Source organism: Haemaphysalis longicornis, unplaced genomic scaffold (genome assembly GCF_048455015.1).
Source record: "Haemaphysalis longicornis isolate Haplotype H1 unplaced genomic scaffold, Haemaphysalis longicornis Haplotype H1 scaffold_10, whole genome shotgun sequence".
NCBI lineage: Eukaryota > Metazoa > Arthropoda > Arachnida > Ixodida > Ixodidae > Haemaphysalis > Haemaphysalis longicornis.
The window spans coordinates 14371381-14659738 of NW_027526204.1; the positions used below are offsets into that span (position 1 = coordinate 14371381).

Sequence of the window (288358 nt, forward strand, 5' to 3'; positions counted from 1 at the left end):
TCAACACCGACGTCCAAGGATACCGTCAGCGTGCGGAGGACGCCCGCCAGCTGGCTCGAGTTCGTAGAACGCGCCAGCAGCTCGTGGATGCCGGGCGCTGCAACCTCCGACGCCGAGACGCCGAGTACCCCCCAGGGGACCGCGTTTGGATTTGGACTCCCATCCGACGACGCGGACTCAGTGAGAAGCTTCTGCGACGATATTTCGGACCATACCAAATTCTACGCTTCTTAAACAACAGCGCAAAAGACAAGGACTAAGAAAGAAGCACAGACAAGCGCTGACAAACAACTGAGCGTAATTTATTGCTGCTCGCTTATAAATACGCTTGTCACACATAAAAATACACAAAAAAACAGAAGATTTACACAACCATAAGAAAACGTAATCACGTCTTGTCATATCTACAACCACACGTTTACCCATTAAGGTAATTTATCTCTTTTTGCGTTAAAGCCACCGACGGCTTGCTGACACATTTTTGTTTCTTCACCGCAATCTTGAACGCTTCGTGAATCTCCCTCGTGTCCGTATCTCTGTACCGCTTCAAAATGGCGCAGTTATCCAGAAAGGGCACACAGCCGCATGATGTGCAATGAAGAGCGAGGTTGCTTCCCGTGCGTGTTTTCATCGAGTTGGCGTGTTCACGCAGCCGGTCATTCTCTGCGTGTTCACGCAGCCGGTCATTCGTTGCGAGAATGACCGGCTGCGTATGGTTTGGCTGCGTATGACGGCTGCGTATGGCTGGGTATGGTTTGGGAATGCTTAATTGTTATTTCGTGTTTATTATTCTTATTTATTTAATGAAGGAGAAGCGAAGGCAAGGAGTGTAAAGTTAAAGCCTGTCTTTATTGCTTGGCGCCGTCAAGCAAAGCGTCAAGTCAAGCGAAAGCCAAGCAAAGACGCCCTTGACTAAATCCCGAACGCGCGCTCCGCCGCTTATATACACACCGCCCGCGTTCGAGGGAGAGGAGTACGGGGGAGAGACGCGCATGCGCACACTTCCGTACACAAGCGCGCGAACGTTCCACGCACCCACCACGCCGTTATCACGTGTACACGCCCTGCCGCCATTACTGTTGAGAGCGACGCAGCGCACGGGTAGCTACGACGCATGCGCGCACAGACGCGCTCCCCCCGCACCTCCGCAGCTGTTGTTGAGAGCGACGGAGCGCATGGGGTACACGCGCTCCTCCAGCACCCCCCCACCTGTCGTTGAGAGCGAGGAGGGTACGGGGGAGAGACGCGCACCTGCGCCTCGACGCGACGCGCATGCGCAGTGAGCGTGTGGGCGGCGCCGACAACATCGACGAGTGACATCGCGAGCCCAAGAAATTCTCCGTATTTAAAACATAACGGGATCACACTTGCCATCCCACTGCAAAGAATGTTACTGTGTACCCGTATTGGACAAAACAAAAATGTTGAAACGAAGTCGGGACGTCACGGCACGTGAAGTAGCGGAACCCTTCTACATCAAAGATAACTGAGTGAGCGTGCCATCGCTGCTAATCTAGGCAAAAAAAGTGTGCGTTCCTTGATAACTTAATGTTTGTTGATGTGTGGCTTCACAGGATTCCTGATAGTTTTTTTAGCACATGTGTGTGATTACGCCGAATGTATGCCGTCTTTTCACTAAAAATCATGTTACGAGTCAGCGCCAGCCCCGCCCTTTTCCCCCGCCTGTGTCTTTCGTTGCGCTAAGTCTTATTTCTGCAATATGAACCAACTCGCCCGACAACACGTCTTAGTGAATAAAAATTATACTTCAGTTTAGAGATGAAAAAAAAAAAACACCGAGGCAAGAGCCTATCTCGAACCACCGTCCTTGGATTAAGCAGCAAAGACGGATCCCCTACACTACAACGACAGACGCTTTGCGCGGTGCTAGCCTAGTCTCAAATATTCCAATGTAGTCGCACGGCACTGCTGCCATGCCTGCAGCGATAAGCTAGAGTGCCATCAGATGGCACCCCAGACACTCTGGAGGTACGCAGCAGTTTCTAGAATATCCACAGCAACTATCAATCTGCACTTCCCAGGCAGAACGTTTCGGTTTGCAGGGTACGGCGCCAATCGGTACACGACACTTGGCGTTCGGTTTGACCATGCCGAAATGGACCAATCGGTAGAAGACGGCTCCATAACCAGAGGGACCTAGGTTCCGTTCAGGCCACGGAAGAGTTTTTTAAAGCAAAGCTCTACCAGCTAACGGTTCTTTCGTGGCGTGCGGGGCAACAAACTCTTAACGCGTCGGAGGTGGCTCCGGGGGAAGACTGAGGGGGGGGGGGGATGAAGGGTTTCACTCACGGAGCACACGAGAGATGGCGCCACGAATTCACCCAGCGTTCCCCGCGCGGGGGTGCCTGATCGCCGGCGGCGGCGTCGGCGGTACGACTTTATCGCCTGCTGGAGCGGCGGTTGCATTGGGCCTGTTTTGGAGCAGTTTCGCGTCCATTGCGCGGTGCCTTCCCACGCCTTGATTAACTCTTTAGACCGCACCTCCAGGGTAACCCGCTCCCGACGGAATTAAGTGATCGTACGGCAAACATACGTTAAGAATTGGTTTGCAGGGCGGGAAAACAAAATGTACAAACCCATAAAGACATCTGCCCGCTAGATAAACGCTACCTTTTGCGCTCTGCTTGCCACGGATGGGACTCCCTTTCCTTGATTGGTGATTACCAATTCCGTTGTGTTTTAAGAGGTATTAAAAATGCGGAGGTAGCAACAGGTTCTGATAAATAGGAATCATAAAAGTTCCCTCAGCTTTCTCGCAATTCTCAAGCTTACTAAACTGACTAGTTTAAATCGGTATAAATGGGAATCACAAGCTCACATGCCCAATTGTTTCGGTGTCTGCGCTAGTGTCCCGCGGTGGTGCAGCCCCAAGCTAGCACATCAGGATGGTTAGGTTCCGCTGTCTCACCCTTCGAACGACGCTCCTCTCTATTTTGCTTCTACTCACGGCAGGGCTACAGTGGTGTCATCCGCCGCTCTAGCCCGGCCGTGGCCCACGGTGCTGCTGAGTTCGGCGTGCCGGCGTCGCCAATTCCAGGTAACGGGTGGCAGAATCTGTGGTTTAACTCCCTGTAGAGCCGCGTGTGTGAATTCAAGTGTTGTCGTATGGGCAATTATTGTGGGTGTCGTTGAAAGCTTTGCTTTCCAACCACCTTCACAGCGTGGATTGCAGACATTTTTTTCTTTCATTTCAGCCACGATGATTCATCATCGACGTCCGAAAAAGTTGGCTTTCCTGCAGGGCGTATTAACCAAGAACGGCATGAGTGAGGGCAATGAAGCTTCTCTTTAAAATATTGGCCATTGCTGAGTCTTGAACCAGGGCGTTGGTTCTAAAACCCGCGACTCTACCCCTACGCTAATGAAGCAGAACACCCGGTGCATAGAATACTAGACGCCTTCCAGGCGAAGCGCGAGATGGCACTGCTTGCGCACAGGAAATGCCTGGCGTGTACCCATAACGCAACGGATTCTCGCCTACTGGCTGGATGCCAAGCAGGTTACCCCCATTTTTCTGGTAGAATCGCTGACAGTTCGGTTATTTCTTAAATTATGACTACCGGTGTAGTGAACTTGTTCATACTGCACACACGAGAAAACATTTCATGGCGGCACTTGCGCTCCGAACCCGCATTGGCCGGTCTAATACATAAAAGTTGCGGTTCTGACAAACGGCAATCCCTTTCATTTCAGGCCGAATCGGTTTACTGGAAAAACGTCGCCCTGATTCTAGAAGTGCAGGTTTCTGACGCCGAGGCTATTCGTGTTAATGTTAACGCGTCGAGGATTACAACCTAGATAATCTACCTGGTGTAAGCTTCTTACTGCAAATTGAATTTTACCTCTCCTGTACCCCAGAGGTTCGTCCTCCTAGAAGTTGTGGTAAGCTCTTCTGGTTTGGGTGACTCATTTTCGAAGAGTGCGGTTTAGTAGAATCATTTGTTAGCGGATACATCACAACGCCTGGCGGTAGCTGTGCGTCCAGTTTCTTTTTTTGTTATATAAAAAAGCACGATATAATTTAGAGTATTTATTGTATGGCGCCGCAAATGGTCCTTAGTATTTAATTCGTAGGCGGAACTTCTTCCACTAGTATAATATTTGAATGTTTGATCTGGAATAAGTCTTTGCAACACAACAACTTTGGTTGTTCTGGTGTGACGTAACAGAAGCAGGACAAGGCTTCTAAGCGCATTGAAATCCTACAAAATAATGGTTCTGCAATCGTTCATAATTCCTTGATTCTGTACTTTTATTTCGACTGAAGCGTTACTAATTACGTCGCACTAATCTTCGATGCATCATTCCGCTCCATCTTCGGGTTTCAAACCGAGTCGTAACCCATAGACAATTCATCCTAACGTTGCCGCGACCAACAGTCTCTTAAGGTAAAGGTCTGAGGCCATACTTCAGACGGTTTTTCTATTCCTGTTGTTCCTCCGTTTCCGGACGATGAACATTAACACTTCGCCAATGCAAACCGCTTGTGAACCCCCCGAAAGCACAGTCCATGTCGGCAGTTTAGTTATTCCTCGTCCCAATTGAAAAATGAATTTGTCTTCTATGCCTAAGCGAATCTTATGTCTCGGTACATGCCGCTATCGTCGGTGGTCCCGTCTTTTTTCGCGTTTGTACCTAGGGTGATCTGCTCCGGCTCGTGTGACTGGTGCCCCCTGAATAAAGCTGTGCGGCCACTGCCGTTCGTGGATCAGAACACGTTCTCTTGCGCAGTGCGAATATTTCAGCGTCACCAGCATGCAGACCGTGTTTTACAAGACGCTCCACGGGAAAACACACCGCAGCTGGTCACAAGCACGACCGGCTTTATGGATAAGGACATGCCTATTGCTGCCGGCGACAACGGCAGCCAGCCAGCGTACCCAAGAATTGCCGTGTAGGGGAGGCCCGCTCCACCAGATGGGGCTAAGTTTAATCCCCATTGTATTGTATTTCCGCGAACCATGCATTGGGTTTGTTTATTTGTGTTTTGCTTTTGCCGCCCCGCTGCGCCAGCCTGTGTTATCGCTATTGTCTCTGTGCCAAGGGAGGCGCGTGTTCCGTTCTTTCTTTCTGTGCCGCATGTGTTATCTCTTCTCATAGGGAGAGAGTTCCGTACGATTGTGAACAGCCTAGAATAATCTTCGTTGATCTACATTGTTCTGGATACAATACGACTATTCCAGAAACCCTCGCGCCGAGTGATAAGTTCCCGCTGAGCAGATGCCGCGGCATTCTAATCGCCGACACCAGTCTGCACACGTCACTTTGCTGACTGCTGTTTCGCCGCCTTTGTATTCTTTGAGTTGTTAGGGGAGTGCAAGTCCGCTCCAATAAACTTGTTTGTTTTTCTTCAAGACATTGCGCCGTCTTTGGCTACGTGACATCTGGTAGAGGTGCGGGGTACGCACCCTTTATGCTACCAACAACCTCTGGAAGCCACCAAGCCAGTTCAACTAGAGCCAGCCGCCGAATGCAAGGCCTCCCGCCCGAGTGTGGACTAATGTCGGATAAATTGAAGGCGGAAGACGTCACGACCGGTGCCATGAAAAACGCATCCACGATGAACAACGCATCGAGCACCCACGTAGTTCTAGAGCAACCCCAGGAACCACCATCATTCCATGGGTCACCTCCGGGAGATCCTGAGGAATGGCTGGAGCATCTTGAGAAATTCCGGACGTTTAACCGATGGGATTGACGACGAAACACTCAGGCAAGTGTGTTTCTACCTTGAAGACTGCACACGGATTTGGTTCGAGAACCACGAACGTACGCTGACAACCTGGGAGTTATTCAAGACCTAGCTCTCGAAAACATTCACGACTCTGGTACGCAAAGAACGGGCCGAACAGCTGCTGCACACACGCACGCAGCATCCCAATGAAAGCGTGCAGGTGTTCGTTGGGGAGATGAAGCGACGTTTTCGCCGTGCGGACCCAGAAATGACCGAAGAAAAGAAACTAAGGTTGCTGATGTGAGTGGTTAAGCAAAAGCTCTGCGCATGCCTTGTCCGCAACCCCCCAAAGACTATGTCCGAATTTGCGTTTGAGGCGGCAGCGTAGGAGAAGACGCTTGAAATACGAACGAGGCAGTCATCATCATCATCATCACCAGCCTATCTACGCCCACTACAGGGCAAAGGCCTCTCCCATTATTCTCCAATTGCCTCGGTCCTGTGCCAACTGTGACCAATTTATCCCCGCAAACTTCTTGATCTCATCTGCCCATCTAACTTTCTGCCGCCCCCTGCAACGCTTGCCTTCTCTAGGGATCCACTCTGTTACCCTTAATGACCAGCGGTTATCTTGCCTTCGCATTACATGCCCTGCCCACGTCCATTTCTTCTTGTTAATTTCTGCTAATATGTTTTTAACACCAGTTTGCTCCCTGACCCACTCCGCTCTCTTCTTGTCCCTTAATGTTACACCTATCATTTTCCGCTCCATTGCCTGCTGAGTCGTTCTCAATTTAAGTTGAACCCTCTTAGTGAGCCTCCAAGTTTCTGCCCCGTAGGTGAGTACCGGTAAGATGCAGCTGTCATACACTTTCTTCTTCAGCGACAATGGTAGGCTGCTATTCATCATCTGAGAATGTCTTGCATATGCACCCCACCCCATTCTGATCCTTCTAATTATCTCTGCCTCATGGTTGGGATCTGGGGTCACAACTTGGCCTAAGTAGATATATTCGCTTACCACTTCCACTGCCTCGCCACCTATCTCAAACCGCTGTGCTGTCCCGAGGTTATTTATCATTACTTTAGTTTTCTGCATATTACTTTTCAGGCCCACGGTTCTACTCTGTTCGCCCAGTGCGGAAAGCATGCTTTGCAATTCGTCCCACGAGTTACTTAGCAAGGCAACGTCATCAGCAAATCTGAGATTACTGAGGTATTCTCCATTAACCCTTGCTCCCACCTGTTCCCAATCCAACGTTCTGAATACTTCTTGTAAACATGCTGTGAATAGCATTGGAGAGATTGTGTCTCCTTGTCTGACACCCTTCCTTATAGGTATTTTACTGCTCTCCCTATGGAGGATGATGGTAGCTGTAGACCCATTGTAGATATCCTCTAGTATTCTTACATAATGCTCATCTACCCCCTGGTTCCGTAATGCCTGAATGACTGCTAGGGTTTCGACCGAGTCAAATGCTTTCTCATAATCTATCAAGGCTATATATAGGGGTTCAGTATACTCAGCCCACTTCTTTATCACCTGATTGATCGTGTGAATATGGTCCATTGTTGAATAACCTTTACGGAACCCTGCTTGTTCTTTAGGTTGACTGAAATCTAAGGTTGCAGAAATTCGGTTAGCGATTACCTTGGTAAATACCTTGTAGACGACTGACAGTAAGCTGATCGGCCTGTAATTTTTCAAGTCCTTCATGTCGCCTTTCTTATGGATTAGGATGATGTTCGCGTTCTTCCAAGATTCCGGTACCATTGCGGTCATTAGGCATTGCGTATACAGGTTTGCCAGTTTTTCAAGGACAATTTCTCCGCCATCCTTCAAGAGGTCTGCTGTTATCTGATCCTCACCAGGTGCTTTGCCCCCTTTCATTTCTTTCAAAGCCTTCCTTACTTCTTCGGTCGTTACTGGTGGGATGTCTATCTCCTGTGAACTACTGTCTCGTTCGGCATTATCCTGTATGTCCTGGCTACTGTACAGATCCCTATAGAACTCCTCGGCCACTGTGACTATTTTATCCCTATTTGTGATGACATTGCCTTGCTTATCCTTAAGTGCATACATCTGATTTTTCCCCACGCCAAGACGTCTCTTCACTGCTTTCAGGCTACCTCCGTTCTTTACAGCATATTCGATCCTCTGCATATTATACTTCCGTATGTCAGCTGTCTTACGCTTATTGATTAACTTCGAGAGTTCCGTTAGTTCTATTCTGTCAGCTGCGGTGGAGATTCTCATGATTTGCCGTTTCCTGATTAGATCTTTCGTCTCCTGTGAAAGTTTGCCAGTATCCTGTCTAGCCATAGTGCCCCCGACTTCTACTGCACAGTCCGTGATAATGCGTGTAAGGTTGTCGCTGGCTTCCTGTGTCGTAAACTCGGCTTCCTCGTTAAGAGTGAAATATCGGTTCTGCAGCGAGATCCCGAATTCTTCTACTTTACGTCTTACTGTTAGCTCATTTATCGGCTTCTTTCGTACTAGCTTGTTGCGGTCCCTCCTCAAATCTAGCCTAATTCGAAATCTTACCATACGGTGGTCACTACACCTCACCCTTCTGAGCACTTCCACATCCTGCACGACGCCAGGGTTATCGCATAATATGAGGTCTATTTCATTTTTGTGCTCCCCATTCGGGCTCCTCCAGGTCCACTTCCGACTCTCCCGTTTACAGAAGAAGGTATTCATTATGCGTAGGTTATTCCGTTCTGCAAACTCAACTAGTAGGTCCCCCCTGCTATTTCTGCAGCCCAGACCATAGTTCCCAACTGCCTTGTCTCCAGCCTGATTCTTGCCTACTTTAGCATTGAAATCCCCCATAACTACGGTATACTGTGTTTTTACTTTCGCCGTTGCCGATTCCACATCTTCATAGAAGCGTTCCACTACTTGGTCGTCGTGGCTGGATGTGGGCGCGTAGCCCTGCACCACCTTGAGCTTGTACCTCTTATTTAGCCTGATTACAAGACCTGCTGCGCTTTCGTTAATGCTATAGTATTCGTCTATGTTGCCAGCTATGCTTTTATTGACTAGAAATCCCACTCCCAGTTCTCTTCTGTCCTCTAGAGCACGGTAACATAGGACGTGTCTATTTTTCAGCACCGTAAAGGCTTCGCCTGCCCTCCTAACCTCGCTAAGCCCTATTACATCCCATTTAATGCCCTCTAATTCCTCGAACAACACCTCGAGACCTGCTTCGCTAGATAAGGTTCGCGTGTTAAACGTTGCCAGGTTCAGATTCCATTGGCGGCCTGTCCGGATCCAGGGATTCTTAGCACCCTCTGCTGTGTCACAGGTCTGACCGCCGCCGTGGTCAGTTGCTTCGCAGCCGCTGGGGACTTAGGCCGAGGGTTAATTGGCGTATTCATGGGAGGTTGTGGCCATTACTACACCAGGGTGGCCAATCCTGCTCTGGTGAGGGAGTGCATTACCGGCAATGGTCGCCGGGGTCAGGCCGCACCCCAAGCCCCTTTGTGCAATTCCATCAATACGCGGATTTTTTTTTTAATCCGGTAGGAATTGTCCGGCACCGGAATTCGAACCATGGTCCTTCTGCACGCGAGACGGGTGTTCTACCTCTATGCCATCGCTGCATCCTGAAGGAGGGGGGGGGGAACGAGGCAGTACGACCACCCAATCAATGCGCTGGTTTCGGATACGATTGGTGCCGGCGCTATTAACTCCGACTCACTACGCGATACCGTCCGTGCCGTGGTTATGGAGGAGCTGCGGAAACTTTTCCCTACAAATACATGACAAGCTCAAGTCGATTCCCTGACTGACGTGATCCGGGAAGATGTAAAGAAGTCTTTAGGAACTTCTATGCCGTCCGAAGCACCCCGCGAGCCAGAGGCTATGACCTACTCTGCGGCTGTTCGTCGGCCCTACCCTGTTCCAACACGCCGTCAAGAGGGCCCGCAGTACCGTCGCCCAATGTCGCCCGCCCGACCCCCTGTAACCCGCAACCAGGCGCCAAGGACGTCCGAGGTGTGGCAAACGCCCGACAATCGCCCGCTGTGTTTCCACTGCGGAGAGGCCGACAACATCTACCCCCACATCCCTTACAAAAGGCAAGGTTTGCGAGGATTCTCCGTTGACGCACCTCGCCCTCTCCCTGGCCAACACCTACGTGAGATCGACGAGTATCTCTCTCAAACAAGCCGTGGCCCAGCCCGTTTAAACTTCTCGCCGTCGCCCTACCCGTACCATTCGCCAAACCACCGTAGCAATGCTGACTTCGCCACTGGAAAGTCCCCCAGCCCACGCGGGGAAACTAAAAGCAGCAACTTCTGGAGGTGAAGTTGCTCTATTGCGAAAAACCGGAAACCCTCCAAGGACGCCCCGAAGACAGTGATTCACGGCATGCCCTCATCGCAACGACCCGACATAACCCTGACGAGACTCCCGAATACGACGGCAGCTACACGGCGCGATGCGTACCCGACATGGCCGAGGCTGCCACTGAGAAGACGACGACGACGGAGAGTGCCCGACCGTCAACATGCACAAGCCGAGATGAGACGCTGTCCATCGACGGCTTTGATGTAGTCGCCCTCGTAGACACGGGAGCCGACTACTCAGTAATGAGCGGAGCATTTGCGTCTAAGCTGAAGAAAGTTATGACCAGTTGGGACGGTCCTAACTTTCTTCAGCTTAGGCCACCTCGTGACGCCAAGTGGAACGTGCACATCCAGCGTCACCATAGACGGCACGACGTACCCGGCCGCGTTCGTTATCTTGCCGAACTGCTCCCGTGACGTAGTTCTCGCAATGGACTTTTTGACAGACAACGGTGCAATAATTGATCTGTAGATGAATTGGCCAAGTGCGTACCTTTTTCCTCCCATAATTCCAGGGCGTCGTAACCGAACCCCAAACACTGTTCTGCTGTAAGGATCGCCGATGATGATGTTACCCTATCACCCCGCGCAAGCCTGATGATCACCGTCTTCTGTGAAGATGCTGTTCCTGACGTCGACAATATTGTAGAGAGTGACAAAAGGTTGCTCCTCGGCCGCGTTGCCTCCGTCGCAAGAGACATTGTGCGCTTTAAGCAACGCCAATCTCAAGTTTTGTTAACCAGTTTCACCGAGGAGTACCAGCATTTAAACAAAGGAGCTGCAATTGCGTTCCACGAAGAAACGCACAAAGGAAGTGACGTGATTGCAGTCACCGCCTATGAACACGCATCCGAAGAAACCTTCAAGCTTCCACATCCTTACGACGTGGATCCGGCGCTACCGCAAGAAAAAAGGAACAAGTTATTGATTTTTCTTCATCGCTACAGCGAGTGTATTTCGCCGAACTCAAAGTTACGTCAAACACCTCTGGCGAAGCACCGGATAATAACCGAAGATGGAGCCCGACCTACCCGACAGTCACCGTACCGTGTCTCTTCACACGAGCGCGAAGCCATCCGGACTCAAGTAGACGACATGCTCAGCGACGACATAATACAGCCATTGAAAAGTCCGTGGGCTGCGGCGGTCGTACTCGTCAAGAAAACAGGCGGCACGTTAGGGTTCTGCGTTGACTACCGGAGACGGAACAAAATTACCAAAAAAGACGTGTACTACCTGCCACGAACCGACGACGCCCTCGACCACCTCTGCCATGCGAAATACTTCTTATCGATGGATCTGAAGACCGGCTACTGGCAAAATGAAGTGGACGAGAGAGACCGAAAAAAGATTGCATTTATAACCCCCAGACGGTCTATACGAGTTCGAGGTGATACCGTGTGGGCTGTCCACGCCACCCGCAATGTTTCAAAGGTTCATGGACACTGTGCTAGCTGGCCTCAAGTGGCACACCTGCCTCGCATACCTTGACGACGTTGTGGTATTCGAACGGACATTCGATGAACACCTTGCGAGTTTAGAGTCTGTACTAGAGGCTATCGCTCGTCTGGGTTAACGCTGAAGCCCGAAAAGTGCCGCTTCGCTTACGAGGCACTCACGTTCTTGGGACACGTCGTCAACGCCGCGGAAGTCCTGCTGGACCCGGCGAAAACTTCAGCCATAGCGAACTTCCCAAGACCGAAATACAAAAAGAGCATGCCAAGATTTTTCGGATTATGTGCATAATACTGGCACTTTGTCGGAACCTTCGCACGCATTGCAGAGCCACTCACGCGCTTGACTAAAGCACTCCTTGCTCCTGGGAAAGGTAAAAAAAAAACATCCCCCTGGCGGGGGGCACGGTCAAATGCAGAGCATTTTTGGGGGGCGCACGACGTTAAGTAGGTTGGGTTACGTTAATGTTGGTGCAGTTGTTGCTGTTGGTTGTTTTTAAAGCGTAGCGCTTCCAGGCTGGACACTTTGTGCGTACAAGTGGTCTTCTATTTTTCCTTTTCTCTGTCACGGAGTGCGTGCGCTTGTAAAGGCGTTCTTCGCGCCGCTTTCGCGGCATTTTATCTGGTTCGAAAGAAATTGACAGCGAGAGCGAACTCCGAGAACCGCCACATCGCGGCACGACCACGCCACGACCACGTCACGACTACGTCACGATCACGCCACAACTGTTGTTGCTCCCGCGCCAAACTACGACGCATGCGCGCCCCACCTGTTGCTGAACTCGATCCGAGCATGCAGAGAACACGCGAGGAGCAGCGAAGAGCAGGAGAGGAGGAGCGGGGGAGAGGGCGCACCTGGAACGGCTGTGGCGGACGCCGAGGCACGCCAACGCCGGGTGACATCGTGAGTTAAAGAAATGCTCTGCATTTTGAAAAGCATTCTACGGGCTGCAACAACGCCTGCAACACCCGCCCGTACTCGCTCATTTCGACGAAAACGCAGAAACGGAAATGCACACGGGCGCCAGCGATAAAGGTTTGGGTGCCGCCCTCGTCCAAAAGCAAAGCGGTTGCGAAAAGGTAATCGCCTATGCAAGCCGTAGTCTGTCGAAGGAGGAGAAAAACTACTCTGCCTCCGAAAAAGAGTGCCTGGCTATCATATGGGCCATTTGAAAATTTCGACCATACGTGTATGGTAGACCGTTCTATGTTGTGACAGACCACCATGCGCTGGGGTGGCTCGCGTATTTGAAGGACCCCTCTGGCCGTCTTTGGCGGTGGAGCTTGCGCCTGCAAGAGTTCGACGTTACAATAGTCTACAAATCCGGCAGGAAACACTCCGACGCCAACTGCCTGTCCCGCGCCCCCCGTCGACACACCACCACAGGACTCCCATGAAGACAGCGCGTTCTTCGGAGTCGTGACGGAGAGCGACCTATCCGCCCAGCAACGTGCCGACCCCGACCTGCGCGTCATGATCGACTAGCTCGAAGGACGCAACGTCGCCGTACCTAGGACGTTCAAGCGGAACTTACAAGCATTCAGCCTCAAAAACTTCGTCCTCGTGGAGAAAAAGTTCTGCCCCGGAACGAGAATGAATTATCTACTTGTCATCACCGCAGGCCTTCGTGACGAAATTTATGAAGCGTGCCATGACGCCCCGTCTTCCGGACATCTCCGAACAGCTCGCAGTATTGCAAAAATCAAGGCGAAGTACTTCTGACCTGCCTTATACCCCTGTCACACGGGCACTTTCAATCACGATTGAGTCGATCCGGATCGAGCTCAATCCGGATCGGGCCTCTGCTACACGGCAGTTTCAATCGCGATCGAGCTCTATCCCGCTCGAACTCAATCCTGGTTTCTCAAGCGCGATCGAGGCTTCCAAGCGCGATCGAACGAAAGCGGCGATACTCTCGTCCCCGCTCAGTAATGGCACAGAATGTGACAACTTCAACTAACGCCACAAATTGTGTCAAATAACTTGACCCAAATAAGCGCGAGGTAATATTTACATAGTTACGTATACCTACGACCGCGCGAAGTTACCAGACGCCGGCCGCAAGTACATTGTTAGCGCCATCTGGCGTACACAAGTGCAACCGGTGCAACTTCTCGATCGCGATTGAAACGTGCCGTGTAGCAGCGGCAGTACGTCGAGCGCGCTCGAAAACTCGATCGTGATTCACTTCAATCGCGATTGAAAGTGCCCGTGTGACAGGGGTATTTACATCCGACGTCACCCACTACGCTCGGAGTTGCCATGACTGCCAGCGACGAAAAACGCCGCCGACAAGACCCGCCGGACTACTGCAGCCTTCGCCGTCCCGTCGAGGCCATTTGAACAGATTGGAATGAACTTTCTAGGCCCGGTCCCTACGTCACGATCACAGAACAAGTGGATTGTCGTAGCGACAGACTAGATAGCACGCTACGCATAGACCACCGCTATTATGAGGGGGACTGCACAAGAAGTCGCCAAGTTCTTCATAAACCAAATTGTGCAGCGAAATGGAGCCCCTGAAGTCCTAATCACGGACCGTGGAACGGCCTTCACTGCGGAGCTTATGCAAGGAATCTTACGCTAGAGCAACACGGATCACCGAAGAACTACGGCGTACCACCTCCAAACGAACGGATTAACGGAACGCGTGAACAAGACAATCGTGGATATGCTGACTATGTACGTCTATGTACCTTGAACATAAGACTTGGGACGATGTCCTACCGTATGTCACGTTTGCGTACAACACGGCTATCCAGGAAGCCACACAGATTACACCGTTCGAGCTTGTCTATAGAAGACGGCCGACTACCATGATTGACGCCATGCTTCCCTACGTGGAAGAAGACGACCTCAACGCCGACGTCCAAGGATACCTTCAGCGTGCGGAGGAGGCCCACCAGCTCACTCGAGTTCGTACAACGGACCAGTAGCTGGTATTGCGAGACGGTACAACCTCCGACGCCGAGACGCTGAGTACCGCTCAGTGGATCGTGTGTGGGTTTGGACTCCCATCCGACGACGTGGACTCAGTGAAATATTTTTAGGAAGGTATTTCGGACTGTGCCGGATTCTACAACATGGTGGCCACCTTACCTACTACGTGGTCTCCGATGGTGATTACGGAACATCACGACGACGCACGCGGCCCGAAGTCGTCCACGTGGTTCGCTTAAAACCTTTCTACGCACGATGATGGACTTCTATTTTTTATTTGTTCGGACTGTCGCTTGTGTTAGCATCGGGTCGATGAACTCTTATAGGGGGATGATGCCGAGAACTATGCATTGAGTTTTTTTATTTGTGTTTTGCTTTTGCCGCCTCGCTGCGCCAGCCTGTGTTATCGCTATTGTCTATGTGCCAAGGGAGGCGTGTGTTCCGTTCTTTCTTTCTGTGCCGCATGTGTTATCTCTTCTCATAGGGAGAGCGTTCCGAACGATTGTGAACAGCCTAGAATAATCTCGTTGATCTACAGTGTTTTGAATTCAATTCGACTATTCCAGAAACCCTCGCGCCGGGTGATAAATTCCCGCTGAGCAGATTCCGCGGCATTCTAATTGCCGACACCAGTATACGTACGTCACTTTCTTGACGGCTGTTTCGCCGCCTGTGTATTCTTTTAGTTGTTATGGGAGCACAAGTTCGCTGCAATAAACTTGTTTTTTTTTCTTCAAGACAGCTGCGTCGTCTTTGGCTACGTGACATCTGGTCGAGGTGCGGGATACGCACCCTTTATGCTACCAACAACCTCTGGAAGCCAACAAGCCAGTTCAACTAGAGCCAGCCGCCGAATGCAAGGCCCCCCGCCCGAGTGTGGACTAATGTCGGATAAATTGAAGGCGGAATACGTCACGACCGGTGCCATGAAAAACGCATCCACGATGAACAACGCATCGAGCACCCACGTAGTTCTAGAGCAACCCCAGGAACCACCATCATTCCATGGGTCACCTCCGGGAGATCCTGAGGAATGGCTGGAGCATCTTGAGAAATTCCGGACGTTTAACCGATGGGATTGACGACGAAACACTCAGGCAAGTGTGTTTCTACCTTGAAGACTCCACACGGATTTGGTTCGAGAACCACGAACGTACGCTGACAACCTGGGAGTTGTTCAAGACCGAGCTCTCGATACCGTTCATGACTGTGGCCGAGCAGCTGCTGCAGCAAGCGTACCGGAATTAGCACTGGGGTTGGGTGTCCCGACCTGGACTGCGTGTGCTAAAAAACCACTCCCCAAACGGTTCCGTTCAGCTCATGTGGATGCCCACTCGCGCTGCCATGGAGGGAAACGAATAGGCCCACCAACAACCCGGCGTGTTCACACCCCAGGCTGCACACCCCAGGCTGCACGAAGACAGTCAACTGCTTCTCACGTTCAGGGACATATTCCAGCATTATCGCCTTCAGAGACCGAGCTTACCTTCTCCTTACACTGACCTTTCCAGAGAACAACAAACTCACACACAATCTCACACTACGTCTCACACAATCCGGCTCCTTCCACATCCGCCGTATCTTCACTTACTCCACCCGAATCGCTACGACGCTGAATGTAAATTTTGCTCAGAAGTAGGGACACTCCGGCACATAATCGGGGTGTGCGACTTTAGCCCTGAGCACCCTCATCTCTTTCCGTCAACTACCGAACAAGAGCAATGGCAGATGCTGCTGTCCAGCCCCTGTCTGCCTACATAGCTTCAGCTGGTGGACGGAGCACAGGCGGCGCGGACTGCGTGTGGGCTCCAGCGAAAAAGGAAGCACTGCCCTGGGCCTCACTGTGGACCGTTCGGTAATCTGAATAGAAGTATTTCCTCGTCCTCCTTCTCCTCCACCTTTTCCTGAGTCTATGCCGCCGAACTCGTCGCCTCTTTCTGCGACGGCAAGAAGTGAAATCGCGTAACACCGGGATTAAAGGGCCCCTGAGATGGGGTTTTTAAGTGCGAATGCACTTTATAAGCGACCCCAAACCATCCACCGCCGGCGGCGGCGGCGTCGGCGGCGTCCGCAGTGCTCCTCTATATTATAAAAGAAACAGCATCCGGCGCCAGGTTTCGATCCGAGGACTTTGCGGCCGCAGCGCGACGCTCTACCGACCAAGCCACGGACGCGACGCTAATATCGGTGTCAGAACGCGCCTTATATCTTTAACGCATTGAAACTACGTCGTCAGCGGCGTGCGTTGGCGACTCAGCGGCGTTATAGCGGCTTGATAACTGCGTGGTGTACACGTGATACTACAAACCCGATGGAAGAGATGGAAGAGAAGGCGGCGAGGCGGTGGGCTGCGGGGGCCGAGCGCAAGCGCCGCAAGCGGGCCGACAACCGTGCATTCGCACTTTCACATTCTCCCCCTCGGGGAAATGCGGGGGAATTTTTTTGGGGGGTCGATGGTATCGGAGTGCAACGGCTATTTCTTGAACTAATCGTGACGTGTTAGTGCACTCTTGATTTAATCAATTTTTTTACGAGCGTAAAAACATCAGAAAGCTACAAAAAACATCTTTTGTGTGTGTGTGTGCTTTTACACAGTCGCACATATTTGTTTTATACCGGAGTGTAAAGCACTTACACACCGGCATAGAGTTAATACTACTGACTCTAGAGCAAAAGCTGCCCGGCCAGCCCGTGCATTGAAACCGTGCTACACCCGGGCGCTGACATGATGGCACCCTCACAGCGTTGCCCGCTGCCTTTTTGCCTACTAGAGTTGGCGGCAGTAGTCGGTATTCACCTAGTAACCAACGCATTGCATCATGGCAGCCACCGTTGCTGTGAGTGCGCCGTGAAAACTTTGCTGTGGAGAAACGTTGTGTGAAGTTTTTCCTTTGGTAGGTAGTGAACTTTTGTGCCATGCTGCCGCGTTAGATGCAGTTTTGCATTCTCCGCAACTGAGAAGGGTAGGGCGTAGATTAGCGGGTACTTCGTACGCTCGGAGAGGTAGCTTTTGCGGGTGCGTCAGGGGAGTTCGGTCGTTCGGTCGCCGCTTCGGAGTTGAGCGGACGTGTTTTTTCGTGCTCCTGTGCTTCGGAGGGGCTTCATTTCGGCGGCCCGTTGCAAGCGCGGGCCGTTGGACGCCGCCCGGCTTTCGCTCTGATGGTGTGGGCGGTCGAGTGCCAGCTCCCGAGACCCCCCCAGTACCCGTCTCCAAAGCGGTCGGGACCGCCGCAGACTTCGCTCTTCGTCGCACCATGCTCGCCTCCGCGCTTCACCGTTCCATTCGAGGTTTCTCGTCTCCAGGATACAGCATTACGCCAGCCACCAGTGTTCGTGGTGTGTTGTGTGCGACGGAATCGACCACAGTGGAACTACTCTTCTCTACTCTTTCCTCACCTTTCTAATCTTTACTTTTCTCTCTCCTATCCTATTTCCCAAACTATTCCCGCTTCCGGACTGTGTTAAATGCAGGTGAGCTCCCATGAGAGCTTAATAATATCCCCAGTCCATTTATTTTCCTGCTTCCTTTATGAAGAAATCACTTCCCCCTGATTGCTTTTTTCCTCTGATTTTTCTCCTGGTGGCTTCCCCTGTATTCGCGCATGCGCTGTTTCTGTATATATCATTTTGTGTGTGCTAAAAGAGTTCAGTTGATATGCAGCGCTAGTCCTGTGTATTCTTTTCTTTGTTGTCCCGTCTGTACAGCGCTATTTTAACATGTTTCACACGCCTCCCCCCCCCCTCTGTATGCGTCAGCTGATTGTTTTCGCAATCTGTTGAGGTGCTCTTTACAACTACATGCTGTTCTAGCGAATGGAAGTTCAAACTGGACAACGCTTCCAAGAAATGCATGTAAATGGAAATCGTATTTGTGACTGCACTTTATGCTAAATAAACATGCTTTCTGTGCCTGTTCCTGTGCCTGTCTACGAGGCCCCTGCAGCACGTGTGTCAACTTTTTTCTCCAGTTGAAATGCTTTTAGCTAGTGGCCCTTGCATTAGCTTAGATTCAATAACCGTGAAATACCCAAGCCTAATATTACTAAGTTATGTGCATCAAGAAACTCTCAAGAGATTTTCCGTTTTTCTAGGTACGCTTAGAAGATTTGTCATTGATTGTATGCTTGGGAACGTCACACAAGGTACATGATTAATGTTGTCAGGTTACATTAGGTCGCAATAATTCTATTTAATAGCAGCTTAAACAAAATCTCGACAAAAGCAAACCAGAGACTAGAAGATATCATGTAGAACGCGCATTTCCATTCTGGGTTTGTGGAACTATAGCTTTCAGTACTTCCAACTACAAAGAAAGTAGTGCAAGTGTTCATTAGTCACTGCAGGGCTCTTTACCTTTTAAAATTTCATGCCCCCTCTCCCAGAATAAAGAAATAGGAAAATTGTGTGAGGAACTATTTCCAGCAAAGCTATGGCAGGTTTAAAGCCAATAGGCAGACAGGGTTAAAAGCCAAAAAACCTTTTTGAAGAAAAAACAATTTCATGATAAAAAACCTAAGCACTGGAGGAGAGGAGAAGAACGAAATAAACAAATACAATCAGAAGCAGCATAAAAGAGCAACAAATGAACAAAGCAAATGCAATTCTACGAGGCAGTTAGTCACGAAAGCTTCCACGAAGGAGCAGACACTTCAGGAGAAATTTAAAAAAATTAGAAATTATGTACCCTATTTACATTATGTACACAGAAAATCAGACATATTTCAGTGGTTTTAGACAAGATGGAGCTGAAATAGCAAAATCAGTTCTTGCCTTGAAGAAGCAGATTGCAGTGATTAAGAGAGGAAAACAGTCACAGGTGCTGTAGGGGTGTTACCAGCATGCAGCATCCTTCGTTTGCCCATTTTGTCATTTTGCCTGCTTCTTTTATGCCTATCTTTTTTTCGCCCGTGGTGCTGTCTTTGTACTGGCCATTTCCATGCCATGTTTTTTTTTTCTCCCGAATTTTTTATCCTTTATTTTATGCCAGTCCTTTCCTTTCTTTTCAAGTTTATTTCCAGATGTAGCACAGCCAGCTGGACAGTTCTTCTTCGTCTTTCCTTGGTTAACCTCCCTAGCTTTCTTCTGCAGTTTCTTCCTTTCTTTGAAGTCGCACATTAGGTCATCTTAGCCTTGCTCTTACCATCACAAACTCCCCTAGAGGTCTGGTGGCATTACTGGTGGTGAAATAAAATTTGTTGGATAAGAATTGCTTGTACATATGACCCTCTTGCCTTTTCTGTATTTATTTTTGCTTCTAATACACGGACTGATGGCATTGCGATGGCCCATTATTTTTGATGAAAATAAGAATGCTGATGACCACAATCTGAATGAGCATTAGCCAGAACTTTCATAATCAGCTACAGCATTACTGGAACCCAGCTTCGGTAATGCAACTTCGTCATCATCTTTGTTGCTGTGAGCACGCTGGAATGGAAGCGTGGAACTTCTACAAGGTATGGTGTGGCACCTTTGTGGCCACCGGTTTGATGTTGGCATAAATGAGAAGGCTGTGCGACACATATCGAATTCCTTCGTTCTATCGCGTATCGCATTCGCATATCGCATTCCTTCCTTTTATCTAGTGTATATACAGCTGAAGAACGTCTCCAGATGGCCCTGGCTGAACCGATACGTGCAGATGTAACTGTCGCAAATAATAAAATTGAGAGTTCAATTTATTGTCGGCTTTCTTAATGACTGCCATATGCAATGCACATTAAGTGTCTGAATACTCTATATTAGCGATTGATAGTCTCATGCTAGGCACTCTGATTCACCTGCTATAGTTATGTTTGGCAGCTGTTTCAAAATTAAGCACTATGATTGAACTAATGAGCGGCAATAACAATTTATAGGTGCACTCAAATTAATTTACTTTTCAAAGGAGACATATATCCATCGTCGACTTCGCCTTGCACAAAATACATGACGGTCCCATCGCGACCCAAGAAAGCGCATATGTGTGTTACCTCAACATGCTTCCTAGGCGGTTTCTGTTGACAGACAGATTTCCGGCCGAACCCGCAGGCATTTCAGGCAAAACCGCCTGCAGGCGGGGTGGTCCTGATAATTGGGCGTGAACGGAAGTGGCCGTTTCCGTTCATTGGCGAAGGCACCCAGGGAAGGACAGAATAATTTTTCTTAACGCCCCACCACACGGGTGCCCATCTCACATGAACGAAGTTTCCTCCTCCCCCACCTCCTCTGTACAGGTATATACATGGGCCATATGAGAGCAGAGGTGCAAGTATACGTAATTAAACAACGTCGCTGATCCGCCGAATTTAAGAAATGTGTCTTCCAAAGCATCAAATATATTCTCGAAAATTTCAGGTTGCGTGTTTCAGCGATCGAAGGAGCATGCACCAATCGCACACACCCATACAGGAGATTTCTGCACCTACATACAGGATTACCTTTCGGCTTCGCCTTGTCCTCCTCTAGAAAACCACCTTATCGTGCAAATAAAGTTACCATTATTATTATTAGTTGGCGGTTGTTTTATCTCTGACTCAAGTAAAACACCATTCAGTGAAAGTATAACAGCACCCGTAAACAAGAGCCTACTTATACGCTAGGCATGGTAAAATGGTTCGTACATTTGTTTGTTTTTAATTTACGAATCATATACGATTAAAAGGAGCCGATCTGCCCAGACATGTTTGGCGTAACATGATATGACCGGCTTACGGCGAGTTCAAATCGGCAGCAGCCACTACGGACATGTAGAGAAGGTGTCCTTGAAGATTCCGTATCGTCGGCAGTCTTCGCAAGCTTGTCTTCGCAAGCAACGAAGTGACACAGCAGACACTAAGGCGTGTTAGAGTGAACCTTTGCAAATTAGACCCACACGACTGACGCTCCTCAGAATATACCGAAACTGAATTTGGCGCCTCAGCCCGACGTCTTCTTATTGCTTATAATTTCATTTATTTTTGTTCGTCAAGCATGAATACTTCTAGAAAACTAATGAGAAGCATACAAACTCGTAAAAAAACTCAGTTATTGCCATAAAAGTTGCCTAATTTTAGCTTAGGGCCCTAAATTTGTGCCTCATTTTCAAGAAAAATTGTTAGCCATATCTTCAACTACTGATCTGGCAACTACAGCGTGGCATCATGGCGGCATCTGTGTTTAGACACATTTTTGAGCCAGCTTTACCCGCCTGCACACCGGGCCAAACCGGGCTTGACGCTCCTCCGTTCTCGGCGGAAGGATACAGTGAGCGCAGGAGCAACGACGCTTGCAGCCAGCGTGATCGCTCAGCGCTCCGTGTCTGGTGTTAGAGTATCATCAGTTTTACTTTGCATTGGCTTTCTTGGACGCTGTACCCGAAAGGATTCTTTGCACCATCTGTGTTTCGAGCGTAGCCTCGACGTTGTTTCAGAGGTGGTAACGAACGGCGCGCCAAGGGAGCGCCGCGCCGACGACGAAGGCGGAGCTCCGCACGCAGCGCTTGGACGACGCCGGGCACTGCTCGTGATCACGAGGCGCACGCTCAAGTGCGCTCACGCGGGCTGAATAAATCAGTTCAAGCCCAAACGCTGTCGCAGCTGATTCTCTGCGGCGGTCGCGACAAGGGCAAGAGCATGCTCATCCCGTAACGACAACTGCCAAAGAGTTTCATTTCATTGCTTCCCATAAAGTCATGATCGCAGGAAAGTGTGGTTTCCTGCACCGGCCTTCTGAATGAACCTGTTGCCTAGTGTCCTTAGCGCGCTTTACCGTTCACCGTGTTAAATCAAGCAAGAGTAGCCGTTTGCCGCTGAAAACGAAAGGATTGCACTCAGCGGTTTCTGAATTCCGGCTTACCGGCTCTGCCGAGTAGCGACATCTGGCGAATTTGTCTCAAATCAAATGACACAAACGTCTGTTGTCCAGAACTGTTCGCTTACGTTTGAAATGGCTTGAATCTTGGACGTCTTAGATTGAACTCTCACAATACAGTAATTTTTTTTAAAAGAGCCGTATACTTCTGCTGTAGAGCTTAAAAAATCGAAAACGACGTTGACGCCGCCATCTAGTGGGAACAATTAGGACCAAGTATTGCATTAACCAGAATTCACGCCACCGCTAAATATTTCGATATAAAATGAGTAAGATATATTGTAATGATTCCGCAGTTACCTATATTACCTTGCCCAAGACGATTTTGAAAGCATAAAAGAGCTATGCTAGTTCATAAAGGCATCTGAACCATTGGAAGCGTGGGAAGCTGAAGTAGGGGCGGAGATTTTGCTCGCTCATTCTGAAAAAAAATTGTCATTTATCGTGCTCCTCATCATCATTTAGCAAGAATGTAGTAAACAACATCAACTAAGATTGCTTGCATGAAGCGCCGAGCACAGCGCATTTGCTGTGCCGTAAAGTTACGGAATAACGCCCACCCAAATTTAAGTACAGTGATATCAAGTGAAAAATACGAGATTGGCAAAATTTCGGGTCAAGCGCGGAAAGGACGATTAAGTGACCGCATCTACACATGAAGAGATGATTCGGGTTTGTTTTGTTCACTCATCGGCGCTAAAGCCATGGATTTTACGGGGTGGGCGCGCGTCTTTCAGTAAATTGAATATTTCACCCGTAAAAGGGGGTGGGCGATGTTTCGGGGGAGGGCGTTCACTCGGAACTTTCCAGTAATCTAATCAAAACGCGAGCGTACATTTTGCCGGCGCAGGGGGCTCGCTACTACAGTCGCTAGAAATTCTAGCCTCTGTATCGCTATGTAGCGACGCTAAAAATAAGTTAACGTTCGCGGAAACTCTCGCGAATGCAAGGTCGACTTCCGCAATCACCAGTATCTCCTGCTCAAAGTCCGTAAGGACTGAAAAGGTAGATTCTCATGTGCGACCCACTCGCTAAAGTAACCATGGTAACGACGACGCTCTAAACCAAACCGCCACCGTCAAAAATCGCGGACATTCCGGCGGCCAACCATGAAATGAGTGCTTCGCCTCGGGCGAGGTCGGACTATGTCGTCATCGCAAGCCGCCGAGCCGACAAATAGTTCTGTCTCGTCGGGGTAATAACTTTTGTTAGCGTGCGCGAATATGCTTACTATTTTTGGACTTGTTTCTACAAGAACTATAGAGTAGTTTTCTGACACCAACAAAAACACTTTGAAATCCATCTCAGGGCCCCTTTAAGCTTCCTTTAATTTTATACAAAAAAAATTTCCACCCACGTGCAACACCAATACACCTAGACCAACCACCGTTCATGCATCATGGATTGCTTTAACCTTACCAAGAATATCTCTTTGAAGTAATAAAGCGTGTGGCTAAGTGCATTTCACTTCTCTCTGGTTTCTCTATTTATAGAGCGACGTGAGTGAATAAAGGGACACTGAAGTGATATGTAAACATTGCGGGATTACTAGCGCAAATTGTCGTCCGGAGTTCCCAGGCCATATTTCGACCACTCTGGGCGCGTTTACACGATTTTATTTAGTAGAAAAAGTAATTCGAAAATCCTGTCCTCCTCTCTTTACGCTCACCCATTTTCTGTAGCGTTTTCGTGTGACGTCGGGAAGAGCCGAGCTCGCAATTCGCTGCGCTACTGCACGGCTCTCCGGCTTTCAGACAGAGTCAGTCGGCCCAGCGTTTCGTCCGCCGGCCACCGACGGGTCGTCGCAATTCGTTCGCTCAGTCGAAACGAAGCCAGGACACGTTTGTGAATGGAAGAATGTGCCTTTCTTTAATTGGTTAGTTTGTACACTGTATCTCGCTGCAAGTCAAGGTCGCGTCACACAAGCGCTGCACAAGCGCACATGAGACGCTTCGCTGACCGGTACGCCAGTAGGAAAATATAAGGCCTCTTGAAGGCGGGAGAAGAGTCAGCGAAGTCAATATAGGTGCTAAGGAAATAAAATCAACTGAAATTTTTGCCGTACAGCGTAAAACTACGGTGCGGGAAGCACTTTTTTGCGCTGGGCGAACAAGCACAGCGGCCAACAGCACGACTACGCATCTGCGAACGCTTTTCCGTCTAAGAAATGCAATTGCTAGACGTGAGATATTGTGGAAACTTGGGGGATGCTTACTGCACGAGCGCAAAACAACAAATAGTCACCTAAGCTGCTTGGAATGCTAAAACTAAATAGAAGTGTAAACTGGTTATGCATTATATACCTTGTATTTCCAAGGTCGGCACCGCGCGCCCGTGGGCGAGTTGTTTGGAGCGCTAGGAACGCACGCATGCTGGCACTGGCGTGCTAGCGAGTTTTCGTTGGCGTGCTGTTTCCGTAAGCACCGACTGCTTGCGGGCAGTGGGCACAGGCCAGATTCAACAGACCCTTGGCCTGGTGCGAACACGCTTTTTACGATACAGGCATGAGTGAGGCAAGCTCCAAATATAGGGGAAAAGTGCATGGCATTTGAGCGTCTGCGGGGACGCGGAGGGCGTTCATGCACTGCGTAGGCCTCGGCTAGTGAATGCTACGATTCCAAGCCGTCCTGGGAGGCTTATCTTATGCATTTTAGAGCCCAGAACATGGCAGAAGCGCGGTACGATGATTACTGAGATATTGAGAATGCCCATCCAACAACGCCATCGGTTGTCTTTTACAGAACCGAAACCGGAACCGAAACTTGTTTGATTGCTAACCTTGGGCATCGTCCAATCACGGTGCCCCCTCCTCCCAACGTCACAGCCTTAGTTGGTGCGGCCGCCGCAAACCGCGCATGGTAGTTTTTCTTCTTTCGCGCTTTGTAAAATAATTACCGATTTTTCAACCGGATAAACGATGAAAAGTGTGCTAATTTGAACCAGTCTACGCAGTGCAAGCAAAAACGGGAGCTGACAAACTCACTTCAGTGTCCCTTTAAGTGACGTCGCATGAGTAATCATGGTGGGTGCCGTTTACAGCTTTGCTTTCCAACCGCAGTCACAGGGTGGATTGGAACGAATATTTTTTTTGCGAGGTGACGGACCGTGGCGTCACGCCTAAGGCCGCTGTGCAACGCCACCACGTTACAAATGAGAAGCCGCTGATCATCATAATCATCATTAAACTCGCCGGCTTCGCTCCGCTCGCAGTGAACGAGAGCATCACCGCTGCGACATTCTAAACAGAACGCAAAGAAAACAGCTTGACGTAAGGGCTGTCTACTCTCGCTACCAGGCTGCTGCTAACTAATGATCTGTGTGCTCTCATGCGTACGTTTTTTTTTCTATTTTTTTCTTTGTCGTGGCTGCTATGGTAGCCTCGAGTCGTTTCGCTTATGCACAGAGTTCGCTGTAGCGTATGTTCGGCCGTCGTTTTCAGCAGCGGTGGTGGCGGGTTAACCAACCGACCTCCAGTGATGCGAGATGGTTAGTACCTTTAGTTTTTTCCGATTCAATGTTTTTCAGACCTCTCGGTTTCTTTCTTAGCTATCCCGCGCCGGGAAGTTTGTTGCGACGCCTTGCAGATCATCCCAAATTTACTGCAGCTTCTCATGACTGCTGGAATCCCTTGGCACTAGTGCCAGTCTTCAATATTTCGCAAGCAAGCTGGTTGCTTAGCCTGAATCGAAGCGAATGAAAACGCAGCGCACGTTAGGTAGGCAGGAGGTCAGCGAGACGGACTAGACAACCAGCTGCCTGGGCATTTAATTACGGAAAAATGTTTGAATTAAGACTGAACCGCTGCCGCTATCGGTATTACTTACGTTAAAACCAAATTCTCTCTATCTTGGTTCCTTAATTGAAATGTACAAAGCTTGCGTTCTACCTTGTTTTCGACGCAGTTTCGTGTTCCTTTCTCACGGAGCTTCGCCCCGCCGACCTGTAATCCATGGGAACTTGTTGCGGCGGTGGCCTGCCGGATTTTTTCTTTCTAGCGTGGCATATTGTCGCAACATCAGGTTCGTATGCATCTGTACGGCTAAAGTCCGTCTAGGGAATTGTCTCGCGACAAGTTTTGATTTGATTTGTCTCGGTCTTGATCTGTGTTCGTTTCTTCAATTGTGCGTGCGAAGTTTTAGTTCGAGTATATGATTTGTAAGTGCAGTCGAGTAACTTTCTAGATCTCTTTTTGTGTAGTTAGTATGTCTGCTTGTTTTGTTTTCTAATTAGCTCAACAGGAGTGGCTGTCTGACATAGAGCCAGCAACCTTTTGAAAGGTTGTGTTTCCCTGGTTAATAAACATGCTCAATTCTAATCCTAACATGGCATGCAAACTTCTCTGCTCTGCATTCTGATCTGACTCGCGTCATGTCTTTGAATGCAGTTTGCCCTGTCTCCTTGCACTGTGACAGCGGTGGCCGTGGATGCAATCTGAGCATGTATCATGACTAGCCATTTGTCACACGATTCTTGAATGCTATTCAGGTCTTGTTGTATATAGGGATGAACGTCTTGAAGTAACGTTAGGAGTACCGCAAAGGTGGTTCCTCGGCCCGCTCGCCCCTGTTGTTCCTCATCTACATGAATGACCATCCGCTAACTGTGTCTTGCAAAATCCATATGTTCACGAACGATTGTGTGATTTAAAAAGGGGGAGAAACGCGAAGATGCCCGCGGCATTACGTTGCTTGGAACGGCGTCACAGTTGCTAAGCAGTCGGCTGAAGTGCTGTCCGCGCAGTGAGATGGGACTGACAACAGGCCACTCAAGTGACTGCACAATCGATGCAACAGATATACAGGCACGCTTTTCGCGGTCGCAGGTCTAGCGGCTGAGTCTCAACCCCAGATGGTACATGCAGTTGTGGACGCTGCGGCCAAGGACGGCGTGCTGACCACAACACTGCTATGTCCCCCCTACCCCGAGGCCTGTCAAACTTGCTTCTATGAAACACGCTGCGCCCTGGCCGAGCTTACAGCCATCCAAAACTCATTGCAAGAACTTACTCGTGCTCTTCTTCAAGTACCTGGAGGTACTACTTCACAAATATGTACAGCCCCCACGGCGCGCATGCTTGATCTACGTTGAGTAAATAATTCGGCTACCCGCCGCGGTGGCTCAGTGGCTAAGGCGTTGCGCTGCTGATCACGAGTTCGCAGGTTCGATTCCCGGCCATGGAGGTCGCTTTTCTGATGGAGGCGAAAAGCAAAAACGCCCGTGTGTACGAGATTTCGGCGCATGATAAAGATCCCCAGGTGGTCAAAATTAATCCGGAGACCTCCACTACGGCGCGCCTCATCGCCTGCGTTGCGTCGGCGCGCTAAACCCCACAATCAATCAATCAAATAATTCGGCTCTCACGAAGGGCGATCATGAGGCACTCTATACGCATCCCTGCCCTCTTGGGCGCGCTCATGGGTTCGGCAAAATTGGTTCCCGTTCACATTGCGGCGGATAGTGCCTGCCGCAGAACATTCATTCCATGACTATTGCCATTACTGACAATCGATGCCCCAGAACAATTTCTCCAACAGGAAGATCTCCGTCACGCCATACGTGCTCTAATCCCACCGTGTTCAACGGACCCCCGCTCCCCACTTGTATACTCGCCCGCTGGGAGGAGGTCTTGCTGCGAAGAGTTCGTGTAGCCCTTTCTACCGCTGTGACCCGGGCATGGGCACCAGGCTACCATGCCCTGTTCACAAAGAACTGCCCTTCCTACACGGCTTGTGCGAAGATGCTAAGATATAACACCTGCTGTGGACGTTGCCTTCATTGAAACAGGTGAGAACACGAGACCATCGAGGCACACACCTCCGCCCTGGAAGATGGGGACCACACCACCGCTCCTTTCTTGCGTTTCTCCGCGAAACGGGAGTTAACTTAAACATGTATTCTAGCCTTTATGCCACGAGGCATACTATCGCAATAAAAAATACTGATTTTAGATGTCCTCACAAGGAGGTCCTGTCCGGACCACATCCGCAACCGCTACCGCTGCAACGGCGGCTGTTTCACCGGAGTCCACAATGACGATCTGTCTGTTCGGAATTTACAGAGCGTAGCAGTTACGCAGGTCGCGATTTTCAGGGGAACTCCTTTTAGCTGGAACAAGCACGTGGACAGTTATACACAACTCGCATCTTCTTACGTGATCGTCCCTGAACGATGCATCGCGCAACGAAGCACACCCTGGAGGAAAGCGTGTCCCATCCGCCCGGCCTAGCTTGGCCCTGCCCGGCGACGGACGGGTAGTGCTCGTAACCCACGCCCGCAACAGCACTAGCGCCACTAGTGCAAGAAGTCTAGAGGGAGGTTAAGGTTGATAATGATGATGAACAAGTCGGAGGAGAAGGTAGGCTCTCTTCGAACCTCAGCGCGCGCTTTTCTCAACTGCGTCATGAGTTGTCTGATCCACGCTCACAGATGTATTCGCTGCGCCTAGTTTCTGCGTCTTGCTGCGCCGGTATTGCACTGGTGAGTGCAATTATCTCGATCACTGCTATTGTGTTTAATGCTTCGCAGCCGTCTTAAAGCGAACCAAGAGTTCGTGTGCTGTGTAGTGTTTGTCCATATAATACAAGCTGCTTGTAACGTGATGTCATGCCTTGCGCTTCCGCTTTTCTTATACTGTCTCCTTGAACAACAAAACACCGCAGTCAGCACTCGCCCGGCGTGTTTGCTGCGCGCCGATCACTGCGGGAACTACAAGCGTGGAACCGCCACACTGGACTTGAGCGATTTCGCAATCACGACTCTTAAGCAGGATGTCGAACCGGAACCGAACCGAACCCAACACCGGAATCGAACCGGTATTTTTACCTGAACTGAACCGGAACCCGAACCGGAACTGAACCAAGAAAAATTAGCAGTGGCTTAGCTCGGCTATGCCAGGATATACGTAGCCTGAGTTAAGGTTCAGCTGGTTACTCTTAGGTTTCCTGGTTTTCTAGGATTAGCTGATTATCATGCTTACTTCTGCTGAAACGATTTCCAGTCCACCCCAATCCAATCGAATCCAAACCAGTCGCGGCGGCAAGGGCTCCGGCGCGCAAGCTGTGCGCTGTGAGACATCACTGCTCCTCGCGCATGCGCACCACGGCTCTCCAGGAGCCACACGAAACTGCTCAACCTCAGCCAGTGTAGCTCACGCTACAAAAATAAGTAACGGTCACCGGTTCACGACGAAACAGTTCGACCATCCGCTGTCGATAATGTGCATCAAGGCCATTCCGGGCTTTTCACTTTCACGCACCACCAACTTCGTAACTATTAACATACTTTTTCCCTCAGATCAGTCATTATACTATCAACGCTCTCCTTGTCGTCACAACGTGACGAAAGGTATGCACCCCAATGTTGCAATGGTGTGGTACTGCTGGTAGCGCGGGCAAAATGGAAGGCTGAGTAACGAGAATGTCGCACTCGCGGCAGCGTGAAGGCGATATGAAACATCGAATTTGAACCTTCCGCGCCGGGACTGTGTAGGCACAGTCGGCCCGCCCGTTTCCTGCACTGCGCAACGTAACGGTCAAGACCCACATCAGCAATGTGCACACTTGTTGCATTTCACAACTTGCTTAAAAAGATCGCACAGCTGGAAATTGTATACTTTACAGGTGTGGCCATCAACAGCCACTCGATGGCTGAGCCATTGGCTGCTGACCGCACACATGCGCGCTCGATCACAGGAGAACGCGGCCGTCTTTATGACGTAGACGGGCACGCTTAGGTAATGCCTTCGGTCCCTTAAGGAACTAATAAATGAAATGAAATGAAATGAAATGAAACACTTGTCGAGGACCTGAATAGCTCTTGAGTGACCCGTGTAGCCTTATTAGCGATTTTAATATTAAGGAATAGAGAAAAGAAAGGCAGCAGTCGATGCTTCGAGTTGCTAGAGTACCCATATTCGATTTGACTGCTTTTATGGTGTTAATTTTGCCCCAGTTCTTTCACAGCACAAGATCAATGCAATGCGATTTAATTATTAAAACATTGTGGCAATGGTAATTCAATTGCACGCGGCGAGTCACCGGGGGAATCCAAATCAAGCAAGACGTATACTCCTTGGTCCAGCTGTGGAGATTGGTCTCCTGCATGGCAGTTGGATTAAACTGTAGGCATCCACCAGCACAATGACAGCCGCTGCATTTTTCTTAACCGTCGTCCCTCAGGATCTGAATTTAGCATCTCAGTCTGGGTCACGTCCTAAGAGTCCTGAAAAACAGTTAGAGCTAATGCATCATGCGTGGAAAGAACACTAACAGAGCTACTGTTTTACCACTAACAGCCAGCATGCACATTTAAAATTGGCAACAAATCCTCGGCTGCACTCAAGACAACTTTTTTGAAACTTGCAATACGCTAATTGTGGCAAAAGCACTCGTATCGCTCTTCCTCCACATACACACACAACACCCCAATGAAGGCATCATCGTATACATTGATACTATAAAGAAATCCCTCTATGTTCGCTGACCATTAAATTTGGGGGGCAATAAGCTGACTTTTGTTCCAAGGAGTAATGCAAGATAGTGTGGTGAGGTACCAAGCATCAAAAGGAAACTTAAGAAAAAAAGGCCCAGCGCAAGGTGTCACCGTGAATCATCACCAGTGTGGATAGCGATGCAGGGACAGGGGCAAGACAATAAGAAGACGAGAAGAAACATGAAGTAGGCTCGGAAGACAGTTGCCTGACTTTACAACATCTTTTAATGCTGAATATTTAGCGATTGTTCTGGCCCTTAAAAAGCTTGATTCAGCTACACAACACGCAATTGTGCTTACATATTCTCTTTCTGCTTGCACTGCCCTATCGTGCTCAAAGTCATCTCCCCTACGTCGGGCCCTTGGGTATTTACTGCCTCCGTGTTTACAAAAACGTCTTTTGGTGTGGGTGCCTGGACACGTAGGCATCTGGCTCAAAGAAGCGGCCGGCAGTCTGCCGGGCATTGTATTGGATGGCCCGGTGATGGAGGTTCTACCGCCCATAAATTTTGTCACCTCGGCACGCTTTCAAAGATTAGGCCTGCTACAAAGCATGGCTGAATCTGTGTACTCAAGGTTTGACGTCGAGCACCTGCGGCACTCATGGAAGTGCCGGATTAGTCAGTCACGAGCTTGTGAAGTTACCCTCACCAGCTTTCGGAGTGGTGTCCAAAATTTAAATGATTACTTGTACCACTGCAATCTGGCCCCTTCACCACTCTGTTCATTTTGTAACGAATTAGAAACAGCTGAACATTTTTTCTCTCCCGACGACGCTACTCCTCTATAGGAAAAAAGATATTTAGAAAACAGCTTTAACCAATTGGCCCTCCCACTGTCTGTTCCTATAATATTATTGTTAGGGGTGAAGGCGCTGGGTTTTATCCTCGCAGATCTTTGCTTCGCCGTGCACTTATTCATCTCGAAATCTGGCCGTCTCTCGCCATGCCGGGCTTCCCTCAAAAAGATCCCAGCGTGTATGATCACTGCTATCAGTTGCCTTCCCACCCACTGCCTCTCCTTCACCAACTTCCCTTCTTGTTTTATTTATCTACATAATTTTCATGTTTTATTTCCTTTAATTTATTATTTATGTCGGTTTAAACACTTCCTGATGCTGCGTCTCATGTTTGGGCAGTTTTTGTTATGTTTATATTTCCCCCTAAACACCTATTTTATTTCATTCTTTAAATGTTTTTCCTTAATGACTTTATAGTTTCTTTCTGTGAGCGCCCCTTTTCTGGCCAATCCCCCTGAATGGGTATGAGCCACATATTTTGGCACCACCACCACCAGCAGGTGGGCTGCCTGGCGGGCTAGATGATTGCAGCAGCCTGTCGTCAGGACGGCGAGCACCCAGGTGTTCTTCGACTGTAGGTATAGAACGTCGAGACACCATGTCGCCACTGGCAATGCCCTGCCATGGCCTTTTCTCCAGTGCATATATTCTTCCCCGGACCGTGCCATTGTGTCTTCTTTTCGTGGCCCTTGCTTCTTCACCAGCTGCGCTTTGATCCGGGCTGTTTCTTCTGTAGACGTCTGCGTCGCTCGCTCCTTCAAGCCCCGCAATGACATCTCCGTGCATCGACCACGTGAGACTCTTGCTAGTCGCGAGAACCTTCCCGTCGCGAGAACTCTCCTGGTTAGCGCCTAAGCTTGCTCTAACCTCCGCCCGGCATAAATGTTCGTTTTCCTTGTCCGTCGCACCAGTGTCGCGATTTCTTTCTCCTGGTGCCTACTTGCGCGTCGTGAGTTCTGAGATAGCATCCTCTGCATTGTTTTGTACTCATAATCGAATAAAGACTTTGATCCCTGACCACCCTGCTCTCCGATATGGTATACGCTCTTGCTAGGCATCCTGCCCTTCTGCAACATGTCACGAGGAGGCTCCACCGCACTACTGTTAATCGTCGCCTTATGGAGCAAAATTGGTACAGCACCCAAGGGCAGAAGATTGGGTAGCGTTTCGGCTGGCGTACCCGCAAATTTTTCCGCCATTTTTTTTTGCTGGGCTACCATGGTTGCCAGACCAGGAATGCCCTCCCCGCTAAAAGAGCGGCTGCAGGTGGTCGCCAGTTTCAGTCCGCTCTGGTTACAAACCCCTGCGCGCTCGCGCCGCGGGCTCTGGCTCGCATGGAGTTAGTATGAAACTCTATGCTGGCTCGGGCCCGGGTGCGGATCTGTCAGTCCGCTCTGGTTGCACATCCTTGCTCGCTCGCGCCGTGGCTGCTCGCCCCGCCAAGGCTCGGGCTCTGGCCCGGGCTCGTTCTTTTTTTTTTCGCTTCGTCCCTAGGGGTGGTACTACAAACGTATGGGGCCCGTAAAGGCGGTAAAATTTTACCGCCATTTTTCTCGCGGAGCTACCATGATTGCCAGACTGCAGGTTGTCGCCAGTTTATGGTCGCGGATCTGTCAGTCCGCTCTTGTTACAAACCCCTGCGCGCTCGCGCCGCGGGCTCTGGCGCGGGCCCGGGTTCGTTTTTTTTCCCGCTTTGTCCCCAGGGGAGGTACTACAAACGTATTGGGGCCCGTAAAGGCCGCGGACCTTAGATCTGTCAGTCCGCTCTGGTTGCAAACCTGCTCGCTCACACCCAATCACACCCAATTTTGCCGCAATTTCCCGCGGCCTTTACGGTCTTTTCTCGCGGCCTTTACGGGCCCCATACCTTTGTAGTACCACCCCTAGGGACGAAGCGAAAAAAAAGAACGAGCCCGGGCCAGAGCCCGAGCCTTGGCGGGAGCGAGTAGCCACGGCGCGAGCGAGCAAGGATGTGCAACCAGAGCGGACTGACAGATCCGCACCCGGGCCCGAGCCAGCATAGAGTTTCATACTAACTCCATGCGAGCCAGAGCCCGCGGCGCGAGCGCGCAGGGGTTTGTAACCAGAGCGGACTGAAACTGGCGACCACCTGCAGCCGCTCTTTTAGCGGGGAGGGCATTCCTGGTCTGGCAACCATGGTAGCCCCGCAAAAAAAAAAATGGCGGAAAAATTTGCGGGTACGCCAGCCGAAACGCTACCGAAGATTGTTGGTAGTGAAACATCAGCGATCGCCCTTCTTTTCCGTACCAGTTGTGAAAAGTCTGCCATGCCCTTGATCGATTGCCTTGCGAGTAACCCAGCATTTCGGGTTTCGAGCACCAATGCTACCTGGTCATGCACCTGAAGGGTACGTGAATCTCTACACCAAAACTCTCATACTCCATACAGAACACGCAGGTTCTCTGTAGCCTTCTTCGTTTTCAATATATTACATGTTTTGCTGTCTAAACACGAAAATATTGGTCTGTCTCTCTCCCTTGAATCCAACTCTTACCACAAAGCACGCGAATGAATTTTAAAGATGAATTACTAATAGGCACGACGGTTCTGACTACCAACGCTGCAGCCATGGCTTTATTTCGTCAACCTTGTTTTGAGGAAAGGAAAACTCATGCATACGTTAGGCAACATGTGAGTTTATTGCCGAAACTGCTAGCATTCTTTTATTGTTGAGCACAAGTTGACTTAGCATCTGTAGGATGAAAAATTTCCGTAAATATCTGAACATATGCGGATAATCCGTATTTAAAGCGCAAACAGACGTACAGAAGAAATGAGCAATATGAACGCTTTCTATTATCTGTATATTTATAAAGACAAACACATTTAATTTCCATTCTTTCTTGACAACACATGCTCGAAGCACATGGGGAGCGATTTTATTTTTTTATATATTACCGAACGACCCCTCAAGTGTTGCATCCAAAAAGGAGACTTCACTGGCCTCTGGTGTAACCGACGGCTGGGCGATGCACGTGTCTCCTGGTTTGCTTAATACCGCGAAGCTGGATGTCTAACCTTCCAAGTTTTCGATCCCATGAAGCTGATTTACTCGGCGCCACTCCGGCGCTCCTCCTCGCCACCGCTGACACGTCTTTCACAACTATTTTTTCCCCGCATCCACCGAGAAGATCGCCGCCAGGGGGCCGACACGGGTGCTTGTGTCTCGCTTCAACTCCAGTTTTTGTCGCTCCAATCGCGATCTTTCCGCCTGCCTGACCAAGTTGGTGCCCCTATCGTCTCCGTGAGTACCTCTGGCGTCTCTGGAAATCATCATTTGCCACCTACGATCGCCGAGCCACCCTTCAGGGCCATCGAACCTACCGACCACTCCGGGGGCACCGCTAGGTCTACGTTACAGGCCTAGTACGAGCGGCGGCCTCCCTGCGCTGCCACAGCCGCACGCGAACGTGCACCTGCCATCCACCATGCCCCCTTCGCCATCACGCAGCTGCGCTACGGCACCTGACAACACATCGTCACCGACGCAAAACCAAGACAACACATCGTCACCGGAGCAAGACCTTGCCAACGGAAACGGCGCAAACGGCCACATGGATTTCGACGTCTCGAAAGGTAGACCTGCTCCGACAACCAACCCGTGGCGTCAAATCATGAACTCCCGCAGGAACAAGTCCGTTATTGACAATCAGGTACGCCTTCCGTCCCCGCATGAGAATTACCGCCTCCTCGCTTTCCACCAAACTACTTAACCACTTTATTGTTTATTGTTTATTGGGTGGTGCCCACCAACAGCAGTAGGCCTTCTTGGGTCGTGCACACAAAAGGGACAGGGCGACACACAGATAAACAAACGGTAAAACATGGAGACTGGTTATGAAGTGCAGGGGTCACAAAGTACATAGTACCACCGCACACGCGCGTGCTCGCAGGCACGCACATGCACTCACACACACTCACACACACGTAAGCACGCACGCATGCGCGCACGCATGCGCGCACGCATGCACACACACACACACACACACACACACACACACACACACACACACACACACACACACACACACACACACACACACACGCACGCACGCACACACACACACACACACACACACTCAATTTATACATTGGAGGAATTAAGATTACAGTCAGGTACATTAGCACGCGCTGAGACAGGGCTTGTGACAATGTATACTACAAAGTACATTGGCATACACGCAAGTTCAGTACAATCCACCGTCGTAACTTACTGGGGAACATGGATACTGGAAATAAGTACATATAAAGCAAAATTTATATGTATGCACGGCACATACGCTCGTGAGTGCAAACAAAACATACATACACGCATGCCCACGCGGGTGCATGTGAAGGTGAACAAGTGCAGGCAAATGCGCACGTGCATGCATGCACACACACGTGCGGACACACATACATAGGTACACGGGAGTATGTGTACGGCAAACGGTGCAAGTGTAGAAAATGGGAAGGGAACGGAAAACACGAACACGAGATAACTTCTATACCATACTGAATGGGCAACAGCGGCTTCAAATGCATGCATTCTTCAAGGCGCGTTTAAAAGAGTTAACATTGCCGGAAAAGACGTCCAAAGATGCACGAAAGTCATCATTATACGCACGTTGCACACGGCACACTGGAGACAGCATCTCTGAGGTGGTCACATCAAAGCAAAGGTGGGGGCGGAGAGCTCGAATTGGTGCCCTTAGCCGAACAGAGCTCACTAATTTCGGGCTGTCGAATCTGGAGTGGATACACTTGAACAAAAACACTAAATCGCGGTTTGTGCGTCTCGATTGCAGTTCTTCGAGCTTCAGCCGCTTGATGACATCCTTGTAAGCGTATTTCTCGTGTAGGGTGTAGCGGCGAGAGAAGATGCGCGTGAACCTTTTCTGAACCCTTTCCAAGCGCAAAGACGACGACGCACTCATGCAGTTCCAGACTGCCGATGCAAACGCCACCTTTGGGAGTACAAGGGCTTTGTACAGAGCAAGGAAACACCAACCTCCTGAGAAGTCCCTTGTTGCACGAGAGATAGCGCCCAAAGTCCAAAGAGATGAGCGTGCGAAGTAGTTGACATGCGGTGTGAATCGTAGTTTCGAATCCATCAGAACGCCCAAATCACGTGTTTCGCTTACTCTTCTTATCGTCAGAGAGTCGAGGTGGTATGGGAAGGTTAAAGGAGAGGTTTTTCGAGTGCATGTATTTGTAACGGTCTTCAATGGATTCAAATCTAAGTAGTTAGTTTTGCACCAGAGGGAGATTGCTTGTACGTCGCGTTGAAGCTGGGCGCAGTCCGCCTGTGATCCCACTGCGCGATAGAGTTTCATGTCGTCTGCAAACTGCAATAGAGATGAATGCTTTATAATTAACTGCACATCATTCACAAATAAGTTAAACAATAAAGGACCGAGAATAGAGCCCTGGGGAACCCCGGACGGTACAGTGAAGCTGCGAGACTTAGCACCAGCGTACTGAACAAAGTTTGTTCTCTGTTTGAGGTAGGTTGCAAACCACTCGCAGAAAGCAGGAGCCAAGCCATAAGCAGACAGTTTGCGAAGGAGCAAATCATGGTTTACGCGGTCGAAGGCCTTGCTGCAGTCGAAGTAGATGGCATCCATTTGTTGACGTGAAAGTATGTACTTGCTGGCGTCACTCAGAAAGCAGGCAAGGTTTGATTCGACGGACCGGGCAGGTAAAAAACCGTGCTGATTACTATGAATGAGGGGCCGGATTTTGGACAAGAGATAACGGTGTCATCCGACCGCATGACGGCCTCCGCGTCGGAGACTGGCCCACTCGTGACCTGGTAAGCAGCGTCGTCGCGGCAAGCGAGATCCCCGGCCCCCTCTTCCGTGCGGCTGTCACACTGCAAGTACAGCCAGCCCAAAACCTCCTCGTAGCCGTCACCCCTGACCCAGATATCGCTGATCGACTCTCCCAACTCACCGCATTAACACTCCGAAGCACTACCTATGCAGCATCTGCCTACATGAAGCCCCCTCCGGCCACTGCTCGTGAAGTGATTTACGGCATTTCCGTGGGCATCACGCAGGACGAAGTAATTGAGCTCACGACCGCTAACCGATCGTACTTGATCCACGCCCGCCTTATGGGTCGCGCGAGATCAGCTCTACTGACCTTCAACGGACTCCGCATCCATAGTACATTAAACTAGACTGTGAAATGGTGCGCTGCCATCCATACCGCCACGCCGCCCAGACTTGCCAATGTTGTGGTGAGCTGGGCACCATCAAGACTTGTGCCCGCACCCCGACAAGCCACGCTGCCCGGCCTGTGGTATCGCCAACTCATCACCGGACCACTCCTGTGCCCCTCGGTGTTAACTCTGCAAAGGACCCTATGCCACTGGCAACAAAGAAAGCCCCAAACGCTTTCTATCAGTTCCCCAAACACGAAGGTTCCGCCAACCTGCCCAGCACCCATACCAACCAATCGACAAGACCCCGCTGGCCTACCACGAAAAAGACTTTCCAGCCCTACAAGCCCAATCCTCGACTGCCCACCCTGAACAGCGGAACGCCATCCAACCGCAGGTGAGCTGGTTAGATGCTCTCCGCTCTACTCCCACTGCTCTGACTTCGCCCTCCCTCCTTTCTCCCCCCGCAAAACTCCAACCACCAGTCCACCCTCCTTCTCCGCTGCTATTGCTGAACTTAAAGAGCAAAAGCAACGTTTCCAGGCCCAACTCGCCTCTCTAACTGCGCAAATTGACACCCTGTTAGCCTCCCCCCTCACGGCCGCACTGCGCCCCCCAACACCCCTTCCTGAACAGATTCATGCACTCATTGACATGAAAATAGTGGAGCCATAAAAGAACTGATCGAATCCCAAACCGAGAATCTGGCCCCCATATGTAGTGGCATCCAGGTAATAACTGTACGGCAAAACAAATCAGAGGACACCATCCAAGGCATACAGAACTCCCTGGCTTCGACTCACCAACCCAGCAAACTCAAACATAACCGTTACCAAGACTAATCCCCCGGATACCGACCTGATCGTACTCAAGTGGAACTGCCGTTCCCTCAACAACAAGCGACACCAGCTAGACTTGTTTACCAAACAAGATCCCCCTGATGTCATTGCCCTGCAAGAGACCAATACTCCTAACCCCCGCCTACCGCATGATACCGCCTTGACTCAATACCCCCCGCATCGCATCGCCACTTTCGTACTTAACTCCCATCCGGTCCAACCACATTGTTTTAATCAAACCGTACCTCATACCTTTGTAGAGCTCATCTCCACAAGGCCGACTGGTTCCAGCATGTTTATCCTGAATATCTACAGTCCCCCATCTGAAAACCTCCACAACATTGAGGCACTGATTTACGAAACCGCATCCCTGTCCAAGGACGCCCATTTACTTCTCCGATATTTCAACGCCCCACATACTGCATGGGGCTACCACTTTGCCACCACAAAAGGCACGGCCCTCCTACGCGCCACCCAGATCCACCAGTTGATCCTCGAAAACGACCTCAGCTTTCCCACCCGCAACGGCAACAATGTCACCATAGACACTACACCTAATGTATCATTCACTAAAACATCTCCAGGATCCAATGTCTCGTCTCAAGGAAACATTCGGCAGTGACCATCACCTACTCTGTCTTTGCTTCCCAACCAAAAAGAAAACGACCGCACGCCTGTATAACTCGTCCGCCTTCCGTGAAGATCCAACCCCTCTCCGTGCAATAAGCCAAAATTTAAGTAACTGGACCCAGGCCCTCGAACGCCGGGTTAACAAGCACACCCAAGAAATCGCACTTACTGACAGCACTCCTGCAGTAGACCTTATGTACATTTGGGACGCGCGTCGTAGTCTTACTAAACGCTGGAAACGGCAAAACCATAATCGTAAACTTAAAAAGCGCATAGCCCTCCTAACCAAGCAGGCGCAAGCATATGCCGCCGATCTCCACCGAAAAAATTGGCACTCTTTCTGCCATCAGCTCCAAGGCACTCTCCACACAAAGAAAACATGGCATCTCCTCCGATCCCTTCTCGACAACACCAATACCAGGAGATACACAAACCATAGAATACATCAACTAATCCGCAACAGCGCTCTCCCGTTTCAAGAACTCCTCACGTCGATCCGTGACCATCTTTTTGGGGACTCTACTACGTACTCACCCATCCCCGACACATGCTATACGGGCCTAGCGAGCAAAGCACTAGACGCCCCGTTTACCTTCAGTGAACTTCAGGCTGTCCTGGCCCGCCTCACCCGCAACACCACCCCAGGAAAGGACCATATTACGTACCGTACTCTCCGCAATCTCGACGAGGACACACTCCAAGACCTCCTCGAACTCTACAATTATCACGGGAAGGGGGGAACTCTACCTGAGCAGTGGCGACACTCGGACACCATACTGATCCCAAAACCCAACAAGCTACCGACGCTGGCTACTCTTCGACCAATCTCCCTGACCTCATGCATCGGTAAACTCTTTGAACACCTAATACATCAGCCCCTCACCTCATACCTGGATACCTGGAATACCACAACCAATACCACTCCCCAAAGTTTGGTTTTCGGCAACACCTATGTACTCAAGACGTCCCCCTGCAGCTCAAGGAACAGGTGGCCGACCACCTGAGCCGCACCTCTCTCAAAAAAATCTTAACACTAGACGTCAACGATGCATTTGACAACGTCACCCACGAAGCCATACTGGAAAACCTCAGTACTACGAACTGCGACGTAAATACCCTTCGCTTTGTAAACGCTTCCTTGAGAAAAGAACAGCTACACTCCTACTCGGCCCTCTACTGTTGCTTACTTTCCACACCCCGACAAAGGGCACACCACAAGGATCGGTTATTTCGCCTCTTCTCTTTAATATAGCTATGCTTCACCTCCCTGGCAAACTGCTAGCAATTCCCGGCCCCCGCCATTCATTCTACGCTGATGATCTGACTCTCTGGACCACTAAAGGCTCTAGCGGTGAACAACAGGACATCCTTCAGCAAGCAGTCGACACCACTACTGCTTACCTTCAGCCCAGGAGACTGGCCTGCGAGCCATCTAAATCGGCCCTACTGGCCCTCCGCGCCCGCACAAGAGGCCGCCCGGCTGCGCCCACGCCTGACCCACAGGTCACCATAAGTGGCTCTTTTATCCCCCAAGTTACCACGCTCAGGATATTAGGCGTTCCCTTCTACTGGGATAGTTCTGGCTCTGCCCTACTTCACCAACTGCACCTAGCAGTCTCCCAGCTCATCCACCTCATACGCCAAGTCCGGCGATCGGTATATGGTCTAAAAAAGCCAGACACTTGCCGTCTAGCCCAAGCACTCATTATCAGCCGTATCACCTACGAAACCCCGTTCGTGAATCTCGGACCCAAATCCGCAAAACGTACAAAGCTGTCTTCTGCCTGTCCACATTTACGTCCAATGACCGCGTGATTCAACTTGGGCTGCATAATACCCTCAGCGAAATTCTGGAAGCCCAACGAACCTCACAGCTACAACGGTAGGCCCTTACTCCCACTGGCAAGAACGTGCTTCGCACCATCGGCCGGTCCACCCCGTCTGCAACTCACGAACTTCAACGCACCCCTCTTCACATTCGCCAGCGGCTTAGGGTCGCCCCAATCCCAAAACATCTGCATCCAACATTCAATAAGGGAAGGCGAGAAGCTCCTGTCAGAACGCTCACAAGGCGATATTGAACTGACGCGAAAACGCGCTACACGGATATCGCCCATACTCCCAACGGTTCACACACCACTCTCGTCACCCTAGACTCCACCGGCCATCCGGCCACTCCAGCCACCTACAAGCAGCTACCAGTTCCCACAGCAGAGGCACTCGCCGTCGCTCACGTGACCACCACCCATCAAAAACAGCCCTACCGGACCATCACCACCGATTCTCAGCAAGCATGCCGGTGGTATCAAGCTGGCCAGGCAGCCCCTCAAGCTCTTCCCATTTTCACTGTCTCCCCGAAGAAATAGAGATAACAATAGTTTTTTTTTCAACGTTTATTGTATTGTAGAAAAAACACCCGGGGGTCTCTTGCTAGTGCATCAGACCTCCTTAGGGGTAGCGATAAGTTAAGGTTCACGACGGGTATGGGTGGGAAATACAAAGGGAAAATTTGTGGATTGGGATACCCCTGGTCACTCTGGTCTTGCTGGGAATGAAGCGGCCCATGCCGCAGCCCGCGCTCCCCACAAACGGGCACTCTTCTCTGCAAGGCTAAATACCACAGGACGTCCAGATTTCGCAAGCAGCACCTTAACACCGCTCGACTCTACCTATAGCTCCATACTTTCCCACTTCAGAAACAGAAGAAGGTACCCTCCTCTCCACCCATCCCGTAACCCACATGAAGCCTATGTCTATCGCCGCCTTCAGACAGAAACTTTCTATAATCCCACGATTCTCTCACACATCTCCCCATCCCTCTTCCCCCATAACTGCCAAACGTGTGAACTTCCTCTTACCACCTACCACCTAGCCTTTTCCTTCCGCATCACCCAACCCCCCTTCACTCCCGCACCCTTAAGCAGTGGGAGTCCGCTCTGCCCAGCTCGGCACCGGAGCAGCAACTCACCCTGGTGAAACGAGCTCTGGAATCGGCGCGGGCTCGCGGCCTCCTGGACATGGGAGGCTGACCACTTCCCCTCCCCTTTCCGTAAAGCTCAAATAAATATTTTTACCACCACAACCACCGCCTCCACCGATGCCTCTTTGACAAAATTGCGAGGTCGGCTGATAGTGATGGTAGTGTTGTTATCGATGATTGCGAAAAATATACAGAATCGCGAATGGCCCTAAAAATGCACTTAAGATTACTACACTCCCTAATGGGAAGTTAATGCACAGCACGAGCTGCCGTCTTGTCGGTCATGGCACTGTCTGCTGCGTCTCAGCAAGTCATCGCGTGATCAGCGAAGGCAGGGTGGAGGCGCCAGTCTGCTCGTATCTCACAATGCGTCGCCGCCATCGTGCAGCGTGTCGTTGCAAATCGTGTTTGAACCTTTCGCGCAAATGTCACGTGGTTGGGATTAACCGCGCACTGGGTAGCAGCGAGCAGGTTGTTGCAAATCATGTTTCAACCCTCTGCGCAAATGTCACTTGGTTTGCATTTATGCCGAACGGAGCATCGTCTGGAGAAAGTGTCAGGTGGAGGGCGCTCCTTGGTAGCGACGCATGAAACAAGTGAGGGGTAGGCCGTGAGGGAGGTGAGGCCATCGCCGCGCGTGCCGCCCTCCTCCTACCCCTCGCCATACGCTCCTCTCAGTTTTCTTCCTTCTGTCCCTGCTGCGTTCACTCACTAGGGTACGCTGACATAACCAGACGCCGCCCCTCGAAACACAGGTAACGGCTGCCAAAGCGCTGCGCTTTAAAATGACCGAAACCCGCTTTCCCTGGTGAACATGCAGCCGCCGCCGTTTCCGCTCAAATTCTACCTCGCCCAGCAGCTGAGAATCCCTGCTGGTTGAAGAGAAACTTGCCAAGTTTAAACGCATGCGTGAGCCCATAACCCTTCTTCAGCTTGGAAGGCCTTCCGAGCAAAGGTTTCGCCGTCATCTTTCACGCCTAAGCAGGTGCCATCACTGGTTGCCGATTTATGCGTGCATGGTTTGGTGGTTCAATCCGTTTCCTGTGAACTGCCGGTTGTGCTGGTGGGAGATTTGAAGGTCGAAATTACATGGCTCAATCAATGCGCTTTGTGGGCTGTCCTCCTCAATCGAGTGGTTCGCGCACTGTGCACAATGTGTGCACAGACAATAAGATGCCAATGAAGGGGAAGGGGAACAGGCAGCTACATGTTTGAAGGCGAGAATAGAGCTCTAGGGACTCCAGGTCTTATATCGTTGTTGGACGGATGCGTGCTGTTCGTCTGGAGTAAGGAGAGCTCGAGTTGAAGAAGCGTCGGCCCGAACAGAAACGGTATTGGGCACTCAAACAACGGAAAGCCATTGCCCCTGACGTTACCGCCACAAGTTCCAGCTCGTCGAGTAACGGCGAATCTCTTCCGGATGAACAGCAACTTGCCCGCTTGGAACGCATGCGTGAGCCAATGTCGCTTCTTCCGATCATGGGACTTCAGAAGGACATTTTCGGCCGCATCTCTCACTTCTAAGCATGCTCACGTGACTTGGTGCTCGATGCGTGAACATCTTTGTAGTGCATAATAGTGAGAGAAGGGATGGGGCCTGCAAGCGCAGATAGAGGTCTCTTGCCCGTACTGATGGATAATATGTCACTGGTGCCGGCGCAAGGTTTAGACGCTGATGTTAAACGGCCCAATGATGCTTATTCGGTGACCTCACTGATAGAGCGGGTTGTGTTGGTGTATGGCACATGCAGTAAGATGCTGACGACGCTGTAAGGACGCAGGCTGCTTCATGTTTGTCCGTAACAAGAAAGCTTGGGTCCTTCGAATTTTGATTCAGCTAATTGCTACGGAGCACGCCCAATCGAAAATTAAAAACGTGTTTTGTTTCGTGCACTCCGTGGACTGGTTCCAGCTTCGCATGTTATCATTCTTCATACTGTGAAAGGGCACTAATTTTTTGGTAGGTTTTCAATGAGACGGCCGGCCATCTTGTCTCTGTGCGCAAGCTCTGCAGTCGCACTAGCACAAGCTGGTTAGCAGCCTTTGCACGTTTTGCTATGTAGTCATAGATTGAACTTCGGCGTTTCTTTCGTGGAATTCTCAGGTTTGCGCAGTCTCATATTCGAGCAGTGACCGGTTGGACCGATATCATGCGTACCGCATGCCAACGGGTTGTTGTAGACAACACCCTTTTGCCTTCGCACCCTCGTGAGTAAAAGGCTAGTGCCTATACAGCAGCATCTACCGCCATACGAACCAGTTACTTTCCTGCTAAAACTAATACCGCGGAAATTGAAATGTAAGAACTCCATATTTCTTCTTAACGTTTACTTCCGCCCGAGATGTTCGCCGGATATCTTTAGGCACGTAATAAAGCAGGCCACATCGAAAGCAGAGAACATGTACATCTAAAAAACTTTCCTCATTATCAAGTCACACCCCTTATCTATGCCCTGTGGCAAAATAAACGCTCCAAAAAATCCGCTGCTTATAATGGGTGACTTCAACCAGGCGCACCTCTTATGGGGCGATAAATACGCAGACCTATGAGGCAACCTGCTCTGCAGACTTATTCAAAACATGAGCCTCACACTTATAATTGATCTCACTAGTAGTACGCGAATAGGCATGTTCTCGAGTAGGCATACCAACCCCGCTCTCACTTTCATAAAAAAACATCCCCCATGCTACAGTGAAAATTTTAGGACAAAGACCCCTACAATCGACTTCGCAGAAGGCAACAAAAGCCGTTCTGCGTTTTATGAAGGACACAGGTTTAGCTGAGAGACTCCAGTGCCCACGAAGGGACTAAAGTGTGTGCGCGACCCCGCTCCTATCCCCCCTTTTTCGCCTGCCATCTCTTTTATCCCTTGAACACCCCTTCCCCAGTGCCGAGTAGCAATCCGGGCTCTAAGCCTGGATAACCTCTCGGCCTTTCCTTTCGCTTTTCTCCTCCTCCTCCTTGGACGAATAGCATGGCAGCGATTAGGCGCTACTGGCAATCACTCTACATTGGTCGGAATACAAGGTCAGCACCGGCTTCACCCACCTCACGAAGTGGACACGAGAGCACACTAGCCGAAAGACACACAAACGGAGAAGACAGGGTATTGGCCGCACGAGAAAGGATCGCACAGCTATCTCGTTATGTAAAGGCAAATACCAAAGCTTTTTAGACTTCCACCGCCATATCTTGTATCGACGCCTACCTCCGTCACATGTGGGAAGCCCGACAAAGTCTGCTAAAAAAAGCAGCGCTTGAACCGGGAACTCAAGAAGCGTATTGCCCTATTCACTGACAAGGCGGCAGAATGCGCAAATAAGTTAGCAAACGAAAATTACCTAACGCTTGGCAATGGGCTTCGAGGCACACGTAGCAACTCCAAAAATTGGAGGCTGCTCCGGTACTTAATCAGTCCGACAGGAAGTAGGGCGTAATCGTTCCACAGCATGGACAGGGTCATTTAATAATTCCCAGGCGGTGAATCAGAACTCCTTTTGGCTCTCAATGCCCCCGAGAAGATTGAACTACTACTGGTCTCGCCCGCCAAAAACACCGTCCAGGTTCGCCCACTCTCAGCCTACACCTAGAGTGCCATGCTGACACATACGGCTTCGCAGTAAACAAATATGGCAAATGGCAAACCATATAACGCATGACATTTCCACAATATTGCGCATTTTAATGAAGTTCAACCCGTAATCGTTATATTAGCGCAATCGAGGTAATTTGTCGAAGGGAATTTTTAAACGCCAAAAAGATAAGAAAAGAACAGAAATATTAGTCCAGATGGCGAACCGTATATAACCCCTTGCATTTACATAATAATGCAGATTTCACGATAGTTACAAAAGTAATCGTTATAATAGCATAAATAAATACCATGGGTCGAAAAACTTAGAAAAACTAAAAATAAGAAAAGTAGGAAAATATTACAGTAAATGGCCAACCCGGAAACATTCTCCGCATTCAGAGAATAATGCAGATTTCGTGAAGGTTCCAAATGTAATCGGTGTATACGCGCAAAGTGAGATAATTGGTCGATCGAAATTCTGAAAACCTAGAAATAAGACAGATATTTAAAAAATTAGAAAATTTTCCCGTGGGGGACCATGAGGAGGATGGGAAGCATCATGGGGGTTCCGTGTAGGTTCCATTGTGTTGCCGTTACGTTGTTTCATTTATCGGAGCAGGAATGGGAACGTAGTGTGAACCCCCATGTAGCGACAGAGAAATGTAGAGACAGCGAAGAGACCGACACTCGCGTTACCTGATCGAACACCTCCTGGTTCTCGTCTTTCTTTATTGCGTGCTCACGCTCCTACCCCGCTGCCCGCCCTCTTCGTCCTCTTCTCTGGTTGAGCTGCAAGGCGCGTGGCGCTTCCCGCCACAGCTTTCCCACGGAAAATTCAACATCGTCCTCTAAAGTTTTCAGTCCGTCGTTTCCGTTGACGTTCAGCTTCGCGTGCCTTCGTTGTATCAGTAGCTTCTTGACGTAGTTTGAATGAGTCAAGGACATAAGGCGGGTTCGTAGCACATGCTCCGTCTCTGTTTGTAGCGCAGTGGGAAGAGCGCCACGTACCTCCCGTTGCGGCCAGAGATGCGTGGGTTCGAAACCGGGCGCCGCCTAACTATTTCTTTCATTCATAGTGGACTGCGCTGACGTCAGGCCAAACGCTGACGGGGCTGAAGAGACGCGCATACCCAGTAGAGTGCGGACGGCGGACAACAACGACAACAAGAGAGGGAGGAACACAGCCCCGAGCATGAGATGCTTCGCATCTAAAAAATACGGGAAATGGCGAACCTTGTGATGTCCTGCATTTCCACAATAATGAAGATTTCTCAAAAGTTCCACCTGTAGTCTTTATAATAGCATAAATGTAGATGATTGGTCGACCAACATTTTGAGAAACTAAAAATTAGGAAAATATCTTTAAAAATTACGGAAAATGAAAAATTGCACAACAACCGGCATTTCCAGAATAATGCAGACTTTGCGGAAGTTCCAACTGCAAGGGTTATGTTAGCGTGAATGGAGAAAATTGGTAGAACAAAATTTTGCAACACTACAAAAACAAGAAAAAAAATCCAGGGAAGCCTGCACTCATGCGCAAGACTTGCATCGCGAAGCTGTTGTAGGTGAGCATTGATGGACACATAGTTAGTTTCAGTAGCACGCCCTGTCTTTCGGTTCGCGGCAGCTTCCTGGGCCATGCCGACTACCCGCGGCAGGGCCATGCCAGAACTGCGAAGACGTTGCGCGCGAGGTCTCTTGTACGATACTGAGTGCACGCGCCCGACGATGTGAGCTCCCGCACGAAGGGCTCTCCTGCGGTGCTGAGCGCATGCGCACGCTCCTGTCGGGTGTTGCGGCGGCCCCTATCAGCCGTCTTTCCGTTGTGGAATGCGACAGCTGCGCGACGCCTACGCGATAGCGTTCCTCCCGGGGAGTTTTCGGCGCGCACGAACCCCGAACTTACAGCCGGTATACAACAGCTCCGCTGCTAATACAAAAAAATTGCGGAATGTGGCGAGCCGTGTAACGCCCTGCATTTACACAATAATGCAGATTTCGCGAAAGGTATATATATATATACTCGTTATAATAGCGTAAATGGAGATGATTTTTCCACCGAAATTCGGAAAACTAAAAAAATAAAGAAAATACGTAAAAAAGACAAACCGTTAGACCACCTGCATTTCCACAATAATGCAGATTTCGCGAAAGTTCCCAATGTATTAGTTAAAACGGCGCAAATGACGACAACTGACGAACTAAATGTTCAAAAACTAAAAATATGAAAAGTAAAAAATTACGAAAAATGGAAAACCGTATAACGCCCTGCATTTCCACAAAAATTGCGGGTTACACGAAAGTTGCTGGTGTAATCGTTATAATAGCGTAAATGAGACATTTGGTCTAACAAAATTTCGGAAATTAAAAATTAGAGGAATATTAAAAAATTACGGAAAATTCCGAACCGCGCAACGCCATGCATTTTCACAATAATTGAGAGTGCGGAAAAGCTAAACCCTTACTCGTTATAATAGCCTAAATGGGGTTAATTGGTCGGATAGTTATTGAAAAAACCAAAAACATTAGTCTGTAAAAACGTCGCACTCAAGACAAGCGGTATAAGAAAGTTTCGCATTCGTAGACAATTCGTACACGATCATTCGTCATCATCGTACGGGAAAGCGGGCTTTCCTGCAGGGAGAGTTCTCGTTGCAGACGCCATCAGTGAGAACACTAACGATTCGCTTTAAAAGCACAACAAAAACAATCGCGAGGCCCGGTACATGCAATACTTCGAAAATCCCGACACAATCGATGTGGAAACACAGCCCGGATGGTATACTGAAATCTGGGTACTCATGGCACTAGTTTGTCTCTAACGAAGCACTACCATCTATTGTAGAGGAACACGATGACTTCCGCCGCTACCACGGGAGCATTTTAGGTGTTCCTAACAGTGCCTATAAAATAAAACGTCAACGAGCCAGTTTTCCGGCTGGTGCGAAACCAAAAGTAAAAAACACGCCAAGCAAAAAACGAACAAAACCATTTGTCTTGTACCCCCAACAACTATACATCCACAGAGGCTAATTCTATGGTTTACCGAAAACAAGACTGAGGAAGCCCAAAATAAATATTGCATATTTGCGCGTAAACAACTTAAATTCATGACATCAAGGGATTCCTTTGCTTGCTAATGAATCCTGCCGAGTGCGGAGTGGTGTTTTCAGTTAAGAACGGTAATGATAGCGTACACAGTGAACGATTACAAGTAGCATCGACTACCAACGCAGCCATGATTGATTCCTATCAGGGGTGTACTCACATGCATAGGTTACATGATCCAGTCTCTCCAGTGTTGCATTTAAGTTCATACGCTACATGGGATCAACCAATGAAGTCACCAGACATTGTGAATACCTCAAAACAAAAGGATCTGTTCCGTTCACGTTGAGTAATGTGGAATAATGTTATAAGAAGGTTTGTCCAGAGCTGCCGATTTACCGACATGGGCATTGCTATATGCTTTGCTGTCACCATTCGGGATAGAAGATCAAAACTAGCGCTAGTTTGGAGGCCTCGTACGCTTTGCAGCCATCGCAAATGACCTACAAGACGGTTCACCACCGGCGGTTATCGCCGACCGACCACCGTGATTTGCGTAGCCGTCGGTCAGCCGTACATTGGGATGTCAAGATGACACGTCCCACTTGCCCCGACGACCAATGTCACCCGCAAAGTTGCTGGGCTACGAAGCGGGCAGCGAAATTTTCGAATTCAAACGACATCTAAAAATCACCAGTTAGGCTGCTATTGGTCCCGCATACAACCTAAGCACTCTCTGTGGCCGCGCAATAGCAATGTCGTAATGAGCAATAGCTATGCCGGGGGTACTAGTAAACATTAGAACACTCTACCTCGGAAATTTCTCAAAAGACATAATTTCTTACCGTCAGGATAACAGAAACATTGGACCCGCAATAAACGCACTTGAACGCTACGTGCGCTGTTCTTGAACATCATTTTCTTCCACGAAATTCCTTTGCAAGAACGACCTACCAGCCCTCCGCCGTAGCTCAGTCGTTAAAGTATGGTGCTTATGAGCACGAAGCTATCCGTATGACCGTCCGAGTTTACCGCGACAAAAACATGTCTCAGTACTAGAATTTGGCACAAAAGGAAGTTGTTAAATTGAAACGTAGGTAAAAACTTGAATTGGTCTCAAAGAAGTTGCACGCATAAAAGTCAATTTCAATTTAAAAAAATTCCGTGTGCGCGTTCATCTGGAAAAAGAAACATTTACTGCAAGTAGTTCACAAAAATGCGAAAAAAAACCCTCAAATATTGTGTCACACTTGTTACGTTCTCTGTATGTTCCCACTAAAAATCCTCTAAACTGGCGTGGGGTTTTACAATGTAATCGTTAACAATTATAGCAATAACGAAATCATAGTCACGTGAAAATGAGCAGCACTGTCAACTCTTACCTCCGTTGTAATAGCCTTTACAAGGCAAAGGATATGTCGAAAAATGTCGCTGCCCATTGTGCTTAAACTATAAAAAGCAAGAAGAACCAATTCCTCATTACCATCCCCTGGCACAATATTTAGCATGCTTTTGATTCCTGCTCCAACAAGTTCTATTTTGTCAGAGCCTGATGGGCTCAGAACATACACAAAAGACATAATCGGGATAAAAACCGCTCAATGTTAATACTACCTGCAAGGGGACGCCACCTTATTTTGGAATGATTAAAGTTTTCACTCAAGAAATGGAAGCACAAAAGCCTTACGATGCCGCTGCGGAGCACTAGAGCATGTCGGAAATTGAATCTTTAAAAAAGGCCGCAAGTGAACCTTACATTTCATGTTCGAAGGCGAAAGCTAGAACTTTTTCTAAAATTAGCAAATGCAGTGGGAGGCTGCAGAACAGACGGGTACCATTCAAAAAATTGTTTAAATCCGGGCGACGGACTCCGCCGACGGACTCCGCCGACGGACTCCGGGCGACGGACTCCGCCACCTCCTCGTGGAGAGTGGCAGCCACACCCTCAACTCGTGTCCACATATATGTATTCCGTACAAGAACACCTCAGAGAACGTACGCAATAGGGGCTTGAGATTACTTTTACCCGATTTACCTTCTCTCTGTTTTGCCGTTCTTTCCGGAGACGCCTGTGGCTCATATGCAGCCAGCGTGGCCTTTCATGTGGCCGTGCGGCACGTCCCAATGTGGGGGCGCGGTGGCGCGTAGTTCCAGTTATCCCGGGGCGGAGGCCCCTCTGGCTTACTTGTGGGCTTTTCTATAAATGGGCTCTTGTGAAGACGGCTGGACCAAATCGTACGGTTAGATTTTAGATTTATGCTGAAATTTGAATTATTCAAGTTTTAATTATTGAGCTTTCAATTCACTCCGTGCGCGTCGTTGAGATTTAAACTACTTCGCTCAGCGACACTATATTCAAGTTACCTGCAAGGACGACATCAACTTTTCATGTCCCCGCCGGACGGGCCAACGTCCTACTATTCTATACAAAATGGAGTACCTCAAGGAGCCGTCTTGACCCCTCTGCTGTTTCACCTTACTCTTATCCACCCAAAGCGAGGACTCCCACCTGGAGGTCAAGCCACACTTTATGCGGATGATATTTACATCTGGAGTGCGTCGTGATGGCGTCGTACCACGCACCAAAGGCCACAGAAAGCCCTCGCAAAAATATCTGCGTACCTTTGAAACAGAGGACTCCAGCTATCTTCTGAGAAAAGTGTCGCCATTGCTTTTACTCGCAAGCACAATATACGGTGTCCACTGGTTCTCTGAGGCCTCACCATACAATAAGTACGAATCGAAAGATTCCTCGGAATCTTAATAGACCGGAATCTTTCCTGGGCTCCTGAAGTGAAGAAACGCCACACAAAAATAACCGCAATGTCAAAACTCCGCGGGTATCTCTCTGGAAGCCGCTGGGGCAGTGACTGTCGTTCTATGGTACTTCTCTGCAACTCCTATGTTGACGGTCTACTGTATTACAGCCTCCCTGTCCTCCAGAAGCGGAGGACAAAACCAGAGATCAGCTAGACGCGGCCAGAAACAACTGCCTCCGCATCTGCCTCGGCCTCCCGAAAGGGTCGTCGTGCTCAGGTACAATCCCTGAAGCTGGCTATCTGCCTTTAGACGTGATTTGCTTCCAGGAGACTGTACGAATACATCTGCGACATCGGCTGAACGCCAAAAGTAATATACTAACACGCATGGTTGAAAATGGTAATTCAAGTTTTGGGCAAATACTCAGGACATTAAATATTTGTGTTACCTCCCAGGCACCAAAAGTAATGCCATTTATTTTCCACCCTGGAACCTTTCGCCCCTGCATATCAGATACAGCATCCCCGGAATGGACTTCAAAAAGAGCATGCCTCAAACTGGACTGATACAATTTAAAGTTTACATTTTCAGTCGGCTGTACTCTGGTGCAAACCACATCTTCGCAGATGGCTCCTGCACGCGTGAGCGCAGCTACTCTGGAATATTTATTCCCTCTACTGGCGAGATGTTCTCCTATCGCCTTCAGCGGGCGACATCATCTATGACCACCGAGCGTCACGCCATCAAGGAAGCTATACGCTACATTGCCAAAGCAATGGACTGTTTTCGCGGACTCGAAGGCAGCTCTCCAAAGCCTGCAACGCAGCGACCGTTTCACCATTCATGAAAATGCCGCTCGTGACATCACATACCTGCACCCCCTTGCCAACGACGCTGGACACCGTATAACGGTTAAGTGACTTCCCGTTCACTCTGGCGTTCTAGGAAATGAGAGGGCAGATGAAGCTGCTCGCTGGGTCCTGGAAATACGCAATATGAGGAAGATTTTCTTCACTAAGCGTGATGCGCACAACTACGGCGAAGACGCTCGTTTTACCGGAACGCAGCCGTCTCTGGTCCCTTCCAGAGAACCACCTAGACATCCTACGCACGTAGACCCTGCGCTCAGGCTATGGCTGCCAGAGTTACTTCCGCGCCGATTACCACCCACTTCGTCTCGATGCTGCGCCTAAGAAGTCGTACCTTTCTTGGCTTGGTGTCGCCCCGAGCTCTTACTACGACAACTCAGGGTCGCTTGAAATCGTGGAACATTTGCTGCTGGAATCGTCCGCATATATACACGCAATGTGCAGTCTTCTACAGAAATTCGAGTGCCACAGCCCTGAACCAATGACCTTGAAGTTACTTCTTGGTCCATGGCAATCTCCACCAGCTCAACGCAAAGTACTGGAGGTATTGTTAGGCTATCTGGACGAGATTGGCTTCATGACAGTGATTTAGAGTTTAGAAGACCGAATTGTTGATCACACTACTCACAAAATGAGCGCCATTCTTTTTGTATTTTCGTGTTTGGTTTTATTTCTTCTCTTCCTTCCGCTTTCTTCTGCTCTGTAATCTAGCGGGCATTTTCTTTCCCCCACCCTTCTTCCCCCGCCGAGTAGCATGTCGGTGTCGAAATTCCGCCAAACATCTCGGCTTTCTCTTCTAGTAAAAAGACTTTTCTCTCTCTCTCTCTGGAGAGAAAAAAAGAGAGAGAGAAATATTTATTCTTTAAAAAGCCCTAGTCCGGGCCGTCGTGCAACAGTCTTTTCATTAGGAGACGGCTGGTCCGTAGAACTCCCAGAGGTTCGCACTAACTCGAAGGCACTGTATCCGCCAGAAGTTCTTGCGTCAATTTGACACCTACGCCAGGACCCGGGTTCAACCAGTCCTCCAGGGAAGCGATGCAGGAAAGCAGGTGTGGTGGTAGGTGTGGCGGATGGCACTCCCAGTAAAGGTGTCGTACTGATGGGTAGGAAAAGCAGTTGGGTGTAGAGCAAGTGGGACGCGAGAGAATGCCATGCATGTAGTGGATACGGGATGGAGTGATGAGAGAGGAGGTCTGTGCTTTCCGGACACAGATGCGGCTTCACGGGAGAGGGCATGGTGGGGGACCGGGAAACACTGCCTGCTTGCGCGTAGCGCGCAGAGATGCTGTCGGCGTGCCTGATGTCCTGAAATCTTTTGAGTGCCAGGTTGGTACACATGGGGCCACAACATGGACGAACCCAGGGAGAGTTCTTGGGTAAGCTCCTGTGCTCGAGCATTGCCGCACAAGTTGGCGTGGCCGGGGACCCATACCAGCGGTATCTTGTGGGGAGAATGGGCGCGAAGGGGGCAGTTGAGAGTTTCAGAAGTATAAGGGTGTGTGGTGTTTTGGGAAATATTTCGTAGTGCATCCTGTTAGTCACTAAACAGAAAAATTGGGGTGGCAGGGGGCTCGACTTTCACAGAGTATTCGACGGTGACGGCTATGGAGAATTCTTCGAGGGCTGCACGAGTTGGGGCGTTTTTGAAGTGGGCAATGTTGTCTACAGATCGGGTAGGGCTATGGAGGTCGATAGCACCATCTCTAGAAGTGGAGTCAAAACTGACGTCCATGAAGTAGATTGCCGCACCATTCTGTTTAAGCCAATTAACGCGCCTGTTCAATGCTTTTGTGCGTTGTTGCCAGCGGACCAAGTTGTGAGCAGGGCGCATGTTGCGAGGAATACGCTTAATTACTAGGTTTGGGAAGGAAGACCAGGATATGGCAGCGTGGTTTGTCAGGCTGTTCCTTGTCTTCGGCAGATGTGTTAATGCTGCTATGAAATTGCTGAAGGCATCACCGAAGGTCAGCACTTTCTTCCCATGCTATGTAGGTGCTTTCCCGTGAGGTGCAACACGGAAAAATTAGCTGGAAGCTAAGGACAATCCACCAATTTTAACGTTACCAATAAGCACACACCGAAGCTAGCAGGGCATATGCACGGTACACCGCTAAATACCGTATTTCCAGCATGTGTAGCATGAAAATAAACATCTGCTTTATATGCATATCGCTTAGGAGGAAATGCGGCCTACAAGGTCTGCTTATTTAAACGTCACAATGGGAAAGTGAAGGATTGTACACCGTCATCGTAGGCGGTTGGGTAATCGTACGAAGGTTTCGAAACACTGTGCTGCAGGCTATTGTTAACGAGTGATTTCCGTTTGCTACGTGTGATATTACAGAAATTTAGTAAAGCGCTCTCTGCCTTTGCGTACGTTAAACTTTGAAATCTTCCGGTCCTCTAAGTCGGCCCGGCGCGGAGAGTATTTGTACAGGGTTTCCTCGGTTTTGCTTTGCGGTACGCTAACGCTTTTGGCGGCATCTGTTAAACCGAATGCAAAACTGAACCCATCACGGCAAACGAGCACCTGGAATTTTTCCCGACGACCGAACCAGCCGGACAAACGCCATCCCATTAGTATTAAAAGCAAAACGTGCCGAGCATGATTAAAATATTCTCCTACATAAGCCCATTCTATAGCAAAAGCATTTGAGCCCTCAGGTTTTTTTTTGTTTGTTTTGTTCTGGCGATCGCGCACAACGCGCAGAACCAAATTAACGGGTTTCACGTATATATTTATTCCACTCGAAAACGACCCAGAAATATGTTTCGAACAACCGCGACGTGACAACGTAACTTCTTGCACTGCGAGGGGGAAGCACACTAATAAAGTGCGATCTTTTGCCTCCAGCTCGTCGCAAACCTCGCACTCACTTCAGGCGAATTGTGAGGTCAAAAAGCAAGTCACTTCTCTATGGTGCAAGATGAGAAGGCCTGCGAACCACGCACTTAGTTGAGTCGTCGCTAGTGATAACTAATTTCGAAGTCGCAGGAGCACACCGTCGCCTTCCACCGTTGGGAGAACGCGTCAACACCACACACACATCATTATACGCCAGCCTGCAGGAGCTTTGTTCGGGCAGTCAGAGGTGCCACGTTAGTTTCGCTCGCCGCGAGAGCAAACGGAAAAGCACGGCACATATTTAATAAGACGGGAGCAAAAAACGTCTTCTGTAAGATGTGAATTACTGCTCACAAAGGTACGAAAGCGTTTAGGTGCTTCACTCTAAAAAGAGGGACACGCAATCGCCTCCACGTACGCTCGCTATTTTGCTGAAATAGCGTACGTAACACGAATGTACACTAAGCACGAAAATAACGCAGCTTACTGCGGATGCGCATCGCCGTGAGGTAAGAACGAAACGAGCGCCATTTCTTTACGTAGTCCTCGGTACGATATAATAAAACAATCTATTGAGAAGATTAGCGCAAGTCTTGGGTGATTATGTAAATGACTGCGGTGGTATTGCATCACCACAAGCAACGCCTTTGTCTCCTGTGTCTCCGTGTACGGCTTGCACTGCAGAAGACAACCGCCCAATCGGTTCGTGGTGCTAAAAATTATACGGGCCTGGAATCAGCAAAGGCTCACAGCCTCCTGGACGTAGGAAGCTGACCACCACCATTCACTCCCGTCCTTTTGCTCAATAAATGTTTACTCCTCCTCTTCCTCCCGAGTCTGGCCGAGATACCCAAGAGAACAACTTGTTGAGTCGCTCGCTTGGGAGTTTTATGTCTATAAATCAGTCTATATCTATAAATCTAACTTCACAATGATTCACCAATTCATCACCGCTCAGCTAAAACTCTTGAACAAAGAAAACTGATATTTTAGATGTATTTTTACTTCGAAGAGTAGATTGATTGTATGGTTACGCGCCGACGCTACGCACACGATGAGGCGCACTGCAGTGGAGGGCTCCGGATTTATTTTTACCACATGGGGATCTTTAACGTGCGTCTAAATCTGGTACACACTGGCGTTTTTGCTTCTCGCCTCCATCACAAAAGCGGCTGCCGCGGCCGGGAATTGAACCCGCGACCTTGTGCTCAGCAACGCAACTCCTTAGCCACTGTGCCACCGCGGCGGGTTACGTCGAAGAGTAGGGGTTTATTATGGCGGTATATTTGGACATTGCACTCTAATATAGTCAAAGGGTGAAATTGCGTTTTATAAATTCGTAACTATCGGACTCGGTCGTTAATAAATGTAACCCGTACCGTCATTAAAACGCAGTTTAACGACTTTGACTTAAGAAACCCCTATGGTCTAGATACGGTATTAAACTGGGTGTTTCTACTGGTTCCCCGGTGCATGTTCGGCCCTTTAAATATCTAAATGGCCTTTTTGTGAAAGGTGCTACCCATTAAAAAAACAAAAAAAAACAATTTTAAGACAAAATTTATTGACTCAAGCCAAAACCAACATGGAGTAAAAAAACCGTACAGGTGACATCAGCGTCAAACCGAACTCTTGTCCTACATGCTTAAAATATCGGAATACATTGTTTTATTCTTGTTATGGCTCAGTGCATCTTGGTGATGTAAAAATTAAACCACTGAGAGAGCAAAAGGTGCCGAAAGTTCTTTTTTCTGGAATCGTTCATTATACCTCTTGTGCACTCACATATTGAACTTGTACTCTTCCCACATGGGTAACCCACACAAAGGTATCAAAGCTCAGAGTTGGCCCTTTGATGGATATAACGGGTCGAACGAAGATTTAGGGTAACTTACATATCAAAGTTAAAATAAAGAAAAACAAGTAGATTTCGGCTGGGCGTGCAGTGAGACGAAATTACAACCGGTGTACCGCTAGAGTAACAGAGTGGATTCTAAGAGATGGGTGTGGCAAAAGGAGAAGGCGAATAACTCGATGGAGGGATGAATTATGAAGATCCGGCGGCAAAGAATGAAGTCGAGCAGCGCAGGACAGGAGGTCAATGGGAGGGGCCTTAGTCCTCCAGTAGACCTGAGTAGGCTGTCGATGACGATGATGGTGATAATGATCATGACACGTTTTTTAAAATAATTTCGCAATATGTGCCCACCCAGTCCATACACCCAATTAGTTCTTGCTTATAAATGCTACTCACACAGATAACCAAAAACATATTACAAATTTTTTTACTAACCAACATGTAACAATGAAACGCGTGCTAGTTGCTGACCATTCATGTAAATATAAATTCATGCTGGCTGCGAAAAGGCCTGCAGTATTTTATATTTTTCACCTACACGCAAGGGAGCAGGCGTAGGATATGACAGCAACGCCCAGCCTAAAAAAATTGCGCCCACCTCGCCGCGAGGGGAACCCTGTGTAGATGCGACGCATCGTGTGGTTCACTTGGTGTTTCCGTTGGATTGATTCTGAAATCGCGTGAAGCCTGTCGGGAGCGCGTATGATTATTATGCTTTGTAATTATTATTATGTTTTATTGGCCAATCTTGGTCAATCTCTCTAAGTGGTATGCTTGCGGCTTCGCTGTCGCAACGACCTTTACTCCATCATTGTTGCTGTAAGTGGGAGCTTCTTTTCTTTTATTGCAAGTGTTAATCATTGCCCCATCATGCGTTGTATCAGTAGCATCTTGACGTAGTTTGAATGAATCAAGGATATAAGGCGCGTTCGTAGCATTTGATTCTGTCTCGGTTTTGTGGCGCAGTGTTCCGGAAGGGCACCATGTAAATCGCGTTCCACCCACAGGGTCGTGGGATCGAAACCGGGCGCCGCTAACTATTATTTTTTTTATAGTGTAGGGGGAGGAGTGTGGACGGACAACAACGCCGTATGGAGGGACAAGGCGAGTGAATCAGATGCAGTCGCATCTAAAAATGTACCTAGAATTTTGAAATTTCGGGGGTACATTGCTCTAACACCATAGGAGTCTAATATATACAACTTGTTAACTAGAGTAAAAAAGCAAAAATAAACATCTGCCAATGTTTCCTGTACGTAGCATTTGGGAGGAAGCTTTATGTTTCGCAGTGTATTCGGTGTTTTTTCTCCCACAGATGCCGTACACAATTGAGGCAGCCGGGAGTATAGTATACTCGTTCACTGCAAAAGGACAATATAGAAAACAAATTCTTGATTATGTCGCTCACCCTTTCATATGCCGAATTTGTTTTCGTTCATCAGCGTAACGCTTGCCAACGTCTAAGGATAATGGCGCGTCTTTAACTATGCCTAAACCGCATAATCTGAATTTGGAGAGGACTACGCGCTCTACGATTTACTCAAACTCGGTATGCCCATTGTTGTGCTGGAGCACGAGCGAATCGTGGGACTCCACCACTATTAGCTTATCAATAGTGTTCTCTCATTTCCCACCAATTATTGGTTAGAACGAAGGGGACCCGATAATCACAATCCCAACCTTGTAAACAGCGGTGTACATGCAGGGTCTCCACTAACGGCAAATCGATATTTCTTGCAATGTAGGCGAAAATATCTCCCACACAACCGCGAATAAACATAGGAAGGCATCTGGCATACCCCACGAGCCATGCTATGCCCGGAAAGACCAATTTTTACACACGTTGTAAACACATGTGCCGAGAGTTAAAGCAAATTCTGTACTTTTTATCGTCAAAAGTAGCCACATTAAAATGGGTCTATCATAGATGCCGCAAGGATAGCTGACATCAATGAAGTATTGGCGCCACAATGAATTCTGAAATCGCATATAAAACCTTCTGTTTTGCAGCATTTGGGAACCTACAAACTTGTCTCAAGTGCCTCAATTCACTAATCAACAAAGAGTTCTTCAAAGTGTTGATTATACGCATTCAGTCTCTCAGCCATTTTAAAGCACCAATCTTCGGACATCTCAGTACTGAACTGCGGCTCTGAGTGCGAAGAAGTAGTGAGTACTAAAAACAACAATGGAAACATCGTTATAGCAATTTCCTACTGGATGCCCGTTTGGTTGTCAAGATGTCGCGACACACACGACCGCCGCTGTGCTCAATACGAGATTAATTCTAGTCGCTGCAATCAATTTATTGAATATCGCATGCGCTAAGCGGGACAAGTAGACAGGAAGCTTCAAACACAAGGCTGATGTATCCGAAGCCTGATACAGAAAAGATTCTTCTGGTTCTCAAGACAGCGTTTTTTCATGTAGAAAAACTTTGAGGCTCGGGTGACTTGACGAATCGTCGAATATCGCTAATCCAGCGATGACTCTGACATTCATGGTGCTAGAAGGTGCAAAATAAAGAAGGAAGGCCTTGAACGGGTACTCCATTGCGGAATATTTTTTTAGTCCTCAGTAGATTTTACATGGTGGAATGTCTTGCTCGTGCAGCCGGGCAACCTGCTTGGGCAACCAGCCAGGCAACCACAAGCAGCTTTGTGGCTAGGACGGCCAGTGGGCTGTTGCACTGGCTCCGTGATCGACCGTTTCGGGAGCTTTGATGACTGCGCCGGCATCCACGTAACTTCGAATCCAGGGCACATAATAGGAAACGTCCGTGAAATAGTCACTGCTATTTTGCGTGCAGTATACAGGGCCCCAACTCCATATGCCTACCTGAAGAAGAAATTGAATGTACAAAAAATGCACCCATAAATTTCTCGCAATAGACGATTCTTTCAATTTCAAAGGATAGTTATTTACAATACAATTTCATGCAGGTTGTCCAATAACTTGTACATTTAAGATGGTACGTGATTGAAGCTTAATGAGGGTAATGCTACATTTTAAACAATAAACGAGCGGGTTTAATAAAAGTAAACTTTTTCGTACGTGAAGGTATGAGAATATGAGTTAGGTAATTTCGTGGCAAGAAATTATCGTCAAAACAGGTCACCGTCGCGTTTCTTTGAGCAGGCCATGACGGTACAACTAAAGAAATACTGCAAAATGCAAAAACGACTACATTACAAATCAATTAAAACAACTGGGTCATATTTAAGGCTATTTAGAAAGTTGGTTGCCAGCAAAAAAGTATTTTGAATAATTTCCTTATTTTATGAAATAATTCACGGAACTGGCAAGGCCAGTAGTGACGCCAACTGCTACGCTCGTCAGCCTTTGAAACACTCATCACTGTAAATTATCAAGATTCACAATGACTTGCGTTCTACAAAAACTGCAATACCAGATGCAAGATATCTCTCCTAGTAATCTTGTGTCTGTTGGTGGAATTTGAAGAGCTCTCAGGTTTTCACGCTGTCGGCAGTCCATAAAAACCAAAGCACCTTTCTTAAGTAAAAGGTCGTTAAAACGCAAAGCTTGTTCAACCGTGTCGAAATGGTGCCGCCGGATTGACGGCGGCTTCCTAACGCCAGGTACGCAGTTTCGATACCGACCACAGGCACCGTTTTTTCTTCAGCGGCCTCATCTGCATTCTGTTGTGTTTATTGTCATTTTATGAAACCCACGTGTAAAGTTGACCTTCCTGCAATGCGTTTTGACGGGACATTGAACGCCATCAGCAAGGAATAGAAAAGTTCGCTTAAAGAAATGTCCACCTTTGCCTAGTGCCCCAACGCGCGTGTCACAGAAGTGGTGAGATAAGGTTCAGCCACGCGTTCCCTAAATGTAAGTACACGAGCCAGCACCAAATCAGGAATGGTCTCAATGTGATTTAGAAGGCCATATATTTATTGTGGAGAAAAAAGAGCATTGGGCACGTCAGCACGTCTGCAATCGCTAGTGGTCAAAAAACAACTACTGAAGTTGGGTAGAGCAACACTGCTACAAAAATAAACATCTACAATTTTTTACGTTCCTTATCTGGCATGACACAGAAGGTAACGGCGATAACACTAACAATGTCTTGCAATAAGTATGTTTTGGCATCAGGTAATTTGTTTGCTCCGTTCCTTTTGTTATCAGGTTTTGTAAACATGCGTGCCATTTTTATATTATCGTAATTAAGCTTTCGTTACACTCAAGTAAGATGTATTATGGATTTTTCTTGGTGCACAATCTTCACTGTTCATAGCCTTTATGGAGACAGGAGGTCAACTCAGAGTATTGAAGCCTTGCAAATGTATGGTGGCCTACCACACGATTTACAAATCCTCCGTTACACTGGGCTAACAAAGCCTTGAAATCGTAGATTAAATATTTGCAATCCCAGAGAATGGACTTTATCATATGTATTGCGCCGAGACAAGCTAACAGACCTCAGCGCATGACCACAAGCTCAGACATAAAAGATTACGGGGATATGGGCCTGGGCCATACCAGTCATCCTCCTGACGCTTGCAGCGAAGGATGAAGAAGTCGAGGTTCGGTCCGGTCTTCTTCATCGTTCCTGCTCACCTATTGTAAATACAGTGAAATACACCACTGTGTTTGCAACAGGTGAGCAGGAGGAGTCACGACGATTCAGGCAAGCCGGTCGCGGTAAGAACGAGGCCGAAGCTCGTCTTCTTCATCGTTCACTGCAAGCACTATGAGCTTGACTGTCATGGCCAAGGCACACAGCCCCGTAATCTTTCAGGCACTGAGCTTGTGGTCACGCGCTGCTTTCTCCTAGCTTGTCACGGAACGGCATTTTCGCCAGTTCATTCCCGTTTTTTGTAAGAGCGTTGCAAATAAAAATGATGAAAACAACAAAAATTGTGCTTTCAAATTACCGGCCACAAAACGTTGAGTGGATATGCCTGTTTGTCAGCCAAATATAGATCTCTCTGAGCAAGCGGTCTAATTTTTTAGGGAGATACTTTTCCGGCGTCGGAAAGAGTGGTATTTTTCAATTGCTGAGACTAAACAATCCAACGAATGGACAGTGTTTGCGGAATTCGTATCGACGACTGACTTTAAATAATTCGTGAAAAGCATACTGTTAACACTCGAGATCACCATATTGCAAACCAATGAACTCTGTTGGACACGCAAAAGGTTTGCTGCAAAGCAAGCTTAAAACTAAAAGAGTTACTACCAACTATTCGATACGCATTCCCCAAGCGTAGTAGCTGTAGTAAGGACAGTCATATGGCAAGGCATTAAGACCCCAATCTCTATAACGCGCAAGCAACCTGCTTCCGACGTACCACATACGTTCTTTCACGCATGCTTTTACATGGTTGACAACTGCACTGTTCATCAAGTCGCGGAGCGGATTGTAAAACAGGGCCAGTTTTATGGTCATCAGAAGGCCTGCCGGATGCTAATACCAAGAGTAACCAGACGTGAACTTTTGCCACCTTCCTGGCCGGGGCATCTGGCCGGAATATTTCCCTATTGTTATGTAGCTCGTGCCACTTACTGCACCACATTACCTAAAGGGTACGGCAGCCTACCAAAACCTTCCTGTATCCAAGCGAGACACAGGTGAAGAAATACTCTGCAGCACGCAAGCAGAAAGGCAAACCGTTCTTCCACCTTACCCCGTCTGTGCTCACTCGGATATGTTACTCCGTTTGGGCGGTGCAGTTTTTATGCTACGGTTGTGTGTGGCGTACTTTTTACGGAGCGAATCTTCAGTAGAATTTCGGTATGCTCACACAGAAACTCCCGAGGGCCTACGTGTTTATGAAGCGTGACGCGTTCAATACTATGCGCTCAAATTCAGCAATAGATGGAAGTGGCCGTCTATCCAGGGCACCAGAGATGAAGTAAAGGAACGAACAGACGCCTCCTAGCGAGCGAACGGATTATCAGCGAAATGCTGAAGCGTCGTCAGCGTTCTCAATACATGGCGGCAAGAAGTGGCAGGGAGGCAACGTGTGGCAGATACAACGAAGACCGTCTAAAGGTTGATGTAAGGCGGAAGTGAATCGCCATGCAACTCGTGACAAGTGGCAAGGGGACGAAGGTTTCCAAGAACATGTGATTGAAGCAAAGCGTTTTCTGCGTTCAATCGGACAGCAATGTTTTTCACTTTCACAACCCCTAAGCAGTTCTTTATGCCCTCGTACTGTACTCGTACTGTTGTTTGGGACGATGAAACTACGTCCGGGCTCGTAGTTCGTGATTTATGTGGATGTGCCGAGGCCGACATGGGAGTGGTTTATGCACTTTACATGGGAAACATTCCAATTGCGATACTAAGCTTATTTTCGGATTCACATTATACAGGAAGGATTCTGCAGTTGCACGCTTGCCGACAGATTGATAAATGTATAAAATCGCGACAACAAATCTGGTGTAACCGCCATTAAGAAGTGACAATGAGTGACGCACTGAAGTGTTGATAACAAGTTGTCTTATCACGATGTTTAGAGATCTATTATTCCACTATACCAGACTGGACTGGCGTAGATTGCGTTTATTTTCAGGGCGCAGCCCTGTGGCAGCCGTTACCTGGTTTTCGCGGCGTAGGCGACCGCGTAACGGAGTGACCAGACGCCGCAGCGACGGCAGAAAGAAAACACAGAGGAGCGTCTGGCGAAGGGTGAGCAGGAGGGCGGCACGCGCGCTCATGGCGTCATCTCTCTCACTGCCTTCCCTTCACTCTCGCTCCATGCGTCGCCGCCAAGTCCCTCACACTTTCCCCACAAGCGGTTCCGTTCGCCGCGAATCCAAACCGTCCAAACCATATGACATTGGCGGGAGGCTCAAGCATGATTACCCACAACACACTGGCCGGCGGCTGCGACTAAACAGCCGAGAAGCGCGCGCCGTCGTGTGTTCGCTGGTCACGCGATCACTTCCCGAGACGCAGCAGATATGCGCCGTGACCGAGAAGGCTGCAGCTTGCGCTTCGGCCAAATTTTGCATTAGCGAGTATAGTAATGGTCAGGGCATTTATTCACGAAATATTATTTAAAGGGCGACGATCACAAGACGTCACTGACATATTTTGTAGCCAGCCAATGAGGTTGTCCCAAAAGAAGGCACCAATGAGCACTTCCAATATTTTTTATCTCACGCGTGCCTCGTAGAGCGAAAATGAATGGTAGGGCCCACAAAACCTTGGAAGACCGAATGGAGACGTGCGTTATAACGGTCAAGATATTTCCGCTTCCTTTGGAAGCCCTAGAACAACCTGAAGGCATACTTATTACAAAAAGTGCGTGATTTCAGCGGCCTTTTCACAACTGTGACCGATGGCCCTATTTGGTATTCCATGTTTTTGCACAGCTCAGCGCAAGAAATGGGCAAAGTCCGTGAATGGACACACTGTGAAAGGAGCGCCCGTGTGCCGTGTCCTTTTACGTTCCTTTTGCGTTTTTTGCGCTCAACTGCACAAAGCGAAGGATTCTGAAATCTCCTTTCTAAGCTGACTTCCGGTGCTTCGACACAACGTATGCGGAATGCAGCAGCTTCGTTCCGAAATGCTCATTTAACAGCGATTTCACGCTATGGAGTCACGCCAATGTCAACGTGAACGCCAATGTCATCAAACCACCTTGCAACGCCACTATTGACAGGATACCGCTGCGAGGGTACAAAACTCCGAGGAATGAAACATTATCTGCATTCTCGGGTGCAGTAATCTGCATGGGGCCCATACTTTGGATATCCTATGTGGTATTTTATTATACAAATTTTCCTGCTTCTTGTGTTTAAGCAATTCTTTTACAAATGCTCTACACTGTGTGGTGGATGGGTGCACGCAGTTGGGTGCTCTTGGTCAAAGTACAAGGCTTGTACTTGTAATAGCAAACTTTGTTCAATGTTAATACTGTTAGAGATAAGGAAAAAACAAACACGACGTGGGAATGTTCGGTACCCTGTTGTGAACTTGCTCGAAGACGTCCGTCCACCTGTTTCGTCCACCACTGTATTCCCTTTTCATTGCTACTAGAAAGAAATAGCAAATAGCCGTAGCCGAAGAGAGCAGGAAAAAATTGCTATTTACCTGCGTCCACACCAATTGCTCATCATGGGTACTCTGCATTAGAGGGCCTCCTCCCCTGGCAACGCAGGCACTACCTGGAAAAAGTAAAGGGAAATTAAAAAAAAATACTCCGCAATATGCAAGACAAACACAGCAACATAAAAGAAATTTTCCGAATTTCAAACGCACAGATATCCGCATATCTGAGTCGTAGAAGGTTTAAATGCGTTTGAAAGGGGTAAAAGTTCATTTAACGTCTGACAAGCTCAACCTTATAACCTGACAACATAAGTGATACGCGTGGAGGACTAGGGAAAATATATACTTCCGCAAAAAAAAAAACAAGGAACAAATATGATAGACCATCGGTAGACTGGGGATTCTAGCGGAGACAAGCAAAAAACTCGCGTTCTTTCGTTTGGACTTGAGCATGGCTCCAATCACCATCACCTATACGTCCCGCTGAGCAACAGAAGGTCCACTCGTTGCACAAGCTTGCTGCCTCACCAAGTTGTTCACGGTGCTCTTCCTGACGATCTGCTCTGCAGACGCAATTACTTTTACAATGAAGCTGTTAGCCTCTCGTCAGTCGGAAAAATTGGTGTCGTAAACAAATAGACAGGCAGCACCCAGCAGTTCTCGCCCACGACGCCGAGCAAATGCGTCAGGATAGAGCATCAGGATAGAGCCATGCGTCAGGATAGAGCCGTGCAGCATAGAGCTCAGCATTCGTTTCAATTAGGAAAACCACGAAACAAGCATCAAACCGTATGATGGATGATAAGGCCACGTAAACAAGAGGAGCACCCTCCCGGGCGTTCCCGGCAAAGATTAGGTCGCAGCTACTTTGGAAAGGGCCATTTGACGTCATTCGAAGCCCTTGTGTGAAGTGCAAACAACATAAACTCATTGAGTTGATTCTAAGACAACCATGGCTACACCACTTTGCTAAAGATGCCCCACGAACAGCGTGAATGGTCGCGGAATCCGTCATGGTCTACCGCAGTGACCATTAAGCCGTTATCACTATTATTGCTCTAAAGTAATAATAAAGCACACCCCCATCAGCATGCGTGGTGATTGATGCAGCTTCGCTGCACATTCAGATTCGCAGGCCGGGGTGGTGGCCAATGAACCTCGCCCTGTATGTACCCAACGAAGCACACATGCGCACCCCGCAAAATGCGGCGGTGGTTGGTAAAACGCACCTGCGCCAACGGTTCCACCGGGCTGCGTGGCGCCCGGAAGGAAAGCAGTGGCGTTGGTTTGAAAGTCGCTGGCTCCCAACATTACTGGGGAGGGGTGGGGTGTCGAGACCGAGAGGTAGTTTACATTCATCAAATTTACACCTTGTACCTATACATTCTCTTAAGTTCGCAATGACATCGAACGGGTGACGATCAGAGAAAAGTATTTATAAAGGCTTTTCAATAAATGAAGGTTTTTCATTCCTATCAGCGAAAAGTGTCGTGTTGCTTTAGTAATTCCCCATTGCCCCATGCATGCGGCACAAAGCCTAAGCCGCTACCAACGGATTACAATACTAAAAACTGGGTAAATTCACCTTTCATAGCAAATAAAAGAATTCTGGAGGCAGGTATGTCAATCACGGTGTGCGACGTAGCAGGTTTGTAAACGAGTAACGTAATAGGGTGAGCATCTGACACACGGAATTCTTTTAAGACCGCATATTCTATTTCTTTACATGAATTATTCTACTCCATGCACTTTATGAAAGCTACAGGAAGATACAAGCGTCTAAATTGTATCCAGTTTACTTACCATTGTACGATTTGCCGCATATAATCCCCTTAAATGCGTATATCTCCCCGTGAGGCTCTATCAAGCAGTCCATTTCTGAACCTATTGTGTACTCCTGCTGCCTAAGGTGCTCAGTAGAAGGCTTCAGACTCTTGACCCTCACGGTATCCCAGCCGACAGATATTGCAAGCTCATCCTCTTTGTAAAGCTTTGAGTCGGCACCGATATTGCCTGGGAAGAGAAGTAAAAATACACATTTGTTTAATTTTTTCACAACACCTTTCCAACCGATCACTGTTACTGCGCTCAACATACTTCTAAGGATTTTTGACCAAGTTTGTGCACCAGCACTTCTTCAAAGAGACTTTGTATGAGGTAACGTGGAAATGTGCGCAGTGTGTACACGTGAAAAGAATACCGCCAACAACATGCAGGTTTTCACGCAAAACACGGTGTGGTGGCTGTGTCCTGCCATTATCTTACGCCCGAAAATACATCGATAACACAGAATGCAGTTAAAACATCGATTGAGCGTTACATTACCGTAAAGAGATTTTCTACCAAGTTATAGACGCACCTAATCGAACTTTCGACGCATCACAATTCGTCAAAAGGGCGCACTTTTGAATACCTGTTTCATCTGCTGCTGTTCTAGTCGTGTTCTCGACAGATAAAATGGCACCGATTTATTCGGTCCCGACCATTCTCCGGAAAGCCATTTTTTGAAACAGTGCTTCCGGATTCATTGTCGCCGCTGCCAAAACTACGACAACCCGATGCGAGAAAGGCCGAAATCTAATTAAAAATATTTCGCCTTTTGACGCTGATCATTCTGAATCAGAAAATCATACAAACTGTAAATCATAGATTCCAGTGTTCGAAGCTCTGTTCCACTGAATTTAAATAGAGTGTCTGGTGTCACCAATGCTTGTGCTTTGTTTCTTGTCATTGTCTGCGTACCCAGTTAAATTTAGGCTGACCAGTATTAATTCAAGTATGGTCCAACTAGCTCAGATTCTGCCTATATTAATTCAAGTCTGGTGTGATTGTGTTTGTAATATAGGGATGATTGTCTTACTAACGAATGGCGTGCGGTGCGTTGTATTTGGCAGAGAACTGTACTGTTTCCGTTATTTAATTCGACAATACTCTTAAAGCGAAGAAAAAAAAAAGAACGTGATAATTGTCTTTCAGGCTACCTAAATGCAACTGCAATAACCCACCAAACAGGTTTTAATGGTATCCGAGCAACTAGTTATAAACAGAGACTTTTCAGACATTTATAAGATGTTGTATACGCCGATTCAAATATACATCCAAACCAAATTTTAGATTCAATTCCTAGTGTACACCGGACTTTTCGCGACGTTTACAAAACCGGATTAGATCGTCTAGAACATGTTGAGCCAGCATGACTTTAGCCGAGATTTAAGACGTCGTCGCAACGACGGGCGTCTTCTCCGAGTCGTTTTTCGGCCATTTTTTTTGTCTGGGATATACGCAGCATATCTGTTTCGTAGCCTTTTTTGTAACCTTCGTAGCCTAGCTGGGATAGTTTGATTGCATTATGCAGGCGAGTACTGTCACTACTTCTTTCCATTTTTGTTTTAAGTTTTAAATTACGATACACCATCATTTTGCCGTGGTAAACTTTTGAAATTTAACCAAACTGTGCCCATTCACAGCGACAGGTTTCTTCGAAAACTTATGGGAAAGTTCTTGGTTCGGAAGCCAGTCATAGTAACTAGCAGCCTTAAATCTTGACAGATTGCGCCGATCTTCTCTCTCTGATCTCTCAAATATTTCCGGAAATACTACTTCTAACAAAAGATTTTGCCTTTTTTGTTAAGTGCTGTATGGGATGTCATATGAAGTATATAAGAACAGCATAAGTATAATACGGCATCCGGTTGACTTGCTATGCCACACACCTTATAAATTATTAAGCTGCACAAGTTGGAGAGAAGCTTCACGGGAATATCGTGCACTTTTGAACATCTCTTGCGCTGTAGCAACAGTCAGAGATCACCAAGTGCATAGGAGAACGGGAGAAGCGCACTTATTCTGAGTGGTTCGGCGGAAGGCTGGCGTTGTGATAGGATTTTCGGCATAATAAGATTACGCTTCCGAGCATCACTAGTGAGGGGCAGTGATGGATGCACCGTTGCTTGCATGTTCAGCGAGGCCGATGCGGCAGTACCCGCCTTTCACGCCGATGGTGTAATGAATATTAAGTGCTGGTTTTGTACCCACTGCACGAAGCAAGCTTGGTAGCTGCAATGTCGAATACTCTTGGCGGTGCCGAGAACACCACCAACCGACCACTAAATGAGTTTAAAGGAGCCATGAAGACAAAATACAAGTTGGGTTTATTAGAAAGACTGCTTAGTTCCGATAACAATGATACCAATATAATCACAATCTTCGAAAAAATAACGGAGATATTGAAGAAAACGTGTGAAGCAGTCGCGACCCCCTAGCCAATTTCCCGCAACTTTTATATGACGTCACGGAACCTTGTTTGGGCGATTGGCGGCCGCCTAACTGACCTGTCGCAACGACACGTGACTCGACGTCTGTAATGGGGCCTCTAGTTCCATTTGACCGCATCACTTGGATGCTAACGCGCAGTTAACGCACTAAAAATTATGTTTTATTGTTGGCCCGTATGACGTCATTCTTGCTCATAACACGTCACTGTGGCGCAAAATTTGAAAGTTTTTAAATACTTCTTGCTTTTTTTTCGTTAAAAAAACATCTTTTGTGGCTGTAATGAAGCTGAGTGAGATACTGAATTCTAGATCTTTCAAATAAAACAAAGTTGTATTTTCTCTTCATGGCTCCTTTAAATACTGTAACAGGATGTTTGTGGTGCTCAGCGTAATACTCAGTTGCCCCAGGAGTTGGGCTTCACGTTTCTACGATTAGCAAGCGGTCGCCTTACAAGCCCTATGTATTGGAGTGAGGAAGGCGTTCTTATTCTTCCGATTACAAACACATTGCACCGAAAATAGAAATAAACGCCAGCATCTTCTTTCACGAAAAAGGCGTAACAGTGCCACGTACCTTTAGCCGGTGGAAGGCAAGTGGGACGTATGTGCTTCTCGTATGTGATTTCTTCCTTTAACCTCAAGAGTGCGATGTCGTTGAAGAAAGTTGATATGTTGAAGCGTTCGTGAGGTATGATTTCCTCCACCAGCAGCTCCTGTGGTTGTCCTTCCCAATGGTTTACTTCAATATTTTTGGTTAGGAGTTCTGAAAAACGTAGATGAAACTTTTCGAATAGGTACTCCGTTGGAGGCACACAGGCGCTCACTGGAACCTGAAGTGCGACAAACACAAATATGGAAAACAAACTGTGAATATCGTAAAAGAGATTAGCGGCATGTCTGAAGCTCCCTAAACGCTTTCCAAATGAATTCATGTATAGATCTAAAGAGGCCGAAGTGTTCTATTACGGTTAGGAAAGGTGGATGCGGGTATCAGTTCCCCCTTCGACGATGTTGGTTATATCAGAACTGAATACAATATTCAGTACAATACAATAATATATTCAATACAATACAATACAATACAATATAAATACAATATTCCAATATCCCAGCCGAGTTGTTGTAGGAATATGATTTTGTGGTTGTTGGTAAGCCTATTGGCCAGCGTGGTGAGCTTATCGGCCAATGTAGCGTTAAAGGCAACCCGCACTGGACACCTTGCTGCACGGCGTCGTGAATATACATATAAAGAGGGCATCCATGACATGTGGCCAGTCACAAAAAAGAAACCTGCGACAAGGCTCGGGAATTCACAATCAAAGTAATTATCGAGTAGCGAAAATATTTCAGGGAAGCGGAAACCAGCGAAAAAATACGCAAACACAAGAAGAGACGAGACACCACACATTCTGGACTAGCCCCTTTCATGAAGGTCTACCAACTTGCCCAGAAAGCTGCACTTCTTCAGAAAACATTTCCTTTCCGGAACTGGAGAACACTGTATTTATAATTACCAGTAACTTTCAGTAGTAAGGAATAAAAAATCGCTTGTTAGCGGTGTGGCGTATTTTTCCCCGACGTGCTTTCGTACAACATTTAGCTGTTCTCTCTCCAGATTACCTTACCAAGAGGTTCGGGATGACGGGAACTTATCTGCAACCACCTTGCCCCCACACTGTCTCTGATATTGCAATGCTGACAACTGGATCTTTTTATTGCTGCCTTCATCATGCCTGCATTTCCAGTCCGCCTGCCTACCTCATTCACCGGAATTATGTAGTTTGATCTTCAGAATATAGGGACACTTTAGAGTAGAATATCCGTTTAAAAAAAAGGTTTTAGAAACAAACTGTTTTATAAACTATACTACAAAATGTTTATTCCGAAGACACCCACGTCCGTAACGCACGGAGGTACTAGGAACTGAAAACTTCTGTCCAACGAATAGCCCGAAACTCTTCAAAAACACATCAACTTTGCCTACAGTTCTATCGAATTAGATACTCGAATCTGAAAGCACGACCGCTTGCCCTTCGCACACCTATACAAAAAGATAGCATTTAGTTTTATTTTTTGTTAAAACTAGCGTTTAAGCATAAAAAATTCGGAGGGCTGGCTTCTTGCCACATGACTTCGACTGCCCCAGTGGTCCTTTTTTGGTAATTGACGCAATGCGAGCGCGGGCAATAAAGACTATCGTCACTCAGACCATTTATAGTTACAGTTAAACAGCGTAGGTAGGTTTGTAGGTTCCTTTTCTGGGTGGCGAAGAAACCCTTCGCTTGAAGAATTCGGCGGTGTTGGCGGCGAAGCAGAAAGGATGAGAGTACGATGACGGGACGAAGGGATGATTCCAAACGAAAACTGTATTTACGGTTATTTACAAGAGTTGGTTACAGGAAGGTGTGATAAAGAATGGCCGTCTTAGCGATCCATCCTCTGAAATACGCCTTAGGTGTCATACCTTAGCGATGGACTCTGGGTTACGCCGTAGACGGCAAGGTTTACGTGCACTCAACACGGAGGCTCGCTGGTCTCCCGCCCGAGCTGTCTCAGCTAAGCCTGCCGTTTCCTATCTTGCGCGGGAATATCATTCCTCGCTCCCATGGTATGCCGCGCAGACGATTTGATTGGTCAGGCCGACCTCTCAAATCCACCAATGGTGGAGCCAAACGTGCCCCAGTCCCGCCCCTTGTCTCCTCTCCCAGACGTGGGGGCACACGAAAACGCGGTAACATCGGACAAGCAAGTTTCTCACGGCAGGAGCAGCCATCAGGCGCCGCGGTGCTCACAAAAGTCGCCTCCAAGGCTCGCACATAGCCCCGAGGAACGCAACTCCGAAGCGACGTCTTATTCCCCTAATTGCGCGCGCCCATCCGAAGCGTCTTATCGGTAACCGGGCTTCCCAACATTCCATTAGGCTGGTGTCCACAAAGAGAAGCGGTGTTGGCGTTTACAAGAGTCGCCATCCTGGCCTAGTCACTGCAAGAGTCACACGTTTGGCCCCCGAGGAGCGGTACGGCTCGTTGTTGCCGAGGTGTCCAAAACGGGAGCCGCGCTCCCCGCCCCCCCTCCCCCCCCCCCCCTAAAAAAAAACAATTATGGCGGTGGCCATTGAGAGAAGCGGGCGCGGCAATGCGCGCAGCATCTCAACCCGCGCATCTTATCTCCCGATCTCCAGTCCACCGGCATGACAAAAGGCGTCCGAAGCCCTATAGTTACTATCGGTACTATTTTATTACCTTAGCCATATTTAAACTTTGGACCTTAGTAAGTGTGTTTCCAGTCGTTGACGCTGTCTCTAATTTATTTATCTATTACAACCTCCGGACAATTGAAGGTCCATGCGGGGTGGGTATTTACATAGTAATCAAAGCAAGGAATGGAATGCAAACATGAACACAGTGAAACCAAACAACAAACATTACTGCGAACGATATCTGAGCGCTGCAAGAAAATACCATTCAAATATTGTGCGAGGGAAGACAGAGAATTTAAATGTGTCAATTCTAGTGAAATGACGGGTTAGAGAATGGGAGTGGGGATGGCGCATTTTTCGAGGGAATAAAAGGGATAGATACGGTTTCACGTCAATGGATAATTGGTTGTTAACAAGTTCCTTCAAAAAATCCTGGTGGAATATTTTTTTTCGTAGTTTAGAGGGTACGATATTGCTGGTTTCCATAAGATTAGAGGGATAATGTAACGGTAAAATGGAAAGAAAATGAATGTGGCAGATTTCTTTTAAATGCTTTCGAATGTTTTTAATGTTGCGATTTTTTTTAATGTTTAACGGATCCCACACAATGCAGGCACCTTCAAGGTGAGAGAGAATAAGGCTGTGATAACCAAGTAATTTCACGTTTTGGGGGTGTCTACAGATTTCGCGCCTCAAGAAGAAGAGCTTGCGCAGAACAGAGGAGCTAATATTGTCAATATGGGAATTCCAGGATAGATTGTTTGTAATTGTTACACCTAAATACTCGTAGTTGGTGGCCTGCCTTCAAAGAGGAGACTTTGGCATGTATGGGAAAGGCATGGCCATTTTTAGAGGTGATGCGAACAACTTATTTTTCATTATTGTATACCACGCCCCGCTCGAACAGCGTTTCTTTGTTTGTTGATTTTTTAAGTCATTTGCATACTGATACAGTGCATGCGTGCAGTATTCTTTCTTTGTTTTGCTAATGTACCGGTAGCTCTAAATTTGTATGCCGAACTGTTTCATCTTACTTCAATAGGGAGTTTCCACGTTTCGCATATTTCACTGATCACACCGACGATGAAGATTGTTATGCATGCGTGGCTTATTGCTAAAACGCTCCGGGTGGACTTACTGGCCCGTACATGGACTTCATCCGGAGCCGGGTATCTTAAAGGCCATCTGTTAACCATGCAGCTTGCAGCAGTGAGGATCCACTTCTTGCCTATTATAGACCCTGTACAGGCCACCTGCAATGGAAACAAAGTAAGCATAATATTTTAAGAGCTATCGAAGCACGCGTGATGAATTACGCTTTTTTAGGCTAGTAAATGCTCGATCGCATCGTCTTCGATATGGCAGTATTACCAATAACTATCGGGTTGCGTCTCTTCAGCATAGTATTGGGCAACTGGCACCACCCAACCCCACACTTGGTATATAACCTTCAGGATGTAAAAAACTACATCACAAACTTGCGTCAATAAAAGGCACCAAACGCCGCCTTCGGTTTCTCGCGACTGACCACCGGCTCTCTCTAGTATTTCCTAATAATATGGGCACATGGGCCATTATGCCAATTATTGCTACTGTCAAATATGCTGTGTTGAGCCACGGAATTCGATTTCATGCATTCGTAGACCAGTGATTGCATGAAGTATTGAAATTGTCTGTTGGATGAATGCTGCTTTCGTCGTTCTCATGACACATTTTATTCTCATCTGAAAAGCTGCTTGTCAGACGATTAAAAATTTATGCACAGAAAAGAAGCCAAAGTAAAGTAATCTAACCTTCGAGCAAAGCGCTTTTTGAAGGTCAGAACGGAGAGATTTTGTCTCCTGTGTGCGAATGTGGGTAGGCCTGAAGTTCTTCGGGCGCAGTGGCTCCAGTTTTCAAAATCAGAAAACTCACTATTTGTACTAATACTTAATTATTGCTCCTCAGACGACGGGAATGACTTGCAGATTGTTTCTCGCGGGGTTTTTTTTTTGTTGCTTTTAAAACGACTATTCAAGAAATAATGCCTGAATACTTGAACGCCGGCCTGGACCGAAAATATAATTTGGGCTGTTGGTGGAGCCACTAAAAAAAGGATGGGTATGACCAGGCATGAAAAAAAAACGAAAGAATTAAAGCGATATCATACCAGTGCTACAAGAAAACCTATTCGAAATCAATAATTAAACTACGATATACCGCGAGTGCTGTGTATCTGATCTCTCGACAATCTTCCGCTATTCCCCACAGCAGTACTCGGACCGAGGTTCGGGGCCTTTGTTCGGGAAGACGTCGAAATGTGCGGAGGCTTATGTGGTAGCTGGGAACAATGAAAGCGATCACAATTCTTTATTTTTCACGATAGTCAGGGTGTGTGACCTCCAGCAAATTCCGCAAAACTCTCCATAGCTAAAATCTTTCGAAAGCGGCTGCCCCCCCCCGCCCCCCCCCCCCCCCCGCCCTCCTAGCGAAAAGTAATAAATACGTACAAGGACCCTTGAAGTGCATTTGAAATATGCTTCGTATTTTGTAGATAGATAACGAAAGCAGTAAAATGTATGTTTGAAAGTTTATTGGACCTACAATTTTAAAAATGTAAGAAAAATAGACTGCTTATAAATACTCTATAAATACATTGAAAAAGCACAGAACCATCCCAATAAAGGAGTAGGTTTTTCGGAATATCTTGAAAATGCATTTTGTTTCCGCAAAACGGACAGACAGAAATACGCCATAAAAACAACAAAAATAGGTTATAAAATCCCGTTTTCCGTGTATTAAAAAACCATTGTCAAAATACACTTGGAGTGCACTACAGGCGCATATTTAAGAATGGAGTTTATGACACACGTAAAGCCTAAGAAGAGCGCCCGTTAATTATGTTTAATGAATAAGAGCCCTGCGCTATTTATGCCCGAAATGTTATTAAAGAAAATAGGAGAAACTGAGGGACACTTCCGCTTGCTGTGCTGTCTAAAAAAGTCGTAAAAATTACCCCGAAGTATAAGGCAGATACTTTGTTCACAAATATTTAAGTGATAGAGTTTCACCGTATCCCGTAAAGCAAGAGCACCTCTTTCAACAACCATGTTCGAAGAAATTGACAACTCGCAAGAGTGGTTACGACTGTATCGCTCTAGAGGAGTACAAATATATGTTTTTTGTTTTTGAAAAATAGTGGCTTGAGATGCCAGAACTTCGGTAATACTTGCAAATGCGAGCAGCTGGTTGCCGCTGACTGCCGCTCGCTGCCTCTTCCTCAGCTCCCGGTGGCGTGAAAAGTGGTGGCGCTGCGCAACTCAATTTGCTACACGTCTGCCCCCGCTGCGTTTCCTTGGCCTGTCTAGTGGCGTCACAGATTTTAAAGCTCTTCAACCGGCCCCTTCCCAGTAACCTCCGCTGTGCCCCCATTCCCTCCAACATGACCCCACACCTCCACGAGGGCAGACGGCAAGCTCGCGCGTTTTACCACGACCCCTTCCCTCCGGACACTGTCACATGCTATGTTGACGCGGCATATCACCCAGCTTGTGGCTCCACTGCTTGCGTAATTATGTCCCGCCCCACTGACACCCCAATAACCTCCACAGCAGGCCCTTACTCCCATCCTACTTCTCCCTTAGCTCTGGAACTCGCGGCGATCGTTCACGCAACTAGAGAACTAACTTCCCTACCCCCTTCCCCCCGCTACCGCATATGATCCGACTCCATGGCGGCTATTCGAGCTCTTCACGACAACCGAATTGCCGAAGATCGGCATGACGACCTGTCTGAAACTCTCTCGCTCCTCTCCCCTGCCTCGGTCGCTGTGGTGTGGGTGCCGGGCCACTCAGGGATTATTGGCAATCAGCTGGCTCACCAGCTGGCCCGCGAGATTACTAACCGGGCGCCGGTGATCCCTTGCTCTTTCCCTCCCATGGCGGACGAGGCATATTTCTACAAGAAAACCCTCAAAGAGCACTACCAACACCTCCGGCACTCGCTACAGACTCTTCCGCCACCACACTTTACCCTATCCATTGCACAAATGGACACCCTTCGGGCAATCCAGCTGAACCCCCTCACCACTCCGGCACGTTTTTACCACTACGGCTATCGCTCCGACCCATATTGTCCCAACTGCCCCGCTACGTACGCAAATGTTGAGCACATCCTTTTCTCCTGCCCCGCTGCCCAGCAGTCTCCTCATTACCCTAACCCCCCTCCTCCGAACTGGCGAGTGTGGTTGGCGTCGGCGGCCCTCATTGACCAGCGAGCCATGATTCTTCTTGCGGAAGAGTACGACGCATAGGTCTTAATCTGACCAGAAATAAAGTTTTTTCTCTCTCTCTTTCTCAACCGGCGGTCGCCGTGCGAGTGCAGGCTCTGCTTCGACGGTGCATTGCAGTGGCGTATGTTTCGGGATTGCAGTTTAGCTAAAGATAAGTATTATTTGACGGCTATTTCCAAATAAAGCGTCGCACCCCAATTAATAGCCGTGTGTTTTTCTTCCAAAAGAGAGAGTGTAAAGGCGGTTAACAAAATGTGCACATGGTTGTTACGCTTACCTCACCTTGCAAGCCAGATGTTCTAGCGTAAGTGTAAGCGTAAGCCGATACTGAGAACACGTAAAATAAATGAAACCCTTTTAAGCGGCTCTTTTTTAGCGCTACTTTTTTAGGTTCACACAAAACACAAGTTAGCCTGAATGGGAGTTTCTTGGCTGGAATACGTCTTTTAAACTCCTCACGACAGGCGGCCTGCCCCCATGTGTGGTAGTATGATGGTGGAAAAACTGCCAGTTTACACCGGGGGCCACAAGCCGTCGTAAATAAGCGCATTTACCACGGTTGTACCTCTTCACAAAACGCAGTATCTGGCTGTGATTACTGCGTTTGTCCTAATGGGAGTATTAAAAACTCCCACGCCTCCTCCATTTCCTTCTCCTCCTCCTCCACGCCTTCCTCCTCTACGCGTCCTTACAAAATGGCTGCCAGTTGGTGTCGTGTGACGTGTGAGCTCCAGCGTCCCCGAAAATTTATTGCCAGTGCGAACTTGCGGCCGCATGAACGGATGTGAAGTGCTTCCCAACAACCGAAGCTCGTTGCGAACATTGTGGAACCAGCCTGGACTGACGTGCGACGGACTGCAACGTCGCCTCCGTGTCACCGACCTTCGAGCCGAAGGAATACGCCAGCGAGCCGACGCGAGGCCTAAATGCAGTGATCGCTGAGAGTGGCTCGTTAAAAACAATGCGGTTGTGCCTCTGCGAGGTAGTTGAAGGTAAGATTTTCACGTTTTTTATTGTACGCAACATTTTGGGAGACTTGTGCTCTTCTAGCGTCAAATAAGCTCAACGTGTTTCCCGCGCCACTGCACGGGGATTCTCCGCCACTGGAGGTGAGCGTTGTGCGTGAAAGACGGCACCATGCCCGGAACGTCATTGGGGAGGCCGAACGGTGTGAAAGCAATGCGTGTTTGCGCGGGTCTCGAGCAGAACACTCACTCATTTACACTCGCAAGCAGAATGAAAACTGTCCAAACTCTGGACGGCTGTCAGGTGTTTTTGTTAGGCTGTGTCTGTGGCTTACTGGCAGGCGAGGGTGAAGTTGGCCGGTCAAACGTCGCAGGGCGGCCGCTTTTCTTGAGAAGTAGGTGTGGTGCCAGCCGCGCTTGCTACGAGGAGGTTGACTGCCGCGTGCCGCCGGTGATTAGTTGCTTTCACTGGAAAGGGAGAAGGTCGGGGCCCCGTGGGAGCTCTCCGTACGCTAGGCGCGTCTAACTATAACCAGCCAACGCCATTCGAGTGAGCATTCTGTAGAGTCGACAGACGACTGCTTATTTTATTTATTTATTTTTTTTGAAGGGGGGCAGGCGCAGGCGTCACACCAACGGAAATTTTTCCTTAAATTTCGGTGAATTAGAGAGGGGCAGTGCGGGGGGTAAAACCTGAAGCGCGTTCCCAGAACACTACACGCAAGGAAGAGAGGGAAAGGAAGCATTTTGAGAAGTTGGTCGCCGCAAGGGTCGCGCACCTTTTTGAACAGCAGAACACTTCGTTTTGACGAACTAGTGAGCGCAGGTGTCTTGGACAGAAGTGCAATTTTGCGTAGCTTTAAACAAACATTCAGACATTACGGAAAGTTGGACACAAGAGTGACAAGTTCAGCGTCTTTACAGTGCCGTTTTTTTTTTTTCAGGTCAGATGCCCAAAATGCTTATGTATTTGTTACCGCAGATTTAAAGCGTTTTGCTATCCCTCTAATGAATGTGCTGCTGTGGCTTCCAGGGGAACGTGCCAGGGGGTGCGGCAACGTCAGCGTTTGGGAGGCAGGTGCAAGCAAACAGCGCACCGACGACATGCTGACCTCATTGTTTGCAAATGGCTTAAATTTTTTTCGTTGAGGAGTGTTGTAGTAGATAAAGTTCTTACCAAGATACCTTGTGTTCTCGATGTAGGTGTTTTGTTGATTGAGTGTTTTATTGTCTTATTAACGTGTTCACACGTATATCGTATTCATGTAATTTTTATGCAATAAATTGACTGTGCAGAAAACAAACTTTTCACGTTTCGCCATTCAACGTTTAAAGCGGAAAAAGACTAGAAATTATGTGATCCCCAACGAAAAATAAAAATGCGGCCGGTGCCCTTAATAAGAACTCCCAAATGCAGTAATAAATTCCACTGCAGCGCATATATATGAAGCGCACAAAAACACACACACAAAAAAAACCTCGAATGCAGGTCAACACTGCTCCCAATGCGCCCCCTGAAAACTCCCAGTTGGAGGAAACAATACACTCCCAATGGTACCCCTGGAAACTCCCATTGTAGTGGCAGTAAAATGAAACTCCCATATGCTACTGAAAAAAATTGCCGAAATAATAGGAGTAAGGCGAAACTCCCATTGGAAGGAGTTTTGAAAACTCCGAATTGGTACTGAGTTATGACACAAGCCATTTACTCCCATTCCGGCTTATTTGTGTTCTGTGTGTTGGCCCCTGATGTGTGGCCTGGGCATGAGGCATGGGGACAATCGTCATAAAAAATAAAAAGGAAAAACTCATGGGAGCTCCACCCTCAGGCGACAGGCAAGCGCTATTTCTTTGCGCCTCACGGGGCCGGCCGCCCGCGCTGCGTCCGGCGTCTGTCTGTTCGGTTGCCGCGCCGTTTCGGCGACGAGTCGCCGTATGTTATGTGGAGGCATGTGTCATTTTTTTGTTTTCTGTTCACTCTACAAAGCCGGTAATAAAGAAAAAAAAAGCCGCACGGGCATTGCGCGCAGCGCTGCCTGCAACCCGAAACGCGGAGCGGGCTGATTGTGCGGCGAAAGTGGTCGGACAGGAGAGGCGGAAAACATCTGTATTTATTGAGCTCTGGGATCCGTCGAAGTTCACTCCGCAGTTGAAGTGTTGTATGCCGGCGCGGTGCAAAAGTGGAGATGACAGAGTACGAAATCCGTGCCTTACATTTTATTTCGAAAAACACACCGCACTTCTTGGTTCTCGTCATTTTATCTTTTCAATTCCCGAGGGTAATCCAGCATTCGTTTTTCACATATACCTATCGCACGGATTGAGCAGTCTTCGGGCAACCAGCCCGCGCACTGCCTGTGACGTCAGGTGGAAAATGATCTGTTCTTTGCGCGCCCGCACCCAACATTAGTGGTATTGCACCTTTTGTTGTCCTTAATGCACTGAAGGAGACAGCAACGCACCACAAACGTCATCACGATAATTGTGGCCGGAACACCAATATGGCGAACGTATGCAAACGCGCACGCGAGCGAAACCAAAGCCGTTCGCACCACCTCACAGCTGATAGGACACTCTTTACAGCGTTATGATGTGAAGGGAAAGTGGCGCGATAACTCCAAGCAGAATGCCAAACGCAATCATCAACGCGCATCTGGCAAACACCACGCACCCGTAGGCCGCTCCGTGCTTGTGAACGTTCACGGCGGCGCGTTCGAGCAAAGCCTGTCGGGGTTCGAGCGATAAACGTCTGAAGTCGAATTCGGCTCGCAGCTCGTGAAAGTGCTTCCTGAGAATGGGAGCTATGTTTCGTGTCGCGTTGAACAGCGACACTACTTCCACGATACGAGCGCAACGCTGGCGAGAAATCTCGTACGGCGTCTTCGGCAACGTCGCTGGGCTCCGCCTCCACCGTCAGCCAGCCGGAGCCGCTAAATGCTACCGCGGGCCTGAAAGTGGTGTATCTTCCATGATGCGTTTCGCGGGAGGAGCCCGAGGAGAGGAGAAAGCGGCTTCAGGGGAGGTTGACCTGCCAAAGCTGGGCCGCCTGACGTCATGCTCCCTCTAACATATTTCTTCCTTCATGGGCCTGGGGTCTAACCCTCTTTTATGGAAAGGCTGTTGCTATAGGTTCCCTTCTAGATGGAGTGATTTCCTCCTAAGCTTAATGAGGGTAAACAATTGCATTGAAAAGAAACATGCCACGGACATTCGTAGCATAACCTGCTCACTGAAAGCCCACCGTCAACGTCGACGCGATGGCGAAACTTGCTTAGTGTATCCAGAAATCCAGCTTCATTTTCTTTCCAGCCGCCCCCTCCCCTCACCCCCCCCCTTCATTTTTTCTCCTCGTGATCGCGGCCAGGGCGAGTCGCGCAGGTATTCGCGGCGGCCGCCGTATTGGGGACCAACCCAGTCACAGACATGCGCGTACCCGTGACTAATTCGCATGGCCGGGCCAGACGGTGGGTAGTGAGGCAGCCTGCCGTGCAAGAGCGCAATTTTTTTCGATCGCATGTTGCCGTTCTTTCAACTAAACCTGAAATCATAAAACAGTCTATGCCGTTTCTTGGACAGTAACCAAGAGTGTTAGAAGAGACCCGCATAAGCTTCCGTGCAAGCGGGTGAAGCGACATGAGGCAGTTCATGCTCAGGGGCTTCTAATTGCCACCGATAAATTACCGCTTCATTCATAAGAGAGTTTTAGCATTCCATATGCTCCGTGTCTTCTGGTCGTATTTTGTTAACCGGGCCCGAATGGAAACTTGTGCATTCGTTCCGGTTAGGTCGATTAGTTCCGCGGGCCGGCCCTCGCCATGCCCGCATATCCGTTACGGTGGGGGTGACCTCCTCGCCGTGTCCACGCGCGCAGGCGCAGTCCGGTCCAGGTCAACACGGTAAACGTGCAACGGACGGATCACACGGTGTGCTCAAAATCTGTTGCCATGACTTGCCGTTCCTGCAGCCACCGAGGAAAAAGAACCAGCAAGGAAAGAATGGAGGTCGAGAGAGGACTTGGAGGAGTCTTGGAGGTCTTGGAGGAGTGCGGTTCGCTGCACAAGCACCCAGGGTTCCCTGCTTGCGTCCCGGTGTGTCGCTTTTGTCTTCCTTCGCTCATTCAAGAAGTTCCTCCAAAGAGAGAAAAAGAAATAGAAAGTGTTTATTGAACTGGTAATATTTACATGCGCGTAGTCTTTCGTCTCAACAGAGGGCACAGGTCTCACCGGGTTTCCCCAAACCTTTCAGGAAATTTAGGGCTTTCTACCATTTCTCCTGTATTTTTTCTTTCAAGTCTTCGTCCTTTCCTGTATTCTAAAAGTTGCATAATGAGCTCATGTCCAAAACGTGTGCGCGTTTCGAGTAGCCCTTCGGACGCGAGTGGTCGGGTGGAAAAAAAAACTGTGACGGATTCTTCCTTCATAGGAATGTGTAAAACACGAAAGCGAAATGCGCAGCGAAATCTGCTGCTGAGCATGATTTGCAGGTCTGTGGCTGTCTTATTGGTGTGCTTGGCGAGCGACGTCCTGCTCGCGGGTCGCTTCGGCAAAGGTGTACTAGCGTCATTTCCGTGAAGGATATGACGTCAGTGAAATCTCGGTGTATTCCGGCACATAACATTCCGTGTTAAAATATAAAACCCAAAAAACAAACAACCCTAAGTATAACGTACTCTTTCCAACAAAAGCTACTTCCTCTTAAGAAGACCCTGTGTGCAGGTGTGCAAGCTTCCCTGGCCGCTTGCTTCGTTGTACTGGCGTCATTTCCGTGACGGATATGACGTCACTCAAATGTTCATGTATCCGAGAATAAAGCAATTTCGCGTTAAAAGATATACCCAAAAGCGCGGTAGAACTAGAGCGAGTGTGGGAGTGCTAGAGCGAGTTCAGGCGTGCTACGTGGCGGGTTTTGTGCGTTCAGCAGCCGAAATTACTGACTTGCGTCTCAAGTGAATTTTAAGTAAGCTTTTTAGGTGTTTAAAATTATAATAAAACTACTTCTTCTTTCTAGTGTGTCCATGACGCTATGAGGTGCTCATCATCTTTTTGTATGTCCGGCAAAGACGCCAGCTTTCACAAAGCCTTTCCCTTTTACTCCTGAATTAAAGGAAAACACTCTTGATGTACAGAAAATAGTATAAAACTCCTAGTTATGTGTAGCAGGGAAGATGAAAAATAAATCGGTGTATAAGGAGAACAGAACTTTTTTTGCTTTGTTTCTTTAAATCACCTTGGTTATGCGCATACCATATAGGAGTTTCCAATTTTAGGATGGCTTGCAACTTTTCATTTTATTTATTTCGAAATGAAATCAGTGTGCCTTTTCTTTAATAGCACTGTTTCGCGCACGTGCAAATCCAATGACTTGTATGTAAGCATGCTACTAGCTCGCTGTCTCTTCTTTTTTAAACAGTTTTGTTACTAATAGTTGATAGAACGTGATCTCTGAACCAGGCAGGCCGAAATACGGCGCAAATAATAATAGGGAATAATTTACTTATAATCTATAGCTTTTAGTGGGGCCTCAGACCACGTTTGTCAAAGTCACTTGAAAAACTACTCTGACCACTATTTGGAGTTAATTACCTCGACCGCCTGACCAAAGAAAGAAGCCGAACGTCAACAATCCTGTTGAAACTTTGATAACATTCTTATTAGTGTTAAGCTGCATTTTCTTTTTCTAGTTCACGCTAATCTTCAATACTGTATGATTTCCAAACAAACCATCCCGCCAGCCCTTCTTGAAGATACAGTGCTATACGTGGCAACGTAAAATGTAACTAAAAGTACATACAGTAGAACGTCTTTGACAGGTTTTAAATACCGCAGGGAAAGGTACTACCCGGGATCATACGCTTGTATGATCCGTCGCTCAGAAAAAAAGCACTCTAGAGACGAACATGAGCATTTATTAGCCTTTCCCCCTTGTACTTGTCTGTCAACGTCAGCTGGCGCATGCTGCGGCCCTTTGAGAGCAAGAGCTCCTTTGCCAAAAATTGCAGGCTTTTGTCCGCACTGGGATTGTCCTTCGCGCGAAACTGATGCCGCACAGCTTCTAAGACCACCACCGCCTGAACATATGTTACGTACCCAGACGCCACCTCTTCCTCCCCGTCGTGCCCGCCATCTTCTCTGAGGCTCCGTTTAGTGCCGGTGCTGCTTCCTGGCGTGATTCCGCCACGATTCCTGCCAAGGTTAGTATTTCGCAAGTTGGGACGTCGTCGTCAATGGCCAGAAACACCTCGAACGCGAACTCTGCCCCGTTGTACCGCAGTTCGTTGTCCATGTCGTCGGCGCCATTCACGCATGGCATATCCACGCCGCTCAGGCTGTGGTCGGCCTCGTCAGCTTGTGACAGAAGTCGAAAACCAGAGGTTTTGCACCCAAGTTACTTTGGCACGCCCAGCACTGCGGGAAAGCCGCCACGGTGACCCAGGCGGTCCGAACGCCGCTCTGAGCCAGCTTATTGCGCCGGGCGAGCTCAGGCTTGGTCCACACGCACCTAACCACGTTTTTTCTTCACCCTAAAGTGTATCATCCGGTCGTAGTTGGATAAATGTCTTTAGATTTCGAAAGTGCTTACCGGGAAATCGTGTTATTCAGGAGCGTAGTAACCGGGAAAGTAACACCATAATAACGCTAAGGGGTATTATTAGTATTCACAGCTGGGAGCATAGTAAACGGAAAATCGTAAGAACCGGGAACGTATCAAAGGGGTTCTACTTTCCATTCTCTACATCCTTCCAAGTGGCGTTGCTTGAGTGCAGCAATTTTTTTGTTTTCTTTTGAGCGGGCAGGCAAGAAATAGCTGTCCTAGAAGAAGTTGGTGCCGCTAGAGAAAAGGCCTAAGTAATTATCATGCATTCGGCTCTAAAAAAGCAGTGTTTTACTCATATATTTCCTGGTTTTTTTTCCCTTTCACTCATGGTGCTGGCGAAATTTCACACTTAGGGTGCTGGAAGATACGGGTACTTAAATGTATAATGCTGCATCTACGCTGGATACAGTTGGGGCTGAAGGGCACTCCTTTCATGTTCCTTATAGTAATGGTGAAATTCGCCACTCCAGTGGGGTGTAAAATAAACAAATTTCAAAATGCAAATCTGTACACATACTTGTTCTTCCTTGCTGTAGTTGGCTAGCCCCACATGGAGTGCAGGGCCAGTGTAGCTTTATAGAATCGAGCACACCTTTACGCTAGAACCTATTAGAAAATTGTTGATATAAAACAAAATTTCCTGGCTTGATATTTAAAGAATCCCCCTTACCACAACTTGCAATGTCATTTTCACAATGTATTTAGGGTTGTGCTTGGTATACACCAGTAGCCTGTGTGTTTGACATTTCGGCGCGCGTCAAAGATCCCACGGTGGACAAAATTAATCCAGAGACCTGCACTACGGCTCGCCTCATCGCCTGTGTATCGTCGGCGTGTTAAACTCCCACCATCAATCAGTATACACTAGTAAAACATTTCGAATATATTTTAAACTGCATTTTCTGTGCATTTAAAATGATTACTAGCAGAATCTCTGCCTATATAAAATGTGGACTTCCATTCAATTTAACATATATTGAATATATATTCTCGCTGCACTGCTAATGTATTTGCACGGCACGTGTGGACTCACTTCTAACGTATTTAAAATGCACATGAAGTGTGGAAGAAATAAAAATAAGTAAATACAAAGTTAATAAGTGTAATTAATGCATTCAAAATACATGAAAATTTTTTTTCAACGTTTATTGAAATGTAGACAAAAACACCCGGGGGTCTCTTGCTAGTGCATCAGACCCCCTTAGGGGTACCGATAAGTTAAGGTTCACGACGGGTATGGGTGGGAAATAGCAAGGGAAAAATAGTGGGTCGGGATATAAAACGCAGGAGAGTGTCCCACACTGCCTTCGCTAAATTAGGCGGGTAGGACGGACGCAGGAGATCATTTAAGGAATGTGGTCGTAAGTTAGCGGGAAGGGTGTCTAGGAGAACCTGTCTTTCAGTTTGAAATTGAGGGCATGTCGAAATATTGTGTTCAGTGGTGTCTGGAATTTAGCAGGGGATACACATGCCTTGATTAGGTGACGAATGAAAAAACCGTTATCGTTTTGCAGGGGAAAGGTTGGTAAGTGTCATTAGCTGTCTGAGGCGGACTTGTTGAGAGCGAGAATAGGACTTGGGAATGGGAGTGTGGTTGACCAGGGAGGCGGTACGGCTTTTTTGCCCTAAGTCGCTCAATCCCGGACGTCCACCAATGCACCAGAACAAATTTGTAACAAGGAAGGTCGGTCCTACAAAAGGAAGGTCGGTCCTTCAAAAGTAAGGCAGGCTTTACCTTCAAAAGGAAGGTCGCTCCAAAGTAAGTGTTGTGCTCTTCTCCTGTACAGTAGACCTCTCGATAAACGGAACTTCAAGGGACCGGAAAAATTAGTTCCGCTTAACAGAAGTTTTGTTTACTGAGAGAGATGTTCTAAGGTGCAAATTTATGTGCGTACAAATTCTAAGGGCATTTCATGGAACTCTAACCACTAAAACGTGACTGTAGCTGATAGTTTTCAGAAAGCAAGAAAACTACAAGAAGCGTAGGCACAGCATTCACAAAGTTGATTTGGCCACAATGAGTCGCTGTGCACTACAAAATACGTGAATTATTTTTGTTTGAGTCCTTGCAACTGCATCTTCACGGAGGCTAGAGGTCTCAACTTCGCGAGTGCTTACGAGCCACCGAATTTAGAAGACGGCAACGTGGTAATGAAGGACGAATAGCACGACGACGGTACGAACGAGGCGACAGGAGGTGAGCCCTGTAGCCTCGGCGTCTAGAATCGAGACCGAAAGACTGGAACAAGAACTGCTATGTTGCATTTGTTGCGCTAACACGGGTACTCACTTACGAGACGAGGCTTACGAGGCCAACAAGGCTAAAAAAAGCATAGAGGAAAAAAAAAAAAAAAACAAGGACGAAACAGCCGGAACCGTAAAAAGCTGATTCTCATGCCAGTGGATTTCACAAGAGGTTCCACGTCTGGTTCCATTTACACGGTGATGCGGAAATTTTAGTTCCGATTACCGAGAGTTTTTTTACGTTATCTGTATACAAAACCAACCAAATTCCAGGCAACTGTTCTGTTTACGCGGCAATTCCGTTTAAGCGATTTCCGTTTATCGAGATTCTAGTGTATTCTTGACATTGTGGCCTTAAATCGAAGTCGAGAAGAAGGTTTATTTAGGTTGGTAAAAGCTTTTCGGCAGTGTGTACCAGCGTACTTCTTAAAAATGAGAATAGCGTGTTTTTGTTTAGTTGCGTCTGGTTTAGTTGCGTCAAACCATCCGCGAATGGTTTAGTTGCGTCAAAAACTGCCCTCAACTTGTGATGAGGCGAGATGAGAACGAAGTGTCGACATTTTGCCTGAGGCACCGGAATGGCGATCAGGTGGGAGACGTAAAAGTAACGTAAAGTCTTTTTTGTTTTGTTGATAGCTTTTACATTTCTCAATTGCACTGAATAGCGGTATCGACTGCTGGCACTTGGAAGCAACATCGAAACAAATGGCCAGGAATGCCATCTGTGCTAAGCGAAAGACGACAAGGTCCGCTCGTAGTGCTAAGAAAACCACATATAAACTACAAGAACAATTCAGAAAATACGAACGACTACTCAGACAAATGACTGTAGCAAATTTTATCATGCCTCATTGATTAAGGCTGCGCCTCTAGTATTATAAAAGGGACACTAAATGCTGGATGAAATTTGTTTAACTGAAACATCAAACGTTTCTAAACTCTCTCGGCTTTTGTTCGGTGAGCAACGATGGGTTATTTGCTGAGAAGTAAGCAAACACAGCTTGCATTTCTCTCACCCGATTCCCTTTAATTTTTTTGTGTCGGGGCCACTCCGTCACAAACTATAGGAGCGAAGAACCGGCAGCACCGGTGCGGTCTTCAACACTGGCAGAGGTAGCTTTTACGTCTCCGACCAATGGCGGACTACGGCTTGTCTCCCTGGCGCAATGAGAAACGCTTCAAATGTGCAAGCGGCCGGTGTGCCGGCCTACTCCGTATTCCCACACCCCATCCAGCTGGCGGCCAGTGAAGCCTCGTTTGAAGCAACAAGCACCGTGCCGAACATCAAGTGCAGCGTCCCGGGATTCTGGCTGGCGCCTTCCGGAAGGCGCCTTCATTTCGCCTCGTCTGGCGATCACAGCCATCTCATATTGTCTTATCACGGGCGGCGCGAACCGAGCGTGCAATAAACACTCTTCGCGGCAGCCGTGTTGGCAGTCGTTGTAGCCTGCGCTCCTCCTGGCTCAAACACAAGTGCAGAGCGACGCACACTTTACGGATTATCAAACGATTATCAAGACTAACAGGCTGATCTGTCAGCTAACCACTCGAAGTAAGTTAATTTCACCGGCGATTATGTTCGGACCAGGCGCGCATTACGGATGACAATATTAGATGCAACGCATCTCTTTAACTCGCCTTGTCCCGCGTCGCTGTCGCGGCGTAGTCCGCATCCCTCCCCCATTCTCCTCGCCGCGGCAGCTCCGCGCTCCGCCGCTCTCACCGCAGCGCCATCTGTGCGTCAGCGCGGTCAGCGCGCAGCTTGAGCTCGGCTGCCGTCGCTCCCGTCGCCATGCCAGCTGTGCGTTAGCGCGCAGCTTGCGCTCGGTTAAAAATTTACACCATCTTCCCGCGAGGGGAACCATGGGGTAGATGCGACGCATCGGGGGTGAATATTCTGCGTAAATAGGATACACAACAACAGCAATCCACACGCTGACATCGCTAACATAACGGAAACGCAACGGCAACCCGCGATGCGTTGCATCTACCCCATGGTTCCCCTGGCGGGAAGATGGTGTAATTTTTTTAAAATAAGGAGTTACTAGCTTCTCCTCCGGTTCTTACCCCGCGTGCGGAGAACGGGAGATCGGAGGTGCAGGCGGCTTGCTTAACCACCCGCAGTGCACCTTGTTCCTTTTGCTGATTCTAATGAAGGCACCTTAGCTTCTTCCTGCCAGGTACATCGCTTGCAGAATCTCTGGTGCTCATCGTCGGAGATTATGACTTCGCCAATTGCGCACCAATGCTTTTCGATAAGGAAACTGAAAGCATGAGGGCTGACTGAATAGCGAGGCCAGCAGCCTGCCTCACATTGTATAAAATAATTTTTTCTGCGTTTTTTAGATATTTGCCTTTATTTCACGCGCTCAAACTCATAGAAACTGTTTGTTTTCGGAAAAGATCTATAGATGCTTCTCCAATAAGCTCTCGCCCTTCACCACTTTTGTGACGTCACGAATCGTAGCACCCAAAAGCGCTAGGGCATCGTCCCCTGTTTTCACATTTCTAGCGTTTTATGCATGCTTAAGAAACCGATAGTTGCGAGAATGATGTATTTAGATTCACGGCCCCGCAATCCATCGAGACAGGAGAACTTGCTTCCACCCTTTAGTGTCCTTTTATTGTGTGAGCTAGGCCATGGTTTGAATGAAGATCGAATGGGAGAAAATAGTGCTTGAGAATTTAAAGGTTTAATAATAGAGAAAAAGTGAGGTTACAGTGGATCAGGACAGAGGAGCACGGGAAGAAAACATCTGACGCGGTGCATCGGCGTGGGGTGACTCTCGGGCCAACAGCACAAACACGTAAGACAGAGAGAGAGAATGAACATAAACACCCGCGTTGCGTCTGGGGTCTCCATGTTCTCGGGCACAAACACACCCGAGTCAGGGGCGCGTTCGTGCTCTTGAAAAACTCAGGTCCTCGCGGCGCGGCCGTGGCCGTAAATTGCGGTCGTTCTGCGCGTCTTCGGGCGGCAGCTCCGGTGTTGTTGAGAGGCTAAGGGCTCCCCGTGGCCGACCGTTCCCGTTTTTCGGCGAAGAGAGAGAGAGAGAGATGAAACTTTATTAGGCAGCTCAAGTCCGAGCCGCGGAGTTATCAGTCCACGGAGGAGATTTCTGCCAAGCGTCGGAGCGAGCTGACAATTGGCATATACTGGTGCATAATAAATCGCGTTCAGATTTTCATATACACCATTTACTGTAGCACAGACATTTCTCGGGTCACTAAATTTTGCTTAGTTGTTGATGACCGTAAACAACTTCTTTACTAGAACATCTTTACTGCCTCTGTTTCTTCCCTTTCGTTTCTTCTTTTGGCGCGCATAACTTGTACGGGTGTCTCCTCTGCTGCACAGTGTTTGCGTCTCTTCGTTTTCGTCTCTTCGGGCGTCTACCTCCTTCCCTATTCTCCCTCTTCCCCCACCAGCGACCGTCGGTCCTCCCCCTCCTAAAAAGAATTTACCCTAATCATTACCTTTTACGGCATAAATGGCGTCAGCAAGCGGACTGCCTCACCCGACAGTTCCCCTAAAGTAAGCTTTTCCGCGGCTGGTGCACCCCTGTTACACGTGCGATCGCGTTCTGGTGTGACGGTGCACGTAGTGCTTTACAACTTTTACGTTCCAAAATTATTCTTTAAAAAATTTTTAAAGCGTGCACGTCAGCTCCTCAGAGCTCTCTATCCCTGGCCTGTCACCCCTCCATCTTCCACAATGACAGGGACAACTACCATAATTTTGCAGCGTAAGCCACACTGGCCGAGTTTGAGCAGTTTCGCGTAGACCCTGAAGGGCCGTGCTGCGGAAGCGCGAGGAGCAATTGATGGGATTGGATTGGATTAAATTGGATTGTATTGGATCCAATTGGAGTAAGGGTGTGCAGAGAATTGGATCTGCGCATTGGCCGGTCTGCGCATTCCAGAGGGGTGACGTCATTGCCGCGGCAGACGCACTGGCGCCGGCGTGTGCCTAGCTGTGCACCTCCGTTGCGCAGAAGCCAAGTCGCCAAGTCTGACGCTGCGCCGGAGCCGCTTGATAGCCGTTTCGCGTGGCTCCTGGAGAGCGGTGCTGCGCATGCGTGAGGAGCAGTGACTGGACTTGACTGGACCGGATTGGATTGGATTAGACTGGATTGGATTGGATTGCTGAACCTTACCTCACGCTACGTATATCCTGGCATAGCCGAGCTAAGCCACTGCTAATTTTTTGTTCCACCGCTGATAACGTGCTGAGATAGCACAGCCGACAGGGCATTGGGCTGATGTGTGTACGAGATTTCGGCGCACGTAAAAGAAGCCCAGGTGGTCAAAATTAATACGGAGCCCTCCACTACGGCGCGCCTCATCGCCTGCGTTGCGTCGGCGCGCTAAACCCTACAATCCATCAATCATTGGGCTGATACTATGACGACTTGGGTTCAGATCAGTAGTGGTTTGAGCCTAAGTTAGTATCCGCCGGTGATCACGTAACGTCTAGTTGGAACTTGGCCCGCAACAAGGACCGGCCCGCGGAGGTGTGCCGACCTGCACTGGTCCCAGTGCGGCTCTCAGTGTTTCGGTCTTTTAGGCACATGACATTAAGAAGCTGTTTTATGGGTAAGGCAAGTGCCCGGCCTTTCTTGGTTGTATACCTGTAGCCTCAAAGTTGATTAAGGATGCTCGCCAGGGCGATGGCATTGCGTACCGTGTATTGAATGTCAGGTGTCTTGGAGGGTGGCCGGCAGTAGACGTTAAATATGAATACATGGACTTGCCAGGTATAGTTCTGACTTCTCAGGGGCAACGCGACTACGAAGAGAGACAACACGTACAGGGGCGATAATAGAATCGTATCCGGCAGGCAGCAAACACACAGATCGTGGAGAAAACTCCGGAGACAGGTCCGAGTCAACAGTCGACGAACGTCACGGGGCAGAGAACGCAGTCGATCAGCGTCTGACACAGCAAATACAAGGCGAACCAAATACAAGACGAACCAACCGATCACAAAACTATTGATATCCGATGGAGACAATAATTTTGTGTTTGATTTACCTTTCATAAATTTAAAATAATTTTCAAACAAGGTACCAACCCGTTTGGGTTTTTTTCAGTGGTAATCCTAACGAAACATACCGATACTCATGTAGAGTCTATTACCAATTATTACCGATTCGAAAGTTTTTAACCATCCTTGGATAGTCCGTCTAGTACTCATGCTAAAACACTGCTGGCATTCATTTCTGGCCGGCGCATATTTTCGAACAATGAAGTACTAAACCACTGCAAACAAGGAAAAGTCTTGCCTCGTAAGGTCTTTCCGCGATGCTGATCTGGGCAATCCAGGGCCAGAACCGTTCAGAATGATGGATGGCCTCCCTGTCCCACCAGAAATACCCATCGGTCCTTCTTCCCCCTCTTGGCTTCTCCTGCACTTTGTAGTTGGGGTAGCGTATGTATTCGCTCGTAGTGCCGCAGGCATCGTTTACTGCACACAAGAGAGTTAAAGAAGTATTATGAGGTGGAGAGAGTTACTAGCATTGAGAGGAATTTTGTTGTTCAGGCCTATATGAGTATTTACCTGAAGGACTTAGCAAATAAGAGGTTCGCAATAAAAGAGATGTCCCTGTTACTCTCTATAACAGCATAATATGGCTTTAACTGTTTGTTAAACACAACACATGCCTCGAATTAGAATGCCTTCTTTTAATTATAATTCCACAGTTTTGATTTAGGGACAAACCATGAAGCTTCCGCGCCAAGTGTGTGCTTTAAATTGTCACTATAAACTGCGATACAAGCACCGTTCCTTGAATGCGAAAGAGTTTCATACTAATAAATGCTAGAGGTAAACTTGGAGCTTGTGTCTAGGCGAGCCGTGCTTGACCAGGGGTGCCTTCATGTACAGGGTAGAACATTCCATTTGTCCTTGGTATGGCTCATGAAAAGCCTAAAAGATTGTCTCAGGCTGTAAAAACCGCATGCAACAAAATTGTAAACATTCAATTGTACGAAATAAATCATTCTTATTTAATATTTTATTAAAATACAAAATGTACACGGACGGTCACAGGATGTCCGAGGAGCTTCCATTCATGAGAGACGCGTTTGGACGGCTTCTTCAAACTTGCCAGATGAGCGCAAGCTCAAAAGTTCAGCTTCTCTTGGCCAGCTTGTCTTTGTCCAGCTTAGCTTCAAACTATCCAATTTTTTCGTAGCGATACATCTGACCATGCCAGTGGCTTAACTTTCCAACGGCCATACGTCAGTGAATATCATTAGTAAGGCAGATCAGCTTATTCCTTCAGAACTGCGCGTATAAAAAGCAAAACCGACAAACACTCCCTCAACATCGTTACAGGCGTGCGCGGCAACGTCGTCCGCGGCAATCTGCTCTCATTTTCCCTCTCTTTTTCGTCTGAGTCTGTGCCGTAGCCATGCAGTTATGGGGTGCTGCCTGCTCCGGAAGCAACCATCATCCAGTATCCGTAAGAGGCTACACTAGAAAGGTTGAACCATGCTAGGAAGGCTGTTAGAGACACAAACAGCACTCCCTCACCAGACAACTACCTGGCCACCCAGATGTAGCAGATGGTCGCCACCTCCAATGACTGACCAACTCAACGCTCGGCCCTGTTACCAATCAGACCACCGCTGTGCTTTAGGCTTCATAAACAGCTTTTGTGCTTTGGGCTGAGCAACCAATACGCGCGCCTTTCGCAAGAGCGCATCTGTATCGGTGACTCGGGCTGTGTCGGTTACTCGGGGACTCAAGAAGCCGCAATGTGCCTGGGATAGGCCGGATCGCGGGCGCCTCTCTATCTGCGTTATTCAAAGTTCGGTGGCGGCTGACGCGGCAGGCAGACTTGTCCGAAGGACACGGACGCCGTTGCGGCGACCTTCTCTCTCCCCTCTCTCGGACTCAGCGTGCTGCACTACTACTGACATATCACGAACTCTGAAAAGCTTGTTTGACCATTAGCGCTTTGGGTAAAAATACGAGCCCCAAGCTCCGAAGTACAGTCATGTGTGAGCAGAGAATTAATGCTGCCACTCTGCTCGAGTTCTGTAACCCCGCCCTTCAGGGCATTGTTCTGGTGTTGCTTCCGCTCATTTCTCGTTATGCACTAAACCAGCTAAGCTTGACTTCGGCTTCTTGTCGTCATCTTCAACGCAGGAACATCTGCTGGCCGCTCAACCACAACGCTACCTCGTATGCTGGAGGCGGCGGAACTCGGCTAGGGTACGACTTCCCGAATGCAACAGCTGGTTGGCAGCGGTCGGATGGCAACTCCGTAAAACCTGGAACAAGCAGTGCGACATCCAACACCACGGACGTCAAGGCGGCTTCGGAATTAGCAGAATTCACGGCGGTTAATGGTGACTGCGGGACCTTTCCTCACTCACTGTTGGAGACTAGCGGGCGACGAAGAAGAAGAGACCGTGCGCTCAGGTGGAGCGTGCACTACTATCATTATCATTGTACATAAGTAAGTCATCGCCATTAAAGAGACGTTCGAACTGGGCTCCCACGGCTTCGTTTCCTGGCGGCGCACCCGCAACGAGGTGGCCGATCCGCAACACTGAGTTTTGCCAGGCTTCGGAGGATAGCTGGCAGTGCGTGGGTTATTAGCACAAAACAATTTTGGTGCAGGGGGAAAGCCGTACTATAGACCGGCCATGAAACTGAAGGCGCTGAATTACCGCAGTTGTTGGCGCTTGCAAAAGAGCTTTGCTTGGATGGTTGGGACGCGCTGCGTAAGCCAGAGCTGATGCAGGCTATACTCGCTGTTGAGGCTGACGCTGACGAGCTGTCAGAGGGTATTGACCTTATCGATGAACGGGAGACCGCTATGCATCAGTTTGCAGAGGCAGAACGCGAGGAGAAAAAACGAGAGCTTGAGCGAGAGCGTTGAATAAGGAGCGATAACAGGATCTCCAAAGACAGAAACAGGAATGCGAGGAAAAAAAGCGAGAACAGCAGCTCGGAAGGCAGAAAAGAGACGAGAGGATTAGCTCCTACTCCAGCGAGAAAAGCGACAGCATGAGCTGGAAATGAAGCGTCTAGAAATGGAGGCGTCTCTATCTGGGCGTGAGAGTGGCAGCAGCGTCCACTCGGCGGTAACTCAGCGAACTACGTTGCGAATGAGTGACCTATCACGAAACTACCAGGTAGGAGAAGACGTTATTTTTAGTCAATTTCAAGCATACGTGCGAAAAGGCTCAGTTTAGCCGAAACAAATGGCTGCGAAAGCTGCTTACGCTTTTGTCAGGTGAGGCATCCGACGTGATGGCCCGCTTGCTGAAGGGGGAGGCGGAGAACTACGAGAATGTGAAGTCGAGCCTCCTGCGTAAGTACAGGCTGTCGGCAGAGACGTTTCGCCAGACGTTCCTTGAAGCCGAGAAAGCTAAGGGCGAGTAATACTCGGTGTTCCCCTATAAGCTAAGGCTTACATGGAATAGTGGCTCACAAAGACAAATGCTTTCGGAGAGCGTGACAAGCTAGTTGAATGCTCCGGTCTCGAACACTTTTCGAACTCAAAAAAGGGCAAGTTTGTCTTGCCGGTAATAGACCATAGTGAGGACCACGTTAAATGTCTGGACTCGTTCATACACGAGCTCGTGGTGAATGGTAAACCATGCCGAGTTCTTTGCGTCACCGCGGCGAGGGTAGACATGGTTTACCCTCCGTATGTTGAACCGGATCAGCTGACAGGACAATGTGCTTGGGTGAAACAGGCCGCAGCAACGCGGATTCTGTGCTCCTGCCGTTTCTAAAGTCAGCATCCGAGGTCACTTTGGTCAACTTGTCACGAAGGCCCACATCTTCTTACGGTATACAGGTACATATTCTTGAAGAGCTCTCATCAGCTGTTATGCGACAAGGGGTACGAATTCCAAAAAAAATTACGCTCACCTCCCCTCACGGGAACCCTGGTGTGATGCGACGCTGAGGGGGGTTCAAGCGCAAGCGGAGAGCAACCGTCGACCGAAAGGCCGCTGGAGAGCGACACACCGGTTATATGCGCAGCGCGCCCGAAGGAGAGGAGACCGCGGAGAGAGAGAGTACTGCACATGCGCAGCACCGCGCGCAGCGCCGCCCACCGGCGGAGTGAGAGCGCGCTGGGCCGCACACCCGGAGATGTTGAGAGAGAGTGTTTGCTCTCACCTAGGCACGCGCTGGTGCCAGTGCGTCTGCCGCGGCGATGACGCAACACAATCCAACACAATCCACTTTAATCCAATCAAATCCAAATCCAATCCAATCGAAGCCAATGCAATCCAATCCAATGCCCGTCGCGAGTGAGTGTTCGCTATCGGAGAGGAGAGGGGATGCGCGGAGGAGAGTGCGGACGCCGCCGACGACGGACGCACGCAGGAAGAACAGGGCCGCCGACAAGAGATGCTCTCAGCGTCGCATCTAAAACTGCAGAGGAAGAATTCAGCTGAGCTCGCTGCGAAGGGCTCAAGTAAGGAGAGTATCGCCACCTCTGGGAGGAACGCGGAGACCGAGAAAGCTAGCTAAGATAGCGCATTTCCGGAGGCTCTCGACCGAGGGCAACGTAAGTCCACTGTGAGCGGAGATGTGTTAGCGTTGTGTTCGGAGTGCTCAGGTTCACGGGAGGCCTTGAAAACGGCTGCCGACCCGGACGCGCGCAGCTCACGAACTAACGACGTTCCCCAGGACACTAATGAACCGTGACGCTGCCGAAAGGAGGCAACGCGAGTCCGTTAAAACGATGTTTCTCCAGACGCGAGTTAAGGACCGAGCGACACTGTGGCAGCTCCGCCATCGAGACGGAACAGTTTTCACGGGGAAGCTGAGCGTAACAACGACGCCGCTACTGAGCTAGTCGTTAGCGTTCTACCACCAATTTGATGCTCGATGTCGAACAACGGCCAGCCGAGCTCGTAGTGATTCCAGTGGCGCTTGGGGTTGAGTTGTCTCCTGCGACCGGGTAGCCCTGACAACCGGAAACAAGAAAGTAAACACATATCTCTTTGAAAAGACATTTACACTCACGCGATATGTTACCCTTTCAAGTTTGTGTCCTTTGCTAAAGTACTGCTGGGCATAAGTATAACTATTGTAGTTAGTTAATTGCGTAATTTTATTGCAACTAAAAGCCTAGTAGAGATTCAGTTTGGATTTGTCTTCGCACTTTCCGGCGATACGGTTGTGGTTTCTTGTGTTGTTCTGTCACTTTCTTGACAAACCCAGAGACGCTCTTAGGGAGCCACTAATCGTCCAGTGAACGACCCGGTGAAGCTGCAGCACGGGGTCGTACAACCCAGGCCTGGTGTTGAAAATCGGCCGAGCACTTCAATTCGAGAGCATCCGACCGGAAAATGGTTGAAGACCCTTATCCATCGGGATATCGGAACCCCGGCGGAGAAGCTGTTACGAATCACCGCGCCGCTGTGGTGCAGGCTCCGTGCAGTGCTTTTGCGCTTTGTAGCGGAACCACCACTAGGCGCGCCTCCGCGTGGGCACCTCTGTGTCGGTGACTAAGGCTTCAGCGGCAGCCAACGGACCCGAACAAACCGCAACATGCCTGGGAAAGGCCGGATCGAGGGCGCCCCTCTGTCTGCGCGATCCAAACTTCCGCGGTGGCCGACTCGGCGCGCAGAGACTTGTGCGAAGAACACTGGCGCCGTTGCGGACACCTCCTCTCTCCCCCCTCTTGGACTCAACTCACACCACTACTACTGACTGCTAATGAACTCTGGAACGAGTATTGTGTGTGTGTGTACTTCTCACGCCGAACAGGCTCCGATTTCCGCCTCCGGCGCCGGGCCTGACTAAAGCTGACGAGCGCTGGCTCTTACGGCTATACACTAACACGGTAGTGTGCCCGGCAATACTTAAGCACTTCAATCCGGCCTTCTCCGGGGAATGCCCACACTGTGATCATCCGTTTGCGGATACTTTTCACACGGTGTGGGCATGCCCATCCAACCCGGCGGTCCCCCCAATCACGTCCCCTTCCCCCCCTACCCGTAAGAGTTGGGAGGCTGCCCTGCTCGGCTGCTCGACCTTGGAGGGCCAACGAGCCCTCGTGGCCAGGGCGCGCGCTGCCGCGGGAGCCACAGGGGTCCCGGACTAGGGACTCCTCCTAGAGTTTGTACAGGGTCGGCCCTTAAGGCCGCCCCTATCTCTCACTTGTATATAGTCTCAATAAATGTTTTTCACCACCATCACGCCGTGCGCAAACATCAGGCGGAACGCTTGTTTGACCGTTAGCGCTTTGGGTGTAAATACACGCTTCAAGCGCCGAAGTGCATTCTTGTTGCAGCAGCGAATCAATGTTGTTAGTCTGCTCGAGTCCTGTACTGTAACGTCACCCGTCAGGGCATTGTTTTGGTGTTGCTTCGGCTCATCTTTCGCCATACAGTAAACCAGTTAGGCTTGACTTCGGAGTCTTGTCATCTTCAAGGCGGGCGGCTCGACCACCACGCTACCTCGCATGCTGGAGGTGACAGAGCTCGGCTCGGGTACCCCTTCCCGAATGCAACTTCCTCAGCCCCAGCAGATGTAGAGCACCTGTCCGCGGCGGTTGTCAGTACTGCGGTAGAGCAGAGGGTGATATGATAGGCCCGGACAGGCCGCATTCGAACTTGTCTGTTACAACGTTCAACGCACACACTCTATATAGGGAGGGGAGGTTAGCTGTAGTGCTACAGGAGCTCTCGGACATTAAGCTGAATATTATAGCGTCAGGAGAAGTTTGAACGGCAGGAGAAGGCTTCATGAAGCTCCCTAGCGGGCATATTCTGTAATTAAGGTGACCCCAAGAGGAGAAAGAACACGGGGTGTGATTTGCAATCCACAGAGAAATACCCGGAAACGTAGAGGTGATTTGCAGCCCTAGTGAGAGAGCCGCGGCTGTTGTGATGAAGCTAAAAAAGCGATACAGGTTGCACATAGTGCATGCCTCTGCGCCAACAACCAGTTATGATGACGAAACCACAGACAGCTTCTCAAAAAACGTCGAATCAGCACTGAAGAAGGCAACAACGCAGTTCACGATTGTGATGGAAGACTGAAACGCAAAGGTAGTCAACAAGCAAAAGGGGGAAAGGTCAGTGGAAACTTCCGAATAGACAATCGCAACAGTCGAGGAGATCCACGGCTAGGATTTGCAGGGAGAAACAACCTGAGAAACAACCTTCTTCAAGGAAAGACTAGGAAATGGACACAAAAAAGTCCTGATGGTACAGAAAAAAACGACATTGACTCCATTTTAAGTGACAACCCAGGTATCATGAAGGACGTAGAGGTGCAAAGTAAGATTCGGAGCAGCGATCATAGGATGGTTAGATGAAAGCTAAGGCGGAATCTCAAAAGAGAAAGAATGAAACTCGTGCAAACTAAGAAAGCCTGCATTGAGTCAGTCAGAGCCAGATAGCAGGAGTTCAACATAACTCTTCAAAACAAAATTCGCGCTTCTGAATGAGCAGAACGAGGTCTGTGTAGAAGAGCTTAATCACAACCCATACTTGGCACTCAGAAAATCTTCGGTAGCTGTGAAAGAAGTAACATGTATTCAACAAACTGGAAAATAACTAAGAAAATGAAGGAACTAATTTCCAAGCGTAAGAACATGAAACTGTCAAATACAACTGATTGGATTGAATTACCCGAGCTTTCAAAACTGATTAACAGAAGGGAAATTCGTGCTTACAGCATGGCAGTGATTGAGGAAACGCTGCAAATATGGAGAAGCTTTAAAGCAACTATGGGAACGCTAACCATCGGTCAATACAGGATGTACAAACTCAGAGGTGAGCAGGGCAACATTACGCGCAGCTTCCACGAGACAATAAATGTAGCAGAATGATTATTCACCAGGCTGTATGCAAGCTACGTAAGAACAGGGAAAACTACTGCGAGTACAAGGTCAACTTGCGATGTCCCAATAGAAACTAATTAAGAATTTGTAAAGGCTCTCAAAGTCATAAAAATAGGAAACACTGCAGGCGACTACGGCATAGCCATGGATCTTTCGAAGGATTGAGGAGATATTGTACTGGAAATACTTCGTATACTATTTCCGGAATGCTTGAAGACTCAAAAAGGTTCCATAGCCTATAAAGATGCCCAAATGGTTCTGATTCATACGAAGGGAGATCCCAAGGACCTAAGGAATCGCAGACCCATCATCCTACTTTCACTTGTTCACAAGCTTTTAACCAAAGCTACAGTTAGCCGCATATTCGGCAGCCTGGATACCCAACAACCAGAAAGCAGGCTGGGTTCGTGGAATGGCTACTCAACCATGGATCACATCCATGTCGTCAATCAAGGGATAGAAAATTCCGCGAGTACACTAAACCCTTTGGCATGGCATTTATTGGAGTGGACCTGACTATGCTGAAGGTAATGATGATGGTGATGTATATAGGACATGATATTTTCACGAAGCCGGAGACGAGGCAGTTTCCTTGGAAAACATTTTTTGGAGGGAACTTGTGCTCCCCTAACAACTAGCAGAATACACAGGAGGTGAAGCAGCAGGCCACAAAGTGACGTGTGCAGGCGAGCGTCGGCGAGTCGAACACCGCGGCGTCTGCCCTGCGCGGATTTATTTTGGGCAGGAGTTCTTCTCGAACCGTCTATTTCATCCACTGTAGATCAAAGAAGATTATTCTAGACTGTTTACCTCATTTCGAAACCATATCCTTATCAAGAGATAACACGTGCGGCATAAAAATAAAGAATGGAACACGGGCTTTACTTGACACACGGATAACCCAGATAACACAGCCCGGCGCAGCTGATCGGCAAAAACAAAACATAAACAAACCCAATGCATGGTTCGTGGCCTTACCCCCAACCCCCCACCCCTTTAAGAGTGGATCGACACGATGCTAAAATGAAAGGCAGTCCGAACAAACAACAAAAAAGTCTGTGTAGTCAGGTTTTAGGCGAAGCACGTGGACGACTTCGGGCAGCGTGCGTCGTCGTGATGTTCCGGAATCACCACCGGGATCACCTCGTCAGTAAGTTGGCCAACACATCGTAGAATCTGGTAGAGTCGGAAATACCTTCGCAGAAGCTTCTCTCTGAGTCCGCGTGGTCGGATGGGAGACCAAACCCACACACGATCCCTTGGGTGGTACTCGGCGTCTCGGCGTCAGAGGTTCTAGCGCCCGGCATCCACCAGCTGCTGGTCCGTTGTACGAACTCGAGCGAGCTGGCCGGCATCCTCCGCGCGCTGAAGGTATCCTTGGACGTCGGGGTTTAGGTCATCGTCTTCTACATGCGGGAGCATGGCGTCAAGCATCGTAGTCAACCGTCTCCCATAGACAAGCTCGAACCGCGTCATCTGCGTAGTTTCCTGGATACCCGTGTTGTACGCAAATGTGAAATACGGGAGCACTTCGTCCCAAGTCTTATGTTCAACGTTGACGCACATTGACCGCATATCCGCAATTGTCTTGTTCAGACTTTCCGTTAGTCTGTTCGTATGGGGGTGGTACGCCGACATTCTTCGGGGATCTGTGTTGCTCTCCAGGCTTGCAGGCTTGCACGTTGGCTTACGCCACCTGAGGATGTGCCCTCGTCGTCGTTGCCGTCAACCGGCGCGCCAGGGGTCTGCCGCGCCGAAGACGATGATTTCGAATCTGCCAAGCCATCCCTTCACAATCCACATGTGGAGACTGCCACCAGAGAAGCTGTCGAAGATGTGGAAGCCTATCGAGGCAAGGACACGATATAAGAAGATTTGCCCCCGCAGCTGTGCTGTCGGAAGAAAACGACGAAAGGGAAGACGGTGATTGCTACTGAATAAAGCACTGTACATACTTTAATGGTCATTGCTTTAGAGTGCCGTCTAAAACGTCTTTTCCCTGTCCAGTGTTCCGCTGTCTGGGTGAGGAGAAAGTATGTCAACTTCCAGCTCTGCTGTTTTTCCAGCCACGCGCCAGCATTGTAATCTTGGCCAATTTTTTTTCGTATCCTCTCGGATTACCTGTCACCTGCCGTGCAAGATTACTCATTCATTGCTCAGGTTCCTTGCTTTGTTGTCACGTTACTTTTACTTTTCTGCGCCTCAGTATCTAGGCTTCTGATAGGCCGTTACACTCACTGCAGACAAACAGGCTGCTTTTCCCTATGAAGTGGACTATCTCGTAATGTCACGTCAGAAGAACACACACTGATGGGTACAAAAATAAAACGAGAAGGAACTATGAAGAATCAGTCGCGAGTCTGATTTTGAAAATATTCCTCCCCTTTGTGCCCAGCGTTCGTATATTATGCTGTTTTTGCGCACACTCACCAACTTTCAATGCAGTGGTAACCCCGTACTCGTCTTTCATAATTGCATATAGCGTTTTTCTCGCTATAGCAAACTTACGAGCTATTTTGGTCTTCGATAGCTTGCAGGCTCTCACTTATGCTAAACTAGCGGTTGTTTGTGAAAGCGCCACAGGCTTTCCCTGAATGCATGGCTTGCTAGACGGGGCAGGTAGCTCTCCTTGCGAGGCAAACACCAAGAGTAGCTCGCTGACTCTGGAGCTTACACTTATGGTAGCGGTGAGGAGAGCTCATATGCTCCAGCTGATGGGCGGTATCAGTCGGGAGTTTGTATGTTTGCAGATAGCACAGTCTCAGTTATCGCTTTAGGGGCGAATCACTTTAGGAGCCCGGCTTATCATCGTAGCTCGTCCGGGGTCACGGAATCACGCACGGAAACAGAGGCTTCGAAAAGAAACCGGCTTCCCCAGGTCGGGATACAACCTGGGTCTCTCGCTTTACGACGCTAATGTGTATCCCATTGCTCCTCAAAGGCACACATAGCTGATATGCATAGTAGTATTGCGGAAATTTTTGTCCAGCTCCATTATAACTGTTGCTAGCCCTCAAATAGGTACGCAATAATATGAAATAAAGACTTCATGAATGAAAGCATTAATTACTACAAATTTACGAGAACTCAACCCAGTTTATCTTTATAGGCATTTTCGGGAGCTGCGTTGTTCTCTCTTGACAACTCTCTGTATCAACGCCAGGCTGATACTGAAACTAGACAAAGAGGGTGGTATAACACCTCTTCGTAGGAGAACGCCACCTGTACCAGGGAATATAACACAGGAGGCGTTGCAAAAACAACACAAATACCAGGCACTCGCAAGAATAGCACAAGGCAATCACTGCTCTGCTGGTCAATAACTGCTCTGCTCTTCCGAAAAATTTCACATTGGGTGGAACTGGTTTAACTGGGTGGTTTAATGGGTGGAACTGGTTGTTTATTACTCCCCTACTCACCCCTTCCTCTTGTGAGGTCGATTTGCGGTGATTGATTGCCCTGGGAACTCCGCACGCTTTTGTTTTTATTTCTTTTGCTTTACCACCGACCCCGCGGGTGTATAGAGGGAGGAGGTGGAGGCTTTTCCGGGTTTTTTTTTCTAGCTGCTCCCCCTTCCTCCTTCACTACCCTGGAGACGTAGATTCGCATCGCGGCGTTTCCGCTTTCTGTTTTTTTTTCTTTTTCCCCGGTGTTTGGTTGCGTGAATGTCCCGCCAAACGCAAGCTGTGGCGGTATGCTAAATCTCGTCTTAACATAAGAGTACGCGGGTAAAGTGGTTCGTCTTAAGCGGATTTTTTCACATTGAGTATGCAACAAAACTAAACAAATGTACGGATGTTGTTCGACATATCCAAGAATTCGGCTTTCCCCCTAGTGGGAGTGTACAGCATATCTATATAGCTTTAAATCTTCTTAGTTTGTAGAGCTCATTTTTCTTTGAAGGCTTTATGTGTATGAAAATTCACAAGCTTTAGGCCGAAGGGCCCAGAAAGGAAATAATTCACGGAACAAGAAACAAGCCTGCGCGCAAAGACAAGTCCACACGAAGTGCGCAAAACAGGGTTCTTACCGGGGGTGTCGGTGCTGAGAGGTGTGTCGAGCCAATCGGGGAAGTTTTTATTTCGTAAGACGAAGGCGTGTGTGCTCCGAGGTCCGGTGGCAAGCTGTTCTAGGCCCTCCATGTTTGGGGTTTCGGTGACGCCTATACAGAAAACATCAGGCGTCCCTCTCCGCCCACTTGTTGCCCCTTTTTCAGGAAAGCTTGTGAATTTCGCTTTTCCTGCATTGAGAAAAATATTTTTTAGACCAATAATACACTGCTTAGATGAAGAGCACGCAATATCACTTACTCTGAACCCAGTTGCATTTATGTGAGAAAAGCCTCTTACGACAGAAGTTGTTCGAAATATCCAACTGCAGGAACTACCCCGAAAATCTGAAGTTTTTTGTCGCCTTTTTTTTGGTTTGCTTACACTTAATTTTAATTTATCGCCGACAGCCCATTAGCCTCATGTTTGGCCATCCAGTCGATCCTCTGGCCTTTAACCTTTTTCCTCAGCGTGAGCAGAGCCCATTACACGGATAATGAAAAAAGAAGCCATTTGCTAGCAAGGAAGCGACTTCACCATTCTCTCATAGGCTGCATTGAAGGCAAGAGGAGCTGGAGGTACGCAAAAATTTGGCCACCTGCGAAGTTGAGAAGCAAAGACGGAATAAACAGCTGACATGGCCTTTACAAGCTTTAACTTGGCTTTTTCAGTGCCGCCTGCATTTTTCCACGCGACAGGAGGAGGAGGAATAATGAACGTTTGTATTGATTAAAACGGATCACGTGACAATCTGCGCGCGATGCGAACTCCCCCCGCCGGCTCGAGCCAACTCGCCAGGCCCGGCAGGGCTTTAACTCAAGCGTAAAAAGCTCTGCTGCTAAAAAGTCACATTCCATACGTTATGCTCGCTAGCGCCAGACCACATGAAAAGAAGGCTAAGCTTTTGAAATATTCACGTATACAACCGCCTGAGTTTTCCTGCATGCGCTGAATCTGGCACCGGCAGGCAGGCGTATCCTGGTCACCAAAAAACTTACGAAACATGGCTTCTGACATGTATCGTGTACCGGCATTTACGGAGCAGTGGTTTTGTTTATTTTCAATGCAGTTTCTAGGCGTAACCTGCTTTCCCTGTACGTAAAGGACGCATCGGACTTTCGTCAATCCCTCAAACACGATGGAAACAAAGCAATGGCATTATATACTAAAGCATTCTTACTACTCCGTCATCGGCAATTATTCATGCATTTGGCACCTAGTGTCTGCCAGATCGGTCAAAATTGGAAGCTCTCTTTCTCACCCTCTCTCTCTTTCTCTTGTTGTGATTGTGAGTTGGAAAAAAAGTTCGGTGTTTAACAAGACATCGCCTGTGTTGCGATGGCGCGTTAAACACCATAATCAATTAAGCAATCTTGTATGTTACGCCAGGTCTTTGTTTGATTAGGCAAGAAACATATTTGACGTTCTAAAGTTGCCGCCGTTGCACCGCTCGTGCCACTCCCCGTGCGTAGAATGCTGTCCTTCCCGAAGACGAGGCCACGCCGACCTTGAAGCTGCCGCAACGATGGTGGAGGCGTCACGTAGGCGCGTGGAGCGAACAATCAGCGGAACAATGTCAAGCCGGACCTTCTTCTTCCCCAACGCGCCATCCATTCTCTCCACGCAACCCGCGAAGAGTATGAGAAGGCGTCCAAACAACCCCCGGGGTCCCCTTCTCCACCCGACGCCCAGTGATTCCGCCGGCGGAAGCCGCCGTAGAAGAAATCCGATAGCGCACTCCTGCATTCCGGCCCGCGAACGAGACGGAGGAAAAGCGCCGCTCCCTGCACCTCTCGCCAACACGGACAGGCGAGCCCGCAGCGGCACTCCGAGATCACCTCCACAGCACAGCGGAGTACGCGTTCCCAGGCTCGAAGGCTCGACATCCAGCGGTGCGCCTCTCGTGTCCCTCGTCGCGAGAGCGAAGGATCTCGCCTCCACATCCCGGAACCTGCTGCCCGCCTGACACGCTTCTACCTGAACAGGAGCCGGACGAGCGCCGACGCTACCCTGTCCTCGAGACCAGTGCGGGAGCCGGCACCGTTTAAACCCTCATTAATTACCTTAATGGTTATCTGTTGGTATCCGTTCGTGTCTGTGTCTCATTTTCTCTCAACTCTGCTGCGTGGACCCACCCAAATGTGAAAGTGACCTGGCCCGTTATGGGCTCGTCACAAGTGGTGGCAGGGGTGGGATCCACTTAAGTAAAATCGCAGAGTATAGGCGTGGGACTTCCCCGCAACGAATGAGAGGAAACGATGCCCCATGACCGAACTTACCATGACCCAAGCAAACGTTCACTTTACTTTAACAAATCAGCGCGAAGCAAACGTGCTAGGCGCGAGCGTCATGGCGGCATGGGTACGGCACTTACGAGGGATGGAAACGGGATAACTATTCAGGATTTACCGCGTGTACTCGAACAGGTGGGGTGTCTTAGTGGTTGGACAGAGGAACAGATGACGGGAATCGCACGCTGCAAAATGGTTCGTCCGGCCTACGACTTTGCATCGCATCAGGAGGCTGTCGCTTCGGGAAAGACTTACGAAGGGTTCAAAACATTAGCGACGAATAGGTTATATACGGAGCCAGAGTGTGTATACTTACACGTTTTTCCTCCAACAAAACGACGGAGAAGATATACAGTCATTCGCGAGCAGGCTCCCCGCGATGGGCACTGCAGCTCTAGGGACTCAGGACGGCATCGAGACGGAGGATAAGCGCAAGCTGCACAAAGAGCTTTTGGACGAGCAGCTTCGTACCCACTTCCTGAAGGAACTGTAAGACCCAGTCCGTAGATTCACACTTTCCTGCGACCTCAAGAATATCTGACAGGCGGTTGAAGCGACTGTGAGGAAAGAGAAAAACGAGCGAGCAGTTAATCACGGCCACATGCCGGTCCGAGTGTGCGGGAGGATGAGAAGGAATCTGAACAGCCCCGCGAGCGCCTAGAAAGAGTAGAACGCCTGTTGGAATCCAGCATCACTTTGCAACATGACCAAATTCAACAAAACGGCCGGCGTCACGGAAACAGGAGGAACCAGCTGTAATACCATCCGTGCTGCAAGCTAGGACACATTTCTAGAAACTGGAGGCAGCACGATCACCCTCCAGGACACCGCGAGGGAATAACGCTCCTCTTAGGCGCACAAAAAACATACGGACACAGAAAACGAGGACAAGCGCCCGCCCTTGTCATCTGTGACCGTGTGTTTTTGTGCGCTGAAGATGAACCTTATGGAATACCAACTAGCCCAAACGCAAGTCCTTCTTCGCGAGAGGATGATATAGGATACGTGGATAAGACGGTAGTTAGTTCCGCCTTGGGAAACTTGTCTAATCAAGAGAAACGTGTCGAGCCCCCTTCAGGCGGCACTCTCGCGCAGGAGGGAAGCGAAGGGGGACCTCCAGATGTGACAGTTAACATATGCGGGGAGAGTAGCCCGGTAATTGAGTGCGAAATTGGGGGACCAGCTATGAAATGCCTGATTGAAACGGGGTCAAAAGTAAGCCTCCTCAGAGGAAGTGCTCTAGACTGCGTTTTGCCGGACTGACGAACGGCGCTCCGTTCTGTAAAGCAGATAACATGGTTCGTTGGCCTCATGGGTGACCCTTTGGAAAATATGACGTGTCTTGAAGTGCCGTTAAAATTGGGGGAACGCACTGTTACGGCAACGTAATTCGCCTGCATAGAGAGGGCCAAATCCCTGGTAGCTGGTATAATGGGGCAAAACATCGGGCAAAACACCGCCAGTACCCTCCACCACATCTCCAACTCACCCTAGATGCAGCTCACTGCCTGCGCGTCCTCCAGACCCACACCTTCGCCCAGCGCACTCAGCTCATTCAAACCTACCCACATCTTTTTGACTCTCCAACATGCCTCGCCTGCGGGGCCCTCGACACGCACTATCATTCTTTGTGCGAGTGCTACAGCCGACTCCTTTCCTCCTCTTCCTTCCTCCTCCCTCTGGGAGCAGTCGCTGCGCGACCCGGAGGCATCGAGTCAAGACTTGGTGACCATCTGGGCACTGGCGGTCCCGGTGGCCCTATGGACCGAGGCCACGGCCTTCCCCTGATCCCTGAGTATCAATAATGTTGTTTCTCTCTCTCTCCCGTGCACCTCGGCGTGAAAGCGAAGGATCTCGGCTCCACGGCCCGGAACCTGTCGCCCGCCTGACACGCTTCTATCTGACAAGGCGCCGGACGAGCACCGACGCTACCCTGTCCACGAGACCAGTGAAGCAGCCGACACCTTTTAAACCCTTATTAATTAAACTTAACGGTTATCTCTTGGTATCCCTTCGTGTCGGTGTCTCTTTTACTCTCACCTCTGCGGCGTGGATCCATCACCCAAAGGGGAAAGCGACCTAGCCCGTTATGGGCTCGTCACACATAGGCGAAGATAAACTGTTATGGGCTGCTGCCGCCGCCGCCTCCCTTTTGAAGGGCGTGGCTGACATGGCACAGGCTAGGTGGCTGAAGCCCCTCCTGATAGGGTGTTCAGTACATTTCTCGTTGCGATGTGCATGTATGGTATTTCTCCGCTCACATCATTCTAGTTTCACATGCATCCGGAGACGCTTCGACCAAAGACGACTGGACCTAAGGTAAAGGCGGGAGAGTAATCTCGTACTTGTTGGATAAATAAATTCTACGTATATAATCTTCAGCATTACAAAAGTCAGAAATTATGTTTCATTATATTTGTCATCTTTGCTCGATTTATGGGATATCTAGCCCGGGATGGAGCCAACGTCGACGCAGTGGCCGAGTTAGGGATTTGCAATATTTGTAGCTCATCGATTCATTTACGTTCAGTGTAGTTTCTTGCCTTTTACAGCTAAACGCATTTATGACTGTTAATATCTTTCACAAGAAGCTGCGCATTTAAATATGTCCAGGCTACGTTGGCCTTCACACAATACTGATACTACAAGCAAGCAAGGCATCTTAATACAGAATAAACGCGGACATTTCGATAGCGAATAAAGAAAACGAAGTTGAATAAAGTCCATGCGCCATGTAGTTTTTATAAAAGCTTTGCTGAAGTCAACTTTACGCAGCATCAGGACAATGAAATATCACAGGACATTATTTTGCAGCTGGAGTAGCATTCCGTTAGACAAGCAGTTTTTATGCCAGATGTAGCATAAGTGGGCTTCTTGCTAATTCGCCAAGCGGCCGCTAAGGGGACAAGCGCGTTGATCGCACGTTTTAGAATCTGCTTCAAACGTAATATTTCTTCCTCAATCTGCTGGAAAACGATATAGTTGGATATCCAAGTGATATCTCTCGTCATTTAAAATGAAAGTCTGCAAGATAGAATGCTCAATTAGGATCGGTCATTGCCCGGGTGCTAATCCTTTTAAATAATATAACTTACCCATGGCCGCAGAGTAATAACAACATGGGGGGGGGGGGGGGAGGCGGCGCTTCTTAGAGCGACCAGGTAACGTCGCAAGCGCTTGGCCCAGGTTCCGCTAGCGGCACCTGTCGCGGGAGAAGGCAGGGCCCCGCCGCCATGATCATCATTTCACTGTGCAGCAAGGGGACGAGCTGTGGCCGCTATAGTATCGCACATCAGGTGCCGCTACCCCCTCCTTCTCCGTCGCAGCTACGAACCTTCGTAATTCACGAGGACGTGCATTGCCACATTATCTTGTCGCCCGGTCGCGCTTGCCGCCATTAGCCGTTGCCCATTTTATATATATTCTTGCTCTGTGCCCACGTTAGAATGGGGTAAACCGCAAGAAAAAGGAACTGCATCCAGAGTTCTTTCGAGGTACGAAGAGCCTCTAGAGTGCCACAAGGTTTATGCTCACCATTGCTGAATATCAAGAAGGACAACTTGTTGCCATTTAATTCCTCAAAATGGAAAGCTGAAGCTTCGCTCTGTAGGAAAGTTCTTAGGCCTTCACCGTCGGCTGGGTCGCTGCTGTCTGGAATTTCCAAAATACAGAGTAAGTCAGCCACTTAACCGCCGCGATAATCAGTGGTAATTTGTTTTTGTGGGAACAGTTGTCATTGCATTTTTTTACCAACCCCTTTTAAGTCTAGGTTTCTACGCCAAACACCAAGAGGTTTATGATTTCTTGGGCTAAGTGGAGAAGATACTAAAGGACGAGTTGACGCCCCGTTCATGAGACCATTCAATATACGTACATGAAGTAGTGAAAAAACATCTTCGATTTGGTCGAACCAATTGATCTTCACATCGGTAAGCTTAAGGGGTAGGTGGTGCAGAATTCTCGTGCCTACATATAAAAGTTAAGCGTGGTACACTAATAATGTATGTTTTGAAAATAATGAAGGAATTCATAGAAATAATGTTCTCTTGTAAGGTTCTTCGACAGGTGAATGTTCGCTGGCGGCCAGGTGCAAACTTTAACCTAGTCCTTCCGAAAGAAAATATAAAAGAAGAAACGAAGTAGTGCCATTTCCCACTGTGAAGGTGGATGACCAACTGAAAGGTTTGTGGGATTTTATACTAACGGTATAGAAGCCCCCACGCAGCCACAGACGATCACACGTGGCACAAGCAACCGTAAATTGTTTGACCACAAACTTCCTGCTTTTTTCTTTCTGAATCGTTAGCATTGCTCAAAATGCTCACTGCAAATAGCGTTGAAAACTTTATCTTTAAACTCACACTCTTAACCAAAAAGGACGAAAAAAGGAATAACTACAGCTGTTAGTCCACGCGAGCGACCGCTGCTCCTCAAGAGGAGGAACTGTGGGAGCGTGCGTGCAGGGTGCATATTTCGCGGAGTAAATGTTCGTCCCCGCCGATCTAGAGAGCAACGGGAAGATGAAATGCCGAGCAGTTACTCCCCCCTGTAATGGTGTCGCTGCTATATGACCTAACGCATATGTCTCTTCAGTTTCATAATTTGCAAACAAACGTAGCTGCCAATGCAGAATCTTTCATATAGTGTCTTCGGAACAAATTTTAGTTTTTAAAATAACAAAAAAGCGGCTTGTCTAAGTGAAGAGGCGGCTCGCGGCACGGAGCAGCGATGTGCGATATCACCAACGCCTTTTGTTCACGTTACTACGAAGTGTCACGCACCTTTGGCTAGCGAGCGATAATACGGGCAAATGAAGGACTCCGTGCACATGACACAGTGAGGCAGGTAGTAAAAAATCGGTAACCTTACCCACTAAGTGTAGGGAATTCACATGTCTATACCGACCGACAAATGTTAACAACGACGACAACAACGGCAAACTGTTCGTCTGTGGAGGACGAACGCTTTCGGGAGTAACCGTTCGTCCCCTGGCATTTACTCTGGTAGGGGACTAATGGTTGTGGCAACGCTGTTAGTCCCCCAAAGAAGAATAACGGTTCCCTGTTGCTCCCTTTTGGCTAAGAGTGCAGATGCAATGATTATAGTAAACAACACATAATTTGATTCACGTAAAAACTCCACCGCCAAGATTATACTGAAGTGGTCAATAGCGATTGCCTATATGAGGTAGTGGTTGGTGCAGAGTGCAGTTAAGCTTAGGTTGTAGAATTATTTGTTGCACGGTTGCCTATATGAGGTAGCGCTTGGTGCAGAGTGCAGTTACGCTTGGGCTGGGAAATTATTTGTTGCACCGTTTTCTCTGCAAGGTGAACATTCTAATACCGGTAGTTTCATACGTGTCAAGCAGGCAAATATGGAGTTCGAGCAAAACCGATTTCTTACTGCTGTATTTCATTCCATCCAGTAGACGAATTGCGTCTTCGGTGCTGTAACATACAAGCGGAGGAATGATGCGTTTGATCTTCCCGGAAATGATGGCGGCTCCAACACAACCGTCATGTTTCGTAACAATCACCTAGAACAAAACGGACAAAAATACCGGGTAATTTTTTTATCAAAACATGGTAACCCATTAGCTTTGTCGAGGAATACAATATCGAAACACGCCCGGATGTTTATTAACACCACAGCTGCACACAAACACAAACTTCGTCTATATAACTTATCTGGCCACTGCACCGCCTTTAAAGCAGTTACGCGAAAAATGAAGAAAACAACAAGGAGAACATAAGAAAACAAAGAAAGAAGAACACAAAAGAAGGAAACATTGGTCTTCACACAAACCTCTGTGATTGCCTTGGCCAAGTTAATGCACTTGCGGAAGTTGTTTGCACCTATGCTCCAGGAAGCGTCAAAGACGAAATAAACAAAATGACGAATCTTTGGCGGGCACACAGTCAAGCCATCCCTCACGAGACCCTTCTGGTAGAGCTCGGGCGTGAAAAATCGGCCAAAGAACTCAACCATCTCATTTCCGTCGAAAACGTTGTGCACACCTGGAACCCCCCAAAAAATTTGGAGGGTTAATGGAACAAGTTAAAAAAAGGTTCACGCATTATCCGGAATAACGCTTGTCGTATAAATGACCGACTAGCTTAGCTAGTAAAAAAGCACACTGTAATTCCGTAAAAGCAAAGTAATTCCGTGAATCAATGCCCAAATGAAAAGCTCGAGCCGTTCAAGGAAAATGTTGCTCACCACTTTATTGCCAGAGTTTGATTTAATGTGAAAGGGTTATTGTCCCTTTTAAAAAATTTCTTTATCAACCTTTTCTAAAGAAAGTGGAGAGAAGCTCCATAGATATCGCACATCAAGATTCCGACAGCCAAAGGTTTGTCAGAACCTTCGCTTAAAGACGGTCCAACCTTCGCTGCAGGCATGTCCAGTCAGTCGTGAAAGCTTTACAGACTCAAATCACAAACGCACAAAGAACCCGTGCAACAATTTTTCGCTCACTAAGTAAACGAATATACGAACGATTTTAATGTACACCGATACGTGGTTTATGAGTAAGGGTACACAATTGAACTCCTCCCTGATCGATGCATGTAGTGTCTTATCTAGAACAGTTCCTTTTTCACGATGTCCAAGTAACTGTTTTGACGCAATGAAAACCTGGTTTCACGTACACGCTGTATGTCCAAAGATTTTATCAGAGCTTTTTGGTCGACCAACCGGCCTATGGGGAAATGCCTTAGTTTTCTGACAAGGCGCCATCTGTCTCATATAAAAAACTTTCTGTTTGAATGCCGGCGTCAACGTTCCGGTTACTGTTTCCTTCGGCAGCCGACGAAGGGCTTCTGCAAGACATCGACACGAGCTACGATATAATAAAACGCTGTGTTTACAGTGTCTATAGTCCGGCGGCCGTAAGGACTCCCTTTGAAACGACTTCCAGTCCTGTTATCGCACGTGATGCCGCGTGTGGCAGTACTTCGCACTTACAAACGTTTTAAGTGCAGAGCACTTCAGGGTTCCCTGCTTGTGGTCCTAGCTCGTACTCTGTGGTGCTATCTAGCCCCCGCAGCCCCATGGCGTCCAGGACCCAACGAAAGCCCCAACCGAGGCTTCGAAAATATACCCGCTCGGCCTTCGATACAGCCTCCCGGCCAAAAGTTAAGAGTAAACTTGAACAAGAGGTTTACATAGCAGAACCGTTGAAACTCCCGGAACCGCTGGTACTGGTCCCACAAGTCCTCGTTAGTTTGCGCAAAGAAATACGTAGGTACAATTCAGGCAAAATGCATTTAGTTATCCGTTGTCCCCGTATCACTTAAGTTAAGAATCCCCGCTGGGATCTTGGCCCAATAGCGAGAAAAAAAAGTGGCAGCGAAAGAAAAAAAGAAGCGTTCATAATGACGCATCACATGCCAGATCAAAGCAAGCACAAACAGAACAGATTTCCGCTGCTGCAGTTTCAGGCAGATGGCGGGCGACACTGCGGGGGGAGGGGAAAATTGAATTGCATTAAAGAAACCTCTGTTCCTTTCTTCAAGACAGGAGTGTGAGAGGGAGGCGAAGAGCGAGCTGGGTTGTAGCAATGACGGCAAAACGCCGCCACAGCCCCTGTGGCCAATCCCCGCTCTGCACTTTCGACAGCTATCCCGCTGAGTGGAACTGCTTTAATTTTGTTGATTGACGAACCTCAAAATGCCAGACCTTACTAGCATACTCTAATTTGACCTAACATGATATGACGAATGCAACAAAACCCAATGAAACCCTATCCAGCCAATTTAGGCGTTCAGTTCACGCGCTTAAAATATAAATACTAGTCCTAATAAAAACGCCCATCGAAACAACCACAGGTAAAGGAAAGAACCTCGCAAGCACCGGACTCGAACCTCGGCGTTTTAGGTGATCGCGCTAAGACGTAGCCGCTACAACGCAATGCCAGCTCTGCCTTAAAATTAATAATGCCGTCGGACAGCACTCTAGCATTGGCTCCAGCGTGAAGGGCAGGATCGCCGTCTCAGAACTAAACACCCGAAAAGAGACAAAAAATTGCCGAAGATTCATTGCCATATATTAAAAAATGTCGCATAACCTCGTCGCCTTGGGGAGGGAAATTCCGCCAAAGGAGCCCCACCCACGAATGTGGTGGGCCCAGATGTGCACGTCTTGCTCCGCTGTTACAATGCCGGAACGCGGTGTTTCTAGGTCGTTAGCCGACGGTATGAAAAAAACAGCGGCACACGCGTTTACACCTCACGCTAGAGAGCTTTGTGCTTCAGAGACACGAGACTTTTACAGCAAAGCTGTATATATCTACCCCCAACGGTTTCAGGTCCATTTACGAAAACGCCAAGGCAACAAGAACAGACTTATGCACTGCATGCTTCGCCCGTCTCCAGGTTTCATGTTAGTGGAAATGGCCCGAGATTTTTTGTGAAGCAATCTTCTATTGAACGATCTCTGAAATTTTAAGCGGTTTTCTCCTTGCAAATAACCAAGTCCACGAACAGGAAACTTTTCAGTGAGCGAGTATGGTCTGGCTGTCCATGGTTGCCCTTTTATTTTCAACAATCACCCCGTACATGCAAGCGAGTTCCTCCCTTTCATAATACGAAGGGATACTTTACTATTCAGGGAAGTCATGACATGTAGTAAAGGACTTCCCTTGTGGTTTGCATTGTTGCAGAGGCTCACGACTAAAAAAGCCCGGCTCGTTAATGTCGCATGGAAGTTGTTGCCCCCCTCGACTGCTGTGTTGCTCGTCCCCTGTTCTAATTTAGTCTGTTTTATAGGCTCAGTCATTCCGGTCTGCAGTATGTCATCCTAAAACTACATTTGATATAACAACGCCCCATCAGTTTGTGTAATGCGGAGTCGAGAAACTGTGACTGCATCTTCATTTGCTTTCTCTGGAACTGTCTTGCTCAAAAAAATGTCTTCATACACGTCCGAGGTGTCGATCGATACGGCCGTACCTCTGTCGGCGCCAATGGCGGAACCTAACCTGGTACACGGCCAAATTCGACGCCAGGGAGAACACGTATTCTCAAAGGGCAGTGTGTAGCGGGCTGAGAACAGATAGGCATCTTATTAGCTCCGTGTTTTCTACCCTAATAAGCGGTAACATTTGTTTTCTGCGCTCTGCAGTGTGCATTGTTCCATTACAATGACAAGGTTTGCCTGTTAACATAATCGTGTTCCCAGCCAAAGTATTTTTATAATTTCTGGTGCCACCAAATGTGGATGTTCTTCATCACTTTGTATGATATTAAATTTAAGTGTTTTCCTTTTCCCTCAGAGCTCAGACTAACTGCAAATTACGCTCAAATTTACGGTTTTTACAACTTCATTTCTACTATATCTTCCTTCGGCATGACCGGAGACTCCTTTTGTCGAATCTTTATTTCTTAATAATTATAAATTTCACTCATCATTATTGATCCCTACCGAAATCATTTGGGAATCAATTGCAGGCCTCCTGACCCTCCCTGTGAACGGTGCCTCCGTTTTTAGCCTCCGGGCGGAGACTCCAGTGCTTAACAACTGTAAACCGGACTCGTATGGTGGGAACCCTATGAGGATGTCTGTGGCATCAACGCTTCCAGAACGAAGGCTCTGGCTATGGATACAGCTGATGATAACTGAGAACACAAGGCTTGTTTTATGTGAAATTAATAAAGCAACGTGGAGGCCTCCTCGAAACGAGTCGATTTGTCCAGGCGCCTATTTACCGTGTAGCCACTCGTATACGTAGTTGATATTTTTTCTCGTCTCTTTGAACTGAACCTGTGCCTAAGTATGCCAGAAGATGGGTTGATTGTTTTGTAGTTTTAAAATTATAGTTTATAACCTGTTATTTGCTGTTTCAGAAGTACTCTGGAAACTGTTTCTAGTGCCGGATGACGAGGTATGCGTATTTAAATAGGACGTGAAGACAAAATGCAAGTTTGGTTCATTCAAAAGATTGCCTCGTTAAAATAATGCCGATACCTCTTTTAACGTAAACTTCGCTGAAAAAAGCTGTACAATTAGGAAAAAATGAAATGGGCATGCGACCCACTAGCTCATTTCCCGCAGCAGAACCTATGATGTCGCATCAGCCAGCTGTCCGATTGGTGGAGGCCAAAAAACAAACGCAAATTAGGCACAACTCATAAGCTTGCTGAACGAGCTATGTACGGTTAAATTTAGGGCACATTCTTTTTATATAAGTAAGAATGGTTCGACAAACAGTGGAAGTTAAGAAAGCACACGTAAACATAGAAGTACCGATGCGTACTGCTGTTGGTAGTGCGCGCACTATGCCTCGTTTAGATGCACAGAAGTTCGATGTTTTGTGGTTGTATCAGACGACAGTGGGCGATTGACGCAAGCGACGATGTCTTACGTGACCGTATTTGTCGAGCGCGCACCATGTTTAGCGAAACGACTATTGTCTCCATGAAGAAACAAGCCACGTTTAAATATGTTCACAAACAAACCAAAGGTAGAAAACGGCTTGCCGCGGTGTGGTGGCACCATCTAGGTTGACAACACTAAGCAAGTCTCCGCTCCCACGGCCTGACACGGCTCGGGAGGAGGAGAGTCGAGTCCGGCCGTGGCGCTCCACACCAAGTTTAGCTGAATGACCTGCTGGTATGATGTCATTGCAAACGTCGTTCAAACACACGTTTTGGCGCGAGAATCAAAATTTTAGTTTAAATTGAATAATTTCACAGTTAATAAAGCATCTTTTGCTACCGGACAAGCGCTCGGGGCAATACATAACACGAAATCTGTCGAATAAAACAAACCTGCATTTTGTCTTCATGGCTCGTTTAAGGACAGGGAATTAGGAAGACAGCGAATTTGGAATTATTGGCTTTTATATACGTTTTTGTACCTATTAATGCTGTATGATTTCCTGGGATTTCATATAACTTATTGAAAAGTATATAGCTCATGGATAATTACATGGAAATTATATGGATTATATGGATAATTATATATATAAATTATATATGTTTAAATTATATGGATAACTATATGGAAAGTATATAGCTCATGAATAGCTCAAGGAACACATCACCCACCAATAATATTGGTTTCCGTGCAAAAGCCTGCTTTCTAATCAGCATTGTTAAAGTTAGACTTTTTCATCAGAACTGTATGACTTTACTCAGTCAACAAATTTCACTCAATAGAATAATGCGACCAGACGATCACTAGCAACGATAGGTGCTCTGTGGACGCGACCAAGATAACAAACCAATGTAGCGTCAGTCGCTCTTCCGTTTTTATTTCCCCGCTTCGAAAAATGCAGCCTCCATGCCCTGAAATATCACCTGCACCCACAACACGCAGCCCAGGTAACACTCGCAGATATGTGGCCCGAAAGAAAGGCTTTCATTGTGTCGCCATTTTTTATATGATACCGCATAAGGTATTTGCCGTGAAGACCTCACACGAAACACAAAGACACCAAACTCTTTACCAACATTGTAGAAGTATTTTAGACAGCTTTGCAAGTGTTTTAGAAACAAACAAGAAGCATTGTCTCAAAAAACGTGATGTTTTAAAACTTAGCCTTCGCCATTTTTAGCCCTTGCAAAACAAAAGCAAAAATTACGCCAGTTTCGCAGTTATTATGCGGAGACGGAAGAAAAGTCGAGCTGGTGGTCTTTACTAGCTTTAACTTGTGTTTTCTCAAGTATGCCCGTCTTATAAGTAGATCGGACACTGATACCGCCGAGCGCACCGTCTCTTTCAACTATGAGAACATGTGCGTGTCACAGCTTACAAGGCCAATCCCCGACACAACGGCGCGACGCGCCCTCTCCACACTTACTCGTCGGTTCCATGCCTCCTTGTCCCTTTTCCTTTTAGCGTCTTTTTTTCACAGCCTCATTTTTGGCTTAGCATTTTCCTTCTCTTCACGTTTTCTGCAACGTATAATTAGGACGCCTGCCATGGGTTGAAATGAAGCTTCAAGAGCTCTGCTGTTAAATCGTTTGCCTTAAACTGACAAGAATTTGACCAGTTTGTGCATGCACCAGCTTTCACACGCTTGACGAGTAATGGTTTAGCGCCGCAACACCTTTAGGTGTCCGAATTTCATAAGGACCAATCGAAGACGGCGTTCTTAGTGCCGGACCGCTCTGATCATTCCCTTTCATTTTTCGTAAAGCAGATGGTGAACCACCAAATTTATGTTATGTGCAGTAGAGCTTACCATTGTTGATGGCTTGGGAAAGCGAATTCATAGCATCGTAGTCACGTAACATAAAGATGCGTGCTTCCGAAGGCCGCCATGTCAGGCGCCGCAAGGACGAATGTTGAGACAATCCCCTGACTCCGAGGCTGAACATTTCCAGACTTCCATTCTGCAGTATTTTGCTCCCCAAGTAAAATGTAAGATGGTGGCGAACGTCCTCTGTTCCTGTGTAAAAACCAACAACATATAAAGCACTTTGTTGAGTTTGTGTAGGGCAACAGTACTCCGCCCTTTCTATTCTACTTCGTCTCTGAACATCATGTCTGCTACGAAATGGAAATATTCGATACTCGCCTAATTCCCGTGAACCTCCCAATGAAAGTCCTCCATACCGAACTGTCTAGTATTTACCATGTCTACTGCTCTTTTTACCCTGAATACACCAACCAATGGACATAGAGGGCTAAGACGCTGACATTCAGGACACCCTGCAACAAGGACTCCAGATTGCAGAACGCTACTTGGCACAAGGAAAGCTTACGTACATCCCTCAAAGTCTGATCATTACATACACAAACTTGAAACACTGATATTTCTCCACATTACCCTCACCAGTTTACCACAGCACAAGGTGCCGTGTAAACCCCACAGCGTTATAAGACCAAACACCTTGACGCTCAAACTACCCGACTCCTCGCAGGAGTGTCTAACCGCCATGCAGACGTGAAAGAAGGCACCTTAGTTGTCATTGTTCCTTCCGTGATTTCCACGTTGCATATACAACTCCCTTCCGCTACCTAACAGAAACTGACAGAGAACGGCTCGACAGAACAATACGCAAAGCATGCAAATTGTTCCTAGAGCTACCACCCCACTCTTCATCTACTTCAACTAGCGGTTCACAACACTTACGGCGAGATTCGTAGAGCCCAGCAGGCCTCCTAATTTATCCGCCTCACTAAAATTCACTCTGGTATCGCTATACTACGCCAGCTGTGTATATATCTTTCACTAAGCGATACCAGCACCAAAGCAGCCATCCTTCTGTCGAATTCAGTGTCTGCACGCATATTGCGCCCCTTTCAAACGTATGTGCCTTGCGAAAATGAACGACGCAGAAGTTCGAGGGCTGAGGCACCCAAAAAAACGTACCCTTTTCGATTCCCCCCCGGTCCGCAATGGCGACACATCTTAGCACAGACGCTGTCGCAGTAACGGCCGTAAATTCAATTCTACATCCTATCGTTCAAGGATCATTCCAACCCGAGTACTCCACTTCCGACGGAGACATTGCTGTAGTCTTGGCAGTTGCACCGCCCCCAACTCAGACCCCCGCATTTGGCCCAAAAGCGGCCATAGATAACTACAGCTCCGGTAAGATATCCCATTCGATATTCAGGTACTCCTTAAGACAAGGCCTCATGCACGTAAAAGAATTGATATGAAATGGCTACCGGCCCTTACATATCTCCCCGGCAATATAGGGAGCCCGTGAGCAGGCCCGAACTGCAGTCACGCAGGGCCTCAATGTAGACTCCCACTCGCCCTTTCAAGTCCTGCAGAGACAGCCTCTTCACCTATTTGGATAGCCTTGCCTATCTTGGACATTTCACACTACCACATACCTCACTCACACCTCAACAGGCAAATACATACCGTACGCTACAAACTTTGTCCCTCCCCACTTAGACACCAGCTAGTACAGTAGTCTACCGATTTTGCGGGCCAGGAAAGGAACGAAAAAAAGTCCGAATAAGTGATTAGTCCTGAAAATGCGCGAGTTGCGAAAACGAACTATATTTCATTTAAAGACAACTGTCGCAAATGGTCGCTAATGGTTCCTCGCCTTAACTTCCTCCGTCGTGTGAGAGCTTGAATCTCTGCCAGCTTCTCGGTTTCTTTGTAAACATTGGCAACAACGCTAAAGCGTTGACAAGGTCTTGCGTTGACGGTTGCCAGATGTCGGTAGTGTCTTCGTGAGAGTCAGAGCCGCTTTTCAGCAGCGTGGTCACTTGGCGCACGATCTTGTGGTGCGATAGCTCTGCGCACCACACAGGACTACAGGCTATATTATGACCTATAATATCAATGTTTGTTATTACGGTGGGATTCAGGCCAATCCCATCCAATCTTAAGCTAGCCAAGCGGCTTAGGATTCATAAAAGCGTCGTCCTGGAGTCGCACCGAGGGTCTGTCGAAAAAACATTTCTCTGGAAAATTCAACTTTTGACATTATTTTCTCCGAAACATCTGCCGTTCATATACATTACTCCTATGGCAGAAGTGGCGGTTCCTGGCGAAATACTAGAATATCCAGAAGTCTGAATTTTCGGAGTGCAAAAAATCGGTCGGCTAGTGTATTATACCCCATCAACTATACCGTAAAGCATATCCGTATTCTACCGTCTTTTTCGTCTCATTTCCACACATACAATGAGCATGCGCCCCGTCATCACCCGAATCAGCTCATCATTGTAATGGGAAGATAGTAAGAGAGAGAGAGAGAGGAAGAAGGAAGCACTTTATTAGAAAAGCAGAGAGTGTTGGCGGCATTTACCGTCGCCTACATGCTTCTCTACTGCGGACTGGGGATGCAGTGAAGAAAGGCCCTAGAAAGAGGTTGACAGAAAAATATATTTAATAAAGGAAAACCGGCGTGGCTTGATGTGCGTTTAGATTGCGTCACAGAATTCATTATGTTGAAACGTCTTCCAAATAGGCGAACAAACGTTTGAGAGCCCTGAAGCTGCTTTGATGGAAGTCCATGGTCCCAGAATGGTCTTCAGAGAGACCAGCCTTCGTTCTCGGCGTTCAACATCTTCAAACAACGTGATCATATTGCCAAGTAGGCCACAGATTTAATGAAATATGCCCAACTGTTTCTACAGAAGAACAGTTGTCACAGTAGGGGTTGGTCTTCAGTTCAAGGTGAAGAAGGCACGTGTTCGTGTAAGGCGAGTTAAGTCGTACGCGATGCTATAAGGTTTCTAGGCTATGAGGGACCCGTCTTGGAAGTACTCATTTCAGCACTGTGTCAACCGCGTGCAAAAGGAAGTGATTGTTCGGTTGGTTACAGCATAGCCGGATTCCTTTAGTTACTGCGACATGATGCGCCCGCGTAGAAGTGTGTGTTATTTTAGAGAACAATTTATGGTATTTCTGTGGTTAAGGCCCTTAGAAGCCGCTTCGTCGGTTTTTTGGTTTCCCATGATCCCACTACGGCCAGGTATTCATTGCCATTTTATACGGTGTCCAGCGATGCAAGCGATGTAGGAAAGGAAAGTGACATCGCAGGCTGCGATGTGGTAGGTGGAAGACTTACTTCTCACTCACAAAACTTCCAAAGCTGCCTTAGAGTCCCTAAATATGCTCGACTGGTGCAGCTCGTGGCGCAAAAAATAAACAATTGCTTCTTTGATGTCATAGAGCTGAGCCGCTGTAGATCGCTCCAGTCGAAATAAAAACTCACTAGTGAGTGGCACGAACAATCCAGATGACGAGATTGACGAGACGAATGATGATCTATCCGTAAGTATGTGTGTTATAGCGGAATACACTTTAAAATGTAATCTAGCATGATGTGTAGGCATTCCGTCAGGGGCATTGTGTTCTTTAGTTTAATTACAGAGATGCGACACTGTATTTGCAAGGTAGTAACGTTCAAAGGAAGGAAATGTGGTGGCACCATTTCTTTCACCTCACTTGGAATTAACAGTGGTATACTGCCAATTTCTTGGGAGACTCTACACCTCGAGCAGCATAACGTTATCCGGCATATTAATTGGTTTCTTGAGTGAAGCTTTTGCATCAGGTGCACACGGACAGTCTTCTGCTTTCTAATCACATCAAAAGGCAACTAACGTGCATCTGCAAGGGTTCAGACACAGGAAGATTCCTTCGGAAGCACAGGACACATGCATAAATTGTTTTTTCTTGCTGAATCAATAATCTTCTTGGTTGTTTCTGATATTTAATATAGGGCAAGATGGAAGCACCGCTGCATATCTTCTATATAGCTGTTGAGCACCATAACCATTGAATGGCAATCTCTGTCTTATCGTAAACCCGCAAGACTTTTCATAACCTCATTAGCCTAGCAGAAGCGGGCCCATAACCGTTTAACCTTGGGTAACCAGGTCAAGGTGTGTTCTAATAAAAATACGAGAAATATTTTGACTCGTGGATATGAGAGTGAGCGACCGATTATAATAAGCGTAGAACGATCCTTGTTTTTTCGTGTGAAGGCTATGGTTACGCTCTAACTGGGGGCAATTGAAGGCACGGGCTGCGAGGTAGCTGGAGATGTTATGGAGGGCTTTCTGTAGGCCGTACTGTGTAGATCGCGGAGAACGTGAGACACAGCAGATACAGATGTCATCTGCATATAGTGTGATCTTTACTGCTAGTGGCAGGATTCGCTTGAGTGAAATAAGGGTCAGGTGGGCATATTTCATTGCAATGGACGTAGTACGGCACATTGTAATAAACCATTTTCTACAGCATAGTAAGAAGTTTTGAGTAGGCATAAAAAGCTGCCATCAATCAAGGTATTCCGCTTTCTATGCGTATATCCTGCCCCCGAAAGAATGATCTTCAACAGTGGCTGTGCCTGCTTTTTGTTTTGCTTCCTTGGCATCGGGACGATGCCAACTAGAAGGGGGAGCAACGCCGCTACCTTTATTATTGCGGCGAAATTCCCCCATTGGCCAACGGGGCGGCTTCTGTGAACAGAGTGAACAGAGGAAGAACAGAGTAAGAAGTGAACAGAACAGAGTGAACAGAACAGAACAGAACAGAACAGAACAGAACAGTGAACAAGAGGAATAAGTCTTAGGATGCGCTTACGAGCTGGGGGAGAACAGAGGAGAGAAAAGAGGTTTAAGCTCCCTTGTGGTAGCTGTAGCATCGCGAGTGCTTGGGGGAACACGTTTTCCCTGTAAATAAACTTTTACTGGAGGTTATCGCCAAAATAGAGAGAGAGAGAGAGAGAGAGAGAGAGAGAGAGAGAGAGAGAGGGAGAGAAACCGAGATAGCTCTGTTCCAAATTGCTTCCAAGTACTCCTCTCGCAGTGGTAGCTTCCAGAAATGGTGCTGCAAGCTCTCGAATAAAGAATTTAAGATAAAATGAATACTACATCAATATCTATACATGGTTCCGGGATAATGTTAGTAGGCGTTTTTGCACTTGGGGTTCCTTGGAAATATTCGAACATTTGCAAGAGTTTGTAAGGTGCTACTCCGCGGTTAATGCAGTTATCATTGTGAAAGGCCGCACATGTCTGGTGTGATTTCTTGCTAATGTATGGATATTGTTATTTTGTCATTTTCGGGGTCATTGTTCGTTAAGGTAAGTACTGTCTAGCTACAATTGTTTCTTCGTTTATCCTAGAGGTACATACCACGTGAGCCGCATTACAATGAGACCTCGTCTTAAATCTTTGTTATAAAAAAGCTTACCGTCTGCCAAAATGAAGACAGAGTATGATTGTGACCTCCTTCCCACGGAGAGAAGTTTGTGAACTCTCCTAATGCTCTTCCTCAATTCGATTAAGGCACGTGGGATGGGTGTGGTGGTGCCATCTGTAATAGCAAAAGTTGTACTAAATTGTAGAAACAAAATGCGTGTCACTTGCGCGAAATAAGAAAGTAAAAGTGCAGAAGGGCACAATACAGCTTCTTAAGAATTACTTCATCTTAAACAACAACTGAGCTGTGTGAGCACAAATAAAGGTTGCATCTTCGCATAGGCGCCACTCTATAAAAATTGTAGCATTCGTTTGGCTGCTTTCTCACCGATGATATGATGGTTCCGCTATGCAAAAGAGTGCTATTTCCTCCATGGCCTTATCGTTAACGTGACCCCAATGTTTTGCCCCAAGAAATATTTCTACGAGAAATGTGGCGGCAGCCCTAACTTGAACCCTTTGGACACGGAAGAATGAGCTTAACACTTTCGGATGAAAATGACCGTCAATAGGAACGCAAAATGTTGATGCAGAGTGTTGGACCGTTACAAACCTCCCCTAATTTTGCTGACAGTCGTATGTGTTGTTTATTGAGGCAAGGGCGACTTGGCGAAAAAGCGCCAAATATCAGTGTTTTGTATATTTTCTTGGAAGTATACTCCAATAGGTAAAATGATTGAAAATGGTGTAGGGGGGCATTTCATTAAAAGCAACCTATTGGTGTAGAGGATCATGCTGCTAAGAACTAAAAGTGATGAATTTAAATGCAATTCAGTCTTCAGTGATTACGAAGACAACCCATTATCAGTGGAAAAAATCAGTGAAACAAAAATCAGTGAGACAATTATGGTCGATACGAAATTGTTCGTAAAAGTGGGACGCTAAATAAAACTCTAAAACACGACTGCATACAAACATGAGATCACCTGCGAGGTAATGTGCTGGGTGAATAGGGATGTGGGGGGTGTACAGTTCAGGACAATGTTTGCGCCTATCAGCCTCATGTTATTTGCATTCAACAGGAAGGTGAACGACGGTACGCGCTTGTCCACATCTCGAACATTGTACTCTTTGTGTGCTGATTAAAAGGTAAGAATGTGTGCCGCGTGTGTCCTGTACGCAGCCTTCGAAGTGTACCTTCAATAATTCTATTCCGTTTCTCTCATATGTATCTGCTTATTTTTGCTGTAAATATGATGCCCTCTGTGAAAGCCTCCTCGCTACAGCCTCCGAGCACTGACCCCACTCTCCAAGGGGAACTGTAGAGGGCTAAAAGGGCTACAGGCCGAAATACTACGAATCTGTCTTGTGGTTCCGAAGACTACATGCACTGGGGGAACCATGACAGAAAGTAGACGTCTTCCGTTTCCTAGTCTGCAGGCACTTAGCTATGTCGAACGCAAGTGCGCATTCTAACACTACAGCGTGGGCATCAACTAGCAGTGGTCTATGTGTCCAGGGCGCAGGAGGTCCTACCTTCACATTTCCAGGCCCCAGCCGCTTTTCTTCACCCACCATGGATGTTCCCTCCCATGAAAATCACAACCACTGTTCCTGGATTAAAGCGAAAAGCACCCATGCCGCCCCCAGCTTTGAAATCGTTTGCCTTGGAGTTTATTAATAGTCACTATAATGCCCATACGCATGCGTACACGGATGTATCAGTGACGGGTACCTCTTCGGCGATTGGGATTTGGATTCCCTCGTCGCGAACCCCCTTGCGTCCCACTTTTTGCGTTCCACTTAGCCACGAGACGACGTCAACGATGGCGACCGACATCGCTTGGCTGCGGGCTGCTTTTCACTACATCTTAAAGCAGCCTCCTACTCAAGGGACTTTTTTCACAGATTCCCGGTCCGCTCTAGTATACTAAGGATCTCTGCCGAAAGATAAGATGACATGGGAGATACATCATCTCCACCTCCAAGCGACACAACAGCGGCCCAGCGTTTAACTGCAATGTCTTCCTGATCACTGCGGAGTCGCCGTAAAGGTTGCAGCTGATGCTGCAGCCTCAATCGCCCACAACCTCTCTGTTCCGCCGCTGCCCGTTCCTTTTACAAGAAAGGATGCGGCAACCCTCGCACATTCGAATGCCTGGAGAACACAGCGGTGCACTTGGACATACAAGAATTGTCAGTACACGCCTCTGCATATTATTGACCCTAAATGCAGCTTCAAGATGCCTCCTGTGCTCAGCAAGCGTGCGGAAGCGCTATTGCACCGCCTACGTCTCAACGTGGCGTACACACGGCCTTTCCTCTGCAAAATTCAGCAGGACACTTCACCACTCTTTCCAACATGCCATGTAACAGAAAACATCAAACATATCATCTGTACCTGTACCATTGGTTAGCTGTCCAAACTTAACAGTGCCAAGGCAGACTCTCCTAACAACTTCGTGTATGCCACACCACGCAGGCCTTGAACTAAGGTACGTTTTGGGCCCTTGGTCAGACCCACACCAGGCCATACCGAAGCTCGGTTGAAGTTCTTGCGTAGTACTGGCTTGGAACAAGTGCTTTGACCAACTTAACTTCAAAACTCTGTGTATGTGCTCTCCAAACTCTGAAAATGCGCTTGAACACTGGTGCGCATCACCTCGTTCTTTATTTATTTATTTATTTATTTATTTATTTATTTATTTATTTATTTATTTATTTATTCATTTTAGTTCACAGACCCTCATGTTTTCCTTCCTGCAATGGCGTAGCATGCTAAGCGGTATGGCTCGGCTAACCTCACTTTTACCATTATATGCTCTCTCTCTCTCTCCCTCTCCCTTTCTCTCGCTCTCTGTCTGTAATAACATGAAGTTTGGTCTTTGTCTCAGTGGCCCATTTTTATTGCATTTGCGAAGGAATACCTGACATCCATGACGACTGTGATGCCAACGGCATCTGCCGTTGTTACAACACTCACCCCGCCCTACTCCGCGATCGCATTGCGACCGCCCTTGCCATTGGTTACCCAGTTGGAACCAAGCTATTTAACAGCGATTTCCCCAGCGGGGGTTTCACGGGGCTAGTACACGAACATGCGGCCTCCTTGCAATGCTTTGCCGAGCGACCGGCCCGTCTGCTATTAATGCAAGATTCGGGTACACATATCCCGCTTCCTTCGACGCCGTCTGCAAGATGAACGAAGATGGTACACACTGTTTGAACGTGATGTCGGCTTTCCTTACGGTTCCCAACGTCGTGCATATGACACGCCCCAGCGTCTCTCATCGCCGCCCCCACCTCGCTTGACCCGTCTCAGACCAATCGTCTCTCGCGCGGCCGATCACCCTCACCGTATCGACGGTCAGTGTCCTTTCTTCGCCCGACATCCCACGTTCCCGACAACCCCTCGGAAAGCTAGCGCCGGCAGTTTTGGACGGTGAAACTATGTAACCCGCAAAATGCGCAACTCCTCCTCAAGGCCTACAAAACTTTTGTCTGTTGTCGTGGAAGGAATTTTCGTTAATGCTGTTGCTGTTGTAGATACTGGAGCCGATTAGCGAGATAGTGAGCGGCGTGATCCTCCTCTTCCTCCCCTTCTACTCCCCCTACTGTCGCCCCTGCCTGCGCGTCTTTATTTCTTAACAAAACCTTTTGAAGCTCTTAAACATGTTCGTACTTCTCGCCCAGTGTTGTGCCACTTCGATGAAACAAGATCCGCACTCCTCCGTCACGACTCCAGCGGGACCGGCATTGGTGCAGTCCTTCTACAACATGATTTTTAGTCAAGAGAGCGGCCTGTTGCTTATGGCAGTCGCTCTATCACGCTTACCGGAAAAAAACTAGAGCATCATAGAACAAGAGTGTCTTCCGGTCGTTTGGGCTGTGCAGAAATTTCTCCCATATTTATATGGCCGCCATTTCAGGGATTGTGACCGACTACACGCACTCTGCTGGTTGTCGACGTTAAACAACCTTACTGGTGGCTTGGTCGATCGATTCTGCGTTTGTGAGAACACGAATTCTGTATCACATACGTTTCGGTCAAGAGGATCCTTGATGCGGACGATCTATCGCGTTTACCGCTATCGCCTTCACATACTGCTTGCGTAAAGCCACCGGCAAAACCTTTTCCTTTTGCGACGGTTCGCTCCATTGCGGTCGGCTAACAGTCTGAGCTTGAGAAGCTCCAACAAGGAGACCAATATTGAAAAACATAGTGGACCAACTGAGCAGTATAACACAGCTTGTAACAGTCGCTTACGTCGCCTGGAAACTAAATTAAGAGCTGTCGATGGAGAAAAATGGAGATGGAGATGGCACAGCAGCGGCAAATTTTAGAAGCCTTTCATGACGATGCGACTGCTGGCCACCTCAGACATCAGAAAACCTATAACGGCATACGAGCCCATTTTTTTGTTTTTTTGGGGGGCCTGGCACGTCCACAAGGGTATACGAGCACGTGGCGTCCTGTAAGTCCTGCCAGCGTCGAAAACGCCCTACATCTCTTCCGGCTGGACATTACTCTCATTAGAGAATTACACGCATTAGGGCTGACCTCACATCATTTAAAGAAGAAATGCAAAAAGCAGGGCCAATAACTAATACAAGCGCGGAAGCGCCACCTGTGATCAAACGGAAAAGACCAGATGCATCCACAACTGACCCTGCACTGAATTGCGTTTATGCAACACCAATATCAAAATTCGAACAAAACGATCCCCTTTCACAGTTCGCTACCATACAACAGGTAGAAGACACTTTCAAGACCGCAGTTCAAAAGCTCCAACAGTCTATGCAGCAACAATTTGAAGCCATGCAAACCGAAGTGCAGCGTCAATTCGAGCAATTCGGTTCCCGTATAAAAGCCCAGCTAGTGCAGTTTGCTGCACAAGCTAATGGTTAACAGCGGCAGTTTGCAGACCACTGCGTTATACTAGAGGCGAAGCTAACTCTGCTCGAGCAATGGCAGTTTGTTGCACAGGCTAATAATCAGTAGCAGCAGTTTTCGGCGGAGTTTGCCTTTCAATGTGTTAAAATAGAGGCAAGGCTAACTGCGCCCGAGGCTAAGGAGTGCAAAAGCACCAAGATGCAGCAGTCTTCCCCACCGAGGATCTAGTGCTCTACATGTTACAACATATACCTCCTTACAATGATGGCAACCAAGATGGCTGTCTAACTCCAGCAATGTAACGCTCGCCACCCGGACAACCCGACGACCACAATTTGGCAATGGTATTGCCGTGGGTCCAAACTCAAGTACGATTCCCTTGCACAAAGTGTCGCCTCATCCACCGACCATTCTGACATTGTAGCAATACAAGAAGCAAACACAAGGGCGCACCTACCAGGTTACACCACATACAGAACCGACGTGTGAATAAGCCTCCATACGCTCCCAGAAAAAAAAACTTACTGCCATACAGCACCATCTCCAATAACCACAACCGATTGGTACTCTGCTTTAATTTATACCAAGAGGGCCCAAGTGGGAAAGACGACCTCTATTCCAACTGAATATCTACTGCCGGTCAAGATGTCCTCAAGCAACCCTCAAACCGGTTATGGAGCATGTTGCCTCCAAAGCGGCTGCTCCTCATCACCGGAAACTTCAACGCGACCCATCAGCTATGCGGTTATGTGTACTCCAATCCTCGAGGCAACATGCTGTATAAACTCATAGAGGATCTCGAACTTACGATCCTCACGAACCCCAGGGGCTCTACCAGATTGGGTAAGAGCACCGAGAGGGTTACTAACCCTGAGCTGACCTTTACCAGAAATATCCTATAGGCCTCCTAGACCAGCTTACAAGAATATCCCGGAAGTAAACACGCAATCCTGGCGACCACCATCCAAGGCACAGATTACAAAACTACTGCTGGCACTGCAATGCTCACGGATTGGTCCAAATTTCGAGAAGAACGCCGACAGAAATCTAAAAATACCACTTTACCAGTGCAAGGATGGATACAGCAACTGAACCAAGATGTTAAATTATACAGCAAAAATATTAGTACCACTTCCTCGACTCGCAGCGTAGACGCGCGGCTCCTGCGCATGTGGGAAGCCCGGCGAGGCCTCTTGAAAGGATGGAAGCCCGAAAGTCTCAATAAGAAACTAAAGAAGCGCATAGCTGAGCGCACAAAACAAGCAGCTGAATACGCCAGCAAGTTAAGTGGAAAAAACTGGCTAGCTCTTTGCGAAGGGTTGAGGGGAACGCTCAGCACTTCCAAGCAATGGAAATTGCTTCGATGCCTCATTAATCCGGTGCCCTGTAAGACTCATAAGAACATGGGTCGAATAATGTACGCATTCCCCGGTGGAGACAAGCAACTCCTTGCTGCCTTAAAGACCAGGTATTTCCCCAGTCAATCCAACGAAGCACTCCCACCTTACACCGGCGAATCCAAGGAGTTACTAGATCAAGACATCCATACTCACGAGGTAACCGCGGCCATTCACGCTCTGAGGCGCCACACATCCCCTGGCATTGAGCAGGTTACAAACAAGGCGCTCATTAACCTCGATGACAATTCAAACTTGAACTTACAGCATACCTTAACAACGTGTGGCGGGAAAGTATACTACCAGAGGAATGGAAAACTGCGGAGGTTCGCTTTATACCAAAACCGGGGGAACAACTATCTACTGAGAATTTAAGGCCAATATCCCTCGCGTCGTACGTCGGCAAGTTAATCGAGCATGTAATTCTTAACCCTTTGCAGCCCTATCTGCAAGACTCCGGGCTATTCCCAACAGCGATGGTGGAGTCACGTCCTCACCTCTCAGCCCAAGATATCAACCTCAAGATTAAGGAAGAAGTCATGATACCAGCTACCCGCAATGCCCCAAAGGCCACCCTGGGACTTGTCCTCAAGGGTTCTTTTGACAATGTGCGGCACACAAAGATCCTGCAGAACCTAACCGCACTTGGATGCGGCGGGTGCACTGCAAGATTCCGGGCTATTCCCAACAACGATGGTGGAGTCACGTTCTCACCTCTCAGCCCAAAATATGGACCTCCAGATTAAGTATGGACCTCCGGATGCGGCGGGTGCACTGCAAGATTCCGGGCTATTCCCAACAACGATGGTGGAGTCACGTTCTCACCTCTCAGCCCAAAATATGGACCTCCAGTTTAAGGAAGAAGTCGTGATACCAGCTACCCGCAATGCCCCAAAGGCCATCCTGGGACTTGACCTCAAGGGTGCTTTTGACAATGTGCGGCACACATAGATCCTGCAGAACCTAAACGCACTTGGATGCGGCGGGTGCACATACAAATACCTGAGGGACTTCCTTTCCGGCAGGAAAGCTAACAAAAAAATCGGTTACACCTCCACAAAACGAATCCTCCTTGGGGGTCGCGGTACGCCTCAGGGAGCAGTGCTCTCTCCCCTGCTGTTTAACATTGCCCTCGTTGGGCTTCCTCCTCTCCTCAACAAAATACCGGGGATCAGGCATGGTCTCTGCGCGGATTACTTTTCCATCTGGACGTCCACGGCGTCAATTTTATCGCTTGCAAGAAGTAGCGGATGTGATAAGCGATTATGCGAAGTCGTGCGACCTCTGCTGCGCTCCGCAAAAATCGGAGTTTCTAGTCGTTTCGCCACGCCAGAAACATGCCCCAGGCACACCCACCATGTGCCTCAAGCTGGATGGCCGCACCATCAGTCCACCTCAGCATATAAAGATTCTAGGAATGACCTTTCAAGCAAACAAGACCAAGTCACTAATCATTACCAACCTCAAGACAATGACCGATCAGGTGACGCGCATGATACGGTGGATCGCCACGAAAACCCGTGGCATGGGAGAGGTAGATCTGCTTCGGCACGTCTATGCCTTTGTCGTATTGAGGATTACATACGTGTTACCATACACTCAGCTCAGCATCACCGAGACACAGAAGGTCACTGCGATGACCCGCAAGGCATATAAACAAGCACTCGAACTTTCGGTCTCACCGACCACCGAAAGACTTCTTCGGCTCGGCTTCATAACATTGCCCAGGAGCTAATTCAGGCTCACTCAACAACCAAAGAGCGAGGCTGGGGGTAATGGAAACGGGGAAACGGCCCTCTCACGCCTGAGACTCTCGGGTCCCCTTGACCACCCGCCTGCATTCCCGGAAAACGTACGCACGAAGTCCGCAAAAACATCATGGTACACCCCCTTCCCCGTGATATGCACCCGAAAACCCGCCTGCACTCACGGCAAACTTACCGCACGAAGTTCGCAAAAACATCACGATACACCCCCTTCCCCGGAATATGTACCCCGTGCACCACGTCGACAGGAGGGAAGCCAGAGCAAAAGCCTTATACAAGATCTATGGCAACGAACCAACGGCGTATACGGACGCGGCGTGTTATTCGGGTAGGTCCGCTACGGCCTCCACTGTATTCGTCAAAACCAAGCACCGTTGCAACCTTTGTCTTGTCAGCGACAATACTACACAGGCAGAGGAAGTAGCAATCGCCGTCGCCGTCGCACAAACTAATGCAGCGATCATTGTCACTGACTCGCAGCAGGCTTGTAAGAATTTCGCTAGGGGACGCCTGCATACAACAACGCTACGCATCATCCAGCAGCAGCCCCCGAAGAGGCTAAGCAAGATTGTATGGGCTCCGGTACATAACGGTATCCCTGGAAACAAGGCGGCTGAGGGCGTTGCTCGAGAATTGACCCACCGAGCGGACGCCGACAGCAGCGCTGCCTAACCCGAGCGCATGCAGTCCTTGACGTCTTACGCAGAGATCACGCAGCACTACAGGTTGCCGCGTCAGACACTCGCTCCCCCTCAACACATCTCTACCCCGAGAGCACGACGTCATTAACGTGCTCTCCAGACGAATACATTCCCCCATCCTATCCGGCTTTACCTTTCTAACCCCCAGAACTCCCCGCTTGGCCGATTTTGCGAGAACCCCGAACGCTACGCCATAGAGTCGGAGGGTGTAACCAATACCCACTGATACCCCCAACCTACAGTTTTCTATGGCCGAGCTTTGAGAGGGCGCCTTGGTGATCCCCGGCCTGGACAACCAGCTTCGGCTGGCTCAAAGGGCTGTCGATGCGGACCGCGCTCAAGGCATCCTAGACTGAGGACGCCTTGTTCAAGCTTCAGTACAATCCTTGGGGGTGAAACAGCGCGCAAAAAAATTAGGACAGAAAGAAGACAAAAACACGAGCGCTGTATTCTTTCTGAATTGTCTTCTTCTTTCTGCCCTGGTTTTTTTTGCGCGCTGTTTCACCACTATGAATCTACCAACTGGCCCAATTCCCGACACTTCAGTACAATCCCCACGCTTGGTTTTTGTAAACGTTTATTCTCTCTCTTTCTTGCAATAAAGGACCACTCCCATTTCACCGGCTCAAAAAACATTTTTACTGTTATTACAACAATACCAACCACTTCAACTACTACTACGACTACTACTACTAATGCTAGTACTACTACTACTACTACTACTACTACTACTACTACTACTACTACGACTACTACCACTACTACGACTACAACAACCACTACTACTGCTACTACTATTACTTCTACTACTACTGCTACTGCTACTACTACTACTACTACTACTACTACTACTGCTACAACTACTACTACTACTACTACTACTACTACAAACATGGACGTATCTGTAACCATGCCCCTGGAACCAAAACATCAGCCAGCGTCCTCCAGCCTGGACGCTACACGTGCAGCTACACGCGAAGATATTTCGCGAAGCAGACAGTTCATTGAAATCATTCAAGACTCCACAGTGTCCTTCCTCCTGAACTACTCAATACAAACTTTATATTATTTTAGGTGCAAACGACAAAAACTACTCATTGTCAGACGCCAAGATAGTTGGGGCAGGCCCACCTGCCTCCAGAAGAAGCTCTATTTTCAGAAATTGTTTTCACGTGCGAACTAACCATCCTCTAGTGAAACAATTTTTGTTTTGGGGACAGCAACACCACAAACACATACAGAGCACTGCTTATGACTTAAGGGTGCACTTACAGGTGTAGGGTATCTGATCCAATCTCTGCAGTGTCCCTTCAAGGCTCCACCCCTTCATGGGGTCAACAATGATGGTCGAGTCTCCTCCCACAGAAATGATTCCAACGAGGCTACGAGCAGAGGTCATGAACAACTAAAAACAAATACAGAAATCTGTTGTTGCACATAATGTAAATCTTGATAAAAGTATTGTGAGTCTTGCTCTCCACCGAATGTCGCCTTTTTGATATCTTTTCCCACAATGAAAATTGCGATGCTCTACACGCTTAGATGGTGGAAAGTTATTTCTAGCAGTTGGGTTGCTGCCTAGACGGTAACGTATTGTGTTCCTTCTCGTGTGGCAATCGACGAGAAAAGAACGATTCACCTTAGTAATGCTTCTGAAACAATTCTAAACAATCCTGCGTCCTTGAAAAATATAAGTACTGGTGTTGTAGCTTTTTGGGACTCGGGCAGGCACCATCAGTGTCCCAAAAGTGCCTGTACTACAAACAGATGGTTATCAAGGTTGCTCACTGCGTTCGATCGCTTCGGACTACGTGTCCTGTACCGGACACACATGCTGCAGGAAAGGTTGTTAACCGTGCGAACGGCGAAGAATTAATTATTAATAAGAACTGCTGCACCTTGCAAAAAATTAAGGTAGGTAGGGGTTGTAAAGGTGGAAGATTCTGTTTACTGCCTTTCTTTCACGCATCCTTGTTCTGTGATGTGTTTCGGTATTCATTTTTCTAGTTTATTTCTTTTGGTCTTACTCCTCGTTTTTTTTACTTCTGCTTCTATTTCAATTCTTCCTACCCTTCCTTTTGGTTACCGTAGACGAACGACAAGTTCCTTGGTTAATGCTCATGCCTTTTATGTACTGGTCGTTCCTTCAGTCGCTAGTCCCACGTTCCTTCCTTCCTTCCTTCCTTCCTTCCTTCCTTCCTTCCTTCCTTGCGGAATTCATCCATCACAAAAATACCATTTTAAAGCAACGCTTTCTAGCTCTACCAGCCAATAGTTCTTTCATGGCGTGCGGAACAACAAACTCTTAAACCGTCGGAAGCAACGGCGAGGTGAGGGAGTGGGGGTGGCGGAGGGTTTCACTAACGGAGCACACTAGAGATGGCGCCACGAATTTCCTAGCATTCCCCGCGCAGGAGTGCGCGCTTGCCAGCGGCGGCGTCCGCGGTACAACTTTGTCGTCTGCTTCAGCGACGGTTGTTTTGGCCCTTTTTCGGTGCAGCATCGCGTCCATTGCGTGGTGCCTCCGCACGGCTTGATGAATTTGTTCCACCGCACCTGTAGGGTTAACCGCACCCGACAAAATTAACTGGTCGTACGGCAAACATAGGTTAAGGATTGGTTTGCAGGGCAGGAAAATAAAATGTACCAACCCCATACAGATATCTGCCCGCTAGATAAACGTTACCTTTTGCGCACTGCTTGCCACGAATGGGACTCCGTTTTCTTAATTGGTGATTACCGATTCGGTTGTGTTTTAAGAGGTATTACAAAAGGCGAAAGTTGCGACAGGTTCTGATAAATAGGAATTATAAAAGTGCCCTCAGCTTTCTCGCAGTTCTCAAGCTTACTAAACTGACTAGTTTAAATCGGTATGAATGGGAATCACTAAGCTCACATGCCGAATTGTTTTGGTGTCTGCGCTAGTGTCGCGCGGTGGTGGAGCCCCAAGCTAGCACATCAGGATGGCTAGGTTCCACTGTCACCCTTCGAACAACACTCCTCTCTGTTTTCCTTCTCCTGATTCACGGCCGGGCTACAGCGGCGACGTCCGCCACTCTAGCCCTGCCATGACCGACGCTGCTGCTGCCTTCGGGACGCCGCCCCCGCGAATTCCAGGTAATGGTTCGCAGAATGTCTGGTTTCACTCTTTGTAGAGCCGCGTGTGTAAATTCAACTGCCGTCGCATGGGCGATTGTTGTGGGTGTCGTTCAAAGGTTTGCTTTCCAACCGCCTACACAGAGTTGATTAGAGCCAATTTTTTGTTTACTATTCTTCTGCAGAGGTTAGGTTTAGTATGAAATCTTCGCCCTTCGTCGGTGTTTTAGTTCATGAATCCGACAATTTATGAATAATTGTTTACCCGCCAGTGGTGGCCAATATTAACTGAATACCTGTTTATCCATAACTTACTACTGCCTCACCAGTGGCAGGTGTGTCGGTCGCACGGATCACCTGTAAGTTAAGGTTGGGTGACGTGACCGATCGTGTCTAAGAAACTGCTAGTGATTCAATGTTGACCCTGTAGTGACGTACCCGGGTGTCACCGGTAGAGTATGCGGTGTCTCGGGCAGGTCACCTGACCCATCGTTACAACAAGTAATTGTACCACACCCTGGTTCGCTTGTTAGGTACCCTTGCACACAAGGACGACACTGATGTGTCACTTGATTTACAGGTTGATCACGCTACTTCAAAGACCCGTCGCAGCACGAAAAGCGTGAGAGCCAAACAAACGAGAGGGGCAAAGATGGCGTAAATAGTGACAGCAAAATTGAAGGTGGGAAAAATAGCAGCAGGATACGGAAGGTTAGGAGGGGAAGAATAGAAAGGGGAACGATTGGGAAAGAACTTTGAGGATGTGCGGGAAGAGGATGTAGACAAGTTTTGATGAGAATAGAAACAAGAAAAGGATGACTTACGAGGAGATAGCGGCAAGCAGAATAGAAATGCAGATAGTGAAAGGGCATAGAAAGATAAACAACGTTTGTCGGTTAGGATGGCGCGAGGCCACAATGGGAAACGGAGGGAATGACGGACATGCGGCAAAATGAGTACAGCGGAGCACAACAGGAACATTGCCAAAAGTGGGGAAGTAAATGAGGAAAATTTGGGGATGGAGAGGGTATCTAAATGGTATCAAATAACAACGGTGAGAGAAACGCTGTGATTTTTAGTGTCATTTTCAGAAAATAAAGTAGATGGGTTCTAAATTTGTCTACGTTTACAACCAGCTGTATTTTGTTTCTTACGCGGTTACAGTTAACCTTAAACTGGTGAATTTGTCACAACTGACGAGAAGCGGTACTGTTTGAAGATGTCATTCACTGGTGATTAACTCTTGTCGCCTTTCCGCTCCTCCCAACTAGGTCGGCTTGATCTGCAACCAAAATTCCCGTATCTACAATAACTTTTTAGCGTTGAAAATCATCTGCATCCCCAAAATTTTTTTGTGACAGCCTGTGCAATGGTGCTGTAATATCTTGCGCCTTCGCAAATCGTTTTTTTTTTTTTTGCATTTCACAGTTTGATCATTACTGAGTTCAAAGACACCTCAGAGTTTTGATAAAGTGGCAGAGCATACCGAAGTGGTATCGGCACGTATGTACTTCGCCTGACGGGATATCACGGATTGTGCATGATCAGCCTGAAGCGATCTGTCCGACCTCGGTTGACGCACACTGGCGGGTCGAACCTTCGGTACCGTGGCTTTATTCAAATCCCTAGTGAGCAAGGAGCTTGAAAAACGTGGCGTTGGCATGCTCTTCTCGGTCACCAGCAGCGACACCCATTACGCCCCCAAAATATTCTTTTTAGGGACTCCTACACGTCATCCCGTTCCTAGTAGCGAACACCAGATGAGCGGCCAATTTGCTTTACCTGCCGTGGTGTCAACCACATTGGCCGCTGTTGCCCCTATTGCTGGCATCCCAGATCGGGAACCAGCTTTTTCTTCTATCAGCATCATGCAAACTACTATTCTTGTTTCGACCCGCAACTTCACCAAAATGATAAAAGTTAGAGGAAGTGTATTTCCACTTTTTACCGTCCAAAGAGGTAGTATCTGCACAGAATAGCGGCTGTCGACGAGGCTGTTTTGTGGATTCCAACATCGTAGTCTTCCTCCTATAGCGGTAACCCGCCACATCACCCGAAAGGCGTCTTCATAGTCTCCAATTTGTTTCGTAAAAATATTACTGAAAATTACCACTACAACAAATAACACACTTTCAACGCACCCTGCACATGTTACGTCACCTGCCCTACACCTTAGAAAATAACCATGAAAATAGCTAATGGTGCCCCTTCCGTGTGCCGACGAGGACCTCACGGCATTACTAGAAAGAGTAGGCACCACACATCGCTAGCGTTTCGGACACGCACTTGCTTTTGTGGCGGGGTAAAGCAGTCCGGACTACCTCTGTTCGGGGAATTGTGTATGGCGGACACCCCTGTGTTCCGTCAGGGCACTCCTCCTAAGCTAGTTTTTGTGGGCTCCAATGAGTGAGGAATCAATCTCATAAAACCATTCCTTGAACCCACTCCGAAAAGTAGACCAGCGTTGTTTAGGAGATGTGGGCGAGGGGGGGGGTCACGATGGTGATATTAGCATCATTGATGCTTACATAAGTGGGCGAAAAAATGCTCGCCAATCCACCCTGGGAAGGTGGTTGGAAAGCAAAGCTGTAAACGACACCAACAATGAATACCCACGCGGCGTCACTGGAATTCACTCACGTGTCTCTGCATAGAGTGAAACTACAGACAAGTGAACTGCACTTAACCACACCCTCCATTACTTCAAAGCGTTATTCTTTGCTAAGGTGGAATCAATGCATGATTCATTATTGATGGTTGGTAGAGTTGTATTGGGGAATCACATGAGTGTAACTCTATTTTTCTGCACGAAAGGACGTTCAAGTCCGGTGTTAGTCATCTTTCTTCTCTTCCGTTTCTGCCGCCGCCGACGGAGGCAACGAGATCGGCGGCAGAAGTGCGAGAGAAGTGAGACGCCATGCGTTGGTTTGAGATTTTTTTTAATTTTTCACGAACTCCTAGCGCATGCGCAAGGGGCGCACACGGTGGCTACACGGGCCGTGGGCGGAGCGCAGAGCGGCGAGAAAGGTCACGTGACCCTATCACGTGTCATTCACCGAGAACGCAGGGGATAAACACGTGATGTGCTCGGTGAGTGCAACGGGCTGTCGCTCCATTCCTGTATTTGTGCTGCGGTGCCAGTAACTTCTTTTGTTTGTTCACGGGAGTTTTCTGTTAACACCAATGGTCGCGATAGAACCATTGGGAGCTAGAGGTAAAAGCTTCTAGAGTTAAAACAAATGGTACCTTATGTGTTTCCCAGCCTCCGCATATACTGGGTTAAAGTGGGGTTACCCTTACAGCTCTCTCTCTCGTGCAATCCCATATATTTAGTTGCGATCTCTACTTCTCGAGGAGGAGAACTAGGCTGAGTTATGAATAATAATTGCGCTACGCAACCATTTCGTACACCCCTTCTGGATGATTTGTGGACCAGCCCCAAATGTCTGAGATACCTAAGAGGAGATGTACGGTACTACCTTTGTTGTGATTGCCTTTGCAAGGCTTATGACGTGGCGGAAGTTTTGGGGGCCAATACTACTGAAGTGATTGAAGACAATGTAGGCAAAGTGGCAAGAGTGCTCCTGTCGTACATCATGCAGCCGGCTTTCAATCTTCTTCCGCACGACTTCCGTTTCATCGAAGTAGTATGGGCCTAGAAAATTAACGGAGACATTAAAATTCACGCGTTGCGACAAAAAGTTGGCAGGCATAAACACTTTGCAGACATAATCAGCTGGCCACACAATCTTGGCTACACAGGTCTTTAGCCATGGTTTACCGCGGTTTTCTTGGTGCAGGAAATGTATTATTGATTTATTGATAACAGCACACAGTCAAGCAAGGCTGACGACGTGGAAGCTTTCACTTGCAAATGTAACTGCACCATATGCGAAACCTGCGAGAATTTTTTCGAAGCACCTCGCGAGCACGGTGCATTAAGATAGCACTGCCGGCATGCCACGCCACTTCCAGAGAAGAGAACAGCGGCTGCCAAGCATGTAAAGAGAACAGTGGCGCTCTCGCCTCCCCTTATGTTCTGCTTTCTAAGTTGGGCAAAGGTTGATGTCTAGTAGAAGCAGGGTGTACAAGGTTACACGACGGCCCGGCGGCGATATTTCGTTTTGTCAACCGTATAGATCCCGCCCTTCATTCATTACGCAAAGCGTCAACTGAATGACTTGTAGGTTGCAGACTGCGCCTAATGTAGTCTAACACATTTCGAACCACTGTTGTCTTCTTAAAAATGGGTGCTGGTACTCAATTAGGACGTTTCTTATAAAAATCACTGCACTTGTGTAGGACTAGAGGTTTCGAAGCCAAGCCGCTACAATACGAACCGGAGACCCTACTTCAAAAATTAAAAAAAGTCCTCTAAAAAAACAGTGGGTCCTCTTTAGAACGTTGTGACAAGAATGCCGCTAGTGTTGAAGGCCAGTTAGTAGGCGGCGTTAGGTGATTTCGCTTGAGTACTGCCTAAGAAACGGCACGACGTGACCTGGGGTTAGAGTTTATGACATCCTTTCGGTTCAAACGCCGCCAACCATTACCTGCAGCTCGACATGTACTGAGAGTGACGGTCCTCGCATATCGTAATGCTCGACTTCCAGGTCCTCGAATGTTACACCTATTCATAGGAAGTTACGCCTAACGTGACTTTTTGAGATTTTACGTTGTCTCTCAGTACGTATTTGCAAAAAGTGTTCATTCAACATTGAAGTACTTCAAAGTGCGTGTAGCAGTTCGCATCGCACTACCTCAAACGTAAATGTTCCTGTAAACTGCGGAACAACACTGACTTTCCGCTATTACTGCGTTAAAGTGATACACGACCAAAATGTTGCACACACGCGTAGAGGGGTATAAGTTTTAAAATCGTAAATATACGCTGCTACAAGGGGCGTTGCTGCAGACGCTACATAGCCATGCATCAAGTTATCAATGAATCAATCCATTATTTACTTTCAGCGCCAGCACCAAAAGTGCCTACCACAATAAATCTGTCCCTGTACTCTGAATTTTGCATATACCCTGAAGCCAAGCGAGATGTCCCACACACAGAGTAAAGTATACCCAAAACGGCGTGCTGGACCCTGATCTGTAATGACGAAGGCCTGTTGCGTTAGGACGATATTCTCTGCTAGCCGTAGGTAAGTTCTTATCACACATGGGACGCTCTTCGGCGTAATTCGTGTTCATGAAGTGAAACGTCACTCTATAATCTTTCTGAAATTCCGGAATTTCTCCGGTCGTCTTCCAACATACGCCGTCCAAATGCAAGAAAACGTTGTATTCGTTGTTGGAACAACGAGCATTTTCAAGAGAAAAATAACGGTATACAGCTACGGCGGTGCTCCCTTGCCATGTCGCAGGTACAAAAGATTGATGCTCACTACCAAGTGTCCGAATACATGTGCCCTCTTAAAACAACATAGAATCTCCTAATGGGAGCTCCAGGGATACATCGCATTGCAATCCGTCTTCCTTGCTGTCTTTTATTACTTTGCACATTCGGATAAAAGTGCTAATATTAAGGCTTCGCCATCCCATCTTATGTAATTTTAAGTGGCATCATAAACAATGAGGTAAAATTGTTTGTGCCCCTCACCGATCTCCTGTTACCTTCAGTCCATACAAAACTGTAAAACATTTTACCGCACTTTCATTGTATAGTATTTCCCGAGATAAAGAGAGAGAGGGAGGCAATTCTTTAATGAGGCCGAAGAGTTCAGCCATGTATAATGCTCGTCATGCTGCTTTGGATGCCTGGTGGGCATGTAATGAGGGTTATCTGCTAAAAGAAATAATAAAAGTAAGAAAATGGAAAAAAAAGAAGCTACACACACACATACAAAAAGCGGCACAGTCAGAAGAGGCAGTCACAAGCTGGAGGCGAGTCCAGAGTATCTAAGGAAACACACCAGAACTTTAAAGCCACGCACCACACTGCCTTTTCTGTTCCAGGGGCCTCAAAAATCCTTCATGCTGAGATATCGCGCCCGTCGTAAACTTCGCGCCATCATTCGCGTCGAGCATAAACGTGGACAAACACAGAACAGGTGTTCAGTGTCCTCTGGCACACCGCAAAAGCGAACCCAGAGGTGATGTCACCGGACCGATTTTGTGAAGAAAGCTTCTGGTATAGGCTACTTTCAGACGCAGGCGATGTATAGCACACTCTGTTGGGGTTGATAAACTGTGTGGTGTACGAAACGTACACTGCGGGTCTACAGCGTACAGGGAAGCGTACGGCAGCTCCGGGTTCCGCGAGTTCTGCAATTGCATGCGCCATCCGAGAGTTGTGAATATTGCGCTGACGTCCTCCTTGGATAAAGGGATTTGTGCTGTTTATTAAATGCGTTTTTTGAGTCTGTAAACCCTACTCGCATAAAAAATGTCAAGCAATATGTGAGTTAGTTTGTCTTGAGTAATAGGACGAGTTTGTTTCTGCCAAAAAAAAAAAAACATTATGTTAAACACGTTCTCCTTGGATAAAGGGAGTTTGTTGCTCTTAAAATGCGTTTTTTGAGTCTGTAAACCCTACTCGCATAACAAATTGCAAACAATATGTGAGTTAGTTTTGTCTTGAGTAATAGGACGAGTTTGTTTCTGCCAAAAAAACATTATCTTAACCAAACTACAAAACGTATTTGCCTACAAACACAATATTCGTCACGCATAAAGCATCGGTTTTCCAATGTGGCACTGAGGAGAGTCATGAAATTTGTACAAAATTTGGGTAAGTATAAGAGTGTAGTCATATGAAATTGTCACCATTAAAACTCTCGAAACCTGCTCCTGTAATCAACTTATCACGCGTTTTCGGGAGTCCTGGGGACTCGGCTAAAATCGATACTTTTAAAATAAAGTGCCCCACTCACTGACTCACTGACTTACCGATTCATTGCCGGCCAGCCGAAACTGCTGGACCTGGAAATTCTAAATTTCCGCGGTATATTGGTCTAATGTCAGCAGGGTTCACGAAGGCGGGATTTCTGACATTATGCCCCCAACATAGAAAAAAGGATAAATTGTGCTCTCCAAAATTCGGGATAACCTCGCCTACCCGTTCAGATAGTGAAATGCTTTTTGCTGATTTAGGTAGCCGCGAGATCCCCAAAAGGAGTTTTATGGTTCTTATTGAACCAACACTAACGGCGCAATACGGCATTTCGAAGAAAATTTTGGTATTTTTAAGGATTCCCCCATATATGTTTTTCTTCTTGCTGCATCTACTTGGTCTTCGCTGATAAATGCTTCTTCATGAAATGCACAAACCAATTTTAAATATTTCGCCCATTTTCGCAGCTAAACGAGCGACAATTGTTTTTCGTATTAAACTTATGACGGGCAGAAGAGGCCTAAAATTTCATGTGAACGCAAAGCCAAACTGCTGTTTCTACCAACTCAAAGTTAGGAACACATTGCTATGAGGGTGCAAAAGCTCGATGGTGCTGAATTTTCAAAAAAATATTTTTATGATAGAGTAGCAAGGGCTAAGAAATTGTTCAGCTATTTTTATTTTCACGGCAGGCCCGTTGAGATGTCGAACAGGTTTTGTTTATGTAGGTAACAGATACAAACGTGCACAAACTGTTATTACCAGACTTTTAAATAACAGCAGTGTAATATTGAGTATCAGGGTTTTTGGAATTTACCTGTTTTTCGGGATTTCTTAAAAACTATTGAGCTCTTTACTCTAATTCTTCTTGCATATAAATACTGCCCTTAAAATTACACGGAAACCAATTTCAGGACTTTGTCCCACAGAGTGTATAAGAAGAGGAGCGGAATTTATAAAATTACACCTGTCTCGAACGTTAATTCCGTACAATTTTCTCGCGTAACATAGCGTCGCCATATGTTGGGGATTTCCGGTGCCACAAACCTCCCGTAGGAGCAGACGTTATTTTTACTAAAAACATGACTGATGAGTATGCTTCAAACTTACAATATAATATTTCCGTTGAGTAAGTGCTTCTTTCGGCACACCAGCATGACAGAATTTGTTGCGGGATAGTTCGAATAAAGCACTATTTCCAGCCGTTTCCCATAACCACACTCCTCCGGGGGAAGCCTATGTACTGCCACCAGATAGGAGTTTATAAGTGTGTAGAGTTCCACGGTGACCCACCTAATGATGACAATTGAGATATAACTGAAGAATGGTTACCCCCACTCCTGTAATTAGTATAATGGCGCTCCAGGGTGTTGTCAGGGCATCGCCGCTAGTTACGATAAAATGACTTCTTAAAGAGTGGAGGTAAAGACTATAACAGGCTATATTCACGTTTGCGACTCCAAGTTGTTCTGTAAGTTGAACACACTTGTGCAGGTGTTCTGCTTTATTTTCGAGGCAATGGTCTAATTAGTGTCGCATCATGGCGGCGATGGGAGCCGTCTGTGTGTATTTTAATCAACCGGGCGAACCGCTTCCGCTCACTGACAAGCCAGAGTCAGTGTTAATTATTAACCATGACTCTGGCTACTCAGTACGCTGAAGCGGTTTGGCCAGTCGGGTAAAAATCAAGACAGACTGCTCCCATCCAGTAGAGCAATCCTCGCTGGTGTAGTTTCGCAACTATAACTGATCCGTCTGTCTTGATTTTACCCAACCGGACAAACCGCTTCCGCTCGCTGACTCGCCAGCGTCGCTATCAATAATTAACAGTGACTCTGGCTAGTCAGTGAGCGGAAGCGGTCGATCCGCTTGGATGAAATCAACTAACACTGCTCCCATCGTTGCCACATTGCGACACTAATTATACCGTTGCCGTTTTATGATGTACTAGAAGCAGAAAAATGTGTCACCAGTTTTTAAGACCACGGCCAACCCAAAAACAGCAACCACGAAAACACATCCTGCTGCTTCTGCCTAATATTAATAATGAGCAGGGCTATGATGATGGCTGCTTAAGTAATCGCTAATTAGGCACGTTCGCATTCCTATGTTAACCAGGAACGAAATCGTGGTTCAGGTAGTAAGAAATTATGGTGGGTTCTTGCAACTCACAGGAATGTGATGTAGAAAGTTTCGCCGGTCTTTCGGGTAATCAGCTGGTAAACTTATTGTGGACTTTGAGGCCGCGCCCGTCATCACGTGATCAGCGCCCCCGACAGCACCCTTCAAACCTCGCCTGAAGCCTCCTGCAGATCCGGTGCTCAACTTTCTGTTAAAATTCGCGGCCACGGTCGTTCCGCTCTCACGCCATACCCAATGTCCTTTTGATGGCGCCCATTCGGAACTGAGGAATATTTACAAGTTCGCAAAAAACTTGAAACGACGAACCTTTCAGCCTTTGCGTGATACTCCTGCCGAGTCGATTGCGCACATTCCGTTGTTACGTTTCCTCTTTTTTTCCCTTTTGTTCTACCCAGTTCATCATGTTTACAATAGTTTTGCAATTTCTAACCGATGTAGATTTCTATTGCATTCCTCTTATTGTTGTTGTTGTTGTTTTCACTGTACATATACTTATATCTTTGTGCAAGCTCCACCCCCCCCCCTTATGAAATGCCTTAGGGCCTTTAAGGAGGAAAAAATGAAATAAAATAAAGTGAGATGGGGAGGGGGTTTGTGGTGAGAAATCTAGAGAACCCTTAAATTGTCTGAGCCGCCACACTCCACCCTTCCTCCAGCGTTGCAAGCGCGGATTCCGCTGTGCGACCTTTCGACATCGAGAGAGATATCGTTGCCCGTATAAAAACTGCCCTTTCGCATCTTTCGCGACGGGCGGCGGGTTTGGCTACTTGTGTAGCCTGGAATTGTGGAAAATCTCCTTTCCCATACTTTTTGTGCAGGATGATACAGGGCTGAACGAACGATTTTACGTATCCGCAGCTTGTATGGGAACTCGCAGGATTTCCGTGTAACAAGAAACTTTAAAGGGACACTGAAGTGATATGTAAACATTGCGGGATTACTAGCGCAAATTGTAGTCCGGAGTCCCCAGGCCATGTTTCGACCACTCTAGGCGCGTTTACGCGATTTTATTTAGTAGAAAAACTAATTCGAAAACGCTGTCCTCCTCTCTTTACGCTCGCCCATTTTCTGTGGCGTTTTCGTGTGACGTCAGGAGGGGATGAGCTGGCAATTGGCTGCGCCACGGCTGCGCTACTGCACGGCTCCCCGGCCGACAGAGTCAGTCGGCCCAGCGTTTCGTCCGCCGGCCGCCGGCGGGTCGTCGCAATCAAGGAGGTTAAAAAAAAATTGCTTGGTCGCAATTCGTTCGCTTAGTTGAAACGAAGTCAGGACACGTTTGTGAATGGAAGAATGTGCCTTTCTTTACTTGGTTTTTTTGTACACTGTATCTAGCTCCAAGTCAAGGTCGCTTCACACAAGCGCTGCACATGCGACGCTTCGCTGACTGGTACGCCAGTAGGAAAATATAAGGCCTCTTGAAGGCGGGAGAAGAGTCAGCGAAGTCAATATAGGTACTAAGCAAATAAAATCAACTGATATTTTTACCGTACAGCGTAAAACTAGGGCGCGGGAAGCACTTTTTTGCGCTGGGCGAACAAGCACAGCGGTCCAACAGCACGACTACGCATCTGCGAACGCTTTTCCGTCTACGAAATGCAATTGCTAGACGTGAGGTACTGTGGAAACTCGGGCGACGTTTACTGCACGATCGCAGTACAACAAATAGTCACCTAAGCGGCTTGAAATGCCAAAACTAAATAAAAGTGTAAACCGGTTGTACAATATATACCCTATATTAGCAGAGCTTTCGCGTCCTGCTCCGTAGCCTAGCAGTTTGGGGCGCTAGGAATTCATCGTAAATGTTTTGCGAGTCACGAGTTCGAATCCCCGCGGGTACGTGCTTTTTTTTTTGTAAGTTAACTTTTTTGTTTTCCGCCGATGTTTTCTATATTGAGTTCACCTTTTTTGGGGCCGCAACGTTCATGGCTACACGAACTAGTTCACAAAACGCGCACAGGCTGGCACTGGCGCGCTAGCGAGTTCTCGTTGGCGTGCTGTTGCCATAAGCACCGACTGCTTGCAGGCAGTGGGCACAGGCCAGAATGAACAGACCCTTGGCCTGGTGCGAACACGCTTTTTACGATACAGGCATGAGGGAGGCAAGCTCCAAATATGGGGGAAAAGCGCATGACATTTGGGCGTCTGCGGGTACACGGAGGGCGTTCATGCACTGCGTAGGTCTCGGCTAGTGAATGCTACGACTACAAGCCGTCCTGGGAGGCTTATCTTGTGCATTTTACAGCCGACAACATGGCAGAAGCGCGGTACGATGATTACTGAGATATTGAGAATGCCCACCCAACAAAGCCATTGGTTAAGTTTTACAGAACCGAAACCGAAACCGAAACTTGTGTGATTGCTAACCTTGGGCATCGTCCAATCACGGCGCCCCTCCTCTCAACGTCACAGCCTTAGTTGGTGCGGCCGCCGCAAACCGCGCATGGTAGTTTTTCTTCTTTCGCGCTTTGTAAAATAATTACCGATTTGTCAACCGGATAAACGATGAAAAGTGTGCTAATTTGAGCCAGTCTACGCAGTGCAAGCAAAAACGGGAGCTTGACAAATTCACTTCAGTGTCCCTTTAAGAGCCGTCTTCTTCCTCGTCCGACCATTTCGCGTAGAATTTTGCACGGTAGACCATAATCGCGTTTCAGCAATGCTAAGGTGTATTTGAGTTGTTGTTGTATGAGTGGTTTTTGTGAGAAAATAAATGTTGTATGCGTAGGTGCCGGGAGGCCTGCATGCACTCGTATTTTTATGTATATATTACACTAAACGAAACAAATAAAATTTCGGCCTTGTTTAAGAAAAAAAAGTGCTATACCGTATTGTTAGGGCAACGTCTCTTTTTGTCATTTTGCCACGACGACGTGTAAGAATATCTCCCTGGCTACGCCCCTGCTCAGTGCTTTGTCTCAAGGTGGCTCGTATTGCATGCGCGACACCAGCCTAACATCCACAGCTGCTGCTGCTTCCTTATACCGGAACGTGCTGACTCGCCCTTGGTCAGAATACTCCTCTGACCATCCTTCCACACCGCGGCTTTCCTTACCCACTGCGATATTTCCGGCTCACTCGCCGATTTTATGTTCCCTTTTGTGTGCCTGACAACACTTTTTTGTACATCACACGAGTTCTAAGAAACAAAACGATCCATGGCTCTCGTGTTTACAAGTTTTGGCTGCCATTTCAATAGAAACATCGATTCTTCTCCATGCACGTCGGTACGCACTTTTGCGTTCATTTTACCAAAATGAACAAAATTTCTGGCCACGTGCAAGGCACACCGTCGCTTGATTTGGTTACTTTTTTTCTTGCTCCTTTCTAACAGATAGAGCTGTATTTGCGTATATGCAATAAGCGACCTTACTAATTTAAGCTCAATTCGTGTATTTTTTTCTCGTAGACTTCGAGAAATTGAGTATCGGTGTTTATTTGTCCAACGTATCTTTTGGAACCCTGCACAATGTTTGGCGCCAATTGTTAACCTTCGTTATTCGCAAGGTTGTTTTAGCTCACGCAGGATGTATTACCCAACGCCAGCTCTACCGTAACAGTAAGCAGGCGTGGAAAGACTTCAGGACTTGTAAGAAGAATTCAGGTTGTAAAGACATTCATTAAGAATGCAGCATGTATCCGTTTTTTGGGTATATTCCCACGTTCGAACATTTGAGTGTTATGCAGAAAGTATGAATACTTTGACATATTTTTCGTATACAGAAAACTGCAAGGCGGAAGCCCTTGGCATCCTATGATTCAGTGTCATGTTGTGAGGGGCAAAAATTGCACAAAAGCGCGCAGAAAACTGGAACGCGGGTTACGCACCCTAAAATGCCCAACATTTGGGACTCTCGAAATATTCTTCACCAGGAGGGCTCAGAGAATCACTCAACGACGACGCAGATCCTAGTCGCGGTAGGGAAGACCGAGAAATTACGTAATGGCGGAATAGGTCAGGGGGGCTGGAAATATGGTTCTTCATAAAGGCGGTTAATAGAAAACGGCTATGAATGAAGCTGCTGCACCGGCCCGACGAAAGGTGCAGGGCTTGACTTACTTTTGAACTCCACTTTTGAACTCCACACGGAGTTCAAAAGTAAGTCAAAATAGGGCCCAATTGTGCTTATGCCTTCACATTTTTGGAATTCTCTATGAATCCGTAGTACGTTTTTTTCTGATTATGGTGCAGATATGCAAAGAGCGAGCTAGCCATTCACACAAAATTATCTGATGGAAAGATTACTGTACATCATTACAAAGTACAAGTTATAACGGGTATAAATTATAACAGGTATAAATATACTCACCGAGGCAGTGCGGCGGAGTGGATGCCCAGGTTTTATTTTGAAGACACTCAATGCTGGAATCACCGCGTCGATCATACCCTGGGTTGCAACCGAAAATAACTCTACTCCCTGGCACAAAGTGGCCTCGCAGTAAACGAAATCCGTTGTCTGGGGTTCCCGGGTCTGTGCACGAGGAGCGGTTCTTAGCAACGGTCAACCCTATTAAGGTGAAAAGAGCGTATTTTCAGTGAGGGTTCAAAAGTTCTAAACTATCAATGTAAAGCCCTTTGTGAGTTTTGTACAATATTACGCATAATAAGTGGGGCACAGCGTGCCACTACGCCGCCATCGGAGTAACTGCTTGAAGTAGTCGTGGCTTTGTTACATTTGATTCTTCTTGTCTAGACGCATCGTTTAAAACTTTTCACGGGATTCTGCTTTGACGGGAGAATGCGTCAGACTCTCTGTATTTCATTTTGCAGTACTAAGGTTGACGAGCTCAATTTTTCTTTATCTAATTTGACTTCTTATTTCTGTGTACTGCGTTTGCGCGAAAGCTGGTTTTCGCGTGATACTGATTCTGTTTTGTTCTCTGGGTACAACTGCGTCCCAACATGCCTTTACAAAAGGAGCGGCTGTGGTGTTGCATTGTACGTGAGGCCATGTGCGCCAGAGTTCTCCGCAACTAAAATAAAATAAACGATGATTCTGAATGCATACTTTAGTGTCGCGACGTCCTGATTGTTGTTATATAGCGTGCAGAAACTCCACCGCTTCACAATTTTCTGCTTTTTCTGGAACGATTGTTTGAAACTTTGTTTGAAACTGTTTGAAATAATATTCAAAACATTAAATTAAAACTGAAAAGCATTAACGTTTTTATTGGCAATTGTAACATCAATGTCAGTCTGGATAGCCCATGTAAAGTATTTCAACCATATAGCTCATCGACCGTGATTAAATTACCTACAAGAATTACCCCAGCGTCCTGTTTAACGATTCACCTCTGTCTTACTAGTTTCTGCCGTGAGGACTTGAAAGCGGGGTTTGCGCATGCGATCTTAGTGAGCATCGACCAATATATGATCTTCTACCCTGTAAAAAGTACACTAGGTCTGAGCAAGAAATCTATATTAGGAACCTCAAATAACGAATGATACAATATATTTTCACGGAAGCTTGCACCCATGGGCAAGGCTTCAGTGGCGAAGCGCTGCCGGAAACATCGTTAAGTTTCAGCATCACTGTGTTTGCATAGTTCCAGTGCTGTAGTCGTCGTCATATGAATCGAAGAGGTCGTCGTCGTCTTCGCGGCGAGTGGTGGATGCGACATGATACTCAGAACTGTACGTCCACCAGCGCTTCGTCATTGACTCAAGGCAGCGGTGGCGGGACCTGCAAGTCGTCTCGGGAAGGAGTGGCACATTCGTAGCCATGTATCCAAGTATCCATCATGCTTCTAGAGAATGCGACGGCCGCTGCGACCTGACTCAAGCAGGGTGTCTTCTTCAACTTTAGCTTAGCGCTGGAAGTTTTGCGGGGCAGCGCTCGACGACAGCGCTGAAGTTTCTCTTCTTTTTTTTGTTAAAGCTACTCCGGGAGCCGGGGACTCGGTGTTTGCCGCGAGGCACACGCTCACGAGTGCTGGGCATTTTCTCGCTCTTCATGGTTTGTGCCAGTTTTTTCTCTTTTTTTGTAAAGCCACGGCGTGTGCCGAGGACACGAGGCGGTCATCTCTGATGTAAACTGAGATACTGTGACTGGAAACGTGCATGCGAATGGTGCTTTTGACGCCTTTCTCATGCCCTTTTCATCAGCCTACTACACATGTTTCTCTCTTAAAAAACAAAAACAAAAAAAAACAAAAGAAAACGTGTAAGCACTGGATAACTTCGGAATTATGTGTTATAATACAACATTGAAATGAGTTATTTCAGAGATTTTGTGAAAACTAAAAGGAATAACTAAATTCCGCCGTGTAAGTTAGCACAAAACAAGTTGGGCTCTGACCTGAAAAGGTCCAAACATGCCGTTTATGTGCAGAAATTTGAGCAAATCAAGATAAATCCTCGAATGGTCTGGCAGACCATTAAGAAAATATTGAGTGCAGATATTTTCAAGAAGAAAGTTCCGTTTCGTACGGATGGTTTGTCAAATGTTGGTGTGGGAAATATATTCATTCCCAATTACACTGCTGTTGGCCTACCCTCAAACGATATTGTTCAAGTACCATGCGAAGAGTTCCTCCATTTAAACTGATCTGGTATGGGAGACCATTAAGAAAATATTCAGTGCAGATATTTCCAACAAGACATTTCATTTTCCTAGGAATAGTTTGTCGAATATCGATGTCGGAAATATAATTATTACCATTTTACTCCTATTGGCCGCCCCTCAAACAAAACTGTTCAAGGACCTTGCGAAAAGTTCCTCCATTCAAACTGACCTTATACAACATATTTATACCCCTAAGATAACAACTAAAAAAAGACGATATTTTTGTTAATAGTCGCGTGTGCCGCCGGAGCAGATAACATTAAAGCATGATCAACTATACCAGTTTATGACATAGTAAGCATACGACTTGCATATATATTTAATCTTATATTATGGCACGGCGAAATTCCAGACAAAATAAAATTAGCCCGGGTGACGGGTATTCGTAAGGGTGGTTCAGCCAAAGTATTAGGTAACTATAGACAACCCCTATGTATATGGAACTACAGAGTATCTCTTATCAATATTTGAGAAATATTTGAGCGGATTGTAAACAAAAGTCTGATTGGATGGTGGAATTATAACAACATAATTGTGAGTGAACAATTCGGTTTAAGATAATAGAGGTCAGCAGAGACACATTGGGTGTATTTCTTTAATTAAACAGCCTTTAGACAATGTTCAACATGATGTAATTTTAAACAGCTTTGAATTCTCTCTACGGCATCCGTGGCACAGCACGGTCACTGCCATAAAGCTATTTGTCGTCTAGAACGCATTATATGGTCATAAATAAATTCATACAAACAAAATATTGAATGTGGAGGTACACACGGATCAATATTAGGGCTTATAAGATTTTTTTAAATACATAATTTACTGAACATAGAGGTGAACTCGAGAATAGTCTTATCTCCTGACGATAGAAAAGTTTTTTTTTTCATGTAAAGACGCAGACAATGTTTTCTACCAAACGAATAACGGGATAGGCCGCGTAAGTGTATAGCTTGCTGCTAATAAATTATATAAACAGTAGCAAAACTAGGTACATGCTTTTTAGATCGAAAAATAAGAATATAACGACTAACGACTGTATTATTTCGATAACTCATGTATTAGTCAATCACAATCGATTTGTTTTCTGGGTGTCTTGTTCAAAGCGTTTCTGTTATGGACACCAGGTGTCGACTCGCTACAAAACGTTCTTTCCGAAGCAGTAGGTGCTGTAAATAGCTTGCCGATTTGTGCTCCAAATCACTTAAACGACAAATTTATTTCGCACTCTTCTGTCCCACGTTAAGTCTCTTTTGTTTAGTATGGTTGGACAACTAGGCAAACAAATCTAAAAATTATCATGGCTTTACAAAACTGGCTCCTCAGGCGGTTGGTAACGTTTCGCTCCAAGAAATTTGCATGCCTTTTATTATGTAGGAAGCACGGAATTATAGTCATATGCACATTAGGACAGGATAAGTTGTCGTTAGAAATCTGACCCCAATACAGTAAGGCAACAGTTATCCGCAATTAAATATCACGAAAAGAGAAGTCCCTACGAATTAAGAAGCAAACTGGTAGCAAAAACTCCCGTTAGGACAACTAATGGGAACCAGCTGTCGGTTTCACAAATACCAGACATAGTGTATCAGTACCCTACGATACCACGTCTACTTCAAACTACTATCCCGCTACAGGTGTTCAGAACTAAAACAAAAAACATTTTTCTTCCTCCTGAGTAGCCCGGGTTGTGTGGGTTAGCATTCGACGATTGTTTTATTCATTTTCTTTTATAAAGTAAAAACGTCTTGATTTTTTTCAGTTGTACCTGAAACAAAATGTTGTATACTGTTTACTTTTCTTCTTATGTTACATGCAATAATTTATAGATCTTTGACAATGGTTTCTTTGTATCCAGTTGTCTGATGCAAATGATTTATAACAGGAGTTGGAACTTTGTTAGCCAAAAGCCCTTGTTATCTCAGAATATTTGTCCTGTTCTACCTATTATTCCCTTGATTCTGCCATGTCGAGTTTCTTACTTTTTTTATGCCTTTAAGGGTGGCATGATCTCGGCAAGCATTTGTTGCCTTTAGCCTTGTCACTCGAGACAATACATGTGTAAACATTGCCTCAAATAAACGCAAACCACGACAAAAACATGACACATTCCCACCAATCTAGTTGATTTTATTTCAGAAGGGGTGCATGGACCCCAGAGATTCCCCAAGGACATTTCAAGAATCCCGAAAGCCGTCCGCGAAAGGTTTTTTTCTTTTTTCTGTTTTGCCAAGCCTTCCCAGCAATGCAAGAAGTGGCTCCGCTGCATGATTTGGGCGTTTAGTTTTTGTCTCCGTAGCACAAGTTTTACGTTCGCTTTTTTCATAACCAGCCAGCTATGCGGCAAAGCCGGAAACACAAAAATGACTTATAGATGCCAGAGTAACTTGTTTGACATTATGATAGGCATGAGCAAAACGGTTAGATACAAAAGGCAGACATTATAGCACCGATATAAAAATGGTATTATTGGGCCCCCAAGATATTTTGCAAGAGAAGAAAAGGTCCCCTGCGCACCTATAGTTGAGAGCTACTGCTCTAGTGGTTGGGACTTCGAGGCTAAATTAACAATTTCGAAAAGCTTAACACAACACGCGAGATGTGTGAGCGAGCGAACGTTCAACTGTAGGAAAAAAGTAGCCATGTATCTGCTCGCTCCGCTACAAACGATGTCTGAAGGCTATGTAATACCTCTTCCACGTGTGCCACAGAACTTTCCTTGTCTCTTCTCCTCTCACCGTTTGTGCATTCCTCATCCCTCTCGTTCAACCCACGGGGTACACAATAGGGCATTTGAGTAAGGCAAGTCAGCGGTTTAGCTCTGTGAGTTTTTTCCTCCCGGAATTGGTATTTTCACTGGAACTGTACACCCCGTCATCAACAGTGAGAACGAGGTTTTCCGATAACCCTGGCAGTAATAGGTGCATGGGATGACGCGCTACTATTTTACCAGGACCGCTGAGGCAATACGTTCGGTGTTAACACTTTTTTCGGGTGTTTTAAATGTCAGGACGTTTGCGGAAGCCGGTAAAACTACAATGAAAATTCCGTAAAGTTATTATTTACCAGCCTATTTTATCATAAGTGGGCGTTCGTCCTAGGTACGACATCCTGGCTTACGTGTTACCATTTTTTTAGCTGTGGGATTTCAGGGTATGGTTACAACCCAAAAATGACGTTTTTCGAACCTTTTCCGTTAACTTGTAAATGTAAACGTTGTTCAATTAGAGAACCCACGAGTGGCCTCCGAGCACCGCCATGAAGCAATGATTGTCAAAGCATCGCGTCCCGATAGCCGAACTCTTATTATTACGTTTTTGTTTCTCCTGTCTCTTGCTTCAATAGGTTTTTGAGACTTAGTACATACCCAAGTTAGCCTCGCGACGTAGAGAGGAAACTTATCGGCATCTCCTCATTTCTACACCCGCAATCATGGCGTTCAAATTGCTCTTGTAAGCCTTAGTACTCTCCTCCAACGTTTTTGATTCTAGGGCCGCAACACATTCACTACGTCAGCTTTGCATGCCAAAGTCGCCGAGTTTTAGGGATATTGGAGGGGTGTGCTAGCCTCCCATTTCAAAAGTTCTAACTTGGTTCGACAGCCACCCAGGCCAACATTTGCTACACATTGTTTCAACTCAGGTACGCTGTTTCATTCTTTGTGTCAAGGGCCGTTTCACGCGCTGCCTGTCTGCCGGGAACGCCGGATTCACGACGTAGCGAGTTGACGCTTCTGCAATAAGACGGATGGGTGTCTTCGCTCGGTTGCTCTTTAGAATGACACACTAGGGTTGTCTGATGTATGGTGTTAGAAATATTTGGCGAAAAGAGACGAAGCGGGCAAGACTGCAGGATCTGGTTTGAGCCGCATCATGCCCTAGGAACTGAGAGAGAGAGAGAGAGAAACAACTTTATTTATGCTCAGGGATCAGGTGAGTGAGGGGGGTGGGGGCGGTCCACAGGGCCGCCGCGACCGCCAGGGCCCGGGTGGTCACCAAGCCTTGACTCGATGCCTCCGGGTCGCGCAGCGCCTGCTCCCAGAGGGAGGGGGAAGGAAGGGGGGGAAAGGGGTCTGCTGGGCACTCGCACAAGGAATGCTAGTGCGTGTCGAGGGCCCCGCAGGCAAGGCATGTTGGGGAGTCAAAAAGGTGTGGGTGGGTGTGAATGGGCTGAGTGCGGTGTGGGAAGGTGTGGGTCTGGAGGACGCGTAGGCAGTGAGCTGCGTCTAGGGTGAGTTCGGGATGTGGTGGAGCGCACTGGCGGCGGAGGAGGCGGTAGTGAAGGGTGATGTCTCTTTAATGCAGGAGCCCGGCGGGGCTACCGGAAGGGGCACCGCGTGTAGGCGTAGTTGAAGCGGTGGCCCGGTCTACTAGTTCACGACCACGTACGTTCGCCACTTCATTAGCGCCTACGCCTGTGTGGGCTGGAGTCCACAGCAGGCACACGGTGTCGGTTGGGGGATGGGTGGTCAGAATATTCAGGGCTTGTGGGGCGATGTTGCCCCGGAGAAAATGGCGGATGGCTGTCTGCGAATCGGAGAAGGGGCTAGGAACTGAGCCACGGCTGTTGCTCAGTCGCCATTGGCGCTGTCCATTCTTCGAAAGGCGCGGAAAGTAGCGGGGAATGGCAAGAACTCCTCCACCTTCCCTGATGACCTTGCGGCCGAATTCTAATATGCGCACGGGCCTCCAGGTCACGGCCCGTACTAGCCACCCATGGGTATTTGTAGTATTCTCAATACCTGCATGCACCGCCACCTAACACCACCGCGGCCACCAGGGAATAAAGGTAAGGCTCTCCCCATCGCACGTCATTAGCCCTCCTTTAACATTGCTTCCACTTTGTTCAAATCCGGCCCTTCTCTTTTCTGTAAACCTATTTCACTCACGCTTCATTCCTCTTTCCTCCCTTGATTTTACCTCCCTCAATCTCCCGGCTCATCAACCTTTCCTTCTTATCGCTAACAGTTTTCAATGCTTTGAAACAACATAAACTTGCAAAAGTGTTAGGTTAAGGCCTTCTCCGCATTTTAGGCACTCTTACGTTATGAGGCGCCCCGCAGTGCACTGCACCGGATTAGTTTTGCCAGGATGGTGATCTTTACCGAGCTCCGAAATCTCCCCACATGGTCCCTGTTGCTTTTCGCTTCCACTGGAGAGGTATCCACTGCAGTGGAGGTAGAACGTCCGTGGGTTCACCCAAACGCCTTAGCCGCTGCGCCATTGCGGCGGCTTTGAAAAGAGTTTGAGGTAAAGTGACAAAGAAATTGGTAATTCCAGAAATTTCAGTCAAATGCACAGTTGCGCAAGGATAAGAGAAGCAGTATATTTCGGAACAATTATCCAGGGATCATTCTAAGTTCATATCTAGGTATTTATATGAATCGCAGAACATCATCAGTATTAGCAACTTCGCGAAGGCTCTTTAAAACTCACCTCGATGCAAGCACATCGTCGGTGTTCCATCCCACCGTCCTTCTTCGACGCACATTCTTTCAGCTGAGCCGACGAGCATGTAGCCGTTGAAGCAACCGAAACGGACTTTTGCTCCAACGGCTGTAGAGTTGGTGGTATTAATATAGCCATTCAAGGGGGTCTTTAGAGGCTCACATTTGACATCTGTAGATGTAAAACAATTACACATGAAATTACAGAGCAGAAAGATATGTCTGCCCTCCAAGTACGTTGAAAACAGTAACCTGAACTTTTCCTACAAACGTACGACGACTTTCTTTACAAGGTGTGTTTGCTGACTTTTCTTATCGAACAAATGCATTTTGCCAGCTCTTAATTATGTATAATGTCGACACGGTGCTATTAAACCTTTAAAAGGGTCATGAAGACAATACACCGCAATGTTACGTCTGAAATAAATAACTAGCCTCGGTACATCACTGAACTGAACTCCAGCTTGAAACTAATTTTAAGCAGAAAGCAATAAGAATTGAAAACAACTTTCTCAATGCACTGAAGTGCATGACAACGTAATAAGCAGAATACCGAAACAATTTACCATTGTGTTCACTAAACAATAACATTTATGTGGTGCCTTAAAAGGGAGCGAGAGGCACTACTAACACTGCACAGTGGGGTTTCTTGGTGGTCGCTTTGGTCAACAGCCCCCAATCTTTCAAACAAGTCCTGTGACGTCTGGTGAGTCGACATTTACCAAAAGTGAAAATGTATGTTGAGTCTTTTGTTTTCCGTATTGCTGGATGAGCTTTTAGAAGCTTGGGTTCAAATTGGAAATACTGTTATTGTCTCAAATGGATCTTTCAACTTTCGGTTTTGATCTTTGTGACGCCTTTAATGGCGGGCACAGCGTTTTTAGTGGTGGAAGAATTTCAAATGTACTCCACAAATCTTTCGCGTCGGTGCCTTATTCCCTGCGTAGCTGCTACGGTGCGTGAACCCATGGACTAGTTACTATATCCCTCATTACACTCGTAGCGCCCTTGAGGAAAGCAACGGCGTGCCAGTGCCTTTGCTTAGAAACTGGGTGTTAGACCAGTTCCTCAAGAGTATACACCGGGTAATCATGAGGAATTAGACTTACACCACAAGAACACTCTACACAAAAAAATCGGGCAGGGGTTGTGGCAACATTGCTTGCCATATAGCTAGCTTTATCGCTTCCAAACTCACTGTAAGAAATTCGATATTGCTTATGCAAGTATCATGGCACCCAAGTCCCCAGCACAAAAATATTTCCGCATTTTAATTCACCTTACGTTACTCTATTGCCCAAGGATGATTTTTTTTCGGCATTGTTCTCCTGCACTTTCACCTTGTTGGCCTACTTGCGTACTAGACTGCGTTTAGCTTCCGCAGCAACTGATGGCACATCCGACATTGAAGCACTTTTTATACCGAAACAGGGCGCAAGTTGCTACACCACCTTCAACAACGGACACCGCCGCAGTAACAGTTTCCCCTGGCGGGCTATGCATTGACGAGTGATGCCATCGCCTGTCAGCTCGAACAAACAGAAAGCAAATTGACCGCTGTACCTGCTGCCCTATGTGTTCATTTTTGTATTTATAGAACTTCACTGTGCAAGAGCCGCAAATTGACTGACTGATTTATGCTAGGAGCCATTTAAAGATAGTGCTGTGGTGAATTCACTATCTGGTGATGTAGTTACACCACTGTAGAAGCGTTCGATAGAACTTACGTTCGCACTTTTGTGTGCGGCCTAGCCATACACCTTCGGAGCAGAGCGAGCTGCGAGGGCCCAAGAGCAGGTAGCCAGCTTCGCACCCGAACGTGATGATTGTGCCGTCATGGAAAATACTGCTGTTGGGTTTTTGAAACTCGTTAACATATAGGTGGGGCTCCGTTTCAAATCTTCTGCACCCGCATCCTGCAGAGAAAATGACACGTAAATAATGTTTGATGACGGCCCATAAATTGATCCCTCGTATTCGAAACCACTCTGGAGAAAGTATTTTTTTCAGAATAAATTTTTTCAGAACCAAAACTTTCGAATAAAAAATTAAAAAACGGAATCTCTACAAAGTCAGAGGCCGACTACGTTTCTATGGGAAGAGTTCAGGAATAATTTAGGCACAAAAGTAATACGCGGACATCCAAGCTATTCTCTCTCTCTCTCCAAGCTATCATAAGGTTTCGGACGTGTGTAAATGGGAGGACGTAATTGAGTATATTTTATAGAAACTATAGGAATATTTTATTCCCATCCCCTTTATGCGAGGAATCGTGCCATGTGTTTTCCTTTTGCCGCAGAAAACTGGCAAAACACATCTTGCTCGTTGTAAGCGTATGTGCATCAGGCTAAGCCCGAAGTCCGACTTTTCGATTACTTTTTTGGCGGATTCGCATTATTTAGCGCAACGAAGCCTCGGAATGACATCCAGGGTTGAACCAACGTACGAAGTCATGAAGTCTGGCTAGGATATGATACCCACAAATCGATAGTGTTTGTGCATTAACGCCAACTGGTTTTATGTTATCCCTGAAACGCCAAGGCTAAAGAAGGCGGGCGTCAAAAGTGTGGCCGGTTACAAAGAAGCGCAAGCTTGTTGGTAGAGCGCATATTTTGGAAAAGCTGAGTGTTCCGATTGATGTCGGACCTTACAAGGAAAATGAAACGTGCTCATGCTTATATATTGTCACGTAGCCGAAGACGACGCAGCTCTCTTGAAGAAAAAACAAGTTTATTGGAGCGAACTTGTGCTTTCCAAACAACTCGAAGAATACACCAGCGGCGAAACAGCAGTCACCAAAGGGACGTGCGTAGACTGGTGTCGTCGATTCGAATGCCGCGGCATCTGCCCAGCGGGAATTTATCACTCGGCGCGAGGGTTTCTGGAATAGTCGAATTGTATCCACAACACTGTAGATCAACGAAGATTATTCTAGGCTGTTCACGTTAGTTCGGAACGCTCTCCCTATCACAAGAGATAACACATGCGGCACAGAAAGAACGGAACACGAGCCTCCCTTGGCACACACAACACCGATAACACAGACCGGACAGCCGGGCGGCAAAAGCAAAACACAAATAAACAAACCAAATTCATGGTTCGCGGCATTACCCCCTTAACACAAGTGACAGCTCGAACAAATAAAAAAAAGAAGTCCGTCATCGTGCGTAGAAAGGTTTTAAGCAAACCACGTGGACGACTTCGGGACGCGTCGTAGTCGTGATGTTCCGGAATCACCATCCGGGATCACCTCGTAGGTAAGGTGGCCGACACGTTGTAGAATCTCGTAGGGTCCGAAATAGCATCGTGGAAGTTTCTCACTTAGTCCACGTCGTCGGATGGGAGTTCAAACCCACACACGATCCCCTGGGTGGTACTCGGCGTCTCGGCGTCGGAGGTTGTAACGTTTCGCATATACCAGCTGCTGGTCCGTTGTGCGAACTCTAGCGAGCTGGCTGGCCTCATCCGCACGCTTAAGGTATCCTTGGACTTTGGCGTTGAGGTCGTCTTCTTCCACGGGGGGAAGCATGGCGTCAAGCATCGTAGTCGGCCGTCTTCGGTAGAAAAGCTGGAACGGTGTCATCTGTGTGGTTTCCTCGGGACATATGAGAAGACTTCGTCCCAAGTCTTATGTTCAACGTCGACGTACATAGACAGCATATCCGCGATTGCCTTGTTCAGGCGTTTCGTTAGTCCGTTCGTTTGGGGGTGGTTCGCCGTACTTCTTCGGTGATCCGTGTTGTTGTAGCGTAAGATTCCTTGCATAAGCCCCGCAGTGAAGGCCGCTCCGCGGTCCGTGATTAGGACTTCAGGAGCTCCATGTCGTAGCACAATTTGGTTTACGAAGAATTGGCGACTCTTTGTGCAGTCCCCCTAGGAAGAGCGGCGGTCTCTGCGTAGCGCGTCATGTAGTCTGTCGCTACGACAATCCACTTGTTCTGTGATCGTGACGTAGGGAACGGGCTTAGAAGGTCCATTATGATCTTTTTACATGGCCTCGATGGGACGGCGATCGGTTGTAGTATTCCGGCGGAGCTTGTCGGCGGCGTTTTTCGTCGCTAGCAGTCACGGCAACTCCGAACGTAGTGGGTGATGTCGGATGTAAGTCGGGGCCAGAAGTACTTCGCCTTGATTTTTGCAATAGTGCGAGCTGTTGCGCGATGTCCGAAAGACGAGTCGTCGTGGCACGCTTCCAAAATTTCGTCACGAAGGTCTGCGGGGATGACAAGCACATAGTTCGTTCTCCTTCCGGGGATGAAATTCTTCTTCACGAAGGAGGAGTTTTTGAGACTGAATGCTGGTAAGTTCCGCTTGAACGCCCTAGGCACGGCGACGTTGCGTCCTTCGAGGAAGTCGATCATGACGCGGAGGTAGGGGTCGGCTCTCTGCTGCTGGGCGGCTAGGTCGCTCTCTGTCCCGACTCCGAAGAACGCGCTGTCTTAATCGCTGTCTTGTGGTGGTGGGTCAACTGGGGCGCGGGACAGGCAGTCGGCGTCGGAGGGTTTCTGCCGGATTTGTAGACTATTGTAACATCGAACTCTTGCAGGCTCAAGCACCACCGCCCAAGACGGCCAGAGGGGTCCTTCAAATTGACGAGCCACCACAGCGCATGGTGGTCTGTCACAACCATACACGTATGGGCCAAATTTTGAAATCGCCGTTATAATAGCGAGGCACTCTTTTTCACAAGCTAAGTAGTTTTTCTCCTTCGACAGACAACGGCTTGCATAGGCGATTAATTTCTCGCAACCGCTATGTTTTTGGAAGAGGACGGCACCTAAGCCTATATCACTGGCGTCCGTGCGCATTTCCGTTTCGGCGTCTTCGTCGAAATGAGTGAGCACGGGTGGGCTTTGCAGGCGTATTCGCAGCTCGCAGAACGCTTTTTCTTGGTCGTTTTCCTAGCTGCAGGGGGTGCTATCTTTCCTCAAGCGTGTGTGACAATATTTGCACAGTTCAATCAAAACATGTTGTTTAGAATTCGCGAATAGGATACGCAAAGCATTCCACGTAAGACCACCCAGAACAAAAAAACTACCACTTCCCCTCGCGGGAACCCCTGTAGTGTAGATGCGACGCACAGGGGGTTCACGTTGCAGCGTTGGACAGCGGAGGAACGGCGCTGGAACGATGGAGCGGAGCGGCGCAGGCACCGCGTTTTACAGTCAAACCCGGCTATAACGAACCCGTATAGAGCGAATTATGGTATATATCGAACAAAAATATTTCAGTTAAGGAAATACATGGGAAACATATTCCTTATAACGAAGTTCACATCCGATATATCGAACTCTGGGCGCCTAGAATCGCCGCCGAAATGCATGATCTCGGAGCGGCGATTGAGATGCGGATTGGACGCGACCACGAAGCGAGAGCCGCGACTGAGACATTGCGCCTCGCACGGAGTGACGTGACGCCCAATACTCTCCGTAACTGTTTCCGACGCGCGGGACTCACGACGGAAACCGCCCTGTCAGCGAGTCCGGACCAAGACAGCAGCATCGGTGAACTGTGGGAAGAGCTCGCCAGCGTTCTCGATGATGTCGCGAGTGAAATCCGTCCGACGCTTATAATGAAGCGCTTTCAGCAGTCGATGTGCTCCGCCAATGCTTCTTAGATTTTTGAGGACGCGGACTCGAACATGTGCAAACAATGTTTCGTGTAGAGAATGCTATGCTAGTTGAAGCCGCCAAAACGAAAGTGAAAACAAAAATCACGCTTTTTTTTGCAACGTGGGTAGTTAAGCCGGAAAGAAGCTTTATTACTTCTAATAAATGGATTATTTTGGTATGGTAATGGCTACTGTACTGTGTTTGTTTCTGCATACGCGGATGGCGGAGTTGGTGAGGAGGAGGGGGGGGGATGGCGAGGCTCCCGCGGATTGCGAATTCGTAACAATAGGCTCGTTATATGCGGGTTCGGCTATATGAAACTATTGGATATATCGAACTAATCACGGTGCATATTGCAGTTCGCTATAAACGGGTTTGACTGTATAGCGCGCATAGCGGTGAAGGGACGCGCCGGCGCCAGTGCGTCTGCCGCGGCTATGACGCAACACAATCCAACACAAACCACTTTAATCTAATCCAATCGAAATCCAAATCCAATCCAATCCAATCCAATCCAAGCCAATCCAATCGAATCCAATCCAATGTCCCTCGCGAGAGAGTGTTCGCTATCGGAAAGGAGAGGGAGCGAGCGGCGGAGAGCGCAGCTGGCGCGGCGAGGAGAATGGGGGAGGGGCGAACGCCGACGACGACGCCGGATGCAGGGACAAGGCGAGCGAATGAGATGCCTTCGCATCTAAAAGGAAACCAATACGCTGCCGGGATTTGAACCCACCACGTTAATGGCTGCGCGCGACGCTTCAGCACTCTGCGCCACGGCTGCAGACCGTCTGTGGAAATAACCTTTATCTTCGATGGGCGCCCAGCCTTCGTGGCACGAATCAATTTGTTCTACTTGGTTTAAATAATTCCTGGCTGGTCAACGTCACGTTTCTCGAATGGGGTTTTCGCAGTAATTTTCTCTGACGGCGCCACAATTCCTGATAAGCAGCAACTGCGCTTCTAAGTGAAAAGAAAGCGATGTCAAATCTGTGCCCGGCTGCGGGTGCTATATCGCACTGCGGGAATAGTGCTTGCCGTGCTTTTGATTTTCGCTTTTCTATAAAGACGATGACCGATATCGATTCCGTATTACCTCAATTACCTTCCGTGACTGTGTTTCTGCACTATGCCCACCTTATGTTTTCTACAAGCCTGCCGGTCGCACACACATATGCAGTTTGCCGCTCCGGGGAAACGAAATTACTCCCGGGCATAGCGTCGTAGGCGAAAATACGAATCGCATTAGCGCTACTAGAGTGAACTAGAACACAGAGTGGTTCAAACCATACAGTTTCATACAATTATTTGTATGAAACTCTATGGTTCAAACGAGCTGCCAAAAGTGAATCAAAAACAGGGTAACGACAGAGGAACCCCTGAAGTCTTGCGATTGTCTCGCCGCCACGCGGTGATCAATGTCAACTTGAGCTTGTGCGTGGATAATTCAAAAACAAACAAATCAATGTATCTAAATTATACAAAAATATAAGCAAGCAAAAAATTATTTACACAAATAATTGCACTTCATTACTACAGCGAAAGTTAAGAGGAATTCCGTGTAGTCTTGCGATGGCGCCGCCGCCACGCGTCGGCCACCAACAACTATCGCGTTTTCTGCAACATGAACTTCCGTTACGCAGAGCCGTTGCATTGATGAAAATGCACCCCGTAGCTTGAACACCGCCCATACATGTTAAAAACCGGGCGTGAAGCGAGTAGTCCTCTAGGCTAAAATATGCTCCGGTAGCGCATCAGTTCTCCAAATATGTTTCTTCGCCTAATCTACCCTGGGGTTTGAACGAAGTGCTGCCGGGATCTGGCTAGCAGCGCGTTGCATGGACACGCACTGATGCGGCGAAGATTAAGCAAGTGTGGCATTGCATTGAACAAAAGCATGTATTGGCGTTGAGTTTCATAAAATAATATTTGTATGAAACGTGGAACGCGGAAGCGAAGGAAAACGCGGAAGCGATTTCCTGCGTAAAACGTGGTGGGGGATTGCGGGGATGAAAGAGGTTCGAAGAAAGCCCCAAAACGGCACGTGGTTTCACATGAAGTGAAAACGCGGAAGCGATTTCCTCCGTAAAACGTGACGGCCGTCCACGAGGCGGACGCACAAAGGCAAGGTCATGCAATGTAAGGACAATACAATGCAAACTAACGCTAATTTAAGCTATTTCCCATAAATACCGTAATATAAGTGAACATAAGGTTATATAACACATACGAAGGGGGAGATATACAGTGCCACATGAAGTTCTCGAAGAATGTTCATGCAAGATCATATTACCAATACCAATTGTTCAGTGCGAAAGGACACAAAATGATAATAATAAAAAAATGAAAAATAAAATAAAATAAAGCAAAGGTTAGAATGGTGAAGTACATGTACATTCGTGCCTATACGGTGCGGCAACAATACACAAGTAATACACTAACACAGTACAAAGTACATTACGTACACAGTACACTATACAAAGATTTGAAAAAAGAGAGAAAAGAAGAAGTAAAAAAGCTTCTCTTTAAGAACAAAGTTTATGAGTTGTTCGTTGCATCAGCCTTCTCCGGTGCCTGATTGGGCAAGCAAGACAATCGGCCTGTGTTTTCAGTTATGCCGCTCAAGACAGTGTTAAACTTGTAAATAAGGTACGATTCACGGGCTTCACGGTCATAATGCGTTTTGAAATTGGACTGAAGCACCGTGGCTGTGAACGCGTGGAAGGGGTGGCCTAGATTATTTACATGTTTAGATAGGGGAAGGTGTGTTAGGGACTTTATGTGTGCTCGGTGGTTGTTGATTCTCATTCTAAACGGATTCTCAGTTTGACCAAAGTACTGGGCGTGGCATATGGTGCATTCAAGGAGGTATATAATGATATAATGTTTGCGCTGTCACAGTCAAAGTTTCCTCTTATCTGGAAAGAGAATGAAGACGTGGTGCTGGTGGCGACAGAGGCTTTAGTCATCATGGGGCACAGTTCGCACCTAGGCTTATTGCAGGGTCCGCTGCCTGTGAAACGGGGGTGTTGACCTTAGATGACGTTACAATATCTCTGATGTTCCTCGGACGTCGGTACACGACGCGGGGAGGCTCAGGGAAAACACTTCGCAACCTTCCGCTTTGAAGTAAAATGTTGTGGTGTTTTCTGAGTATGCCGCTTACGTTGGAGGACGGAGCGGCATATGTTGACAGCGAAGCAAAGCAAAGAGAACTTGCTTTCCTCAGGGCCTGAGGAAAGCAAGTTCTTTTTGCTGAAACGTAGGCCACAATCGTGCTTTTACCTTGTTCGAAGTTTTTCTTCTGTTGTATATATATATATATATTAAGCTAGAGAAAGATAAAACTCACAAAGCGCGCAGAAATAGTATAAATAAAGAGTCTGGCAACGGGACTTGCCTTCATCAGAGTACAGTTACATAATTTTGCTGTCATGTAACTGTACTCTGATGAAGGCAAGCCCCGTTGCCGCTACGTAAGTAAACCTTGTTTGTTATTGTTCTTGCTGTGTATCCGACTCTTTACTTACACTATATATATATATATATATATATATATATATATATATATATATATATATATATATATATATATATATATATATATATATATATATATATATATATATTTATATATATATATATATATATATATACACACATTTTGAGAGGGTCGAGGACTCGTAAAGAAGAGCGGCTTATTCCGACAGGTGACGACCCAGGAAGACCCCGTCAGGAAGCGGTGATGATGATCCCAGAAGCCGAGATGATGACGATGAAGCGATGACGATAGGGCGTCCTGTCGGAGCACGGCGATTGTCCCAGCACAGTAGATTGTACCAGGGTTTTAGATTCTGCTGGTGCTCACACTTATCTCCCCCCTATTCGAAAGCGGTCACCCGGCCGCTGTCGAGGTTGTGTCGGAACGCTGGAAATAAGGCTTGAGCCGCGAAACGTGGACGGTTTCTGTTCCACGGCAGTGGCGATCGGTAACGGCACTGTTTGGAGCCACGCCTTAAGTTACAGGAGACGTTTGCTCGAGCACTGTGTAGGGTCCGATGTACCGGGAAAGCCAGTTTCCTGAGAGGCCAGGTTGACGCACAGGAGTCCATAACAAGACCGCGTCCCCTGGGTGAAACGTGACGCCGCGATAGAGATTCGTCGTACCGAGACTTGCGGGCGTTTTGGCTGGCTTCTGTGTTCATACGGGCGAGGCGGCGGCAGTAAGCTACACGGCAAGCGAATTGTTCAGGAACACTGTCCGTGCAGTCAACAGGTGCCGACAAGAAAGTTGAGTCCAGAACGGAGGGAGGCGGGTGGCCATAGACAAGAAAATAGGGCGAAAAACCTGTGGTGCGCTGAACTGCGGAATTTTGTGCGTATGTTAAGAACGAAAGAATTGTGTCCTGATTGCTGTGATCCGCTCGGATGTACAAAGAGAGCATGTCGGATAGTGTTCGATGAAAACGTTCAGTCAAACCATTCGTTTTGAGGATGATAACTGGACGTAGTTTTGTGAATGGTGTCGGCAGCACGAAGAACTTCCGCAAGAGTAGCCGACAGAAATGTTTTTCCGCGGTTGCTCACAAGAACTCGTGGAGGTCCGTGGCGGAAAATATGGAACGCAAAGAGAATTCGGCGACTTCTACAGAGCAACCAGTCCGAAGAGGGGCGGTTTCGGCATAGCGGGCTAGATGATCAACGACGGTTACAACGCAACGACGACCATCTGTGGAAATGTTGAAAGGACCATACAGGTCTGTATGCTGACGACTTCGAACGGTGCTGATGGACAAGGTAGCGGTTGTAGCATTCCAACAGGAGGTGACGTTGGCCGTTTACGGTGCTGGCAGGACCCGCAGGAGGCGACGTATTTGGCGACACTGGTGGAAAGTCCAGGCCATAAGAAATGACTTTTCACGCGGTGGTAGGTCTTGTGGAAAAGTAAATGTCCGGCAGCAGCGTCGTCATGAAAAACTCTCAGAATATGCTGCTGTAGATTTCGCGGAACGACGGCAACCCACTTGTCACCGGTAGGGTGGTAATTCAATGGTGTAAAACACCGTCGAAAAGTCGACACTTTTGCAGTTGGCGGTGCAAGTGGTTGTTAAGTGGATTCGTCGAACCGGTGAGTTGATTAATTAGGTTTCTGCAGCACCGGTCTGCATGTTGAAGGGACGGTAGGTCTTCGTTGCGGTCGAACGTGATATCACCCAAAGGTGCCATTAGTAAGAGGACTTGGGCTGCGTTCGATGGATCATCTTCTGGAGACACAGGGCAGAGGGAAAGGACGTCCGCATCCGGGTGCTTCTTGCCAGACTTATATGTCACAGTAAAGTCGTATTCCTGTAACTTCAAAATCCAGCGACCAAGCCGTCCATTTAGGTTTTCGAGCGGCGAAAGCCAACAGAGAGCATGATGGTCAGTGACGACAGTGAAATGCCGTCCGTACAAGTATTAACGAAATTTCTGTAGGTACAACTGCAAGACATTCCTGTTCCGTGATTGAGTAGTTTCGTTCGGCAGGCGTTAATGAGCGACTTGCGTACGCCACAACGTTCTCCACAGAGGAGGCGTTGCGTTGTAACAACACGTCACCAAGGCCATGTCCACTGGCATCGGTGTGTAGTATAGTGGCTGCCGTTTCGTCAAAATGATGCAGCACTGGCGCAGATGTTAGGGCATGCTTAAGCTTTTCAAAGGCGGCTTCGCAATCTTCAGACCAAACAGTTTATAGAGTTTATGCAAGCAGTTTATGGAGGGGTGAAGCAAGGACAGCAAGGTCACAAATAAAACGCCGGAAATAGGAAGCTAAACCAAGGATGCTGCGGAGGTTTTTTCGGCGGGCTGGGCGGGGAAAATTGCCTACGGCATTAATTTTGTCCGGGTCAGGGCGAATTTCGTCTTTGCTCACAACATGCCTGAGCACCTTGATAGACTTGCTCGCAAATCAGCATTTCAGGGTGTTTAGTTGAAGTCCGGCGTTGGTAAGACAGGTTAGGACTTCATCCAAGCGCTTTGGATGGTCGTCAAAAGTCGAAGAAAAAACGACGATGTCGCCGAGGTAACAGAGGCAGATTCTACATTTAAGGTCGCGAAGGGCTGTATCAATCATTCTCTCGAATATTGGTGGAGTATTACACAGCCCGAATGGCATCACGTTAAATTCGTAAAGACCATCGGGTGTGGCGAAAACTGTTTTTTCTTTGTATGCCTCGTGCATGGGAACCTGCCAGTACCCAGAGCGGAGGTCCAGGCTCGAGAAGTATTCGGCACCTTGTAAAGTGTCTAGGGCATCATCTTGCCTTTAAGGCATCGCATCTATTCTTGCTTTGTATATTTTCCCCTTATTGTATGTATATTTTTTCAATACCTTGTAAAAAAGAAACCCACTCCCTTCTGTAACGCCCCCTGGGCATTGAAGGTACCGAAATAAATAAATGCGAGGCATTGGATAGACGTCCTTACGTGTTATTTTGTTCAGTGCCCTATAGTCCACGCAAAATCGTATGAAACCGTCCTTTTTCTGTACCAAAACAACCGGAGAAGACCAGGGACTCGATGAAGGGCGAACAATATTTCTCTTGAGCATGTCGTCGACGTTCTCCTGTATTATTTTCCGCTCAGACATAGACACACGGTATGGACGGCGACGAACGATACAAGTGTGATGAGGTAGCTGTCAAGAGGGGTGGCCAATCCGCCGAAAGGATGGTGATAATGTTTCAATGAGGAATCCCAGCCGAGGAAGGCATAAGAAGAGGAGGCAAGGATGCTCGGAACGGAGTAAGACTGCCCAGTGGGTACGTCGTGGTTTTCTGTAGCTTGTCGTAGGACGGCCACAACCGCGGTGTCCCGTGGCCGTTGTAGGACGCCCAGGCACCCCGTCCCGACCATCGACCTGGTGAGCCTCTGCATTCTGTAGAAGTGCGGCCGCCATCACTTCGCCATTCACCTCTGCTGCAGACTTCGCATAGCCGCTGCCTCCGGCGCATCCCCAAAGCCCTGCCCTCACGTGCCTCGCCACGAGCAGCCATTTCTTTACCTCGTAAAAACGCACTAACCTTTATTTACAAACTATCAACTGCAAGTCGGCGGCTGGTCCCGACAACGTCACAAACAAGATGCTACGAAATTTGCCGGACTCGGGCGTTACAGCGCTCACTCGTTGCTTCAATGAGTGCTGGCGTTCGGGCAGGATACCTAGACAATGGAAAGAAGCAAAGACGGTCCTGATCCCCAAACCTGGCAAACCCCCGCACGTCGACAATCTTCGTCCGATATCGCTCACGTCCTGCGTGGGCAAAGTGCTCGAACACGTGTTACTGAACAGATGGCAGCTATACCTAGAAACGGCAGAACTGTACCCCAACACCCTTGTGGGCTTCAGAGCAAAGCTAGGCACGCAACACGCGATGCTACTGCTCAAACACGACGTAGTCGACTCCCCGACCCTCGACAATCGAGCGGTGCTGGGGTTAGATCTACAACGCGCCTTCGGCAGGGTCCGCCACGCGGCGATACTAACCCAGGTCTCGCGGCTAAACATGGGTGAAAGATCATTTAATTACATCAAAGACTTCCTGTCAAACCGCACCACAACCATCCATGCTGGAGACACCCAACTATCACCTAAGAACTTAGGCAGTGTTGGGACCCCGCAAGGCGCGGTGATCTCCCCCATTTTGTCCAACTTAGTAATGATCGACGTGGCCAACCACCTCGCACGCATCCCGGACCTTGGTCATACCATCTATGCCGACGATATTACGCTCTGGGTAGCGAAGGGAAGCGACGGCCACATCGAAGAAACCCTACAACGTGCCATCGAAGTAGTGGAGACCCGCCTAGAAGGCACAGGTCTGGTCTGTTCGCCGGCCAAATCAGAGTTCCTAATCCTACCCCATCGAGAACGTAAGCCACGCGCTTCCGCGGCTGACAACATAAGACTACACACAAGAGACGGTACCACCATCCCACGGGTCCAGACCCTGCGCGTCCTAGGCCTCTACCTCGACGCCCATCGACGGAACGGTCTGACGATCCACAAGCTGGAGGCGAAGACCACGGCGGCCATTCGACTCATACGCAAAATCTCCAACCGCCACGCCGGAATGAAAGAAGCAAACCTTCTGCGCCTGGTTCAACCGTTCGTCGTCAATCACATTGCGTAAGTCGCGGCCTTCCACAACTGGCAAGCCGCTGAGCGAAGGAAGATTGCGGCGCTCATCCACAACGCATACAAGGCAGCCCCGGGGCTATATGCTTGCACTCGCACAGACAAGCTCCTAGAACTAGGGGTACACAACACCCTAGAGGAGATTGCCGAAGCACAGGAAACAGCACAACTCGAGAGGCTGACCACCACCCGGACAGGCCGTTACATCCTACAGCGCCTGGGCTTGCGCCCTCAGCAGCAACCAAGGCAGGTCCAGTCTGACCACGCAGCCTCCCTGCCTAAGGGCACGCTCGAGAGACTGTACGTGCACCCGCTGCCCAAGCATATGCACTCGGAACACAACAAAGAAAGACGGCTCGCTCGGGCCAGGGCCCTCACATCTACGTACGCCGCAGACACTGGCGCTTCCTACGTGGACGTGGCGGCCTATCCGGGACGACCCAATACCTACGTTGCCGTGGCGATGGCGGCCACGGACGGTGCAGTAAAGTCAGCTAGCAGCTTCAAGACGCAGAATGTGAAGCCGAAGAGATGGCTATAACCTTGGCCATCGTGGACCCGCAAACAACCACGGTACTAAGTGACTCCAAGTCAGCAATGCTAGCATACGCGACCAACCAAGTGAACCCAAACACTGTGAAAGTGCTGTGCAGTGCGCGTACCAACGGGCTGCCGGTGGTACTCCGATGGTTCCCCGCCCACGTAGGTCCCTTGCGCCTCCGCGGCGGACTGACCAACCGGAACGAGGAGGCCGACTCCGCCGCGCGCGAGCTCACCAGACGCGCGGCGTCCACGAGTCTCGCCTCCTCACGTTAAGCCTCCTCACGTTGTTAAGTTATACTCCTCACCGGACCCGTCCGGCGACGTAGAGATGCCCGACCCCTCACCACATACGGGGAAATCTTGGAGTGGTACCGGCAGACCCGAAGACGACGTCCGCCACCTCACCCAAATCTAAATCGGGAAGAAGCAGTTCTCTACACACAATTACAGACCGAATCGCTCCTTACCCCAGTGCTTGCAAAACATCTGTGCCCCGGTGTATACAAAAGTGAAATGTGCCGTGTTTGTGATAGTGCGCGCGCGACACTCAGCCATATACTCTGGAACTGCAGGACACAGCCTGCTGAGGCAGCGCAAGTAACTATGCCCTCTCATATCACAGAAGCCATGAACGTTAAAGACTGCAGTACACAAATCCAGGCCGTCCAGCAGGCGAAGGCTGCCCTGGCACGCCAGCGGCCCGAATACGCAACCCCACCTGGGAAGCGTGAGTAGGCCCGGGCACCAGGCAGGTCTCCGCGACGTAGCGGCCACGTCCTAGCTGCCGGTGATTTTAATAAAGTTGTTCCTCCTCCTCCTTGATTATGCCAAGCATCTCCAGCTGCATAACGTGACTTTTGTTCAGAGACAGTTCCCTTGAGGAATACCTTGTGCTTTTTGTTTCAGTTTACCTTTTGACTGTTTTTTTCAGGCACCCGCGAACTGCGGTTTAAAGTGGCTAGTGTTTCGGCCACAATATTCCGAATAATCTTTGCAGAACGTTCTAAAGAGGGGGGTGATGCGATGAGGTAGCTGTCAAGAGGGGCCACAGCAAGCGCCACAGGCGCCACAGCAGCTGTCCCGAGGTAGCTGTCCCGAGGCGCCACAGCAAGCACAAGCGCTCTCCACGAGTAGTCTCAGCTCCCATCACCGACGTAGATGAATAGTGGGACTGACGCGGGACTCCCAACGGGGTGAGGCTACACATGCTTTCACTGGGCTGTATACTAGTTCGCCCTATTTCAGTCTCGCGTGAAAGTGTACGCTGTTAACGTCTCGGGTACCTCCTCCCTTCGCGTTCACTTTGTGTATATTCTCGTTTTCGTTCCGCTACTAAAATATGTCTCTCTGTGTTCCACACGTTATGTTTTCGCTCCGTGCGAAGGTCTAGCGCGAGGTGCTCGCGGGGGCCTTCATCACAACAAGATCCATCTGTGTCGATGCGGTGTACCGCTGCAGATGTCTTCCCTAGGAGAGAAGAGTACGCGTCAAAAGAACACTGGTGTTTGGTCAGCAGAAGCAGCAATGATTGCCTCTTCTCTGGCGGAAGGTCGGAACTTATGGCGGTGTCAAACGCCGAAGCTGGAGCAGGCGATGGGTCATCATCATCATCATCATCACCAGCCTATCTACGCCCACTGCAGGGCAAAGGCCTCTCCCATTATTCTCCAATTACCTCGGTCCTGTGCCAACTGCGACCAATTTATCCCCGCAAACTTCTTGATCTCATCTGCCCATCTAACTTTCTGCCGCCCCCTGCAACGCTTGCCTTCTCTAGGGATCCACTCTGTTACCCTTAATGACCAGCGGTTATCTTGCCTTCGCAATACATGCCCTACCCACGTCCATTTCTTCTTCTTAATTTCTACTAATATGTCTTTAACACCAGTTTGCTCCCTGACCCACTCTGCTCTCTTCTTGTCCCTTAATGTTACACCTATCATTTTCCGCTCCATTGTCCGCTGAGTGGTTCTCAATTTAAGTTGAACCCTCTTAGTGAGCCTCCAAGTTTTTGCCCCGTAGGTGAGTACCGGTAAGATGCAGCTGTCATACACTTTCTTCTTCAGCGACAATGGTAGGCTGCTATTCATTATCTGAGAATGTCTGCCATATGCACCCCACCCCATTCTGATCCTTCTAATTATCTCTGCCTCATGGTTGGGATCTGGGGTCACAACTTGGCCTAAGTAGATGTATTCACTTACCACTTTCACTTCCACGCCGCCTATCTCAAACTGCTGTGCTGACCCGAGGTTATTGATCATTACTTTAGTTTTCTGCATATTAATTTTCAGGCCCACGGTTCTACTCTGTTCGCCCAGTGCGGAAAGCATGCTTTGCAATTCGTCCCCCGAGTTACTTAGCAAGGCAACGTGATCAGCAAATCTGAGGTTACTGAGGTATTCTCCATTAACCCTTACTCCCACCTGTTCCATTTCCAACGTTCTGAATACTTCTTGTAAGCATGCTGTGAATAACATTGGACAGATTGTGTCTCCTTGTCTGACACCCTTCCTTATAGGTATTTTACTGCTCTCCCTATGGAGGATGATGGTAGCTGTCGACCCATTGTAGATATCCTCTAGTATTCTTACATAATGCTCATCTACCCCCTGGTTCCGTAATGCCTGAATGACTGCTAGGGTTTCGACCGAGTCAAATGCTTTCTCATAATCTATGAAGGCTATATATAGGGGTTCAGTATACTCAGCGCACTTCTCTATTACCTGATTGATCGTGTGAATATGGTCCATTGTTGAATAACCCTTACGGAACCCTGCTTGTTCTTTAGGTTGACTGAAATCTAAGGTTGCAGAGTGAAAGCAGTGAAAAGACGTCTTGGTGTGGGGAAAAATCAGATGTATGCATTTAAGGATAAGCAAGGCAATGTCATCACAAATAGGGATAAAATAGTCACAGTGGGCGATGGGTAAACGTGTTCATCTGTCGAAATTGTTGACAGCGGAAGAACACAGGGTTCTTCATCGCCGAAAAGCGAAGCGATGGTGGCACCTTGCGACACTAAAATTGCTTCGGCAGATGTATTCACCAAGGCAACAAAAGCCGACCCACATGAAAAACGGACGAGACAGGTAGGTATGACCAGTCCTTTGAGAATGAAATTGCCAGCTGGTGCAATCAACACGTCGCCAACCGCGACTTTGTCGGACGACACGGAGAAAACAGTTTCTTTGCCTGGAGAGAGCACACAATCAGTTGTTGCGACCAGACAGTCCGTTCCACTTTCCGACAAACTAGCAAAGCAGGGGTCAGTGATGTGAATGGTGGGTGGATTAAAGGTGATGATTGCCGATGCTGATGACAAAAAATTCCAACCCAAGATACCTTGATGTGCACATGGGGACAATACCGCAAACTGTATGTGGTAACGAATGCCATCAATGAAAACACGCGCAGTGCATAGTCCAGATGGTCGAATCCTTCCCCCATTGGCACCACGCAAAGCAGGACCATAATATGGCGTTGTCACCTTGCGTATCCAAGAGCCCAAATCTGCGTGAATGACCGAAATTCTAGCCCCAGTGTCTACCAAAGCTTCAACCCAAACGCCTTCAATGAAAACCGTTGTTGTGTATATGGTGACTCAGGAGGACTTTGAGATTTTTCCTGTGACGCAGTTTCCCCCCAGAAAACTGCTGCTTTCACCTTTCCGGGTTTCGGTCGAAAACTTGTGATGCGGGTCGGAGAGGGGATGCAGAATGGCGGAAAGGCGAAGGCGAACGGCGTCTGGGAGAACGTGGACTCCGGGGTCGGTCATCGGAATCAACTGGGGGCGTAGAGCGAGGCGGACGAGGCGAGTACACACGCTGGCGAGGGGCATAGTTGAAGCGGTTATCTTGCTCATATGGGGCGTAGCCGCGGCGCTCGTCCAGCTGTCGTCGACGGCAAAAGCGAGAAATGTGCCCTCGGATGCCACAGTAGTAGCAGACGGGCCGGTCGCTAATAGGGCGCGGTGCTCGCCAAGTTGAATAGAAAGGCGGTGCGGCCGGAGGTGCAGAAAAGGCGGTCAAGTGGACGTGCGAGGGCGGGGACACGATATGCTCTATGGGCACAGGGGATCGGGATACGGCCTCGGAGTAAGTTGGCATGTGAAGAGGAGCACTATGACATAGCTGAGGAAGAGTTGTCATGGACACCAGCTCCTCTCTGATCATGTCACGCAGCCCAGGTGCGCGACCGTGGTTGTTCTGAGCGCAGGGTGTGTCACGCTGATGTAACTCTTCACGGATGATGTCGCCTATAAGAGTACGGAGCTCGGCATCGCCAGAGGGGCAGGTAGGCAATGTGTCGTGTGGAATGCGGACGGACTGGAGATGGTCGAGCCGCTGGCAGATCGTTCGCACATCGGCAATGGTAGTGGGGTTCTGAAACGCCATAGCATTAACTTACTCCATTTTAGGCATGTCCTTGTCGAACCGGCGACTTAGCGCGAGGACATCTGCAATGTATGAAGCGTAAGTCTCCTCCGGGCGTTGCATACGGGCATCTAGTTTTTTTTTTGCTTTATCTGATCGAGCAGAGGACGTTCTGAAGTTCTTACGTATTTCATCCTTCAAGTTCGCCCAATTAGAGAAACCGTTCTGGTTAAAGAACCACGTCTGCGCCACTTCATTCAGGGACCAGCAAACATTCTTCAGTTTTATTGCGTCGTCCCACCGGTTGAACGCGCTCACTCGATCAAACTGGTCAAGCCAGTCCTGAACGTCTTCCCCACGAAGGCCAGCGAAAAAATTGGCCGCGTATCTGCTTCTTTCCTTGCAAATGTCGTCAAAAGACGATAGTCTTTATCGAAGTAAATGCCTCCCTTCGCTTTCCTGCTCACCTCTCAAGTTGTTCCTCTTGCGTCGCGCTCCTCCCAAGGTAAAGACGCTAAAGGTTTGCTTAAATCATTTTTAATTTTCCGCATTCCACTGCTCCAAACCGGGTGTCTCGATGACAACGCTGCCGTGCGGTGAAGACACGCGTGAATCAAGGCGCCCTACTTCAACGGTTATAGAACCTATCTAGTGGAACTTTTCGTAACTGTTGCCGGTTGATTCCTTAAAATTCCACAAGAAGCTATAGTGGCGCGGGTGACAGCAGGCGACGGCGAAGTGAGTTTTTTTTCTGGAGTTGATGAAGTATTCAATTTCGCCAAAGTCAAGTATGTATGATTTTTTATAAAGGAACACTGCAAACATCGCTTCTGTATTAATTTGTTGTCTCATATTTGTGTAATCTCTTGTTCTTCTGCAACAATGTTGACAGGTATGAACATTACACCGGACTTAGACTGGTAGATTTAGCTTTAACTATATAAGACTGTTGTGCAGGCATTGTTTTACTTTGGCCGGGTGGCTGAATCGAGTCACAGACAGACAGACGGACAGACATACAGACAGACCAAAATTTCTGGGTTTAAGTAGCCCAAGAAAGACTATCGTCTTTAAAAGGGCGGTTCGCGTTGGGGGGTGGTGACAGTGAAGGTTGGCTGGACGGGAACTGCAGCGTTTCTGCCACCATTGCTGCTCTCGCGATCCATGGGGCTAGTTGGTAAGCGCCGAACTGATCGAAGGCCCCCTCCACCACTTGAGAGAGTCGAGGACTCGTGAAGAAGAGCGGTTTATTCCTAGAGCCGACGACCTAGGAAGGCCCCGTCAGGAAGCGGTGACCATAGGGCGACCCATCGGAGCACGGCGATTGTCCCAGCATAGTAGATTGTACTAGGGCTGTAGATTCTGCTGGTGCTCACAATATATATATATATATATATATATATATATATATATATATATATATATATATATATATATATCAGGGTGTCGAACCGAACCGAAAACCGGTACTGAACCGACAAAAGAAATAACGGTTACCGGTTTATGCCGAAACGGTTCGACCCTCCGCGGTTGATATTGCACAGTCAATGCAATTCAGGCTTTTTTTTCTTTCACGTACCATCAACTTCGTACCCGCTCGCGCACTGTCCCCTCCAGACAATTGAACATCGCGCTTTATGTAACAACAGGGGAAATGAATGAGCAACCATGCAGCAATGGTCTGTTGCTGCTGGAAGCGCGAGCGTAGTGCAAGCTGACCAAACGAAATGTCATTCTCGGCAGCTTGCAGGGGATAATAAACGACTTTGCCCTTCCCTAGCTGCGACTTTATTGGAGCAATCAGGCTGCAGGAGTGCTGCACTGCGCAACAGCGAAAGCCCACACCCGATCTGTGCAAACTGTTTGCATTTCATAATTTGTTTAAAAGGTCCGACACCTGCAAATTGTTAATACTTGACAAGTGTGACCGCAGAAGCTGCTCAGTGGCTAAGCCGTGCTGCTGATGCAGTTTTGCCTCTTTAAGATCTGCTTTTTTTGGAAGGTGCACTTGTACCGACTGCCCAACTCGCTACATTACTTCTACTGCTACTCGTTCCGGAGGGGAGTACTGCTGTGGACGAATTAAAGAGCGTCTAGCCAAAAAAAAGTGCCATTTCATATGCTCCGCGCGTCTAATTTCCCTTTCATTTTGTAACAGCATAATCTCTTATAAGATTCCGCAATGTAGCACACGGAACGATGGCAGGGGGTCAGGCGTTACGATGACATAGTGCTTGTAATGCACTCATCCGGTATAGCTACCGCAAAAGGAATTGCAGTGGTCAGAGCAATAATGCAGTGACAGAGCGTTAACTGAAGCTTACTTTTACCAAAAGTGTGGCTAACACATTCGATAAGGCGACAGCTAACAAATTATTCAAGGTGACCAAATAATATAATCCATTGGTAGTATTTATGTGCTTGTGGAATGATTTTAGTTTTGTTACAAATATAAAAAATGTACGCCAATGTTTTATGCAGGCCTAAATTTAAGGCTTCAAGGCTATCGTGATGGGCGATGCCATAGCGACGATTGCGATTTCAACAAAAAAGGAAAGGGCAGAAAATATATCCCACCGTCATACCTCTTCGTGGTGGCTTTATGAATAGCCGATAGGACAACATAAAGTCTGGGCGGGAAAGTAGGTGGTAAATCGCCGCCACTTCATCTGTTTTTCTAATATCTCGTAATTGTTAAACTTTGCTTTGAAATTGCGCCACTGACCTTGGGGAACAACAGCATTTTGAATTTTTGTTTGTATATTGATTTGACTGTCGTTTTAAACTGATAAATGTTTTTTTTTAATTTCAGTCATAATTCAACTCATCGAACCGGTTCGCGAACCGATTCGGTACGTGATTTTGTCGAACCGGAACAACCGGTATTTTTTTCGGTTCGACACACTGATATATATATATATATATAAATATATATATATATATATATATATATATATTGTAGGCGGCCGATGAGGTGGTGCGGCCGAGCCCACGTTTATTCTGGTTGAGTTGGCTGTGCCATGGTCGGAACGAGGCGCATAGAACGAGGGGGCCCTTCCGAGACCGGGTGCTGAGTGCTGCGTGTCATTTCGTGCCCCGTTTGCCAATCTACCGATGATGATGGTGGCGCTACAATATATATATATATATAGGGAGTAGTACAACTTTGAAGATGGTAGAGAACACAAGAGAAGAAAAACTTCGAACACGATTGTGGCCTACGTTTCAACAAAGAGAACTTGCTTTCCTCAGGGAAGCATATATATATATATATATATATATATATATATATATATATATATATATATATATATATATATATCAGGGTGTCGAACCGGAACCGAACCGAACCGAAAACCGGAACCGAACCGGTATTTTTTCCGGAACTGAACCCGAACCCGAACCGTTATTTTTTGAGCACGCTGAACCCGAACCGGAACTGAACCGGAAAAAGAAATAACGGTTACCGGTTCATGCCGAAACGGTTCGACCCTCTGTTGTTGATATTGCACAGTCAATGCAATTCAGGCCTTTTTTTCTTTCCCGTACCATCAACTTCGTACTTGCTCGCGCACTTTCCCCTCCAGACAATTGAACACTATCACGCTTTATGTAACAACAGGGGAAATGAATGAGCACCAATGTAGCATTGGTCTGTTGCTGCTGGAGGCGCGAGCGTAGTGCAAGCTGACCAAACGAAATGTCATTCTCGGCAGCTTGCAGGTGATATAAAACGACTTTGCCCTTCCCTAGCTGCGACTTCATTGGAGAAATCAGGCTGCAGGAGTGCTCCACAGCGCAACAGCGAAAGCTCACACCCGATGTGTGCAAACTTTTTGCATTTCATAATTTGTTGAAAAGGTCCGACACCTGCAAATTATTAATACTTGACAAGTGTGACCGCAGGAGCTGCTCAGTGGCTAAGCTGTTTGCTAAGCCGTTTGCCCAACTCGCTACATTGCTTCTACTGCTACTCGTTCCGGAGGGGAGTACTGCTGTGGACGAATTAAAGAGCGTCTACCCAAAAAGTCCCATCTCATGCTCCACGTGTCAAATTTCCCTTTCATTTTGTAACCGCATTACCTGTTATAAGATTCCGCAATGTAGCACACGGAACGATGGTAGGGGTTCAGGCGGTACGATGACATACTGATTGTAATGCACACTTTCGGTATCGCAAAAGGAATTGCAGTGGTCAGAGCAATAATGCAGTGACTGAGCGTAACTAAAGCTTACTTTTAACAAAAGTGTGGCTAACACATTCGATAAGGTGACAGCTAACAAATTATTCAGGGTTACCAAATAATATAATTCATTGGTAGTATTTATGTGCCTGTTGTAGAATTTTTCTGTTTTGTTACAAATATAAAAAATGTGCGCCATTGTTATTAAGCGCTGGTATTTGAACACGCCCGTACGCAGGACTAAATTTAAGGCCTCAAGGTTAGCGTGATGGGCGATTGCATAGCGACAATTGCGATTTCAACAAAAAAGGAAAGGACAGAAAATATATCCCACCATCATATCTCTTGGCGTTGGCTTTATGAATAGTTGCTAGGACAACAGAAAGTCTGAGCGATAAAGAAGGTGGTAAATCGTCGCCACTTCATGTGTTTTTCTAATATCTCCTAATTGTTTAAAGTTTCCTTTGCAATTGCGCCACTGCCCTTGGGGAGCAGCACCATTTTGAATGTCAGTTTGTGTTTTGATTTGACGGTCGTTTTAAACTAGTAAATGTTTTTTTCTAATTTTAGTGATAATTCAACTAATCGAACCGGTTCGCGAACCGGTTCGGTACGTGATTTTGTCGAACCGGAACTGAACCGGAACGAAATTATTTCACCCGAACCCGAACCGTAACCGAACCGGTATTTTTTTCGGTTCGACACCCTGATATATATATATATATATATATATATATATATATATATATATATATATATATATATATATATATATATATATATATATATATATATATATATATATATGTACATGTACATTGTACTACAATATCTGCAGATATACGCAGTTCTGGAACAGTTTTTTTCTAGATCCGAATTACGTTACCTTTATTAAAAACTTGTTCAGTCTTGAGCATTGATACTTTCACGTCCCTTTGCAGGCAAGAAACTGCGGAGCGAACAGAAATTATCCTCAAAGAAAATATTTTAACTGATATTACAACAATAATCCGTCAATCACGTTTGCTTTGGTGCCCAGGAACATTAATGTTAGCGCTGCCGCACGGTAACTACAATAAAATCAGCATAAAAGAAACAAGCAAGATGCGCACTACTGGCGGGGTGCAAATGAATTGGCTGAAACAGCGGTGGAGCTACTATTATAATAATGATAACATTGATCTATTAACTGTTAATTCGTTGCTTCAAAATACATTACATTGGCATAATGTACCGAAAAAAGCCCTAAAATAAACACTGTAGCGGGACGTCTTCTTGAGAAATTCTTTGACGTCTTCCCTAATTTGCCTAATCGATACGAAAACACGTTACTTACTGGTTACTTACTCTCGCATGTGGGGATAGGCTCGCTCCAGACGCCAGTCAACAGACACGTGGCTGAACGCGGGGGTGATGCAGAGGGTGGTCCCATGCAGTAGCCGTTGTCTTCATTACAAAAGAAAGTGACGCTGTCGCCAGGCTCACAACAGGATCCGACAAAATACCCAAATTCTAAAAATGGGCGAGGGCAGGTCTGAAATGCTAAAAAAGTAACCCGATGGTGGGTATTGTTAGGGGGCTTCTTCCCCGTAACTCTCATGGATGCATTCCTGTGGTCTATCAAAAGCCGCCAGTAAGGCTGGAACGGACGCACTATTATCTCTCTTGGGTTTCACTGCTTGCCCATATATAGGTAGGGTTGTACATTTCGAAATAACCTTTGTCGGTTCCGTTTTATGAGAACAAACGTACCTAGGACAGCAGACTTCTTCAAAGCATTTGTGTTTTTCCTCATACCCAATATTACTTGATTCGCACGATTGGTTAGACATAATAAACGGAGTGATGTACCTAACATGACATTTCCATAAATATTTTAAAACTCGGTGACAACATCAGTGATATCATGCCAAGTATTATGATGTGCACATTTTGAACGAGTTCGATTTTTTTTGCTTCTTTATTTTTTTGTACTCGGTACAATGACCCGGCCAATGCCTCCTGTCATCGTAAAGTAAAGGGGTTGTTTACGAGAACGTATTTTGCTATCCTCCTCTTTGCTACTGCTGTAATTACCAAGCTCAAATTACTCATGCAGGCCTCTCTACACGTCCTTTCCACACGTTGGCAAGCCAAAGGCCCCTACGCAGTCACTATGTCCAGCTCATAGCAAAAGAGCTTTAATAGTATCGTGCCTGCGTGCTCGTATTGGATTTCGAAGGTATCTGCTTTTCTACTGGGCACATAATGCGTGTTGGTGAAGTAGGAAAGTAAAGTGCTCACCTTTACAAGTTGGAACTTTTCCCAACCAATGGCCATCTTGGCATATGGACATAGAAATGCCCTGCAGAGTGTACTGCTCTTCGCACATGAACGTTATTACCGTTCCTTCCGGGAATGCCGTAATGTTGGTGACACCAAATACGTCAACACGTAAATGGGGTCCGGGCTCAAACCTGCGACACTTGTATTCTGTTTGAAAAAGGTCACACTTTATAAAAGGGCACACGACACCAAAATAAATGATCTTTTATGGACCAGATTTAGAGGAAATCCCTAAGGTGGAGTAACTTTCTGGGAAATAAATTTTGGCAACCACCTGAATGCAGCCATTCGGCTACAAAGGAAAGCTATACAGCTTCCACAGAAACTTCGGAGTTTGAGAAAAATTCGTTTTGGTCCAGGATTCGAAGCAGGTACCTTCGAGTTTTTAGATCAATTCACTCTCGCACTACAAACGACTAGCATCCTGGTTAGCTCAGTTGGTAGAGCGACTACTCCAATTAAGCGGTGGTCCCGGGTTCGAATCCTGGACCAGGACGAATTTTTCTCAAACTGCGAAGTTTCTGAGGAAGCTGTATAGCTTCCCTTTGTTGCCGTATGGCTGCATTCAGGTAGATGTTAAACTTTATTTCGCATGATCTTTTATGAGGCAGCCTAAAACACAGTCGCATACTTCTCTTGCATACCAACGCATTATACGCATTCAAAGAATGCGCACTGAGAGCTATGAAAAATAGCTTGTTCTAAAATTGTGTTAAAAAAGCTTGAGGCTTTTTTTGAATGGGTAGTCGCAAAAGGCGTTAGTTCACGTTGTCGTAGACTCTCGAATCATGCCTACTTCATGAATGAATAGAAGTTTCTGTTTCACGTTTAGGTGTGCCGTATTGCTTTACATAGTACTAGGGCCTTTAAATGCTTTCACAGGTCATGAAACGTCTTCAAAAGTTTCGTATACGGACAGCGCCTGCTGCTACAGGCGCCAATTCGCCGAGAGGCGATCCAGCCGCCGCCTGGTGGTGGTGGTGGTGATGATGATGTTTATTACCGGGGGGATCTAGCCTTGCGTGATATACCGGCAATCGCTCCCCCGATCAACGCCTTCTTGCAGCCATGCGCGGGAAATAACCAGGAGTCGCTGAGGCGTGTGTCGCTTAAAAACCCGGGGATCAGGCGCAAAAAGTCTCTCCTGGCTATCCAGTGTCCTATAGGAAAAATTATATCACCGAAGGAGACATGCAGAGTGGCTCTCCTATGCAGTTCCTCAAACAAAACTAGCCTCTCCGTCGCATGCTCTCGGCAGTCCATAAGAAAATGCCCGATATCAACTGTTACACAAAACGTTGCGCACAGAGGTGAGGAGACAAGTTTCAGCTTATGAAGCCACGCCGGTGTCCGCGCTGAGTTGGTCCGGATGCGGAACAGTAAGGATGCCTGTGTCCTCTTCATTACTCTGGTAACACAATGTTGGTGTTGCGGTCGCCAAAGAGATGTGAAGTGTTCGTTTTGCAATTCGCCGTTCGTCTGGATCCACTTTCAGAAAACGAGTAACAGATGTCGCTTTGTCCGCGGCTTCGTTTCGAAGCACTCCGACATGGGAAGGAACCCACTAGAAGCGAAGCGAACGCTAATCCCGTTTTCATTGATTTGCTGAAGGAGACGCAGGGGAGCGTTGACACGTTTTATCTGCTGGAAATCCAAACTTCAACAGCTGTAGGGCTGACTTGGAATCCCTAAGAATTACCGCACGCCGCACTCGAAGCTATTTGATGTTTTTCAAGGCCGCCTCAATCGCTATACACTCTGCCGTTGTAGATGATGTCAAATGGCCAATGCGAGCCGCCCAGAAAACGCTTATGCCGGGAATCACAAAGGCCACTGCGCTGGTGTTTAAGTCTGTGTCGACAGATGCGTCCTTAAACAAGCGAACACAGTCTCCGTACAACCGGTCCGAGTGCTAAAGCGCTAACATTCTCGCTTCAGCCACTGGTGTAAATCTCTTCAAGCGAATGCCCGGGATAGCGAGCTCACACTCTAAACTCCCGAAAAACCACGGCGGGTCGAAGTGATGTTGATTCTTCGGCAATTGCGTGGAGAACGCTGAGAGAGTTGAGAGGCGCGTGTATGCAAGATTCCACGCTTAAGCGGAGATGCCTGAGCAATGTCTTTCCGGCATCGGACTCTCCCAGTCGGATGAGCTGCAAGAGCAGCCGCTGTGACGCCATCGAGCGGAGCGGCAGAAAACTGGACTCGTCAGGGACCTTTTTTGTTTGCCGCCGCCTGGGGACTCCTAGGGATGTCTTAATGCCCTGTCGGTGCAGTGCTTCCATACGAGAACAGCGTATGAAATTCACAAATACATTTTACGGGTGAGTTTTATGACCAGTAAAGCATTTAGGGAATCTGCACTAAGGCTCTTGGAAGCGTTCATGCACTTACGCTCAAATATTTTCGTGTTGAAGGAGTTCAGGTATCAGCCCCCTTCACAAGATGTTTACATAGAAGGTAAAGAAGTCTACAGATGTCTGAAAATAGCATTGTGAGCCACACCTGTATCCTTTCAAAACTTAACCCTGCCGCCACGTTACAATATTGTTACGGAGAGGAATACGTGAAAATGAAGGTGTATTTCACACACACAGAGAAGCGAGCACCGCGTTAGACCTAGCCCGAACCTCTTCTTCCTCCCAGCTGAGCCCTAGCACATGTCCGCAATGCTTGGGGTTATGTACTAACATTTCGTTCTTGAACTACTGACACACTGTAACATAACCCCCGCGGCAAAAAGCGCCGTCTCGGTGCTTCCTAGGGCGATGTTGTGCGAGGGCGATGGTACGGCTTGAGGCGGGAAACGTGGACAATGTCTGTTTTGCCGGTGCCAAGGTGGTAAGTTGGTGAAGGGGCGGCTTGGGAGATTTCGTAGGTGACTGGGGTCACTTGACGGACCACATGGTAGGGTCCCGTGTAAGGGAATAGCAGTTTTTCAGAGAGCCCCACGCGGCGGGACGGCGACCACAGAAGAACAAGAGACCCAGGTGAGAACTGCAGGTCTCGGTGGCGAGAATCGTAAAGCGCCTTTTGGGAAAACTGCGATGAGCAGAGGCGAGAGCGGGCAACTTGTCGAGCATTGTCGGCACGGTCAACTGCGGCTCGGGCATATTCAGAAGTTCGAACTGATGGCGGCAAGAGAGTGTCCAGTGGCAAAACAGGCTCGCGACCGTAGAGCAGGTAAAAGGGAGAATATCCAGCGGTGTCGTGACGGGACGAATTGTACGCAAATGTAACGTACGGTAACGCCACGTCCCAATCACGATGGTCGTCGGAGACATACATTGAGAGCATGTCGGTAAGTGTTCTATTGAGTCTCTCAGTGAGACCATTCGTCTGAGGGTGGTAGGAAGTCGCGATCTTGTGTTGCGTTGAGGAAGCACGAAGAATATCGGCGACAACGCGAGACAAGAAATAGCGGCCCCGATCAGTAAGGAGCTGACGAGGAGCGCCATGATGAAGGATGACGTCTTGGAGAAGAAAATCGGCAACGTCAGAGGCACAGCTGGTGGGGAGAGCGCGAGTAATTGCATAACATGTGGCGTAATCAGTGGTGACCGCAATCCACTTGTTGCCCGAACTGGAGACCGGGAAAGGACCAAAGAGATCGACGCCTACACGAAAAAATGGCTCGGTGGGTATGTCCACCGGTTGGAGAAGGCCTGCTGGGGATGTCGTAGGCTTTTTACGGCGTTGGCAGAGGTCGCGAGAGGCCACATAACGCCGTACAGAGCGATAAAGGCCTGGCCAGAAGTAGCGACGACGCACACGGTCGTAGGTGCGGGAAACTCCGAGGTGGCCTGCAGTGGGTACGTCATGGAGTTGCTGGAGAACGTCCGAGCGCAGACGTTCAGGGAGGACCGGAAGCAACTCTGGACCCTCGGGGCGGATGTTGTAGCGATAGAGGACCCCATTGCGTAACTTAAAGAGGCGCAGTGAAGGGTCATGGAAGCCAGAGTTGAGACGGTTCATAATTGCGCTGAGAGATGGATCGCGGCGCTGCTCGTCCCCAAAGCGTAACAAATCCGTTATTGCGGGCACACTACTTGGGTTTCTCGAAACAGCAATGTCGGGGTTGTCAACCGGGTAACGGGACAGGCAATCGGCGTCTTGATGCAAGCGGCCGGACTTATAAACTATCGTGTACGAATACTCCTGCAGACGCAGAGCCCAGCGACCTAGGCGTCCTGTAGGATCTTTCAGAGAAGAAAGCCAACAGAGCGCGTGGTGGTCGGTTATCACCGAAAAGGGGCGTCCATACAGATACGGGCGACATTTTGCTACAGCCCACACCAGTGCCAAGCACTCCCTCTCCGTGATTGAGTAGTTCTGCTCAGCGGACGTCAGGAGGCGGCTGGCGTATGCAATAACACGGTCTCTGCCGTTCTGTCGCTGAGCGAGGATAGCGCCAATGCCATGTCCGCTAGCGTCCGTCCGGACTTCGGTGGCGGCAGTGGGATCGAAGTGGGCCAGGATAGGTGAAGTGGTGAGAGCGGATACCAATTTAGCAAACGCTTCTGCTTGAGATGCACCCCAATGGAACTCAGCGTCCTTTTTAAGAAGGTCTGTCAGAGGGCGCGCAATGTCAGCAAACCCCCGTATAAAACGCCTGAAGTACGAGCACAGGCCAATAAAACTGCGGACGTCCTTGGATGAGCGAGGCTCGGGGAATTGCTTGACTGCGCGTACTTTGTCAGGGTCGGGTTGAACCCCGTTATTGCCAACAAGATGGCCAAGGATGGTTATCTGGCGGCGGCCAAAGCGACATTTTCTTGAGTTCAGCTGGAGGCCCGCACGTCGAAATATTATGAGGATGTCTGAAAGGTGCTGGAGATGCGTTTCAAAGGAGGGTGAATCCACTATCACATCGTCCAGGTAGCATAAGCATGTTGACCATTTGAAACCGCGAAGAAGAGAGTCCATCATTCGCTCGAACGTTGCGGGAGCATTGCATAGTCCGAACGGCATTACTTTGAACTGGTAAAGGCCGTCTGGTGTGACGAAAGCGGTCTTCTCTCGGTCCAACTCATCAACAGCTATCTGCCAGTAGTCAGATCGAAGGTCAATAGAAGATAAATATTTAGCACCGTGTAAAGAGTCGAGAGCATCGTCAATCCTGGGTAGGGGGTAGACGTCTTTTTTTGTAATATTATTGAGGTGCCGGTAATCAACGCAGAATCGCCAGGTGCCGTCTTTCTTTTTTACCAGCACCACTGGTGAGGCCCAGGGGCTGCACGAAGGCTCAATAATATCCTTGGAGAGCATCTTGTCAACTTCAGCTTGGATGATGTCCCGTTCAGCGCGAGATACCCGATACGGCCGCCTGCGGATGGGAATGGCGTCACCGGTGTCGATTCGATGAGTCACGAGGGTAGTTCGACCCAGCACTGGATTGTCCAAGTCGAAGATGTCGCCATATGAAGCCAAGAGCTCACGCAGAAGGTGTACCTGATCTGGGGAAAGGTCAGGGCTAATCATAGCGTCGAATTGAGTGGTGGGCGGAGGTGTAGCGGACGAAGTGGGCGGATGGGATATGCGGTTTACGGTAAAAGCAGAAATATGAAAATCGGAGACCGGACAAACAGTAGCAACAGTCATTCCTTGCGCAAGAACCTGGGTGTGGAATGCGAAGTTCAGGAAAGGCAAGGAGACGTGGTTCTGCTGTATGGAGACAATAGTATGGGGAAGGGCGAGGTTTCGGGTGAGTAGAACGTCAAGGACGGGCGCAACGACGTAGTCTCCATCGGGGACGGGCATGCTTGAAGAGAGAGGGACATAAGTAGCGGCTTGAGGCGGCAGGCGGACGTTCTCATCAGAGCGTAAGTGGAGGAAAGGTGGGGCGTGGTCTTCGGAGGAAAGTGGGAGCTCAAGTCGAAGCAGACCCGTCGAACAGTCTATTAGGGCGGAATGGTCTGAGAGGAAATCACGGCCGAGAATGACGTCATGAGGGCATTTGTCCAGAACAAAGAACATAACAGTGACAGGGTGGCCAGCTATGCTCACTCGGGCGGTGCACATACCCGCGACAGCCGAAGTTCCTCCGTCAGGAACGCGAACGTGCGAAAGAGCAGGGGTGAGTACCTTGTGGAGGCGAGAGCGCAGCTGTGCACTCATGACGGAGATGTGGGCACCAGTGTCGATTAGGGCATTAACAGGGACGCCATCAATTTCAACTGCTAGCAAATTGTCTTCAGTCGGGAACGTCAAGAGAGGGTTTGCGGGGTCGGTCGTTGATGCAGAGTCACCTCCGGGAGCTGCATCAGCTAGTTTCCCGGAGATGAACGGCGAGAGTGGTGCGGCGAAAGGCGACGAGGTTCCGGAGAGCGAGACGGGTGACGGCGTTGGAAGGTTGTACTCTCCGGTGGAGCATCTGCTGGTAATTGGGTCTCAAGGTGGGGCTGGGAGCGATAGTAGGTTGGGCGGTGTCCATCGTTGCGGCGGGAGTCGTCCCAAAAGGTACTCCTGGAGGACCAGCGATTCCGACAGTAGCGCGCGACGTGCCCAACACGCCTGCACGTGAAACAAATCGGCCTGTCATCCGGAGTTATCCATTCAGCGGGGTTTCGATAGTGCGTAGGGCCGTACACATTGCGTGGTCCGGGTGGGGCATAACTGCGGCGGGGAGCAGGAGTTACGCCGCATACTGGCTGGAAGCCCATGTTGGCAATTTCGTCACGAACGACAGCTTGAATGAGCGAAATGGCTGGAACAGGGCTGGTGACGGCATGGGGCATAGTTTCGGTTGGAGCTGTCGCTTCAAGTTCTCGGCGTACTATCTTTTGAACGGTGTGCTCTAGGGCGTCGCGGTAAGAAGGCGCGGGCGAAAACGACTGAGGGGCCGGTGCGTCGCAAGAAGAAGTAGCAGCGGTGTTGGGCAGCCGTTGGAACTGCTGCGTGATGCGCCGACTCTTCGCGTGCTCGAAGCGCCGGCATTCTTTCAGGATAGCATCGACTGTCGTACAGTCCTTGCATATTAGCAAGTGAAAGGCGTCGTCAGCTATTCCTTTGAGCACATGCCCGACCTTGTCCTGCTCGTTCATGCTCGCATCAACCTTACGGCAGAGAGCCAGAACGTCGTGAATGTAGGCGACGTACGGCTCGGTCGACGTTTGGGCACGGGAGGCAAGTTCACTTTTTGCGCGTAACTGGTGGGCGACAGGGTTGCCGAACTCTTTCAAAAGCTTGGCTTTACAATCGTCCCAGCTGGTGAGCGTAGATTCATTCGTCTCAAACCAAGTGAGGGCCGTACCTCTGAAGCAGCATGGGAGGTTGGCGAGCATGATAGTGGGGTCCCAACGGTTGTGGGTGCTGTTCCGCTCGTAGTGCTTGATCCAATCTTCGACGTCAACGTTGTCAGTGCCGGTGAAGAAACCAGGCTCGCGGGGCTGAGTAACGACGACCAGCGGAGTCGCCGACTCGCTGGGCGGAGCCATGGTGGCAGGGTGAATAAGACGCCCGCTGTGGAGTAACGTGATGAATGGTGACGAAGCCTCGAGGATTTGAGCGCCAAGACGAGAGGTAAGGGATGTCGGGCAACCTCCACCAAGATGTTACGGAGAGGAATACGTGAAAATGAAGGTGTATTTCACACACACAGAGAAGCGAGCACCGCGTTGGACCTAGCCCGAACCTCTTCTTCCTCCCAGCTGAGCCCTAGCACATGTCCGCAATGCTTGGGGTTATGTACTAACATTTCGTTCTTGAACTACTGACACACTGTAACAATATTCTCAAAAACAACTTCTGCTTACGAAATTGGTAGCAATGATACATGAAGACGGCATTTAATAATGCGATTTTGTTTGGTACTTTACAGGAATCGCAGCGGCTAACTTGACTTTCTTAATCAATTGAAGATACGTACTTCATCAAGCAACGTAATACCGGCTTTTTTCACATCCTTTCAGTAAAGAGCAGGTAGCAGAAGATGTTGTGGAGGAAAAAAAGCTACACTTGCCCCTAAATAGGCACCAATAATGCGACCTTGGTGCGTCTAAGTAAAATATTAGAACCACACGCAACTAGTTGTTTAATTGGCATTTAAGGCGAATAGAAAGCAAAAATGGGAACTCACGTTCACATTTCGGCGGCTGCCCAAACCATCCGCTTTCCATACATAATAAGCTGGAGACACCACGCATGTGATATCCAGTTTCACACCGGAAAGTTATTCGTGTTCCCACGGGAAACGTTTCGTCATTTGACGCCTCAGAAATATCCACGTGAACGTGATCTCCTGGTTCAAATCTCCTGCATGGGTATTCTGAAAGAATAAAATTAAATTCGGCACTGAGTAATTGACCATTTGGGAAGTAATAAATTTTCCGGTTGAAACACGACCCACAATAATTACATGTAGAAGGTCTCGATACCATCACTTCCAACGGTAGATGCTCGCCAGATTTACCACTTTTAAGAAAATGCATAGCGCTAAAATATGCACTGAAACGTTTTTACGGTGGTGTTGCCTTACGATAGACTGCGGTCTTGTGGGGCTTGGTATAGAAAACTAGCACTGAAATTATTGCTCGACCTCACTCTTTATCGGGACCGCTGCCACTACATCAGCCAAACTCGAAGATGAGAAGGCGAACGCTCAAATGGGAAGGGGAAGGCGAATTGTGAAAAAAAGAAGTTGCCGGTGTGCTCCATGCAGAAAATAGAAGCTCAGAACCCACGGTGGCATGTTGTGAATTGCTGGAAACGCCGCCACTTCATCCTAGATAGGTTCACTCGAGGCAATATAACCTCTTTGTTCGCTTCCTCTCTCATCTGCCCGTTTCAATCGTCAAAAACCCGATCGGCCACGGCGTATAGCGGTGGGTTCGGCAGACCATTTTACGGCAAGTTATTTAGCAGCTCTAGGATTGGTTTTCGCCTCCGTTGCCAAGACGCTGTATTCGTGGTGTGCGCCGTCGAAAGAAACGCTTTCTTCAACTTTGTTTTTCTAGTTCACAGAATGCCAGTGCGTGTTTTTTACACCTTGCGGTCCGCAAATCCAGCTCTTATTCCTTTGCCTGGCAATTACGCGGGCAATAAGGTTAATGGCCATTACGCTACCGGCTTGTTGTAACCAGCGACGACACACACCACCACAGGAGCTGCATTCCGCTATGCTGACCAGTGATCAGGGCGTTTCCAAGCACGCTGTAACTGGCTGTGCACCCGCGGAGCGCCAGACATGGTGAGAGGAGTGCACGGAGGGCCAAGCGCCCGGCGAAAATGTGCTGTTCGATTGCTGTTTGTATTAGCCGGTGTGTGCAGTCCTAAAAACGTGTTAACACCAAAAAATGATATCCCAGCCTTTGCAGAGGGCGGCAGCTTAGCTAGAGTGCTGAAACTAATTCGCGGCGTTTTGGGCATGCGCTGTAATAGCCGAGTCCGGAAGGTCATCCTCGGGAGATAAGATCCCCACCCGCCGAAGATGCACTCGTGGCTATCGTGTATGATAAACAGGCGACTTCTACTCCGCAGCATTTAACGTCATCCACATTTTGGGGCAGCCAGTGGATGTTTTAGTAGACATGGGCGAAATGGAAGGAAATGTAAAAACACTGTGAATTGAGGAATATTCAATGATTTATTAAACGAATAATTTCATTCTTCATATATGCCGAAGTTTAGCCGGAAAACCAAATTTAAAGACAGCAGCCGCCGAGAGTGTTAATTCTAGTGGTATATTTCGCTTATCCTGTTTCGTGCGAGCCATGTTGTGGTGACCCACGCCAAAAAGGCGCAGGAAAGGTCGGACTTTTCCAACTGGAACGTTCGTATATCTGGAATATGAGAATACGGAGTTTCTACTCACCCTGACACAAGACCCGCATAAAAGGAGCGTTATGCTGTAGAAGCACTCGGTAATAGAATCATGGGTATATTTCGAAAACTTCTGCACTATTTTCGTCTCGTTAGGGCCGCCAAGGACGGAAAATAATTGTCCATATGAATTGTGAATAAAAGGAATACCCGGTTAACATACAAATCTAATTTTGCCCTTTTAGCCAAATTTAGCCAATCTAATTTAACTGCGCCAAACGTTCTTATTGCGACAACTCCATAATTCATTTTTTTGAACAAATATCCGCTTTAGTCACGCCTCGAGGAGCCGTAACACGTATGAACTCCATGTCTCCATTTTCAGTATATACGCGTAATTAAGGTTGGTTATGTCTTGACTATTGTCTACATTTCATAAAAAAGAAAAGCTTGTAAAAACCGTGAAGTGTCAAGCACCCTGAAGCTAGCTGGAAGGCCCAGATTTCTTGCCAGTTCAAACCCATAAAATGGCAGGTAATTAGGCCCACGCAAGCCAGATCCCTATGAACCACAGCCGAAAGTGGAGCTGGGAGGTGACAACGATTGCCGCACATGGAGAACGGCCTGCGTGCACCGCATCTCAACCAACGACAGCCTCTTTCAGCGCTGAGCGGATGTAAGGGCGATTCGCAAATAGATTTTAGCGCAGCGAGCCTGGCACCGAAAACGTGCAGCCAAAAGAACTTAACGCGAAGATCGTTCCGACAAATTTAAGGCTAGAAGTCGGCTTAGTGTATGCCCAGCCCTGCTCCTGACAACATTTAAAGAAGATGAATCCTTTTCGAATACAGAAGACCGTTGACAATTGGAGGGCAGGGCACCCTCGGTGCTGCCTTTGCTGCTGTGATCGAAGGTCGAGTGTGGCGTGGGAAAGACCAACAGGAAAAGGAGTACGTGTCAGAGCTCTGAAGTCCTAGTAAATAGCACTTCAACACTGAACCGCGATAGTTATAGTTGCTGTTATCGGTTGGTGACTACGGTTATGCAATTAATTTTGGAAAACCAACGTTAAGCTTTGATAGCATGTTTGTCACTGGAGTTGGGTGCACTGGATCTGGAATGCAAATTTTCATGCCACTTGCATTAAAGGGACAGACAACCGAGTTTTGTCGAGTATATCCCAAATGAAAGGGCATCACTTAAAGCCGCTTGACGAGAAGCGGTCTTGCTGGTAACGCACCAGAACTTTTTAAATGGAAATTTTTAGATCTACGAGCCGTATGTGTCCCTCCCAAAAATATTGCTGGCCACCATGACACAGAGTAGCTCGGCAACATACTTTTGTCTGTATGCGACATGAAAAACGATATTTAAAAACTTGTCCCCATCTAAAAAAGTTTGAATCGCAGGCTTTCCTGTTCCGTTATGTGTTTTTTTTTAATGCAACGGTTTTTTGCGCATGAATGCGCCATTTGTTGCGATAGACGCTAGATAGAGTCTGGCTTCATGTTGTGGAGGTGAGAAGTTCGATTCTCCCTGGACGCGACGGTTTGTTTTTTAAGCTGCCGTTGGCGTATTTGGAAATTGAAATCAAATATTTTGGCAGAACAAACATTCCTGACTCGGCCAGAATCTTCAAAGCTCCTTCACTGGGTCTGTTTACTGAACGCTGCCGTTGATTCTGGGCATGGTGGCTCAGTTAGCCACACTGACAGCAACCCAGCGGCTGTGGGCGGCGTGTCTTTAGAATTTTAAAAATAATGTTTAGAAATACATATACAATTTAACCTTGTACAAATACTTGTGTTAAAAGGTTTTCAATAAGTGAATAAACGTTTCAGCAGTTACAGCAGCTGTTAGGTTTGAAGGCCACGTGACAGGGTCACATATTGTAGTGTCAAGTTTCGACACTACGAACCGCCACCCTTCCGATTTCAGGAAGTTTCCTGCCAAATTAAAATTATTTTCGCCAATTTGTTTAGAGATTGCTTGTGGTTACCGGGCTATATAAAACGCTGGCTTTCATATGCGCCAGAGAACACATACGCGACCAAAATCAGTTGTCCGTCCCTATAAATGTGTTTCTTCCGGAACGCCGCCTTTTCTTAACCAGAAACGCGCGAGTTGCATTGCGTACACAATGTAAGTATCTGGCTTCTTTTCGTGCCCATCCAACAAATCCTTTTAGAAATAGAGTCGGTTGTGGGTTGTTTCTAACAGCGGAGCTGTTTACCAAATCGTTCGGCTTTCGTTTCAGGCATCAAAAATACAAAAAAAACAAGAAAATGCTGAGCGCTCGTGTGTGCGTGCCACGCGGTGACCACTCAGCGGCCAGGAGCACGTTCGTCAAGCCTTGCATACCATCTTAGGGAGAGTGGCCGAGACCGGCGAAAATAATAGTAATAAAAAAACTCCAGCGTTCGCCACAATAGTGTCACCACTTTCGCTATCGCAATCGCACTGTTCACATCACTCGCAAGTAGTGGCTCCGCCCACGATATAGAGCTGTCCGTTCGTCATTCGCATGCTCTGGGAGTTAGTATATTATTACACCTTAGGAGTACGTCGGCTGAGCAGCAAGGATGCCTCACCCACGGCTCGTCCGCACGCCCAATGAGGAGGCCGCTCGCTTCGAGGCTGGTCGCGCTAGGGATTGAGAGCGGCAACGATTAGAGAGAATACTGGGTACATTATACTAGCGTAATAGGCGGACCACAAGAGTAAGAAGACCACAGGGAGAACGCTGCATCAGCACCCCTTCTGCGGCATTGTCCAACTAAAGAAGCGAGGTCCCTGGAGCAAAGATTAACCCGGACACGTGCTGATGAATGGCCGTCCCTTTTCTCTCTCCCCTTTTTTGGGGGCTGTGTGCGCCGTTGGCATAGTGTGTATGTGCATTTTGTAATAAATTCAGTTGATGTCTAGCGTTCGTCCTGGGATTTAAAAAAAGGAACTAGCGTTCAACCTGTGGTTTTATTACTCTTGTGGTCTGTCTTTTGCGCTAGTACAATGTACGCAGTATCGTCTAACCAATTAGCTCAACTTTCCGTTCTTACCGTATTTACTCGCGTAATGATCGCACTTCTTTTTTTAAAAAAACTGATGTAGATTTAGGGGTGCGTTCATTACGCGGGGTCAATTTGTTGGAAAACGTTTCTGAGCACAGCAAACGCGAGTAAGTTGTGGGTAAAATTTTTTACAATAGTTGTCATGAAGATAATAAAAATAATAAGTAAGAACATAATAAAAACTCCGCACACCGCCGCCATCCTCTTTGCAAAGTGACGCAAAATGCCGTGTTTTCATGGGTTACCGAACGCGCCGGTGGGAGTTTGCTGCGAGGTGACAACAGTTCGATCAATAAATGCCCGGCACTGTTACAGTGTGGGACATCAAAACAGACATGGCGGACGGATCAGCAACATGAGCGCGTTTTTTTCTGTCTTTTGAGCATATTATCTGTATTTAGTGAGAGTTTCTTCCTCATCGATACTGAACGCATGCTTGCCGATATCGCTAATATCGGCAAGTCTTCGGCACTAACGTATTCATGTCTCGAAAGGGAAGGAAACAGAACTGTGCCCGACCATCATCAGCTAGACTTTGCACACATACGACATATTGGTGCGGCTTGTTCAGGGTGCGTTCATCGCGCGGAAAAAAAAAAAAGTCGAACTTGGACGACATTCTAAGGGTGCGATCATTTCGCGAGTGCGATCACTATGGGAGTGAGTACGGTAATTGAGTACATACAGGCCCCGAACGATGAAGCCAAGATACCTGGGTATGCCGAGAACAGCGAATACCTTCAATGGGAAGCGGGCCAAGCAGCGTGAGTGGTCCCGGCAACGCCGAGCCGATACCGCTCGTCAGCAGCGGGAACGTCGCGCGGTAACAGGAGCCAACGTCAACAGGAGCCAACGTCGACGCTCACTTCAACGATTTACCGCTTCACTGTGAGCTTACGTATAACAAAAATGCTTAGGTAAAGCCGTTTCAGCAGCGAAGAAGCAGCAAATCGCCTGCAATCGTACACTTAAACCATCCTGGTGATCATGAAGGTTGCGTACAGCTTCGCTACTTTCAAGTCTTACGCGTTAGAGTGAGCTTCCCTCATGTTTTTTTTTTTTCATTTTAAAGACCATTGTTTGCTGGTAGTATTATAGCTATGGTTAATGTTATAATGATTCGTCAAGGCTCTCTGGATTACCTGGAACTCAGCGGTACATAAAGTATAGATCTAACAGAGTCATGCTCATTTGAGACCGCGTAGCGTTTAACACCAGCTCTGTAGACCAGTAAGCCTTTGGAAACGCTCTGTTTAAACAAGGTTGAAAAATCTGCATATTTCATTTGCAGTTTTAGTTGTCCAGCTTTGTTTCGTAATCTGTAGAACATTTCAAATCGTTTGATTATAGTATTCATATTAAGGTTGGCAGTGTTCGTACGGACGATTTTCAGTCTACGTATGAATGTTTTGCCTTGCTTTTGCTTGCATTGTATACGTTCCCCTGTGACAGCACTAGTATTATTTGCGTTCATAAATGCCCTAATAAAGGGAACAAAGACACGAGCAAGAAAAACTGTTGATCGATATACACTGCAAGTTAGTCTTCGTTGACCGGTGCTATTGTGTTCTGTTCTTTGTTTCAACCCCCGCCTCCTATGTAATCCTCATTACAGGCTGTTAGGGTACTAAAGGAAGTAAATATATAAAACTGCGGGGTGAAGGACAAGCTGTTTCATTTTTAACCACGACATTTTTAACATTTTTAACTGTTTTCATTTTTAACTCCTTATGTGGACACTACAGAATGCGTGTAAGTTATTGCGTGCACCTTTTAATGCTGGATGGTGTCTTGGAAAACTGTCATGTCGAAATTAAACTTGCCCTGTGCTAATCGCAGAAGTCCATCAACGGGAATAGTAAATCCACCGAACAGTGATGCGTTTGAAATAAATATCTAGCATGGCGGCCCTTCACGTCACCACCCCTTCACACAGAAACACGGAGGGCAAAAAGACGGCAAATTGAGCGTGCTTTTCAGGCCAGTGAAGCTTCTCTCGAGAGACATTGTTTTAAGCGGGTTGTAAGGATGTGAGCGGAGAAAGAACATCATATGCCTTAAAAATACACGTCGCTTTTTTTTGCAATTAGCATAAAAGCAGAGTAACAATGGAGCAACAGAGAGAGCCTCCCTGGGGAAATTTGCTGTAGTGCGAACAATCTTCATTACGGAAAGAACTTTCAGAAATAAACTCCTTGACGTGAAATCGAGCGCACGATTGAGAGCAGAGGCTCAGCGGGACTTTTGTGATGTGGCATGTAACAATGCAATCCTTTTCAGTGTAACGGAAAACCTCACTTGTCTCTTATGTAATTTGAAGGTGAAAGCGAGTGATTATTGAAGACTTCTTCCCTTCAGCCTCATGTGTGCGGTGCTATAGCGCTCACCTGTCATGCGGTACGCATCCGGGTAACTCCTGTTCGATTCTGACACGGTGCCGGATTGGCGCTGTCGTTACCACATTTAGCTGCGCATCTGTTCAACTGTGTTCAAATCCCATTTCAACCCAAATAAGATTCCATGTATATAATATTTGCCTATTTTCTTTTTACAGCGGCGGTAATTTGGTTTCCTTCGTGTCCAGCTGAACAGTGGTCATTTTTCGCGTTTCATGAAACATTTGGAGTTTCGCCATTAAGTAGTATGTCGAGTTTATTTGTTATGTTAGTTATGGGCGGAATGCTTTTTGTTTTCATTTCGCATTTTCTGAAAAATAAACATAAAAGAAACCTATTTTTTTTAACTACACTAAAACTTCCTGAAACCTTAGATCTATAGCTCATTGACGGTAGTTTGTAAAATGTCAACGGTGAGACTTTGGTGCAGTTGGATCCTAAACGTTTTAGTAAGACACACAGCATAATAAATGGGGCGCTTTCCTAGGATGCTATTCTGGGTGGAGCCAAACAGCATGCATTCATGGACCTAGCCACAGAGGATAGAATTGAGTGCAGGCTTAACTAGATGTAACAAAACCCGATATTACGAAATTCATCGATTTAATGAACCAATTGGGTTTCCCCCCTGGCGTCTATACCGCTCAATGCTATTATGAAATCGAACTAACGAAGTAGATTCAGCGCCATTCCCGATTTAACGAAGTATCTGGACTTGATGTAACGAAGTATCTTGAGGAAGAAGTAGAAATGCCGCCCAGTTGATGACAACAGCTTCATGGGCTTGACGGGGTGGCAGCAGGTCTGAGCTTGCACGACTCTCTCCGGGCCGCCGCAGATGCAAAAGCCGACTCGACGGAGGTTTAGAACGATGCATAAACCTTGCAGTTAGTTTCCGGCACCGAAGAGGTGTCAGAGGATGCTGACGACACAGAAACCACTGAAGCTCCTGTGCCCACTCCAGGGCAGGTGACGGGCGCTGTGGACGGGCTGAGGCGCTTTGCAGAGGATCATGTAGGAACGCAGAATCAGTTGAACGAGCTTGCGTCCTACAAAAAGACGAAACCTCGCTCCGCCCAATGCTAACTAAGCGCGCGCAGACGAAACCACAGGCTTTTTTGCAAGGAAATAAATTTGTTTCTCCTAGATCGCCTCGCGTGTTTGTGTTGTTGACCGCCCGCGAGCATCGCGGCAGCTGCAATTACGACAACAGGGTAGCTGCTGGGAAGCCCCTCTATTTAGAAATCGAATCAGTGAATTAACTGGTTGTAAATTAATGTCCCAATCCTGCTAAGTTGCCGATTTAAGGAAATAATTCGGGGTTACCGCCCCATTTGTTAGATCTGCTTTTTATTGTATTCGTTTGGTCGTGTTCTCTGCACTCATCAACCTCCGCTTTTGATTTAAATGCCGCAACATATTTTCGTACACTTCGCGCATACTTACACCTATTGCATCCACACGTGGCGTAAAAGTCGTTTCATCACGGGTACTGCTGAATTAAGCAGAACTTCAGTGCTTTGACGGCGTGCTCATGTCGTAATATATATATTGTACGAGTTTATGCACCACATCGCACTGGACACGAAAAGTATTTGCATAGGATATTGCCTACTTTCCTGGATGCTGAACCCTACCGAGACGAATGTGGACACCAGACGTTGCTTTTCGCCAATGCGCTTATGAAGCCAACGAGGAGGTATTCTTTATTCGCCAATTTGCGGCCCCTACTTTTAATTGTTTGCTAGGACTACTGGTTTTTAAGAAAATGTAAGTTCTAATGAAATTTTATCTTATTCTAAGAGAGTAATGGGAGGCTTTATACGAGCCTTACAACGCATATTTATGAAAAGCGACATCGCTATCGTGAGCCCTAGGCAGTTGAAACTTCACCACCTTAAAATAACGCTAATCTGTGTATATTAGTTGAAAGTACTTTTTGATGTCAATGGCGACATGTATTTAGGGTAACAAAACACAAGGCTGGAAGGTCTTCCGTAAGGTTTCCTTTTTTCGTCAAGATTTTAGGCCTTCATTGGTTCAATTCTTTTCTTGGCAGTATATTAGGCGTGAGCATTTACGTAAACAAAGAATTAGTACATGTTTTACTACGACGTTTGTTCATCGTTCAGAGTTAAAGTTCATGCATGCCGATTTTCCCTAATAATATTATACTTCACACAAATATCATCAGATTCTGGGATGATTCTGTGTAGATACTTCTTGGGAAATTTAATATTGGAGCACACGAGTATAAGCTAAAAAGAGAAATTCCGCTTACCTTTGCATTTTGGCGCAGAATGCGTCCAGCTCCCATCGTCGGTACAATGTATGACTTCTGTGCCTTCAATTTCGTATCGGTCTCGGCAAGTGTAAATGACCATGGTGCCGGCTGGGCAGCACATGTCTTCACTATACCTGTAGCCGTCCTTAAAGAACTTTCGGTCTCCATTAACCATATAGCCTGGATCGTCGCAATACGTTCCTGCAGTGTATGAAAGGTGAATAAAAATGTAAATAAATTGGCGTCAGAGACATATCCAGAAACACATTAAAAATTGACGAGTGGGAAAGCTAAGATGCATTTCATAGGTAGAAACAAGGGAAGAATTATTTTAAAGCGCTGTCTGAAAGTGTATTTAACAAAAACCTTAAAAACGCCACCACTCATTCTCACACTTTCTTGCCTCTACTTGTTATTTCGGGACGTTTATAAATTTCCTTTGGAATACAGCATGCCTGAAGACAATGTTTGCATATCTTTGAGTACACGCCACGGCAAAAATTAGCCGATATCAAACTTCGAACAATATAGCCAGGTCCGGTGATTTTTTCATTGTAGAATGGAAGCCAGAGAACCTAAGCTACCATCAAACTATTCGCACAACTAAGGGGACAAGCGTCGCACAAGCGTCGAAGGAGTTTTTTCCTATTTTTTTGTTTTGCTTCGCCGCATTCATATAACGGGCGAGACTCTAACAAGCACCATTTATGTGCGTTGGGGACGTTAAATTTGCAGTTTTAGCATGATTACCGACAAATTGTTGTGTAGCACTTAAAATTTGTTAAGGGCTATACTTCCGTTCAACATGAAAAAATTTTACCGGTTCGAAAGCTGCAGTGAACTGTCCATAAGAAAATTGGTACGGCACGGTACGGTACGACAACTTTATTGATAGTGCCTGCAGACGGCTTGCCGCCCTGGTCTTGTTAGGGTACTTCGCCGCGACGCGGCCTTGACGTCGTCTCGGTTGGTGTCGCCTCTACTTTGGCCGCGGCCCCGCTACTTCCTCGGGTCGACCACGCCTGCCCCTGGTCGGGAGCGGCAGTCTTCCCTCGGGTTCGCTGGGTCGCTGCCTTTCGAGTGCGGCCGAGACCTGCTGGACGGCCTGGATCTGGGTCTCCCAGTCGTAGCTCCTCGTCGCTGCTTCTAGCAGCGGCGGGATCGTCTTCCTCGTTGCCACTTCGTGTGGATTTTTGCTGCAGTCCCATAGGACGTGAGCCGCTGTGGCTCTCTCCTTCTGGCATGTGCGGCATAGGTCACTCGTGTACACGTCCGGGCACACGTGCTTCATTAGGGCTGGGGTGGGTAGCGTCCCCGTGTGGAGTTGCCGATATAGTACCGCTTCCTCCCTGGTCATGCCCGGGTGGGGCGGTGGCATCGTTCTCCTCTTGTCTCTGTACCACTTCGTTATCTCGTTGTATGTGGTCATGTTGTCTTTGGTCTCCCACCACCACGTTGGATCGACGGCGGCAGTTGCCGCAGCGCGGTTAGTGAGGCCTCGCGCCACGGCGTTCGCCGTCTCGTTGTGGTTTGCGTACCCTCTTTCCGATAAGTCTTCGCCCATGTGTGCAGGGAACCATTTGATCGCCACGCGGCGGCTCTCGATTTTTGTCGCTCTCAGTATTCGCGCGGCTTCGCTGCTCACTCTTCCCCTGGCGTAGTTGCGTACTGCCGTTCTGGAGTCACTGAGTATGGTCGTGCACTCGGTGTCGGCGATGGCCAGGGCGATGGCCACCTCCTCTGCCCGATGCGCCTTCCGTGTGCGCACGCTTGCTGCTGCCTTAGTTGTCCCTGTCGTGGTTTGGACTACGACTGCTGCGTAGGCTTTCTCGTCTCCCGCGTATTCGGCCGCGTCCACGTATACGGCTCCCTCGTCCCTGGCGTGGAGGTCGATGAGTGCCCTGGCTCTCGCCTCTCGCCTTTCCCTGTTGTATTATGGATTCATGTTTCTCGGTATTGGGTGTACTCGTAGCCTTCTGCTGATGTCTTCTGGGATTGTGTCTTCTGTTCTATTTTGTTCCCTCAGGCTTATGCCCAGGTTCCTTAGTATGTTGTCTTCCTGTTCTTGTTTCAGTAAGGCGCGCGAGCTGCGCCGTTCTTTGCGCCTCTGCTATTTCTTCCAGCGTGTTGTGCACGCACTCGGGCTCATCGACGGCACGAGCACTAAGAAAATTGGTAAAAAAAAATTAAACCAGAAACTTCCACTCTATGATAAATCTCCTGAACCAGCGAAGCTGCGTTTCTCCTGTGGCAGCTGGGACGGCAACTGGCGGTTGTCCGAGAACCTCAGAGGCGTCGCCACGCAAATTCCAAGGTTCGCGCAAAGGAGTCGGCTGCAAAATATCAGCAGAGGGAGGCTCCCTTGCCTCCCTATACGCTTAGCAGGATGGAGAGGAACAAGCCTTTGCGAGAACACTGCCCCCGCTATCGGTGGGTATGTGAACTTGCCCTACTCACGCGCGACACAACCATGCACAGACGGACGAAAAGGCTTGATCTCCTACACCCCCGTGGTTAAAAATGGCGGTAAAGATTGAACCTCGCGTAAAAAGCTTGATATCAGCAATACATCCCTCGAGCAGGGTTTGCGGGAAAATAACAGAACCCGCTCCCGGCCAGCTTAGAGACATTTGTTTTGTAACATGTTCAAATTGTTTTATTTTTGCGGTAGAAACACCTACACCATGTCAGCAAAAATGTGCACCTTCAATGCGTGGACACAGGGCTACACAATACTGTCACGCTCGAAACTGTACAGCGTTAAAGTGGTAGCAAAGAATCACAAGCAGGATATGTGTCAAGGGCTGGAGCAGAAGAGGAAGTAGAGGACTAACCGGATCGGCTGACGTGTCTGTCTGCGTGGTCGCTTGCTTCTAAGCTGCTTGGTTTTTCGCTTTCCTGGTTGAGGTGATCGGCCAACCTTCAGGCGGATTAGCGGTTGTTTCCCGCCATTCTTTTGGTCTTTTCTTTTCTTCCAGGTTGCTGGTTTCCGCGCCTGGATGTCTTTTGAGTCTCCTCGCCGGGGGAGTTCCCCCTGGGCGGCCTCGATTCGTCCGCAGGACATGCAATTGGAAGCCCTAAAGCGCAGTGGGGTGGGCAGCATCCCCGTGGCCTTGGTGCCAGTAAGTGGCGGATTCATCCGGCTGAAAAACCCGCGGGCTGTACAGGCGGCACTTCGAGCGGCTACTGAGAAGTTCGAGCACATTACGGAGGTCCGCCCGTTTGGCAAAGGTGGCGTCTTGTGCCGATCGTCAGACGAGACCTGTGTCGCTGACCTCTTGAAATGTACAATGTTTACCTCTGTTCAGGTGAGTGCATTTATCCCCCCTCACCTTGCTTGCGTGAAGGGCATCGTTCGAGGTGTTGATGTTCAGATGACACCTCAGGAGGTACTAGAGCAGTTTTCGGTAGCGGGAGTCACCTCAGTTTACCGTTGCAGCCGTGTTGTAGAGAAAAACAGGGTGCCAACAGAATCTGTCATTGCTACATTTGTTGGGACGCAATGTCCATCGGAGATTAAAGTATGGCCTCTCATTTACCGTGTGGAACCTCTCTCTCCCCGGCCTCTTCAGTGCCACAACTGTTGGCGTTTTGGCCACACATCCAAGGCATGCAAATCGTCTCCCCGGTGTCGCGCATGCGGTGAGAGCCATTCTGTCGAGCTATGTACTGCCCAAGATGCCAAATGTTGTTTGTGTGGAGCGGCTCACCCAGCTGACTATTCTAATTGCCCTGCTAGAGCTCAAGAAGTCCAAGTTGTCGAGGTCATGGGTAAGCGTCGCTGCTCGCGCGGGGATGCTGTTACAATTGTCAAAGAAAGGACACATGGTTATGCTGGAGTTACGGCCAAACACTCTCCATCACTCGCTGATGCAGCCGTAGTGAATACCATTGTTGCAGCGGTTGAACAAGCCGTTGCCAAGCTCCAACAGTCTTCCCTCGCTGACCCAGCTTTTGCTTCCGTTGTAGCAGCGGCTGTTGAGAAGGGTGTCTCTTCAGTAATCACCCACTTAACTCCCACCATAATCGAGTGCGTGTCTCGCACAGTGGTGACTCAGCTGGCGCCACATTTGCAGCCCGCTCCCCTTTTGTGTACCTCCTCTCCCAAAGTGATCCAGCAAGTTTCCACCGTCCCTGAAGGTCCGCTGCTCTCAGCAGCTAATCTTGCCTCGGATTCTGTTAAAGTCTCGTCTACTCTCGCTACTTCGGTGCGTGGTTCGGAACATCCTACTTACGCTGAGGCTGGTACTTCGTCTGTTCGTGGTCCTACGGCCGACAACAAGTATATTCCTCCCCTTTCGCCCTCTTCAGACTCGGACATGGAGCTTCAGGCTTGGCCTATGGAGACTGTTCTTCAGTCTAGTAAACGTTCCGGATCACCTAGTACCGAAACCCTGGAAGTGCAGCCAAAGGCAAAATCCAAGAAAGGTAAATCTGTTTCAAAGCCCAAGAATCAGATATTACAAGCTGCAGTTGCTGCAGCCGGTCTCTCTGAATCATAGGGGTTCTAAAAGTCGTTCAGTGGAATTGTCGCTCCGTTTCGGCAGGCTTTGCAGATTTACTTTGTTTGTGCTCCCAATTTTCCCCAGACGTAATTTTGCTACAGGAAACCTGGCTTAGTAGCAACCAAAAATTTGGACTTTATAATTACCGCACTTTTCGACTAGACAGGCCAACCCGAGGTGGCGGTCTGTTAAGTTTGATATCTACAAAGTTTGCCCACACCGCGAAGGTGTCCTTCCAACTTCAACGCCCAGACTGTGAAATTTTAGTGCTGGAATTAAAGCTACCTGGTTACCTCCCCTTCTCATTGGCCAACGTGTACTTTCCTAGTGGCGTCGTTGATTCCGAACCACTTGATTTGGCTATTGCTTCGGCTGTACCTCCCATTATCTTTGCAGGAGACTTTAATTCCCACCACGTTACTTGGGGCTTCCGGACGGATTCTTGCGGTAATCGCTTGTTGGATTGGATTACAGATAACAACTTAACATGCATAAATTCGGATTCTCCAACCTACCATAAGGGACAAACGCAATCTGTTTTGGATTTAACTATATCTTCACGAGGTGTTTCAGTGCCTTCTTGGTCGACCGTTGATGGCGGGTCGAGTAGTGACCACATCCCAATAGTTTTTGACATTGGGTGTCCCATCCGTTCCGTTAACCGCCAGAGCCGTTCTTTTGTAAACTATAAAAGGTTTCAAACCTCTCTGAAGGAGTCACTGTCCTCTCTGGTCACACAAAATGAAGCTGAATGTGCGACAGGCCTTTGTTCCGCCCTTTCCTCTTCAGCTCAGTCGTCATTATTTGAAGTGATGTCGAAGAAGTCAGTATTGCCGAGTCCCTGGTGGGACGAAGAATGTTCGCGCTGCTTTAGACGTAGAAAGGCGGCCTGGAAGAAACTTTGCCATAACCTATCCCCACTTAACTGGAGCAACTACAAATATTTTTCAGCGGTATTCAAACGCGCTGTGTCTAATGCTAAACAGACTTATGACACAGATCGATCTCTGTGTCTCTCCAAGCCTAACAATAAGCGTGCGCTTTTTCGCTTTCTTCGATCGCGGAAAGCAGTACCCTCTCCAGATAATACAGACTCCGTGGTGCTATCGTCAGGTGAACTCTCAGAGTCCCTAGAGTCGATAGCTGATGGGCTTCAGGCTCGTTTTTCATCCTTCTTAGCGATGTCATTTACTCCGCCAGACGTGGTAGACGACTTCATAGAGGTAACGCTATCAGAGCTCGCTGACGTCATGACTAAATTGACTGCTGCAGCTCCTGGCCCAGATGGCATTACAACTGAAATGCTGAAGTTATTATTTGACGAGGCTCCCAATCATTTACTTAACATGATCAATTATTCTATTCGACATGCATGGATCCCCGATGTCTGGCGTCTCGCCAAAATACTTCCGGTACTTAAGAATGCTGGCCAGGGCCTCTCGATTGAAAACGTCAGGCCTATCGCGTTGACATCTAATGTGGTTAAATTAATCGAGCGGATTTTGCAGCAGCGCATAATGCAATTGGTGTCCAGTTCTAGAATCTTTAGCCCAAGACAAATTGGTTTCCGCCCTGGGTGTTCGATTTGGAGTGCGCATATGGACCTTGAAAGCCGGATTAAACTTGCCCATCGCACTAACCAGTTTTCGGCCCTAGTAACCCTAGATGTAGCAAAAGCTTTTGATAGCGTCGAATACCCTGTGTTGTTGTCCCGGTTACAAGTCTTAAACTTCCCAAGGTATATCATAGCTTGGATTTGTGAATTTCTGAGAGACAGGCAGTTCAGTTGTGTAAAATTTAATGTTACCTCCTCACAGCGGCCACAGTCTAGGGGCGTACCGCAAGGGGCGGTCCTTTCCCCTGTTCTTTTTAACATCCTTGTAAGCGCTATTCCGGTGGTTTCTGGTGTTTCTACATATGTATATGCCGACGATATTGCGTTTTTTGCATCAGCACCTGACATTCAATCTCTTCACAAATTATTGCAGTCTTATCTGAATAGTATTGCCTCGTGGTTGGACAGTATTTGTCTCTCTATCAATGTGAACAAATGTTCCTTATTAGTTTTTCCAATCTCAGGTCCTGTTAACATTACTCTCAGTTACCGACAGTGCATAATTCCTCAGGTTCCTTCTTTAAAGTACCTCGGGATTATTTACACCAGTGAACTTGACTGGACCCCACATATAGCCCTCATTGAGGCCAAAGGTGCACGTGCTGTTGGGATGTTGAGAAGTCTCAGTCATAGAAAGAAGGGCATGCGCAGAGAGACCCTTCTTATGATATATAGAATGTACGTTCGCCCCATTTTAGAGTTTGGGTGCGTGTTATTCTCTGGGTGCGCCGCGTATAAGCTTCATCGTCTGGTTATTCTGGAGCGCCAGGCTCTTCGCTGCTGTTTAGGGTTGCCTAAGAATGCAGCAAATGCAGTAGTTTACTTGGAAGCGCGCGTTCCTCCTCTGCTTAATAGGTTCCGGATTCTGACGGTTGAAACTTTTCTGAGAGCTTATAGCTCTGAGGTGAACAGGGAGCAGTTTATTTTCATTGCAGAACCAAGTGCGTTTATGGTGCACCAATGGCCCAGGTCCTTATGTCGACAAAGCACTTTGATACAGAGCTTCCTTTCTCGATTGGGTGTAGCAATAAATCAGATTATTCCATATACTGACAGGAGTTCACCTCTTTCTATCAATTTCCGGAACATTTTGCCCAAAAATGCTAAACTTTTACCAGCCCGGCTACTCAATCGCCTTCTCGAAGATTATTTGGCCTCTATGCAGCCAGGTGCTATAATTTATACAGATGCCTCTCAACGAGAAGAAAAATCCGGTATCGGAATATTTTCCCTTTCCCTTAACTGGACCTTTTCGGTTCGTCTGCGTGATTGTATCCCCATATTCTTTGCGGAATTCCTGGCAATTGTCCTGGCGCTACGAAAGCTGGATGTGTCATTTACATCTCCAATGATATTTTCCGATTCTTTTTCTGTATGCCTAGCCCTTTCTTCCCCTAAAGACACTCCCCTTCTGCGGACGTTTCGGTCACTCCTGCCACCTCACTTCACTGAAATTCACCTTCTTTGGGTTCCTGGTCATGCAGGGATCACATACAACGAGACTGCCGACTCTCTAGCAAGGGTAGCACTTTCTGGGCCTGTAGTAGACGTCGTAGAGCCGACACCTTTAATAACAGCAGCTAGGTACCGTAGGATGCTGAAACTCCAATTACAGCAAGAATCGGCTTTATTATCATTAAGGGATTTCAATCATCTCAAATTTTCATGGAAACCTGAATGGTGCCCTTCACGCAACTTAGAGGTGATTATTACAGCCTTACGTTGTCGAGTACCCAAGTTAAACAGGTATTTGCACAGGTCTCGTCTGGCGCCAACAGCTCTGTGCAGCTATTGCAACGAAGACGAGTCTGTCGATCACTTCCTTTTGACATGCCGACGTTTTTCCCGAGTCAGACGTCAGTCCCTGGAGGTGCCGCTTAACAGTTTGGGGATATCCCTAACAGTGCCGGCTATTCTATCGTTCGGGGCATCCGAAACGGGGTTCTGCCGCCGGGATGTATGCTCTGCCCTCCTGCGCTACATTGAAAATTCAAAACGATTCTCTTTATGATTGCGATTGGTCACCCTCGCTTTGATTTTTCAGGGTTTTTTTTTTTATTTTTTCCTTTTTCCTCAAAAATTTTTCAAACCGGTCTAAATTATCTTTCCTAAAAGTCGCGTGATTAGAAAAGAATTCCATTCATTTTAACCATCCTCTGTTCATTGGCCGATCCCCTTATTGGGTATGTGCCATACCTAAAGGCGCAACAACAACAACAACAACAACAACAACAACAACCGCACTCGTCTGGCAGTATGGCTGACGTGTCTGTCGGCGTGGTCACTTGCTTCTAAGCTGCTTGGTTTTTCGCTTTCCTGGTTCAGGTGATCGGCCAACCTTCAGGCGGATTAGCGGTTGTTTCCCGTCATTCTTTTGGTCTTTTCTTTTCTTCCAGGTTGCTGGTTTCCGCGCCTGCATGTCTTTTGAGTATCTTGGCCGGGGGAGTTCCCCCTGGGCGGCCTGTATTCGTCCGCAGGACGTGCAATTCGAAGCCCTAAAGCACAGTGGGGTGGGTAGCATCCCCGTGGCCCTTGTGCCAGTAAGTGGCGGATTCATCCGGCTGAAAAACCCGCGGGCTGTACAGGCGGCACTTCGAGCGGCTAACGAGAAGTTAGAGCACATTACGGAGGTTCGCCCGTTTGCAAAGGTGGCGTCTTGTGCCGATCGTCAGATGAGACCTGTGTCACTGACCTCTTGAAATGTACAATGTTTACCTCTGTTCAGGTGAGTGCATTTATCCCCCCTCACCTTGCTCGCGTGAAAAGGCATCGTTCGAGGTGTTGATGTTCAGATGACACCTCAGGAGGTACTAGAGCAGTTTTCGGTAGCGGGAGTCACCTCAGTTTACCGTTGCAGCCGTGTTGTAGAGAAAAACAGGGTGCCATCATAATGTGTCATTGCTACATTTGTTGGGACGCAATGTCCATCGGAGATTAAAGTATGGCCACTCATTTATCGTGTGGAACCTCTTTCTCCCGACCTCTTCAGTGCCACAGCTGTTGGCGTTTTGGCCACACATCCAAGGCATGTAAATCGTCTCCCCGGTGTCGCGCATGCGGTGAGAGCCATTCTGTCGAGCACTGCCCAAGATGCCAAATGTTGTTTGTCTGCAGCGGCACACCCAGCTGACTATTCTAATTGCCCTGCAAGAGCTCAAGAAGTCCAAGTTGTCGAGGTCATGGGTAACCGTCGCTGCTCGCGTGGGGATGCTGTTACAATTGTCAAAGAAAGGACACATGGTTACGCTGGAGTTACGGCCAAACACTCTCCATCACTCGCTTATGCAGCCGTAGTGAGTACCATTGTTGCAGCGGTTGAACAAGCCGTTGCCAAGCTCCAACAGCCTTCTCTCGCTGCCCCAGCTTTTGCTTCAGTTGTAGCAGCGGCTGTTGAGAAGGGTGTCCCTTCAGAAATCACCCAGGTAACTTCCACCATAATCGAGTGCGTGTCTCGCACAGTGGTGACTCAGCTGGCACCACATTTGCAGCCCGCTCCACTTTTGTGTACCTCCTCTCCCCAAGTGATCCAGCAAGTTTCCACCGCCCCTGAAGGTCCGCTGCTCTCAGCAGCTAATCTTGCCTCGGATTCTGTTAAAGTCTCGTCTACTCTCGCTACTTCGGCGCGTGGATCGGAACATCCTACTTACGCTGAGGCTGGTACTTTGTCTGTTCGTGGTCCTACGGCCGACACAGAGTATTTGCCTCTCCTTTCGCCCTCTTCAGACTCGGACATGGAGCTTCAGGCTTGGCCTATGAAGACTATTCTTCAGTCTAGTAAACGTTCCGCATCACCTAGTACCGAAACCCTGGAAGTGCAGCCAAAAGCAAAGTCCAAGAAAGGTAAATCTGTTTCAAAGCCCAAGGATCAGATAATACAGGCTGCAGGTGCTGCAGCCGGTCTCTCTGAATCATAGGGGTTCTAGACGTAATTCAGTGGAATTGTCGCTCTGTTTCGGCAGGCTTTGCGGATTTACTTTGTTTGTGCTCCCACTTTCCCCCAGACGTCATTTTGTTACAGGAAACCTGGCTTAGCAGCAACCAAAAATTTGGTCTTTATAATTACCGCACCTTTCGACTAGACAGGCCAACCCGAGGTGGCGGTCTGTTAAGTATGATATCAACAAAGTTTGCCCGCACCGCGAAGGTGTCCTTCCAACTTCAACGCCCAGACTGTGAAATTTTAGTGCTGGAATTAAAGCTACCTGGTTGCCTCCCCTTCTCATTGGCCAACGTGTACTTTCCTAGTGGCGTCGTTGATTCCGAACCACTTGATTTGGCTATTGCTTCGGCTGTACCTCCCATTATCTTTGCAGGATACTTTAATTCCCACCACGTTACTTGGGGCTTCCGGACGGATTCTTGCGGTAATTGCTTGCTGGATTGAATTACAGATAACAACTTAACATGCATAAATTCGGATTCTCCAACCTACCATAAGGGACAAACGCAATCTGTTTTGGATTTAACTATACCTTCTCGAGGTGTTTCAGTGCCTTCTAGGTCGACCGTTGATGGCGGGTCGAGTAGTGACCACATCCCAATAGTTTTTGACATCGGGTGTCCCATCCGTTTAGTTAACCGCCAGAGCCGTTCTTTTGTCAACTATAAAAGGTTTCAAACCTCTCTGAAGGAGTCCCTTTCCTCTCTGGTCACACAAAATGAAGCTGAATGTGCGACAGGCCTTTGTTCCGCCCTTTCCACTTCACCTCAGTCGTCATTATTTGAAGTGATGTCGAAGAAGTCAGCATTGCCTAGTCCCTGTTGGGACGAAGAATGTTCGCGCTGCTTTAGACGTAGAAAGGCGGCCTGGAAAAAACTTTGCCACAACCTATTCCCGCTTAACTGGTGCAACTACAAATATTTTTCAGCAGTATTCAAACACGCTGTTTCTAATGCTAAAAAGACTTATGACACAGATCTATCTCTTCAAGCCTAACAATAAGCGTGCGCTTTTTCGCTTTTTTCGATCGTGGAAAGCAGTGCCCTCTCCAGATAATACAGACTCTGTGGTGCTATCTTCAGGTGAACTCTCAGAGTCCCTAGAGTCGATAGCTGATGGGCTTCAAGCTAGTTTTTCGTCTTCCTTAGCGACGTCATTTACTCCGCCAGACGTGGAAGCCGACTTCATAGAGGTAACGCTCTCAGAGCTCGCTGACGTCGGGACTAAATTGACTGATGCAGCTCCTGGCCCAGATGGCATTACAACTGAAATGCTGAAATTATTATTTGACGAGGCTCCCAATCATTTACTTAACATGATCAATTATGCTATTAGACATGCATGGGTCCCCGATGTCTGGCGTCTCGCCAAAATACTTCCGGTACTTAAGAATGCTGGTCAGGGCCTCTTGATTGAAAACGTCAGGCCAATTGCGTTGGCATCTAACGTGGTTAAATTAATCGAGCGGATTTTGCAGCAGCGCATAATGCAATTGGTGCCCAGTTCTAGAATCTTTTGCCCGAGAGAAATTGGTTTCCGCCCTGGGTGTTCGATTTGGAGTGCTATGGACCTTGAAAGCCGGATTAAACTAGCCCGTCGCACTAACCAGTTTTCGGCTATAGTTACCATTGATGTAGCAAAAGCTTTTGATAGCGTCGAATACCCTGTGTTGTTGTCCGGGTTACAAGTCTTAAACTTCCCTAGTTAGATCGTGGCTTGGGTTTGTGAATTTCTGAGAGAAAGGCAGTTCAGTTGTGTAAAGTTTAATGTTACCTCCTCACAGCGGCCACAGTCCAGGGGCGTACCGCAAGGGGCGGTCGTTTCCTCTGTTCTTTTTAACATCCTTGCAAGCGCTATTCCGGTGGTTTCGGGTGTCTCTACATATGTATATGCCGACGATATTGCGTTTTTTGCACTAGCACCTGACATTCAATCTCTTTACGAATTATTGCAGCCTTATCTGAACATTATTGCCTCCTAGTTGGACAGTATTTGTCTCTCTATGAATGTGAACAAACGTTCCTTATTAGTTTTTCCGATCTCAGGTCCAGCTAACATTACTCTCAGTTACCGACAGTGCATAATTCCTCAGGTTCCTTCTTTAAAGTACCTCGGGATTATTTACACCAGTGAACTTGAATGGACCCCACAAATACCCCTGATTTCGGCCAAAGGTGCACGTGCTGTTGGGATGTTGAGAAGTCTCAGTCATAGAAAGAAGGGCATGCGCAGATAGACCCTTCTTATAATATACAGAATGTACGTTCGCCCCATTTTAGAGTTTGGGTGCGTGTTATTCTCTGGGTGCGCCGCGTATAAGCTTCATCGTCTGGTTATTTTTGAGCGCCAGGCTCTTCGCTCCTGCTTAGGGTTGCCTAAGAATACAGCAAATGCAGTAGTTTACTTGGAAGCGCGCGTTCCTCCTGTGCTTAATAGGTTCCGGATACTGACTGTTGAAACTTTTCTGAGAGCTTATAGCTCTGAGGTGAACAGGTAGCTGTTATTTTTATTGCAGAACCAAGTGCGTATATGGTGCACCAATGGCCCAGGTCCTTATGTCCACAAATCACTTTGGTACAGAGCTTCCTTTCTCCATTGGGTGTAGCAATAAATCAGATTATTCCATATACTGACAGGAGTTCACCTCTTTCTATCAATTTCCGGTACATTTTCCCCAAAAATGCTAAACTCTTACCAGCCCGGCTGCTTAATCGTCTTCTCGAAGATTATTTGGCCTCCATGCAGCCAGGTGCTATAACATATACAGATGCCTCTCAACGAGAAGAAAAATCTGGTATCGGAATATTTTCCCTTTCCCTTAACTGGACCTTTTTGGTTCGTCTGGGTGATTTTATCCCCATATTCTTCGCGGAATTCCTGGCAATCGTCCTGGCGCTACGAAAGCTGGATGTATCAATTACATCACCAATGATAATTTCCGATTCTTTTTCTGTATGCTTAGCCCTTTCTTCCCCTAAAGACACTCCCCTTCTGCGGATGTTTCGGTAACTCCTGCCACCTCACTTCACTGAAATTTACCTTCTTTGGGTTCCTGGTCATGCAGGGATCACATTCAACGAGACTGCCGACTCTCTAGCAAGGATAGCACTTTCTGGGCCTGTAGTAGACGTCGTAGAGCCGACACCTTTAATAACAGCAGCTAGGTACCGTAGGATGCTGAAACTCCCAGTACAGCAAGAATCGGTTTATTTCATTGAGAGATCTTAAATTCTCATGGAAACCTGAATGGTGCCCTTCGCGCAACTTAGAGGTGGTTATTACAGCCTTACGTTGTCGAGTACCCAAGCTAAATAGGTATTTACACAGGTCTCGTCTGGCGCCAACAGCTCTGTGCGGCTATTGCAACGACGTAGAGTCTGTCGAACACTACCTTTTGACATTCCGATGTTTTTCCCGACTGAGACGTCAGTCCCTGAAGCTGCCGCTTTACAGTTTGGGGATATCCCTAACAGTGCCGGCTATAATATCGTTCGGGGCATCCGAAACGGGGTTCTGCCGCCGGGATGTATGCTGTGCCCTCCTGCGCTACATCGAAAATTCTAAACGATTCTCTTTATGATTGCGATTCGTCACCCTCGGTTTGATTTTTCAGGAATTTTTTTTCCTTTTTTCTCAAAACTTTTTCCAACCGGTCTAAATGATCTTTCCTAAGCGTCTCGTGATTAAATAAGAATTGCATTCATTTTAACCATCCTTCGTTGATTGGCCGATCCCCTGATTGGGTATGTGTCATACCTAAAGGCGCAACAACAACAACAACAACCGCACTCGTACTGACCGCAGGATCAGTGGCCGCCTCCTTGAACGCTCGTGTTCCTATTTACGGCTGTAAATAAACCCTTTGCACGGTAGCAGTTTTTGGTGGATGTGCTGGGTAGCCTTGAAGGAACACAGAGCCACTGGAACTTCGCCGAAGCCGCCGAGTCACCGGTTTCTCCTCGCAGCGTGTACCTCTGACTGGAGCTATAAAAACAGACCAGGCCATGCTGATGGCCAACTAGAAGCCGTGCAGGGAGCCTCGTGCGTTCTCTGGAAACAAAGGGGAGGATGTCGACGATTGGCTTGTTCGCTACCACCGGGTGAGCAAGTTTAACCACTGGTATGCGCCCACCAAGTGGAAAAACATCGAGGTATTCTTGGCGGGCACCCTGCTGACGTGGTTCGAAAACCACGAGGCGAAGCTAACCACTTGGGACCCGCCAGTAGAGGATATAAGGAAGGGCTTTGGGGATTCGATGGCAAAAAAGAAGCGAGCAGAGCAGACGCTACATCAGCGAACACAAGTGGCTGGGGAGTCTTGCACCGCCTACATCGACGAAGTATTCAAATTTTGCCGGATTGTGAACTCCGGCATGTCCGAGGAAGACCGGGTTGGACGCATTTTTAAGGGTATCGCTGAAGATGTGTATGCTTTCCTCATCAGTAAGGAGAGCCTGGACACAGTAGGAGACGTAATACGACATTGTCAGACATTCGCAGCCCTGAAGACCCGTCGTATAGCACCAAAGTTTGGTCGCTTGCCAAACTTACCCATTATAACCAGCGTAGACGACACCCAGGCCACGGACTTTTCATAGACGATAAGGCTAATTGGTTCGGGAAGAGCTTCGTATACATGACGAATCGGTGCGTTGCATCGACGCCACTTGCGACTGCCAACGGCAACACGATGCCATTATGCGACGTGCACCGGTCAGCAACTACCCTCCGCGAGATGACGCTCCCCGACGTGCATGGGCCCCTACAGAGTTCCATCCGTCCGTGAACACTGCTAGCTTTGACGATCGCCTTTTCCACCCTTCCCGGAACTCTGATAGTTTCGACAACCACCGTTACTCATTTTAACAAGCTGCAGGAATACCTGGTCCTAACCACGCGGTGTGTACTCACGCCCTGATTACGAATATTACGGTGAAGGTCGACGGGCCTACAGACCTCACACACAGCCCTCTACGTTCATGCAACCTGACAGGATTCGCCCGCAGCCTGCGCGCTACTGGTGTGGAATGCCGGGCCACATTGCAAGGTTTTGCCGTCGTCGTCACGAAGAGCAAACATAGAATTCCTAGTATTTCCCAGTATAATGATTCAGGACCTTCTAACCACACTGCGAAAAGTCACTGGTCTTAGGTCCGGCTTTCCGCCAACGATTTTCGGACCAGTTCCCAGTGCAACGCTTCTTCAGCCACCTCCGATCGCCGCATAACACCACGCGCTGGACGACAGCGCCAATCCTCATCGCCTGAGTGCCGCGACGCACCCGCTTCGCCGGGAAACTAGCCTGCACGACCGATGTAGGTGAGGTCGCCGGACAGCCTTCGGTCAGGGACGTACCCAGAGGGGGGGGGGGGGGGGCTTGGGCGCCCCCCTAATTTTTTTGGGCCGTACCACCCCTTCCCTGCGCCACCTCTCTTCACCCCTCGCACACATTGTAAAGCTGCGCCATATAAATCCTGGGCTTGATAGCTATTTGAGGCGTTTTTTTTTTCGAAATGAGCCAACTCCACCTAAGGACAATTTGAGGGGGAAAAAAACGAAAGTTGGGAACAGGACCTAAGTGCAATGCTTTTAAAAACTATTAGATGACATGTTTCACATGTCAGCTAGGGGAAATCTATAGCGACAAGTAATTGAGAATTATGCGGAGACTTTGAGAGATATCAGAATAGGTTCAGATCTGGCTCGTACTCAGTTGAAACAGACAAGTTGGTGCGGAATTCTTATGAAAACTTTATTGAGATCAACTTTCAAGAATGGTACAATAGAGTTTTAAGCAAAAAAGGCAATAAACATGCAACAGAGCTTCAAGAACAGTAAAAATATCCACGAAGAGCCGGCGAGTCCTCTTGGCAGCATTAGCAGCTCTTTTCGAATGGTTCCGTAGGGTACTTTTTTGGGAACGCCTGAAAACACTCATGAAGCTCTTCCTTGCCTTGCCATAAATTTCCTAAACGCTTCAACTTCAACTTCAACTTCAACTTTATTTTCACATTTTTTCCTGTTACAGGACAAAGTAGAAAAAATGTTGGACAGGAACAAAAAGCTACAGCAAAGTAGCTTGACGGGGTTCCTGCCCATTTCTTGAAGCCTGCTCATATCATCTTCCATGGCTTGCCATGGCTTGTAGACGGCAGCTAATTTGTTATGTACGTAAATGGGAAATATGGTAGTAATAACAATAATAATAACCAGATTTACTCCGCAAGGACGAGGAAGACGAGATAAAATGATAGTATCACACCTCTTAGTTTCATTTTGTTCCCTTCCGTTCACGTTATCGTAGACGTGTGGCGGCAGATCATTTTCCGATCTCCTGATTGCTCTCTGAACTTATGATAAGCCAGCTCTCAAAAGCAGAAACAAAATAATGCAAGAACGCACAAAACAGCCCGAAACGTCACATCGAAAGCGAAATCTCATTGGGCAAAGAATTTGCCTCATTTTGATCCGTGGCACAGCAGGGTCTGGCTCATTTTCAATACGAAGTAAGGTCTGCGTACACGCTTGCAAGAAATTGCCTCAACTATTTATCTGCCACATTTCTTATTGGGAAAGTTCCCGGGATTTTTTTGGCAGTAAAGTTTTATCTGACTTAGTTTTGGTTTGTAAATTAGGTTCATTTCGAAAAAAAGACGGCCCTTTTTGTAGTCCACGTGGGATTCAAAAAAAATGCAGGCGAGGTTTGTTTGCTCCATTTACACGAAAGCCAGTATCGCTGTACACTGGAGTCGTGCTCTGCTGCCGGCCTGCCATGCCACTTGCAATTCGCTGCACCCCCTTTACCCTGTCCGTCTGCAATCGGTGCTTGGGTCCTCTCGGGCAGCAGTAGTAACTTATCGCTTGTTTCGCCAGGGTGGCGGTTTCAGCGGCTCGGGTCGCATATGCTTTGGTGGGGAAGAAAATTTTTGTCTTTAAACATTCAATAAATCCCTCTGTCCTAGCACGTCGTGGTGTCGGCGGGTACTGTCGCCCTTGCCTGGCGTTTGTGGCTGAACTGTTTCCTTCCCTGAGCCGAACTCACGGCGCGTTTTTCACAAGTTTTCGTGGAAATGCTGGTTTTGCTTTTGTCGGTAAGAAAAGTAAGAAGTCTGCTTGCCGCAGAGAAGCCCGCTGTGGGGTTCCTCTACCGAATGCCTTCTAACGTCCGGCTCGCGCACGTGTGCAGCGTCCGCCGAACAAGCCAATGCGACACAACGGCTTGGAACCGGATGGCGATGAGCGGAGTGGCGCAAGGGGATACTTGACCCATCGCCCGGCACCTCTAACATTACGCCCGCTTAGGGAAAGCTGCCATGACGGGAGTACAAAAGCCCTGTTCCGCAGTCGGCATGTCCGTCTGGACAAGAAGGGTCACTCAAAAACGAAGCCATTGTGGTTAATGGCTGCTATGCACAACGGTGGTGTAGTGATGCCAACGCCGGTGGACCCCATCGGGGCGATGACACCCCTCCCTTCTCGTCGCTCTGCCCTGTCCCCGAAGCCGTCGGCGGAGTAGCAGTCCTTTGGGACGGACTATAGTCTTGCCGGCGACCTTCTACGCGGCTTTTGGGAAGACTCGTTTCCTCCCTACCTTCGGGGAGCGGCGGACAGGGGGGAGCGTGGGTCAAAATCCTAATCGGTACGTGTGTTGCTGTGCGGGAGCGGCTTCGCTTGCGACTGCATGGGCAAGTTTGCTGACTTTGTCCGGGGCTGCGGTCAAGAGTGGTCGCATCAAGGCTTGCTCTCGTGGCAGTTTCCGGGCGCCAGAGCCCCACGAGTTTCTCGCCAACCGCGCGGCGGCTCGGCACCCTTTTTGGCTCCCGGTCTGCCATCAGGGATCATGCAGCGATGCCCTTTTTGTGCGCTGCGGCACATTTTAATTGTCATCCAGTTTTTGTTGTCATGTGTTATCTTATGTTCATGCTTCGACGTCTCCTATAAATAGGCGTAAATAGACTTTTTCTCCATCATCTACTTGCCTCGTCTCGTCATCGGTTCCTTCACCATCCTCCACGACGACACCACCCACCTCAACAACGAACCAAATTTTACTGTCGAGTTTAAGGACCCGAGCTGCATTCCTATGAACAGACCTCGAGAACACCGGGCTTGAGCGGGGAAGGGCACGGAGTCAAGGTGGCCAATGGTCAACATGAGAGAGAAGGGTGTGCAGCGGATGATCGGTGAAAATGAACCCGGGCCAGACATCTCGACGGACACCAACCAGACTGGCCCAGAGAAAATTCGGCTTCAAAATTGGACTGCGAACTGTCTTTGTATTAGAGAGGTTATAAAACCCTCGGTACATATGATGAAAATACGAGGCACATTAAACATAGCTTAGCCGCGCGATGCCTTAGTATCTTGAAGGTGTCGGCAGAGAGCAACGAGTTTACTTCACCAACCGGCCCAACGAGAGGACAGAGGAGAAGCTCATTCCCGCCTTGCAAACAAGCCACGCGGCGACGCTGAGGAAGTGACAAGGCGCGTCCCTGGAAATAACAAATTTATTTACAATACTTCCATAGGTGAGCGCTGACGCGCTGGCGCTTACCACCGTTTTTTTATCTACATTTACTGCAGTCCAGTGCGTCTCGATACTGCAATTTCCGAGGCCTGAATCAGTGGCGCCTTGAAAGGCAGACCATTAAACGTCGAACTCTGAGGTTGTTTAGGGTAATAATACACGGAATTAGGCGAATGACATCTCCGATTTACCTAGCATTTTATTTCCTTCCTTCATAACTAGTATAGCCACAGGTTTTGTTTGGAGAAAAATAGGGAAGCGCAAGAGATCTGAAGAGATGGAGATCTGAACTCTCGAGTGCCTACATGCACTACCGTTTCTCCCGACTTCGATTGCGTATAACGTGTGGGACGCTTCGGAAATATGCCTTAACATTAGCAGAGGGAATGTATAGTTACTGTGCAGTACGCGTATTTACTTCTGGAAGTATTTTAATTACTGCCGTTCTTTTTTCATTTGGCAAACATCGCGTAGGGATCCTTAACGTGCGCAGAAATCTCGAACATACGAATGTTTTCGCTTTTCGCCTACATAGCAAGTGCGGATACACCTAATTTCATTTCTTTGTGCAGGTTTACGCGCCTTAAAGGCGCGTAAAAAGGGGCCCTGAAAGGCGTTTTGAGCACACTAAATGAACTAGCGCAATCGTTATATTGGGTCGTCAACGTCATCTGTGCCAAGTATTACACTTTTACGTGCAGCGGAAAGCTCACACTTTTGTTGCAAAGTTTGTCGTTTTTTTTCTCACCCCTCCCTTCGTGTTTCTGGACGCCGCCATCTTCACATGTCTACGTCATCGATTCCCAGATGTTCATCATGAGCTAGGCATCCTGCTATTGGGCGACTTTCTCACGCACTTCTGGCAAAGAGATGAGTCGTCTGCTCAGCGTCCGCTAGCCGGCTGATCTGTCAGCGTAGTGCCGGTGTGCTTGGACATTTTATGAAAAATGAAACAAGTGTAAACAAACCTTAACCGTTTGCATTGAATGCAACACGGCCATAACACGACATGGATATTTTCTTACCTGAGTACGTTCCATAAAGAAAGCGTTGAAGCCCCGTGGCACTTCTTTCGTGCAATCGCTGAGAACGACCAGAGCCGTATGACCGGGTTTGACGCACACATTTTATTAAACTTCAAAACAATCCAGAGATGCATTTCGAACGAACACAACGTCACAACATGCGTTGCAAGTCTGAACAGCGTTTGACTGACGATGGGTTGCACTCACCTCGCGCGCGGTTTGCGCGGACGAACAGCAAGCAACTTAACTCTGGCGCACAAGCCGAGATGGCTTTTAGCCACGAAATCTGCACATACACCATGCGAGATTGAGTCGTACGTCGCCCGAGAAAGATAATCCAGACCATGGGAAGCACTATCCACCCGCAGAAGCACAACGTCGCATTTCATCGCGAAACAAAGTCGTCCACAACACACACACCATCGCCTCCTGTAATGCCAAACGCATCTCGCACTTCCCAATGGGAGTGAGTGGTACGCCTGCAGTGCCCACATGTCGCGAGGTGGGGCCCCAAGCTGAACCGGGATCACGGAACCGTAACTGACCTCTAGAATGGTTTGTGCCTTGTTGCCAAGGCAACCGATGTTTGAGATTGTCCAAGAAATGGCGCTCGTTCCAGCGCTAGAAAGCTCAGAGCCGCGGCGGAGCATGTTTTGCCAACGTTGCCGCTCTCCACCACGCGTCGCCCCAAGCTGAACTGGTCACATGATTGAAGCGTTTTGTGCACGGGTTCTGTATCGGTTTAAAATGTCTTTTTCACATGCCGCCAACAGGAATTACCACCGCCGCAAAATAAGACCCGGCACCAGCGGGGCGACATCTGATACGGCACTTTTTGGATAAACAGTGCGCGGTGCCTCAAAGAGAACGAGCGCACAATCCTCCCCGTGCGGCTGCGAGTTCGCCGCCGATAAAAAGTCACGTGCCGCCGATAGCAACTGGACCAACATACACCGCGAAAGGGCAAGGCCAGGCCACCGCACGCATGCGGCCAGGCTTTTCGTTCGCCTTTCCAGCCTTGAGCTGAGTGCTGGATTCAAGGTGTCAACAAAGCTTGCCCGTATCAGACGGCAGTATGAGTAGCGCAATAGCGGAAGTACGTCACCGCCGAGGAGCGCAGCATCACGCGAGGGAAGGCTCACGCGCCGTCAACAGTGGAGAGTAAGTTGAAAGGAGGAGGAAACGCGGCGCGACGATAATGCGCGGTTTTTGATTTACGATTTCTCAGCTAATACTCATCGCTTTAACAAAATTCTTGCGGGAGGAGATTGCTAATACAATGCTTTATTTGGTTACATGTACATCCATGCATCGGCGGAAGGTATTCAGGACCCCTTTAAGGTAAACGCTGGGCGTTCATCGCGTTTGTACTAGTAACGGCGGGTACCCTCACCCTCTCCTCTAATTTGCATAGAAAAGTTACCTTGGGTCTGCCCCCCCCCTCCCCAAAAAAAAAATCCTGGGTACGTGCCTGCCTTCAATAAATAAACAACCTCCGCCAGTTTTTATGAGGACAAACAAAGTTCAAGTGCTCGTGGACGGTGTTTCTACAGTGGTTTTAGTTGGCATTGGTGCAACAGTTTTAGTTATGAGTAATGCTTTAAAGATCGCCTTGGACGCAAAGTGATGTTCAAATGAACAAGGAAACCTCGTTTAGTGAAGTCGGTGGAGAGCCGCTGCACCCTCTTGGTGTGTGTACAGTCAATGTTTCTATCGGAGGACGGACGTTCAAAGCGGAATTCATAATTCTTGCAAAGTCAACCCATGACTTAATTTTGGGCATCGACATCTTGCGCGATTGCGAGGCCGCTCTTGACGGCGCCATGGACGAACTTTCTGCTTGCATCTTAGGGTTCTCGGCACTCGATGATAAACCACATACCAATGAATATACGGATACTTTGCGTGTGTCTGAGGACACAGTTATACCTGCGTTGTCCGTGGCGATCGTACCAGTGAGTGATATACGTGACACCGGCATATTTGACGCTGTAGTGAAACCACTCTCCCCGAACTGTGCGAAGAAAGACCTTTTGGTGCCCCATTGTGTTGTATCTGTTGAACGAGGACGTAGTTATGTGTGCGCTCTGAACTGTTCTGAATGCGCTCTGAACGCGTTTGTCGACATCCTTTCTCGACATGCCTCTGCCTTCGATTTCTCAACGGATGTCTCTCAGGCGACACTTCAAACCTCCCGCACTCGTCACACTAGATACCGGGTCGGCGCACCCCGTTCGACAGAAACCTTACAGGGCGGCACCATCTGAGCTAAAGATAATCTCTGAGCAAGTCAAAAAGATGTTACAAAAAGGTGTCATATGTGAGTCGGCCAGACCATGGGCACCGCCTGTGATCCTCGTACAAAAGAAAGATGGTACCTGGAGATTTTGTGTGGACTATCAACGTTTGAACGCCATCACCAAAAACGACGTCTATCCGCTGCCAAGAATTGATGATGTCATAGATTGACTGCACTCTGAATCTTATTTCTCGTCAATAGATTTATTATCCGGCTATTGGCAGATCCCTATGCACCCAAACCAGAGAGAAAAAAACAGCCTTCGTCACTCTGGACGGTGTGTTTGAGTTTAACGTGGTCCTATTCGGCCTCTGCAACGCGCCAGCGAACATTCGAACGGTGGATGGACACAATTCGGCGTGGTCTGAAATGGGACATATGTCTGTGTTACCTCGACGAAATAGTCGTCTTCGGACGAACTTTTCACGAGCACAACGCACGTCTAGAGAGTCGTGCGTGGTGCGTTTTGTTCCCTTGAAGTTCAGCACTAATCCGGCTCCGGATTCAAAAGGCTCCGGATTAGTGTCGAACTTCAAGAAATGTCATTTTGGTGAGCGTCAAACGCTGCTTCTGGGATACCTTGTTGATAAGGATGGCGTGAGACCGGACCCTCAGATCGCCGCTGTTGATAGATTTAGGCCACCCCAATCAGTGCGAGAGCTCCGTAGCTCACGTAGCTCACTGGGGCTTTGTTCATACTTTCGTCGTTTTGTGCCACACTTTTCAGATTTGTCGTCTGCCCTCACTAGCCACTTGCACAAAGATGCTGCCTTTATCTGGACCGCCGAGTGTGAAGCTTCATTTTCCCACCTTAAATATCTTCTCGCGTCGGGCCCTAACCTTCGCCATTTTCACCCTAGCGCTCCAGCCGAAATACATGCGCACGCTAGTGGTGTTGGACTTGGTTCAGTGCTCATACAGCGGCATTGCACTGCCGAGCATGTGATCGCTTACGCTAGTGGTTGCCTCAGCAATGCTGATCGCAATTACACAGTCACCGAACAAGAATGCTTGGCTGTCATCTTTGGGATCAGTACATTTCGTAGCTATGTGTACGGCCGTCCCTTTAGAATCACCTTTACAAACCGACCACCACGCGCTGTGCTGGTTGATTGGCCTCCGTGAGTGGTTTCTTGGGCGAGTTGGTCATTCATCGTGTAAGTAAGCGCGAAGGGGACAAGGGCGAATGAAGTGGACGGGACAAGGCGCTACTATCAACTCGTTTTATTTTCACTGTGATGTCCGATTTTATACGGGAAGATACACAGCGAATGAAGGAAAAAAGGAAAGGAGGAGGAGCACTGGCAAATACAAAAAACAAAAAAAGTGAAGGATGGCAGTTAAAACGACCGCGTTACAAAGACCGTTTTGCACGGTAAAATCTAATGATTGGATAAGAATTGCAGTTCTTTCTTTGTCAATACTAAAGAAGCTGTGCTAACGCATTTGTCTTTCAAAGAAACTATCTGGTAGGCCTGGGTGATTTCTTTTGTTAACTAATCCTCGTGTAGGGCTACGATCCTAGTCTTATCAAAATGTGGCCTACACTCACAATCTCTGCAGTTTCTGAAGTGTATGCCCCGATGTCCTTTAATCGTCTTACCTAAATTATTCCTAAGCTCTCTAAGCCGAATATTTAAATAACGACCTGACTGTGGTGAGACTAGCGGCCGACTAGCAAGCTGGACCTTAAAGCTCCAAGAGTACGACTTTGTTATCCCCTACAAGAGTGGTCGTCGGCACGCAGACACTGATTGTCATTCCCGGCGGCCAAATGCGTACACTGATCGGAAGGAAGATAAATTCGACGACTGTTTCGCAGCTGTGGACACAGAATACCCAGATGTTCTACTTTCCGTTAAGAACAGCAGAAAGATCCACGCATCCAGCACCTCTTCGCTGCTTCAAAGCATCCAGCACCTCTTCGCTTCGGTGCTATTTGTTTCATGATGGGCTTCTCTACAAGATTAACTACATGCCTTGGGGAGCAGGTTTTCTTCTTGTCATGCCATGCAAGACGATGTTGCTGCCGGTCACATTGGTTGCAAAAGAACTTAACACCGTACCCAAGAAAGATTCGTCTGGCCGAAAATGTGCCGTGAAGTTCAACAGTATGTGTCGAGTTGCCTTCAATGTCAGCACTATAAGATACCCTACTAGCATTCCACCTGGGCTACTCCAACCTATAACGCCTCCTTGTTTCCCCTTTGACCAAGTCGGCATTGAATTAATCGGTCCGTTTCCACGCTCTTTGATCGGTAATCGCGACATCATTGTCTGCGTCGATCACGTGACGCGTTACGCAGAAACTGCAGCTGTAGCAGCTGCGAAGGCAGACACCGTTTACACATCCCTGCTCCAGTTCGTCATCCTTGGGCATGGTGCTCCCCGCGTGATTATCAGCGACCGTGGACGTCAGTTCGTCGCTGATGTTTTGGAAGACTTGCTGCGCCTTTGTTAGGCTCACTTTCGTCACTCGACAGCCTATCATGCCCATACAAACGGCTTGACTTAGCGTACCAACAGGACTCTCACCAACATCATTTCGATGTATGTTGGCGCTCGCAACAAAAACTGCCATGAGATTTTGCCGTTCATCACATACGCGTATAACAGGGCCCGACATGAGACGACAGGCTACAGCCCGTTCTATTTGTTCTGCGCCCGTACACCTCCTAACACCCTGGATACAATGCTGCCCTTCTCTTTGAATCACGACACATCCGTTTCGCGCACACTGTGTCTCGCTGAAGAAGCTCGTCGCCTCGCTCGTTTACGAACCCTGGCCTCCCAGCGCCGCTCAAAACGCCTTTACGACAGTGGCCACCGTGCGGTTTCGAACGCTAAAGGCGACATGGTATTGTTGTGGGCGCCTGTACGCAAACGGGGTCTGTACAGCAAGTTCTTGTCTCATTACACGAGTCCATACGTTGTCGTCGACCAGTTGAGGGATGCCACATACGTTATCTCTCGCGCAACGAACCTTGGAAGGAGAAGCAGCAAAACGGAACTCGCCCACGTCGCCCGGTTGAAGACATTCCACCCTTACCTCTAACTTCCTCGTGACTCGCCCGGCGGGCTTCGTCTGCGAAGGGGGAAATGTCACTCCTGAATCTGTACACTGTTAAACTGGTCGCAACCAATCCCCAAGCAGGGCATGTGTCAAGCGGTGGCACAGAAAAGGAGGTAGAGGACGACCCGCACTCGTACTGACCCAAAGAACTGGATCTCCGACTGCCGGTTCAGTGAAATCATCTCCAAACCAAAAAACAGAGAAAGGTCAAGGCGTTCCCGAAACGAACGACATCTTGGAAGCTGAGGTGGCGGCCACCAGTTCATCGTAATGTCGCTTCGGGTACTAGAAAAGAATTACCGCACTGTCATGCCAGCTCTCACAGAGCTTGACTTCATAGTCTACAAAAAAGAACCACACATTGCTGTACTGCAGGAAACCTGGCTGACTCAACGTCGGCCATTTTCGTTCCAGAATTATCGGATATTCCGCTTAGATCGACTAACTAGACGAGATGGATTGTTAATTCTCGTATCATCGCTATTTTGCCACAAGGCCCAAAAGTTATTTCAATTCATTTCTGTGGATTGTGAAATTCTAGCAGTTACATTTAGACTGCCTGGGTGTTTTGCATTTTCTCTGGTTAATTCCTATTTTCCGGGTGCGTCGTTTCCGCCTCTCCTCTCGATGCTGTTTTGTCATCGTGTGAGAAGCGCGTTATTATTTGCGGTGATTTTAATGCACACCATGTCTCCTGGGGGCTCCGCACAGATTCTTGTGGTAGGCGGCTAAGTGTTTGGATGAATGATAACAATATGCATTGTTATAACTCTGGTTCAGCAACATTTGTTCGTCGGAAGACTACTTCAGCCTTATACTTGACCTTTTCAAACTACGGCAATATCTCTTCGTGGTCTACTTTGGATCATGCTACAAGTAGTGACCATGTTCCTCTTGTACTTCAGATAGTGTGCCCTGCTGCACCCCACGTTCTGGTATGATTCAGCATACCAATTCACACCGTATGCAAAACAAAGTAAAGGTAGCAGTTCAATCTGTTCCATCCGGTAACGAGGAACACAGGGCAGTTCACGTTACATCCATCATTTGGGATGCTGTTAAGTCTTCTCAATTTATTATCTCTTCCCAAAAAGATGGCAATAACCCGCAGTGGAATGACGATTGCGCGCTGGCGTACAATCAAAGGCAGGCGGCTTGGAAGGTAGTTCTTAGAAACCAATGCCCGTCTAACTGGACCAATTACAAATTTGCGGCTGCCATATTCAAACTTACAGTGTCTAAACCGAAAGAAGACCATAACACCCAGAAGTTTGCCACTCTCTCAAAGCCAAAGAATATGCGACTGCAATATGTTTCTTCGCTCGATGAGGTGCTACAAGAGGACGACGATGACAATTCAGTGGTTCAGAGAGAGAAACATCTTTAATGAACAGGTGAGGTCAGCCAGGCGGGGCGCCCGACTTGCTACACCAAATGGGGGTGAAGGTGTGATGAAGATTAATGAAAACTCTCACTTGCACATGAATACTCAAACACACAGACGCACACAAAAAGCACACACACAATCAGGCGATATAGTCATTTGTCTGAGAGTTCATAGCTCACTGACAAGTCCAGTGCTCCGGAGGAACGTTAGGAGCACTGTTGTGCGCGACTTGCCATGCCGGTTGTAAGCCAGGGCCCAAGGAGGTGACTCGAAGAGATCTGAGTGGACGCGGGCAGGCCCAGAGAAAACTTTGCCGTCGTACGCTCAAGTTCATAGCGAGGACATGCGCAGAGAACGTGTTTCAGGTCCTCGCGAACTGTACAGGTAGGGCACAGAGGTGAGCAAACTCGACGTAGTTTAAAAAGGAAATGCTTAGTGTACGCCACATTCAGTCGTATTCGATGCAGGACAGCTTCATCTCGCTTGCACAGACTGCTTGGCATCCGAAATCGACACTCTGGGTCTATTGTGTGCAACGGATCGTAGGTTCAGTCAACTCAGGAGTCTATTGAAGCTCTCGAAAGTATTGTACAAGGCCTCAAAATCCCAATTTTCTTCTGTTTGTCGGCTCCTTTTATCAGTCAACGTTCTGTTGGTTTCAACCCAGTGACAGTGTCGGAATTGGCTGAAGTTGGTTCACAGCTGTCTGTGGCTGCTCCGGGGCCAGATGGCAATACTGTGCCAATGTTACAGTTTTTATTTGACAAAACCCCTAACGATTTACTCAACATAGTAAACACGTCGCTGAAAAATAGCTGGATACCTCCAGGATGGAAACTCTCTGAGATAGTGCCATTGCTAAAAAACGAATGTTTAGGTTATGTCCCAGATAACATCAAGCCGATTTCCTCAACTAGCAACTTGGTAAAGCTCGTCGAGAGGATACTGCATGGGCGCCTTATGCGGTTTCTCGAAAGGAATAGGATGTTAAGCCCCACCCAAAGTGGCTTCAGAGCCGGGAATTCTATTTGTAAGGCTCATGTTGACATTGAGAGCCGCGTTAAACTAGCCCGTAGCCTAAAACATGTAAGTGAATTTGTTACTCTGGATATAAGAACGCCTATGACAGCGTGGAGTATGTTACCCTAATGTCACACCTAGAGAGTAGCGAAATTCCACTATACATTCAGTCCTGGATTGGTGCGTTTTTAACTGCGAGGACGTTCTTTTGTTCGAAAGATGGCATATCCTCTTCGCAATATCAGCAGTTTCGTGGGGTTCCTCAGGGGTCAGTCCTTTCTCCGGTTCTTTTCAATATTCTTCTCAGATCAATTTAAATTATGGAGGGTATGTCAACTTACGTTTATGCTGACGATATTGCTTTTTACTCATCGGGCAGAGACATTCATGACTACTGTCAACGATTATACAACTATCTGTTCGCCCTAGATAATTGGCTAAGCAGGCTGCATTTATCGCCTAATGTGGGAAAATGTGCTGTGTTAGTATTTCCGGTTACCATCTCCATATCATTATGCCTATTGTACCAACAAAAACCCATCCCTCAAGTTACAGAAATTAAATACCCCGGTATAATCAATGATGAAAAGCTTACATGGCGTCCTCATATTAAACATGTTGCTTCTAAAAGCGAAAGAGCTGCAGGCGTGCTCCGCAGGCTATGTAACCACAAATTCGGGTTGCGTAGAGACACACTGTTAAACATATATCGAAGTTATGTTCGCCCGGTATTAGATTTCGGCGCGTCCTATTTTCCGGTTGTGCGGCGTACAAATTACATCCCCCATTTATCGTTGAGAGAAAGGCTTTGCGACTCTGCTTGGGATTGCCAAAATATGTCGCTAACCCTATCTTACACGTTGAGACTCGATTTCCTCCATTGAAGTATAGATTTCAATTATTTACCGTATTAACCTTTATCAAATTGTTTGACTCCCTGCTGCATGACGCTCAGTGAATTTTCCGCCTGAGGCCTGATCTTTTTAAGCCATTCAGTGGCCGCAGTTACAGAGCGCCCAGAGGGATCTAGTACAGTCATGGCTTCAGCCACTTAACGCAGACCTTTTTTGGTTCCCCCCTCCTTGTATTAGTGTGTCATCTGTGGAAATAAACTTTGAAAATATGTTCCCACAGAATGCAAAGATGTTGCCGCCCCCAATCCTGAATGGAATGATGGAGGATCATTTGTCAACCCTTGATTCCCATATCGTCATTGCTACCGATGCCTCTCAAAGTGATGAGATGCCTGGAGTCGGGATATTCTCCCAGTCCCTCGATTGGTTCTTTTCAATTAGATTACCTGATTACGCATTTGTTTTCCAGGCGGAATTATTGGCAATAATTCTGGCTCTTCAAAAACTTCAGCGTAGATTTTCGCATGTTGTTATTCTTTCTGACTCCCTATCTGTGTGTTGCTCATTAACATCCGAAAAAGATTCTTCAATTATCCGCCCATTCAGGTCATTTGTACCTCATCAGCCTTGTGAGGTTAGGCTAGTGTGGGTTCCAGGACATGCAGGAATCTCATACAATGAAGTGGCTGATCAATTAGCCAGTATGTCTCTTGGTGGCCCTGTGGTCCTTCCATGTCCTAATGATAGCTTTTATTGGGGGCACGATTTAGACGTTTAAATTACTCCAGACTTATCGGCAAGGTGCCCTTCTCTCTTCTAGGGATTATAGCCACCTTCGTCATGCATGGAAGCCGATGTTTTGTGAATCAAGGATATGCGACATAGCAATCACTATACTTCGGGGCAAAATCACCTCATTAAAGTTTTATCTTCATACATGTGGTCTGGATCTATCTCCGCAATGTCTATTTGCGACGAACTAGAAAATATAGAGCATTTCCTGTTTAACTGCCGCAGCTTCCCCCCAATGCGACGCAAGCATCTGGAGTAAACCTTTAGACGCCTCCACCGTCCGCTATCTACTTCCGAGGTGCTGCCATTAGGCGTTTCCGCCCTAGGAGTCTGCCACAGGGATGTTGTGTCCGCCCTTTACTCTTATGTTGCGGCGACAGGCCCCTTTTCCTGCAAGCCAGCGAAGCATTTCATCCTTTCATACTCTACTTTCATATTATAGACATTAAAAAATTCTGTTCTGTATTTCCATTCCTAAACCTTCAGATAAAAAAAAAGGGTCCATCTCCCTGCGAGGGGGACTCGAGTAAATGCGTCGCATAGGGGGTGGGTGTATTGTGTTAACGTTTAGTGTTTGGGGAGTTGGTGGTAGTGAATGCGTTGTATCAGCAGCTTCTTGACGTAGTTTGAATGAGTCAAGGATATAAGGCGCGTTCGTAGCCTTTCATTCTGTGTCGGTTTTGTGGCGCAGTGGGAAGAGCACCATGTACCTCGCGTTCCGCCCACAGGTAGTGAATGCGTTGTATCAGCAGCTTCTTGACGTAGTTTGAATGAGTCAAGGATATAAGGCGCGTTCGTAGCCTTGCATTCTGTGTCGGCTTTGTGGCGCAGTGGGTAGAGCACCATGTACCTTGCGTTCCGCCCGCAGGGTCGTGGGATCGAAACCAGGCGCCGGTAAGTATTATTTTTTATATAGTGTAGGGGGAGGGGTGCGGACCTGTTGTTGAGAGCGAAGAGGGTAGCGTGATGCGGGAGAGGAGGAGTGGGGGAGAGGGCGCACCTGGAACGGCCGTTGCGGACGCCGAGGCACGCCGACAACGCCGGGTGACATCGTGAGTTAAAGAAATTCTCTGCATTTAATAAATTAGGTAACATCCTGATTAGGTACAAAGCTTCTTGGCCAATCCCCCCCTTGTGTGTATGTGCCATGGTATGAGGCAACCAACCAACCAACCGAAGATTCCGTGGCCGCCCCCTTCGACGCTCTTGTTCCTATTTACGGCTCTAAACCCTCTGCACGGTAACAATACCACACAACTACCTAGAGCGTGCAGAGGTTGCAGCGTCAAGCGAAGTCGCGAGCCGTGGTCAGGTAATCGTTAGTTCGTTCCGAGGGAGGGGGGTGGATAGGCGGCTGGGGGAAAGAGTACGTGGAACTGCTATCGAAAAACGACACAGTGGGATGGCGGATTCACCAGAACTCGCATGCAAATTTTGCAGCACCAAGCTGCGGCTGTTTATTTTCTTGCTGTGGAATTTCGTGCGTGTCCAATGCGCGCTCTGGCCCAATAACCGGGGTTTCTGTCCACAGACCTCGCTAAACGCCGTTCAACCGCGCATAAATATATGGAAGCGGTTGCATGTATGTATCATGTCCGAGATGCAGAATTATTTCTTAGGATTGTGATAACTGTTAACTTTCGACTGAATGATATTTCCCCATATATTTCTCTCATATTCTGCGCCACTTTTGTGGGGTGTGCTAAGAAGCTTCGCTGGTTATTTACTTTCGCAGAGTGTATGGCTCTTATTTCTCCTTTTAGGCAGACACTCGTGCGAAAGACGTGTTTCACCCGCACGCGAGACGCGGATGGAGGGGCATCCACTGCTCCTCGTCGGGTTTTCTTCCTCATAAGGCATTTAAGGTTTATGATGATGATGTCCTAAAAATTTTGGCACGTACCCAAAAGGGGAATAAGCCAGGGCTAAATCGGTTCTTGAAATACGTGAGGACTTCAAAATACGAAATTATTTCCGGAAAGAGGTTTTTAAAGCGCATTTCAAAGTGCCGCGCACGTGCACCAACCTCTCCGCCGATTTTCTTATGTTGACTGTCACTACGTAGCCATCAGGGTAAATTTACTGAATTGACAGCGTATTTCACTTTCGCAACATCTGCGGGTACGTGGGATTTGCCACAAAATACAAAATAGTTCGGAAGAAAATTTCAGTGCTCAGGAAGCAAAACATTGCCGATGGGAAGCGTCAACCGCCATTTATCGGCAGGAGAAGCCATGTCGGGCACAAGGCCACGTTCCAGGTGGAGGCAGAGTGTCCTCACACGTCACTCTTTTGCATAACTCGGTTGGCGTACGGGCGTTGGTGTGATCCTGTAGTTTGCCGTTAGTTGCCTTTGGGTGGTGTCACTGGCACGCGCATGTGGCCGCACGGCCGGTGTACACGTCACGAAGATTGATTCGTACACCCTAAAAGGTAACATGCATGCTTTTCGCCCCCACGTTTTGGCTGCTTTCGCTGCAAGTGACCGTTGTTGAATCCTACTCGTCTGAGAGAAGGGGCGAATACCGTGAAAGTTTTTTCATAACCCAAAGATCTAATTCCGCAGATCCTGCTTGTGTAAGTAGGTGGTGACTAGACCAGCCGCATAATTTGTTATTGCTGTTCAGCGGCGGTCGCCGGTGTTAGCCACTAGTCATTCCTTGACCGATCCCGCACTTAATTTAGCGACAGCTCTCGAGCCCGCGTGACACCATGGCGAGAAAGGGGCTTCTCGGGCTGCAACTTTCGGGGTCTCTACACAAACTCTAGGTCGGTTCACCCGAGCTGCTGCCGCACTGTGGCTTGCCGCGCTATAAACGGATTTATTTGAGTGCTACCGCCTCCAGTAGGAGTGTTTACCCACGTGTGCCGACAGCCGACTCTCCGTGTTGGCTTGGATTGCTCTTACACTTATTGGGCATCTTTTCCAATGAGCAGTATCATACACGTTGTGGCTCCTATTCTAAGATTGTTTGGAATGCACGATCCGAATGAAAAATATAGGACATATAGAGCCCATGGCTTAAATAACGCAAACTTTCACAAACGCTGCACCATCAAATCAGATCTCCCTCTGACAGCTAAATAATCCATGTCTGAGCCAGCCGCATTATGACAGGTAATTGTTGAATTATATAACCGTGATTATGTAATCGTCCAGTGGCGCAACCGAGTATATGACAATGGTTATTATGTCACTTTTGTCACTGGTGTATGCGAGAAAAAATGTTTTGTCATCTTTGCAGGCGGCAGAACCAGGACAATGTTTGCCACTATAAAAGAGAAAGCTGTAGCTTCTCTCACAATTATGCGCGAACAGATTTGCCACAAGAGATAACAAACCTAAAAGGTTACTAAAGAGAGCCTTACGGGATTTCCTGGTCGGGTGAACGGGCACGGCCAACAAAAGGACCCCTGCGAAAGACGCAACATTAAAAAAGTTTATTATTCTGGGACAAAGGGCTGACATCACGTCTGGTATGCTGCACCGCTTCACAAGAAATATTCGGGGCAGGTAACGGGGTGGTCCTCTTGTTTGAAACTTAGTTGTTATGTGATGTAAGGGGGAGGAAAAACGTTCCACAAGCGATGGTTATCCCGGGCTCTAGATCACGCGTGGGTTTGTTACACATGTACGTGTAATGTGGACGTACGTGTTTTCATGAGGCAATGGTGTAAATAGCGTCGTGTCATGGCTGCGCTGTGAGCAGTCTGTGTTGATTTTACCCAGCCACCGCTTCCGCTCACTGACTAGCCAGAGTCACTGTTAGTTATTAACAATGACTCTGGCTAGTCAGCGAGCGGAAGCGGTTTGGCCGGTTGGGTAAAAATCAAGACAGACTGCTCCCATCAAGCGCATCAATCCTCGCCGGTGTCGTTTCGCAACTGCAACTGATCGTCTTTCTTGATTTCACCCAACCGGACAAACCGCTTCCGCTCGCTGACTACGCATAGTCGCTATCAATAAATAACAGTGACTTTGGCTAGTCAGTGAGCGGAAGCGGTTGGTCCGGTTGGGTGAAATCAACTGACTGCTCCCATCGCCGCCGTGATGCGACAGTAATTAGGCCGTTGCTTCCTCATGAGAGTAAATGATTTGGTACATTGCAGAAAATATTGGTTGTCTCTGCCGCGCTGGTCATTTACCTTCCCCGAGTGGGATTATCGTTAAGTTTTTCTCTTCCATCGTCCTTTCCTTCTCCCTGCTAACGCTGCTGCGTCTTGCACCCAACCCCCAGGATTAACGCGATCAGTGGCTCCCTGTTCACGTCGTCGTGGTGTCGCCCATGTTTCAAGTTACTGTCTGTTTCTCGCGCCCTGCTTCTTTTGTTCGAATGGTTTGTTTTTCTGGCTGTGTGGCGTTCAGTCGCATTTTGGATAATTTTTTCATATTCCTTTCGCTGGCTTTCTACGAGAGTTCAATGTATTCCGTCTTTGCCTTTTTATTACGTAAGCCTTCCTTGTTCTTCCTCAAAACCCTAACCGTAGAATGACTAGCGTTTACACAAAGGCATACTTGGCAGGGGTAATTAATTTTGTCGTAACAAAAGATTGAATAATTGTAGGGTTTAACGTGCCGACGCAACGCAGGCGATGAGGCGCGCCGTAATGGAGGGCTCCAGATTAATTTTGACCACCTGGGGATCTTTAACGTGCGCCGAAATCTCGTACACACGGGCATTTTTGTCGAAACAAAAGAGTAAATGGAAAAGTTTTTGTCCCCGAAAATTTTGAAAAATAAGTAAGAAATTTTGTAGCCATGTTATGCAGCAAATTTGATAACGCATATTGAAAGACCACGAATAAGCAAAAAAAATCCAGAAAGGCGAACAAAAACATGAAAAAATGTTAACAAGCACTGACAATAAATGTGCTAATTTGAAAATTAGAGATATTTTTGCTGATGCAAGGCGCTACACTGATGCGACTTGTTTACAATATTTTCTCGTTGCTATTGTAATTTTTCGTGTTTGCGTTATTTTAGGTCTTTATTTCTCTCTTTTAGCACGCGGCCGGCGTGTTACATATGAATTTTGCATTTTCTTAATTCAATTTAAGTTAAGTTACCAGACAAACAAATCACTACAAAAGCTAACGTCAATGCTGCGAACACACGCATAGACATGCTACTGATCACGTGACCACGTACGTCCAGGCGTAACACGGTGGAGTGAACCACAGAAAATATCACGAGGATGGCTTGGTGCGCTAGTTGGTGATTCATATAACAGGGTTGCCAGCGGACGCATGCGGGAATACAGAAGGAAGAAACGGCAGGAAAACCGCCTCGTCCTGTCGTATCTTTTTTAGGTCTTCCTATCTACGCGCGGTGCTAACCTTGTTAATACACAGGAAAGAGGGACGACAAGAGATAAAAAAAATAAAACTAAAGAACTGAAAAACTTTCACGATGTGAACATGGATGACTAGCGAAGCTGTGGCGGAACAGAATTGTCAATAAAGGTATGAACTCATTATAACTCATTACTTGTTGAATGATAGATAAGCAAAGATAGGGACACTCATTCTCTGTCTTGTTTTTGTGGTTTTATATACATTTGCCTGGACGGCTAGCGTCTCATCGAGGATCCGGACAGAACTAAAAATGTGTGATGTTACAACACGCTCACCACGGTGTCAAAAACTTGCACGCTTGGAATACCTTCACAAGCGGAGAGTAGAAAGAAAGGGAACTAGGCAAGCAAGAGCTTTGAACGATCACAAACATAGTGTATACAAGCGAAGACATAGTCGAAGGCAGTCGCATAGTGAAAATATTTTGAAACATTTGAGCTAAAGAAAGTGCTGACTCAAGTGAATCCAAGCCAGCTGGTAAACACACACGCACTTGAGCTACCCACGTTCTTTAGCAGCTCACCCATCAAATACATATTAAACCTAGGTAGTTCTTATTTACGTAGAAGAAAAATTCACAAATTCCTAACAAAAATCCTTTTTTTCTAAAGCCTATAATACTCTTATGGCATACTAACATCATACCCAGTCACTCTATGCACATGGCCGGTACAAAGCTCTGCCAACACTACACTGTAGTATTCGATTTTTAACGGGAGAGCTGTTTAACGTTGAGTAGCAGACGTACAGGGCGTCGCTCAAATATCGGCGCACCAAAGAGGAGAGGAGGAAAACGCTAAGCGAACAAATGTGAGGAGCAGAGGCGGGGAGAAAACAGGCCGACGAGCAAGCGTGGGGAGAGAGTGTCGCAGCGCGAGTGTCGGTGAATCGGTGCGCCTGGTGATGCCGTAAGTTTCCCTGTTTCTTCATCCTTCGCTTAACAATTGCGACGGTGCCTGAGTTTTTTTGTCACTGAAATACTTATGTCATCCTTCTAACCCCTGTTTTTCTTTATATGGTACCAGCTATTGCAGGCCACTTGTTAAATTGATGGGCCACTGCTTTTTCAATTACTGTATAAGATGGCCTGCCTTAATTATTTTTGTTATTTTCTTGCTTGAAGGCCTCCGCAAATGATTTAGTTTAGCAAAGGGGTGCTGGAACAATTCAAAGTATGGAGTAGCTCCACGTTAGGAAACATAATGGTAACGAAATACTCGGTGAAGCGTTAGAGGCCTTGTCGTTATTGTGGGTAATGTAGCGCGATGCTCAATTCCGTAAAACATATATCGTGCCTGTGAGATTGCTTCCACTACCTTCAAATATAAGTAAGGACATGCTATCAATCATCCCATGCATTGTTCTTTCGTTCTTCCGTGGCCTTTTGTATGCAATAAAGTTTTTTTCAACCTACATCGTCCCCGGAAGCACGAATTCTACTTTTGTTGATATGGGCCTGTACTTTTATTGGCGCACGTGAGGCGCTGTTTATTGCATGAAAGTGTTTGTGAAATGCACCAAAGCCTCGCTAATCGTGCACCTAGTTTTTTTTCGTGGTTTTATTACGATGGTGTTATTAAAATGATTCTTCTAAAGTGTTATCCCCTAGTATTGAGGAGAAACATCTGTGGGCCTGCTAATTGCTACATTCGATGCATTTATTTAAACTTTAGCCACACGACTCAGAAGTACCGTGTTAGCGCCGGTGTAACCCCAGGACGGGGCTTTCTTGGTACAATTCCTGAAACAATTTTACAAAGGCTTCACCCCCCCCCCCGAACAAAGTTATTTCACGCATATATTTCAAGTAGAAAAAATATCCTCCATTTACACATATCACCAAGCCCGACTAATAAAGCATCTGAAGTACTCCATGTATATGGGCGGAAAAGAATTTTGGACATTAGTGGTCTCCCCTTACTTATAAAGGTGTATTGTGGCCGCAGATCCCGTTCATATGTCCCCTGGACGTGTGCGTAAGTGTGGGCTATCCCGTAGTCTATCAATACAACTATTTTCGCAGGGATATCAACGAAATCGACTACTGTTCCTTAATAAAATAATGTTACGTGAAGGGAGTACGTGTAGACTTCTTTACACACTGATAGCATGAATGGGGTTCCTTGATTAGTAGCCTTTCTTAATTATATCCTCCCCTCCAGGTTCTTGAAAATCTGTTGGGTCGTGGACGCGGTTCCTGTCTCTTACGGGTTCCAAGTTTCCAGCAATTAGAATGAATCTTCTTTTGTGTGTGCCTGGCTGTGGCGGACGTCTACATTTGTGGCACAACGGCACAGTGACATGAGTGCCAGATATGTCGACTAAATTCATGTATCAGTCACTGCCACCGCGATTACCAGCATGCAATCCGGCCTATGATCAGCTAAAATCGCCGGGTGTATGGCTTTTACAAATTCTTTACCCGATCTGCGTCAGGTGACAGTACCGAATGCGGGGGCCATTAGCAAACATGCCAGTCACATTCCTTTTTTTTTTCAAGCAATGTACACAGCTTCGCATTATTTAAACGTAATCGCAGCATCCGCGGAGCTGCGCTAAATCTTCGGTATATACTAATCCATGCATTGCAGTTGCTCAGTTTTTGTAATGGAGATAACCGCCAATTAGGGCAGCGTTTACGACATAAAAAAAGGCCCTTACCAAATAGCCTCTCCCAGAATCTTGGCATCACCATGGTAAGCCAGCCGGTTCACGAAAAGCCGGCGGTGTTTCTCACAAAAGGCGTTTAAGGCGACTACTACACCGCGTATTTCTGTGTTTTCATTTTTAGTTGGGTGAGGGAGGAAGGGGGAGATAGCCCGTCTCCAGTAGCAGATGTGAGCCGAGAATGCTTCTGAGATAAGCACCGAAGCTCCTTCGTCTCTCATCTGTTTACGGGGACCAAGGTCAATGTCTCTGAGTCGTATCAGACCTTAAGCAGTAATCCGACATTATTCCACTGTCGGAACGGCGCAGAGGTACAACCGCTCCTCTGATATGTTTTTATTTTTGTGGACGCCTCATAACATAAACACATTGTGTCTCTTCTGGCTGAACCTGTTGCAATGCATTAAGGATGTCAAATCATACGTGTATGCCTGGGTGTGTCGTTGAAGCATCTCTAAACAACACCTGGTCGGTATTTTAAATAAAAAATTAGGATTTGGTTGCGGAGCTTGTAAAACGTCAGCCTATGTATGCAGCAGAGAAATCTCACAAGCAAGAGAACCTTTCTTTCTCGATATTCCAACTATATAGTGAGCTTTAGAAAGTGAAATACAAATTAATACTGTTCTGCCTTTCGTTAAAGAGCGAAGCTACAGCAACACAACATACAAAGATAATGGTCTTCTTTTTTTCCAGGAAAGAGAAAAGTCCCTCCCTCAAGAAAACGCATTGCCGGGGGAGTTTATTCTTTATCCCGGAAAGCAAACTTTAGTGCAGGAACGAAAAAATACGGAGAAAGAAAAGGACGGCAGGTTGTGCTCAGTCCGGAACGTTCCGCTCTGTCGGGGAACGTTTATAAATGATGCTGCAACACCTTTCCACTCATTAGGGGTGACGCAGTCGTCAGGCAATTCAACAAGCAGGTCTTTGCAAGAAATATAGCGATTGGGAGCGTAGCTAACGAAAATGGGATTGGATCGATTGAAACTACATTGCCCTGGATGTGTAACATTGAAATGTTACTTTAGTTTATCGAAGTGCTCCTACTTCAGTCCGTACCTTTCAATACAGATTTTCAACTCCATTATTAAATTTGTTTTCAGGAGCTTCCCTGACAGTTTGGTCGTTCATGCAAGCATTGTTTGAGCTTCATTGTTATTCTTTGAGCCATGGGCCGTTTTTTTGTGTGTGTGTGCTGTGTGACAAGGAATAGTGGCGTCGGCACTATTATCGCTGTAGTGATACCGCTTTTGCGAAAGCTGATAGTGCGTTTGCGACCAGAAACAGCATCTGGCTCAGTCTGGCGTCGTGTTCCTCGTGGGTGCGCCCAAAGGTGCGCCCACGTGGGTGCGCCCAAAGGGTGCGCCCAGCAACCTGAAACTGTCTGCTTTATGCGGCCCTGGCGGCATTCATTCAACATTTCGGAAGAATACGAAAGAGTATATGTCAATTATATTATATTGCCTTTACACTAAATGTTTCCATGATGGTAATTTGCCTAAATATTGGAAAACAGGCCGGTTGGTACCTCTCCACAAATCAGGCGTCGCACATAACCCCTCTAGTAACCCACCAATCTCGCTTACTTCGGTTCCTTGCAAAATGCTTGAGCACATAATTTTTTCCAACCTTGTTAAGCATTTAGAATCAAATATTTTTTTTCATTGCTTGCAGCACGGTTTCCGCAAATTAGTTTCTTGTGAAACACAACTAATCACGTTTACTAACGATCTGCATGTCTATCTTGATTAAGGTTTTGTTACTGACTGTATACTATAAGATTTTGCCAAATCATTCGATAAAGTAAATCACCAGCTGCTATTACATAAATTAGTCCATTTTAAAATCGATCCATGAGTACTACAGTTTATTCGAATCTTTCTTGCTAACCGTACGCAGTTTGTATCCGTTAATGAAACTGACTCTCCCGAGGTAATGTACATTCAGGCGTAGCTCAGGGTTGTGTGCTGGGGCCTTTACTGTTTCTAATATACATTAATGACGTGCCTTCTAAAATTTCTTTTCCAGTTTGCCTTTTTGTTGACGATGGTGTGCTTTACGTTAAATTACTAACGACACTGATATTGTGGGTCTACAATCCGACCTCAACAACATTATTTCCTGGTGCAAACTCTGGCCCATGGATCTTAATGTTTTTAAATGTAATTGAATAAAAGTTTTGCGTAACAAACTACCTAGCCCTGACTACTTTCTCAAAGATACCTTACTAGAGTCAGTTGAATCCTACAAATATCTCGGTGTCACATAACAAATAACGTATCGTGGGCGCGCCACCTTTAATATGTAACATCTAATGCATGACACATGCTAGGTTACCTCAAAAGAAATTGCTCTCTGTCCCCGTCTTCCTTAAAAAAGCGGATATATATAACCTACGTTCTCTCTAGGCTTGAATACGCTTTATCAGTTTAGGCTCCTGGCTACGTAACTATCTAATAAAATTGAAGCTGTGCAAAACCGCTCCGCAAGGTTCATACTTTCTAACTATCACCGCACTTCCAGTGTTACTATCATCAAAACCGGCCTTTACCTTGCTACTTTTGTAACTCGCCCGAAACTGGCTCGCCTTTGTGTGCTGCATAAAGCGTATCCCCACAGCCCTTAATGACGTTGGTTAAAACCTCCCTTTTTCTTATCTGAACGCCTCGACCATCATTACAAGGTTCATATTCCGTGCCAGAACACCGTAACATACTCGCATTCTTTTTTACCACAAACATGCCATGATTGGAATAACCTGCCTGCGTAATTAGTCACCATTATTAACCATGAACGCTTTCGGGAGGCACTCGAAATTTTGGTGCGCTGATTTTCTGAACGCATTTTTTTCTTTCTCAGTTTTTGTTTGCTGTTGTTCGTTTACCGTTCACTTGTGCATCGCAGAAATTTTAAGCCATTTTTTTTAATTTTTTTTCTCGCCAGTGCTTTCTTTGTGTATTAGGCTGTCATTATGGTATTTCTTCTCGATGTGCTTCCCTGTTTGATTCTTTCTTGATACTTTCTGTATTTTGTAAACATTGAGGTTTACATGCTGTTTTTAAGTGTTATATGCATGTGCAAAATGTGATTTGTTTTCATGTGCGTGTTTGTATTTTACTTCTCCTAAACCCACTCCCCTCTATAATGATGTATGCCCTGAGGGTACAATAAATAAATAAATAAATAAATAAATAAATAAATAAATAAATAAATAAATAAATAAATAAATAAATAAATAATAATCAAATGAATAAATAAATAAATAAATAAATAACTAAAAGACCAGAATGTCGTCTACAATATTGCCGAACCATTCCTAGCTCTCCAGGATCCCGGCCATCTGTTTTTGGAAGTACTGTGACGTGGAGATGATGCCAAAGGGATGCCGGCAAAAGTAGTATCGGCCAAATGGGGTGATGAAAGTTGTCAGCTCTTGGGGGCCTGCACAGAGCTTCACCGCGCGAAAGCTGGCTGTCGCATACAGCTTTGAGAAAACTGTTGCGTCGCCAAGGAGGCCACGGACTTGCTGAACAGTTGGTAGAATGTGGCGTTCATGAAGGACAACCTTGTTCACCTGAGTCACGTCAACGCACAGCCGGTGGGAACCATCCTCATTGCGGACTACGACGAGACCAGAGCACCACGGCGTTGGATTTTCGACAGTCAGAATCACGCCTTCTTTCTCCAGTTTGTCAAGCTCGCAGCGGACGACCTCGAGCAGCGGGATAGGAATCCTGCGAGGCACGCTTAGGGAGAAGGGTACGGCATCGAGTCTAAGGAGGACAGTGTACTCGTCCTTGAGAATGCCCAATTCCTCAAACATCTGAGCCCGCAATGTTGATTTTGGAGTGTGGAGTTCGTCGAGAAACTTTACAACTTCAAGGGCAGTCCCAGAAGAGGCACGGTGAGAGACTGGATCACGTACAAGCGCTGAGAGCGTGTTTTCCGTGCCACCGAAGTCTGGCCATGTACGAACCTAGCACACGCAGCGGCTGACCACCGGGCGCCGAAAGACCACCGAGAAGACGACGACGACGACGACGGGTGGGACCCGGAGCCCCTCCTCACGTACGGGGAGGTGCTGGAGTGGTACCGGCTCGGCCGCCGCACCGCGCCACCGCCCCACCCGGGACTCACGCGTTCGCAGGCAGTGCTGTTACGCCAGTTACAGACACTATCGGTAATCACGCCGGCACTCGCACGCCACGTGTGCCCGGACGTCTATGTCAGTGATGTGTGCAGTGTATGTGAGCGCGAACGCGCAACTTTGGCCCACATCCTGTGGGACTGTGCAGTGCATCCTGTAGAAGCAGCCGACCTCTACGGCCGGTTGCCGGACACCATCGTCAGTGCCGCGAACTCACCGGACCTGACATCACAAACCTTCGCAGTCCAGCAGCTCGAGGCTGCTCTCGCCAGGCAGAGGCGGAGAGAGGCGCCGACGGGGCAGAAAGGGACGAGTTCCCGAGTACCTTTCAAGCGCCGCTCTCGCCGATGCCGGCGGGGCCTAGTCCCGAGGGCGACGTAAACGCGTCGGGGGGAGGGAGCGGCTCTGCGTAGCCCGGACCTCCCCTCTGCTGGCATGGAATAAAGTCTTTCTCTCTCTCTCTGACCACCGGGTCCTGTGAGCAGGGTGTTGACGGGGTCGAGCTTGACCGGCAACGCAGGGAAGTCGTTAGGAACGGCGGACACCTCGGCTACGGAGTCGACCTTGAACTGCGCTGTGTAATTGTCAACGGTGACGTCGACGAACATTGCCGTGGAAAGCGTGTAGTTGAATAGAACTCAGCTTGTGCTTTCACTTCCTTGCGCGGCATACTTCAGCAAAGAGCCCTTTCTTTTTGCAGAAGGTGCAGGCGGACCTCCGTGCAGGGCAGTTCGGACGAGGATGTAGCGCGCGGCCGCAGAATTCACATGTTGACGGCTGGCAGGCGCGCACTGCTTTCAGTGGCGGCGAAGGCGGCTTATCGTAGTTGCGGCGACGACAGGTGAACTTGTTATCGCGTACGGCGTGGAGGTATAGCTCGCGGAAGTGCTCGGCGCGGTTTAGGGGTAACATTTTTTCTCTATCGGCATCTTCTGATTGACGGGCCTGCATCCATGCTTCTTTGAGCGCCAACTTCGCGTTCTGGCCGAGCTGGTCCGAAAGGCGCGAGTCTCGGAGGTTGACGACGAATCTGTCGCGCACGAGCCTTTGCTCCACCTCAGCTGACGGATAGTTGCACTGCTTCACCATTTAACACAGTTTGGCGTAGTAGGCGTCAACCTTTTGTCGGGCAACGGAACACGCCGGTGAAAACGCGACGCCTCGTAGAGTTCGTTCATCGGGTGCTCAAACTGGTCGGTGAAGTGGGCGGCAACCGCTTGAAATGAGGCGAGTGAATATGCGTCGAGCGAGAACGTCTCGAGCAGTGGGCGGGCCTCCGGACCCATGCAGTACAATAACGAGCGTACCTAGATGTCGCGGGACGCTTGAGTCAGGCCCGAAATGACGGCGTAGTCCTCGTAGCGGCTCAGCCATGCTGTCCAGGATCCTGGAGGGCCAGGAAGGAGTCGCCAATATGATAGACGACATTCTGGTCTTTGGGCGCACCCGCGAGGAGCACGACGCCAGACTGAGCCAGGTGCTGTCTCGCCTTGCAAAAGCAGGCATCACATTGAACCAAGACAGGTGTCATTTTGGTGTCTCCGAAGTCTCCTTCCTAGGAGTCATCGTTTCAGCACAAAGCATCAGGCCAAGTCCAGACAAGGTCGAAGCAGTCAAAGCCATGGGGGCTCCAACCGACATCGCAGGTGTCCAACGACTGCTCGGAATGGTCAACCATCTTGCCCGGTTTTCGCCTTGCATCTCGGATGTCACAGCTCCCACCAGAGCACTTCTAAGCAAGTCTGTGAGTTGGGTGTGGCAGCATGAACAAAATGCTGCATTCTAGAAAATCAAGGAACTTCTGACGTCAGACCGTTGCATGGCCAAGTACCATCCGCCATACGCCACCACAGTTTCGTCCGACGGAAGCTCTTCTGGACTCGGCACGGTCGCAGTAAAGCTGGCTATTATCACTATAGTATGAGCCTGGCACAAAGGTCAAAGCCCATATCCCACCCGTCCTTTGATCGAGAGCGCAGGCATCAAAAATTTGAAACAAAAGGTCACTTTTTAAATGGGTCCTACGAAGGCCTTTCAATTATATATCTGCTGACAACCAGGACCGTCAAAGTAACTATTTTACTTAGAATTGGGGTCATTCATAAAGGCGGCAGATGTCGAATTAGTGGCCAGCGCCACCAGTACTTCAAATAAATATGGTGTTAGCGTTAAGCAAATAAACAATGCTTTTGGTTTAAAAGGGCTCCGAAAAGGATTGGTGGATACATGGGTGTTGGCATTTCAAGATAAAGCAGTGTCCTAGTAACCACCTCCTTCAAGAGTTCTGTTAAAGCGATGAATTTTAGTGGAGGAATTGAATATCAAAACAGCGCATCTTCATTCGCCGAGCCTTCTGCTCTCGCTCGGAAGGTGTGCTTGACCACGGCAGCGCTCTTCTCGGAGATATATCGTGAGGCCTCCCTTGTTCGGGATGACTGCAACAGAATCCGGTTTTCTGCGTATGCTACTGTGATAGTACTGCATCGGGAGCGTCGATTGAGATGGGTCCATCTGGCTCTCTCTGGTCCGTTTGCGCCGTTTTTTTTAATTTATCAATCTGCTTATGTGTTCAAGTAGTGTTCATTTCAGGTATCCCGATCGGTCCTAAACATCTTAACCGTAACAAAATAGCAACTGAAAGGCAGCACGATAGGGCGCCGGGACTATTTTTTAGCTTGCTCGTGCATTCGAAAGCCTAACCTACCCCCTACTTTTCTTGAAATTTCTACGCGGCACTGCATTTATCAATTAGACGCGTACATCAAAACCGGTATTGCGAGCGGTCTCGAAAGAATAGTGTGAGTTTCGGGGCCTCCCCGGCTCCTTTGTTCGACCTTGAATAAGATCACACAAAATAAATCCACGCTTGCTCTTTTCTGGGATGGCGTAGAGGCGGATTTTCGCTATAATATGAAGGGTGTTCTTTGTTAGTCTTTTACGGTGTCAGTGCTGCCACTCGCATTAAATTGCGGGTATTGTTGCCATCCACAGATTTGCATTTCTCCTCCCCATTCAAGCAGCCTATTTTGTTTCATGTTAGGCGGATGGAAGAAAACTATGCGGACTCTACCTAAAGACATACCAATTTTGCAAAATGCACACATCACTGTTTCTTCCTGTGAAAGTACGCTAGGCTTTTCCTAATACAAAGCACGAGTTCAAAAATGAAGAAATCGTGTCAGTCACTTAAAGAGTGCACGCACATTTGCAACGGTTGTTCCATTTGAATTTGTGAATTTGCAGAAGCCATGCTACGTAAAACGGCCAGAAAAAAACAAGCTAATACACTGCCGGGATTGCTTCCTCATTGTTGCTTGACTGGGCACGACACTTGAGACCACTGCACTATAATTTTTATTGTTTGTTTCTTTATTGCCGCCCTTTTTATGTAGAACAACACAAGGAACACACAGTCACAGCCGCCGATAAATAAATGTGGTACCAAAAATGTACAATGCACATGGAAGCCACCCGTGTCTTCGGCTTGACCTTGTCATTGGTTTATTACTACGTGTAGTCAACGGTCGTAAACAATTTTTACTTTCTCTTTTTCTTATTTTTTCTGCCTGTGGGTCTCACAACACCAAAACAATCATTCAGGTAGCCTTAATTACAACGCTGCCGAACCTTTAGTGGGAAATTAACATTTGTGGGCCAGAAAGGCGCTTTAATACACTCGTAATAAACAAAGCATCATCTGGTGCGGCGTACACTTGCTTCACTTTCCTGACATTTCGGCAAAGTAGGAGACGAGTGGCTGAGCACTCATCACGTTCAATTTCAAGAAAAGGTATGTCTTACGCTGTCAGAGCAAGGTCTTTTTTGAGAGTCCGCTGAAGGAAACCTCTGAAAAAAAACGGCATCCCACCAATCGACCAAGGCACGTTCTACACTTAATGACTTTTGCTAACACTACAATCTTTTTAACACGGCAAAAACTACCCCATCTTATCCCACCAAGTCCCGACTCGTATGTTCTCAGTTTGCAGTCTAAAAATAATGTTCTTCATCCTGTGAGTATAACCACTCTTTTAATGCTCTTGATCATGTCATGTTTCGCACCTCCAAAATATTTAATTCTATACACTGGTTAGCGACACACAAGATCTCCAACATCACACGGCAATCTTTGATGCGTTACGTTCGACAAGTACTTCGCTTGAAATACCCGTAAGACATCATCACTTCGCGTAAGAACTCACTCAATACATATCTCTTCGTATCTAACGTAGTTACAATGAAAGTTCGCATGGCAGAGCGCAATCTAATCGGCATATACGATCGAAGAAGTGGAACTCTCTGATCGCGTAGATATAACATTCACAACACCAATTGTCTAGCGAACCGGTTCGACAAACCTAGCCCTCACCCCCTTTACTCTGAGAAACACGTTTTTCTGATTTGTTCGCTCAAACCAAGACTACCACAAAAGCACAGCAGGCAACCTATGAAACTTTTGGATGTTAGCACATCTACAATACAGCGCTTGCATGACATACCACAATTTTGCTATTAGAAACGGAATACAAATTGTCGCTCGAGCGAAGGTCGTGAGGCGTACCGAAAATGATGATGAAATATTCCGGGTGAGTTATGGGGTTGACGATAATTTAATGAGGTGAACTTGTGCCTCCAACAACAGGGCCGAGCAGTCCCTTGAACCCGTAGAATACGCGATCCACGGGAGTTTCAGCTCGCCCAACAACTAATGCAATGCATTAGGGCTGCACAATTCGATCGAAGCCCAACGAATCTCCCAGTTGGAGCGGCTCGGGAAAAGTCTGACTGAAAGACATGTGCTGCGATCCCTAAGCATTGGTTATGATTCGCAACATGGAAATAAAGTAGGCGTTCTCCCCGAAGTACGGGCACATTTGCACATGCCTCGTTTACCCAGGAACATGCACCCAGTGCATAACCAAGAGCGCGGGCAAACAAGAGCCAAGGCTATCCACAAGCGCTTCGAAAAAATCAGGAAGGCGATATGCGTCGACGCTGCTGAATACTCGCACCGCACGGCCATGGCAATAACGGCGCTTGAGCAGCACGGCCACCTGATAACCTCGGGCTCAGTCCGCGCAAGCCCGCCTGAGACTGGGGACTAAGCTGCCATTGCCATTGCGATACCACCAACCCAAGCAAGATATCTAATCTAATTTAATCTAATCTAATCCCTTCTCGCATCGTATCGTCTCGTAGAGTATGCTTGGCTCTTCTGTAAGTTTTCTTTAGCTTCTTTGCGTGCCATCGCAAGCTCGTGAAGCCGTACCGAGTCTTCAATGTCATTTCTGACGGAGCCAATGTTCAGCTCACCGGGTAGTCTCGGCTGGTATCCGTGCATAGGCCAGAATGCGCTGTACCCTGACTGCTGTGTCTTTGCAACGTTTATGGCAAACACTGCGTCTGCAAGCAAACGATCCCAGTCGCGGGTCTCATTGAGCAGCTTTCTGAGAACTTGCTTTAATGTTGCCACCATTCTTTCGACGAGACCGTTGGCCTGAGGCCAGTAAGGTGGCGTGTTGACGTGTTCGATGCCGAGTCGTTTGTGAAGCGAAGCGGTCTTCTTGTTCACAAATCCTCTGGCTTTGTCGGTGATGATTACTTCTGGGACGCCGAAGCGTGGAATCCATCTGTTGAGTAGATAATCTATGTAGTATGTCGATGATGTACTTGGCACTGCTATTGCATCCATATAGCGTGTCGCGTGATCGATGTATACCAAGACGTAACCCTCGTCTTCGCTGTCATTAATTGGACCCAGGTGATCCAAGGAGATAACAGTGTTGGGGTCGTTCGGAATTTCTCGTGGGTGGAGGCAGCCTTGATTTCGTTTTGTTCTTGCGTTTATAGTCTGGCAGGTATGACAGGACTGAACGTATGTCTTGACATCCTTTGACATGAAAGGCCACCAATATTTGCGTTCGATGAGGTCCTTCGTTTTCGTTGCGCCGAGATGTCCGTTACTATCGTGGTAAATCTTCATGACAGTGTCGCGCAGAGCTCCCTGTACAATAAGTTTCTTCGATGAACGCCCCTTGTTGACAATTTCTTTGGTCAGAATGCCGTCGTCCATCTTGAAAGCGCTGTCTCGTCTCCGGCTGCCCTCCGTGAACCTGCGGCAGTCCTCGTCCAAAGCTTGGAATTTCCGCAGCATCTCGTGATTACCGGTGATGACGTTTTGAAGTACGTAGCCTCTCGCACCCTCCGTTTCGAGAATGTCTCCTGACATTCTTTCCGTTTCTGTCTGGCGTGATAAAGCATCTGCGGCGGTGTTGAGTCGGCCTGGGCGATGCAACACGTCGAACGTGTAGTCGGCCAAGTCGAGCATCCAGCGAGCAAATCGTCGATTGATTGCTCCCTTCTTCATGAGGTACGTTAGGCTGAAGTTGTCCGTGAAGACGGTGAACCGTGATCCTCCTCGTAGATACAAAGCGAATTTCTCTGTTAGAGCCCAGTGCAGCGCCATGCATTACAGTAGGTTGGAATGAAGCTTAGAGTCGTGTTCGTTGAGCGCTTTGCTTGCATACTCGATCACTCGTTCCTTTCGGTCTTGGAGCTGAGTCAGTACAGCTCCGAGTCCTGTTTGGCAGGCGTCGACGTGGACTCGTGTCTGACATTCGGGACGAAACGTTGACAAAATTAGGGGACGCTTCAGCGAGCTTTTGAGGTTGTCAACGATGCTTTCGTGTTCTGAAGTCCACTGAAATTCAGCCTGTTGCGAAACCAGATTCCGTAGAGGTCGTGTGATTTTCGAGAAGTTCGGAATGAATTTGCGATAGTGGTTCGCAAATTGCAAGAAGGAGTATAGTTTCTTAGCGCTTGACGTGCGGCTCAAACTTATCAATGGCTGCGATGCGTGAACCGTCTGGAATTCGGCCTTCCAGTGAGATCTCGTAGCCAAGAAAGCTGATGCTGCTGCGTATGAACTGGCATTTACGGATGTCCATCTTGAGTCCATTGATCTTGATTTGAGCTAAAGCTTCTTCTAGAAGTTCCAAAGCTTCTTGAATCGTGCGTGCGCCTTGACCAACATCGTCCATGTAGATCGTCGTACGTGGTAGACCATCGAATGTGTGGCGCATTACTTTCTGCATTTTTTGTGGCGCTTGGCAGAAACCGAACGCCATCCTGAGATATTCGTACTTCCCATCTGGGGTGACAAATGCTGTTTTGTGCACGTCGTCCTCCTTCACTCGAACTGTCAAGAAGGCAGCCTTTACACCCATGACCGTGAAGTACTGCGCTTTGTCCGCTGTGATATCAAAGATAACGTCTTCCATCACAGGCATCGGATACGTTGCGTTTATGGTCTTCTCGTTTAGCTTTCTGTAGTCGCGCACCACGCGTTGAGGTGTGGTCGGGTGATTCAATTGGTCAATCACAATCGTCGGTGCGGCATACTCGCTTTCGCTTGGACGAACGATGTCTTGCTTTAAGTATTCGTAGACTTGCTCTTTCATAAAGGTACTATCCGCTGGAGAGCATCTGTAGGGTCGTGAAGCAACCGTTATGTTGTCTCGTAGTTCGATACAGTGCTCGATGTGTGGACAAAGTCCAATCGGGCTTGTTTTGCTCGCGAAAACCGAAGAGTTTTTCAGGAGCAACGCTCTCAACTGATCACGTTCTTCGTTTGTCGCGTCTGTTGTCATCGAGGAAACGGCAGTTTCGATACCTTCACGGGTGACTGGGTCGGTTTCGATTTCTAGGCCCTCGATGCGTACGAAGTCCATTCTTTCGTTTTCGCGGTGACGGCAGAACGAGGCTATGAGCGCCTCTCCAATTTCATCCGGTTTCGATGAACTGGTTGGATCTTGGACTGAGAAAGTTGGGCACTGTTTGTCCTCTTTCGTTACGTGAACGAGCGTGACGTCATTCGTTGGATGAAACGTGACTTCAACGTTGGCGTTTCGTCGCCAGTCTGAACCAAGAATGATGTCCAAAGGCTTCGGAAGAGGGCTTACCACAACGTTCGACAGTGTTGTGCGTGTGTTGCCTACCGTGATGTCAATAGTTGCTGAAAGCTTGGGCTGGATGGTCCTGTCCAATATTTCGATGCGGTCTTGCGATTTCCAGTGGGTGACGGGTGTATCTGGAGGCAATGATTCAGCAGAGATTAGTGACACGTTGGCACCACTGTCGATGCAAACTTTCACTGGTGAGGAGTTGTTCAAAAGTCCGTTTACGATCGGCATCGTTCCACCAGATGATTACAAAAAGCAATTCGCTTGTCGGCTGGAACTGTGGCGTCTATCGTCGGGCGCTGGTTGCGATCGACGCTTTTCTTCAGCTCGTAGTGTGGCGCTCGTTTTCGGTTTTGGGCACTGGCGGGATAGATGACCAGGCTCGTTGCAATTGTAACAGGGTCTTCCGGTTGGTGCCCTGAATGGTGAGAAACTGTTCGTTCCCAAACCCACACGTTCTGATTTTCTTTGGTTCGTTGGATTTGGTGTTTTGTCGTCAGTTTGGTCGCGTTCCGTTGATCGGCGGCAGTCTAGCATGGTTGCTCTGTCGATGAGGTCGATGACCGAAGTGCAGCATTGCGCTGCCAACGGGTTGGCCCATTTGTCGTCCGTAATGCCAGGGAGACTGAGTGAAATTCTTTCTTCCGTTGCGAGGTTGTACGGTGCTTTCTCAAGCATGGCATTCTTCGCGTAAACGTACTCGGTTATGGTTTCGTTTTCGCACAGCGTTCGTTGGGCTTGGTAGTTAAGGAATTCCTGCATGGTCATTTTGCGTTTGAAGCGTTCTGTTAGTGCATCTTTCCATGCATCCCAAGTTTCTATTTTTCTGCCATAGCTCGTGTGCCAGTTGCGGGCAGGACCCTTCAACCGAGAGATCGCGTTCACCAAAGTCAGTGATGGAGTCCAGTGGACTAGCGATGCGATACGCTCGGTCTCCGCTGTCCAGGCCTTTACATCTGCTCTTACTGAGCCGTCGAAGAAAGCAATAGCTGTGGAAGTATCGCTCGTTGAGTGGACCTGCAGAGGCTGCTGCGCTCGTGCTAAGCATTCGGCTATCGTAACTTGAGACTCGACCATCATAGCCATTATTCGAGCCATATTGTTCGTCTCCGATGGGGTTCTGCGGACTCCCAAAAGTTTCGTCTCGTGCGTCAGCAGACGTAACGTGCCGTGGAGTATCAAGGGTTGACTCACGTTGTTCGTCGATGCGCCCGGTATCAACTTGGTCGTCGTGACGTTGACCAACTTGTTCCGAAGGGCGCTCGTTGGCTGTTGCCATGAGGATCTGGAGCTGAGACTTCAAAGCGTCGACATCGGCTTGCAGCTTTTCGTTGGTAGCCGCCAGGCTCTCCATGCTTGCCAGCCGTTCGTTGCTGGTGTTGCGTAGCATCGTCAGGGAGTCGAGGGTACCGTCAGCTCGTCGCCGTGCGTTGTCTTCGAGAAGCCTTTAGCCTTTTCACAAGTTCACTCTTGTTGCCCGTGTGACGCAAAAGGCGAAACTTGAGTTCGTCGGTCAGCTCTTTCTTTGTGAACAATTCCAGGGAACTAGCGTCTTCCGATGAAAGGAGGTCAGACCCCGGAGTCGGGCGTGTCCGAGTTGAGTCAGCGTTGTCGGACCCTTGCGTCGAGTGCTCCGCCATTCTCCGTCCGCTTCAATTTTAGGTTGCCGATAATTTCGGGTAACGGGGCTTCAATTGTCGCCGTGAAGTTCCGTAGTCAGCTGCGCCATGTCAGAGTGGCCGGTTTTAGTAAGGACTTGTCTTGGAAAGAGATTAAACTGTTTAATGACAGGAAAACTGATTACATTGCGTTATAAGATCGGGGAAATAGCACTGAGAACGTCCGTCGCGATGCGCGGTGGTGGGGCGACTCCCTGCGCAGGAAGTTCAGTTTACCCTCGCAAGCGAGAGTCCGAAATCCGAACCACACGCACACAGCACGTATAAACGCGGGCGCCGCTCGGGGCCGCGTGATGGTACGTATAAACACTGGCGGCGCCTCGGGGAGGCGTTGGCGGCGTAAGCTGTGGCGGTGTCGTATACGCTGCAGGGCCGTCTTCTCCGCTTTCCGTTCGTACTTCTTTTCCTTTCGTTCGTCGGCCCCCAGCGAATTCTTCGTAGCCCCTGACACGTGTAATGTTGTCGCTGGCTTCCTGTGTCATAAGCTCGGCTTCCTCGTTAAGAGCGGGATATCGGTTCTACAGCGCGATCCTGAATTCTTCTACTTTACGTCTTACTGTTAGTTCATTTATCGGCTTCTTTCGTACTAGCTTATTGCGGTCCCTCCTCAAATCTAGCCTAATTCGAGATCTTACCATACGGTGGTCACTACACCTCACCGTTCCGAGCACTTCCACATCCTGCACTACGCCAGGTTTATCGCATAATATGAAGTCTATTTCATTTTTATGGTCCCCATTGGGGCTCCTCCATGCCCACTTCCGGCTCTCCCGTTTACAGAAGAAGGTATTCATTATGCTTAGGTTATTCCGTTCTGCAAACTCAACTAGAAGGTCCCCCCTGGTATTTCTACAGCGCAGACCATAGTTCCCAACTGCCTTGCCTCCAGCCTGATTCTTGCCTACTTTAGCATTGAAGTCCCCCATAACTACGGTAAACTGTGTTTTTACTTTAGCCATTGCCGATTCCACATCTTCATAGAAGTGTTCCACTACCTGGTCGACGTGGCTGGACGTGGGTGCATAGCCCTGTACCACCTTGAGTTTGTACCTCTTATTGAGCCTAATTACAAGACCTGCTGCCCTTTCGCTAATGCAATAGTATTCTTCAATGTTGCCAGCTATGCTTTTATTGACAAGAAATCCCACTCCCAGTTCTCTTCTGTCCACTAGACCACGGTAATAAAACGTGTACATTTTTCAGCACTGTAAAGGCTTCACCTGTCCTCCTAACCTCACTAAGCCCTTTGACATCACATTTAATGCCCTTCTCCAACAACACCTTTAGGCTCGCTTCACTGAATAAGGTTCTCGTGTTAAACGTTGCCAGGTTCAGATTCCAATGGCAGCCTGTCCTGGTCCAGGAATTCTTAGCACCCTCTGCTGCATCACAGGTGTGACCGCCGGCGTGGTCAGTTGTTTCGCAGCCACTGGAGACTGAGGTCCGTGGGTGAAGTGACGTATTCATGGTAGGGTGTGGCTGTTACTACACCAGGGATGCCAATCTTGCTCTGGTGAGGGAGTGGCCGCACCCCAAGCCACATTCTACGCGGATTTTTTTTAATTTGGTGGAAATTGTCCGGCGCCGGGATTCGAACCACGGTGCTTCTGCACGCGAGGCGGATGCTTTACCTCTACACCAATTAAATCCAATCTAATGACGGCGGCAGCTCCGGCGCGCCAGCTGTGCGCAGTAAGACGGCACTGCTCCTCGCGCATGCGGTGCACGGCTCTCCAGGAGCCACACGAAACTGCTCAAGCTCGGCCAGTGTAGCTCACGCTACAAAAGTCTACCGGGGCTGAGACCTAGCAGCCTGGAATGTCGTTATACCAGTGTGGGTTTTGCCCACGCGTGCATCGCCATTGGCGACCCGCGTCTTTAAGGACTCCAACGTGCTTCCGCATACCTTAATCTCCGTGTTCGTCATAGAATGGCTTGCGTGCACGAAAACTATAATTCGCAGTTAGCCACTTTGGCTTCATAACAACGGTTCATCATCGGTTCGGTTAGTGAATATTGTAGGATTTTGTCTCACATTTGCAGCGAACTCTTTGATTTGGTGATTGTTGATGGCGACGGCAACGGCGATGGTCGACGGTGACGGCGATGGTCGAACCGACTGCGATGGTCGAGTGGTAAAACACCCGTATTGTAAGCTGGAGGTACTAGGTTCGAATTCTGGGCCGTCGGACACCCACCGGTTTCTTTAAAGGGTAAGAGCGTCCCCGGAGCTTCTAGACGCCTTGACGTGGGAATAAATGCTTGGAGCGTGACCACTAACAGCTGTGGAAGGCTATGTGCGAGGTCACGAGAAGACGGCGCCGTCTTCTCGTGAAAGTCTACGTTTTTTTGATGTGCCCGTCTCCGTGTTCACAGCAAGCGCAACGTACCTTCAAAACCATGTTACACCAACTAGCCCGACATCAAACTTTACTGAGCTTCATATTTACTTTGTTTTACTTTAATAGACATTTAGTTTAATATATATGGTAGAGATGTGCATAATCAGGAACTCCTAATTTTTATTTGGTACCAGGTGCAGTAGCGGAACCTCACAGAAAAGTGAATATAAACACCACTCAAAGGGAACAATTTGAATGGCAAAATAACAAAAGAGTAATAACACTTTCTGGCTCGCGTGACCTTGTACATATCAGCACAGGCGACCATGTCTTTATCACTAAATTAAGGCACCGGGAACAAAAAGGACCTGTTTTTAGTGAACCAAGGTGCTTGCGTCCAGCACCGTGGGTCTAGCTAATAAACACTCACTGCCTGAACCCCTTCCACTGAGAAGAGAGCACGCAGAAGCACAGTTTTTCGCAAATATTTTGCTTTATTTGTTTCGTGAAGTAAGCATGAAATTCCCCTATTCCCAAAGAGAATGCATCGCCTATTCTTCATATAACGACGCAATGCGGCCGGGCGTTTACAGTTCCGATTACGTGTTCTATAAGGCCCTCCTCACTGGCTGACCGTGCCGCTGGTCACGTCTCAGTAGTGTGAAACCGATGTCCTGGGGCCCTCGTAGCAAGAAGTCATGAACCCCATGGAGGTCAGCAGGGGTGCGTGCAGATTCTCCGCCAGGGTAGCTGGAGAGACAGGAGAGGATATTTTTTGGCAGTTGAAATAAGCATCACTGACTAAGGTACGCTTAAGAGTACCGCCACTTCGTGCAACCGGAAGCGTCTGGGGGCCATTTTGTTTCTGACTTGCATTGTTGTCATGTCTCCCAACGAAATCAGCGCCGGTTGTGACGGGAAGAGTGTGACCGGCCGCTCTAGCGTCCGCGCAGGAGAGGGAGCGAGAGGAGAGGGGCCCAGAAAGAAAATGGCCGCGCCCATATGTAAGCAGATATCACGTGGGGCCGACCGACCATTGAAAATCCTGGCGGCATATAACAATGCGAGAAAACAGTGCCGAAAATCTAAAAGCCTTTATTTAGTGACGCTAGTTCAAATAGAATTACCTTGCTGGGTATTTTTTGCATCACGTACGTGGGGCCACTGTATTTTGATGCAAGTGGTGTACGAACCCTACATGGTCTTCGAATGCCGCCAGCGGCAGCTGAGTGTCAACCTGGCTTTGATTAAAACATGGGCTTCTCATTCCCGTTGTTACGGTTCAGCGCGCCGCTACCGCATGCGCGCATGCTGCAAGTTTAGTGTAGAGCTCCGGGGCTGTGTAAGAAAGCCTGCCTTTTTCGGACAGGCTCAACTTGCCCGAGAACGGCCGCCGCACGGGAACCTCGCTGGCGGTGACTGGAGCCGTTGCAGCTACCAAAAAAAAATCGCAGTGGCTTAGCTCGGCTATGCCAGGATTAGCTCGGCTATGCCAGGAGCGAAGGCTCAGCTGGTTATTCTTAGCTTTCCTGGTTGTGTAGGATTAGCTTGATTATCATGCTTACTGCTGCTTCAAAGACACACACGGTATACGGCGCGCAAGGCGCACAAAATGAAAGGCGCTATCAAGCCGCTCCGCCGCAGCATCAGACTTGGATACTGCGCAAAGGAGGCGCACAGCTGGGCACTCGCCGGCGCCAGTGCGTCCGTCTGCCGCTGCCATGACGTCGCTCCTCTGGAATCCGCTGACCGGTGAGGCACGCGCGGGGGCGGTGCAAAAAGCAATGCACTCCATTTTGTATTGTCGAAGAATTTTTCCTTTGTGATCTCCTGCTTCCCCATCCTGCAGATATCTATTCTTTTTCCAGGTCGTTGTCTCTGATTATTTCACTTCGTTTTTTATTGCCTTGGTCATTTCCCCTGCAGTTGCAGGTTTCATATACTTTGTCCTGAGCCTTCTGGTTCTTTTCCTTCACTGTGTGTCCACGCTTTTCATGTAGAGATACCCTAACACTTTGGCCGCCCATCTCTGGTCATCAATATTTTAAGTCTTTCTTCAACACATATCTTGTTCTGTGCTTCTCTCACTTCGAAGGATGCCCATCCCATGTCTCCCTGCACTTCCTCATTTGTTGTTTTACTGTGTGCTCTTAATGCCAATCGACCTACAGCCCTCTGGTTTACTTTTAGCCTTGATTGAATTTCTTATTTGACACACACTACTGTATTTGAAAAGGTGAGTGCTAGTACCAATACTCCCTTCCAGATTCCTCTCACTACTTCATATCTGTGATATCCCCACAGTGCTCTGTGCTTTATGATAGAGGCGTTTCTTTTGCCTTTCATGCTTAAATGCTCCTCATGAGTTTTAGATTCGCCTTACCTTCGTCTATTCATACGCCCAGATATTTGTATATTCCGTTACCAACAGTATTGCTTCTAGAACGAATACCGATTCGTTACGGGCGTCGTCATTAAAAACCAGAACTCCCGACTTTGCTGTGCTAAACTCTAACCCCAGTTCAGTGGCTTCTTCCCCGCTGATATCTGTGAGATGTTGCAGACACTGTTTGCTATCTGCTAGTAGTACTACGTCATCTGCATACATCAGTCCCGGGATATGTTGTTCCACTTCCTGTCCTTTGCGGCTATAACACAGGTTGAAATCTATTTTGCTGCCTTCAAGCTTCCTTTCTAGTCTAGCCATGTACAGCATGAATAGCAATGGCGACAGAGGACAACCCTGCTTTAAACCTCTGTTTGTGACTACCGGTTCCATGCGCTTTTGGTCCTCCCAGGTAATTTGCACCCGCCCTCACTGTAAATTCCCTGCAACAGCTGTATAAAGTCATGGCCTAATACCTGCCGCTCAAGTATGCTCCATAGAAGTTCTGTATCTATGTTGTCGTAGGCTCCCTTTATATCGAGCAATGCTATCCATAATGGTCGCTTTTCAACCATTTAAACCTCTATGCATTGGTTTAGGAAAAATAAATTGTCTTCTAAGCGTCTGTCCCGCCTGAATCCATTTTGTAGTTCTCCCAGTATGCCGCTCCCCTCTATCCACGCCTATAGTTCCGCTTTTATGGCTTGCATTGCCAGCCTGTATGCCACTGAGGTAACTGTAATAGGCCTGTACGAATCGGTATCAGTCCTGTCTCCTTTACTTGTATGCGTCATCTTCATCCTGCTCTTACGGGAATTGGCCGGTACTTGCTTAGTTTTCATCATTTTTTCGACTGCTCGAATCAGTTGTTCCTTGCTTTTTGGGCCCAGTAGGTTGACCAGCCGTATAGGAATTTCATCCGTCCCTGTTGCCGTATTAGCTGGAACATTTTCCTCGGGTTTTTTTTTCAGTTTATATTCTCCAACTTTACCTCTCTATCTGTACGTACCTCAGTTGCCCCACTCCCTAAATGCTGTAATCCTGTTTTCGTTCTTCTGAAATTATCTTGCATCATTGCGTGTATGTGAAATACCACCTCTTCTCCTTTTAGTACCTGGCCTTCACCGTTGTACTTCACCTGGCCTTCACCATGACGTTGTACTTCTTCGGTTTTTTTCCTTAGTTCCTTTACATGGTTCCAAACTTTCCCGGCGCGCCTTTATCTATTGCCCGTATATTCGAGACCCATCGCTCACTTTCTCGTTTAAGTTTTCGCTGGACAAATTTTTGTACTTCCAGCTTCTTTAGGCGGTACCAATTCCACTTCAAAGTTATTTCCTCTCCTTGCATTCCCACTCGCTCGGCCTCCCGGTGCTCTCTCGATGCTTGCTGCCTTTGTGTTATAGCTTCCTTGATTTCCTTGTTCCACCAGCTTCTAGGTTTTCTTGTTCCTTTCCAGTAGTTGCGTTCTTTCACGTTCCTTATCTTTCCTTGAATGAAACCAATCAGCTCGCTGTATTCCCAATCTTTCGTAGGTTGTCTCTCGATTTCCATCGCCAGGCTTCTGGCAACATCAGCCATTTGCTGATAGTTTAATTTCAAGTCGTGAACCACCGTTTTGGGGTTTCGACCTTCCATTTTTCCAAAAGTCAAAGTTATCCGTTTATGGTCACTTCCTAAGCTGTGGGAACCTATTTCATCTATTTCCATTAGAGTCATGCCTTTCATACACTCCTTCTGAAAAGAGGCTGTAGACTATACTGAACTGCTTTTCACCCCATTCCCATGTAATTTGTCCCTCACATTTATTCTCTCTGTTTACTACCATGAAATTATATTCTTAACACATATCTAGTACGAGTTTGCCATTGTGGTCTGCGTATGCGTACAGGTCCTCAATGTGGGCATTCATGTCTCCCACTAATATCACTTCTCCCGATTGTCTTAAATGATCGAGGTCCCGCCTAATGCCGCCTACCAGTTTAACACTCTTTTCCCAACCTCCTTATCATCCCCTGACAGCAGATAGGCGACTCCCAACAGCGTTTCTCTTCCCGCTAACGTGCCATTAACCCACATATGTTCTCCGCAGTTTTCGTTTACTCTGTGCCAATTGGCTCCCTGTTGAATAAGCATGCCGACCCATCCCCCTCTCCTAGTACCTACGGTTCTGCTACAGCCTTGCCATATATATTCATGCATTGCTGGGGGCTCTTCTATATCTCGACGAAAGGTTTCTGTAAAGGCATATACTCGAGTTTTTTCTTTTTCTAGTTGGCTGCAAACCTCTAACCATTTTTTCCGTGATCTGCCACCGTGCATGTTTATGTAGTTAACCTTAGTCACTGCCCGCTTTTTCTTTCGGTTAATTCTTTCCTGGTATTTGGGATAAGCGTCGGTCACCGGGGGGACGTCGCTTGCCTCTTCGCAAGCATTCCTGACTCATGAATTCCTGACTCATGCCCCTTTCTAAGCTTTTGTGCGCCATGTGTGCTACCTTTGGCACTTTTCTTTGCTCTGTACATTTGACCTCTATCGCAACCGCTTGATCCTGCCCCATTTTCACTGTGCCTGTTATTTAGTCAAGCATCCGGGATGCTCTTGGTCCCATTAAGAAAGCTACCGCCTGCGCAGCTATATCTAAGTCGCCTCCCCACCTGCTCCGCTACGCCCTCAGTGAAATGTACTCCGTCCCTAACAAACGCCTGGCCGCGTCCCGCACGCTGTACTTCCCGGTTGAGGTCAACCACTTCAAAATTCATTGCTTTAGCGAGCGTCCAAATTTCCCGGTTCGCTTCTACCACTGCCCTTGCTACATGGCCTTCTCTACCCTCAACCTCCGGCACCGTGCAGACCGCTATCCGAACGTCGTCTGAAATCGCCCGGAGTTCACTGACCCCCTTCGCCACCTGCTTCGCTATGCCTCGTCCTCTTCCCTGAAGCACGTCGTTTACTCCCCCCGTTATCACCACTAGGTGCTTGTCTGTCATTGTATCCGACACCTGCTCTTTCGCCTTCTCCATCACCACGCTAACCATCTTTCCAGGGAGCGCGCTAGCCTTAGCTCTCTGGTCCTCCCCTACCCTCTTTTTAATCACCTGCTCTGCCCTGCGCATGTTCGAGTCGCCCACAGTGGTGGCTCGCCGCTCCCTTGGTTCTTTTAGCTGCGCAGGTGTTTTTGCCGCCGGTCCTTTCGCGCTGGTTGCCTCTGCGTAGCTCTTGCCCGGCGGCGACCCCTTCCCTTCTTCCACGACAGCGCTAGGCCCCTCTCTGTGACCAGCGCAGTCATGTCCGCCCGCTGCCTCATGCTCGGCGGCCTTGGCCTCCCCTTGTCTTCCCGCTTCGGAGCCAGGTACACTCGGTGCGCTTGCCCCCTGGCGTACGCCATTGCTTTCCGGAATGGCCTCCCTCGGCACACACACGCTTTCTACCTGCGCTAGCTTCCCTTCCAGCACCTCCCGCTGTGCCTTTCGGTTTTCAGCTCCTCTACTAACGCGTCAACCTGTACCTTCACTTGCTCCTTCTTCTGCTCTAGCCAGTCGAGGCGCGACTCCATTACACACATTCTACACATGTAGTCCTGCCCTACCGCATCCTCAGCTGTATCGAACCTTGTATCCTCGAGTAGACACTCTCACTTGCACCTCATGCACGCAACGCCCGGCTTCTTCTTCGCCGGCATGTTTCGGAGCTACCTGACTGCTGCCCACAAAGTTAGTACTGCCTCTTTCTGCCGCACGTGCTAGGCTCGAAAAAAAAGGACAGACACCATGCGACGCCTGCCTACAGCATCTTACTTTGTTCGCGCGCTGTCAAAAAGGTGCCTAACCCACTACTAAAACTAACGAAGCGTTAATTCTATTTGCTCTACAGCGTTGCCTCCCTAAGAGAAAAAGCAAAACAAAGACTTATCGCATTCGCGGTCTGGGCCGTCGTCGCTGCGCTGGAAACACACGTCCGTCGTCCGTCTTTTAGGCTTAACGAGCACCTCTACTGGAGGCCCTCGCGAACTCTAGAAAGAGTGTTTGTGTGTGTCTGTACTGTTTTCGGACCGTATGCAAAATTACGATGAAAGCGGAGTAGCCATTGTTGCTTGAATGTATCAATCCAGTACTTTCAGTGGCCCAAGGCAGACCAAATCGGGTGTCTGTTAGGAGTGCCGCTCTGCTCGAGTCCTGCTGTAACCTTACTTGTAACTGTATTCTTTTTGTATCTTCGCAGTTGATCTCTCGCCATGCAGTAAATCTAGTGAAGTTTTCCAGCGCCTTTGTGTACTTTTGCTCGCTGCTCGTCCACCTGGCTAGCACTACATTGGCGGATGCGGCGGAGCCCGGTCCGGGGCCATCTTCCCGAACGTAGCACCCGTTATCTTCACAGCGCGCGACAGATCAATTTCGCCGGGCGCATTGTTCTGGTGTTGGAGGTCGGACGTCTGACAGACCCCACAATGGGGATGGAAAGATACCGGCCAATCTCCACTAACTTGAAACCTGGGGAAGGGTGAAACGAGCAGGGTATAAGTGTATTCTTGGCGCCACGGCGTTGGAGGGCACATGTATATAGCTTTGCTCTAAGCTTAGAGTCTTTGTAGCACGCAGAGTTCTAGCGCAAGGCATTGGCAAACGATTGTTCCGGTGCGTTCTTTTAGTAGGCGTTTTTCCCACGGAAATAATATTGTTCAATCGGGAGGCATTGAAAAACGTGTGCCCTGGTGTGTTTTTTGGCAGGCGTTACATTTTAGCGCGAGGCGTTGGAGAACGAACGCCCCGGGGTTTAATTACCGTGACCCCATGATACCACGACGACAGGAGACGACGACGACATGAGATGCCGATAGCCTGAGTACACAAGGGGCTTCACCCCTAAAACGTTTCATCTGAAGTTGAGGCATAACTAAAGAACTTTGCACGTCCCCGCAGACACCACGGCCGCTCGTATGAAGCCAGGCCTTGTTCAAATCAATGAACGTGACGTCTAGCGATGCTAAATTGTTGTTGCCAAAGTAAAAACCAAAACAACGCTCCCAAGCACATGCGACAGTCACCAGAGCATCCCGTTAGTTATTTAATTGGTGAAAGTATTCCGGAGTATTTGGCAGAGGTCGGATGCCTTTCATGTGTTTTTCGTCCCGAATGACACGGGGAATCAGAACTTACCGCCGTGTGGTAGCTGAATGTTCTAACTCGCGAGGACTCGTTTTGTGTGTGTGCCAGCGAGATTAGCCTAGCGACAAAATTCGTTAAGCCTTGCTGAATAATTGCTAAGGTTAGCTCATTTACGCGACAAGAGATAGAGTGAAGTTTGACGGTTGGTGCCTCTGGAATAAGTAGGGAATGAAAAAATAAAAATCCGAAGTGGCATCACGCCCTAGCAAAGCTTTGAGTACAGTAGCTCGTCGTATCTAAACGCGGTCGGTGCTGGCAGCGGAGAAGGGACATAGGCAGCGGTCGTACTTTCATATGACTTCGCTTTGACAATGGTGAAATGTATTTGAAGCAATAATTTAAAATATAATAGTAATTAAAATTTTTTTAGGGCTCTGTGACTATGAGAGGAGAAGAAGGAATGCTTGAGCGTAATTACTCATGTCTGAGTATTTCGGTGTTATAATATTTGCTTCATATTTATATTCCCTTAGTTACAAGTACCCTGAACAACGACTGACAAAGTGCATGCCCATCTGTGATGTGCAGTACTAAAAAATGAGTGGGCGAATCACCCACCCTCTGGCCCGAGCGGAGGGTTACAGAGAAACGGAAAAAGGCACCGCATTCGCAAGAGTCCGAAAATGCTATTGGGGACATTAGGTTAGCTTATTTTGCAGCGGACTCAAGGAATAGGGTCATTGCTTTGTGCTTATCGACGTAGAATCATCTTATCTTTCAATACATTGACTCCATTCACGGCATTCATACTGGAAGAGCGTAGCCAATCAACTAATACGACTAAGGAACTGCGTTTTTGGTAGACGAACAAGGCTATTACGTCAGTGCAACTACTTTGCGAAGGGGGTTTGGTAGAAGAGGCAAGCAGGAGTCACCCAAAGAGCCAAAAAAATTTTAAGGTGAAATTGCTAAAGAGTTTAAGAATGCATCTTTTCGTGGAACATAGGACGGGTGTTTGGTTCATTTAGAAAGAGATTCCTGATTGTACTGCGGGAAACGCAATCAGGGGGGCGACGTTCGGAGGTGGAGAGTTTTCCTGGTTGTAGCTAAGGTGAAATTCCGCTGTGAACGAGGATTGGTCTTGTGTTGAAGGGCCCCAGACGGCATGAAAAAGGCATGGTGTGGCGCACTTTATTGTACCCAATTTAAGGGTTACTTCGTAGAGCGGCTATTCGAATCTCGCGTTGAAAAAGCAAAGGATATGTCTCGTACGGGGATATTGGAGGACTGGCAACACTGGTTTTGGAGGGAAGACCTATCCATTCAGTGGTAACACCAAATAAGCTTCAATTGAAGCTGTGCATGCTCAACCACGCGAGGAATTTAACCGTCGTGTGTGTAAAAGAATCGCAGGCGCATTTCATGGGGTAGGCTTTGCGAATAGCAAGGTGTAGCTAGCGCGTTTTTTGGCAGTGCACTCACTGGCATTTTTTGTCGAAGTTGAAGTAGGAGACGCGCAGATTTTCAGGCTCCAGACCAGCGGAGGTTCCTATTGTGTTGTCGGCCGTCCATGCAATGCCGTCGGGCAGAAGGCTTCCTTCTATGTGCTTGCGGGTAGGCCTCTTCGAGGTTCTGCCTACGAGCCCTTGCTTGCCTTCAACGTACACCGCCTTCTCGTCGACTTCCACGGCACCTGCGTGCGACATGTCTATTGGGGTGAGCAACAGGAGTCGGATGTAGGAAACAACGAGTCTCAAGCGCACATCCAACTGATCAGTCAAGACGCATCTCCAGCAGTATGAGGTTGTGGGGACCAGGGTTCTAACGGCGGCCTAGCTCGATCTTCGAGATCCGGCCGCAAGGCTAGCTCCACTGAACACCGCCGCGGATCACCAACTTGGCGTATCGGCAGCGAACAGCAAGGAACACAGGACACAGAATTCGCCCACTCCGACGTTTATTGCAATGCAATAAAGGAGACGTCGGGCGCGTCGTTCTACACCGCCGACAACCTTAGCCGGGCGGGAGAGACAGGTGCGAGGGCGGACAAAGGAAGGCCAAAAAGGAGCGAGTCGTACTTACGGCCGCTCCCGACGATGGTTCGTGTCCAAAGAGGCCCTACCTCCGTCGCCCGCCTCGGACCAGGCCGCCGGAGCTTCCGGGCAAAACCTGTCACGTGAGGGGTTCGGCAGCGCCCCCCGCTCTCACGGGCATCCTCCCGGAGGGGAAGCGCGCGACCGCGGAGAGAGAGGTACCACCCCTCTCGCCTCCGCGGCGGGCCGAGAGGGATAGCAAAGATGGCGGAGCTCCGCAATTCCCACATCCCTCCCCCCTTTGACCAAAGCCGCTCGACCTCGAGGGCTCCGGCGAACGATGACCTCACCGTTCGTTTCGCTGCCTGGCACACCTCCTTGAGCAAGTCCAAGAAATTCCGATCCCGAACATGCGCAACTGCGCCAGCGTCCGCGTTGCACCGCACTGCCACCACATAGTTCGCCACAGTCCGCCGGTTGACCTGATTTCGTCGGCCGACCCAAGGTCCGCAGGCCCCGCCGGAGAAGTAGGCTGGGCCGGTTGAGCACAGGGCCCGGGCAGCCGGCTGCTCCCAGGCGGTCACTTCCCGCAGCGGTTCGCCCCGCGCCGACGGGGCGCTTGCCTGCCGCACCGCCGGCGGCTTCCGCTGCTTGCGGGTTCAGCAGTGACCACCTCTGATCCCGGACCCGGGGTGGAGGCCGCGTTCGTAGTGCTGCCTCCCAGGTGGCCAGTTAGCCCAGCGCTGGGCGATGGCTTTCGCTCGGCGCACCTCGGGCGAGCGCCTCCGCCACCATGGAGAAGGGGGCGCGATCAGCTGACCGCAAGAGCCGGCCCGCCGCGCAGCTCACTCGCTGTACGGGCTGCGGGGTCGTTTTGGCATACAGCTGGGCTCTCGTTCATCCCTGGGGTGGCGGCTGGCGCGGCTGGCTCGCTGCAGGCCTGGCGTGGTGTGGTGGCGTCGTGTTTGGAGGGTCGCTCGAACCATGGGCGTGCGGGCTTGAACCCTCCGGAGACGTTGGCCCACCCGGTCAGCGACCTCGCCGATCGCGGGTGTTGGGGAGGTGCGTCGGGAACCTTCCCTCCGAACCTCCTCCCTTTAGCTCGCGACCTCGCGAGCCCGAAGTGGGAGCGTCAGCAGTGGCTTCCTGCTGGCTGGCGCCCTCTGGAGTCAGCCCGTGCAACCCATTGCCAGACCTCACGGCGTAGGCTGCGCGTTTCGTTGGCGTGCCTCGAGGAGCTTCCTCTGGCAACCCTTCCTGTGCGCAACTTTGCGCGCTGGAGGGCGGGGACCCGGTCAGCGATCTCGCCGGTTGCGGGTGTTGTAGCGGTGCGTCGGGAACCTCCCTTCTGCACCACCCTCGAGCTCGCGACCTCGCGAGTCCGAAGTGGGAGCGTCGGCAGTTTCTCCTCTTGGAAAGTACTGCTTCAGCTCGCCCACGTGAATGGGGCCGCTTATTCGACCTGACCTCGGGTCTTTCAGCTTGTAATTCAGCCGCGAGATCTTCTCGGCGACTACGAACGGTCCTACCCACTTGGGTGCGAGACCGGCCGCGAACCCTGCGCTGGCATCGCTCAGCGCATGGTTACGTTTCAAGACAGTGTCGCCCACTTGGTACGCCACGTCTCGATGAGCTCGGTCGTAGGCCGCCTTTTGGTCGACCCTGGCCTTACCGCGGCTGCGGTTCGCCTCCTTGATGGCTTCTGCCAAACGCTCGCGCAAGCGCCGCGCGTAAGCCGCATCTGCTGCTTTCGCGGGGACTGCGGTCGACCTCCTGGCCAGAACCGTGTCCGTCGGTGTGTTCAGCTCCCTGCCGAACATCAGGAATGCGGGCGTGAAGCCCGTGCACCGATTCACGCTTGTGCGCAGAGCGAAGGAGATCGAGCTCAAGTGCTCATCCCAGTCTTGTTGCCGCCGGGCATATGCCCCAAGCAGTGGCTTTATGTCTCGATTTCGGCGCTCCGTCACGTTAGACTGGGGGTGATAGCACGATGTTGTTTGCTGCCTGACACCCATGGCCGCGCACGCTTCACGAAACAACCTTGATGTGAAATACGTGGCGTTGTCGGTAATCAGCCGCTCCGGAAATCCGTAGCGACAAAACACCTCGGACAGCTTTTGCAGGACCTCCTGTGCTGTCGCTTTGCGCAGCGGATAGAGTTCAGCGATCCCACTGAAGTGGCATGTCACCACGAGTACAAACTTGTACCCTCTCTTCCTGCGCGGCAGCGGGCCCATCAGATCGCACGCCAGGACCTCCCACGGCTTTGTGCTCACGATAGGCTGAAGCAAACCCGGCGCCTTACCGCCTCGCGGTTTGCGCTCTTGGCAGACGTGGCATGTGCGTACGTACTTACATACTTGTGCCTTCATGCCGGGCCAGGTAGCATACCGACAAAGCTTCCGCCATGTCTTTGGCGCGCTACCGTGGCCGTCTGCGTCGTGGTAGTGCTGCATTGCAGCACACCTGAGCTTGCTCGGGATAACGGCCTTAAAACACTCACTTGAGTCGTTTTTGCCGGGCACGTATTTCAGCAGAGCTCCGTCGGCGTCAAGCAGGTAACTTTCCAGCTCACTCGCAGCAATACCAGCTGCATTAGAGCCCGCGCCAGCCGCAATACCAGCAGCTTCCCGGCGCCCGTCATTCACCGGTGTTCGATTTTTCTGAGGGTCCGTCTCTTCATTAAGACTGGCGATCACCTCCCGACAAAACAAGTCCTCCTGCTGAGCCTCGACTAGCTCTTCCCGACTGAACGCAACCTCGAGCGGAACTCCTCCCCCGACGAGATGCACGTGCTCTGAGCTTCCGAAACTTGGGTCCTCCCGCGTTCCGCGCTCTCCCCGCGCCGAGAAGGGTCGCTGACCTACAGCGTCCTCCTCGGCCTCTCCGGCCGGTTGGGTGTCGTCCACCGGCGCCCGTGACAGCGCGTCCGCGACCACATTCGTGGCACCTTTGCGGTAGCGAACTTCGAATTCGAAGCGTTGCAATGTCAGGGCCCATCGCGCGAGCCTCCCGCTGGGCTCACGGCGGCGGGAAAGCCATGTGAGGGCCATGTGATCCGTCTCGATCGTGAATTTGACCCCCTCTACGTACATCTCCAACTTTCGAAGTGCGTAGATTATGGCCAGACACTCCTTCTCGGTGACCGAGTAGTTTCGCTCTGCCGGTGTCAGCGCACGGCTCGCAAAAGCCACGGGTCGCAGTTGTTCTCCATCCACCTGGAGGAGCACTGCCCCTACGCCGAGGTCACTCGCGTCTGTTTGGATCACGAATGGCCTGTTCAGATCCGGCAGTTTCAGCGATGCAGTGTCTGCAACAGCTTTCGCCAGTTGGCGTAGGCTGCTCTCCTGCTCCTCTCCCCACTCCCAAGGGGCGGATTTCCTCAACAACTTTGTCAAGGGTGCTTGCAGGCGCACGCAAGCGGGGATAAACTGGCGGTAGTAGCCGATCATCCCTAGGAAGCGCCGAACTCCGGCGACATCCTTCGGCGTGGGAAACTCCAAGATCGCCCGGAGTTTCTCAGGATCGGGGGACACCTGTCCGCGTTCGATCCGATAGCCGAGCAGGCTCACTTGAGCGCTGCATATTTGCGCCTTGGCAGGATTGATGGTTATGCCAGCCGCCCTGAGTCGTCCCAGGACGTCTCTCAGGTGGCAGAGGTGCTCCTCGAAGGTGCGGGAGTAGACGACAATGTCGTCCAAATAGGCGAGGGCATGCTGCCACTTTGCCTCACCGAGCACCCGGTCGATCAGGCGTTGGAATGTGCTCGGACTTCCGCACAAACCGAAAGGCATACGTACGAACTCGTACAGCCCCCGATGGCAAGTGAACGCTGTCTTGCATTCATCGCCGGGACGCATCTCGACCTGAAGGTAACCCTTGCTGGCGTCCAAAATGGAGAAGTATTTTGCCCCACCGAGATTTGCGACGATTTCGTCAACGCTCGGGAAGGGGTACGCATCCTTTTTCGTGACCGCATTCAGCCGCCGATAGTCGACGCATAACCGCCAGCTACTGTCCTTCTTTCGAACGAGCACCACTGGAAACCCCCAAGGGCTCGTCGAGCGGCGGATAATGCCTGCTTTCAGCAGTTCCTCCAGCGCCTCGTCAGTTGCCTGCCTCTTGGCGGGGCTGACAGGCCGGGGATTGCATTTCCATGGTTGAGCATCGCCGGTGTCTATGCAGTGCTGCACCAACCTTGTGCAACCTGCTTGCTCAGTGAATATCTCGCCGAAGTCACCTAACAACGACAAGACGCGGCCACGCTGCGCTGCTGTCAGCTCGCTAGCACTTGCTAGGAGCGCGCCCAATTCCTCGCCCTGACCTCGGGGTGGAAGGCGCGCAGCGCAGAAGAAATCAGCCGCGGCAGCAGCAACGACCGAGCCCGGAGGTTGCTGCGCGCGCCGGCTACCGGCAGCGCCTGAAGCTCCTGCTTCCCGCGGCGCGAGAGACGTTTCGGCGGCGCGCCCATGCAGTGACTTTTCCGCGGGCGGCGGCTCGAAAAACGGTTTTAGCGGCATAAACGGGCCCTCCCGATAGCCTCCGTTGCCGACGTCCACGACGCGATAACGCTGCGCCGCTGTCAGCTCACTAGCACCTGCTAGGAGCGCGCCTAACTCCTCGCTCTGATTTAGGGCTGGAGGGCTGGCAGCGCAGGAGAAATCAACCGCGCCGGGAGCGGCGACACCCGGTCCGGGCAAGTGGACGAAACGCATTCGCCGTACACGCTGACTCCAACGCACGACGAGGCGTACGTCACCGCGTGACGTAACATCACCACACGCAAGCTGGAGCGGCAACTTCCGCGCGCGCAGCCGAATAGCTTTGCGCTCGAGATGGGAAACGACCTCGTCCCCTACGAGTGAAGTGCTTGCCCCGGTGTCCAGCAATGCCTTAAAACTCCGCCCCGCAATTGTGAGGTCGAGAAAGGGCGCAGGCGCGCTGGTCGGAACTCCGACTCTGAATGCGGCGGGCGCGGTGATGTTTTCCTCTCGGGCGCGTTGATCAGCCGCCGGCGACTTCACCGGCGGCCCGCTGCGTTTCCCTGTCCACCTGGGCTAATTCGCATCATGTGACCAACTTGGCCACACCTGAAACAGCGAACAGAATTCCGTGCTGCTTGCTGCGCCGATCGAGGCTGGTCGTACGCTCCGCGGCCAGCTGGCCGCATCCGGTTCTCCGGGGGAGAGTTGTGAGCGGGTGCCAGCAAATGCGGCAGCGCCGATCCCGTGTAGGGAAGCCCACTTGGGCGTGCGTTCGCCGGCCGATCACCTGACCGGTTTGTTGTGTGCACAGCGCGCGGGGCTTCCAGGACCTCCGGCCGTATCGCCTCCGCGTTGCGCAACCCATACGAGTAGGGGTCCAGCGCTCGGTCCCCGAGACCGAGCGTTTCTCGCTGGCCGGGTATCAACGTAGAGCCGACCTCGACTCGTCCGCTGCCCGTAACGCCGCGCCAAGCACAGCTTGGTTCCAGTGTTTCCACCGGAGGCGGCGGTGGCCGATACGCGCGTGCAGCCGCAATTGCTGCTTGCACACGACGAGATTCGGCCGCCAGCTCGTTGAGATCTCTGCACCTGCAGTTCCTCAAGTACAAGGCAAAGGTGGGGTGGCATTGCCTGATGACCCGATCGACCCGCTCCGAGCTCGGGGCATGTGGGTCGGCGTACTCGTAAAGCTCCTGCATATCGCGGACATACTCGATCATCGATTCGTCCGGAGCTTGGGTGCGCATTTCCAACTCTCTACGCATCCGCGGGAGGTAGTCGACGGGCAGGAATTCCTCCCTGAACATCGTTCGGAAGTCATCCATCGTGCGCGCCGTGTGGCCTATCACTCGATACCACCGGGCGGCATGGTCGACTAGGGCTGCGGGCAGAACTCTGTGCAGCACCTCGCTCTCGCTGATGCCGGTCGCCTGCTCGTAACGGCTCAGAGCCAGCAGGAAAGCGTTTGCGCTCACTTGATCGCTATAACCGCTATACGTCGGCATCGGTAGCTGCACCCTGGGAGCGGGTGAGCGCGCCGCCTGCAGCACTTGCTGCATGGCGCTTGCGAGAGCGAGAGCGATGGAAGCTGCATCCACAGTCATTCCTTCGCTTACGGGCGCCTGCGTGCTCACTTGCACGAGAGGCGCGCCGCATGGGGCTTCAGCATTTGCGTAGGCCCGGCGCATGGTGGTTGAAAGCGCGGCGTCACCTGACGTAGAGCGCTCGTGGAATTCAGAACTTTCCGAAATTCTCGTTGGTGCGCAAGCCGCAGCATCTGCGTAGGCCCGGCGCATGGTGGTTGAAAGCGCGGCGTCACCTGACGTATAGCGCTCGCGGAATTCAGAACTTTCCGAAATTCTCGCTGGTGCGCAAGCCGCACTCGCGGTTGCGTAGGGGCCGTGGAGAAGGGGGACCCGAGCCGCTCCTGCGGCTGCGGTGGGCGCTGTTGATGCAGAGCATCGCGGGACCTCCCGGGCATGATCACAAAGGTCGGCCAACAGCATCAAATCCACCAACTCATAATCCTGTGCCATGTTCCTCGGAGCTAGCGAACCTCGAATTCACTTGAAAACGAGTCCCACGTTCGGGCGCCAAAAATGTGGGGACCAGGGTTCTAACGGCGGCCTAGCTCGATCTTCGAGATCCGGCCGCAAGGCTAGCTCACTGAACACCGCCGCGGATCACCAACTTGGCGTATCGGCAGCGAACAGCAAGGAACACAGGACACAGAATTCGCCCACTCCGACGTTTATTGCAATGCAATAAAGGAGACGTCGGGCGCGTCGTTCTACACCGCCGACCACCTTAGCCGGGCGGGAGAGACAGGCGCGAGGGCGGACAAAGGAAGGCCAAAAAGGAGCGAGTCGTACTTACGGCCGCTCCCGACGATGGTTCGTGTCCAAAGAGGCCCTACCTCCGTCGCCCGCCTCGGACCAGGCCGCCGGAGCTTCCGGGCAAAACCTGTCACGTGAGGGGTTCGGCAGCGCCCCCCCGCTCTCACGGGCATCCTCCCGGAGGGGAAGCGCGCGACCGCGGAGAGAGAGGTACCACCCCTCTCGCCTCCGCGGCGGGCCGAGAGGGATAGCAAAGATGGCGGAGCTCCGCAATTCCCACAAGGTCCATAAGTGTAAGCAAACGCTACCTAACGCTACGTGACCTAACCTAACGAACTTTACTTCATTTAAGGTAACAAACCCATTAATAATTTAAATAAACCCAACCCAACACAACCAAGCGTAACTCTGCCAGTCTGCACTGCACACAAGTCATCTTAAATCCAGACTAAATCTCCGGCAATTCTTGTGCGTCAATCTCGTCATAACTGTACGAATATCCCGACTGCAAAAGAATTCGCCAACAAAATTCTAATGAACGATAAATAGTAATTCTGAAAAGCGAAAAAACTGCACCATACTTGCGATTTGAACCACGGTCTTCCTTGTTACCAAACTCTACTGCACAGTAGTGCCACAGACGCCGCCGTCGAGACTGATTTTCGCGGAGTATTTTCCCATTCTCCCTGCATCATTTGCCGCCACTGCCAGTAGAATAGGCACTGCCATATATTATAGCTCTGGCAATAAAACGGTATCCGCAGCATCGAGTAACCGTAACATTCTCTGCTTAAATAGAAGCGTCTTCATCGCCCACTAACCTCTGGACAACGCGGAGGTGCCTGCCATAGACGGCCGTGCAAGGTGCATGATCCTGAGGCTGCGAGCGGCGTTGATTACTCCTCCAAGAAGACCGTCGGGGATCCTCGGTCCAGTGTCGGCGACGTGGCTCTCCTCAGCTACATCGTGCCTGAAGCGATTTTCTATTCCTGCTCTGCGGTGATACTTCTTCGCACCCTGCTTGGCTCGGTTTCCAGCGTTGAAGAACGAAGCGACGCGTGCGCGCATGGGTTGTTGTTGTGGTTGTTCCTTTACATTATTCGCGCATACCCAATTAGGGGATCGGCCAAACATCAGTCGTTATTTCAAATGAGATGACTGCTTAGGTGAATGATTCGAGGAAAATTTAAAAATTTGGAAGCTTTTTTCTTCTTGTGTTTGAGAAATAGAATTTGGAAATTAGTCAATATTGAAACAAAACAAAAACGGAAATAAATAAATAAATAACTAAATAAAGAAGGAGAAGAAGAAGAAGAAGAAGAAGAAGAAGGAGGAGGAGGAGGAGGAGGAGGAGGAGGAGGAGGAGGAGGAGCAGGATGAGAATAAAAATTATGGAGAAATGGATGGTTTTGGAGGGCTCTGGTGAGGTGCCAGAATAAGATACGAATTAGGTTGTGAATCTTTTGGAATTTTCTATGAAGCGCAGAAGAGCAGAACAAACATCCCGGCGGCCATATCCGTCGTGATTGCTTTTTCGTCTTTCCTATCTTTTTCTCCAGCCGTATGGTAGGTTCATGCGTATGGATTGAAATCGGAAGTCTACCACAAGTGGGTACTGTTATCAAAGGTTATGCTTTGGAATAGCCAGAAAAATGTGGTTGATGCCTCTTTCGTAGGTAACGGTAAAACACGAAAGCGAAATCTGCCTCCACAGGAGCGTTTATTGTGTATCCATATGAACTTGCACATCGCTATTTATACTACGCCAGTATGGCACCGATAGACGCATCAAGAGAGAGAGAGAGAATTAACTTTTATTTGCACCCGTCTAAAATGACGAGGGAGAGGGCATTAGCCTAGACCCCCGTTCACCCCCTAACCGTCGGCCGGAATTCCTTGGGATTCGGCGGCGGTCAGGGCCAGACCGATGACTTTGCGTTGCTCTTCTGCTTTATGGTTGAGTAATAAGATCTCCCAGGATTCCACATTGTAGTTCGTGAGAGTGGAGACCCGGTCTCGTGCTGCACCGTCAAAAACACAAATGCAACTGAGGCAGAAGAAGTTGCTATTGCTCTAGCAATAGCACAAACCGGTACAAGGGTGGTTGTTAGTGACTCTAAGGCAGCCATTAGGAATTATGATATTGGTAAGGTCTCTGCTGCAGCCGCCAAAATTCTCAGAGAAGGTCAAGTATCAGCAGATCAAATTTTATTGATATGGTGCCCGGCCCACCAGGGTCTGCGGGGGAACGAGAACGCATGCGACCGCCCGAGGCCTCACTTACCGGTCGATCGCAGCTGACTCACCGCCTCCACGCGCGGAACCCCTTCCTTCACGTGACGAACTAACGACATTTCAAGAAATTTCTCATCATAAGCTCGGTCGCAAGATCTATCCAGCGACGGATAAACCGCTCAGCAAAAAAGAGGAAGTTATGTGGAGGAAATTGCAAACCGGGGTGTTTCCGAACCCTCAACTATACAACAAATGGCATCCGGAAGTCTTTACTTCTAAGTGCACTCACTGCAATAACATTGCGGACCTAGCCCACATGGTCTGGACATGCCCTTTCTATAATGACCCGAATAGACGCATCAACGTTAGACACTGGATTGCACGCGCCGGAAAATTTCGTAAATTTCACCGAAAACACAGCCCCTCGAAAACCCTGCGAACTAAACGGAACGGAAACCGAAAGCAGTTGGTGGCGGAGGGTGCCTCACTTCTCCTTCCTCCCGCGTACACGAAGACGCTGGCATTGAGGCGCCAACTGTCGGAGCTCATCAGTGTCATGATGAACTACTTCGCTTCACTTCTCCTAAGGGCAGCATCTCGTAGACGGCATCTGAATGAAGAAAGTAATGGGAAAGTAGTGGGAAAAGGCGCGTTCGAAACCTACTCGCATTTGAATTCGTAGGGCAGTGGGCAGAGCGCTGTGTACTTCCCGCTGCGGCGAGAGAGTCGTAGGTCGAATCCGCACGCAGCCGCGTCAATGGAACTTTTTCTGGCGATGTCATTTCCGTGACGGATATGACGCCGGTCAGATCTTGGTGCACGCGGGCACAAAACACTGTCGTGTTAAAAACACGTACAAAATGACTCATTCAGCATCAATTGTAAGCATTTCATAAAAATAAAACTAGAATGACATGAATGGAATTGTACCTTATAAAGTAAGACCAATCCACATGTGGTTTTGTCCATGCTCGAAAAAGAGAGGGTATGGGGCAGGGGCCTCGCGTCGCTTGATATGCTGCAGGATACGTAATTAATGGTTAATTCGGGTTTTATTCTAAGTGAACTTCCATTTCACGGCCTTTTTTCCGCAAAATATTTAGCATTTTGAAGCCCTAACGAATTACAATAAGTGATTCAGCCGTGGCCAATCCCCGCTTCTGGGTATAAGCCAAAAACATTGAGAGCATCGCATCATCATCATCATCATCATCATCATCATCGCTCAGGCCTGCCCTTAGTGGCGCCGTGAACTAACAGTGAAACCAGGAAGGTCATAAATACAAAACTAATGGTCAAGTGCCGCGTAATTCCTCTTTCGGGGTGTGTACAGAGGCCTAAATGGCATCGGCGATATTGCCAGATGTATATGAGAACAAACATGCGCAAAGAACATGCGCCATATATCGATAGATTACACCCTGCCACATTTAGGCGCAGTGCATTAGTGGGCAAAGAGATTGTATCTCTTCCCCATTCGAATTTTGGCCTTGATAATGTTTTGTAGTACCGAAGGAAGCCATTGGCGTCGAGAGAGTGCAAGCACTTTGCACAATAAACGCCTTTGAGGTGGGGAAATGTTGCAGCACGTCGCATTTTGTGTCTTGGTTTGTTGTTTTCTACGACGGTGAATACGTGTATACGGTGCGAGTGTTTCAGAAAAAAATTAAGTTCGAAGGCGCCGCTTGTCTTATCAACTTTCTTTCCTTTCTTCAGCTTCGCGCTGTGACTATTTCCGACGACATACCCATCCGTGCAACAGTACCCTTTGAAGTTTCCCGGTTTTTAAACCTTACTTCGGAAGTTCCTGCTGTATTTTCACACACCCTGACTCGCAACATAACTTCATTCAGAACTATATATACATATCGAATCGGCGCCCCCTAAGAAACTGAAGTGGGCCATGATGTGGACCCTGCGCCATCGAGGCAGTCCTGTGGATAGCCTGGGCGCGGGCGGCAGGAGGCAAAGTGCTCGAGGAGTACTCTTCGCCTACTCTTCGCGCCACACCAAGTGCCCTGCTTAGGAAATTATCGTGACATTCAAAAGTACTGGATAGAGAAAGGAAGTACATCAGACAAATAGGGCATGTAAAGGGGGGATTAAAAGAAAGGCGAACAATGGAGCACACAGCTTCCGAAGCATGCCGCACCGTCTGAATGCACTGTCAGTAAACTGCGCGCATGCGTGGTTCTTTCGCAGCGTTTGAGACTGTGGCCTACTGTTTGGGGAAACGCTTGATCAAGAGGGGACGCGGGTCATTTATTTTGAGGCATCTTTTTATGATCTGTCGCCACTGGGCATAATGTTATCTACTACATTCGCTAGCCAAGCCCGCAGCAAGCTGATTGCAGGGGCCCTATTCTCGACTGTACAAATTGCCGGCAATTACGGCAATTTTCCGGAAGTCTTTTCTGCTTGGCTTTCAATTTTGGTCACGTGCTTCCGGTTGACAAAGCGGTTGTGTGTGCTGTCGTCATTTTGACGTTTCATGTCGTTTACAGACACCAGTTCTAAATTTTGCCTTATTTCTCGTTACTAAAGGTGCATAATTCTTGGCCAGCAATTAAAAACCACACTAAATACAGCGGACATGACAACGTAAGCCTGTCTTTGCTATTCAACAACAATACTGCTTGTAATACACACTCCCTCTGTGATTGGCTGAGAAGGCGTGACGTAATTTTAACAGTTGGCGGGAACGATTACGTCATGCATTGGCAACTTCAGCCTGCGTGAAAGTGACGTAATGCTACGTAACAGCTTGAAAATGGCGGCTGTTTTTGTCGCAAAATACAAGCAAAATAGGGCAAACTATTGCCCCGGCTTACGGCACCGCGAAATGTGCGGCAATTTGCAGCAGGCGCAGTTTCGCATGCGCGCTGTTTAAAGCCTGTTTCCTACCGAACCAAATTATAGTTTCAACTGCTTCCAAGTCAGCGATCATGGAACATACAAATAACATGCAGTATTTTGCTTTAATGTTTGGCAATGAAATAAAAATTATTTGTTTGGCGTAACCGCAACATAAGAGGGCAGTACAAGCCTCTCCATGACAAAGAGAACCCAATGCATGGCATTTGTCCATACTTGTCCTAGTAAGCTGTGGGGTCACATGATCGAACTCAAGAGAAAAATAACAATGAAAAGTGACTATTTAGTTCATTACAGCGCTGATTGCAGTCTAGCTTGATGAATGAGTGAATCGGCGACATCGGTGCGCTCCGCGGTTATCAGGCGTAGCGCTTCGCTGCTCTTATGTGTCACAGAAGCGATGGTCGCGGCCGTCTTTTTCTGTGATCACGCCATAAACTTGTAACATAGCAGCAGACGATGGCGTGGCGGCGGTGGCGGCAGGGAAGGTGATAACGCAACAAAGCTTCCATTGAAGCGGAGAGCCCAGCTATGTTAATAAAAGTGGTTGAAAGAAATAAATAGATACGGTAAAAAAAAAATTGTGATGTTCTTTAGCTCGACATCCGCCTTTCGCTCACTTTTGGATCAACGTTACTCGATCGCCTTGTGGTGTTGGCGCCAAATTTGACCTCTAGAAATGCGTTTTTCTTGTCAGCCTCAGCTACCGTCTTAATTTTTATAGTACATGCCAAGTTTTTTTATGTCTTTCTTGCACAATATTTGATACCTTGGTAGCGATCTTTATGAGTGACTCGTCAAATTACACTGCATGTCGTCATAGCTATCGGTGCAGCACGTCACTGATTGCTTACGTCGTGCTTACGCAAAAAAACATGGGCGAAATGCCGGCAATTTGTGCAGTCGAGAATAGGGCCCCAGATAGCAGATGCCATTGAACGATCACCCTGCTCGGTGGCGACACAGCGTGAAGAGGCCCCTTAAAATAAATGACCGGCGTCGCTTCTTGATCAAGCATTTCCCATAAATGTAGGCCACACTCTCAAACGCTCCGTAACAACTACGCATGTGCGCAGTTTATTGACGGAGCAGCCAGACGGTGCGGCATCCGTCGGAGGCTGTGCGCTCCGTTGTTCGCATTTCTTTTAATCCCCCCTGTACATAGCCTTCGCGAAGTTACATACGGACAAAACCAGGGTATCAGCGTACACGCACGCTCTAACATAAATTATTCGCATTGGAATTTTGCGTTTTTATTTAAAACAAATATTTTAAGGCTGGATTGCTTTGTTCGTGAAAGTCGCCACAATTTTTTTATAAAAATGCTAAAGAGTGTACAGCAGGGCAACTCCGTGCAATATTGAGATTTTGTAACACGCGAACGCGTGTATATATCAGTATTGAGAAATCGTGTTCTAACAGTTTCATAGCAGCTTTCAAGGTCGTCTCCGCGAGCATGCAAACACACTGCATGCAAACGATTGTTCAAGGTCTGAACGATCGTCTCCGCGAGCATGCAAACACACTGAAAACGGGTACTGGCAGCAATCTTGCCACCCATTGTAAAGACCACGGCTGCTCGCCCAGATTCTACGATACCCGTGTTGCAAGAACGTATAATGGTCAGCGTGAGCGTGAGATCTATGAAGCTTACCTCATTCACAAGGCAGGCAGCGATTGTGTGAGTAAGCCGTCCATTGAATTACTAAAAAAAGGAAATCCGCTATCTGGACTGATAAAAAGCTTAACTGTTCAGGATGTCTTGCTTGCCTCGCGCCTCTGGCCACGTCTCATATCAGCGTTACTACCCTTTAATCAATGCACGTGTATCAATCTTGTACTTTGTGTGCAATGTTCGATGCACTTCTTTTTTTTGTGCTCTTTTTCGTGCTTCCCTTTTTTTTATCGCGTTTCTTCTCTCCTTCTTTTCTGGGTATATTTCGCAACCCGTGCAATAAACCAACCAGTTGTTAGTCAGCGCCTTGTGTCGTCGTTTCCTTGTCCCGTCTTTTTGCGCTGTTTCGAATTTCAGTACCTGCAGTGCTGGTTTCACGCTACAGAACAAGGCCATTGTGTCCGGTTGAATATGGGAAACCTAATGAACCACTCCCAGGATACCAACCGACTCAGCAGCATGAAGGCCGTCTTGTGAAATAGTGTCAAGCTTGGGGGAACGCAAGTGCTTGGAATTACCGCAGCCGAGGTTGATCTTGACTCAGTCACAGAGCCAGCAGTATACACATGTACGGTTCCGGGTTTGTGTCTTTCAAAAACGCTAGAGTCATTTCTTCGGGTTCCAAATATAGCAAATAAGATTTCTTCATAATAGTGGAGATGAAAAAGTGGATGGATCGTTTGGTAGCACCCGCAGAGGACACTCTGAAACCATCTTTTGGGCGAAATTTATTGGAAAATTACGTTCTGCACGCAAAATGGCTACCGCAAAACTACTTTTCGAGCTCGTTGTCAAGGGAAGCGGTAATAGATGGTGTTCATGCCTTGTGAGACATCGAAGCTAGACCTGAGAGGGTTGAAATAGCAAGTGTGTCCATTGTAAAAACACGTGCCTCGGCAATCGTGCCCACAGTAGACGTTACATCATATAATAAGCCCAGGCCCATTCCTGCAGCATGTGCTTTGATGTTCGTCACGAAGAAGTCCTTACTTTTGTCTTCAGCCCGGTACAAGTTTAGTCATCAGCATGGTGATGTGTTTTCTCCACCACAGACCGTGGTCCGCCCTGAAAATCTATTGCGCGTGACAGAGGGCACATTACGGACGCGCTCTTGATCGGTGATTGACGGTGAGACGATCGGCCGGAACTTTTCAAATTCGGGTTGGAAACGCGACAACGGAAAACGTCGCCTTCATTTAGAAGAATAAAGAACAGTAAATTTCACAGAAAAAGAATAAAAAATGAGACGACATTTAATTTATCGTTATGATTTAGCGTTTGAGAAAGGAGGCGTTTCCAGTTGCCCAACGTGCACGTGTCTTCTTATTATGGCAATCCTTTTCGTTATTTTCTTTCTGCTACTGCGATTCAGCAAACATGCGGATTCGCAACGCCGAGAAAAAGCTGACATTCATCGGGTACGTACATTAGCACTCGCACAATGATGACGGTGTAACAGCACGCTTCTGGGTTGATAAGTTGCAGACGCCCCGTGCGCGTTTTATGTGGCAGCAATGCATCCGTCTGTATAAATAAATGTTATTTCTCTCTCTCTCCGTCCATGAATGTCCCTAAGTACGGGAAACCGCCTCAACCGTGTCTTCTCCTTCCACCCCCCCCCCCTAAGCCCCTCAACAGGCAAAAGGGAGCAGCCGAGAGACCTACAAGAGAAAACAAATTACTTATCTGCACGAAGTGAATCACGACGAGTGGGCGAAGCACTGGGGATCGTTCTTACCGTAAATCACGCGCATGTAAATGAGTGACAACGCGTGTGTAGAGTATATACAATACCAATCCAATCCAATACAATACAATTCAATTCTATTTATTCCAATCCAATCCATTTCAATCCAATCCACTCCAAAACCAGTCCAATGCAAATGCAATTCAATCCAATCCAATCCATTTCAATCCAATCCAAATCGAATCCAATCCAATGTTCCTCGCGCACGCGCAGCACAGCTCTCTAACCTTTCTCTAACCTTTTGTAAATATCTCTCTCTCTTACTCTGTAACCTATTGCGAACTATTTATTTTGTTCTTGTTAACCTTTTGCGAACCTTTTCTTCACAGACATTTCGATTTACACGGTGCTGTGCCGTGAGCACGGACACCGGACAAGCCTCGGCCTTAAGGGGCTTCGCCCCTAAAACACAGGATAAAACATCGCTCCAGGCGCCCTTCCAGAGGAAGGCGACACCCATCATATGACTGCTGTCAGATTGTTGTGTAATAACGTTTTAAATGCAGAGCATTTCAGTAACTCACGATGTCACACGCGTTGACGTCCGTAGTCCGCACCCCTCCCTACTATATAAAAAAAAACGTTTACCTTGCCGGAACGACCGTCCTCGAAAGGGGAACGAACTGCGGGAAGCAGCCCATCCCTTTGTTGCCCCACCGGGCCTGAATCATTCGGCTTAGCCCTCCCGACAGGCGGCCGTCCGTGTAGGAACAAGGGCTACGTTCCTCAACGAAGATCCCCGAGAGAGGTCAACCGCGCTGAAAGAATGCAAGACGGCGCTAGAGTGGGGGCGCCGACATCAACGAAGCCTGGAGGCCGTGCCGGCCTCGAAACGTCGGGTTTCTATTCGCTGCGCTATTGGTTGGGCTGGGGTGCAACCATATCCAAAGGACATGTACAGAGAACCGCAAAGTGAGTTCATTGCGTGGACAACAGAAGTGCTTGACAAAAAAATGGTGTTCGGTCGGCACCAGAATCCCGGGACGCTCGCCGCCGAGTCTGTACACAAAGCACCCGCGTCGGCGGATTGCCTCGAAAGCGCGTCATCCCTATTTCATATTTGCCGCGCTTTCGAGGCGCTTTTTCAAAGAAAGTGCTAAGAGTTGTGCCGCGCCTCCGCCAGATGGCACCACGGGTCCCTAGACCGAGAGAAGACGCAGTGAAACATCCCCTTCGCGAGGGGCACGATCAAATGCAGAGCATTTCCGGGAGCGCACGACGTTAAGTAGTTTGCGTTACGTTAATGTTGTTGCACCTGTAGAAACTGCTGACGAGAGAGCGCTCGTCAGCAGTACTTTGAATGAGTCAACGATATAAGGCGCGTTCATAGCGTCCCATTCTCTGTCGCCTTTGTGGCGCAGTGGGTAGAGCACCATATACATTGCGTTCCGCTCGCAGGGTCGAGCGATCGAAACCGGGCGCCGGATAGTTTTTTTTTATATAGTAGGGAGGGGTGCGGTGCAGACTACGGACGTCAACGCGGGTGACATCGTGAGTTACTGAAATGCTCTGCATTTAAAATGACCAACCCTGGCCAGACTGGGTTCTGCCCCGACATGGGGTCTCGTGACAGTCTGTGGCCTCTCAGAAGCAGGCTTGCCATCAGGACCACACTTTCTAGTGGCAGTTGTTCTGTAGGAGGCCTTTAACACGGTGTCACATCCAGGCAAGTGAATGTACATTTACGTTTTTTTTAAAGTATTTTTTTATATAGTAGGGAGGGGTGCGGTGCGGACTACGGACGTCAACGCGGGTGACATCGTGAGTTACTGAAGTGCTCTGCATTTAAAAATACTATCCGGCGCCCGGTTTCGATCCCTCGACCCTGCGGGCGGAACGCAATGTACACGGTGCTCTACCCACTGCGCCACAAAGGCGACACAGAATGGGACGCTACGAACGCGCCTTATATCGTTGACTCATTCAAATTACTGCTGACGAGCGCGCTCTCGTCAGCAGTTGCCACAAGTGCAACAACATTAACGTAACGCAAACTACTTAACGTCGCGCGCCCCCGGAAATGCTCTGCATTTGATCGTGCCCCTTGAGAAGGGGATGTTTCACTGCGTCTTGTCTCGGTCGCAGGACCCGTGGCGCCATCTGGCGGAGGCGCTGCACAACTCGTAGCACTTTCTTTGAAAAAGCGCCTTGAAAGCGCGGCAAATATGAAATAGGGATGACGCGCTTTCGAGGCAATCCGCCGACGCGGCTGCTTTGTGTACAGACTCGGCGGCGAGCGTCCCATAATTCTGGTGCCGACCGAACCCCATTTTTTTGTCAAGCACTTCCGTTGTCCACGCAATGAACTCACTTTGCGGTTCTCTCTACATGTCCTTTGGATATCGTTGCACCCCAGCCCAACCAATAGCGCAGCGAATAGAAACCCGACGTTTCGAGGCCGGCACGGCCTCCAGGCTTCGTTGATGTCGGCGCCCCCACTCTAGCGCCGTCTTGCATTCTTTCAGCGCGGTTGACCTCTCTCGGGGATCTTCGTTGAGGAACGCAGCCCTTGTTCCTACACGGACGGGCGCCTGTCGGGAGGGCTAAGCCGAATGATTCAGGCCCGGTGGGGCAACAAAGAGAGGGGCTGCTTCCCCCAGTTCGTTCCCCTTTCGAGGACGGTCGTTCCGGCAAGGTAAACTTTCTGGTATCCCGTCCCGCATTGTTCGGCGACGGTGCTGCATCCTTTCTTCAGTCCGCCGACTTCGTTTCTGCGTTCTGGGCGCTCTCTCCCTTGTCGCGCGGTCTTTGGGGGCGGGGATCGGTGTACCCGTCGTCGTTGGTGGTTATGGACGATTTGCACCCCTCTTTTCTGAATAAGCCGTCTGGCACCTCGCTTGCTCATGGCACGCCGGGCACCGGCTTCGGTGTTCTAGGGCTCCGACGGTCGATGCCCTCTCGCAGTTAGCCGCCCTCTTTTGCTTACGGGGCGGACACGGAAAAGATAAACCTTTAGAGTGGTTCTCTTTTTTTCTCTCTCTGAGCAGTCGGCCGTATTCTCTGCTCTGTGCTTCGGCCATTTTGTGTACCATTCGTCGGCGATATTTTGAGTGGTACGGCCACCAAATTTGCGGCCAACCTGTTTGATTGATGCTTCAGCTTAACAAGCCCGTCAGGGAGCTTTTGGATGTGGTTATGAAAATGAGAGTAAGAAAACAGCAGCAAACAAAAAAATTGCACCATCTTCCCGTGGGGAACCATGAGGAGGGTGCGAAGAATCATGGGAGTTCCGTGTAGGTTCTATTGTACTGCCCTTATGTTGTTTCATTTATCAGGGCACGAATGGGAACGTAGTGTGAACCGCGGTATGAACGAGTGTCTTGTTGTCTCTATGTTGGAATGGCGGATTTTCGGTCTGCTCGCGCTTCTGGAGCTCGCAGGCCTGGCTGCGAGTTGTGCTGCCGGTGATGATGCGGTGGAAGCGCGTTGACACCAGAATATGATGATGATGATAAAGACGATGCTACGACGACGACGTCGTCGACGACGACGGCGGCGATGATGATGATGATGAACAACCTTGTTTGGTTCCATACTCAGAAAGGGACGCAAGGCGATGGAGATACCACAAACGCCTCCCCTCATCAGACGGCAGCCTGTAGCCCTTGAGCCTTGGCGGCGTCGAAGGACATGTCCCATTCCCGTTCGTGGTGACGCCGTTTAATTAAACACGAATACATACACCTATTTTGAGAATTTTTTTTCTAACACGGTAGCAATCTTAACCAGATTCTCATTTTTGTGCATGTAGAGAGCGTTACAAGTACGGCTGGTGCTTTAGAGTTCTCGCCAATATGCAACTGAAAAATCAGTGGACATAAGGTGCGTTCATAGCACATGCTCCCGTCTCGGTTTGTAGCGCAGTGGGAAGAGCGCCACGGAGCTCCCGTTGGGGACAGAGAGTCGTGGGATCGAAGCCGGGCGCCGCCTAACTGTTTCTTTTTATAGTGGACTGCGCTGACATCAGCCCGAACGCTGACGGGGCTGAAGAGACGCGTATGCGCAATAGAGTGCGGGCGGCGGACAACAACGACAACAAGGGAGGGAGGGACACAGCCCCGAGCATGGGATGCTTCGCATCTAAAATTCTTCGGAGCACTTGAGCCCGATTACGTGCTTTGAAAGCGAAAGCCTATCAATGCTTAAAAGCACTTTTACACGTATTTGTGTACCCTTCGTCACCTTCATTCTTTTCTCCTTTGGGGGGAACTATTACAACATACTTTTCTCCTACACCGTGCTTGAGCCTGTTCCTTAATACCATTAAAACCAAGCTTTCCAGCTTTACCAGCCAACGGTACTTTCGTGGCGTGCGGGACAACAAACTCCCGACACGGTGGAGGCGGCGGCAGGGGGTAGGAGGGGGGCAGAGGGCCTTCCTCTGGAAGGGCGCCTGGAGCGATGTTTTATCCTGTGTTTTAGGGGCGAAGCCCCTTAAGGCAGAGGCTTGTCCGGCGTCCGTGCTCACGGCACAGCACCGTGTAAATCGAAACGTCTGTGAACAAAAGGTTCGCAAAAGGTTAACAAGAACAAAATAAATAGTTCGCAATAGGTTACAGAGTAACAGAGAGAGAGATATTCACAAAAGGTTAGAGAAAGAGAGGTTGAGCAGTTTCGCGTGGCTCCTGGAGAGCTGTGCTGCGCGTGCGCGAGGAACATTGGATTGGATTCGATTTGGATTGGATTGAAATGGATTGGATTGGAATAAATAGAATTGAATTGTATTGGATGCGGGACAACAAACTCCCGACACGGTGGAGGCGGCGGCGGGGGGTAGGAGGGGGGCAGAGGGTTTCACTCACAGAGCACACTGTAGATGGCGCGGCGAATTTACCCAGCGTTCCCAGCGCGGAAGTGCCTACTCACCGGCTGTGGCGTCGGCGCTACGGCTTTGTCATCTGCTTTAGCGACGGTTGATTTCGGCCTGTTTTGGCGCAGCTTCACGTAGATAGAAGAAGAAGAGGAAGAAGAAGTAGAAGAAGACAATTTTTTTCAGCAGACGGTTTACAATGCCTGCTGACGGGGCAGGAGCTAAAGCCATTAAGTGCCTGGCGAGGGCTCCTGACTCTCTGGAGTTTACAACAGAGGAGTTCATACATAACACAGGACACCTTTCAATCCAGTGTGCGTGCTTAGCAATAACATCCAGCAATATAGAGAGAAAAAAATACGCAAATTAAGCAAACTAAAAAAACGTACATTTCCAATAATGAGAATCAAAGTTATAAAATATACATAAAACTTTCTTCTGCAATACCTGTTACCAGCAGATACAATAGAATATGACACATTTCTCGACTGATTGTTCGTTATGGCCATAAAAAAATCACGTCTACACACAATACAGTTTAAATTCCTTACAATGGGACACGCAGAGTTATTGTCATCTTTCACTTTCTTTTCTGTAATCATCACCTTGGTTTGACACATAAATATAGTTGCACTAGTGTTAAATTTTACATTATCCGCTAGCATGTTCAAGACATATGGTACCTGACAAGTGGCCGACTGTTTGCCGTAATTAGTCCTAGTTTTAGGTGTACATCCTATTGGTCGCCGTAAACAGTAATGACGGTTTTCTCCGTCGCCATCTAAGTATCACTTGTTTTAAATGCAGAGCATTTCAGTAACTCACGATGTCACCCGCGTTGACGTCCGTAGTCCGCACCGCAGCCCTCCCTACTCTATAAAAAAAAAATACTATCCGGCGCCCGGTTTCGATCCCTCGACCCTGCGGGCGGAACGCAATGTACATGGTGCTCTACCCACTGCGCCACAAAGGCGACACAGAATGGGACGCTACGAACGCGCCTTATATCGTTGACTCATTCAAATTACTGCTGACGAGCGCTCTCTCGTCGGCAGTTGCCACAAGTGAAGAAGAAGAAGAAGAAGAAGAAGACTTTATTTTTCAGCAGAAGTTGCACAATCCCTGCTGAAGGGGCAGGAGCTAAAGGCATTGAGTGCCTGACGAGAGCTCCTGACCCTCTGGAGTCCACAACAGAGGAGTTCACAGTAGCGGACATGTTCAAATCAAATATGTGTGCTTAGCAATAAGATCCAGCAATACAGAGAAAAAAATAAGTAAATCAAGAAAAATACAAAAAATCGTACATTTTCTATAATGAGAATCACAAGTTATACAATATACATAAAACTTTTTTCTTCAATACCTGTGGCCAGCAGATACAATACAACACGAAATGTTTCCTTACTGATTGTTCCTGCAACAATTGTGATTGTGATTGCAACAACATTAACGTAACGCAAACTACTTAACGTCGTGCGCCCCCGGAAATGCTCTGCATTTGATCGTGCCCCTCGCGAGGGGGATGTTTCGCTGCGTCTTCTCTCGGTCGCGGGACCCGTGGCGCCATCTGGCGGAGGCGCGGCACAACTCGTAGCACTTTCTTTGAAAAAGCGCCTCGAAAGCGCGGCAAATATGAGATAGGGATGACGCGCTTTCGAGGCAATCCGCCGACGCGGCTGCTTTGTGTACAGACTCGGCGGAGAGCGTCCCGGGATTCTGGTGCCGACCGAACCCAATTTTTTTGTCAAGCAGTTCTGTTGTCCACGCAATGAACTCACTTTGCGATTTTCTTACATGTCCTTGGGATATGGTTGTGGTCACCCCAGCCCAACCAATAGCGCAGCGAATAGAAACCCGACGTTTCGAGGCCGGCACGGCCTCGAGGCTTTGTTGATGTCGGCACCCCCACTCTAGCGCCGTCTTGCATTCTTTCAGCGCGGTTGACCTCTCTCGGGGATCTTCGTTGAGGAACGCAGCCCTTGTTCCTACACGGACGGGCGCCTGTCGGGAGGGCTAAGCCGAATGATTCAGGCCCGGTGGGGCAACAAAGGGAGGGGCTGCTGCCCCCAGTTCATTCCCCTTTCGAGGCCGGTCGTTCCGGCAAGGTAAACTTTCTGGTATCCCGTCCCGCATTGTTCGGCGACAGCGCTGCGTCCTTTCTTCTGTCCGCCGACTTCGTTTCTGCGTTCCGGGCGCTCTCTCCCTTGTCGCGCGGTCTTTGGGTGCGAGGATCGGTGGTGGTGGGGTGCGAGCCGTCGTTGGTGGTTATGGACGATTTGCACCCCTCTTTTCTGAATAAGCCGTCTGGCACCTCGCTTGCTCATGGCACGCCGGGCACCGGCTTCGGCGTTCCAGGGCTCCGACGGTAGATGCCCTCTCGCAGTTAAGGCCTATAAACGGTACCTCCGGCGAGGTCGTTCCGTCCCGGCCAAAATCATTCCGGCGGCCGGAACGCCCGGCGGATGGCGGAAGGTTTTTAAACGGTCTCTCCGGCACACCGCGCACTCCGGCGCCGCTAGACCCATCGTATTGGCCGGCGAGTCCAATGACGTGCGTGCAATGCTTTTACTTTTTTTTATTAATGCGTGCTCGATTCGAAGACGTTTGTTGTGTACTTTCGGCGTTGAGAGGCCGCGATATGGATTTACGCGAACTTCAGTAGTGTGAGAGCAGTCTGGAAAAACTAACCTGACCTGGGCAATGGTCGTGCTTGCGCGAGAAACGCGCAGCGCCCCGCGTCGTATGTTGCACATGGGCGTCAATATTTGTGTAAAGCCAAGGCGTTGGTTAAGCACAAAGCTACATAACAAGCTGCCAGCCGGCGCCCGCGCGACTGCACAAAGGCAATCGTAGGTAAAAACTGTCGGCAGCTGATTTTAAGCAACGCACGCGCATACCGCGGTTTGCTTGTGCATGTTTACGCCATTTGTTCAGGACCCTTATTTATCATCGCTAGGTAGCTACTCCGGGATACTGATTATTAAAACCAAACAAGCCGCGGATCTCGTTAGGGGAGAACGGATCTGATAGTACAGTGAAGCTAGAAGTGTCTAGTTCATATCGTAGCATCGCCCCCGCTCCCCCGCCGACCTTCCGCTTGTCATATTCGACCCGTAGCCGTAGGACACCGGGGGACGCTGCCGCTTCCCATCATTTATTTAGCCTCCGCAGGAATTTAGATCAAGGGTCATAATATAGTTTTAAACCTACAATTTCATTACCCAACAGCGCTTGCGCAAATTTATTCAGCTTAGATTTGAAGTGACCCCAGTTTGCGAACTGTAGTGAAGCAATATTCAGTCAACTGGGGCGGGTGGATCGCCATATCCCCCCCTTAATAACAAGTACCCATCTTCCAGCCTCTCCCTCACACAAACCCCTAACAACTCCACAATTCCGTGAATATTTTAGAACGACTGCAAACCAAGCAGCCTCATCAAGAAATGAGCATGACTAAGCCCTAGGAATACCCATGTACGCTCCAAACGAAAAATATGACGCGTTGGGTGCACGCAACACTTTCGAAGAACAAATCAAGGCGCAAGCCGTGCAACACACTGCGCACCTAGAGCACCTCACCAAGATATCCGCGAGCAGACACCTATTAGACAGCCTGCGCATTTTATATGAGAATACCGTCGGCGACAACATCTCCACCCCTGCGGAGAGAGCTGTGAGTCCAGGAACTTGAGAAAATCCGCACGTTGTTTGTATTGACACAGCCACGTGGAGCTATGGTTTCAGCCTCTGCCGACTGCTCGAGCAAAGTTCTTGACCCCTGCTCCACCCAAACACCCAAAGGAGGACGAAGAACTGGCCTTTGCCCTATCCCTATATAGCAGCTACCCAAGTGCGGAAAATGATTAGCGATTCCCATCAAGCGATCTGCAAAAAGAAGAATTTCCAGCAGAAGGCGCAGGATCTTTACCCGCCACGAGACGAACCAAAACACCAGACCGCCGCACATGTGGCACTACAAGGCAACGAACGGGCCAACGAGGCTGCCCGAGATCTCACCCACCGAGGGCCCCAGCACACATTCCACAGACAACTCCAAAGATCGCGTCTGTTCTCGCCGAGACGTGCTTGTTCAATACAAAGGGGAAAGACGAAGCCACCCGGCTGCTGGCCCTTCGCTCACCAAGAAACAAGAAGTGGCGTGTAGACGTCTCCAGATGATCACTTATCCAAACCCAAGGCTGTACTGGCCCTTCCATTTGGAAATAGACAACGCTGTATGTACCCAAGCAGCACGAGCATGTGCGGCCAATCTTTGCCCAAAGAACATTGGCCAGCCCTTTTCCTTCCGGCCAATCTTTGGCCAAAGTGTTCGGCCCTTAGTCCAAAATGGTCCTTGGCCGTGTAAGGCCCGACCTTGGCTGTCATTCATTGGCCAATCTACTATGGCCGCTAATACCATTAGCTGACCGACCATTGGCCGAAGAAGTAGGGCCTACTATTGGCCAAGCATATATGGCCTACCATTGGCCGAGCATGTATGGCCTACCATTGGCCGAGCATGTATGGCCTACCATTGGCCGAGCATGTATGGCCTACCATTGGCCAATGATGTATGGCCTACCATTGGCCTGATTCAGATTGTTCTCTGCAGGCCAGAGGAAGCCCGCCGAAGGCTGCTGCCATGCATACCCTACAGCAGGCCGTTAACATTGAATTAACATCGAAAATATATATTTAATGAATTTTAATTGCATCAAAAATGCTCAGAAAATGTGATTTTAAATACGTCCAAAATGCATTAGCAATGCGTTTTAAATGCACAGAAAATACGGCTTCAAATATACTCAAAATGTGTTACTAGTGTATAGAAAATAAAATCATGAATAGATTGAGAGATGCCTTGCAATGTCTCTTTGGGGGAATTGTTAGCGTTCAACTAGAAAAGTTAATGTTGTGGTTTCGAAAAGTTTAATAGGCTGTAGCCTCAAGATATGCTCCATTGTGAAAATGTAAACCGGCCATGCTCTGATTGCGGGCCAGCAAATGACTGAAAAGAACAGCATGTATGAGCAAGATTGGCAGTTTGAAAGTTGTTTATTGTACACCTCAGCAAAGTGGCCAATTTCGCCATTACTAAGCAGCCGGTATGAATGCCTTTCAGCCACCTCTGCAGCCAGCGCAGATGCAGCGTTGTGCATCAGAGTCCTCGTACTTCGGATTCTCCACGCGGGAAATTTCACCAGCACCTGCAGTGAAAAGAAAAGAAAACAGGGGAAAATATTAGGGAAACACTTCTTTTTTAGAGGCAAATAAATGTCAAATCAATCAGGCCTTTTCCCTAGCCGTACCAACGCTCCTCGTGAGCAAGGATTTTTTAGTTTCCCCTTCAAAGAAAAAAAAACTGTCATGAAAACAATGCCCATTTGAAGGACGTAAGGCAATTTATGTAATGTTAAGCATACTTTATATCGTCATGCAGCAGCGACATTGGATCAATACCATTATAAAAAAAATGATGGTGGTTGGGGGGGAGGCTTATGTATGGATATTGTCTAGGGATGAAAATTAGCAAAAATTAGTACAAAAAAAGACACAGCTAACAATGTTACCAAACATGCAACAGAGTTCTTAGCGTTACGCTGCTTCTCTTTCTTAGGCGCTTGAGTTAACTTGAGATGGTGGCCATTCTAGTTTTTTAATTAACTTGGACAAAACTTGTCTGTGACCTCACAAGACGCTAATAAAATAAGATAAATAGTAATCTTATTAACTGTAATTATTGTTATGGGTTCCGTATTTCGGCGTGAACTTCTTCGGAGATTACGTGCTAAAAAATAGTGCGCAGCGAAACAGTTTAAAAATACATGGGCAGGATTGTAGTAGAAAGCTTACATAAAAGTCATTAGATTGGCGTAAGCACTCAACAATGACTTCAAAGGAACGGCAAAGTAAGTTTATTTCGAAAAAGAAAGAAAACTTTGAAGCCGTCCTTAAAATTACAAGCTCTGATATGGTAGGCACCTAACCAAAGCGATTAAAACAAGCAAAGCAAGAAAAAGTGTATTTTTGCCTACACACATATGTAATTTTCTTGCTCTCCGTCGCACATAACCGGTAATTTTATCGGGAGCGACGCGGAAAATAATTGTAAATTCTCGCGTCGTTTACATACAAAAAACAGATAAACACCTGTTAGCGTCAGGTACTATCAAGTAAAAAGTAGTGGCTTCATAAATACTCGAGACACCTAAAAGGAACTCGTTGAAGTACACCCTTTAGACGCGAATGAGCAATTGCGGCTGCTAAACACACACAACTGCCAAGCAGCCCACGCGCATCCGCTCTAGACTTGCTGTTTTGCGGTGCCTTTGGCACATTTTTGAAATTCTCACTCGTCCACGAGTGGCCTAAGGGCTCCTCGAAACGCGCACACGTGTTCGTGAATGCGCGACAAAATGAATTCAGCAAGGAGGGGAAAAGTTGCTACGAAACACAAAAGAGGAA

At 48.3% G+C, this 288358-nt stretch overlaps 2 protein-coding genes and 1 pseudogene across 2 annotated transcripts; all 3 read right to left on the minus strand.

The window, feature by feature from the left end:
• Positions 1-59490: 59490 nt before the first annotated feature.
• LOC144157617 (chymotrypsinogen B-like) lies at positions 59491-103778 on the minus strand. Its single transcript, XM_077688445.1, has 7 exons — positions 103574-103778; positions 91996-92177; positions 73776-73890; positions 70013-70201; positions 66968-67177; positions 65207-65280; positions 59491-59976 (listed from the first exon to the last, which is right to left on the minus strand). The coding sequence occupies exons 1-7, from the start codon at positions 103683-103685 to the stop codon at positions 59803-59805; spliced, it is 1056 nt and encodes a 351-aa protein (XP_077544571.1). The 5' UTR covers positions 103686-103778; the 3' UTR covers positions 59491-59802.
• A 4378-nt stretch (positions 103779-108156) lies between these two features.
• LOC144159727 (complement factor H-related protein 5-like) lies at positions 108157-231466 on the minus strand. The gene is made up of 16 exons (XM_077691430.1): positions 231427-231466; positions 199018-199221; positions 189591-189779; positions 181472-181660; positions 180536-180730; positions 158025-158213; positions 156287-156469; positions 148602-148799; positions 138791-138966; positions 133488-133620; positions 123510-123632; positions 118071-118277; positions 111689-111900; positions 111287-111419; positions 109418-109534; positions 108157-108197 (listed from the first exon to the last, which is right to left on the minus strand). The coding sequence occupies exons 2-16, from the start codon at positions 199193-199195 to the stop codon at positions 108157-108159; spliced, it is 2463 nt and encodes an 820-aa protein (XP_077547556.1). The 5' UTR covers positions 199196-199221; positions 231427-231466.
• Positions 231467-239395: 7929 nt separating this feature from the next.
• On the minus strand, positions 239396-249577 carry LOC144159728 (uncharacterized; annotated as a pseudogene).
• Between the last annotated feature and the right edge of the window lie 38781 nt (positions 249578-288358).

Bases quoted from the DNA above. Each gene is read 5' to 3' on its own strand.
- LOC144157617 (XM_077688445.1), bottom strand. From the start codon at position 103,685: ATGGAGGGCCTAGAACAGCTTGCCACCGGACCTCGGAGCACACACGCC. The intron at 92,178-103,573 runs GTAAGAACCCTG...TCTTGTGTGCAG, and splicing joins TCTCAGCACCGACACCCCCG to TAAACGATGCCTGCGGCACT. The intron at 59,977-65,206 runs GTAAATAGCAAT...TTTCTTCTTCAG, and splicing joins AGCAATTGGTGTGGACGCAG to GTAGGCATATGGAGTTGGGG.
- LOC144159727 (XM_077691430.1), bottom strand. From the start codon at position 199,195: ATGGTTAATGGAGACCGAAAGTTCTTTAAGGACGGCTACAGGTATAGT. The intron at 123,633-133,487 runs GTAAGTGCACCC...TTGCTATTACAG, and splicing joins GGATCAGATACCCTACACCT to ATGGCACCACCACACCCATC. The intron at 111,901-118,070 runs GTAAGCTCTACT...GGGGGGTTCCAG, and splicing joins TTCCCAAGCCATCAACAATG to GTGTGCACAACGTTTTCGAC.